Here is a 288,358-nt window from a genome sequence, read left to right as displayed (position 1 = left end):
GTCCAATATTAGTGCTAACTGGGCTCTGTGAAACCTTACGTTAATTTAAGGAATTAAAACATATAGAACCGAAAGAGTCAAATAATTGTGACAAATTAAGATACTTCAATTATTATGGTTTTCAGTGTCAAACCAGTACCAATTTGCTTGTCCTTTTATACATTTTTTTACCTTCATTATTTAACAAAATGTTGTGTAACCACAGTTGTCATGCCACTGAACTACTACTAATGCAAACTGTAAAAATGGCACATCATACAGAATTGTCACACTTCATATACGTGTGTGTGTGTGTGTGTGTGTGTGTGTATATATATATCATATCTATATCTATATCTATATCTATCTATATATATATATATATATATATATATATATATATATATATATATATATATATATATATATATATAGAACATATACATATTTTGTCAAACCATGCATATCAACCTAATGGTTGTAATTCTTTTCTATCTGTATTTGGTTTTCATACCTAAACAGTACCTGGCCTTTATTTAGACAAAAAAAAAAAAAAAAAAAGGTTTCCTCTTAAACAAATGGTTGTTGCATTCAGGTTTTAAAAAAATATATATATTACAAGATAATCACAGCCTCCTTGGAAAGAAAGCTTTAAATTAGCGAGTGATTAAAAAAAATATATATATTAATAATGAAAAATGCTGACCTGAAGTGCATACTTTTAAGAAATGCAGTGATTTGTTGCAATGGTAATAAAAGTAGTATTATCCCCTTTTAATTTCTAATAGTTTTCTTAACCTTAATACAGTAACTCTAATGTTACAACACTATATTGGTCCACTCTTTGCTGGACAGAGTGACCCTTGCAGAATATTTAACTCTGTGTCATCTGCTGGGACAGCTGGTGTGGTAAGACAGTGTGGCACCACAAGCTGTTTGTTAAGTGAAGTTCTAACTGGAGAGGGAATTTCTGTCCAGCAAAGAAACCTGTACTACTGTAGGTGTGGGCTAGCTGACATGGAAGAATTGCTCTCTTGTGTTGTACTGTGACGGGGGTGCAACGGGTCGGAGCTGTGGTCGATCCTCCCGATCGCTAGTGGCGTTGCATAAAACGGGATGAAACCGGCGAAAAGACGAAAGTCGAACCGTCTGGAAATTCCTGAAAGGTCGCTAGCTCCGCCCGAACGCGGTAGTCCGCGGCCGCCGCCCCACGTACGACAGTCACAGTTACTATGTACGCCGATTGGGTACAGCGGCGACCGGGGCAGAGGCTAAGGGCTGGGTTGAACAATTTTTAAAGGACGGTACGATATAAGCTCGGTTGCTCAGAAAGGCAAAAGGAGACGTGTTACTGTATTGATTAAATAGTGTATTGTGTTTCAGAAATTGAAGAACGACCAGGACCTCGCTGCTAAAATCCTACCCAGGACCGGGAGCCCCCTAGAGACCAGCGCAGGAGCGTCCAAAAACTTAGATCTATTTTTGTTTTAACCTGTTATTGTGTGCGGGACTTCGTTAATTATATCTTTTTATTTTCACCTCCTCCTTTATCATTGTTGATATTGGTGGGGGAATTTATTTTGATTATTTTCATTTCATTATTTATGTTTTATTTCCTTTTTGATTGGAATACTGGTCGGTGCTCATCTACAGCCAAACAAATAAAAAAACCCTGCTGCGGGGAAAAACTACTCAAGCCGCCTGTGTGTTTTGCCAGTCCCTTTATCATCACTGTTTTGATTCAGCCCACTAACCAACTACATGTACCTTCAGTGACTTTTGGCAATTAAGTAAAATTAATAGTGTGACCATTTTAAAAGGGAAACCACAGATTACAGTAATAGCAGACTTCCTTTTCATTGTTAAAGGCAGAGCTTGATCTCATCACTGTCTGAGACTAAAGGTTGTGAATTGTTCTTGAGCTTTGATACATTACTTGATTTACTCTTATAATAATTACTGATGTGCTTTTTATCCACTAAACCAATAACAAAACCCCAGGAGAAATATATACCAATCCTGGCTGAGCTTTTCTTTCACTGAATCTGTTGTACTGATGCATTTTAATATGATTAATACTGTACTACCTATGTACCTCAAAAGCATAGATAAAAAATGGCTCATAGTACTTAATATAATAATACTATATTAAATATATATATATATATATATATATATATATATATATATATATATATATATATATATACATACACACACACACACAATATATTACTTATAGTTACTTATTTGTACTCCTTACAGACTGACTTTGTGTGTATATAGCTTAATAGTTATTTTCATACAAATCAAATAGGACTATTTTAAATACAACCAATGTTTCTGTACAGTATATACATATTTGATATACACATATAATGTCTACTTTATATGTTGCATGTGTAGGAGGATTTTAACTCTGACCACCAACAAATACAAAACTATCCCAGGTATTGATGAGCTACCTTTTGTTCACCTGGGCATGCCTACACTGTGATGATTTCAACTTCCCTCACACTGTTAACATAGTGCACACTAACACTTTAGTATTTCAATTGAGACAACACGGATACAACCCTTATTACATGCTGGTTCTTTTTTTTCCAGCATGAAAAAAAATATGAGACACTTATTTGAACCAATGAACATCAAGGTTGTCATTGCAGGAACCAATCATAGTGGGTGGTTTATTAATTATTATAATTTAATGAGTCGATGCTAGCAATATGAATGCATTCTCTTTAGTGTCTAGCACCTTGGTTTATCTAGTTTAGCCCCTACACTTTCCCCTGGTGAGTGAGGACCTCAGAAGATCTTAACATGTAGGTTTTCAGGAGTTTCTGAGAAACGGGAATTGGAACAGGAGCACTAGTTGATGCAGGTCCCATAAGTTTGAGCACCAGTCCTCCTAATAATGTAATAATGTAAACTAGGGACATGGTCATCTCACGCATCTTTTCTCAGAAGTAAATGGGTTGTACACCCTGAATAAAGGAATGAGTCACAGTTAAGAAAGGGAATCACCAGGCAGTTTCTTCGTATGTGCCAGAGAACAACTGGTGGCGAATATGTCTGTTCTGCTGTGACATTTATCAAGCATTTTTAATGCAATAGCATAAAGTATAGCCTCAGTTATTCACAGAAAGAAAAGATTTCGGAACACTTACAGCTGGATAGCTCAAATTGGAAGTTACTTTGCTGAAAGGTCTACCTAAAATAGAAGTTAAATATCTCAGATTCTCAACCCATAGTTTTTGTTGTTGATCTTTAAAAAAGGACAGCAGAATTCCTCAAGAAGAAAAGTCCCACAGTCAACCTCATAATAAATACCTTTAGAAAAGCAGTTTTAAAACCCAAATTAAAGCCAGGTGTTGAAAGCACTTAAAAGTGATTTTACATTAGAAACGCTTCTCCAAAATTATGAATGCAGGCCTCTTTATAAACACATTCAAATACAACAGCATACTTTAAAATAAACCTCTACTATTCATATGGTAGAAAAAATAGGCACAATTACCAAAAGGCATATGGTATTAAATAAATCAAAGGTGTCTAGCTTAACTTAAGTATATTGACATGTATTTCTATTAGTTTGTGAAAAGTAGTTAACTTCAGTTCTGTAAACAGGGCACTGCAATACTGATGAAATGCCCAGATCTGAGTGTACTGCTTCAAAACCTGCATAAGGCCACTGGACAAATGAAAGCTACAGAGATTAAATTAAAAAAATGGCAAGTGTCTGAACAGCTTTTAAGAATGTAGGTAATCTAGAGTGAAACACGTCTTTCAAACCACACGATTCCTGAAACCACAGAAGCTATAGTACAATATATAGATGAATTGTAAGGAAATATTTAATTAATGCTTTTAGAAATTAAATTAGATCCAGGCTTTAGATCAGTGTAGCTCCTTTGCCAAGTATTCCTGCATTTTGTTTAAAAATGCAGGGTTCTTTTTGCAATATATAAATAACTATCATCAATAAATGAACCATAAATACCCCTCCCCAGTAAAAACTTACTTATATCATAAATTTATACAAATTGAGAATGAAAATGAATGAAAAAGAATTGTACAGTACTTCACTGGATTTTGGCCAAAGAGAGGTCATAGGGAGAGAATAGTGTGCCTTCCAGATTACAGTAGTAGAGATGCTATTAGTACAAGGTGAGGTTAAGGTAGAAGGGACTAAAGAATGTGCTGCTAGGAAGGAAAGTGGAAGTGGTCACATGACAGTACAGCACCGACAGCGCTTTTTCTTTTGAATACCTGCTGGTGGTGCCTCCTTGGCCAAGCTTTCATCTTTGCCTTCCGAGGAAGGTTCGGTAGTGTCAGACAGTGGCCACCCAGAGACCAGGTCAGCAGCGTTGCCATCCATGGTGGAAATATCGGTAACTGTCTTCTCCCTCAGAGACTTCTCATCGTCTTCATCAATAAGCACAATCTCGGCCTTGATGGTTCCATCGTAGCCAAGCAGCTTCTTTGTTTCCTCTTCATCCTCCACGTTGTGGTACCCCATAAAGATCATGGTCACGGGCTTCTCTGAGGTGGCATCAGGTGCGTCGGTCACTTCGTCAAAACCGTTCTTGGGATTCCCAAACCCCCCTTTTTCTGGGTTGTGCACCATCTCTAGCTTGGCTTCCTTATGAACAATCTGTTCCTTCTGCTGTCCCAGATTGCCACTGGCAGCTGTGGCTGGGGCCCTGGGAGATACAGCCCCCCTCTCAGAGACCCCGATGGTCTGTGACTGCTCAACCCGATGGATAAGTTTATCTACATCAGAGGAGCTCCACTGGTGAACCCCATTTTCCATGGTGGTTGTGCCTACTCCTGAGCGGACCTCATACACTACTTTGGTGCCGTCATCGTAGACCTTGACTCCTCTCTGGTGGATGCATTCTGGACTTACAGCAGAGGTGGAGAGGATTTTGGTCTCTCCCGTCTGTTTGTCTTTCTCCACACTGACCTCCATAGCATACATTGCTTCAACAAAGGAAAACAAATAGTTACTTTTATATAGTTGCATTATTCTTAGCCCATAAATTCTAGGGTACTTGATAAAAACTGTACTGCACGAGCCATTCTGGCCCTGCTCAAACAGCACTAGCGTCTTTACAATAAGACAATAATTAAAGGTTTTGTTCATACATACATTCTGGGTACAAATTGGATGACTGGGCAAATTAAGTAAAAAAGACAATAATAATAATAATAATAATAATAATAATAATAATAATAATAATAATAATAATAATAATAATAATAATAATAATTAATTGTGGTTCTGTAAATGTATTACCAAATGCACTTCCCTTTAGGTTTTAGCTATATCAGCAACAGGAGGGACAGACTATGCAAGTTCCAGTGCCCAGGGACTAAGGGAAAGTAGGCCACACTACCTTTAATAGAAACATATTACTCCTGGTACAGGACAGTTTTAGGGTATTTCTTTTTGTCTTTAGTCTGTGTATGATGCCCCCAGACAATACATTATATATAAAGATATTATAAACAAGTCACTAATACTGGTTATCATTTACATAATTCTTCAAACAACATAATGTCAAAAATGTCATATAATCCACTTAAACCATTACATTTTAATCTGCCAATTGGTTCAGTTTTTTATTTCACAGAGAAATGTTAAAGGTTTAACATTAATGTATTTACTGCACTGAACAAGTTATCTATCTATACAGGGTCACTACATATCATCCTAAAACACTTAAATGTGCTATATTCAGTAATACAAAAAAACAAAAAACAAAAAAGAAAACAAAAACAAAAAAACACCTTCTAAAATTAAATGACAATGTCTTGAGTCTTAAACAATAGCGGATTCACCATAATAAGTGGACATAGAGACGCTTATTAATATTTCGTCCTGAAAACTCCTTCAGGGAGCTAATGGCTATTTCCAGTTGCATAAGCACATATTACAATTAAAGGCCATTTATGTGACACCATAGAAATGTAAATGCAGGTCACAGGTCCATGTAAAGACCACATTAAGTAAACATTTGGCTATCATACAATATTTGATATTATTCAGAAGATAATATTACATTTAATTAATACTATACATTATCATTTAAAATTCTATAGTGTCTACAGAAGAAGTCAAAACATATATTAAAGCATGAAGAGGCACTTTAACAGCAGTGCTTCTGTTTTATAACTTAACAACATAATCTTATACATTTCTGTATATGCTTTATCAAAAGCATGCATTTCAGCAACCAAGTTCCACTGTCTATTGTTTCTGGCATGAGTGCGAGAGTCATGCACACACAGCACAGTTTGTTCAACACTCACCAGCCTAAGGAAGAGCATGTCATGCTGAGTGACATAGACTGGTCCCACACAGTTACTCATAATTACTGGTCTCTGCTCAGGTCAACTCAACCGGTTGATGTACAGCCACAGAGACTTACCAGCCTTCTTTGGGAGTCTGTTGTCCCCAGAAGCCACCTCTGCTGTTTGGGAATAAAGCTCAGGGAGGTCAGGGATCTGGGAGTAAACGTAATTCACTGCATCTGTCAGTGGAGTGGAGAAGAGGAAGCAACATCAGACCCAACAGCATGAGCACCCCCCCCCCCCCGCCCCTCAGGGGCAGCAGAGTGCTTAGGCAGCAATCGCCTTGTGACAGTGTATTAAAGGAAACAATGGACCCCAGCAGCCAGGCAGACTCCCACTGAATAGGGGGATGAAAGTAAACAAAGTACAGAGTCACTGCCTTGTGATTTAAACAGTTTAGCTGAGCCATGAGGGAAATGGTGCTGCAGAATATACGAAATCTGGGTTAAAAAGTGACAAGTTTCTAGACTTTTTTTCCTTGGTCTGGTGTTTAACTTCCTGTTTAATTATGTGTTTTGCTGAGGATAAAACCCCTTCGTGTTACTGTAGTTGCAAATTAAATTAATAAAATGAAAAAAAAACTGCATAACAAAAGAGGGTCTCACTGTACAATACAGCCTATCGAGCTGGAATTTGACTGTTTTCAATGTTTTTTTTAACTGCTTTTGTTTTGTTGCTTTTTGCAGCAGAGGACAAATTAAGAGCTTGCGCTTCAACTATTATGTTGTGATCATGACTTAATAAATTAGTTGTTAGCTGACATTGGTCTTTCTAATCATAAACTACAATGGGATCCTGTTGCCTTTTTACCATACTAGGAATACCCACATGACTGGTTGCTGACAATCTGAGCTCTTCCAGACCTAGCCTTTAGGCAGATGTTATAAAAGGCACTTTAAAAGCAGAGTTCAAGGAAATTGTGGTTAAAGTAACTAAGAGAACCTCATTCCCTTTACGGCAGAATAAACAACCAGTTCAGATCCTAATTGCTGTCATAGCTCCCTCCCTGATTTTGATCAAAAACAAATGTATGGCACATGGCATCACTATGTATGTTGACAATTAGCAAATACAGTATAATTTTTTATTTTTTTATTTTATGATATAATTATTTGCTGTCTGCTTCCAGAATCCTGTTACAATCCCCAATACGAATCACAAATGTTTTGTTGTTATTTTGCAATGATGTTTCTATTCCTGAAGAAAATGTAAAAATAAATCCCTACAGATTCATTATGAATTCAATCAACAGAGGCAAATGCGTTTGAATTCATATGAATTAGCGTCCATTATTGTGCACTACATCTTGTATTACCTTATTTAAGAATGCATTGCAAAGGTTTATTAGTCATGCTCAATAATATTTGGAGCAAGTAAAACTTTTAGTACTGCTGTGCAACAATTCTAAAGAAAAAAGGTAAGTACCTCCATCTTGCTTCTTGAAACTCTGTAAGGAACAAAACAAAACAAAAAACAAAACTTTTAGATATATATTAACAGCCTAAAATGAACACATGACCCATGACATGAATACCCTAACCCTAACCCTATAAAACATAATCTGTTAAAAGCTTAACAGTGGTTTTGCATGAATCAGCACTTGTTAAAGTAGAGATGACTTTGTCTACACACACTTTCAATCTTGCTATATGTAGCAAATGCATTAGCTTTTTGAACAACCATAATACATTACATTTGGTTTTCCCCTTCCTATTCTTGCGAAAATATTTTTCAGACATATCGGATATAGGATAACTAGTGGTGAATCATCATCTTTTTTTATACACTGCAATATAAAATAGTAGTTTATCAGCTATATACCTTCATAAAATTCAGTAACTATGCTCATTGTGACAAAGCCATGTAATGCAGTATGTAAGAGTTATTTTTAAGACAGAACTAGTGAACTGGGAGTTGTACATTTGTTTCCTGAGGACACAGCATGATTCAGTCCTGAGACTTGCATTGAGGCTGAATTACAAGAACTACAGTAAACAGCTTTTCTGACCAGTGACCATTTGATGAATGAACAACCTCAGCCTGTTCCCTGTGGACACCCCAGTGGGGTGTATCAAGTCAATGAGACAAACTAAATCATAAAAGATATTGAATTACATAATTGGCAAGTAATATATGTGGCAGTGGTTGGGATTTCTCTTACCTTTTGCAAGTCCTCAATGGATTTCTCTGTCTCTCTGAGCTTTTCTCTGAGAATCTGTTCTTTGGCAGAAATCTGGGATTCTTCTCTCTCAAGTTGCCCTATTTCTCCCTCAAGTCTAAAATAATAATAGAATGAGAGAATTAGATTAATGTTTGTAATTTTTTTTAATAGCGTGGCTATATTCACTGTTGGGTTAAAATAAAAAAAAAAATAGTTTTGTCTTTATCTGAGATTGTAGAATGTTGGCTTTTTGAGAGAGCACTTAACTGTATGTTTTCCCATTATTGTAAACCGTTAAAAAATCAAGTTTGGAAAGTAGAATCATTTACCCCAGTAGCAAATTGTGAGTCAACTGTTTCCTTAAATGGAATGTATAACATATATATCATGGGAGCAATATTCTGCAATGATTACTAATTTACATGCAAGTGCATTGACAAAAGTATTGTTTTTTAATTCTGGGGAGACCCAGTGCATGTTATACTGCTGCACCTTTTGGAAGGTAGAGGTTTATCAAATTACTGTTACATTAAATGCTTTACTTCAGGTTTTTTAATGTTACTTACATTCAATGTTTAAAGTATGCTGGCTTAACATAGGGTAACAGAAGGTAGCAACTAATGATTGAACTTCAGTGTCCAGGTTCAGAGAACACTGCGCAGTCAGCAATGTCAAAAGAGACATGGTTCGGTCAGTGGGGAAGATGACTATTGAGAGAGTTCATAATGGTGTAATGAAAACTTATTTACTACAAATAAATGTCAGGAAACAACAAATGAACATTTCACACCACAGCCAATGCAATGCTCCCTGGAGAATCCCCAATGAAGACCGATGACTTTGCACAGCCAGGAGGCATGCCTGAGCTCCATGACTGTATGACTCACCTTGAACATGACATGGAAGTGCTTTTACTACCCATTTACTACTTTTTTTTTTTTACAGTGCTAGTAAAATGCCATACATGACAAGGAGCTGCAATGCAAGCTTCCAAACCCTGTATTGCCCCATGTGCCTCAAACATGACCATGCTGGATGGGTCAGTTCAGCTACCATACCCACCCCATTCACTGCGAGACTGCTACAAAGAACTAGTGGCAACTGTGACAGTATTTCACACATTAGGAACAAGACTGTCAAATTATACTTTAATACATGCTGATGACAACAATATCCTGTTGCCAAGCACCTTACCCATCACTTTTCAAGCTGTTTTTTATTGGCCAGTAACACTGTCTGAGACTCAAGTCTTGTATCCCTGTCAAAATACAAATCGCACAGTGACAAACATTACGGAGCTCAATGTCATTATATGTGATTATCAGCACTCTGTGAGTATAGATACCCCAGATTAATATATTAATATGACTCACTGGGAACTGCCTATCAATGGTCAACACATTACATTTTTAATTTCTTCATGTTGCATATAGACTAAAAACAAAACAAGGTATCTTATTTTAAAACATGACAAGTGATAAAACAATAGTTTAAAAAAAGTTTCCATGCCTAACTCTCAGGAAGTCTAATTCTGGTATCTCATCAGTGTCTTTGATGTCAATCAAAACGGGAAGCAGCTGGTTAGTTATGGAAAGGCGGCATACAGTAGTTTCTGAATTAATATAACTAGACTTTGGGAGTTTTATTTACACATCATACAAAGCAGGATTGTTTTGATACTTCCACATAAATGCCTTCTGCCATTGTTTACTGAGTTTGTAAAGAAAATCTAAACAATCATTAACACATTTTGGACTTGCTGTAGGAAAACAAAATAGGAAATCAATAATGTATAAGTACAGCTTCGAATACAGCCTGGAAACCCTTACCATTTAGACTGTGTCACACTCAGGTCAGGAAACTTTATACAAAGTGTACTTGGAATCAGTTGTGTGGTAATAGGGAAATAGATTATATAGTCTTGTTAAGTAGAATAATCAAACTGTCCTTGCTGAGGCAAGCTGCCATCAGCATTAGTATCTGTTCTCACCTCAACATTGAATTGCATTTGCACTTATCAACACTTGCAAACGAGGGCATAATACACTGAATAATATGGTGTAAATACTGTAGGCATACCTACTTGGAAGAGGAAGAATGGTGCATCTTTATTATTGTTGAGTACAGTATGAGTAAAATTTCATGGGCAGTATCAGTATACATACAAGACTTTGATTTAATAGCACTGCCAGGTGAAGTGGAAGACTGGCACTCTGTGAACAATCCTTGTTGACTTGATCATTTCACAGGGAAAGGTAAAACAAAAGTATGTTTCTGCAAACTATAAATGATGAGAGAGTCACTACTAGAAATGCTTTTTTTATTGTTGTAATTTATGTCTGTTTATAAGGAGGGTGAGGGCATCATGCATTCTAGGTCCCAGCACTAAAGAAAAAACTGATTTGAAAATTGAGAATGATTTGATGTTAGGAAAAAAATCACATATATGGCTGCTCTAATTTATAGAGTGGTGTTGTAGGGTTAGTGTATAAAGTTTATATGCATCTTTCATAGGTATATATGTATTTTACATTATAGGATTATGGAAAACTTTCTTCTTATTTGAATCCAGGCTCTAATTCTTACTAATTGTGAAATCAACAACAATAAGCTTACATTCCCTGGGAAACTCGCCTTCACAGTCCACTAGAGGGTATGATGCTTGATGCACCTATCTTGTAAAAGCAGAGAGGTTCATTAGACACATTTGTTGCACCTATGAGATATGTAACATAAATCTTTCAAGTTGTTTTTGGGGACTATTTTAATGATGTTAACATCTGTTTAGATCATTGAAATGCGCCCCTTTTTTGTTGAACCCGGAAGAGAATCCTTGAGATGGGGCTTCACATGAACAGTCTTATATACCTTCTCCATCACCAGTTTGGTCTATTGAACCATGAAGTGTACAACACTTGAGCATGATGATGTGAGTTCTCTAGATTACATACAGTACCTTGAACAGTGGAAAAAGCTGCTTTTCAGGTATCATGTAGGCAATATACTGTAATAAATATGTACTTAAAAATGAGCTTGCAAAAGACAATGCAGACAGTATAGGAGTGTGCTGGTTCTCCGAAGTGAAATATTGCCATGGTTTAAGCAAGGGGTCCATGGATCTATGGGAGGGACCATGTAAATGAACCTGTATTATCATAATCTGTTTATTCAGGTACACACCCACTACCAATGTCTTCTGGCAATTGCTCTTGAAAAGGTGCAGCCTCCTAGCCCCAAATGATGCATCATGCATTAGCAAGCAACTCTATTTTGTACACCAGCACATGCGCTTCTCACATCTAACAGTAAAGTGCCCTCAGGCATTCTGTGGTACATAGGCAGGTCTCATAGGGCAATAAAACACAGCATACAATACTCCCAGCTCTTGCAAAACTTAATTGGTTCCCATTGAGATCTACATCTTATTTGTAAAGAAATCCTATTATCAAAAGACCTTTTGTACACAATATTTCCAATTCCTACACAGCTACTAAGTAAGTAGTCTTTCTCTAGCATTTTATAAACAAGAGTGTCCATTGGCTAAAGATCAATCTATAATGTATTTATATACAAAGGATGACTGAGGTTGGTCAAAAAAAAAAAGAAGCTTGAAGTGTTTCTCTATCATTGTTGCAGATACTGTTATATAACCGAGTTGTTCCTTGAGTAGGATGAGCCTGGCCCAGTTAGAAAGGAGAGAACTGTATTCTCAGCGGGACCACTTATAGGTTATTCTTCACAATCCCAGCCAATCTGGAAACTACAAGCATGGTAAAATGCAAGAGACTCCTCAGTCCCCTCCCTCACGTGTTTCCTGCCATTGTTTTGCTCAGAGGTTACATGGTCAGTAATAACAATCACTCCAATTAACTGAGTCTTCTCACAGCTGCAATCATATTGTTAATGGACTTGAGAGTCAAGGGCAAATGTTGTGTCTTTAGTGGAGTAAATGGAATGTGCTATATTAAAAATGCACTAGACAGGATTGTGTTTGCTTATAAATGAATTTATATTATGTTGAAGGGATGCAGCTGTGTGGGTATGTTTGAAACTAGTACAGGTTTAGGTGCATATTATTATTATTATTATTATTATTATTATTATTATTATTATTATTATTATTATTATTAATAAATGAATGACTACCAATGCTGAAAAATACATTTGACTTTTATTGTGGTGCAAATGTTTTGGTGCTTCATGTCTTCTTTTACATCAATTCCAGATATGCACATCTTTCAATATGGTAGCTAAACAGCAGCATCCTGGTACCTGTGCTATTAACTTGTGCAGCCAGACCATTGGAGTGAATTGAACTACAACACAGGAACCAGGAAGCAGCACCTCTTCGTCTACAGTGTTGACTTTTAAATATCTGCAGCCCAAATAAAGAATAAAAAAACAAGCAAAGAACAACATCTTTCGACAGAAGACAGGTGGGACATTTGCACAACACATTTACATCAAATTAACTAGACAATTGCTTTTGTTCAATCTTGGTCCATCCCATGGGTGCCTTAATGCTGAAGCTACAGTAGTGATAGGTGGGGGTCAAAGTTCAAATGTTGTGCACATGAATTATAAAGCTGGAGTAAACCACAGGATTCAACACAATCTTGACCTTACTCTACAGCTTAAGTGTAGGCCATTATTTATCAATGGGAAAACAACTGGGCCCCTGTGAGTACAGTCTAAAGGGAAAGTGTTTTATGACATCATGCCATGTGCACAAACAGACCCTTACAATGAATGTCTCTATCTAACTTCTCAACACCACTTACTGCACCAAGAGCTGCATGAGGATGTTTCGTGTTGACCCATGAGACAGGAAATACACACCTGGGTCTACTTAGGTATACTATTATTTTTTTTACTGGTTTTACAGTTTTTACATTTTTCTGTATTTGGCTTCATATGGTTTTCAGCTTGTTTGGAGAATCCTGCGTTAATATTGAACAGAGTATCTCATTTCCTCATGTCAATGTGACCTTTTGACTGTTCTAGCTGGCTCTCTCTGCAATTGGTGTTTCCACTTGCCTGATTTGAATTGCTGCCAGGTAGAGCTCACTACTGGTGTTTGCATTGGTGCAATTGCGGTCTCTCACTGTAGATATTAAAATCGTACCTAGTCCAAATGTCTACCTACTTTGAAAAATATATTGCTCAAAGCAGGCTCAAAGCCAGGTTGCCAAGCTGATATATCACAGAAAATGACAAATACTGGAGCAACATAGTACAGTTTCCTAAAATATTGAGAAAGGAAATTGTAGCATAGTAAAGCATAGAGGCATAGTAAAGACATTGCAAGTGCCAGGAATAACAATACAATTGAGTTTAAAATTGTATGGTATAACATGTGTTACTGTATGCAACAATGCAGTTTAAACACCTGCATAGATCACAGGATGAACGATTTAGATTTACAAGCCTCAATTATAGTTCTAGTTCGCCATCTTGTGGAATAACAGAGAAATATATATTTAAAAAATGCAAATACCTATTATTGGAAAATATTCCAATATCCAAAACATCCAGGAAATCTAAAACATGAATATTACAAAAACTTTGGTGACCACATATAACTGCATGCTGGTCAAACAGAATTACACTAGATGGATGTTGTCTTAAATAACACTATGAGTTGAATATTGGATTGGCTCAGTATTCTAACCACCACTGTGACCTGACTAATATGAACTGTCACAGACAGTGGATACAGTCTGTACACAAAGCCTTGGCTACTGAATCTCTTCCTATAGCATACTGAACATAACATTCCGAGCACTGCTATGCTATCACATAATGTGGTAAAACCCACAAGAGGGACATTCAGGTGGCTGGAACTATGAAGAGCAGAAACTACAGGCCAGTTCAGTCAGCCAGAATGTGTTGTATTATTATTATTAGCCAGGATATTTAATTAATGTTAGTTTGTATTTCAACTTTCTTTTTAACTATGCTGTTTATAGTTCACAATAGTAATTAACCTCATGCTTGAATGTATAGGGAATAAAGGAAATACCAAATAAACATATTAAGAGGAAAAATATTGAACCATCACATTTCTTTATCCCCACTAGAGAAATGTGAATAAATCCCGTCCGTACACACCATGACCATAGTTTAGTCATCTTCCTAGGCTGTAACATTCCCACACCTAGTTACAGTTCCTGTCCTCATATCCCACTTCCTCTCTGGATAAGTCATTATCAGAAGCCTCCACTGATTACCACGTTTAGGAATGCACTCCTCTTCAATATGTCATCAGCTCTTGTTTAAGCTGGATATTCAAGGGCTGACAGTAATATACTGCAAACAAAACTTTTACTGATTGTTTTGTAAATGGTACAAAAATGTTAGTACTTATTGGCATAGTGTATTTCACAGTACAGTAATCCGTTGCACATCCGACTGCAGTGGGACCAGAGTATGGGTGGATATGTAAAAAGTCGGATGAATGCATCCTGTTTTAAATACCATTATACACAGCTGTAACAATTACTATATTCACACAATTAGTGTTTTGCTATTCAACTTTTATTAGGGAGCTCCCCTAAATCCCTTGGTTAGAAAGATACAGGGTGTTAATGCTTGTGACAGAGTAGCCATCTGCCATGTGGGTGCACGCTTTCGCTGCTGAGTGACAGGCAGGAGATCAAGAAAGAGGTTGAAGTTGACACGCTCTGCAGGCGAAGAAGATTTATTTACACATTAACACACTGAACAGCTGCCAGCTGCCAGAAAACTTTGGTAGGATCTACAATATCAGCACTAATCTTCGCTGTTCAATAATAAACTAATGTTGAAAAGGTTGATCATGGCAGATAACGATTACTGTACTTTAAATTCACTGCATATGACATATTGTAGCACAAAACAGGGAATGGAAAAGAAAGCGGGCAGTGCTAAAGCTATTAATACCTTTGAGATTCAAATGGTGGATTGAGATCTACTGCCAAGGCAGAACAAGGTTGGCAGTGGGCATGTTTCACTGATACAGTGGGCAGAACATAAGAAACGTCAGAACTTTGCCTAGTTGGTCCTTTGACTCCCAGTGATTCAGCATCAACAACAGCATCACTCTCTGTGTAAGGAATCACCTCCTGTTCTCTGTGCTATGACTGTCCTCTGGCCCTGGTCTCTGCACTGTGTTTAAAATGTTGATTAGGGTCAACTCTTAAGGATTTAAAAAACTTCAGTCTCTGCTAACCCCTCTTTGTTCTAGGCAAAACAGATCAATTTCCTTCATCCAACTCTTCATTAGTGCATAATAAAGGCTCCTCATCACCTCGTTTGATGTGACTCTACATTTTTGACGAGACAATCAAGCAATCCATTACGAGTCTACAATGAAGTCAAGGTCTTTCTCGTATTCAAATTCTACATTTTTCTTCCTGACATATAACACCGACATTTGCCAATTTTAAAAGGTTGCCAATTTCTCCCCTATCTAGATTATTTAGTTTAACGGGAAAGGAATCAGACCCCCTGCGATACATCTATTCACTCATATAGTACATGTCAGAACATGGTGCCAATATATCACAGGTCACTGGAAACACTAAGGCATTCAATAATAACTACTATTCTACACTCGCATATTTACTATCCAAAGGTCTTTGACTGGCGAAGACTATTGAGTCTCCAGGAAGAAATTATTCTGCAGGAGATTGACTAGCATGACCTTTTAAAAATCAGTTTTACTTTTTAGGCAGCCTGTACGCTAAGGAGAGCCAATTCAGTGGAAACCCTCTGTTGTTGAGGCTGCAGCACCTAGATATGTGGCATAATGAAACTGGCTAAAATGTACTTAAAACATATAGTTGCTGAAACAAATGAAGTGCCATGTTAAATTGTCATGTGTTGCGAGATGGGATTGCAACAGCAGACACACAACCCAGGAACAGCTTCAGCTATATATATATATATATATATATATATATATATATATATATATATATATATATATATATATATATATATATATAGTGCCTGCCTATAGAAATTCCCCCCCCCCCCCTCTCTCTCTCTCTCTCTCTCTCTCTCTCTCTCTCTCTCTCTCTCTATATATATATATATATATATATATATATATATATATATATATTATATTTTATATAAGAGCCTTGTAATCTATCATCAATACATGCCAGTGCATTTTAAGAACATAAGAATATAAGAACATTTACAAACGAGAGGCGTCCATTCAGCTTGTCTTGCTCATTTGGTTGTTAGAATCTGTCAGTCAACCAGCGATTTATAAATTTAATATATATGATATATATCTATATATATTGCTACGGATATCTCACGGATATCTTTGGGGGGGGGGGGGGAGAGAGAGAGAGAGCGTATATATATATATGTAGAAATACATATATAATGTTTCTATTGGATTCATGTTTGCATGTAGATTTCCCACTTTTCTGTGCTTTGTTATACTTGCTTTTTTTTTACACTAGGCTTTACTACAATTCAGCATGCCTTTACAATCTCTCTCTATGAAAGGTTCATGCTTGGTAAAAAGAGTATTGTACCTTTTTTCATGCACCACAGATTCTTTAATGCTCATGGGAGAGACCTCAATAGCAGCTCTCATGGCATAGCGTCCACTGCACACCATCCTAAATTACAATGTGTAACATATGGAGTATATTCAGGTTTGGACAGACAGTAATCCATCCAATGTCATTCCAGCCAGCTAAGTAACCAACACCCTGGTCATATGACACTTAAGTAGTCATCAGGTGTATATTTTTAATTACTAGGTGCATAAACAGTCAGGCAATGGGAATTTAAATTAGCCACTTTTACAATCTGGTACACAGAGCAATAACCTTTACTTTATTTATGTCTGTCTGCTATGAAACCTCACCCATAGGCGTAACTAGGTGAGCAGCAAGAACGGTCTTCCTTCCATTTATTTTTAGGATACCGTTTAGTAGGGTGCAAATATAGCCTGGGAACACTCCCTGTAGCTAATTTGTGTGCCAGGAAAGTTTCTGTGCTTACACTACCAACACTGCAAGTTTTAAACAAAAAAAGAAACTGCCTGCACTGCAAATCAATGTCTGCAATTAACTAAATTAATTAAAACGCCAAGAATTCTATTGACAGAAGTTGTCATGCGGCATCTAAAATACTTGCCAGACACCCCGTTGGATTTATTTTTTGAAAATCTTAAAAGGTCAACCTGCAAGCGTGCAGGGAAATAAAATGACAGCTGCAAACTTCAGAAATGCAGCTCAACACAATCCATACCAGCTTTCAAGGACTGTTGAACCCCAAGTACGCTTAACAATTTAGAATTTGTTTATAAAAGCCTTAAAAAATGTCTACTACAACTGCTCTTTATATTTTAAGTTTACCCCCCATCATTCACATTCATCACCCTCTAAATGAAACTCATCTTACTGCTGCCTCAGGTTTCAGTGATTTCAGTAATTTATCAGAGCTCTCTGCAAGTTAGTCAAAACATCGAAGAAGACCAAACCAGTGGTGACAAAGCAGTTTATATAATACAAAACAAAAAAAAAAAAAACATATTAGCCAGGTGTGGTTTTATTGACTTGTGTTGGATGTCATCCATTAATGCTTACTTACTATTTTAAGAACATACCAAACGGAATAAATGGTTGCTCCCAGCTGTAGGAAACATGCTGGTGCTATTTTCACCCTTTGAACCGCATGTGTGCTTTCTACGATTCCAAAACATACTTAAGAAAGGAGACACCCGCCAATTATATGGAGGACCTGTATTTTATATCCTTCTAGCTTTCAACATACTTTGCATTTAAAGTTAACTGGTAATACTCAAGACTGAGAACCAGCTGTTTCTGTAAGCAGGCAGGAGAAACAGGTGTCCATACATGAGCCTACTGCAAAGTAGAGGCAGGGGAGTGGTGTCCACATGAAAAAATATAAGTAAATAAATATAATTCAATAGGACCATCCAAAAGTACTACATTTTCTTAATTATGTGCTGATCTGTGACTACCTTTGCAGAATTCAAATCATAAGGAAATAAGTAAAATAACCTATACTTTTGAATTAAAGATACAAATAAATACTTAAATAACATTATCAGATAAAATAAAATATCAAACAGAACGAAATTCCAATGTACCATTTGTAATTTAGTAATATGAGAGAATTGGTCAGGGGTCTGAATGCTTTTGCAAGCCACTGTGTGTGTGTGTATATATATATATATATATATATATATATATATATATATATATATATATATATATATATATATATATATATATATATATATAATGTGTGTGTGTGTGTGTGTTTGTGTGTGTGTGTGTGTGTGTGTTTTAAAGTATGTCTCAATCCTAAAATTCTAGATGATGCAACACTTTTGCCCATAGCTGTACTCCTGTACTACTTGACGTGCATTGCGGCCTTAGAACTGGCATTGTCTATTTCTAGGACTAAGAGTGCCACAGTTCAAGCTAATAACTATGCTAACTCTGTGGTATGAATTGTAGCCCATAGGATCCAAGCTGACAGACCATAGCATATTTTCCACAAATCATTTTTTGACACGCTATACTAGGTTTAATTCCTCTTCCTTTTGGGCTAAAGTTATAACCCCAACATTTATAAATAATTAAAAGTTTAAAGAAAACATTATTGCAAGATTGCAATATTGATAGAATTGAAAGGGGAATCCAAGCACCAACTTTTCCTGATAACATCATCCTGCTCAAACAGGAAGTGATTCAATTTTTAACTGCCCTGAAGATCTTCATTCAGATACGAGATTATTACGGCTATGGAAAATTCAGAGTAAGAAAGACCTTTATTTGAAACCTTTGAGGAATGGGTTTGTATCTTTGTATTTCCAACTGCTGTGCCACAAACCAGTAACTACACTGTCCACCATACAGAACATCAACACCAAAATTCAAACTCAAGCAGAATGTTACAGTCTAATCCACTAGCTTTGAAAAGTATATTTTTTGTCAGGTTATGCATAATACATTTTTTCACAGAGATAGCTGGGTATCAAATGGTGTGCCTTTTTATTTGTAATCTATCATCAATACATGCCAGTGCATTTTAAGAACATAAGAATATAAGAACATTTACAAACGAGAGGCGTCCATTCAGCTTGTCTTGCTCATTTGGTTGTTAGAAGCTTATTGATCTCATCAAGCAGCTTCTTGAAGGATCCCAGGGTGTCAGCTTCAACAACATTACTGGGGAGTTGGTTCTAGACCCTCACAATTCTCTGTGTAAAAAGTGCCTCCTATTTTCTGTTTTGAATGCCCCTTTGTCTAATCTCCTTTTGTGACACCTGGTCCTTGTTTCTTTTTTCAGGCTGAAAAAGTCCCTTGGGTCGACATTGTCAATACCTTTTATAATTTTGAATGCTTGAATCAGGTCGCAGCGTAGTCTTCTTTGTTCAAGACTGAATAAATTCAATTCTTTTAGCCTGTCTGCATGTGACATGCCTTTTAAACTGGGAATATTTCTGATCGCTCTTCTTTGCACTCTTTCTACAGCAGATATATCCTTTTTGTGGCGAGGTGACCAGAACTGCACACAATATTCAAGATGAGGTCTTACTAGTGCATTGTACAGTTTTAACATTACTTCCCTTGATTTAAATTCAACACTTTTCACAATATATCTGAGCATCTTGTTGGCCTTTTTTACAGCTTCCCCACATTGTCTAGAATAGATGAAGACATTTCTGAGTCAACAAAAACTCCTAGGTCTTTTTCATAGATTCCTTCTTCAATTTCAGTATCTCCCATATGATATTTATAATGCACATTTTTATTTCCTGCGTGCAGAACCTTACACTTTTCTCTATTAAATGTCATTTGCCATGTGTCTGCCTAGTTCTGAATCTTGTCTAGATCCTTTTGAATGACCTCTGCTGTTTTGTGCTCTCACAGAAGAAAAATAATCAGAATTCGTAAGTGTCTGAGTTCAGCAACTTGGTATGGTTCTGACATATCACAGTTGTCTTAAATGTATTCTTGTTGTTCAGAATCCCATATCAGGGAACCCCTGTGTAGCCATTAACCACTGCAACGCTCTGTCCCTAGTGTGTTCAAGTAATACAACAGTAAGAAATACCAATATTTTTTGCATTGAAAATAATTGAAATATATATTTATGCCACACTAAATAAAGTGGTAATGCAGAAGACAGCAGCGGCTGACACTTTGTTCAGTGGTCTGTCTCAGTTCCTCCTTGCTTCTGCAGAGACTGGTAGGTCTCAAGCCTCAGTTATCTCCAGGAGAAATTATATAACTTGCACTGATACATTCCTAGAGTCTAAGTGATAACAGACGAAGCCCCTTCACAGGTGGGGGATTCTGGACAGGTCACATTCAAGTCTCCAAAAGGTCAAGGGGTAGACTAATAAGTTTCTATTTAGCATACACATATAATATAAGAAAAAAAAAAAGATGCAGGAACTAGATACCAATGGTATACAGAATATTCCAATCCACAAAATGACTGAAGCACTCTAAAGAAGCTAGCCTAGCTAAAATATCACCTAGTCTAGAAGGGTCATCCATATTGTCAAAAAAAGTGATTTAGCCTCTGATAGAGCAAAACAATCTAAGTAGAAATGAGCCTCAGGAACTGACATCTGCCATAGACACATTATTTTGTAACCTTTAACAGTAGTTTTCCACACTGCTAATACACTATGGTAGGCTATACCAGAGTAAACCTTTGTAAGGACCTGTATGTGTTCTTTAGCTGTCCTGTTTTTACCCAACACATTGTGTACGCAAACACAATCTTTGGAATGCTGTGAAAGTTCTACTCTTAAAAGCCACCAATAAGCAGCCTGCTCCTAGCGAACCCCATGTCTTTCTCAGGCAGCGCTGGCAGATGCATCTGGTGGTGAAAGCACCTCCCTGTTACACCCCATTGGTAGATATGAGTCAGAAAATGTTTCTTCTTTAAATGTGGCAGGAAACAGCTTCCCAGGACTCCTGATGCCTCTGTAGTAGCTGGTGTCTGTCAATTTCAACCTGTTGTTGTCCACCTACTGTATATATACTACATGTGCTGTACGTACCAAACTTAAATATCATTATTTATCTAACTCTCTTGTCTGTTTTCTTTAATTTTCTCCCATCAGAGTTATATTGACCTTCCAACATGTGACCTGATTTACTTAACTTTATATAACTCCAGAAATGATGCTATATTCACACTTTCTGTTATGACTCCTGTTTTATATATTTCGTTTACTAATAAATGACATGCATTTTCATGTTGCATGTCCCTGAAAGAGGAATTTATAAATTAAATGAAGGGACATTTTTCACACAGCTTAATATTGAAGGAAAGAGGATAACCCAGCTCATAATAAATGCTACATACATGTTTTTTTTGTTTTGTTTTACAGACCTTCAAAGGAAGAAAACAAATCTGCTTGGTAACTGTTTTTAAAAAATGTAATGGAAACTAACACAAATCTCAGGAAGTTAGAGTGTGCCTTTATTTAAGTACTGTAGTATCTTCACCCACTTAATAATATCGATCTACAGCTTATTGGGAGGGCAGAAGCTGTGAACACAATTGCTTCCTTATGTGAAGCACCAAATAGTGTTTGGCAGCAGAGAGGCTTGCAATCCCCACAACAAAGTAAAGCTAGCTTCAGACCGCTTCCTCATTATTCACACAGGCTGGCTGACTGATCGCCGGGATGAGATGCCCAACTCACAGCTTCAAATGAGTCTTTCAAAAACAGATGTAATTTTCGTATATAAAAAAAAGACAGAACATATTTTTGTATCTACTTTTTAAAAGTCCAGAACAGCTATTAAGGCTAGGTAAAATGACAACATAAAAACAGTTTTCATTTCCTGTATATTTTAGAATCAGTTAAAATTCCACAGCTTGCCTATTGTATTTAGTGTATAATTTATTTTTATTTTTAAATCCACAATTTAATAAACACTTGGTGGCTAAAATCTACCTAGCAAATATCTATATATCTTGCTCTTGGCTTCTTTGTTGCTACAAAACATTTACTTTGTTTGTGCAATGTTGAACACTTTACTGAATGTAATAGCTTCAGTGTATCCAATTGAAAGGCTTCACACCAATGTACTAAGCTGCTTAGTAAGCTTTAGTAAAATAATTTAGTATTTTTTAAACAATACATTTGTATGCAATTTAATAAGTGCTGTTTAATTGATAAAAACAAGCTTAATTTACTTACCATAATTCACTAAACCCTCATGGAAGACTCAACAGACAACACAATTACCCATTTCAATCATCAATTGGAATCCATTAAGTAATCACTTATTGAAATGCCAAGTATCCCAATTGCTAAGCAAATTTGTTCACACGGTATATTCATCTTGTCTTCAGAAGGGCTGATGATTTATCAGGAATTTATATTAATGCATAGTGTGCACATTAACAAAGTATGCCTTGAGCATCTCATGGCATGAAGTCCATCTGTATTTATTGTTCTATAAATAGACAGTTAGATCTATTTAAAGGTGATTGCAGCTTCCATTTAATTTGTTTTCAGCATTCTGTCTTTGTTGCATGGTGCATCATAAATGTTTATTTCAGTGTGGCTTTTATTTTAACCCTTAGCAGACTGTGGTCTACATCTAAAAAACACCATATTGTTCTACACAATGGAAGGTTTAAAAGAGACCTCAAATAAAGTATGCATCACTAAACAATATTTCCACATGCAGATTATGTGCAGGCACCAAGTTAAACACTGAACCTTGTGGCTCCACTGCAAACCTATATCTCACTTCCTTCTCGGCATCTACTTCTGAAAATATTTGCTATCAATATTCCCTTGCAGCTCTGACACAATCCACCACAACTTCTTAAACATAACACACCCTACACAGGTGCCCATGAATATGGAATCACTACACAGTTCTTAAACAGCCAAAATGTGCTGAAGAACCATTTGTTTAACTTAATTAGTTTGTTTTTTTTTCCCAGAAGATGTACTGAATTCAAAGGCCTAGTCTGTGTCCTTACACAACTCACTATCTCCTACATCCTATTTCCCTCTCCTCTCCTGACAGAGGTGGATAGTGTCTGTGTGTGTGTGTGTGTGTGTGTGTGTGTGTGTGTGTGTGTGTGTGTGTGTGTGTGTGTGTGAGAGTTAGAGAATGTATTGCATCAGAAAGTTGAATAAAGTCTTAACTGTTTCAGGCTTTATGTTAAAATGATTCAAAGTCATTGGCAGGCACAGAACTGTGGTATTTTCTGCTGAAAATGGCCCTTGTGTTTTAACTTATTTATTTTTGTCTTCAGCATTGCAGATAAGATGTTTACTGGGGGTTTTACATATTGAAAAAATATGAATTACATAAGATATGTAAATGATCAATTGTGAATATACTGCATGTGGTAGCTAGAGAACGGATCATAGAAATGCCAGGACAGCTAATTGTAGCCATGCTGGTCTGGAATAAATATAACAAATAAATAAATAAGACAAGAATACAAATGAGTCTCATAATGTGTAATGTTCTGGTGACACTGAGTGTGTGGCAAATGAAAAAGCATCTTTTACCTCAGACTAGTCTTAGACTACCATACAAAAAAGAAGGTAGTTCAAGATTAGTGGTAACTGACCTAAATGAGCATGTATTAAGATTGTAGTAAATGTTTAAATGGTTATTTTTCTAAAGAATTAAAACTGATATATAAAGAATGTAAGTTTATTCCCTTGATGAATATGTAAAAATAACCTTAGAGACATGAAGATGGATGACATACAGTGGGGGGTGGGGGGTGGGGGTGTAACAGTGGGGTTTACAAACATCATAGTGAGCTTATTCAACTATGTATTCCATGAATGGTATTGTTCATTCTGCATATGTGAAATGTAAATGCAATAAAGGCAGTAAATTAATGCACAATTACATTGAAATAGTTAGAGCAGCACAATGTAATTAAATAGGCAGAGCCTTCTTTGCAATACAGATGGCTGATTAGCACAAACAGCTGGTAAATGTAATTTCAAAGAGAGGGTTTCTGAGCATACGAGCAATTAGACCCAGGCACATTTCTCAATGCAATGACTACTGTATGTATACTCATGTTGAACTCCAGCTGTTTTTATAATAAAAACTGAAAATCAGACCCATATGAAGACTCAGGAGACATCAGACCTTGTATTTGAATCCATAATAACTCATAACATTTTGAAATGGCTATAGTTTTCTATAAAGATACCATAACACAAGACACTGCAAATGTCAACGTATTCCCAAATCAATTATGACACAGTCCCTGGTAGTATACCTGCACAATATGTAAGTAATAAGCCATGACAAGGTGTGCTGTAAGACCATTCTAACGGCACTCTCCAGGTGTGCAAAGCAGATTGCAATATTCTTATTAAATATCCAAGCTCTTTTATAAGATCTTGTTCATTGCCAATGCACTGTACTAAAAACAAAAGTAGCTCAATGGTATGAGAATATTAATAAATCAACAATATCACAAGGGTAAAAATTTAAATACACTGGACTTCCATTGCAGAAATGAGTTGTGACAGAGTCACTTAGAGTCCTCATACATTGTTCTGAACAATATCATACCCCATATATTAGCCTGCCTGTCAATTTTCTAAAGATTGTTTTTTCTTTTCCATACTCCACTTTTGATAAGAATATATTGCCAAACGTCTAGCCAGGCGGGCTTAATTCCTCCCGTTTCAAAAGAAAGAACAATAAATAAATACAGTAGCTAATTTAAAATGTAAACTACAGCAGTAAATCAGTTTAAGAAAAAAAAAAAATCATGGATGTGCATTTCTAAGTAAAATCCTGACCAATTCAGCTCTTGTAATGTTGTTCTTAACTCATGGGAATTCGGAAGGCTGTACCTATGGATGTTGTCCTCCAGTTTCTTCACCTTGAACTCGTCTTCCTCTGTCTGTCTCCTCCGGTGTTCCTCCTCCTCTGCAGTGTCTGCTGGAGCTCCCTGCAAAAGCCACCGCTCTCTCATCGCTTTGGACTGTGTGGGAAATGGAGAGGAGATTGAGGTTAGTTACAACAATAGAAAACATATAAGATTGTTGTTGGTTTCTATTAAAACAGTGTATCACAGTATAATGATATCATGCTGCTGTACTTCTCACTCTGGAATACCATTGTAAACAGTGGTCTCAAAGGGGAATATTTTACTGGAAAAATATATTTTTGTACAGTACATGCTGTGTATTATATTTTTGGGTAAAGAAATGTGTTGATCTATAAACATTATACACGTCCACAGCTGGTAGCAACATGGGCTTAACTTTAAAGAGCTGTCAATGAGTGTGCTTCTCTTTAAAATTCTAATCTAAGTATACACTGACATGTAACCATGTCCTTGGGGAGCCCCCTTCCTTCTAGTCCAGGATATGGGCATTTTTCTATAGAAACAAAACTAAAGGACTGTGAGAAACAAATAAAATAGTGTTCTGGAATTGTGCAACACATGCAGTTGATAATTAATTTGTACTATTGTGAGACTTCATTTGTCAAGTTGGTTTTAAGGTAGTGTTAATATTGTGGTTCTTTTGCAGTTTTACCAAGTCACTTTTATAATCTCAGTGGGTTTTACCTGAATATTGTTATTTTTATGAACCTACATTATAGTGGAAGTTGTTTTGCTTGGCATATTTTCAGTTGGGGGCAGTTCCATGGGAACCAGAACCTAGTATTTCTAAAGTGATGAAGTATACCCCCTATCAGAATGGTTTATTTGTACATTTTGAATTGCATATTATATATATATATATATATATATATATATATATATATATATATATATATATATTTTATACTGATAATACTAACTATTATTATACTAACTATGTAAGTTTCAGGGCAGCAGTCTACAAATGGAAACATTCACTTTTAACACATATTCTCTAGATTTCCCATAAATGTTGGACCCACAAATATAGTCACAGGTATTTTCCCCATTTACTTTATATGTGAAGAGAGCAGGAAAACTTGCAAGAAGACAATGGTCTTCTCCAGTTCATTAAATGTCTTTTTATTTAGCTGTCATTACATTCTGGTGTTGGCCATTAAACAGGTCTTGTAAATGCATTTTATAAAACACCGAGTTAGAGTAGCATCATGTTTAACATCACAGCAACCACTTCCGTGAGTTTAACAGCAAACAGACAAATAACAGATGTGCTGCAGTACCCTCTGACACAAGTAATGGGTTCAATTTCCTATAAAATATGAATGTGTGTTTCTCGTAATTACTTGATATTCACATTCAAAATGACAAAACTAAAGCCTAGGAGAAGGCTAGGGGAATTAGGGGGTCGGATTACAGCAGCCTAACAAACCCCTACTCAAAACAGAAAGTGGCAATAACGTTTATATTGTGCTATACACATACATCACTGAAATAGTTTTGCTTAATAAGTTACACTGTGTATAAAATTAAATATCTTACTAACCTGTTGAAGCTGTACACAGACTAAATAGAACATTTGTTCCGCCATTTTAGAATTGGGTAGTCTATGAATCTGTTTATAACTAGATCAAATGGCACAGCTTGTAACTTCATACCCCTTTTCTGCATTGTGTTGGCCACAACACTGTCAGTAGAGATGGCTTTTAATTGTCCTAGGTTAACAAGCTTATTACATATCAATGAACTTTTAAGCACGGTATAAATGAACCAGTATATTCTGAAAGGTAAAAACAACTGTTATGTGCATTGTCCCACACTTACATTCCCTTTTACACTAAATTGTAATGCACTGATGTGTTATTTTATCATTCTGTACACTATTGCCACTACAAAGGTAGTTTTAACTGTATGGACACAAGCTTCCTCAACTAATGAATCTATGGTTTAAAAGAATACGGCTGTAATATGTTTCAAGGAGTGGCCTTCACAGTTGTTGTTTTCTTTTAATGAAGCTCCCATCATGTAACCCCCCATGGTCTACAGTTCATTGTGAATGTTTAATTATTTAAAATACTTTACAAGGAAATTGATTTTTTTGATGAAACATCTATTATTCAAAAGTGACCTGGGGAGGGTTATCATAAAAGATGATACAAAGATGAGCATTGCATTAATAAACTGTATCGCCACACAGAAGCTTTACCAAACATTTTTATGGTATAAGCTTCGTAAATCCACACCTGTTGTAGCATTGCAACTTTGTAGCATCTCCAACAAAGTATTACGATGGGACGCATGAATAAATATAAAATGACTGGTGCTGATACTTTTCTTGGCAGTCACTATTTCAGAAAACATTTGTTGGTGATTGTGACAGGGAGACCCTGTCGCTGGTTCTGGAGTGCATGTGTGCCTTTATGGAAGCAGCTGGAATGAGCAACAGGCGACGCATTGCTAAAGAACTAATTAAGCAGGGAGGCTCACCCAGTGCTGAGTTGATTGGGGGGTCCTGATTGGCTGGGGGGGAACGTGACTGGGGAGGCTGTGTGGATCTCAGCGTCTGTGCTATAGCTCGAAGCTACTGCAAGGCCATTGCTACACAGATGGGTGTTGAGCGAAAGCTTGTGTTTGTTTACTTTAAGGAGAAAAAAAAAACCCTTCCATTCCAAGACAGTGCTCCAAGATGGTGCTCGTGAAGGCACTGCCCAGCTGAGGCCATGTGAAAAGGCTGTTTGAAGAGGCAGGAGTCACTGTGAGCATGCCGGGACTCTTGGAGCCCATAAGTTGGTCAGTTAAGGGGATGTTGATCCCAAACAGTGTACAGAGAGGGTTTGTGTAGAGTAGTAGGTTCCTGGAGCGGGACGTTCCTTTTAGTGGGATTAGCGCTCGCCATTTGTGTGGCAAACTTTTATTTTTAGCTTTGTTTTGTTTATTTAATGTGACACTAGGGCTACCATTGCGACCCAAACAAGTAACAAACATTCTGCATTTATACTTTTGTACCAGTACTTGTTGGAAGTAATGAGGTTAAAGGAAATGCAATAAATAGTAAAAAAATAAAAACAAATATGGAAATAAGACAGCGTAAGATGATGTTCTTAATAGACTATAGAGATATACAAAATGTCGCCTGAAGGCAGGGCTTAAAGGAACAGTAGGCATGTTGCTGTTCTATTAACAATGAACAAATTGCTGCAAAACTTTTATTTTTATATAAGTTAAGGTCAATGAATAAGCATCAGCAGACTAAGTTAAACAATGCTGGTAGATCAGCCAACGTTTAGATCATTAAAATTAACCCATCATCATCAGGTGGATTACACCAGTACACTGTGGACAATCACATCCAGTTTCTTACAAGTATTGTTGGTTTACACGAAAATAAAGGTTTACAGGATCACAAAACCATATGAACAGCAAGATCTTTCCGAAGAGAACGGGTTCAGTCAGCTTTCAAAAGCACCCACCCTATGTTGTTATATCTTGATTTTGCAATGGCTAGTATACTGTGACTGGTTCTAATTCCGTCTCTGTATTAATGACAAAGGGGTATTTTCATTTGATCTAAATTGATCTACAGTAAAACAGTGTTTGTGAGTCTCTTTAAAAATCTGCCCCTATTTATACCCCAAAGACTTTCGCTAACATTTATTTAAAAAAAAAACAACAAAAAAAAGACATATTTATTCTTAATGAATAAATAAAACATAACTATGATAAGATAAAGATAACTGATGTTTTTTTTTTAGTATTGTATGCAGTGTTGTTAAAATTGCACACCAGTATCATACTTTTTGTTATATGGTGCTTTTTAAAAACTGCTGTAAGGATGTGTGACAAAGAGTAAAGGAATTAATGTCAACCCACAGGACTTTTTCAACCTGAAAAAAGAAACAAGGACCAGGGGTCACAAATGGAGATTAGATAAAGGCACTCAGAACAGAAAATAGGAGGCTTTTTTACACACAGAATTGTGAGGGTCTGGAACCAGCTCCTCAGTAATGTTGTTGAAGCTGCCACCCTGGGATCCTTCAAGAAGCTGCTTGATGAGATTCTGGGATCAATAAGCTACTAAAAATCAAACGAGCAAGGTGGGCCAAATGGCCTCCTCTCGTTTGTAAAATTTCTTATGTTCTTGTTCTTATGTTCTGTAAATCTCCCTGTCAAACAGAAAAGGGACTGTGTAAGGTTGGTGGTATGCTTCCTCCTAGATTGACAGCCTTGATGGTAGTTGGAAACTGGAAGGTGACCATATTAGGGGAAGCGCGTAGCTGCGTGTACATGGAATCAGCCAAAGAGCTGAGAGTGATCGGAGAAACCATGGCGACAGGTGGATTGCAGGGAGGAGTTTTGTGGTACAAAGGGGAAACAGCTACGTCAGTACCGGGCCTTGCTCTGAAAGCAAAACATGGCCAGAGTTTTGTTACACGGTTTTGTCGTGTAATTGTCTGTTTGTTGTAGAAGAGGATTAAGGACTGTTACAGAAATACAATGATAGTTGGTTGTAAATCTCCCTCCAGACCTCTGAGGGCACTAAGCAGCGAGAACAGAGTTCTTTGGAAAGGCTGGTCTGACACTTATTTCCCAGGGTTGGGAGGTCGGCCAGTTTAGAAGAAGGCAAGACTCCGTTGCAAGAATGCATTGACCCTGAAAGGAAATGATGTGGCAGCCACAGATTGGAGAAGCGGTTGCACTCGTTTACCTAGGGGTCATGTGTGACAGCATAAAAAGGGGACGGAAAATTGTAATATGTCCCTTCACTTTGGTTTGTGTAAATAAACTGAGAAGGACTGTGAGAGACCCCGGTCTTATTTCATGAAGTACTGTGAGTGTTTTGTTTGTTTTGTTTTGTAATTGGCTTGTCTTGCACATTACCAGACAGCTAGTACAGTTCCTGAGCTGTCGCCCAGGGCCAGCACTAAGCCGGAACGGCACTTCACCAACAGTCACTAAATAACCTGTATCACCCACTAAGAGCACTACTGCACGTACCCTGGACTGGTGGCTGGGTATGTATTATTGTGGGTCAGATATTGTGTTATTAGTTGGGTTATTGTTTACCCCGTACAGTACATGTTGTTTTTTATTGCCGGGGAATTATTGTTTTTGGTCACCAGACTTGAAATGAAAAATAAAGAACTGGATTACAATGCTCTATCTGTTTAATTACTGGACTGCATCACTCCTGCACCTGTTCTCACTTAGCCACTTTGTCACAAGGACCCAGGAGCTGCCGCCACGGAGCCAGAACGAGACCCTGAGCACTATCTGCCATGTACAACCCCACTCAAGCACAAGCACCACTTTTCACTGAATTATAAGGAGCACAGTTTCATGCACAGAGGATTGTGGTAGTGGAGTGTTTTTCTTTTGGGACTGAAACCCACAGTGCTTTTGGATTCCCCTATACCACTGTTGGTATAGAGGTGATTCATTGTTTTCTTTTGGTTTAAATAAATACAGACGTTTTTCTAAATCATAATTCTTGTCTGGACATTGTTTTATATACATCACCACTCACATCCTGTCACAGGATGCCTAATTCAAATGCAGTCTTATGGTCCATTACAGTTGAGCCCCTTGGTATGTTACATATGGTCTATTGGCATTTACAGTTTTTCATATCTAACAGTAAAACAGGTTAGAAGTACAAGTAGCTGCTGTTTCCAACTACTTAATAATTATAGTAATTAGTAACCACTTTATGTTGCTTCACAGAATAATGTATGTGTTATCATTTGTATTTCGTTAAAAATGTGGTATTTTTAGTTGTTCATTATTGAAGAAAGATGGGGAGAGAGTTAATCTTGCTTCCCATTCACATGCTTTTTTTTCTCACGTAAATAGTCCCACAGGCCTAAATTTTATCAGTGTCACGGTCACTGGGAATTTGTGTTTTTTCTCAAAAAGTCACCTTCTCCCTGGAGGCCAAAAAAATAAAGTCAGTCTTCTAAAGAGCAAATGAACTGTTACAAAATGGTTCTGTAGTAATGCAATGTGTATGCAATGGTAGTATTGAAAACAAAGTGAAGTAATTTGATAAATCATAAAAGTCATGCCTTTGCATTTTTAACAGTATAATCATGTTTCCTTTGTTTTTTATTGTTCTACAAGAGAACTAAAATTGGCCCCAGGACAGCTTAAATCTGTAGAGACTTCATTTTTGCTTTTTTTGTAGGTGATCCCAAATCTGTGGTGTAGCTACTGGTGTAATATATACTTATGCACAAAAGAAATGCAACACTCAGGTCTAATGCATTTAATCAAATATTTTAAACACAGATATCAAACAAGACCACAGAAAATGAAATAATAAGTTTTCAGTATGAAACACAACACACTGTCAAAATGAAAACATTCCAAATTTAGCATCGGGTGTGACCTCAATGAGCATTAACACAACCCTGGCAGCATTGACACCACCTCATATGTTCTCTGTCCCACAGAAGATGGTGATTTCATCTCTTACCTTTCAACACATAACCCCTGAACGGCCTGTGAGGATGCAAATCATTTTCATGCAGATGGCGAGCTACAGTCATTCTGCTGATATGCGGGTTATTTCTTCCTAACATTTCTCGTGCTGTAGCCACTGCAGTTTGAAAATGATTACGCAGTTGGATCAGTTGGATGTATTGGTCCTGGGCGGGTGTCGTGACCCCTCTGTCTTCCAGGACGTGGCCTGACCCTCAGAGAGCCGGTTTACTGGTTTCTCTGGACTAGTCTGCTGGTTGTTGAAGCAGAAAATCTCATTCTCCGGGCAACTTCTCAGACAGACAGGCCACCTTCAAAATCATGCCGATAGCAACCAAGCGATCTTTATTACACAAGCAGGGGCATGGTCATATCTTTCGCTGTTCTTTAGTTAATTATAATCATGTCTTTTTGAATTACTATTTATACAGATTCTTAATTTTGGCAATTTTATTTCAACTCAAAACCAAACACTTAGCACCTGGCAGTTTTATGAAATCACATGACTTGAGCTCAGTGTTTTGTTATCCCAAGGAACAATACTACTCAAACAATCAACAAACCTATCTGATCACTATTTAAAATGTAAATAACATTATGTATGTGCCCAATGAGCTAGTGACGTAAAACTTAGACTGTTGCGTTTTCATTGTGCATCAGTATATGATCCGGGCTGAAGCTTGGTTACCGTAAATGTAGAAATATTATGCACTCTTTTAAGCAGCATTGCATTGCACTATACACAGGATGCACGTTATATACAAGGCACTTGGCATACAGTAGTTGAGTCACAAACTACATGAACACTATCTAATTTTTTCTTGTAGATGTCAGCAAAAGCTGATATTAAGCCTTTATTTTTGTATTATTTACAACTAAAACCGCATATTTTATATTGGGATTGTCTGACTTTATAATGAGTGTACAGTTTATTCTTAATTGACTCATTGATAAATAAATAACGCATGGGGTAGTGTGTGATATGAAAATGCCTACCCGAGGGGTGGGATGCTACAAAGTATCCCACTCTGAGGATGGGCATTCATTTCTCATTTTTATAATCTATGATGAGCATTTGATTACTGCCAGAGGTCTAAAGTTCTGTGTTGCTTGTTGTTGGAGGGTTACTCTGCTTAATCTATGTAAGTGAGTTATTAGCTCACACTGGGGTCGCGTTGATGCTGGTGTTAATGAGAGAATATTTCCCATCTAGCTTTAACAATATTTAGTTTGGTGACTTTTCAAAAAATTAATAATTATTTTTAGCCAATACTAGCATATCACTGTCTTTGTTGAACAAATGCCTTAAACGAACCAATGAAAAAGCCACTATAGACCTAATAATGAACTACCTTACCAAAATTAACATTAAGTGGTCCAAGTTTGGTGCTCGGAGTCTGTGAAACTAACCACCTGTCTATAATGCTGTGTTTCATTTGCTGCTGAAGTTGATGCTGGAAGCTGCTTTCTGCCCCTTACCTTTAAATGTTGCAGCTGCAGTATGAGATCTTCCAGCTGCCTTCTCTTATCTTCTATTGCCATTTGCCTCTTTCTTTTTTCCTGAAAGATAAATGGAAAATACATGTTTAATTTATTAAAAGTGAGTTTATGCATTTCTGCATGGACTCTATTAGACAGAATTTGTGCTATCGTTGTAACAGTAAAAGTGTGTGATACTAAGCCAATGAAGGTTGAAGAGGAGATTAATGGGTGCATAATATGTTTGTTTCTTCTTTACAGCACAAACATCACAGAATCAAAGCACTCATTGTCGTTCTTATTTATTCAACACCTTTTTTCATATAACACATCTTTGTATATGATTTAATCAGGAATAAAAAGCTATGTATTTTTTAAATTAACAATTTACAGTATAAGGGTGATCATATTTTAATTAAGATGATCAAGTCTCCTAATTGCTTAGGTTTACATGATAGTTTAGGATTATAGACCCCAGACTCCCCAATGGCTAATTTATTTCTACTCAACTTCACTGAATTCAACTGGCCAGCCATCCATAGTAGCTGCCTTAATGTATGTGTGCTATAAGAGAGTCATAGACCTGCATGAAAATAAACCACAAATTGCTACAGATTTGACAGTATTTGTATTGAGATGTCTGTTTGGCTGATTCATGATTCCATGTAAATCTATTTCAGAATCCCCTTAACTCCTAAATACTTTCCCCCAAACATAATATAACCATGGAGTAGTACATTAAAGGCAAATGAAAGATAAACCAACAGCAATGGCTATAATTCAACACTAAACACACTTCTTCAGGAAAAAAGACAGCATGCTACCACTGCTATTTATTATAATATTAGTTGCACAATAATCATTAGGCTTTTTGTGCTTGTCTTCTATGGAATTCAAATTACCCAAGCAACATAGAGGAATTGATGTCTACTTGAGATTATCCTATCTGCCCATGGGCAGGAAGACTCTGTCAGATTAGACAACCACAAATAAAGTTGTAAGATGATTGCAGTCATGCTGGAAATGCAGCTGTACCAGTACACACACACACACACACACACATACATATATATATATATATATATATATATATATATATATATATATATATATATATATATATATATATATATATATATATATATATATATATATATATATATATATATATATATATATATATATATATATATATATATATAATATATATCAGTGCCTATAGAAACTCTACACACCCTTTTAATATGTTCACTTTTTGTTGCCTTACCAGGAATTAAAACGCATCAAAATATTTATATATTTTTTTTATTCTACACATCCTACTCCACAACTTCCAAGTGAAAAAAAAATATTCTAGAAATTTGTAGAAAGTTAATTAAAAATAAAAACTGAAATAGCTTGGTTGGATAAGTGTTCAGCCCCCTGGAAATAGCAATCCTAAATTAGCTCAGGTGTAACCAATCGCACACCAGAACTGTAGCGATTCACATGATTTCAGGATAAATTCGGCAGTTCTGGTAGGTTCCCTCTGCTGGGTAGTGCATTTCAAAGCAAAGACTCAACCATGAGCACCAAAGGCACTTTCAAAAGAACTCCGGGACAAAGTTGTTGAAAGGCACAGATCAGGGGATGGGTATAAAAAAATATCAAAGGCCTTGACTGTCCCTTAGAGCATGGTCAAGACGATTATTAAGAAGTGGAAGGTGTATGGCTCCACCAAAACTCTGCCTATATCAGGCCGTCCCTCCAAACTGGATGACTGAGCAAGAAGGAGAGACTGATCAGAGAGGCTACCAAGTGGCCAATGGCAATTTTGCAAGAGCTACAGGCTTTTATGGCAAAGGCTGGTCAAAGTGTACATGTGACAAAACTATCCCAAGCACTCTACAAATCTGGCCTGTATGGTAGGGTGGCAAGAAGGAAGCCATTACTCAAGAAAGCCCACCTTGAATCCCGTTTGAAGTATGCAGAAAAACACCCAAGAGATTCTGTAGCCATGTGGCAAAAAGTTTTGTGGCCTGACGAAACTAAAATGGAACTTTTTGGCCTAAATGCAAAGCGTTATGTTTGCACAAACCCAACACAGTGCATCATACAAAGAACACCAGCCCTACTGTGAAGCATGTTGGTGGCAGCATCATGTTATAGGGATGTTTCTGATCGGCCGGGATTGGGGCACTTGTCAGGATAGAAGGGAAAATGAAAGGAGCAAATTACAGAGAAGTCCTTGAGGAAAACCTGCTGCCCTCTGCAAGAAAGCTGAAACTGGGACAGAAGTTCACCTTTCAGCATGACAACGACCCAAAGCACACAGCCAAAGCTACACTGGAGTGGTTAAGGAACAAAAAGGTAAATATCCTTGAGTGGCCCAGTCAGAGCCCCGACCTCAATCCAATCTAAAATTTTTAGCATGACTTGAGATTGCAAGATTGCTGTCCATCAGTGCTCCCCAATGAACCTGACAGAGCTTGAACAGTTTTGTAAAGAAGAATGGTCAAATATTGCCAAATCTTGGTGTGCAAAGTTGCTAGGGACCTATCCCAATAGACTCACAGGTGTAATTGCTTCCAAAGGTGCTTCTACCAGGTATTAACTCAGGGAATGGAGACTTATCCAATTATGATCTTTCAGTTTTGTATTTTTAATATATAATTATTTTTTCAATAAAACCTTTTTTCCTCTTAACAGTGTGGAGTATGGTGTGTAGATAAGTGGAAAAAACTCTGAGGCACCGACACAACAAAATGTGAAAAAGTTCAAGGGGGTGTAGACTTTCTATAGGCACTATATATATATATATATATATATATATATATATATATATATATATATATATATATATATATATATATATATATATTCATAAGAAAATTAATCTTTTTAAAAGAATGGTCACAAATATATTTTGCATTTTTTTGCTGTTAGGGGAAGAATGTGGCTGTAGTGAACACAGTAATATTAGCTATCACTATAAGAGGTCATTCACATAAATCATTTAACAATAGCTCCGTTCATGTCTCTAGTACTTAAACAAACTTAAGCATGCTTATACACCTCCTAGCAAGTCAACTGGGGGCAAAGATCTTGAAAATATGACATTGTATAAATGATTTAAAAAGCAGATGTTTTTTTTCCCTTAAATGGCAGCACCATTTGTGTTTCATGTAGATTAACTGCATTTTAATACTGATTTTAGTGCAGTATTGCTATATTCCTCAAGACCTCTACAGTACCCGATTATACAGGAGTGTCAGGAATGCAGCTCAGTACTTCACAATAGCACTGCTGTTGCAGGGACTGCTCAGAAAAAATAGAAAAGTTGAATTCTGTCATACATGGCTTTTTATTTCTGTGAACAGCTGTCAAAGCTTTTGGTTTACACATGTGCAGTACCAAGGTAATGTTCCATTTGTTACCGATATATATATATATATATATATATATATATATATATATATATATATATATATATATATATATATATATATATATATATATATATATACCATGGTTTGCACTTGTGTAAGTTCTACAGTCTTTTGGCTGAATTACCCAGCCAGTCATCTGCAGGATTAGACCACTGTCTAAATCTAAAGTAAAACACCTGGTGCATGTCACAGGACAAGTCATGGGACAACCGAGTTGCTTCAAGTTGTTTGCATAACATATCTTGTTGGTGCTCTGAATTGCAGATTAATCATGTCAACAGATCGCAGTGCACCCGAAGCTACACCATCAATTATAATCAGTAATGTGTAGCTTGAGTACCGTTAGCTTATTATAGTTGTACTGTGTCATGCATAGTTTTTATGCTTTGATTTACCCTTCAAGAAAGAAAAAAAAAATGAAGAAATGAAAGGATAGAAATGCCTTATAAATGACCAAAAAAGTTTTGAATAAAGGGCAATTTTGAACTGCTGAGATAAACTGTTGGAAGGATAAGCTACATTCATTGAAATCACAATGCATTAGTGATCCATGTCAACATGCATGCAAATTGGATGAAGTTTATGAAACTCTATTCATTCATAATATGGCATTTTATCATTTTATCAACTTAAAAACTGAAAGCCTGACATCTGAGCAGAAAGTTTGTGAATCAATGCAACTAGAAATAAAAGAACAAGAAATTCAGCATTTACATTATTAACTCCCTCCGTTATATCAAACATTGGTCAGGTACGTTACATAGTAATTTGGTATTGTACTACATATTAAAAATGGACGTTACTATTTAATTAATATTTCCAGTTTCACTGTGTTCTTGTAACTTCAAAAGAGCAAAACGTTTATTTTCTACTTTCTTCAAGGCAGTCATGCTAAAGAACACTTCAGGTTGAATTCTACTATAGTGACAGCTTTTAATAATAGACTAGAAGATATTCATGAATATCAAATGTATTATTAAAATAACTCATGAATAGGGGTGTTGATTCATTTAAATACTACTCTCTGATACTTACTGATTGATAGATAAACCCTTTATGTAATACATACCACTAGAGGGCACTATGGTGCTTGATGTCTCCATTTTGAGCTCACAGGGAAATACGTGTGACACCTTTGTGTACAAAATATATCAGCTACTGTCTTACAAGTGTATTATAAGAAATATAATGCTAATGATTGTACTCAGGTATGTACAGTATAACGGGCAATAAAGGGTGACTTTGTTGACAGACTGTAATGAGCAGAGGGTTGGCTATTGTTAAAGGATCATTTTAAACAGATGTTCTGTACCAGCTGTTCATATTAAGTCACCTGAAAAGTCTTCCCAGGAGTGTTCATCTGGTGTTATCTTTTAAAATAAATACACCAGATGCAGCTGAAAAACATTCCCAGGATATAGTGCAAAGAAACTTTTATCACAGGTGTTTTCATGCCATCACAATTTTCCATGATAAACATTTTTTCTATGGCTTTATAATAATTGAATTCAATTTAAGTCAGATTTAAGTAATGATATACCTATGGCCAGTTCCGTGTTGCTATCACTTGCTTCTTTATTCTGCCTTCAATAATTATACAGTCAGCATTCATGGTTTCATGTCTGATTATTTCATTTTGGCCCATTCCAAACCTTGTCCGTTTTTCAGGGAACACAAAAGAGGCAATGTCAAAAATACGTAGCTGAAAATAAGTAGGCTTCCATTTAGATTCACTATAGTTAATTTTGTTGGTACAGTACTATGTTTTCAACAGAAGTATTTTAATTCAGAACGATATGATTCTGACAATATCACTTGCCAAAAGAGACGACACATACACTGTAATACAGTACATACTTTTAAATCTGGTACGTATTGTAGCAGTATGTAAAATTCCCCACTAATGACCCAACAGCAAAATGAAATAAAAATGTTACCCATGCACAGAACTACGTAAAAACGTAAAAGGCTATGCAATTTAGCAAAATATTAAAAAAACAACAACACAGTTTCCAGAATTAAAACAGTATCCAAGTCAGTATTCAGAATTGCAGAATATAGTGCTTGTAAAGGCCCTAATGTCACAGTTCACTTGCAAATGAAAACAGGGGCACTGGACCTAGGGGTGCTGGAACTAGGGGTGCGGTAGCACCCCCTTGGCTTTGCATGGCTTCCATCATATACAGGGGTTACAGTTTTGTTCAATGGCTTTCAGCACCCCCACTTTAAAAATGATTCCAGTGCTTACAATAGGACCTCAACCACACCCTTCCTTGTGTTAAAGAGAGAAATTTGAAATCTTATTTTTTTATCATTGTCTGATATTGTCAACACTAGTAAACACCCATACCCAGTATGGGCAGTCTCTTAATCCATGATCCTAATCCTAACCAAAAACAATACCAAACACTTATGAAGTAAATGTATTCATTCAGTTTCAGGTATAAACAAACCGGCTCAGAAAAAGTCCCCAAGTGAGTGTTAACAATTGTACAAAATGATTAGATCCATTCCTAGTTATAAAGCTTGTTAACACCTTTTAGTTAATTGAACTGTACTTACATGTTGTTTTATAGTTATTACACAGTTAATACCCAAATACATGTTTAATTCCCTTATGAAAGTTTACCATAGTAAAAGCATAGTACAGTGTACAAAAGTTACAATGTACAATACGCTACATAAGAACCATATATAAAATGAGCATTTGTAGGGTTGTGAAGTTGCCTTAAAATATCTACACAAGATGTAACAAACAATACAGGTTTTTTATGGCCCATATACCAGTATAATACGTCCAAAAAGAATTTAATTAATAAGGTTGATAAGAATATTATATTATCAGGAATGTGAGTCGTCATGTGATATATCACTCTTTGTTCTGACTGACAGAAGAGTGACCAAGGAATGTCTGTGTAGTTCTTGATAAAGGCAGCATTGTACTATTATAAACCTGACATTTGTATTATTAATAAACAGTAACTAGCTGCAAACTGTATTTTTTTATTTGTTATGCCCTCCTTTATGATGTTTGCAACCACTCTTAGTGATTCTTACTACAATATCTCAAATATTGTGTTTTTTGTTAAGGTGCTTTGACAGGAACTATTTGTAGCTACCTATCATAGACAGGCTACCAGGGGTGTTTAACAGGAATAATTATATAATGAACTACTTCAGGTCTGGATGGGGGTTTAATTGGTTCAATTAGACAAAGTCAAAAAGGGTTGGGACCAAGACCAGGAGTGGAATGGCCAATGTTGACCACCCCTGGGCTACAGCATCCAGTGCACAATAGTGTACTGCCAGCAAATCTAAAGGAAGTATTTCAAAGTGGCTCCTTCTCTATAAAGACACTTTAGCAGACATAGCTTTGAATCCACAAATTCATGTCAGACAACTAGAACTGAAAAGCAGTTCCTGAAATAAATTATATATATATATATATATATATATATATATATATATATATATATATATACAGTGTCTTGCAAAAGTATTCAGACCCCTGACCAATTCTCTCATATTACCAAATTACAAATGGTACATTGAAATTTCGTTCTGTTTGATAATTTATTTTTAAATATTGAAACTCAGAATCAATTATTGTAAGGTAACATTGGTTTTATGTTGGGAAATATTTTTAAGAAAAATAAAAAACTGAAATATTCAAGTTCAACCCCTGTGCTGTGGAATCTCCCAGTTTGCACCGATGAAAGAAATTGCCCAAACGAGGACACAGTTACCTTACCATTGGCCTCCACCTGTGAACCATTAAAGTTACTGTCACATTTTCCGGATGAAAACCCCACTGTTGAAGGACCATTGGTAAGGAAAATGAAGACCAAAGAGCATTCTACAGAAGTTAGAGATAAAGTAATACAAATGCATAGATTAGGGAAAGGGTACAAAATAATATCCAAGTGTTTGGATATCCCAGTGAGCACAGTTGAATCAATAATCAGGAAGTGGAAGCTGCATCACACCACCCAGGCACTGCCAAGAAAAGGCTGTCCCCCAAAACTCAACGCTCAAGCAAGAAGGAGACTTGTGAGAGAAGCCACAGAGAGGTCAACAATCACTTTGAAGGAGCTACAGAGTTCAATGGCTGGGAATGGAGAAATGGTGGACGAGTCAACCATATCAAGAGCTCTGCATAACACTGGCCTGTATGGGAGGGTGGCAAGAAAGAAGCCATTACTCAAAAAGTACCATCTGAAAGCACGTCTGGAGCTTACCAGAAAGCATGAGAGTGACCCAGCTGCGATGTGGGAAAAGGTTTTGTGGTCAGATGAGACCAAGATAGAGCTTTTTGGCCAAAACTCAAGGCGCTATGTGTGGCGCAAACTTAACACTGCCCATGCCTCAAGACACACCATCCCTACAGTGCTTCTCATTAGCAGGGAGTAGGCGTCTTGTTACAATTGAAGGAAGAATGGATGGAGCAAAATACAGGAAAATACTACAAGAGAATCTGCTTCAGTCCGCTAAAAAACTGAAGCTTGGAAGGAAATTCACCTTTCAGCAGGACAATGATCCCAAGCACAAGGACAAAGCAACATTGGAGTGGCTCAAGAACAAAAAGGTGAATGTCCTACAGTGGCCCAGTCAAAGTCCTGGTCTCAATCCCATTGAGAATCTGTGGCACTATTTGAAAATTGTGGTCCACAAGCATAGTCCAACCAACCTGAACAACCTGGAGCAAATCTGCCAAGAAGAATGGGCCAAAATCACTCTGACACTGTGTGCAAAGCTGGTACATACTTACCCCAACAGACTTAAAGATGTTATTGCAGCAAAAGGTGGCTCTACCAAATATTAATGTGTTGGGGTTGAATACTTATGCAAGCAAGATATTTCAGTTTTTTATTTTTCTTAAAAATATTTCCCAACATAAAACCAATGTCACCTTTCAATAATTGATTTTGAGTTTAAGTGTTTTAAAATAAAATATTGAACAGAACGAAATTTCAATGTACCATTTGTAATTCAGTAATATGAGAGAATTGGTCAGGGGTCTGAATACTTTTAAAAGCCACTGTGTGTACATATATATGCAATTAGAACTGCTTAGAATAATTGAAAACCTCATAAAAAGATAACAGAACAGTAAAGACAATAGAAAAAACTGAAGCTACTTATTCTTTTGCTACAAAATTATATAAACTGACAGAAGATGAATGTAGTTAAAAATTTTATATACGATGTAACCTTGAACAAAAAGGAATGTGCATTTTATTGAAATGTTCTGTTAACATTTTCACTGGCAAAACATCTTATTCTCATTGTGGTAAAAAATAATTAAATATTATTTAACTTAAATAGTTTTTCAGCAATGTTACTGAAACTTGTAAAACACTGTAAAATACCACCTTCTACTAAAGTTCAAAAAAGTACCTGTCTGTGATAACATTAGGGTAGCAGTTGTGATCTTGAAATGATCAAAAACAGGATCCACGTTTTAAACTTGCAACCACCTCTACTCGTGTTTCCTATAAAAAAAGTTCCTCACAAAAATAGAGCCTACATTTGCACTACTACTGCTGCAGATTATAGTAGGTGTACTGTTGGCATATTCTACTCATGCTGCAATGATGTGAGCTGGAACCTGTGGTCCTATAGCTGAACTATGAGCTGAGAGACTAATCTATGGAAGAATATTCTGTATTAATCAGATGCCAATGAATTCTATCTGAATTCATTTTAAACATGGTTGTGGGCCATCGCAGTTTAAGTACCATTTTAATGTACACAAATAAATTATTAAATTAATGTATCAATTTGCATTGTAAATTACATTCCACAATATTTCATAGCAAGATATCACATTCCCAGATTAAATGTGACAAAAATAAAGCAGTTTATATACAATAATCCATAGAAGCCCATCGCACAACAAAAAACTTTAAAATATGATGCTGACATGTTCTATAGTTCCAAATATTTAATCTTGAAAGTGACAATTCCGTCCCCACCCCCCTCACAGAGAGAGTTAGCAGCATCTGTGTAGCATGCTTAATAAAAAAATATTTTTTTTTAGATATTCTTTGAGCAGTGGATGCGGAAGCAGCTATCTTCTTTGTTTCTATCCATGTTATCTCTATGGTTCAGAGGCTGTGTAATGCCCCTTTTTTCGGCTTCATTCAGCTCCTATCGGTCTCACTCAGCCATTGAAAAGTGTTATCATCTTTTTCCGGAGAAAAAACAACTAGAGACCTGTGCTTTACATATTTTTGATGATGTCAGACCTGGTCTGATATAGGACCGCAAACTGTTAAACATCCCAAAGTAGAATAGGTGGATAAAAACTGTCCCCTTTATGAAACTGCAATTCCTTCTATGGCTATTGCATGGTTATAAACCATCTACAATGCTCTATTAACAATCTATACCATAGTTATTAAAACATTTATTATATATTTATAACATATTTAGAAAACATTAATAAGCAGCACTTTCATATAAAGTGTTACCGACAAAGCATTATTGCAAGCTTAGTTTCAGAAATGTTAGTGTTCATGATTGTTAGTTCACATGATGAAAGGAAAAAAAAGTTTTATCAACCAAAGGAGAACACGTTGCAAAGGGATTATTAGAGTAGTATTCTGATATTACTGTTTGATGACCAACAGAAAAGTTGCCCCAACAACCTTGAGACTCTATCATTTCTGCCATGTGGTTATTTAGCGAGGTCCTTATAAAAGGCAATATAATGTAATGATAAGGCCAAGACTGTTCACTAAATATTGATAAAATTGCATATAGATCAGAAACCTCCATGACTCATTGTGTAAACTAAATTGTAACACCAGTATGAATGAAATCATATGATGATGCTGGTTAGCCACAGTGGTCAGAAGGGCACACATACACAGGTCACAATCCCAAATGCAACTATAATATATATATATATATATGATAATATATATATATATCTATATATATATATATATATATATATATATATATATATATATATTATTATATTTACTATCATCTAAACAAAACAAACCACACAGGTTTAAAACAGCACTTTTTATATGACTGCTCGGAAACAGAACACACCTTCTGCTTCCTACTACACAGCAGCCCTGAAGAGACTGACTGTCTCTTTTAAACCCTGCACCTGGCTCTAATTTATAATGTGAACCATGTGCGGGTGATAATTAACAATAAAGAAAACAATTAAATTAAACAAATATATACAGGTAGCATTTGGGATCGTGACCTGAAAAAATAAGTACCGTCTTAAATATGATTGTAGTCTAGCAGAGCTGCTGTAATCTCACACAGACAAAGAGGCCCTGTCTTGTGTATTAAATCAAAAGCAGCTGCTTTACAGCTGTGCCCCACCCCCTTCCCCCAACACCACATAGTTGAAGGAATGAGACATGTTGACGTTTTGAAACTTTTCTTACAAAGGAATGTTGTGTGATCATAACAGTGGAAAAGAAATAAGGGGATGCAGATTTCCAGAAAAAAATGCAACCCACTGTAACAACTGACTGGTGACTTCCTATCTCATAGCATTTCATTGAGGAGGCAGCATGCATCATACAGGGTTTATCTGTGTGACATGAGGGAGGGAACAGTTTAAAATAGTGTTGCTCAGTCATTCCAGCATCTGGATTTCCTTGAGGGGGCATTTAAGTATTCTCACCCTACCGTGTTAACATGTTTTTTTTCATAAAGTGAATGGCTGCTGACCCACTGGCCTGGTGTCCATGTGGAATGCATGAGCGACACTATGCTGTTTGGGGCTCACAGACCTTGATAACATTTGATAGTACTTGCCCCAGCAGTTCTAAGTGAATATCTGAGACATGATTTTATTTAATAGCCTCTGTAGACAGGATGACTTAATGGTGACGTCAGACCACAACCACCAACCCCCCCCCCCCCCCCCCCCCCCCCCCCCCCCCCCCCACCCGAAGTATTTTCCAACAACGTAGGAGAGAAAAAATGTCAGCCAGTTGAATCTGAATCTTTATAGATGGATTGAATAGAAAACAAAAAATAGAATTGGCCAAAACAAACAGGCACGGAACACAAGTATCGTGCTAACCCGAACAAGCACATGTAGCAATTGTTATCTAAGCTTTACTTTCAGTTTTAGTATCACTTTTCACATCTTACCTCTCACAGCTCATGTCTCGTTCCACCTCTAAACACACTCAACATTCACCCAAAGCTGCTGGTTTTTATGTTGTAGCAGAGGGATTAACTGGCCACTAATTACCTAGTTTATCCCTTTGCCACATTCGGTATGGGGTTTTTCACATGCATTTGTCTGTTGCTGTTGACCATGCATTCTCATGATTTTATCTGGATGGGGCGTTTTAACCTATGCATTGGAAAGCCAGTCTGTAAAAGAAGGTTTAACCTGTGTTTACAGAAACATCACTGAAGAGTTACTGTATGTGACAACCAAGGCAGAAGCAATAGCCTGAGGACTTTTGCTTATGAAGACATGTATTCACATATAGAAATATTGCAGACCATTTAGCAAACAAAATGGCTTTTTTTATAGTATACCCATCAACTGCCAGTCAACATTGAGTAACATAATTAGCAACCACAATACATTCATGCAATAAGAAATTAACTATCTATATTTGCATTCGTCTGTTATAATTAAATGGAGTAATATGAACCTAGTTCTCGTGAATTCTCTTCTAGTGCTGAGCACAGACAGAAATTATTATTATTCCTCAGCTTAAAGACAATTTAAAGTTTGTTCCTGTAGTAATTCCAGTTTTAATAAAATGGGTGGCCAAGTCAGGCCCAATTTTAGGTAAATGGGCTTGTCTGTAGATTTTTTGTTACCACCTTACACATTTTTGCCAGGTCATTAAAAAGGTGTACCTGGAAAATTAATTGTATTAGCAATAGGACAAATACATAAAATATAGGTCATAAAGGAGCACTATCTATCATATAGAATAGATTCTCCACTAAGTGACATTTTAACAACTGGGTATTCCGTATACTATCTTCTCACAGTGGCCCTACATACAGAGCCAAACAATCAGCAACTGTAGGAAGCTTGTTGCAAAGCAGCCACTGAACAGTGTCCTTGAAAAGCTTTAGAACTACTTCATACACGTGGTCTGGTTTTCATCAAATTAAAAATAAACCGCTCTGGTAAACAAGCATATGTATGCATAAAAACTGTATCCTGACCTGATACATCAGACAGCAGACACATTTTCTCAAATAAATTATGATTTAATGTTGTATGTTAGCTATATAACGTAATCTTGCACTGTGAAGCATGGTCTACAATACGTTCTAGTTTTAGTGTTAAAGTTCTGCTGAAATATTCTTAGTCATCAACTCAGTGCATTAGTGTAAATGATAATGGAAAAGAAAGGCAGCATTTGTCAACATTAATATGTCTTGTTTATGCTGGTAATTATTGTATATGTAAAACTCTTGAGAACTAACTACATTTACATTTGATAAAATAAAAATCATCAACTAGAAACAAATGCCTTCCAAACATTCAACTACTTGTTTATTGCAGACTCATATATGCACCTTCAATTATGACACTGCCATGGTTTGAGCAGACAGAACATGCAAGTGTCTAAAAATACTATGGAGACACACACACACACACAAGAAATATACAATCGACTATCATACAGGCTAGTATAAGAGGAAACAAAATGGATTGGAAGGAACTGTTTTTACTGTATACTGGTTATACTGTAGTCGTACTGTAATACAGTTAAGGTGCAACACCTTGCACCATTGCTTTTTTGCTGGGGTTTACTTGAATGTCTCTTGTGAAAGCCAGAATCTTTGATTTGATTAATTTTGATTAGGAAGAATACTTTGCGCATTGAAAGTTCTGGGAAAAGTCAGTTTGTGGGACATTTTTTGGCCTGGAAATGTAAGCCAATAATCAGATGTACAGTTATTGAGTCTTCCTACAGTATTCTGAGATTTGTAAAATGACAATTGAAAACAAATCAACACCACAGAACTTAATTTAGAACTACAGTGTATTTGTTTTCTACAGGTTATGCCTTGTGGGATCTGTATTTGGATGCAAAATAAGCTTCTCAACATGCTTTGATTAAACTTTATTGTTGCACTACCCCATTATATAGGATTAAATTGGACCCTCTTTGAAAAGACTTAAAACCACAGAAATTGATTCTGTACTTCTGGGCACTCTCACTTTCCTTATTATTTTAGGTAAGTGATATAAAACCTGAAGCTGTACCTCTTCAGAGTGTGATCTTGTCATATCTCAGGGGAAGCACGGTTGGTTCTGGCAAGCTCTTGGACATGGTAGGGGTAATAAGGGTTACAAGGAGTGGTGTTAGTGACTCAGCAGGAGGGAGTCTTCTACTTGTGTCACAGCTCAACCAAAATCAATTGCTGCCCTTTCTGATCAGACAACTTCAAAAAAAAAAATCCAGCAAAAGTGCACATTATTCATTTAAATGCTGGATATGTAGACTGCATGTATTCTCTGGTTTATTTTTGCTTATTAATAAACCTACTTTTATGCAACTTGCATGATGGGAAAGAAAATGTCTCGGTGCTGCTAAATGCACCACCAGCAAGCTATCCATGCATTGTCTTTCTTCTGGATCTCTTTGTAGTCGTTCAATTTGCAAATATGTAATAATGGACATTACTCCACCACATAAATTAACTTTTCGTCGTCCATGATTAACTTCTTTTGAGGCGTGACGTGTTTCAAGGGTGTTAACCAAACTTCTGATTGGTCAGTTTCATTCCATGCAACAAAAAAACAAAAAAAAACAAAACTAGTTCTATTTTAGCGAGGTGACATTTTCTCAAAGTGATGTCGCTCGAGTCGCTTGCTGCTGGTGTGGATATTCCCACTTGACTGCGATGACTTCTAAATGATACACTTCCGTCCATTGTGGATGCAGCTTTATCATGGGACTGGCCTAATTTAGATCATGTTATCAACATTCTACCTTTCTGAATTACAAACTAATAGTCAAATTCTCAGATTTACATACCCAGTAGAGTCTGATTGTTTTTGTAAATGAAAAGCTTAAAAAATGGAATCACCATTATTGCAATTAAGACCAGTTACTAAATTTATCTGGTCAGAAAGATTAAAGGGATTCAAGGAATGAAAAATAGAATTGTCCATCCAGGGTTAAAACGCATACTGTATATTTGATTCTTGAAGGCTTTTTTCTAAATGATCCATTCTAACCACTCACAGAAGTCACTGGAAGCAGATTTCTAAGAGGTTGATTAGATTTAATCAGATGGTAAATGTGTTAAAAAGGTCACCTAAGGCCCCACACTGGTTCAACCTTTAGCTGTGTAGATTAACATTTTCATGATTTTAATGGCATTTCCACGGCTATAGGTCTGGCAATGCGAAACCATCATTTTTTTTTTAGCATTGTGTAATTCTGCAAATTGACTTGAAAAGCACTAATGCCTAACTTAGTACTGTATATCCTCCATAAGGCTAAAAATCCCACCAACTTTTACCATTTTCACTTTCTGGTGTTTTACACTTGGGTGTTTTACAGTCTTATTTTACAAAGTGGTAGCCGTAGACACTATAATAACTATAATAAGGTTGATGATAAAAGTGCTAAACTCACTTTTTAAAAACAAACTCTACCACCTTTATATGAAGACCACAAAACACTATCAATACCAAAACAAACAACAATGGCCTGGAGATTTAAAGTTGTGTCTGCAAAAGACAGGGATACACTCTTAGAAAAGCAATAAGCAGTATTATTATTATTACTATTATTATTAATTAGTCATTTAGCAGCCACAGAGACTAGGGGGTGAACTATGCATCACAACTGCTGTTATAGAATCATTTACAGTAGGACCTTGGTTTTTCATCTCATCTGAAGAAATTACCTCAGCCACTTGCCTTCTTTGGATGTTAGGCAGTGTAGACTGATGCAACTCAGAAAGCACAAATGAGGAAATCATCCAACTTCACCCTCCAAAAGATTTTTTCTCTGATTATTTTACATGCAGTTATCCTGCACCTGCGCCTTCGCCTCCACCCCAACCCCACCCCACCCCAAAAACCTACAAAACTAAAAACTAAACTAACTGCTTACAAATGTACAAGATAGTACATCTCATTCCAGACCAATTCCACAAGGTAAATTACAATTCTCTTATCTTTGGCAGCATGATATAATAGTGCTTTTCAAACAGATTTTACTTGGCAGGCGTTCTTGTACATGACTAGAGTAGATCCCAGTGCCCCAATAACAGTTAGATGTGAAGATAATTTTGTATTTCTGCTTGCAATGAAAACAGATGCTATCTTATCAAAAATGCCTCCCTGAACAGAGAAATGTATCAGGTCACAGTTATAATATTATAATCCACAATATATTTTAAACACAGTTTTGCCAAATCACATTAAACATGACCAACTCTGTATGCCAATGGGCAGATGGTATCTTTTGAATGGTATTTAGCTTTTTCTTTCATATATGGCTCAAAGCTTTAGATATGGAAGTCATCCATGGTAATTTAAAAAAGGAATAGTCTTACCCCAGTTCTCTGCAAGACATTGACTATATCAGATAGCAAGTAAAGGAAAGGTATGCATGTATTAGACTATTAAGTCATGAAAAGGCATGCACACATACACTTTGGATTATTGCAGAATAACAGAATACTCTAAGCAATCAGATGAGTAGGTCAGTGTGATTTGGGCCAATGCGTGTTATTGTCTAAGTAATGAAAGATAACCAGAGGCTCAGAAGATGATGACTGTTCATGCAATGAACCTGTGTGCCAAGTGCCTAAAGATAGACATTGGAGGAAACACATTTTCAGTGAGAGAAGGTAATAAGCACAGGGTCCAATAATGCCTTTGGCAAAAAAAGGTTTCCACAGTCACAAGTGGACGTAGGACATTAAATAGGTATAAGACAAAGCAATTAAAGATCAACTGGAAAGGAAAAATCACAAAATAATAGTCCAAAATCTCTCAAAACAAAACCAAAAACACACTAAAATCTTATTGGTGCACAGGGCATTAAATTCTGAAGACAGGACAAATTATAGCATTTACAAGCTATAGCCATTTGTTGTAATGATAGTGATATTTTGAACGCAGAAATTCCTAACATACAAATTCTCCTGATTTGTATGCATTCTCATGGGAGGTTCTCAAAGCTTCAGCCACTGGAATTCCAATTATTGCCAATATAAACCTTTTTGGTAAAGTACTGCAGAATAACTGCAGGCTTCATGGATAGATGGCCATTCGCAGCACTACAATAAAATTACAATGTAAAGAGAACTATGTCACAGTGAGGTTCAATTAATAAAAACAAAAGGGGGTAATAAAGTTGGGCAGTGAAAAGGAGACTAAGTGGAATTAGCTAATATGTCTGCTACAGGCAATAAAGAAACCCTTGGAATAACTGCTAGTTCTCTCCTAGAGAAGACTTACTATACTGGAACATAATTCAATTACCTTTTATTTTCATGGCCTCTGATTTCAGAAATGCCATACACACATGCTTTACTTATCCAATAATACACTGACCACACAGTGTTACTAACTTGATACAGTACAATATTATTATTACAAATGTATCCACAATGCTACTATAGTATGAACCTCGCAAGTCCTTATTACTGAGCTAATCTATCAGGCTTTTATAAAACAACAAAAGTGAAAAACGCTACAAGAAAAATAAAAGCGACAAGCATTTCGGCCATTTATTATTATCACTTAAACCTCTCAAATTATTTCAACCAATCAGGTAACAAATAGAGTGATTATTATCCCCAGGACGATTCCCTCTAAAAGACTTTAGAATCTTGAATATTGGTTCATAACTACAAATTTTTGCTAAATTTAACTAAAAACCATATCTTAAAAAATGTCTTCACAAACAGAAACCTTTGTTTGTTTCATAATAGCATTAATATCATCCACCACAGGGGTAATTACCTGTAAATAACGGATCTTGTCTTAAGTGCACTTGCATTAGGCTCATGACACCTAACCGTTGCCACAGGTTATGACCACTGGGTCAGACAATGCATAAGACTACGTGGTCAAAGCTCACTATAGGATATTGTAATATGTAATTCAAGGGTTTGTTCGATAAATGACAAGTGTTTGGAATATTGTGTCTTTGGAATGGGCGATTATGGGGTAGATTTAGCACAATGCTCAAAATGAGCACTCTGGCTGCATGTAGACAGCGAGTAAAACCAACTTGTTGTTTTAAAACAGCCAAGGAGGTTAGAATTGGACACTCTGTCATTTAGGGCGTGGGGACCACAAATTAAATGTTCATAGAATTATTTCAATCCTGCCAAGCCAGTCCTGCATTCCTTGCATTTTACCCAACATTTGTAATGGTTTTATCTAGGAAAGACAATCTTTTCATATAACTTTCACCAGTTCAGTTCCTTGTAACTCAATATGTTTACTACTATGGAAGGCTCTTACTAAGAAAGAACAACTGGCAGCAGGAGGGGAATTGGGGGGTTGGGAGGGAATGGCTGAGCGGGAGACATAAAATGACCTGAATTCCTCCTGCGCCTACTAGCATATTCACACAAATGTTATAAGAGATGAAACCTGAGGACTCTGGCTAGCCCTTTCAGTTTTCCCACTGATTGGTCCTGCCCCCTACATGGGGCAGCAGACATTGCCAGGCAGCTGCTGCTATAATTAGCTAACTGTGTCCCCTCCCATCTAATTCTCCTCACTGGGGGAAGGGAGCTTTGAAATTAAAATCATCTGTGTAAACAAACATCAGAATGCTAGTTATACACAGCCAAGCACCCCCTGGGCTGCAATTTCTGTGCCTGAATAGACAGATCCTGCAGTTACTGGGAGCAATGGTTTTTAACCCTTTCCAAGAAACACTGAAGGATGCAAGCAAGACTATAGTGAAGATCTGCCAAAAGTTTAAGTTTGTCCGTAGGGTCTAATAAATGCACATATTTCTGTCTAGAATATATTACATTTGGCTTTAAACCATCATTTCCACCGCCAATAAAAAGTAATGAAAAGAATGCTTAGATGTTGTTGTTTAGTTTAAAAATGTACTCAGAATAGGTCACTAAGATTCACCAAGATGTTGCTACTATGTGATATTTGTGTTTGGCTGGGTGTTTTTTGGGCTAAGTAGTTTTAATCAGTTTTAAGTGTTCTGAAATGTAGGCTACAGTGATGTGTTTAAAAACTTAATTTTTTTATTTGATCTGACAACTTTAATTGGAAGTCAAGCAGTGAAGCTGATGAGTTAGTTCATCGGGCAGTTTACAACCTTTCTGCATCTGGGGGACTCAAAACTATTTGCCTATAGTATGTGGGTGGGAGCAGATATAGTGCAACAAGTAGTAGAAACAATGTAACATTAGTCAGATTGCAGCAGACCCAGTTAATTCACATGGAAAAAACTATTCTTGGAATGAGGTTCAGCCCACTAAACTTATTATATTAGCTAACCAATCCTATAAAGACCAAGCCAGCATCACACAATGTTATTTTTTCTATCTTTCACACTGCCTCCTTTGCTATTGTGTCTACCTTATTGGGGGTCAGTGGTTCTTTATAACATGGCCTTAATTGAAATATGACTATGTTGAGATCCTGGGCCAAACCTTCTACTAATTCTATACTTTTTAACTACATGCTCACTTCCAAACAGGTCCTGCATCAGGCTTGGCTTAGGGTCAACCTCTACTGTCCTAAAGTAGAAGCTTTATAAATCAGTGGGATCACTTTAGTCCTTAGTTTGGAGTCTCACCCACAATCACCAGGCAGTAGAGCTGGAAGAAGGAAAATATAATTTCCAAGGCAGGAGTTCAACTGCTGACCTTCATGCTCAGAGCCCAAACATGTGGGTTGGGAGCTAGACCTCAGGTTATGGAGCATATTCCCAAATTAAGGATACACAATTGCATATGAATATTATGTATCAGTTAATCTGCAGCTTTGACATTGATGGGTTCTACAAAGAAGTTTCCATATATGGCTTCGGGTTAGCCTGTTAGTCAAATAATTTATTTAATAATGCTCCCATTTCTTTAAGGCAGATGGGAGAAGCTTTACTTCACTATTGCAGTTTATTTTATTGCACAGCTATGGCCAAAGGTTTTGCATCACCCTATAATTAACATATTTTGCTTCATAAAGTTGAATGAAGCCTGCTGAATAATGTTATCATATTGAATTACATATCACTTTGTAGCTTTCCATATACTTAATGAAAAGCTGACAGAAATTAAAAAATGTGACATTTCAAAATCTAATCTGAAATACTGTACTACTACTGTGGCTTCTGGTAGACTTTTGCAATATCAGTTTGCACTTTCCTTGATTACATAATGTTAAGTAAAATAAAAAATCCAAATTATGTTCATATAGTTTTTTTTTTTTATGTCTCATTCCTAAGATTCTAGGTGTTGCATACCATCGCTATACAGAGTTTATCAACTTGGTCCACTGACTCATTTTCCGATAACATTGAAATTGTTAATTACTTCAAGGACCACAGTGTTGTATAAGTGACAAACAGTTTTTAATTGACCAGCGACTTTGGCCTTTCCAAACAACTATATGCTCTCATTGAGTCTGTGACATTTATACAATTGTATAAAATATTGTGGCTTATGCCTATACTAATTTATAAGATAAGCCATTTTAATGTGTAAACCTATCAAGAAAGTATCTGTAACAGTCATTTAACATTTCTGATATTTTTTACTGTAACACTTGTTTTTGTCCAATCACAAAATGTGCCTTTGGCTTTGGACTTGTTTAAAATAATTGAACCTTTATCTATCTATTCCAAAAAAAATAAACTCTGTGAATTATAAAGCTACCTTGCCTTGTCCAAAGGTTTCTGTTCTCTAGCAGGACATGTTTGAATTGATTTTCAACTCTATTTAACCTCACATTCCCAAAGCAGATATAAGTGCATTCTCAGCTGGATGAAAATGATCTACTTTTGCCTTCTAGAAAACTAAAATACATTTAATATCAATTGTGCATAAATATTACATACTGGCATATGTACTAAAACAATAAAAAGTTTATAAAAGAAGATATGATCCATAAAAAATAGACAACGGATGTCGTTATTTCCTGCACAATCCTAACTTGAACTATAATCATGCCTTGTCAACACACAACACTAACAATAATAGCACCACTCACAATAAACTACTCTTATTTGTGCTGTCTAGGCTTCTTCTTGGCTACATGACATGTTGAATTTCCCCAGGCGCATTACGTGTTATTTATATCTTATACTATACCAAAGCTTTTCATGTTCCCATTGTTTGAAGCTAGTGCTAACTAATGAATTGGCTGGAAATGCGGTTTAGAATATATCTCCAAACTTACAAGGTAAATCAAAGCAGAAGAAACACATACATATACTTCAAAATCTTTGGTCATTTCTTTCTTTTTCTTTTTTAATAAAAGGGGATTTCTGAACCATTAGTCTTTTGAATGTTTTATAGTAAAAATTAGTTTCAAATTTGCACTTGCATATCAAATATCAGAGAGCTCAATATGAATAAAAAATTGTCCATATGCTGATAAGCTTTCGCGGGCTTGCTTGCCGTGAGTCACACACTGGAGTTAAATTTAGTTTTAAGTTTTCTTAACTCTTGTGGTAACTGTTGACAAAACTGACCTGCTGCTACTTAACACATTCAGTTTTACTCTTTCACTTTTTTCAAGTTGTAGTTTAATTCTTTCAATTTTATTTTAACCCAACTAAAATTTAAATACCTGGAAAAACAGTAATATCTTTTGGGATAATATCCTAGAAAACTACTTCCAAATTATCCCTCTTTTAGAGATATCCTCCACAAACTACAATACAAATTCTGAATAAAAGACAATAAATAGCAACGCTAAGTAAGTATATATAAGTATATTGGTAATTTAATGTTCCAAATACCATAAGGGTGTAAATGTGTCCTTCACATTCACATTCGCACATACACGAACACAGGTCAGTCTCAGAGTGTAACAAAAGATGAGCTTTAAGAAAATACATAAAAAAGCCATTGACTTACTGCTAGGGCTTGAAGCCTTTCCTTGTGTAATTCTGCCTCAGCCATCCTAGAAAGGGGGACACAGAAAAAATGCAGTCAAAAAAGGAGAAATGCAGAGCCACTGCTTTATTCAACGAGGGTCAGTGAGTGAGAGCTAAATAACACAGAAGCCAGTTCCTCTCTTGTGGAGTCTCCAGTCAGTTTGAGGCACAGTGTGCTGAAGGAAGGATCATTTCAGTCACTGGACGACTGCCTGATTTCAGCCTATAATGCTGCCTGCATTTCTCTGCTCTAGCTGTCATAGACCATGTATGTGCACGGCAAAGCAGCTGAGTAGAGGGATAGCTGGCATGGCTGTATTTTCTTTTTTTTTTTTTTTTTTTTTTTTTTTGACTGCTTTGACGTCTTAAAACTGAATGCTCCTCCTCTAAAAGGGTGGAAGGCACGAGCTTCACATTAGCAGCATGCTAACAGTCTCTGCTTGCATGTGTAGTGGTGTAAAAAACAAAAAAACTAACAGATAGTAATTGCTTATATGAGAATGAATGAGGTTGTGGGAGAGCATTTAGAAGAAAAAGAAGAATGACAAAAGCTTTTCTGTGGCTCTTTTATTCCCTATTATATAAGACATACTGGCAGACAGGGCAACCCCCGTGGGTTATGGCCTGTAGCAGCTAGACATTTTTTTCTTGTAAATTTTGAAAGTTTGCACACAGTTAGTCAAAATTGTTACCTGAAGAGAATGATATAAGATACTTGTCAATTCATTTAAAGTATTTGACTAAAAAAAAAAAAATCCATATATTAATCCTGGAAGGAAAACACATGTTTATGTTTGCGGATTTTCCCCAAAATATTTTGTTATAAAAATGATGTACTGTACAGTGTTCATACAAAACACTGACACAACTAGGGGGGCTCCCAAGTGGCGCATCCCGTAAAGGCACTCCACATGGAGTGCAGGATGTGCCCTATAGTCTGGGTATTGCAGGTTCAAGTCCAGGCTATGTCACAGCCAACCGTGACTGGGAGTTCCTAGGGGGTGGCGCACAATTGGCCGAGTGCTGCCCCGTGTAGGGAGGGCTTAGGTCGGCAGGGGAATCAATGGCTCATAGGGTGCCTGTAGTTCTGCAGTGGAGCCACCAGATCTGTGTTGTCCTCCGGCACCATAGGTCTGGTGGCCTCACTGTGGACCCGCAGTGCAAAAAATGACAGATTGGCAGGAGCCTCTGTTCCCTGAGTCAGCAGGGGGGTTTCGAGCAGTGAGCTGAGGATACAGATAATAATTGGGCACACTAAATTGGGGAGAAAATCAGGGTAAAAAATTGGAGACGACTAAACTAAAAAATATATATATATGGACATACCTGATACATGTAATACACAGTTCTGGGTAAATGGGTTGTATCTTGCATGATTAGTTAATTTAGTATACAAATGACAAGTGATAAGTATTGTGCAATATATTAAAGCTATATTTCAGCCATACCTGTAATTTTCAGTGATGGTCTTTATGGACCACGTTGTATTTGTGTAAGGAGGGGAACCAGTTGTGTTTCTTTGGTGCACATACAGTAACTGGTGAAAACAAGCTCTGTAAATTCATTGCTTGCAAAACTTGTTTCTGCCAATGAATATTTTTAGCACCGATATTACATGTTTGCTGTTACAGAAAGCCACCAGGGAGATAGAAGAGGGTCAAAACAGGTGGGTTCAGGGAAAAAAGAAACCCCGTCAAACACAACCACCAGAAATCAAAACATTAAACAAATATGAGCCACCTCAAAATTTAAACCAACATCAAGAGAACGAGAGGAAACCAGTATACCAACCCATCCCTAGCTGGCACCTTGCAAAGGACCATGTGGACAGCTGGAAATAAATAAGCTAAATGCATGGCTGAAATCATGGTGCACACGGGAAGGCTTCACCTTCTATGAACATTGTACCACATTCTACAACAAGGACTAACTATATAGGCAAGACAGACTGCACTTAAATAAAAGGGGAGCCATTTTACTTGGAGAAAGGATCATTAAGAAGGTTCAGAAGCATTTAAACTAAAAAGGGGGGAGAAATCAACAAAAAAAACAGAAGGGAGACCACATCAAAACAATGGCAACAACTCAGGTAAGACAGCCATTAAATGTATTTATCTAAATGCTAGATGTCTCAATAACAAAATGTTAGAGCTTGAAGCTACTGCACCAACAAGTAACTATAATGTGTTAGGTGTTGGCAAACTCAGATCACAACATGGTCTCATTTGAAGTGCTTTTTAAAACACAAAAAGTAACAACTAAAACTAAGGTTTACAATTTTAAAAAGGCAAACTATGAAGGAATGGAACAGAGACTATCACAAGTAGTAAAATGGAGAACATCCACAGAGAAAGGATGGCTCAAAAATGTAGTACTAGAGGTGCAAAACAATTACATCCCAAAAGTGGACAAATCATTTTTTTTTCCAGAGTTATAACAGCAAGAGAACTTTCAAAGAGGTGATAAAATGTCTAAGAGATACACATGGCAAAATCATAAATGAAGAGAAAAAAATATCAAATATACTAAATTATTATTTTTCACAATTTTTTACAAAGGAGGATATGAACAACATGCCCCACATGTCAACCTGTTCCTATCCAGTCTTAAATAACTTTAGCATAACAGAGGCAGAAGTGTTAAAGGGACTATGAGCTCTTAAAATAAACAAATCCCCTGGGCCAGATGACAGCCTCTGAATAGTACTCAAAGAAATGAAAGAAGTTATTTACAAGCCGCTAACCAAGATCATGCAATAGTCACTTGACACAGGGGTTGTACCAACAAACTGGAGAATTTAAAAAAAAATACAGATACACAAAAAAAAGGGAGAACCAGGTAACTACAGACCAATAAGCCTTACTTCTATTGTGTGTAAACTTACGTATAACTTACGATTCAAAATAGAAAATTACTTATAAGGTAACAATATCCTGGGAGACAGTCAGCATGGTTTTAGGAAAGGGAGATCATGTCTAACTAACATGCTTGACTTTTTTGAGGATGCAACATTAACAATGGATAACTGCAACGCATATGACATGGTTTATTTAGGTTTCCAGAAACATTTTGATAGTCCTGCATAAAAGATTAATTCTCAAACTGAACTGGGGATTCAAGGAAATGCATGCACATGGATTAGGGAGTGGTTAACATGTAGAAAATAGAAAGTACTAATTAGAGTAGAAACCTCAGAATGGAGTGAGGTAAACAGTGGAGTACCACTGAGATCAGTATTAGGTCCACTGCTATTCCTAATCTACATTAATCACTTAGATTCTGGTATAGTAAGCAAACTTGTTAAATTTGCAGACGACACAAAAGTAGGAGGAGTGGCAAACACTGTTGTAGCATCAAAGGTCATTCAAAATGATCTAGACAACATTCAGAACTGGGCAGACACATGGCAAATTACATTTAATAGAGAAGATCATAGGGTACTGGATGCAGTCAATAAAAATGTAAATACCATATGGGAGATACTGAAATTGAAGAAGGAATCTATAAAAAAGACCTAGGAGTTTATATTGACTCAAAAATGTCTTCATCTAGACAATGTAGGGAAGCTATAAAAATAGCCAACAAAATGCTCAGATATATAATGAAAAGTGTTGAATTTAAATCAAGGGAAGTAATGTTAAAACTTTACAATGCATTAGTAAGACCTCATCTAGAATATTTATTATGTCCAGTTCTTGTTACCTTACTACAAAAAGGATATAGCTGTTGTAGAAAGAATGTAAAGAAGAGCGATCAGAAATACTCCCGGTTTAAAAGGCATGTCATATGCAGACAGGTTAAAAGAATTGAATGTCTTCAGTCGAGCAAAGAAGACTACGCGGCGATCTGATTCAAGCATTCAGAATTCTAAAAGGTATTGACAATGTCGACCCAGGAGACTTTTTCAACCTGAAAAAAGAAACAAGGACCAGGGTTCATAAATGGAGACTAGATAAAGGGGCATTCAGAACAGAAAAGAGGAGGCACTTTTTTACGCAGAGAATTGTGGGAGTCTGGAACCAACTCCCCAGTAATGTTGTTAAAGCTGACACCCAGGGATCCTTCAAGAAGCTGCTTGATGAGATTCTGGGATCAATAAGCTAAAGCACAGGAGAAGCAGATCAAGTTGAACGTAGTTCAGTTCATCTGATGAGGAGTAACACTCAAAAGTAATTATTTGCCTCATTATACAAATTGACGGGGGTCTCCAGGCAATCATTATGTTTCTGTGAGTGAATTTAGGGCAACATCATTAGCTTGTTGTGTTTATGATAACATAAAATATAACAACAATCAAATAGTGGATTGAAATAACTTTTGGCAATATAAAACTAATCAACAGGATTTTTTAATATAATCTAAGATATTATCAGTTGCCATTTTGCAGTGCTTTATTATGAATTTCATTAGTACAAATGTAAAAACATGAGCCACCACATGGCTTTAATAGGAACTAAATATCAATTAATGGCATTCATGATTATGATGAATGGTTTAAATATCAGTAAGTGTGGATTGCATCTTCATCAGCAAACAAGAAAACAAATACACAACAAGACTGATGATTATGTGTTATCTAGTGTATAGCATTAAAAACCTATTGATTAAAAAAATAAGTCTTAAAAACTGCTTGTCTTGATTTACTTTTCACCAGTACATTGATCAAAACAATAACCTTTCACTGTAGCCCATATATTATTATTACATTGTAATCAATGGGAATTTGTTGAGCGTGGCTTTACTTTTATTTTATTTATGTTGATGGCCCAACAGGTACTCCTTTCGAGAAGCAGGTCCAGTACACATGTACAAAAACTGCAGCAAGAGAGCAAATTAATTTATCTTTCCAAATCAGCATATTTATTGGGTTATGTTGTATAGTAATTTGGAATGTAATATTCAGCTTTCCAGGGAACCTTTTAGATGTCTGTGATCTCAAGGTGTTTGCTTGTGTTTTTTGGTTTGTTGTTTATTATTATTATTATTATTATTATTATTATTATTATTATTATTATTATTATTATTATTATTATTATTCAAGGTGAATGAATACAATTGAATTAGACAGGAAGTGCATACTAAATTAAATATCCTCACCCATTATGTAGCTCTAGATATAGGCATGCTGTGTACTTTGGAATCTGTCTCTCCTGGCTGTCCTTTTACCTATCTGGACGCATGCTGTCTTTCTTCTATGATGGAAGCAGTGGTGATGCAAACCCAGTCACCTGCGCTGTCCCTCAAGGGTCTGTTCTTGGGCCTCTTCTCTTCAACATCTACATGCTTCCCTTGGGTCACCTCATCCGCCAACACAGCCTCATGTTTTACGCCTATGCAACTTTACCTAAAATTTGACCCTGGATGTCCCTCTCCCATGGTCCTGCTCTCAGCTTACATACAAGACATCGAGGCCTGGATATTTGCCAATTTTCTTCAGCTCAACTCTAACAAATCTGAAATTCTTTTAGTAGGATCGAAAACTCAATACAATAATCTCAAGATTGCTGCCTTGAACCTCGGAAACTGTCTGCTGCTGCTGCTGCCTTACCCCACTGTACGAAGCCTTGGTGTACTTTTGGATAGTAACCTCTCCCTTGATGCCCAAAACTCCTCAGTGATCAAATCTTCCTTCTACCGCCTCCATAACATGTCCAAGGTCTGTCCCTACCTTTCCACCCCGGATGCAGAGATACTCTGTCATGCATTCATCTCCTCTCGACCTGACTACTGCAACTCTCTCTATGGTGGTCTTCCATCACATGCTATAAAGCAATTACAGTTGGTTCAAAATGCCGCTACTAGGATCCTTACTAGGTGTAAAAAACATGATCACATTACCACCCATCTTGCCCAGCTGCACTGCTTACCTGTAAAGTTGAGGATTACTTTCAAAATGCTCTTGCTTGCCTACAGGCTCTTTATCACACAGGTCCAGAGTATCTCTCCAACCTGTTGACCCACCATATCCCTGCACGCAAGCTGAGGTCCTCTGACTCTGGCTTGCTTGTTATACCCAAGCAAAAGTGCACCACACTCGGAGAGCGCTCTTTTAGCTTCATGGCCCTGACTGTCTGGAACTCTTTCTCAGCTTTAGTGCATGTAGCTCCCAAGTCGCTCGCTTCAAATCAACTCTCAAGACCCACTTGTTCTCTCTTGCTTTCAATGCTCTTCCAGCCTGATATCTGTTATTAGCTGTTGTCTGAATTGCTATTATATGTATGATTCTGCATGACACATGTTTAGAATTCACATCCTAGCCTGTATTTAATGTAGCATGCCTGTATTTAAAGTGTTTGCATTGTTTTTTACTGTTTATTTAATGTACTATTCCCTGTATTTCGCTGTATTTAATATATTAGGCATTGTTCCTCACTATCTTGTAAAGCGCTCTATGACGGTGGTCCACTATGAAAGGCGCTGTATAAAATAAATATTGATTGACTGATTGATTGATTGATTGATAATCCCATGACATCAAGAACCGCACGAGCAAAGCTTAGAAGTACACCCCTACAGCATATGCATTTTGTTTTGAATTTGGTTGTTATAAAAATGGTGAAATAATACATTTCAGAGATAGTAAAATGAGAGTCTGACAGAACTGTGCGCATTTCACATTGATAATTCTTACCAAAAATAAATGCTGCTTATTGTTTATTTTTTTTTATTTGCTTGCATCATTGCAATTTGATGTTGTTAAATGTGACATTTATTCCATGTTATTTTCTGCTCGTTGTAGGATTGAGTTGAATACCATCATTTCTCAATTTAAAAAGGGTTTTGATGTCTAAACAGGCACCAGTTTAATTACAGCACTAGTTGACAGTGTTCAGGATTGATTTCTATCCAGAGGCTTATGTGAAACAGTACAGATGTAAATGAGTTTTTCTGTCACAAATACAGTAGTTGTATTTTGACAACCTCTTTATATGTAAATAGGACTCAATTACTTTATTTTAGAATAAATATAATACCTCATAATTGGGCTTCAGTTTGTACTTTTACAGTTGAGGCTAAGTATAAGTTAAACTCTGAGCTAAAATATTCATAACAGTTCAAACACATTTGTCAGATTACTTCTTTGAGAGTGAAAAACAATACTCCGACCTTTTCCTCTCAATACAATCCAAACCCCCATATTTATGTAACTGAATCTCCAGAACTCATTTTGGTTTCCAAGTCAAAAAGCTAGCATTCCTCTTGATCCATTATCGCAAATAAAACCCAAGTGTAAAGCTCTGTGGACAAAGCCTGGGCCTCAAGCATGCTAACACGCTCCTGTCTGCTCCTCCTAGCTAACTGACACTTTGGAGAGTCTGCTGTTCCTTCCTGTACATGAGTAAAAATGCCTTAAAAGGAAAAAAGGCTGAACCAACTATTCAGCAGTCTGAAGGGAATGTAGAAAAAATGCCCCTGGAAAAGTGCATAAGATTTTTTTTAATTATACATAGATTATATATAAGCATTGTGTACCAACACAATGTTTAACTCCACAGGACTGGCTTCCCTACAGATACATTATTTGCTCAAAGTGCACTATATGTTAGGAGTAAGGTTTTCCAATTACTATGGAACCATATGGGCATGCAAACAATTGTGGCAGTTGCCATCTACATTTATCAGATGAGGCCAATCTGGCTTTAACTCTGCTTCACTTCCCTACATACTGTAGGTACTAGATATAATAGTAACATGTCAAAAGCAAACTGAATTAGGAAAACATAGTGCTTTGGATGTTTAAAAAAAAAAAAAGTGCAGGGGTTTCCAGACTTTCTTGGCTTAAAGTCCCACCACGACATTAGGCATCCGGACCAAGGACTCCCACCCAAAATGTTAATTTTGATTCCTTCAATAATTTTGAGAGCTTCTTTGTATGTACCAATAGAAGTAAAGTCTTACTGCTTACATTATGCTCAGTGTCATTTCTGTCTGACTGCAAATGCAAATGCCCCTGGAAAAGATTATAACCAACATAAACCTACCTTTCAAGGTAAGCGGGAGCAGTATGGTTCATTTTATTTATGTAGGGGGAAGAAAATATACAAATATTTACGATTATAAAGTTCATTAATATAGTTGCCTAATTTGTACTCCTTACAATCATCGCCTTTTGTTGTATAATGGTACTCACTATAAGTGCGGGCACCAGCTGACATCAATGTCACAGTCGAAATAATCCAAAGCACCTAACAGCAGTGTTTGTATAAATGAATTGATCCACTCGATCTGGGGAACGCTGCTTTGTCAGGATCATATTAGAAGAGATTTTTTGACCCCTGCCCCCAGTTTGAGAACCCAGGCATAGTAAACCACTGTCACTTTTGAAGATGTATAATCTTTGCGCTATTGACGCAATAGAATGTTTTTAGTATTTGTAACGAAGGTTTCCATTTTAAATGCATTGTTAAACCTTCTTTTAATCTTACTTTGAAATGCATCTAAATTATTAGGTTAACCCTCCCTCACTGGACACATCAAAAGGTTTTATTATCAACTTGAAATACATGCTGCAATTTATTGATGGGCTCTGCTTTGAAGCAAGTGTAAAGGTTAAGGCAAGTTTGTTTGCAAAAAATAAAAGTAACTGTACTAGGAGAAATTTACTGAGAACAATAATTGAACTGCTTCTTCTTGAAACTATGTTGGCTTTACAGGTAGTGAAGACATAAAAAACTATTATTAAAACAAACCCTTGTCTTGTATCATACATTATTTAAGGAATAACGGCTTTGCTTATTAATACACATCCATAATTCCCTCCCCTTTTCCTCTCTAATAATGGACTCCAAGCCATCTCTTAGCATATATTATTAAACATATTCCTGTGACAAAGTGCCCGCCCCTGTGTATATTATCTGTTATGTTGCGTGTGGTTTGTTAAATGTTGGTGTATAGTCATTGGTACATGGGATATAAACGGGTCTGTAACACAAGTGTTTAAAATGTATATTTACATTTAGGCACGGGATTGTACATCACTTCACATACATTTAAAGCAGTTAATATGTGAGCACGAGGTTGCACATAATTAATTCACTTGCTGGGATTCAAGTGAATAATTAATTAGTAATTGAATCCCAGCACAACAGTATATATAGATGCACGTTTTCACATATTCGCGGTTGGGTGTGCGTTGAGTGGAGAACTGGAGAGAGAGTAGGAGAGTTTGAACTTCAATTGCTATTGCGTGCTGGTGAGACCGTCTTCGGCCGTCTTTGTGACAGTTCCATATAAAATATGTTCCAACTGTGACAGCATTATAGATGCATATACCTGCTTCAGGCTTTTCTTAGATTACTATTTAAAATAAATGGAGAGAGACATGCATCAGACAGACTGCTAGATCGTCTATTCAAGTAATGTAATGGTTATATAACCCTCTGTGTGTGTGTGTGTGTGTGTGTGTGTGTGTGTGTGTGTGTGTGTGTGTGTGTGTGTGTGTGTGTGTGTGTGTGTGTGTGTGTCTGTTTGAGGTGGGTCTCACCCATGCTCGCTATTATAAAGCCACAAATATAGCCTAAATGAAAATTCAGTGATTGATTTGATACTAGCTAGTCATATGAAAATAAAACACTCTCAGAGAGGCCTATAACATTTAGCACTATTTAATACTAGAATTATTGACCCATTAGGCAACACAGTCCTACTAAAGCACAGTATTTTTACTACAAAATCTAGAGAGTAAATTATGATGCTTAATATATTTGGCTGACAGACATGTAAGCCACCTGTACCTGCCTGACAGGCCTTCTGTGTGATAATATCTCCATGAGCCATTGACAATGTGCTAATACCCTGCATACATCATAATGTGTGTGGTGTCTATATATTTTACAGTAGCACAGGGGAGTCTTGTTACATTTGCTTCGCATGCAGATGTTTTTAAGACATAGTAACAAGACACAGTAAGACAGTAATAAGAATGCCACATTCACTGCATTTTAACAAGGCTGACATACAGAAACCGTTTTTTTTTTGTTTTTTTTTACCAAGGATGAATGTGAATGTGTTCCTATTGAGCAGCTGATGATTCAGAAGTCTCCATTGCAAGTCTGCACTCCCCCTATGTCCTACTGCAGTGATCTTTGAATCTTGTTGCCTATTTTTCAACCCAGATTTTCAACTTAATCGTGTTCTTCTTTGCAACTGATGTAGCACCCAACTTTAAAAAAAAATATGTATATTTAGAAAATAGTTTGGACAAACTACCACACAACTGTGACATTTGCTATTCACTTTCACAGCTCCAGTGATATCAGTGCACCAACAAGTGCCTCGACAGACATAAATAAATAAAGAGGGTTGCCCATCTTGCTTGTCATTTTGAAACACTTTCATGATGTAATTTTACTTATATATCAATATAAAAATCTGAAACATGAATACAGTTTGCTTATATTATTCTCAGAATGGTACAAGAAAAAAGCATTTCCATTACTAAATCCCACCATATGAGGGGTATGTTTGCAGCGCTTCTGGAACACATTCAGGTCGGCATGCCACACATTTTATTTGTGCACAGCTAACGCTAGTGAGTGTGTGTGTGTGTGTGTGTGTGTGTGTGTGTGTGTGTGTGTGTGCCTTTTTTTTGGGGGGGGGGGGGAGTTTGTTCATCCAGTTGGTGGGTTATTTAAGAATAAAATTTATGATGCATGAAAACATTGTTATGGATCACTTTTTTTCCACTTTTCATCATAACATTCTAAGAATATGTTTCGGGGGACAAAATTCTCAATCAAAATATAAGGCACAACAAAGTCAAGTGCCTTTATCAATGTGCCCAACAATGATATTACAATAATAAACTTCATACTGTAGATTCATTAAATCAACATAGCATGCATTGACACAGGGAAGCGAGAGAGTGTATGAAGGTACATGATGAAAGGTGTTTACAACATTCATAGAAATATATTAATATAGCACCTACAGTGGAATCTCTTATTTACAACCACCAAATGACTGTAAAAATGTCATTTAAATCTGGTCTTTTTAGAAAGAGATGTTCAAATTGTCTCCAATTTCAAGAAGAGTGGCTGAAAGCGTGGTCTTAATGGTGACTTGTTACTTAGACCAAAAGAGATTAATGCACTTTCAATTTGTATGAAGTAAACCTTAATAAAACATGCATTCCACAACTGTTCATAATAAACTCTAAACCGAATGATTAGGGGAAGCATTATCGTGAACCGATACAGGGACAGAGAGTATATATTATCATGGCTTCATGGTTTCACAAACCACAACATATTTATCTATCCAGAGTAAATAACATTGTATATTATTTAGATAAACAAATTATTCAGCTAAGCGACTTGCAGCTAAGTTGAGTGTTGTGTACTATCTCTAATATTTAATTACTCTGTTATTAATGCAACCTAATATTTAAGTACATAATTTCCTATAGATATTTTTACCTCCCAGCCCATTGTAAAGTGATTCCAAGCCTCATTCCACACAACCACACTAAATCTGTACTCACCACATTACCAAGCTGCATTCAAAGTATTGTACTCAATGCTTCTAAGTTAGAATTACTGGAGCAAAGTGGTGAATCCCCCAGACAAATGGACACCATCCAAAATAACATTTTATTCAGCAATCGTTAACAATTTCTGAGCTATTTGGAGCCCAGGTTAATCTGCTTGATTCGCATCTGAAAAGCCCTCTCTCACTGAATGGTGCTTTTGTCATTCCGGAAAAACCAGTCACCCATGTCCCTTTAGCGCTGGCAAAAGAAAGGTAACATATTCCCCAAAACAATGTTAATGACGTAACTGCAGTGACAGCTAGGGCCAGACAGACCAAAGTCATGGCAACCAATTTAAAACTGTGTCAAACTCCTTTCAAGGAAATTCTCTCTCTTAGCATTTCAGCAATGAAGTCACAAATGCTTGATTCCAAATTTCTGAAATGAAACACATGTACAGATTATGTTATGATTTTGGTCACTGTACCTTTGGTTCTATTGAATATTATATTGCTAATACTCACATTTTAAGGTGTAAATTAAATTTCCTGCCCAGAACAATGCTCATTCAACTACAGTGCAACCTGATAGAATTACATAAAACATGTGTCCAAACTAGTAGACACGAATACCCAGAATACTGGTTAGCTAGTCCTTGTAAGAGAAGAGGTTTGCATCCTTTTCATTTAAAAGCGACCTACCAGATATGAGCTTGGAATTACCAGAAAGGACACCAAATAAGTAAACAGTTAAGCTAATGCTGTAAATAATTAGGCACATGTGAGATGTACATCATCATAGATTTGCGGATAGCAAGAGGTTTTGAGGCATGACAGTAGGAAATTGCAAATTTGTACAGACATGACATTTTGAAATTCTACAACTTAAACTGTATTCAAAAGTCCTGTTGCTTTGTTGACTTTAATGATGCTACTGAGATGAAAAGTTGCAAGAGTTCTTTATACAGTTATGGGTAACACTTTATATTAAGGTGCTGCTTATTAATATTTTATAAATATATAATTTATACTTAACTATGTTATATAGTGTTAATAAAGTATTATAGATGGTTTATAACCATCCAATAGCCATAGATGGAATTATGTTTAAACATCCTAACTACAGTAGGTGGCTAAAAACTGTCCCGTTTATAAAAACTTAATCTATGGCTATTGCATGGTTAAACATTCCAAAGTAGAATAGGTGGCTAAAAGCTGTCCCCTTTATAAAACTATAATTCTGTATATGGCTATTGAATGATTGGCTACCATACATAATGGCCGTAGTAATACATTATAACATAGTTATTAAGCACCTATTACCTATTTATAAAAATGTATAAAACATTAATAAGCAGTGTCTTAATATAAAGTGTTACCCAATTATGAGCGCATTGTCTTAACCTTAAAAGTGCCTTCTTGTACCAAACAATAATAACAATAATTAATAACAACTGAGATCTGCTGAAAGTAGCCCTGGCAAGCTACTTTCACCCAATAGAAAAAAATAAGCATACAGTACAAGAGATTTACAGACCTCTTCATTCAGTATTTTAATGCAACACCATTTATTCAAAGTTTCAAAGTATTGCCATTTGCAGATGACTCCTAAAATAATAAAGCTTTATAAGTTTACTTGTTTTATACTGAAGCTACTTAGTCATGGTTGGAGGTGACCAATTGCGGCCACCTGTGCTTTGTACAAGGGGAGGGGGGCGACGGGGCGGGAGGGGAATGACAGGATGGAGACCCTGTATGTAAATAGTGTGGTTTGGTGCATGTGTAAATAAAGTTTGATTGCTTGGAATATAAGTTTGGCTTGGATAAGGTTAATTCCATCCCTGCCAGAACTGGAACACTGACAGAAACATGCTCCCATATTTTTTATATTAATTAGGTCATTTGAATTTTGAAGGATAATTTCTCTCCCTAAAAGAAAACATGAAAACACAAACAGCCAGAAAGATACTACCAAAACAGGGTGACAAAAAGATGAATTATTTGAAAGATATTGCCAAAACAGCTGACAAAAAGGTGAGTTATTTGAAAGATATTGCCAAAACAGTTGACAAAAGGGTGAGCTATTTGAAAGATATTACCAAAACAGCATGACAAAAAGGTAAGTTATTTTTTATTTTTCCATGCAAACCAAGCCATCTTAACCATGGTATGTTCATTGCCTGGCCATTGTACACCAAGAACTTTTATCAGAGACTTAGGAAGTCAATAATTAGAATAACAATGATTTAAATTATAGGGCACATATCACACCACTGCAACCGAAGTATCACAAAATAATGTTGAAAATGAATCATAGAATTAGGTGTCAGTTTTTTAGACCACCAGGTAGACTTATTTCACAAAGTCCCTAACCAACTTTTGGTCACTTTGTCAAAATGAAACATCAGCAAATCAATTATTCTAGCCGTAAACCTCCTCCCCCAACCAGTCAGTCATCAGTCATCAGTCATAAGAATAATTACCTCTTTGTTGGAAGAGAATTTCTGGGAACCCAATGGGGAAGTGATCCAGAAATTGCAACATATACAAAATTGCAAACACTTTAGTAATAGAAGGCAGTCTGATCAACAGTTCTTGTTTTTGTGAAAACACATTCTTAGTTGGCTCTCGACTCTGAGTGATAAACTTTTAAATGCTTGGAATCTTTCAATATTTCTAAAGAAATGCCAGATTTCCTAAGATTTGTACCCAATGTTTGAATCTAGTACATCATATTATATACAGTATATACAGGGATAAGACACTTTGGTCAAGATTCTCTGAAAACCATGTTATTTTGTTTGTAACAGTTGCATATTTATAGAGCGAGTATCAAAACCTCTGTAGGTAAATACAGTTTCTGTTTTATGAGATTCGCTTGGATGATTTGTTGTTGTATGTTAGCTTTATGGTAATGATCTATTTGCATACCTAAATGAAGTGCGTTTCTACTAATTACAGAATCCCTTTCCTGAGGAACTATCATACTTTAATGGCAGTAGTGTCTGTGTTTATACATTTTAAAAGCTGCAAGCGAAAACTGGCAGGGCTTGATATTAAAGTGGATTCTGTTTATCAATAACATAAACACATAGGACTGTGGAATCTACCAACACTAATACAGCAGTACATACTTTTGTTAATTGTAGTGTGAGACTATATTAATATAATAAAGTCTCTTTAAATGTAACTTTTACTGATGCCCCCCCCCAAAAAAAAAATTTCAATAAAATACCTAAATTCCTTTAGTGTTATACCTATAACAATCTACTGAAAATACCAAATGAGAAGTAGATTAACCTATTTGAAATATGACAACTACTCTTGGCATACCTTCTAAAAATGTTCCAGTTTGTGCTGCGTTCATACTCAGGGTGGTTATTTGTGCATAATACAAATAATAATGTAATAGTAGCCATTTAAATATCTACATGCTGCACACCATTACAGAGTTCACAGGTGTCCTGGAAGGAGCATCAGTGTTTTTATCTTAATAAAAAAAACTGAGTTGGTTATTGCTGAAGAATCTTTCTTGGACTTTTAACCTAATGAAGGTACCAATGTGGTTTTAAAAACCTACATATTTGAATGTATATGTTGGTCTAATAAAAATTATATAGCTTTGAAATTATTTCTTTTGGTAAAAAACAACAATCTTGGCATTTAACTCTGAAACATTTATGCTGTACTTGAATGTATTTAGTAATCTTATTACATTCCACTATGTAACACAATTTTTGTTCCTGGGTAGTAAGTGTTATTTCCTAATTGCTTATGCCTCAAAAGTATAGAAAATGGCTATTATTCCCCACAAACTTTGCTTTTGTGACCAGGACAGTGATATTTCAAAATATCACTATTTCCAAAGGGAAAACGGGCAAATGTGTGTCTTTTCGTTCACATAAAGTCAGAAAAAAACAACATATGAATCCAAATTAACATGTATTTATACTAAAGTAATACAAAAATGACTACAAAAGATGTAGAAGTGAGTAGTTTTTCGAGATTTACGACTATACTGTATTTACAGTATAATCGTAAATCTCGAAAAACTACTCACTTCTACATCTTTTGTAGTTATTTTTGTATTGGTCCTGGTCACAAAAGCAAAGTTTGTGGGGAATAATAGTCATTTTCTATACTGTCTATACTGCCATAATAGTCATTTTCTGCAAAACACAATGTTAGGGTCATATTTGTTGAATGCGTCAAGCTAAAATACTTTATAAAGGAGATTGACTGTGTGAAATCCTCTTTTTCCTGGCAAATGCTCCCAAGTAAAAGTTGAGTTATTCTAATAATCCAGGTAGAAATTGCCCCCTGTAACTTTATTACTGTAAGTTTGTGCGGTAATGCACAGATTTGCATCACCTGTTTAAATTTGGTTTGATTTCCCCCTGACAGTGTGGGATTCCTGCATGTGGTACTCTTGCGGGTGTGTCTAAGGTAGCATCGCATATACAATGATAACCCAGTATTAAAGTCTGCAAATGCAATGTAATAATATGGTAAGAAAGAAAACGACATGCTATTGCAGAAATAAAGCTCTCCAGTATGCATAGTCTGAGACAAATGTTTGTAATGTTTCAATGTTTGATTAAAACATATTTAATATTTAAACCATGACTGTAGTTTTCACTCAATGTACATTTAATGATTGTCCTGTCACGCTGTTAGATAAGGAATGAAAATAGTCTCATGTTCATAAAGGATCACATATATACATGGGGGGGAAAAACACAAAACTTTCTGCTTATAGTTTATCTGGACAGTGCAAGATATCTGAGTAGATTAATATTTCTGAATTGTCCATGTCTCGGTTTGTTGTTGTTGAAAGATGCTGTCTGAGCTCGTCGAGCTGACAGGCTGGTTGCTTTCGTCTGTGAAAAGCATAGATTGGCTGTTTGTGGTGGATAATGAAATACATTTGGTATTTGCTGTTTTTTTCCTGGCAAACGCTCCCAAGTAAAAGTTGAGACATGTATTTCATAGGTGATGAACACTAATAACACGATGTAACACAATTTTTGATCCTGGGTAATAAGTGTTATTTCTTAATTGCTCATGCCTCAAAAGTATAGAAAATGGCTGTTATTCCCCATAAACTTTGCTTTTGTGACCAGGACAGTAATATTTTGAAATTTACCTATTTCCAATGAGAAAATGGGTGAATTTGTGCCGTAGTTCTTCACCAGAGTCTCAACCAGCTCCACATAGTTTTCGGCCTTGTGATTGCCCAGGAAGCCCCGAACCACTGCGACAAAGCTGTTCCAAGCCGCATTCTCCTTACTAGTGAGCTTCTTGGGGAATTCACTGCACTCCAGGATCTTCTTTATCTGTGGTACGACGAAGACACAGGCTTGACCTTTGCCTCAGACAGCTTAGGGAAGAAGTCTTGAAGGTACTTGAAGGCTGCCGACTCCTTATCTAGAGCTCTAACAAATTGTTTCATAAGGCCCAATTTGATGTGCAGTAGTGGCATCAGTACCTTCCGGGGGTCCACCAGTGGCTCCCACTTGACGTTGTTCCTCCCCACAGGGAACTCGGTCAGCTGTGGCCAGTCCCGCCTGTGGTAGTGCGCCTTGGTGTCCCTACTGTCCCAAAGGCAAAGATAGCAGGGAAACTTGGTAAAACCGCCTTGGAGACCCATTGCAGCCTCTTGATGCCATCTCAGAAAAATGCAGCTATGTATCCACTTAGGCAGCTGGAACTAAACTGAACTGGTGGGCTTAAGGCCCCTGTATTTATACTACTATTTATATTACTGGAGTTCTAGAAGTTACTCCAAGTTTACTCAGCACTGAATCTATCTGGAATGTTCTGTAAAATAGGTAAATTTCAAAATATCACTGCCCTGGTCACAAAAGCAAAGTTTGTGGGGAATAATAGCCATTTTCTATACTTTTGAGGCATAAGCAATTAGGAAATAACACTTACTACCCAGGAACAAAAAAAAAAAAAAAAAAATTGTTACACGGTGTTATTCATTCATAAATGTTTTCAGTGTCATAGACTATATCATGTATAGTGATTTGAATGAAATAATTTTAAACTTGGATAATGGATAGCAGGTAAGGTTACTGGGAAGTTCCAGTGCTGCAATGTCACCCCGAATCAATGGTATCAGTGCTGTCTTCCTAATAAGGTGATGAACTATTTTATAAAGTTTAATGAACAAAAGACTTCTATGTACACTTTACACTATTAGCTTCAAGTCAATTAAAAATCTTTTAAATTCACACAGTAGTGGTAAGAGCAGCAGTATTTGAGCCTGCTGATTAAGTACTGATTTGTCACCTTTTGTCACACCAGAAAAAATCTGGTTGACAGTTCCTATTCAGAAGATAAATATAACAATTCTGTTAGCTATACAGTGTAAATAGTATTTAAAAAAAAAAATACTAGACACAGTGAACTTATGCAGATTTCTAGATGAGTAGTTGAAGCATGACAGTGGATTTACATAGCTCAGCAGCACTGTCTGGTCTGTTTATACATTCTGTAACCGGCTGACCTCTGCTAAAGGAAAGAGGAAATGCCTGGCACCTCAGAGTGACTGGAAATAAGCGAAGAGAAATAAAAGAGAGAATGTGGGAGTTCAGTGGCCTGGGCCTCCAGAAACTCTCAAAACAGCCATAATCTATTTCAATTATGTAGCACACGATCGTATAGAGTTTTATTCTTTTGTTAGTGCCTTGTTCATTTGTCAAGCCCCTTCATTAATCTACAACATTTATCTTAGAGCAAGCTGGTTTTCAAAAGGTTGTGCTAAAAATGTTAAACATTTTGCCTGAATAAGATTTGTTTGAATTGGTTTTGCATTGTGTATGTAGAAGAATTTATATTTACATCTGTGTGGCAAAGTGGCTGGTGATTGTGAGCAGGTGTAGAGGTGATGCAGTGCAGGAGTAATCACAGACAATTGTAATCCGGTTTGGAAAGGTTTATTTTTTTAATCCGGGTCTGGTGACCAAAAAAAAATACCATGGAAATACACAACAGTGTGTACTGCGCAGAGCCAAAGACCAATGGGTTTACAGTCCCAAACAATAATCCTTATGCACCCCACAATACTAAAACACGGTCACCAGTCCAGGGTGTGTGTATTAGTGCTCGTAGTGGGTGATGACGACAACAGGTAATTTTAGTGACTGTTGTGAAGTGCTGTTGCGGCTTGTGCTGGCCAAAAAGCGACAGTCCGGAAACGTGTTTAGCTGTCTGGTGATTAACAAACAAGACAATTACTAACAACACGGAAAAACAAACACTCACGAATATTCTTTTCACACAAAACAGTTCATGGGCAGTAACCATAGCGACTGTCACAGTCCTTCCAGGTCAAGGAACAAAACCCAAGCGAAGGAAAAGATTAACGATTCTCCAGCCTCTCTATGCTATCATGCATGACCTCATGGTAAACGACTGCAACTGCCTTTATTACTTGCAGCTGCTACATTGTTTTCCTTCCAGGTCAATAATCCTGCAACAGAGTCTTGCCTTCTTCCAGGCTGACTGACTTCCCAACCCTGGAAATGAACTGTCAGGCCAGCCCGTCCAAAGACTCTCCCTTTCACTACTTTGTGCCCTCACAGGTCAGGATGGAGATTTCCAACCAGAACTCATTATATTTCTGTCAGTTTGTTAATGAAAAGTTGGAACTCAAAAGACTCATTTATGTCAAATGCATGCAGTTTTTTCCTCTCAGTCTTAAATGGTGAGTTAAATGAGGCTTACTTATTGTTAGCATATAAAAATGTTACTAACACCATGACGTCAAGTCAACCCTGATTGTAATTAACCCATTTCCCCTGGCACTGTTATGGTAAAAACATACTAAAGGAATTAAAAAGAAAAAAAAAAAAACATGCATTTGTATATTTGGTTCAGTAGCTACAGAAAAAATAAATCAAAGCCACAATTGGATAATAGGAATCAGAACTCCTAAACTTTGTCAACATCTTATAAAAATAAGCATTAAAAAAGGAATGAACACGCACCCTTGAAACCATATTGTAGCTGAAATGTTTGTCTACTTTTTGTGTAAAACCATAAAAAATGTAAAAGTAAACAAGTGATACTGGTGATACTTATGTCTATTTTATTTTACATTGCTCATGTATCAGTGTGACGTAAATATAATGAATTCTGGTTGGAAATCTCCATCCTGACCTGTGAGGGCACGGAGTAGTGAAAGGGTGGGCCGGACAGTTCATTTCCAGGATCGGGAAGTCGGTCAGCCTGAAAGAAGGTGAGACTCCATTGCAGGGACGTATTTCGCCTGGAGGGTAAATGAGACTCTGTTGCAGGGACGTATTGGCCTGGAGGGTAAATGAGGTAGCAGCTGCAAGCAATAAAAACAGCTGTAATCATTTACCAAGGGTTCATGCGTGACAGCATAAAGGGGCCGGAGAATTGTTAATCTTTTCCTTCGCTTGGGTTTGTGGTTATAAACTGGAAGGACCATGCGAGACGCAGAGAAAAGTGTACTTGAAATATTTGTGAGTGTTTTGTTTGTTTGTTTGTGTCTGTTTAAGTAAATGTCTGTGTTTGTATATCACTAGACAGCTAAGCATGTATCCGGAGCTGTTGCCTTGGGCCAGCACTAAACCGGATCAACACTGCTCTTCACTCACTGTTTAAAATTGTTATCACCCACCCCGAGCACTATAGCACACACCCGAACTGGTGACCATGTATTGTATTATTGTGGGGCGGATAACATGCGTTATTATTTTGGTTTGCAAAACCATTTACATTAATAACCTCCGTGCTTTACACATTGGTATATGTTGCAGGGGGCTTTCTTGTTTGGTCTCCAGACCGGGAATACAAAATAAAGCACCCTTTTCTAAACTGGATTATAATTGTCTGCCTGTGATTATTCCTGCACTGGATCACCTCTGCACCTGTTCACTGTCAGCAGCCACTTTGCCACAATCAGTTGTAATCCATTAGTGCATTCAAGTAAATGAATAGATTTGATTTGGAGTATCCAAAGCTTCTTCTAAATATTAGTAAATGACTCAGCTCCTATGTAATTGAACGCCAGTGGGCTTCTTTCAACCTCACCACCATGCTAACTGCTTTTTATAACCAGCCCCAGGAGCTCCACAGCAGACTACTGATGAAGGCTAGTCCTGCAGGTGTCTACTCTAGCTTACTAGGAGCCAGGCCAGTAAGGGCTGCTGTAGCACATTAAGGTGAAGTAGTTCATGCCAATTTTCACTTCCCAACACGCATGTGCACCAGGGCCAATGTTAAGATCAGTCTATTGGCCGTTAGGAATCAAACTTGCACTCCTCTGACTGCTTGAGGCCCTGAACATCATACAGTTATTGATGAATGGTTAATCAATAGGTCTTGCATGTATGTCTGAGTTCCTCATGCTTTCTTTGCTGGACAGAGCCCATTCCAGTTGGTTTCCACTGAAAACACAGACTTGTATCATGCTTTACTGAAACTGTGTATATTGTATCTTTGATCAGACTTTGTGTTATCTTTCTACACATTTTAGTGAACATTACTTCAATTTTTCTTTCTCTAGTGACATTTCAGTCAAAATTGCTATTCTGGACAGGAATCACATTCCTAGAAAGAGTAAACTAACAGAAATTAGGGATGCACCGAATCCAGGATTCGGTTTCGGATTCGGACGGAATACCTACTTTTTAAGCAAGGTTTGGATTCGGTCAAATACTTAGGATTCGGTGAACCCAATCAGAATCCTATATCCACCCACACGCACATTAATTTTAATACATTCCTCCAATGTGTAAATAAAAGACACAAATCTGATGTTGAACCTAACTGTAGTATTTAACAACAAGAACACGTCTGATGACCTCTCAGCTCTAAACTCCCTAAATTACTGGTGGTCACGCACTAAACACGCCAAACAGTTGCTGAATGAAAACATACCCCCGTATGCAAAAGCACATTCACATCACACTTTTCATGGAGTAAAGTTATGTAGTAAACCTGTGATATACTGTAACAGCAAACTGTCGTAGACTTTTGTGCTTTGTTTGTCAAACGTGTTTTAGAGATCATACTGAGATGAAACAAAACCATAATAATAATATGTGCACAGAACTATATATTTTTTGTAACTTTACAACTGTCAGATGTTCAAGCGCTGTTGAAGAATATGCTTCCGTAAAATAAATTATGTTATTATAATGTGCCAATACAAGTTGATTTATTTGGGAACCGCTGTGTTTTATTAAAATATGTTTTAAACTATTTCATAACTTAGTTGATATGTGTTACACACACGGTGCATTTAAATCAACGTGGGTTTTATTTCGCAGGGAGATTCAGGTCACTCCTCACTGTAATTTTTTCCTCATAGCTCTCAGATAGGGTTGCCAACAGGCACCAGAACCTCAGGACACTAAGGCAGGTCAGTTTTTTCTTAACGCTCTATGTATTCAATTTATTCGACATGCAAAGTGATTGTGAATTGCTTCAGCAGTTTAGTAAATGTATTTAATTGTATAGTTGTGGTGGCGGTTCTATCCAGAGAGCCTCTTAACACTGATTAATCATATTGAATTCATTTTTTTTATACAGTAAACAATATCTATCAGAATAGTGCAACACCATTACAGATAACTTTGCACTCACCTGCACTCTTTCATTTAATTTTTTGACAGCAGGTAAAGTTTCTAGTTGTTTAATATTTCTTGCTTTACATAGTCCCGCCCAGTCAGAGACTCAGAAAGCCAATCAATATAGGTCTGATTGATGAAAATGATCCTCGCAGGCATGTGTGTGCTTGTGGTAACAACTAAGTAAAACAATTCAGTTAATTTAGTGACAGTTTGCACAATTCACACTCACTTTACTGAATACATTGCAGTTTAGAGAGGTGTGTTACAAAATTTAACCTGCCTTAAAGTGTCCCGAGATTCTGGAGCCTGTTGGAAACCCTACTCTCAGATCAGGTGACACAAGTTGAAACGTCATTAAAGAAAACAGTGGGTTATTGCAAAGATGCAGCTCTCCTTTCTTGTAATATATTTGGACGTTTCTGTTGTGGGGGAAGGGGACTAGCGATAAACTGTGTATGTTTCAAACTGAAATCTTATTCAGGGATATATTTCCATTTGGTAATAAAAATACTATAAACTAAAAGGCTCAAAACTATAGATTGTGCGTGTCCCTTGTAAGTAGCTGCCAGTCTGGTTTTCATTCAAAGTTTTTTCCTTCAGCTTTCTTGACAACTGCAAATGAAAACAAAAATTACCATCACATATAAATAATCCTAACAGTAGTCTAGTCTCCAGATTTGAAGATAAACAGTTGTTTCTCTCAGTTCAGTCAAACAGCAAGCTATAACAAGCCATACGTCATCATCTGACATGAGATAAAGCAACATTGTTATCCATAGTGAGTTACCTCATCATTAAGCCAGCTCTGCTTACTAACACAGTCCAGATGTCAAACAACCCAGGGGCTGCTGGGTATCCAACAGCTGCCTGGAACAGGCAAGTAAACAAACCCAAATCAGTCTTTTTCCTTTTAAAGTAAAACATTAAGGTTTATAAAACGGGTACCCTTTTGTGTTTTGACTACTTGTAAAAATTCATTCTCATCTTTCTTTGCATGCAACTGTTATTTGTATCCTGAGATTCATAAATGAACTTTGAAATGTTGCTAACCCCGTCTCATGTTCTATACCTATTGCCAGGAAGTCACAAATACAGGTACAAACAGATACCACTTGGAGCCTAGAGAGATGGTAAAGTTGATTACAGATAAATAAAAGATATATTCTACTTTAACATTTATGTGACCGCCAGTACCTAGTGAGTGTCACAATAACAGCACGTCTGGTTTATTTGTGTTAATGGTATATATTTTTGACAGCGAAAGTCCAAGTAGACAGTTTCTTTGCTGTTATTATGCAACAGTAAAGAATAATTGGAGTCAATCTATTAAAATGGCATCAATCCTAAATACTTGAAGTACACACAAAACTGCTACCCAAATCCACTCTACCGTGTATCCTAGGGTATTCATAATGTATTTCAGTTAATGTAATAAATGTCCAGCAGGTTGCCTCGGGTGACTGTTTATGATGCATTAACTGAAAACTGGCAACAACACTTTCCATCAGCCCATCCTCTTCCATCACCAATCATACCAAACATTTAACTTTGGTGCATTTATACATTAAATGAAAAATAAAAAATAAAGACAGATATCAACATCAAGATGCGCACAAGTAAATTATTGTGTACTATAACCTGCTAAAGCCTGCTGAAGGCGTGCCTCATACCTCAGACTTGAAATAACCCTCTCATTCCCTTTGCACTTGGTGTACTGCCAAACTAACAATATGGGTCTCCTTAAATAACATGCAGCCAGAAGCAGAACATTCCAACATACTCCTGTGTGTAAAATAATGCAAAAATGTGTCTGTTAGACAAAAACAAAGTAACAAAGGAAATGTCAGTTCGGGACAGTTGGGTAGCAATATCCTTTCTTTTTTTTGCTCAGAAAATGAAGGCAAGAACATACTGCATGTGCAGGTACGCTAGTGTTCCTAAGTTCTGCATGAAAAGGAGGTCATGCAATACTTCAGCTACAGCACTGCCTGTGCAACTAGCCTGGATCATGAACGACTTCCGGTCCGGTGAAAATGTGTCTGCAAATTACATGATGAGGATGAGTGTGAATAGGTTTGAAAAAAAATATTCAGGTAAGAGATAAGAACGTTTAGTTAAGGGCTTTACCTATGCATCCTGGATCATATGTATATACTGTATACATTAAATACCATATTTTGCACTCACTCAGAGCCCTGTCTTAGCTATAATACTTGACATTGGACATTCTAACAGCTGATTATCTGAAGTAGCTGAAAAAAAGTATTAAATAAAAATGTTATAAAACTTTACTGTAGTAAAACATAAAGTGACATAACACACAATGAGTGAAAGCATGGTAAAGTATAGGTAAGCATTGTATATTAATAAAAATGGCAAACTATGGTAAACTATGGTAAATGCACAGTATTACTTACTTTTATTGACAACAATCTTTCCAGTAACTAATCTCCTGAAGACATGCCAATGTTTGGCGTTGAATATGCACTTTGTTGCGCAGGTAATTTAACAAGTCTTGTTAAGATGTTTCTGCCTAATGAAAGACTCTGCATGTTTCCATTGTCTGATTGAAAACACAGGCGGGGTCTTAAGTATGTGCATATGCTTGTATTTGACAAGGACATTATTTTATGCACAACTTTTGGGGATATGGTTCCAACCTTAAATATATTTACTATAGGGTTGTTTACTATTTAAATGTATTAAATATGGTTAACTCATAATATTCCACATGAGAGTGTGATATACAGGCAGACAGATGTACAGACAGAGGCACACCTCTACACTATGGCTGATACTCACAATAATGTATACTAAAAAAGATGTTAATACTAAGAGTCATCACAATTGGAAATGTGGTTTTCCAGATACTGTACATTAAAAAATGTAAAATGTGACCGAGCACGACGTCCGCCGCCATAGCCTTGTTGCACTGTGGGAGATAAATGATGTTCCTGTAGTTGAAAGCAGAGTTGATCCTGGTTTGGAAGCCAGTATATATAGTTAATACTTAGGTGAGTAAAGTCCCGCTAGCAGTATTGTTTATCTTACATAAATACAATTGTTCTAATAGTACTGGTTCTATAAATATTAATAGTTACTCGAGTTTGTTTAGGACCATGTATCAACAATAACTAAGGCATGTGGGTGACTGTGATGACTGCAGTGTGCCAAACTAAATTTCAAGAGAACATAAACCAGTTCCATATTGCTTGCACTGCGCCTCATACATTTTCTTTTGTCTCCGTTGTCTATATTTGAAGCCCTTCTGTTAGTTGCTTCTTTGGTAGAGTATCACTCCAATATATATCTCTACCACAGTTTAAAACAGATGTAGCTGTAGATATGTTCATCTGTAAACTATGAAGAATCCCATGTAATTTGCTTGGACCTTTGGAAAGTGATGAAAGCCAGATCTGAATTTAGAGGGAAATATCAGGGCTATGGATTTGTGCTTGACAAGAGACTGTAATCCAAGCATTCCACACTAATGCTACCATCATGATGGTTAGATCTGCAAAGCTGGGTATTATATCAAAGTTTAATGTACAGTATATAAAGCTAACCAAATAATTCCAGTAAATCTTGTCTAATATGTATTACCATCACTTTCTAGATCTCACATTTTCTTATCCGTAGTATTTATGAAGGTATAAGAAAATTACATGTGTTAAATTTTTAATAGTATTTTTTTCATAGCTGTTAGTGAACACACATATTTTTTATGTCTTTTCTACTCTGTTCAGTGCTGCACTTCTGGTCATAAAGGAACATAGAAGACATTGAAAATATGCAACTTTCTTAAGTGAATAAAAACAACTGAGAATGTGTAGCACCATGTCTCACAAACGGTAGGGCATAGAAAGGTGAAATTGCATATGATTGTTAAGGGAACCATAGGGTCGCAAATGCCACAGTTATACATTTTTTTCTTTAGGGGGCGCCACTGTTATCTGTCTCTGATAATCACAAGTGTTCAATTTGTGCTCTTTCATGATCCATAATTAATTGCATTTGTGTGACAAACGACATTACAGCAGCATTACGCATTTCATCAGGTATGCTGGCCACCTCCTGGACAATGGCATCCTTAAAAATGTAACTATATTTTTATTAACCTGTAACTTCTATAACTGTCATCTTTAAAAGCAAGAAGATCATATTACATGTGGCTGTCTAGCCCAGAAACCATAGCATATCACAGACTCAACTCTTCACATCATCTTACTCTGAAATCTTCCCTATATATTTGATCATTTGAAAGGCAAGATCAAATTAAAACATTTACCTAACCATACTGTCATAATGTCACAGGGATTTAGTACACTTCCAGCATGTACATGAATACAAGTGACTTTGAAAGGACTGCTATGAAAGGTTATGTTCTAATTGCCTGAAGCTGTGTTTCCTAAGATTCTCTTGGAAGTGAGATCATATATTTTAAATAAGTAAGATCAGTCTTGTTCTGGGCCCTCTATCTGCAATCAAGTTAATACACTCAAATGTATTTTACTTGTTAACCCATGGTGAGAAAACGTAGGTATTGCCTGTATTACTTTACGTAAGCCTCTATTTTCACTACCGTGATGAGTACAGGGTGAGCATCATTGGCCTTTGGGGAGGAAAATCAAGTTCAGCCTTATTTTAGGAAGTTGCCTTGACTTAGTACAACCCATATTATACTACTCCTCTCAAAACAGAGCACTGAAATGGTCCACATGAATCATGCTTGCAATAAAAAAGTTGCACATTACAAAACCATTTTGCATAGTTGTGACCAAACAGTAGTTTACATACATAAATAGTTTTTATTAGCAATAAAACGAAAGCCTGCACTGTGAAAACATAATGCCCATTCCATACATTTCTCCTACAAATGGTAGCAGAATAACTACAGATGACCACAGCATTACCAGCAACGACAACAAATACTGAATTTGTTACTTAACAAGCAAGACAGATTTATTTATTAAAATGTAGGCTGCAGTGATCACACAATTTTAAAAGCCCCAGCTGGTTATTAAATCCACTGCAAATACCCTGGTCCGAGGTTGTTATTGCTATTGTTCAATGTTTGTTTCATGAGCTGAGAGAGTGTTTTACAAACTATATTTTAATATAACTTTTTGAAAATGTTCCCAGTCCTCAGACAAATTAAAGACAAAAACTCAACAAAACCAAGACATACTGTGATAATAGCCACTGAATAAACTTTTAAATGGCTATGGTTTGCAATAAAAACCCATAAGGTTGCATAAATCTCAAACAGTAACACAAAACCTCTTGAAGCCAAAACATAGTTTATGATAAATCCAAACAAATTGGCTGGACTGAAAGAAACGCTCTGTGTTCAAGTAGAAAAACAACACCTCTTAACAGTGTGTGTGTCAGTAAATGCAATTTTTTTTTCTTTAAAAGTTAAACGGGGGATCCAGAGTGGCGTATCTGGTAAAGACACTCCGCCGGCGCACATCTGGCCAAGCACTGCCCCAGACGGGGAAGGCTGGAGAGTCCTTCGCTCATTGCACACCAGCAACCCCTGTGGCTGGCCGGGCACCTGCAGGCCGGCCGGTACGCAATTCAGAACTGCATAGTCTCCGACGCTGTAAGTTCTGAATATGGCTGCATGGTGGGCTTGCAGAGCGAAAGCAAACGGCCGGCTGACGGCACTCTTTTAGGAGGATGCGAATGAGCGTCTTCGTCTCTCCCGAGTTAGTTCAGGGGTTGCAGCGGTGAGCCAGGTTGAATAAATAATAATTGGACATTTCAAAATTGGGAGAAAAATTGGAAAATGAATAAAAATTATATATAATATATATATATATATATATATATATATATATATATATATATATTTTTTTAAAGTAAGTTAAATAACAGGTTTGGTCCTAATCCTTCTGGAATTGGTCTTTGTGGATCTTTCTTGTGCTGTTTCAGCTCTCGGTGGAGATTGGCTACTGTTATTTTGTATCTCTTCTGGTACTGAATGTTGTTCTTCGATTGTTGGTGAATGTTTTCTCTCATTATTCACAAGTTGAATTTGTCTCCTGTTCCTCCTCTGGGTGTCTCCCCACTCTGTCTGGACAATGTATGAGCATGGTGTTGCACATCTGCCTTGAACAATTCCAGTTGTGTTCCATTCTTTTTCACCATCAGTCTTCACTCGAACTCTATCCCCGATACTCAGCTGTGGAAGAGGTCTTGTGGAATGTTTTCCGTTATAGTACTTTTCGTAACTCTGCTTTGCTTTTGCGTCATTCTGTCTTACTACATTTAGATCAGGCCATTTTGGGGTTAAATTTTGCTTCAATGTTGGAACTGTAGTGCGAATTCTTCTACCCATCATCAGTCTTGCTGGGCTTTCCTGCGTTGGCTCTGTGGGTGTTGAACGATAGCTCAGTAACGCAAGGTAAGGGTCAGCTTGCTTCAGTATCTCTTTTGCTGTTCTGACTGCTCGTTCGGCCATGCCGTTGGATTGTGAAAAATATGGACTAGAAGTCACATGCTCAAAGTCATACTGCGTTGCAAACTGCTTGAATTGCCAAGCAGTGAACTGCAGACCATTATCAGTTACTATCTTCTCAGGTATTCCAAATCTTGCAAATACGCTCTTCAGCTTTGCAATCACTATTTCATTGTTAGTTTTCGGTAAGTGTAATATCTCTAACGATCGTGAAAAGTAGTCAGTAACAATAAGGAAGTTTCTCCCTTTGTATTCACATAAGTCTGCAGCTAACTTCTGCCATGGAAGCTCGGGCAGCTGGGTTGTGATGAGAGGTTATTTGCGCTGGCTAGGCTTGTGTTCATTGCAGTATTTACATGACAGGACATATTCTTTTACATCATTTGCAATCCCTGGCCACCAAACAGACTGTTTGTATCGTTCTCTACATTTGGTTAGGTCTTGGTGACCTTGGTGTATCTTTTCTATCATGTCTGCTCTCATGCTGCAGGGAATAACAATCTGACTGCCTCATTTTAGAAATCCATTCAGTTCACTCAGTTGTCCTCTTTCTGCAAAGTATGCTTTTGCTGGTTTGACTACATCTCTAAAGTACTCAGGCCATCCATTTAGCGTGTAGTTCAGCACACACTGTAACTGACTGTCAGCCAGTGTTTCCTGTTTGATCTGTTCTTGTACAGATTTTCTCACTGGTCGATGTTCTTCGATGGCATTGACATACGCTTGTATTTCTTCTTCTAGTTCTGCTGGTTCTGTGTTTTTCCTTGGGTGTCTCGATAGCGCATCTGCTATGAGCAAGTGCTTCCCTAGCACATACTCAGCAGCTGGATTGAACTTCATCATTCTGATCAGTAAGCGCTGACATCGGATTTTTGTCAATGTATTTTAATCTTTTAACATTTGCATTCAGTTTTTTCAGGTCCACACAAATTCTTATTTTTCCATTTTTCTTTACTAAGGGTACCATAGGCGCGCACCATTCAGTTGGTTCAGTCACTTTTTCTATGATCCCCTTCAATTCCTTTTTTCTCAACTCTGCTTCAACCTTTGGCAATAAGGGAATTGGGATCCTGCGAGGTGTAGTGATGCTGTAGGGTTGTGCATTTTCTTTCAGCACAATTTTGACTGGTTCACCTTCTAGTATTCCCATGTCACCATAAACACCAACTTCTTCGATGTATCAGCCCCAATTTTACCCCAACAGCTCTGCTGAGTAGGTTATCTCCTTCAGATTTCACAACTACGACTCTGAAAAAGAAATCTCGCCATTTGCTTTGACATTTTATCTTCATTTTTGCAATAAACTGCCCTCTAGTGGTCACGGCTCCTCCTGGGCTATGCAAAGCATTCTTCACATTCTTTAACTGTGGCTTTTCAGCTAGCTTATTGTAAGTGACTTCAGTTATGATTGAGGTATCTGCTCTTGAATCTATCTTGAAGATCACAGGTGTTCCAGCAATGTTCAGAGTAATGTGTCACTGAGGCGCATCGTCATTGATAACGGTGTCTACGTTCTGATTGTTGTCTGTAACTGAGCCCAGAAACAGTGAGCCTGCATCTTCTGTATGCGTATTAACCTCATACACTAATTGAGTACGGCAGACTGTTGCAAATTGTCAGTGTTTGTGACATTTATTGCATTTCTTGTCTTTTGCTGGGCAAATGTCTGTGCCTGCATGCTTGCAGCCACATCTCCCACACTTTATTTTCTCCCGTTGGTTTTGCATGGTGAATATTGTACTGACGCATGTTTCTCGGCTTGTGCGATTTTTCTTTACGCATGAATGCCTTCAGATCTTCCATTCGTTCATTGTCCGTTTCGGTATTCTGCTTTTTAACAAGCTCAGAATGTCTTGCCATTTCTGTTGCTACACGGAGGGTAAGGTCGCTTTTCATCTGTAACTTTTGTGACAGCTCCTTGTCTGTAATGCAATCACTAGCCTGTCTTATTTGCTCCTCTTTCTGTGCTGCGAAGTCAGTTTTCAGCGAGCTCGTTCAGCTGTCTAATAAAGGCCTCTACAGATTCTCCAGAGTTTTGTGTTCTTTGATGGAACCTCGCTCTCTCGTATATAATATTACGCTTCGGTATGAAGTGCTCATCATATTTCTGCAGTACAACATTATATTTATTCTCATCTCCGTTGTTTTCAAATACAAACGACTTGTAAATATGCTCGGTGTCCGCCCCCATAGCATATATTAGCGAACTGACCTGCACGTCTTCTGACTCGGCAGCGAGCTTTGTGGCTGTCCGGTACCTAGAAAAGTGTTACTTCCAGTCAGGCCAGTCAGATGGTCTGGAAAAGTCCAGCGGCTCCGGTGCCCGAAACTTTGCCATGGCGGTGTTCCGTCACACTACTTATTTATATTATTATTTTATTATTTTTATTTGAGTTCTTCTGACACCATGTAGCGTTGTGGTCAAACAAAAGGCAGAGCGAGACAGTGGTATCAAGCACACGTGTTCTTTATTTTGCTTTCGTTATTCTTTTCGTTTAGGGTGCATGCGTATACAAACAACATAACTTTATTAACTGTTACGAACCATTGATTACAATGGTTGTATGAGTGCTGGATCTTATTAATGGTGCCATTTCCACTAAATTCCTTTGGTTTTATGCTGTTGTCATTTAACAACAGACCTGTGAAACACAGTTACTTTAACAACATCACACAGTAAGCACAGTCCTTCTGTTGCACAAGTGGGCAATTCACATGGCATTCCTCTACTTGCATACATTACTGAGGTGTTTATATATATGGTCCAGTCTGCCAGAGCTGTCGAATACTGGAATCTTGGGATACACAGACGTGTAGCTGGTCAATTCGTCTTGTCCTCTTTTGTTGTTTCCAGATTGTGGCAACACTATCAAACCACACGTTTGTACACTAGACATCCTGGACAAGGTCATGGGAGGTCAACCACACTTTGCAATGGCTGATATCTACACAATATAGCACTGAGGGATCACCAGTCCGTTGCACATGGGCTCAATATCTCCTTCAGGACAGCAACTGGAGTCAATATAAGCAACCGAACTGCGATGAGTCAAGAACACCAGCAGCAGATGCTCAATTGGGTCTACGACACAGACGAGAGCCTGATTGCTGCCATGGTCACCAGAACTGGCAGCTCCGTCACGTCACACTTGTTTTGTTCACAGATGAGTCAAGATTCTATCTGTCCACTACAGAACGACATTTTCAGGTTTGGAGAGTTTGAGGAGAAGGATTTGCTCATTAGTATTGTTGATTATGACCTTTTTGATGGGTACTCACTTATGGTGTGGGTAGGCATCTGCACTGGATACATTCATAGGAGCCATTTTCAAACTGTATGACAAAATTGAAATCCAGAGACTAAGCCTATAGGTATTGATTTCAATGGGTCTCATGTTCAGGATGTGTGTCACTGATGTTAGGCACACAGTTAAATTAATGTATCTGTTAGTTTCTGTTTTTAAAGATGACTCCCTTGAAATACTGAAATTTGATTATTTTTCTTAGTTCTGTTTTGAAAAAATTAAAGATTGAAATGTTACTTTTTGGAGTAGTATATCTTCTCAAAGTTAAACATGCAGCAAACAGCTATTAATTTATATTTTATTTATTTTAACTGGAAATATATTGTATTCACTTATATTGTGTCACCACAACGCATAAACCATTTCATTAAAGCAAACAAACAAACAAAAAAAATAACAGTTTGGCTTAGCTCAGCAGTTAATCATGTTGGGCTTCATAAAGGACATTACAAATGCAATTTAAATAGCTTTTTTATGGTAAGGTATTTAAGCAGGTGGGGTCAATAGAGTTGAAATGTCACAATATCAAATGTTTTTTAAGAACCAGGGCAAAACAACAGTCTGACTCGACAGTAAAGCTCTCTAATTGTGTTCTATTACTTAATTAATAATAGTACATGCATGCTATTAGTTTTTGACAGGAAGATAATAAAGAATTTCCATAAACAAATTTCTAATATATTAAAAAAATGAAAACATCTGGGCGTTTGTGTTTTGCATGTTGTTAAAATAGCTTTTTCCACAGGGAAAACTTAAGAGTAAATGAATCAATCAAGCAGCTCATTAGTTATTCTGCACTATTATCATTATGTGTGGTATTGGACTACACCTACAATAGTAATACATAAATACAACAATACAAATATAATTCTAAATGTTCTTCCTAAAGCTGATTCACAGTATAAATCAGGCAAAATGAAAGAATATCTGTATCTAGTCCCTGTCTAAACAACCTAGTGAATGCAGCCTCAATCGGATTGAAGCATCTCTCTGCATCATCATTCTGGTCTATTGAGAAATGCAATCTGAAAAAGCTAACTGTTAACCAATACTCAACCTACTGTAATGGAATGATATGTCTACAGTATGCATCAATAATAGTAAAGCGAAATATTTGACACCTGTTCTGAACCTTATAGAAACACAATACATTAGCACAGCAGCAACCTCTTGCTTTGCAACTGCTCAAAAAACATCTCCATGGTAACCATTATGAAGAAAGCATAGGCGATGCATTAAAAAAAAAAAAAAAAAAAATGATACTTACTCTAATGCTGGGGGCTTCCTCCACAGAGGAATGCTCATGGTGGAGCCTTTCACTTTATATCCCTTAGACTGCTGTGAAAATGCTTTCTATTTCCAGAAAGAGCTTCCTTCCTCCAAATTCAGCACACCACAGATTGTCTACTGAAAACCTGCATAGTATCAGTGTAGCCTGCAGGGGGAACAGAAAGGAGGTAGCAGTTGGATAGTGTCTTTTTCATTGGCAAGGATAACAAGATCCTTGCCCTGTCTGTTCTGTTCTGTGAGCTGTAAAAGAGAAAAGCAGTCTAATCAAATTGCTGAGCCAGCAGATGCAGACTTTAACCCCATGTATGCTCAAAGAGTGCCGAATGAAGGCAGGGGATGTAAAATAAGATGTTTGTGTTCAGCATATGCAGGTATATACAAATCTATTAAATTATTTTCCATAATACCTGATTCTGTGCACTTTGAAAAGACAACATGCTTGGTACAGTGTAAATATAACCAATGTTAATGTATAATACATATTATGATATGCTGGTCAATATACAAAACAATGCATGTGATGGTCCTGATTAATTACTTTGTGTGATGTTAAATAAGACATGTAAAATAAGCCACATTTTAAAATGTACTCCTATTTTTTTCGGGAAAATATTTTAATCTTCCTGATCAAAACATCCAAGTAATAATATCCACGTCTATTGGGTTCTATGATTTTCATGTTGTAATAGTAATGCTTTGAAGATCCACTGATCCTTAACTTATTCATACTAAATGTATTCATACTAACTACAAATCATATTTATTCATCATTCATGAACTATGGATAAGTAGGTAAGCAGTGCTATGGTCATGTATCTATACACATAGCAACCTGACATACAGTGCCTACAGAAAGTCTACACCCCCTTGAACTTTTTTCACATTTTATTGTGTCAGTTCCTTCACAGTTTCATGCATTTAAATGAAGATTTTTTTCCCCACTTATCTACACACCATACTCCACACTGCTAAGGAGAAAAACGTTTTTATTGAGAAAAAATTATATATAAAAAATACAAAACTGAAAGATCATAACCGGATAAGTCTCCAACCCCCTGAGTTAATACTTGGTGGAAGCACCTTTGGCAGCAATTACAGCTGTGAGTCTGTTGCGATAGGTCTCTACCAGCTTTGCAAACCTAGATTTGGCAATATTTGACCATTTTTCTTTACAAAACTTTTCAAGCTCTGTCAAGTTCCTTGGGACAGCAATCTTCAAGTCATGCCACAAATCTTTGATTGGATTTAGGTCAGGGCTCTGACTGGGCCACTCAAGGACATTTACCTTTTTTTGTTCTTAAGCCACTCCAATGTAGCTTTGGCTGTGTGCTTTGGGTCGTTGTCATGCTGAAAGGTGAACTTCTGTCCCAGTTTCAGCTTTCTTGCAGAGGGCAACAGGTTTTCGTCAAGGACTTCTCTGTATTTTGCTACATTCATTTTCCCTTCTATCCTGACAAGTGCCCCAGTGCCTGCTGATGAGAAACATCCCCATAACATGATGCTGCCGCCACCATGCTTCACAGCAGGGATGGTGTTCTTTGGGTGATGCACTGTGTTGGGTTTGGGCCAAACATAACGCTTTGCATTTAGGCCAAAAAGTTCAATTTTAGTTTTGTCATACCACAAAACCTTTTGCCAAGGTGGGCTTTCTTGAGTAATGGCTTCCTTCTTGCCACCCTACCATACAGGCTAGGTTTGTGGAGTGCTTGGGATATTGTTGTCACATGCACACTTTGACCAATCTTGGCCATAAAAGCCTGTAGCTCTTGCAAAGTTGTCATTGGCCTCTTGGTAGCCCCTCTGATCAGTTTACTTCTTGCTCAGTCATCCAGTTTGGAGGAACGACCTGATCTATGCTGGGTCTTGGTGGTGCCATACACCTTCCACTTCTTAATAATCGTCTTGACCATGCTCCAAGGGATATTCAAGGCCATTGATATTTTTTATACCCATCCCCTGATCTGTGGCTTTCAACAACTTTGTCCCGGAGTTCTTTTGAAAGCACCTTGGTGATTGCTTTGAAATGCACTACCCAGCTTGGTTACACCTGAGCTAATTTAGGATTGCTATTACAAGGGGGGGGGGGCGGGGGGGGGGGGACGTATCCAACCAAGTTATTTCAGTTTTTATTTTTAATTATTTTTTTACAAATTTCTAGAATATCTTTTTCATTTGGAATTTGTGGTGTAGAATGTGTACACAAATGGAAAAAAAAAATTTTTAATGCTTTTTAATTCCAGGCTATAAGGCAACAAAAGGCAAATATTTTGAAAGAGGGTGTAGACTTTCTATAGGCACTGTATTTACTTGACAACAACAAACATTTCTAGCAAACATACAAAATGTTGTGGTGTCATGTGAAATAAAGTAGTTTTTACTGCTTGAAAGAGGCCACAAACATCTCATAAAAATAGTATTATGTGTAGTGGAGAATTTAGAGAAAAGGCCGACTTTAAAGCTAGAGACTTCACAAGGATGCCTACTGATGTCTCACGATTGCTCTTATTATATAACATTTCTAGGTAACAATTGGGCACTATCCCTGCTTTACAAGAGCTTTAGAATGTAGAGTCAAAATACTAATCTAAATTGGCCATTACAAAACGAATGTGACTCATAGCTTAAATGTTTTTAAAAAATGAGATTATTCCATAAATACATTAATTTCAGTCAGCAGTTTAGCAAGATGGTGACATGCTGCAGTGATTTATTGGGACTTTACAGATGGCTTCTGCAAAATTCAGGCATGCTGCCATTATGCAGTCATGCTGATCCTCTTGCCCTCTGAAATATGGGTTCTCTGGAATTTTGGGAGTGTAGCTTTTTCTGTATTGAAGTAAAAATTCTACCAAAACTTTTCAGGAAAACTTCCATAATACATTTTCAGACAGGCATAAAATCCAGGACCATTTCCTTTGTCCTCCCTTACTTTCTCCTGCACCTTTTTATAATACACCACGTATTTCCCTAGCTTCAAGGAAAGACTCATTGTTTTAGTTAGTTTATTTTTTTTTAATACAATTAACTGGTATGATTTACATTACTTGATATGCAGTATGGCAAGCCAAATGATCATTTAAGTTTTTGTTCTAACCATACCCTAAATTAGTTAATTGGACAAATTAAGATTCTAAGAAGGTCCAGTAAAGTACTTTAGGGTGCAGTTGGAATAAAAACCTGCAGGGACACCGGCCCTCCAAGATTGAGCTATGCACCACTGATTTAGACATATGTTTAAATGGACAGGAAGTCCATTCAAAACAGCATTTTCACAGGAAGTCATTTAAAGAGATCTGAAATGTCTTCCTGTTCATTTCAAGATATCTCTAAATGAACAGGAAGTTATTTCAAGATCTCTAAATTACAGTTTAGGGTACTATGTTAGCAAAACGTTATTTAAAAGATATATGTAAATCAATTTCAGATCATTTCCAGATATCTCAAAATATAATTAAAATATCTTCAAAAGGGTTTATTTATAAATATCTCACATTCACTCTAAATATTTCAAGATATCGCTAAATGCAATTTCAGGTATCGCTAAATGATATATTGTGCGTGCCATATATGTAGCAGGTATTTATCTATATATTTATTCTTTTAAAATGGATGTTGCCCATTAGTATTGAAAATCTCTATACATTTTATTGTATTCTAATAAATTGAAATCATTTATTTTTAAATTCCATTTTGTAACATCAAGGTTCTTGGTTCATGGTTCAGATTATCTTGGGTTGTGAATGCAATCAAACAGTGCTGGGTTGAGTTGATAAGGTTGGTGAAAAAAACACAGTATTAAGCAATTGAAACTGATCGGTCAAGATGAGTGGATACAAAATTGCAAAGACTTGCGCATTGTTTGACAAGTCGACTAGAAGCTGTGATAGATCAAAAAAGTTCTACCAGTATTTTTGATAAAGTTACAAAAAATAATATTTAATTTTAGTCTGAAGGCCTCAATTACAGCTCATACCATTATTGCTGTATCTTAAATCATTGTCTTTTTTATTGAATAATTGAATTGGCTTTGAATAACTTGATAAAGGATATAGGTAGACAAAGCTCATTACAATAAGAGGGTACTTGTAAAATAGCCAACAAGGAAAAATGGTGCACCTTTTATTGCAGTAAAAGTGGTGGTTGTTTAATTTGCAGCCAATGTATTGTGGCATGTTCAGATTATAGGAGTGGTTTTCTTTCTTGGCAATCACACATCTGTGTATCTCATTACTGAAAGTACGTTATGGTACATTTTGCATATGCATTTTCTATGTGACTATCAAAACACTTAAGCAACCAAATCAATGATGATATAATGAAAACAAATAAAATCACTGGCAAAGAGAACTCTCATTTATTTCTTCAACTTAACTTCCGGTGCTTTTCTTTGGACAACATTTGACTGTACTTTTGATATGGAAGTTCACAGAAAGTAGGGTCTATGACAACACCACCTAATCCCATTGTATCCCTCTACCCACAATACACATCTGTGAGTCTGAGAAAAATTACTTAGTGGTTCAAAACAGATAGATCAAAACAGGTTTAATCACATATATTTTCAAATCAGATCAAATAATGTGAACTGTAACACCAACTGCCTTCAGGGCCAGCACCATGTCTTGCAATCAAATCTATAAATAAGTTTTCCAATGACATTTTACACTCATGAAATGTCTCAATTATAGCCCTGGCTCTGTGGAAGAGAACATCATGCTTTTGGAATGCTCTGATGACCACTGCCGAAGGATTATGTGGATGTGTCTTGGGAAACTAAATGTATCTGATGTAGATGATCAACTGTAACCCCCTTTCTCCGTCAAATGCACACAGTTGAAAGGTGCTTATTTCTGGGTCAACTCCATACACAGACCCAACACTTTGGGCTTCTTGACATGAGTGCCAGTATATACATGTGTGTTGTTATGTTGGTAACTCTAGAAAAGCAACTACAGACAGCACTACTGCTGCTATGCTCCCCGCACCATGCAACCATAACTAACATATTCCACTTTTAGACAAATGGTTTTCAGAGGCTGCTTGCTCATCATATCTAATTATATGAAATTCTCTTTTCACGCTATAGTAGAAGATATTCAATCTTAATTTTTGTATTTTTTATATATAATTTTTTCTCAATCTTGCCAATACATACAAGATGGTATAACAAGTTTCTTCAGTTATTGCATATATAACACATTCTTACATAACATTCATTTTACATGAGCAGACCCCCCTTTTTTTTTTTTGACCAAAAATGCATATATTTGTGGGTCATAATTTTGCTTATTTTTGAGTAATTAAAAGATATATATTCTTTAAAGAAAACTGAGAAAACTTAAAATTAAGTTACCGTTATTTGATAAATATAACAGGCATTACTAAACTGCCATTTATCCAAATTAATCACTAATTAATTACATCCAACCTATAGTCTTTTATTGTATGCATTTATATTTCAGTCTAATTAAGTGCAGTTCCACTCCTCAACCTGACCCTTGCTTCTTAGCAATGCACAGAAGCCAAGGCAGTCATTAAGGGCAGTACCCTATGCATTTCTCCCAAGGCTCATCTGTGGTAGACAGAGCAGCTGTCACCTGCTCGAGGCAGCTATCCAAGCACAGCAGTCATGGACTGGTCATAGTACAAGGCCACCCAAAATAATAATGACTTGCTCCTTTGAACCCCACTTATTCAGAAGCTTATGGAGGCATAGGACCTGTAAACTGTGAGTCCAAAGGAATTTCTGAAACCACAATGGTAAATGGTTGGCCAATCCATACGAACAAAGTTGATGATAAAGAACTGAACATTTACGGTCAGTTTATTGCCAATAAAATAAATTAAAATAAAATAAAAATGTTCACCAAGTACAATAATGCAGAAGAAAAAGATAGATGACTTGCAAGATTGGGTAGCAGCAACCAAAAGAAATATTTTTTTATTTTTGTTTTGTAAAAATAATAACAATAGTTATAATAATAATAATATACTTCATTATTCATTGAGCCAGGTCCATGACTGGGTGATAATGGACCTGAAAACTTAGTTACCTTGTAAGCTGGCACTCAATTATTTATTCTGTCTTTGGTTAGATATTGTGATTTCACAGAGTCAAGCCATTGGTCTTTATTCCTATATTAGTTCTTAAAGCTGCATGACTATTGTCCAAAACCACACTTTTTTTTTTCCAAGAGAACCACAAGGCAACATTTGATGTTAATTCTGTGTGAATGTTGATTATGACCCCCTTGATGAGAAAGAAGGGTCTGGGTGTATTACAGGCTAAGGCAGGCTGTTGCAACCAAATAAAACTTTCATTTAAGCAAGACGTGTGCAGCTGCACAGTTCACACTCCTTGTAGTCCTGCACTCTCAGCTATTAAATGACAATATGTGGGGAAGCTGGGATTGTGAAATGAGTCCAATTATTTTTGAAAACTGTTGCGATATCTAGCAACAAATAACATATTTGCTGATATAGATGTCTATATTACATATAGATGTAGCTATTAATAGGATCCCCTTTTGGAATCTATCTTACATTCATTTAAATACAACAGAATGACGGTGCGAATCAGATTGTTTAAATTATTTATCGTTGCTAAGCAGATGCAGTGATTCATTCATTCATTTTTTTTTTTCAAATATATGTTTTAACATACTTTCTATTTCAAACATTTACTTGTTTTCAATAGTGCAGTAAAGTAAATTGTTCACATGTTTCAAGATTTGCAATCTAAAATATGATCTGACTTCAATGGAACAAACTATGTGCAACTCAGGGAGAGCTTAAGCTTTCTAAAAGTCCTGATGGAAGGAAATCTTTGTTTTTTTGTGAAATAACTGAAGGATGGATTTAATAAAAACAGTACTAGTTATCTTAAGGGAGATACTATATCAAATCAAATCCCAGGAACTGTCTCTTGGCAGTAAGTTATGGGGTAACAACCAAGACCTTATATTGATTTCATAATGGAGCTGTTGACTGGATCGCTGCATCATGTGCTCGGCTTCCAAATGACAATTTGATTGAACAAAGATTATGTTATCCAAGCGAGTCAGGAACCATAGGGAGACTGTTGGTTCATTTTTGTCCTTCGAACCATACATGGACTGTGCTTCAATCCATTAAGATGCAACATTTTAAATCATTATCCACCAGGAAAAACCATCCTATTGTAAACACAAAGCCTCATCTCTTTGATTAAATTGTAATACATTAGTCTGCCACAAATGTAGAAGCCACATGCATATGAAACCCAAGCTGGGGTGTTGGACTAAACATTTAAGAGTCCTTATAAAAGTCATTGACAGTATTTTAATAATGAGCTTATTCTTTTAACGGTGCCCTCTTTATTTTTTGAAAACATTCATTTTAAAGATGCCAGTCAAGTTTATTATCCAGATAATTCACATCCCTGCAAGTTAAAACTGACCATTAAGGTGCACTTTTCTACAAGTTACATAATGAGACACTGTGAAAGTGGAAGTTTTGCACAATGCAATATGACTTTCTTTCCAAGTTCACTGGCTGCACCAGCTATTCCTCTGCCACTGGTCATGGTAGTGTATAGAGATTTGCTATAAGTATTACAAGAAGGTGTGCGTTTTTACATGACAGCTGGCTGTTTAGCATCTGTTTGCCATTATTTTTCCCTGACCTTCTAGTTTTGGAATGTCAAGTGTCAGTTTGACACACCCACTCACAAGAGCCAAACCATCACCAGGGTTCACATTTGAAAGGGATTATCTGTTACAGCAAACATCTCTGGAGAATGCAGGGTAAAACATCCAGTAATCAATAATTTATAATCCAACTGCTGTACAGTAAGTCAGCAAGCACTCTGATTGCCTGTCTGCTATATGTTCAAAAGTGACTGATGACATGTAATGCATTTTCAATTTTGAACTGTTTTTTGTCTTGAGTAATAACTTAAAATAATTGTGCATGAATCATGATTCTTATTGAAACAATAAAACATTTTCTTGTTTGCTCTGGGTTTTCTTGTAAAGTTCAAGGCTCTTTGCTCATTTATAATGTGTACAGATGCAATAAGGCTAGACTGAAAACCCACAAATCCAGATGAATCTAAGGGTAGTACATGTTTGGGTTTAAAATCAATCCTGTGCACACACCACACAAATTCATTCCACATTCATTGTGGAAAAAGGCATAAAAAAAATGCCAAAATGTGAGAATGCTGTGTGTTCTTGAGATTCAGTAGAGAAGATCTCATTAATAAAGCTATTAAGAAATAGCCCTTGCAAACTTCTTTGACCTACAAGGGGTAAGAGAGTATGGTAAGACATTAATTTCATTAGAGTAGATTTATTACCAATATTTTTTAATATTTTTAATTGCACATCAAAAAACATTTTGACTTAAGGATTGTTGCAAAAAACAGGTTAGTTTCAGGTAATGATATTATAAAATAAATAAATAAATAAATAAATAAATATGCAGTCAAAATGTTTTTTAAGCTTTTGATCCCAAGATCAAACATCTCTGAACTATTCAAATCCTGAACCCTACCAAACCTAACAGGCAGTGATGCTGGTCTTTTACTGGGCTTAGACCTTAATATCCCTAAATGCCTACTGGCAAGGAAATAGCCAATTTTGCCCTGCAACCTGCCTCATGAAGGCACTGTAAGGAAGGCATTTTGCAGCAACACTGGTTGTTATTAAATGCAGCATGTTAATTTCACTTTTTTTTTTTTTTTTATCTGTACTTAACCTCAATTTGCTGTATACCATTTACTCTGTTTTTTCTCCTTTACAAAAAAGTTTTTTACTCCAAATCACCATTAGCCCTCTGTTTATCAAGAAGAAAAACCTCATCCAAGGAAGTTACTAAATCAGCTTTTCACTTTTCATTTGGGAACGATCGGACTGGCCAGCAACATTCCACAGCTGTATAAATATGTCTGTACAATCCTGGTCACTGCTGATTAGTTTCTTTATGTACAATTTCAAGGCATGTTATAAACATAGTAAGACACTGCTGTCTGTATGTTCATACAGCAATACACACAGCTCTCAGGTGATACACAGACTTCTCAGCATTGTACTCTCAGGTGATACAAGACTTCTGAATGTCAATTACAAAGCATTGCTTACCAAAATACTTTGGTGGTATTCTTGTTTACTAAAAGAACTAAACAGTTTACTAAATAAAGACTTTTATTAATGAGACTGGTGTTGCTGTCATTATGGCACCAATAATTGGATACAACATTTTTTTTGGTGATTTCCCCTGTCAGAAAAATGGCATGTACCTTAAAAAAAGCAACCCTTAGATGAAAAAAGTGCATATAATCTGTAACCAATACATGCCTATTTACTTCACAAAAGCCACATGTATAATTTGTGAATGATAATAATTAAATGGGTATATTAATTTATGAATGGTGTTTACCTTTTTTTTAACTTACAAGTTACAAGTTAATAGCTTTATGAAGCAAGCCCAATGCCTAACACTGCTAAACTGCACTTTTTTCAAACCTAACATAGTAATGCATTATGTTTTTAAAATGGAAAAAAAAAAAACTGGTGTTTTCTGTATTACAGTAATATAAGTAAAAACAAAGTGAATCCATAGGACATTCACTAGAATTATTTTGCCTTTGACCTAATATGTCCCAAGTAAAATACAGAAACCATTAAACTTCTGTTAGAGGTGAATAGAACAGAGGAAGGCTTTCTTGGATTGCCAATTATCGTTCTGAGGATAAACCATTATCTGGTACTTACACACAAAACCGAGCATGGGTTAAAATTAATGAAGGAATGTGAAGATTTTCTAGTGCCTAGATAATGTATGTTAGCACAGAAAAAAGAGCTTAGACACATAACAAAGCAATGTCTTATCAACTGAAGTAGACTGTACTTACAAGCCTTGGATAAGAGGTTGCCCTTGAAGGCTGTATCACTATGCGACCTCTAGCATTCCGAAAGGAGCTGACATTTTCTGGGTGCCCTTGTACAGTATCTCTCTCTCTTCTGAGCCACAGCATTGGCAGCTTTACTGCATGGACTGGATTACATTAGTGTTGTTTACCGATCACTTGTATCTCAGAATTGTTACAGACCATGGCAACAATGTAGCTTTTTAGTTTATTTTCAGTCTTGGAATCTTGGATAGCATGGCAAAGCTTCAGTGTGTCTACAACGTAAAAGGGATAGGAGGGGGAAACAGTGACAAGACCATTCACAGTACCACTGATATCAGAGTCTGAGACAATGTTAGCTTTGTTAGGTTCCTAACAAAACTACAGTGCCTTGCTCTTTTGGGAATTCTTCACAACAAGAACTAGGGACTAAAGGGATTTCTTTCACTGTTCAATGATTTTTTTTTTTTCTTTCATAGAGTAGGGACTTAATGTTTACAATTCAAAACGTCCTCATCTCCAATCACTTAGTGTGGTGAATTACACATTCCCATTTGTAATATGCATGCGATAGTGATTAGGCCTTATAAGTGGTTTCCATCTACAGTTTTTTGTATGTGGTCCTTATATCAGGTAACCTTAATGGTTATTTGCCTAATTCCAGTATTCTACTGATAAGAAAGTTCCCAGTTTGCTTGTCTTCCCTTTCTGGAAATCTGTTACATTTGCAATTCTTGGGTCATTTCTTCTGAGCAGTGTCATCAGGGTCAAGCATCTTACTGTCTGTAAAAGCATGTCAGTGAATAGTGAAAGCAATTGCTTTGTTGCTGACAGGAGGGGACCATTTCACTCTCTAAAGAACATGGTCATGAATGTGTATGACTGAAAGCAAGCCTTGCAAACAGATGTATTTAACCCAGTTTACTATTTTTTAAATTTTTTTACTGTGTTTTAAAATGAAAATAACATTTGGTAAAACAGATTTCTTTACAAACTACGCATTTGAGACCTACTGTATATTGTGCATGGAATTGCATGGTATGGAAAATGTATGGAATTATATTGTTAACTAATATGACTTTAAGGGGAGTTGGAATGTTTTTAGTTAGTTTGATCACGACAAGTTCTACATTAACTCAGACTGCCAGATTGTAACTGAACAATTGTGTAAGGAAGGGCAACCGTGGGAACGCTTTGTTTTATGTTGAGTAATTAACACATTTATTCTATTTAATGAATACCTTACATGTAAAATACCTGCGCACCGCTACGTCATATATTACATAGTTTCATGTTTAATGTAACTGTTTAATATTCTAAGATGCATCTTCTATGTAATTCCCTGGTGTCGTTTCAGTAATTATTTACAAGGCTTACTAACTAAAAATGTTATCCATGCTTAAATATGTAATTTCTAAAGAGGTTTCCAAATGGCCACTATTTCTGTCCCCTCTGTTATTTTGGAAATATATTTTACATTTACTTATGCACAGTTTCAGAGAGGGTAGAAAATGCAGTTGCACAACTCCAGTGGTCATTTGTTAAATGACTTCACTTGAAAATGACAGCTTTTAATTAAGTTATAGTTAACAAGCATGGTAAATAATTATCTAAGCAGAAACAACAACATAGAATAATGGAGAACACATACTGGGCCCTTAAACTGTACCCTAAACAAACAGAGGAAAATATTATTGTTCTAAAGTTATATTGTGTTGATTTTTAACATTTAGTGTAATTTAGATTAAAGTACCGGATTCTTTCGAGTCAACGGTTTGAACAGATCGCTCCACCCAAACTTGTAGCTAAAAGTAACATTTTCACAATTCATTTGTTTTTTAATGCATGCACAAATAATGTCTGAGGGGAAATATTGCAGCTCACATGAATACAAAAAACTGTCTAAAAGTAGTGGCTCTGTGCACTGAATGATAGAGGTTAGGGGTAGGGTTATCTTTGGTCCAGATAATGAAGACATGGAATTCGGCAGTTTTGGATCAGATCAGATGATACAGGTTTCCTGTTGTTACACTACAATCCATATTTTTGATTTTTTTTTAGACACTGCAAGAACTTGCAATTCAGGCAACATTTTCTTTTGTTGTATTGTAAAATCTGATGGCGCTGCTTTGGATGTTAATGTTTTATTTTGTGTTGTGTGTTCCCACTAGACACTGCAATTTCTTACTTGCAGAGATTATATAAAGCCCTTTATCGTGACTGTGCTCCACCTTGGAATTTTAAACATTCCTAATTGTAAACATAATCTATCTACCTAATGTTAAAAATACTGCAATTATAACCATAACCCCCACCCCCACTCCTCCCCAAACACACTTTTGCCTTAACAATAATTAACCAATAAAAATTCCAGCTAAGAGTTGGGAATTGGAATGAATATTTATTAGCTTCTTTCACCCAGCAGGTATATCAACTTCAAAGTAAACATTTCTTTTTAATGGACTTTTTTTCTTGGACCAGCTTAACCAGCTCTCAACCAGCACCAAGTCTCCTGAACCAGCACAAGCAGTTTAAAACCACCATCTATGACCAGCAGTCACCAGTATTGGTCATTACTGGTATTTCCTTCAGTGTTAACAATCATGGTGAATCGCTAGTGACAATGGCTTGGTTTACATGCAGTGTAAAAACTCCAAATTCTCTATCCATTGTTGTGTGAATGTGACATAGCAGCACATCTCACACATTCCTTGTGGTATAGGAAGTGCACGGCTAAAAGATGGTCTGGCTAAAAAGGGTGGGTAAATCATCTTGTCTTGTAAATCATCAAAAAGTTGCATACATTGACTAAAAACGAATAGTTTTTTTTAATTATTATTTTGCATGGTAACAAGTTTGAAAGCGTCATATGTTCACAAGACTTCAGCTGTGAAGATCTCTTTTGTGACGTAACCTCATGCAGTTTTCTACTATAACTAAAGGTCATACCAAGCAATTCTTTATGAACAATTAATCTGCCCTTTAGCAGTAAGAAAAGATGCAATTCATGTTACACTAGTCTTAAGTGGCATTTATCATGGGTACCTACCAGGAACAAAAACATTTGTACCCAAAAATGTATAAGTTAGCATAGCTGGGGATTCGTGCCAGGGGTCTGCTATATTATTGCTGCAGGATACCGATCTCTACCAGGTCTGAGCATCCGTGTATAGATTTGAAGTAAAATCTCAAAACCTAATTCATAGGGCAAGATCTATTTCACAAGAATGAAAACATACAAAATAAATAAATAAATAAATAGACAAGCCTGCTGATTCCACTAATTTGTTCAAAAAGACAAATATGATGCTTAACATCAGCTTACTGCAAGTCTTACAGAATTAAATTACAGAAAGTCAGAGAAATGATCAGGTGGAATAACACCTTCTGATGAATTTGTTGGACTGCTGGTATACTAGAGCCCCAATAACAAAGCAATATATAAAGGGAAAGACTTGCACTGTCCCTGCGGGATTTGGATTCAGGTATTATTATTATTATTATTATTATTATTATTACTATTATTATTATTATTATTATTAGTAGTAGTAGTAGTAGTAACAGTAGTAGTCCTATAAGGATATTATGTAGTGGGAAATGTGGGTCAGTGGGGTAGCCTATTGTACATTTACAGTATTTGGAAAATAAACTCCACCAAAATATACCCTCTCACATTTTAGTACTAATTAAGCTCTTTGAAATTTGAAGGACAATTTCTCTCCCTATAAGAAAACTACATGTCAACCCAAATTGCCCAAAATGTGCTACCTAAATAATGTCCTTATTTCTTCTCCTACTGTTCGATGATTATGTATTTGATTAGGAGGCGGATTCTCCCTTAAGACTATGTTTCCAAGTCCTATAAACTAAATATGTTTGTTCAGCCTAATGTGAAGCAAGACTCCTTTGGTAAAGGCAGGAGAAAACAAATAGCATCATATTGTATGGTAAGAATGCCATCATGTGGTGCGACAGTGTAGCAGCATTGCTGGCCTCCCATGCATTAATTTACTAGAGTAAATTGGGGGAACTTGGGCTCTATCGAATACTCTGTTGAGATGGATATATATATATATATATATATATATATATATTAATATATATATATATATAGAATATATATATATATATAGGATATCAGTGCATAAAACCAAGCATCTCAACTACTATGTAATACAGTACATTTTTTTACAGCTGTTATTTAGGATATTGTAAATATCCATGACAAAACATCATTCACTGCGGGGATACTGAAGCCTGAAGGCTATCAGACTACATATGGAATTCTAAGCAAACTGCATTACTCATGGAACATTGCGGATCATTTCTGTATTCATTAGCAACAAAAACTAATGCTGCATAAAATCACGAAAAAAACAGAAAAACTTGAAATCCTATTTTTTGATGTATCCATTTTCTAATAGCAATAGGACCCTTATAAGAAGGCTTTACCATCTGGTAAGGCCCTTTTAATTATGCTAAATGCTTCTCCTTGGGAATTTACCGGCACCAATTGGGCCTTACAAGATGATAAATCTTCTTCTTCTTCTTCTTCTTCTTCTTCTTCTTCTTCTTCTTCTTCTTCTTCTTCTTCTTCTTCTTCTTCTTCTCAATTAGGTCATTTGAGTTTTGAAGTATACTTTCTTTCTCTTAAAGAAAACTACATGTAAATCCAAATTGCCTGAAAGGTATTTAAAAAATACTGTGACATTTATATTTGCATGTAAACCAAGCCATTGCTTTTATAATATCTACTGTAAATAAAGTCCTGTTTTATATTGATGCCAGACGTGCTGACTAGTACCATTAACATTGTACCGTGTATTAAGAACATAAGAACATAAGAACATAAGAAAGTTTACAAACAAGAGGAGGCCATTCGGCCCATCTTGCTCGTTTGGTTGTTAGTAGCTTATTGATCCCAAAATCTCATCAAGCAGCTTCTTGAAGGATCCCAAGGTGTCAGCTTCAACAACATTACTGGGGAGTTGATTCCAGACCCTCACAATTCTCTGTGTAAAAAAGTGCCTCCTATTTTCTGTTCTGAATGCCCCTTTGTCTAATCTCCATTTGTGACCCCTGGTCCTTGTTTCTTTTTTCAGGCTTAAAAAGTCCCTTGGGTCGACACTGTCAATACCTTTTAGAATTTTGAATGCTTGAGTTAGGTCGCCACATAGTCTTCTTTGTTCAAGACTGAACAGATTCAATTCTTTTAGCCTGTCTGCATATGACATGCCTTCTAAGCCCGGAATAATTCTGGTCGCTCTTCTTTGCACTCTTTCTAGAGCAGCAATATCTTTGTTATAGCGAGGTGACCAGAACTGCACAAAATATTCAAGATGAGGTCTTACTAGTGCATTGTACAGTTTTAACATTACTTCCCTTGATTTCAATTCAACACTTTTCACAATGTATCCGAGCAACTTGTTAGCCTTTTTTATAGCTTCCCCACATTGTCTAGATGAAGACATTTCTGAGTCAACAAAAACTCCTAGGTCTTTTTCATAGATTCCTTCTCCAATTTCAGTATCTCCCGTATGATATTTATAATGTACATTTTTATTTCCTGCGTGCAGTACCTTACACTTTTCTCTATTAAATGTCATTTGCCATGTGTCTGCACAGTTCTGAATCTTGTCTAGATTATTTTGAATGACCTTTGCTGCTGCAACAATGTTTGCCACTCCTCCTACTTCTGTGTCATCTGCAAATTTAACAAGTTTGCTTACTATACCAGAATCTAAATCATTAATGTAGATTAGGAATAGCAGAGGACCTAATACTGATCCCTGTGGTATACCGCTGGTTACCACACTCCATTCTGATGTTTTTCCTCTTTTAAGACCGGAATGCAGATTATGCAGATGTGAATAAAAAGTCAATAGTAGCAGGTAATTACTTTTACAATGTTGTTATTTTTTTCGATAATGATATTCTTTAATAATTATTATATTTGAAAGCCCATGGTTAGGCCATTACAGGGATTTCCATGCTTTTTATTTCAAAGAGTAAATTATTATTATTATTATTATTATTTATTATTATTATTATTATTATTATTATTATTATTATTATTATTATTATTTTTTATTTCAAATCTTATCATTATGAAACACATTATGTGTTCATGTGAAGATCTGTAAGCTAAACAGGTGCATAATTGACACTTTGGATAAAAAATAAAAAAAATTACCCCAACAAAACTGGTCTTGAATTAGCTGTGTGTCCTCAAATCCAGACAGCAAGTGTGCATTGACTAATCCAGGACAGCAGAGGGCAAAATAGTTCAAAACAATCTAGTGTTGAGTGTGATGCAAGTGATTTCAGACTCTGAACAAGAGAGCTGGATTTCAGCTCGTTTAGTATGTGTGGACAGACACATGATTGTTTGGATGTGGGAAGTCATGCATTGCTAACATCCCTGCTTGACTTGTACAATTGAACACAGCTGGACCACAACATAAAAAGGTTACAGCATGTTTGTAAAATACTTTTGTGGCCCTCTAAATTATTTTCCACCATCTACTGTATCAAGTGATAGATTACATATTGAGCTTTAAAGGAACAGCAAAACTGGAGTGATAGCACTATTCAAGCCTTATTCAGCTAATGTAGCAACACAAATATTTAGTTATTTAAAAATAAATAAATAAACTTTACAGCAGACCAGTTAACCACTCCTGGTATTGGATATTTGTTATGTTTAACTGATTTCCATGAATTTATTATAGTTAAAGTAGGGTTGTCTTTTTTCAAAGTAACTTACCGTGAGATGTGACTACCAGCTATTTGGCAATTAATTTACCTCAGGGTAACTTGTCCATTAATATAGAGGCCCAACTTGCCAATAAAATATGTTATTAGTTGATTCATGGGGCAGGATCTGCAGATGTGATTGCCTAGAATACAATTACGCAATATAATTATGACAGCTGGTTTTAGATTTCCTCTTAATTAATGACCCAATAGTATTTAATGTCAATCTAATCTGGTTAACTGCCAGTTTCTTTGGCTGTACCACCGCATGGCTTACTAAAAAGTTATTATGGAAATAGTTATACTATTATGCGGTATAACACAACACAACACAACACATACTGTATACGTATCTCTTTTAATTTGCTCGCTCTTTGTAAAGGTTAGTTCCATTATTATTCTGTTTCAGATTATTATTTAACAGCGTGCTGACTAGACATACCTCAGATTTAATCGTAACCCATGCTGATTTATGTCTAATTTCACTTAAATCGCAAGGAATTTATGTTCCATTTCACTTGTGCTCGACAGTGCTGAGGCCAACCTAGTTTTGAGACAATTTGTCTGGTGCCCAAATTTACAGATCCTGTTACAAAATCCCATTTAAACATGTATGCATGTGTATTTGTTGGACATTGATAAGAAAATGGATGGTCCTGCCACACAGTGGAGGTTTAGTTGGAAGTTTTTAGACCCAGTTATGGATCTGACATTAGATGATGGTAGCCAGAGTATCCTGCAACTGTGCTAATCTGTGCCAACCAATGAGTTGAATAGAACAATTTTGAAAAAATCCCTGATAGTTTTTAAATGTATACATTACATTTCCACATAGCATGCTGCTTTAGCAAACCTGACTGCAATAATGCTGTGTGACAGAGAGCGAATGAATCCTAGTCAACAATCTCACTCCCAACCTGTGAGGGCGCTGTCTAACAGGAACAGCGTGCCTCATACTGGATGGTCAGGCAGTTTGTTCCAGGGTCAGTCGGAAGCCAGCCATCCAGGAATGGGTGGAGTCACAATGCCCAAAGTCATCGCCCTAATGAAGTATGCAAAGTGTCAGTCATGGATTGGAGGAGTCGTGATTGAACTAGCTAGTCTTTATTTTCTTATGAGGAATATAAATCTGTGAAAGAGACATTTACAAACCTAAAAAAAGGATTGGTTCAGTTGCATAACACTATGACGCAACATATTTCTATTTTGTTGTCCTCCACACCTCAAGACACATTACTGTCTTACCCTGCATTTTTGTTCTTGGTTTCTGGCACTCAGCTCACCTACCTTTTTATTTTTTTGTAATGATATGTAGAAATACAATTTCTATCATTTAGTTAAAATAATTGATTTTCTACCAGAGTTAAGATTGTTACAATTGTTCGAGCTCTGTCAAGTTGATATGATCATCAGTGGACAGCAATCTTCAAGTCTTGCCATAGATTCTCAATTGGATTCAAGTTTGACTGGGCCACTCTAGGACATTCACTTTCTTGTTTTTAAGCCACTTCAGTGATGCTTTGGCTGTGTGTTTGGGGTCATCGTCCTGCTGAAAGGTGAATCTCTGTCCCAGTCTTCAGTCTTTTGCAGACTGAAGCAATTTTCCTCAAGGATTTGCCTGTATTTAGCTCCATCCATTTTGCTCTCTACCCTGACTAGCTTCCCAGTCCCTGCCAATGAAAAGCATCTCCTTAGCATGATGCTAACAGCACCATGCTTCACAGTAGGGATGGTGTTACCTGGGTGATGTGCTATGTTGGGTTTGCGCCAGACATAACACTTTGAATTTAGTCCAATTTTTGGTTCCTTGGAACACAGAATCTTTTGCCACATCTTTTTAGAGTATCCCACATGCCTTTTTGCAAATTCCAAGAAGGATTTTACATGGGGTTTTTTCAGAAATGGCTTCCTTCTTGCCACTCATCCATACAGGCCAGATTTGTGGAGTATCTCAGCTGCTGTTAACACATGGACAATTTCTCCCATCTCAGTCATGGAACTCTGTAGGTCTTTCAGAGTTGTCATTGGCCTCTTGGTGGCTTCTCTGACCAATGCCCTTCTTACCCGGCTGCTCAGTTTGGGAGGATGGCCTGCTTCAAGCAGATTCTGGGTGGTGCCGTATACCTTCCACAGGATAGTCAATGCCTTTGAAATATTTTTATACCCCTCTCCTGATCTGTGCCTTTCCACAACTTTATCCCAGAGTTGTTTTGAAAGCTCTTTGGTCTTCATGGTAGTATCTTTGCTTGAATGCACGAAGAGTTTCCTCTGCTTCCCTCAGGACTGAATCTGCATGTGATATTACCTGAATACATTAGGTCCCTGCTGTGCGCCAGAGTTGGATTTCATTCACCTGCTTCAGTGCATCTTATCCACTGTTTTTACTCATTTTGAACCTTACCATGGATTTAGATATTGGCTCAGATAACAAGACAAACCTTCTTAGGGAATTTTCCAAAATTTCGGTTGGGCGACAACGTGGATGTTTCTTGCCCATCGCCATCTCGGTTTATAAATACTGAATCTTCCCCTGTAGCTGCAAGACTCCTCCTGTATCTAACTGGCCAATTCCCCGATTACTAGAAACCTTGTTTCTAATGGCACCTGCTACTGCTGCTCCAGTCTCACACCAATCCAATAAAAGAGAACCGCCAAAAATCTGAATTTCCCTGACTGGCTTCTCCTGAAAAGTCACAGAATTTGGTGATCTCCACCGATGATAATAGCGCCATCCTTTCAGCAATTCTGGACTTAAGAAATTCCATGGAACAAATGAACAATTGGCTCAAATCACTCTAAAACAAATCTTCACTGCCACTTGCACACCCAGAAGTCTCCAGGTCTGTCGTGGATGTCACCCCTTTACATACCCTTGTAACATTTGGTTTCTGCTGCTTCCACCGGGCCTTCATCCCTCCAGCCGCTACAGTGTCTGCCCAGGTCAGGTGTCAAATTAGCTCAGATAAAGATCAATTTAGTTTCCATTTTGTTCTCTGCATCTGCTGACTTTATTGACAAACACTTGGTAGATTGTAGTTTTAAAACAGTGACTCACATCTCAAAAAGGTGAATCTTTTCCAGACAGGAGACAAGAGCTTGTTACATACTTCGCTATCATTTGAGACTGGGCTCTTAGGTAAGGGGCACTTTGTTTTATGAATACCACAAATCTTTCTCAACAAAGTGCAGCTCTATACCTACAACAATTCAATAAAAAACTGAAGTGGTCCACTTCAGATCTAGAACAATTTAATAGATACTTTACCAGTTAACTTGTGTAAATAAACATTTGCCCTCGCAGATTCCACTCCTGCACAAACAATTTTGATTCAAATAAATCTTAAGTAAAGATCTTTCTACTCCTGTCAACATTTTACAACTATCCAAAGATCTCACTTGATACCCTAACCCTAACCTTTGTAAACTACCTTATAACAGGTTTAAATCTGGCATTCAATTTCACTTCAGGTGTAATGATTCAAAGTGTCCTAGTCTACTAAGCAACTCTCTAATTTGTCTACTTCTAATGGGTTAGGGTTAGTCTACAGCTAAGACAGTTAACAGAAGGCAATTGCACTCAACATACTCTACAACCTTATTTCAGGATGCTTCTGCTGATGCTCTCCTGGAAGCTGCAGTTCAATTAGCCTTCTTTGGTTTCCTTCATTACTGTGAGTTTATGACCAGGGCAAACTCCTTCAACCCTAAGCAAGGTCTTAAATTTCAACCTCAACTTTACACAATAAGTCTTAAACATAGCAAAACAGGTAATACAGGAATTCTTATTACCATTGCCCTTGTCCTTGTTCTTCCATGTGACACTACCACAGCATGCAACCATGGACGCATCTCAGCCACAGCTCAACATCGTATTCCTACACACACGATCCTAGGTCGCTGGACTTCCTTGGCTTATGAACTCTACTAAAGAAATCATGTTAAAGACATTATATCTGATCAAAAACTGCTTGGTTCTGTAGTCCAATAAGTTATACTAAAGACTACATGCCTGGAGGGGAGACGGCCTTATGGCCATGGACCCCAAGAGATTTTTTTTTCCTACAGGTTTTGGTTTCTCTTCTGCATGCCTATGGCAATTTCTAACCACAATCAAACAGTTTGTCCTAATTGTATTTATATTTTATGTATTCGGCATATAATCAGGTGAAATAGGGCTGAAAGGTTAAAATGTTGTTTATTTTGGAAAAACGTATATAAACCTTTTCATTCAGTTCAGTTGAATTCAGTTGTATGCCTTATTTCATAAATTTCACATCCAGCATATCACCTAGCTCTAATGGGTAACATTAAACCCTTACGTTCTAGGTAAGCAACAACCGGCCTTCATTACTCAGGTTGCAGTTGTGCTCTAGGGTAATGCACGGATTCTCCTGGCCCAATGCTCACTCAGGGACCAACAATCAGCATTGTTATTCTCCCCTGGCCCAGGGGGCAGAGTCAGCTGCTTGCCTCCAAATTAATTCACCCTAAAAGTAATTTTGTGTTAAGTGAATTCGTATTTGTAATTTAGAATAAGCGACTGCTAAATTTAACCAAGACCACATAGTAGCAGAAAATGTGTATAATTCAAATTAATTTAATGAGAATTAATTGTATTCTGTAAGTATTATAAAAAAATCTTCCCAATTCGACACTAATCTTATAAAAAATCATGTTCATTGTAATAAATGACTGAATAATAGAGGCACAGCTTAATGCATTATGCATGCCTAAGTGTTTTGAGTTTGTTTGACTGCTGTTTTTTCAAATTGTGTAAAATGCATTTCTTGTAAAATCCACTTTAAAATCACTATAGAATATATCTAGTCCAGATAAGTTAGAAATGCTTTAAACATAATTATTTAAAAAGAACAGTTTTAAGCTTCATAATCTTCCTTCACCTTTATTCAATGTCTTCCCATATTTAATTAGCCACCACATTAACTCTGTCTATTTGAGGTTATCATGAGGATTATATCTTTTCATAATGAACCTAATAAAATGCATAATGATTGCATTGTATTTAGTGATTGTGAATATGTAAATGTTATTTAAATGTTAAGAGGCACTGCTCTTTATAGAAGTAGAATAAATATTGTAGGGAAATCAAGTATTTTCTGTTATGCTGAGATGTGGTTCAAAAGTGCATGCTGAAACTGGTTAAGATAAGAATAATAAAAACAGAACAGTGATAGAATGATCACACAGCAACAGCAGTCTTACCCAATTATAAGAGAACAATTTGGCCTTATATAAACAGCCAATCAATTTGAACACACACATTGGGTTTTTGACAGAGCAGTTGTATTGTGGGTATAAAATAAGGAGTATATTTGTCATACAAGTAAGTGATTCAAGGAATACAACCCAAAAACGAGGACCTCCAGCCCTGCCTTGAGAGAACACTCCCAGTATACAGCTAGATCTCATCAGTCTAACATTGGTATCATATAAACTAATCTAACATTTTTTGTATAAAGAAATATTTGCAATAACTGTCTATTGCAGGGGTGGCAAAGCCGCATCTCCTGAACTGCATGCAGCTCTTTTGTGGTCAAAATGGGGCAAACATTTGTGAAAAACTATGAAGATGAACATTGAACCTTCTTACCGGAGTGGGACAGTATGTATTTTTTTTGTTGTTCAAGGCAATGGAAAACCTATGTGCCTTATTTACCAGGCCTTTATGTAGCAGTTCAAATCTTAAAATCTGCAAAGTCATTTCACTACAAACAATGCCCACATTGACAAGGAATTTCTGAAAGATTCTGAACTTCAGTCTTTAAAAGTTAAGACCTTGAAAAAGCAAACGGATAAACAGATGCAAATGTTCACCGAATTTGCCAAACAATCTGAGAACACAGCTCTAGTCTGGAACATTGCCGTGCAAAACAACCCTACTCCAAAAGCAAGTTTGTGAAAACTTGCCTTAGTGATGTTACTGCTATCCTATGTCCAGAAAACAACTTACTTAAGCAAGTTTCAGACCTGCAGCTCTCATGTCACATAGAATGTAAGATCTCCAATCTAAATCATGACTGAATTACAGCTGCATTCACAACTCTAACAATGTGCACATTTAAACATCGCTTTAGATCAGAACAAGCCTCAATTAGCTGTGTTTGTGCAAACCGTGTCAGACGACTGTACTGTAAGAGAATAACTGCTTCATATTGTGTGAACCCGTGGACTGGATATTGAAGAAGCATTTAATATCTGTGATTGAGAAACATGAGCTACCACCTTTAGAGAAGCTTTTGCTATGGATGGAACGCCTTCCATGTTAGGATCTGTAATTGGGTTAGTGGGCTTTTGTAAAGTTGATGTCAGTTTTCCTGAATTTTGATGTTTACAGGAAGGGACATTTTAAACCCAACCGAATAAGGGAAAGAAGAATATCCATGCCCGAGAGAAACAGGTTAGGAGGATATTTGCTTGTAGCTGCTGTCTAAGTACCCATACTGGCTCTGAAGCTACAGTAAGAGCTCACTTTTGTTTTTCACAGGTTTTTTTTTTTAATTCATGTAAATGAAAGCACTTTGACTGCATTTGTGAGAGTCATGTTGTTCTTGTTTGCTGCCATGACTACTTGATGATGGCTCTGTTACATCTCCAACAGGATGCTTAATAACAAAAACGATTCAAACAATACACAAGGCCTATCACATATTATTGCCCTGAAAGTCTGTACCCCCTTAGCTCCCTTATTAATTGGCTGAAGTTCATAAAAAAAAAAGAATATCAAAAATTGTTTTTTTTTCCTGTTATCTTTTCTGTTGCTATCTTCTGAATAATTGAATGTTAAATCCATTAGAACTGTACTGTTTAACTACAAAATCACTCACCAACTGGTGGAAGTGCCTTGCTGCAGCTGTAGTGTGAAATTTTTGATCTGCAACAGCAGGAATTTATGCTCAGTGTGCCTACATTGACTGAACAAGTTGAGTTCAGCTGAGGTAGTTCAGAGATTTTAACAATCTCAATAGGTACCGTATATGTCAACCTGTTACATAGTAGGGATTTAAATGAGGAGCTAATATTTGTTTGCTGAAACTTTTTATTTATTTGCAGGTGATCAAAGCATCACTGCACACGCAACCCTATCTGATGGGTAGCCAATGTGGTTATACGTCCAATTAGGAATCAACATATACAAGGAAATACAGTTCAAGCACTTAAGTACATTTTAATACAACCCCCATCACAGCTGTAAATTCTAAATGAGGGCATCAACGGGAAAGCTGGTGTCCATGTTGCATATCAACAGTGCCTGTGCCAGTGCCAGTGTTGTACAGAATAGTATAGAGTACAAAATGGCAGTACTTAAGTTTAACGACAGTTGTATAACTGGTTTTACAAAATTATGTATTATTATCCTGTATACCGTATCTTCTGTCAACAACTTTAGAGCAGACCTAGCTGTGGAGATCTATTTTACAACCCTGTTTGTCCTATCAGGTGGTTTTGCCAAATTTAAGATAGCTAAATCATGCACATCTATTACTTGTAATAGTAAATCACATACAGCCAATCTATGGGCAATTGTATATAGGCATGAATCAAAACTTGATGGCCTACTGTGCTATGGAATGCAGTGTAATATAAGTGTTTAGTATGGTGCAAACCTTATGCTGTATGTCACAAAAAAAGGTTCCCAATCTGGATTCAGTAATTTAATGTGGCATACACCACTGTCAATCTTTCAAAAGACTGGCATAGTTTAAAGCTGGATCTCCCCATTGAAAGTCGGTTTCAGACAATATGGGTAGAGGCCTGGCCTGCAAGAATTTGAGAGTCATTTAACAACCTGTAGGTTCATGTCATATGAATAACTGCAGAACAGTAGGGGTCAGAATGACAATCGCAGTAGTTGCATTAAACCGGAACAGCAGTGAAGCTTTGTAGGTCCACATTGTGATTGGCCTAAACCCAGAAGACTAGGAGACTTATTAAAACAAAATGGCATGATTATTCAAAAAGATTGTCCCATTACTTAGGAACAACAACAACAACAATTGCTAATTCTGTGGATTTCTAATCTTCTTTACTCTAACCCAATAATGAGGAGGAATATAGAGCATTTGTGGTTGTTTAAAGTGTGTTTAAGGCAATACAAGTTTATTTGATATTAGTTTTCTTTTTTATCTTTTTTTTTTACACAGCTAGCATTTGCTAGAAAAAAAAAAGCTAAATTAAACTTACATGGACTGCTACAAAAGTATTGTCAATATGAATTCATTATTCAGAAGAGCAGCAACAGAATAATCTTTTAGATTTAAAAATGGGCTGTAACAAGTGTTACATGTGTGGGTCGTCACTGTTGTTGTACTGAATCAAACAGAGCAGTGAGTGTTGACACGCCACAGAGGTGCGCAGATTTAATTACAGCAAAGGCCCAACGCTAGGGTACCAACAATGGCAGTCCCAGGACCGGATTGAAGAATGAAAACAAAACAAAGCTACAAATAAAACGTTGTTACACAAAGCTAGCGCTGGTGCCACTAAAAATAACATCCCGCTCCAGGAACTTACTACACTACGAAGCCTCTCTCTACTTTTTAGGATCAACATCCCCTAAACTGAACTAACGAAGTCCCGGCATCCTACTGTCGATTCTGGCCTCTTCCTGGTGGCCTTGGATAGGCCATGCCTTCGCGAGCACCGTCTTGGAGTATAACGGTTTCGTGCAGCAGTTCTCAGTTCTGGAACAGGTGGTGGTGATGTGGCAGTGCAGGTGCTCCGGTGGTAGTGCTTTCTTGGTTGCTTCAGCTGCCAGATCAGTAGTCTGCCAATCAAGTTTTTATAACCTGGTGCACCACAGTTTTAAATGAATAGCATCAGCCTTGTTTTCTACACAATCAGTTTATGTCCTTGTCAATTTGTATTCAGATTCATTCTGTAGACACACAATGCTGGCCTTCAATAGAATTTCATTATGCAAAACTAAATCCAATTAAATAGCCATTAGAAGGAATAAAATACTGTGGAGGTCATATTTTACTTCACTGTGCATTTTAAATTTTGATTTCATTTTAATCACTTCATTATTTTGTAAAGTCATTATTCTTCTGGACACCCTGTAGTTCTTAAAAGAACAACTGCCAACTGCTTTCAGGAAATGCCCTAGTCATTTGAAACATTTAAGTTGGTAACCCCTGTGTCAAGAGTTTTTATAACCAGTATCGACAGCAAACCTCCTTAGTATATTCATCACTTGGCTCATCCTACAGAATGAATGTTGTGGTCTGGGTTTTTATAATTAGCTTTTTTTTTAAAAATTGTTTTCAGTAGTTTTTTAGGTTTTGTACCACTACAATTATTTAATATATTAATACACAGTCACTGCATACTGTTACTGCAACGTACCAGAAACGCTAATTTGAGGCAAAGAGCCAAGTCAAATAACACCAAAGCACTTAATAATAATGAAGGAGGAGGAGAATGAGGACAAGAAAAAGGAGGTCACTGTTAATACCTGGCAATGCACAGCTGCTTTGAATACAATGCAACTGAACAGTCAGTCATAGCTTTATGTAACGGTTTTATCAATGATATCTTTGTTATGACCTTTAGAAGGTTCTTTTAAATGAGCCTGATGAGATAACTATTAATATTCCAGATGGAGATTAGCAAAGAAACTGCTATGAAAAAAGTAATTTATTTGTTAAACTGATTTCAATGCTGTCTTAAGAAAAACACAGATTTCTTGTAACAGTTCAATGGGCAAGTAAACAAACTAGGGTTAAACAAAAGGTCTTCCTGTGCTTTCTGCCAATAGATGGTGTCTAATAACATCTCACATTTACATACAGCACTTAAGGTCTCCAAGCAGGAAATTATAATTTTAGTAATTCATTTTCTAGGATCGATTTGGAATTTCAATCTAGGTCTTTAAAGGGATTTTGGGTAACTCTGGAAGGCTAATGTAACAAGATCAATAATGCCCCAGTTGTCGTTCCCTTATTTATTTGTCACTTGTATGTTTTATCTTTATAATTTTACATTTTGATTTGATTAGTGCACATTTTAGATATTATTGACTAACACTTTGTAATTGATTTATCACTTTCTAGTAGCTTATCCATTCAGTTCACTTGTAATGACTTATTGGGTACTAATTAAATTATTGATAGTTTCACACACCTGAATATGAATCTCATGCAAACTGTATGGCAATCCTGGCAGTTTGTGTCTGTCTGTCCAATCCTTTGTTGTGGTTTTGTTTGTGCAGGAACACAATTTTAGTGTTTGGAATGGAGAGTAACAGAGGGAACTAAAACGAGCCTGTATGTTTCTGTATGACAAGCCAAATTATCATTTAGAGATATCTCAAATTGCATTTTAATATATCTTGAAATAATTAGAGATATCTTTAAAACATTGAGTGATCTCAAATTGAATTCCAGATATCTTTAATTGTGCAGTTAAGATATCTAAAATTAATTTAAAGATATCTGTAAATCAATTTGATATATCTTAAAAATGAAACCAAGATATCTCAAATCGATTTACAGATATCTTTAAATACTATGGAAACCATATGGATTGTGCTAGCATGGCACGCCAAACTGTCATTTAGAGATATCTTCAAATGAGGGTGTGGCAGGAAATGGCGTTGCGGTCACTCAGACCAGAAGGAGGAACAACAAAAACAAAGGTACGGTGCAGTGGCACATGTGACGTTTTATTTAACGAGAACAAAAATAAATTATTTTAACAAAAATAAACACTTGCTCGCAGAGCAAAAATAAAACAATTAAACAAAATAAATCTTGAACACAAAAATAAACCACACCCACAGGTCAGGCTGGGCAGATTGCTATCACTGATCCTGCATTTTCAATAGCAAGCTCTCGCTCTCGCCTCCGTACAGCCACCACACTGAGTGCAGAAAGCTGCAGGTATTTATGCAGGTGACCATCTCCCGATTAGCAACAAATGACTCACTTAATTAATTCGGGAGATGGCCACCTTCTGCATGAGTTTTTAATGTGGATGGGGCTTCCCATCCACATTGCAAAACAATAACAAAACAAAAAGCACAGCGGTTTGCTGTCATCCATACACAAATATAAAACAATAAACAAATACAAAATAACACAGGAGCGGAGGGGGAGACCCTGTTGTAAAAATAAACAAACAATACAATTAAACAGCAGGGCTTTCCTACCGCCCTGCTACAGAGGGTTTTTAAAGATATCTCTAAATAACTTCCTGTTCATTTAAAGATATTTTTAAATCATTAGAAGATATCTTCAAATAACGCTCTGTTCATTTAGAGATACCTCTAAATCATTGATATGTCAATATATTATAAATATTTTTAAATGGACAGGAAGTCCATTGAAAACATCATTTTCACAGGAAGTCATTTTGAGATATCTCAAAATGACTTCCTGTTCATTTGAAGATATCTTCAAATGATTTAGAGATATCTCCAAATGAATGGGATGTTATTTGAAGATATCTTCAAATGATTTACATATATCTTTAAAACTCTCATTTTAAGATATCTCTAAATGACAGTTTGGCGCACCATGCTAGCTAATTCCACATATTATGTAAAGATATCTCAAAATAATTTGAAGATATCTTGAAATAACTTCCTTTTAATTTAGAGATATTGCTAAATCATTTGAAGATATCTTCAAATGAACAGGAAGCCATTTCAAGATATCTCACAATAACTTCCTGTGAATATGCTGTATGTTTTGATTGGACTTCCTGTTTATTTAGAGATATCTCCAAATGAACAGGAAGTTATTTGAAGATAACTTAAAATTATTTAGAGATATCTCTAAATGAACAGGACGTTATTTCGAGATCTCTAAAAAGTATTTAAAGATATCTCAAACATTTAGGAGATCTTAAAACGATTTAAAATATATCTAAAAATGCATTTTTAAATATCTAATTTGACGCTCCATTTAAAAGATATCTGTAAATCATTGAGATATTTCTAAATGTATTTTAGATATCTTAAAATGATTTAGAGATATCTCTAAATGATAATATTCCTGATGATAAGTATTCGGCTGACATACAATCAGTGCTCTAGTCCTCAAAAAAGTGACAGAACACGATATCATTTCAACAACAGTTAAAAATGAACTAAAGGCAGATTCACATAGGACTAAAAATCACTGCATAAACAGGTGGTTTCGAAATTTTTACCAACATCAGTGAAATTTAGTTACGTGCGAACCATCCATTTATTTTTATCCCAGATCATTCTCAGAGGTGCTCCGTTTTTTTTTTTTTTTTTTTTTTTTTTTTTAAACATCGGGACCATCTGTAAAATGTCAAACTCAGGCACTTGTGTCTTTTTACTCTTGTGCAAATCGACCATGTCAGTGCTATGTTACAACTGATACAGCATTTCCAGGGTATTTGCCTCAAAGCAACACCAGTCTTTACAATAAACCATAATATAATATTAAAATTGATATGGTCTGTCCCGAGATATTACAGTTCACTAAAACGCAACAATTGGGCATAACCAAATTGTGGATCGAGGGAAAATACAAAACATAATTGGCAACTATTACAAAATTGATGTTTTGAATGGTGCATTTGAAGATATGTAGGGAAATACATATCACTCAAGGGATGAATGGTTATTCTAGCCTTTGAAAAATAAGGTACAACGAAATTGGGTACACTCAGTTCACGGTTTACAAATCATGGACAAAAGTGGAAAATCTGCAATTGATCACTTGGATATTGAGAAATGTGTTGTTGCTTCTTTTAACTGTCCTGTCAAAAATTCTCATTGATTTTATTTAAAAAATAAAGAATTATATATAATCTTTATTTTTATATAGCGCCTTTCATAGTGGACCACCATCACAAAGCGCTTTACAAGATACGAGACTAGAGTGTGTGAACTATGTATCCACTGCAGAATCACTTACAACAACGTCTCACCCAAACGATGGAGCACAAGGAGGTTACGTGACTTGCTCAGAGTCACACAGTCAGTGAGTCAATGGCTGAGCTGGTATATGAAACGGGGACCTGCTCGTTACAAGCCAGTTTTTTTAACCACTAGACCACACAGCCTCCTATGTATCTGTTGTCTGTGTTTTTCTTGGTGACACTGTTCCCTGTATTTTAGCTCTGTATCCAAATAAAAATAACCTGATTATTATCTAATTTTGTTCTGCACTTATCGCACTGAACTGGCGTAATCACAATATGTATTAAAAATAACCCCCCTGTTTATAGCCCCTCTGAGCAAGCGGGTGTTACACTAATATAAAAGTAAATGATGAGGATGGTGATGAAAATGTGAATGTTGTTGAAAAATGTTAAGAAACTAATTTAGCAGATATCAGCATCTTCATATGTGCAATACTGTATGTTCCATTCCAGAGGTGTTAGAAGAAAATAAAATGGAAAAAAAAAACAAGGTTATTATGCAAACAAAAAGAACACCTCTTCAAGTAATTACCAGGTTTGCTATAGTCAGTGTACCTATGACCATGAATTGGATGTTGGTTCACATCATTTTAGGGCAATGGTGAGGGTTAATACATTTGTAATACATATGACTGAAATGATTTGGGGGTTGTGAGAAGAGCATGGTTTTGACAAAATCGAGGGCTTTGTAGACGCACAAATTTGTTTAATGCTGTGCTGTAGGAATCTACTTTAATTATCTACTGAGTTTAGTCTTTAATAAGCAAAAAGGCACACATTTCAGCAGTACACTGGTTTTGAATGATTATATTCTTTAGTCTCTCTCTGCTGAATCTAAAAATCTGATGTGGCTGCTTAAAACCACATTTTTTTGGTCACGTGTTTGGCTCATCAATCACACTTTAAAAGAATGCTGAAAAACAGTTCAACAACAATATAAAAAAAAAAAAAAAAAAAAGTTAATGAGGGGGCATAACTGCCTGCAGGACAAATAATAAAGCCCCAAATCAATGAAATGGTGACCCACCTAGATCAGAATGAAAAAACCCTTGGGCATACCAAATTTAAAATGCAGGTTATACCCCTGTGTGCTAATTGCTTTGTTAGAGAGAAAACAGCTGAGATACACCTGACCAAGAGAATAAGGCCAAGCCCCCAGAGGCAGTGGTTTTAGTAGAAATGGTTGCCATAGTGACAGACTAAAAATTGACTGAAGGAATTGCTATTAAATGGAGCTTAGATACTGATGTAATTCCTACACCCTGCCACACAATTATAAATATGCTGCATATATGTACACACACACTCACAGACAGCACAGTAAAACTACAGGCATGTGTGTTTATAGGGTATATTACTGTGATGTTGAGGAATTGTAGTGGCATATGTTGTATCATTTAAGTACTATTTAATGTAAATAAAATGCATTACTGTGCAATTCAATTAAAGATTTGATATTTTCAAAATAACTGCTTTTAGTAGTACCACATTTTCACCAAAAACATTGGCTGACATGTTTATTTTTTCAGTTGGTATAAGCTCATCACTAATACTTGACATTTATTTGGAAGATAATTCACAATAAATCCCAGTAAATCCTTGCCATCATTGTAAAGGCAGGAAATGGCTATTTATTAAATAGTGAAAATGTATTTGGTCCTTGAACCAGGAAAACCATTATTCGAGCTGCTTGCTTGACATCAGTATTCCAGTGTATTTAAATGTGTAAAATAACAGTAGAACAACATAATCTGGGACTGCTTTTTATCTCCAAAATTTGATCAGTAATTCCTCAGTGCCCCAGGGCTGCTGATTCTTATCATTATTTACTTTCTGTAGCTGCTTCTCTCTCTTGGAAACAACTACTGTCTGGACTGACTGCTTCAAATCAAATAATATTTTATTAACCCTGCCTGAATGAGCACTATCAGGAATATTGCTCCCCTTTATGACAATTCCCGAGAAGTCATTCAAGACAACTAAAGTAAGAGCAACCAAAGAGAATAGACTCAACAGAATCACAGACCCATCACATATGTATTTAAATTCATACAGAATAGCATGAAATGGGTCTGAATAATGGACAAGTTTTTTTTTTTTTTTTTGTGGGAGATTTGTATTTATAAAACAATTAAGAATTATACTTTCAATAGTTGTTTATTCACTCTGAATGGGTACGTCTTCAAATTAGAAAAATACTTCTTTGTCTTTCTTAACTTGTTTTAAAGTCTCAGCATAAAAGCTATATTTTAATCAGTGGTCAGAAATGTGCTGCTGCAGTGGACAACAGCAACTTTTGTTCAGGTCAGGATATGACCTACATACACACATGACACCTCTATTTACATTTCAGATGACAGAAGTTCAAAAGTAACTTTAAGGGCAAGTCTGTGATCCTCCTTAAGTTGAAACTGGTTTCAGTATTTATTGTGTGGGATACTCAGATGACCCATTTAATGGCTAGTTATACAAGCCCTACTAAAAATAACATATTTTCCTGTTCTGTGGTGATATGAATTTTTTTGTTTTTTTTCCTTATAACTACATTCTGACACTGTGTTAAAGTCACTGTTGAAATTCTTTGTCTGGGCATTTATTGAACAGCTCTACAAAGCAGAAAAGCTATACCAGTGATAAACAGCTCTAAATGTTTTGATTAAGGAAGGAAGTGTTGATGTGTTGGATGAATGTTAAGTGGCTAATGTAAATGTTGAGGTTTATTTATTTATTGGTTTGTGTGCTTCGCTGTTACTAGGGTCCTGTGTTTACCAGGTTTGACAGCTAGGTGGGCCGCAGCTCAATTACATGAAGTGTGCCAGGAACGGAAGTCCACAGCTATGACCACTATATCACATCAATTAGGGACAGTCAATCAGCTCCTCTCTTTGAATAACATAATTGCCTAGAACCATTTTATTCTATACACTTACTGCACATTTATAACCTGACATGCTTTACACAACGTTAGAAATTATTGTACAGCTAAAAGCTTTTAATCTAATACAGATTTTTATGCTTCACAGAAGTTGTTGGACAGCTTTCTCTTGGGCAAATGGGGTGCGGTAATGACCATCATGTACATATATGCTTAACAATGAATAAGACCAATCAATCCACCATTCAGTGAAAATAATCAAGTTACTGTACACAAGAAAATAAGTATGTTAAGCACACTGTTGTTTATACTAATAATGCTTTTTTATGAATGAGTGAGTCTCTGGAACATTATCTACTGGAGATAATTGTAGGGAAGTCATGTAAACCAACTAGGATGAGACATTTTCCACTGGCTTCCTAGTGAATTACCAACGTAAAAGCTACTACAAAAATAAATAATACTATAACTCCACAAATACGTAGAAACTATGAATGTGGGACTATTAAAAAATGTTTAAATTTAGAACTTATCATTTGTACAGTACACATTAACAACCACCATTTTTCCAAAAGCCAAGGGGATACTGTAATGAGGTGGAAAGTCGTAATGAGCTCTTCCAAAAACCATTGTACAATGCAGCTCAAAATAATCACCATAAAACAAGAAAGAGTGAACATAACCAGTCATTTAACAAAGCATGACAAAAAATTACATGACAAGCAGCAGCAGCTTGGTTTTCTTTTACTACTAGGTACTGTAATTTCATCTAACAGCACTTAATTTCTGTATGAAAATAACATGTGTTCCTTCAAATTAGTTGTTGGATGTGTTGGTTGACTAATTGTCTTCCATTGCAACATTAATTCCTACAGCAACAAAGAAACATCAACCTAAACGGATGGTATGAGCTTGTGCCCTTAGTGATGTAAAAGTGCATATGCTCCTGGAGCCATGGATATTCGCCAAACATTTTTTCACTGGCAAATCAATAACTTGTGTTATATCATATTTCATTTTTAAAAGTGAAAAATGACAGGATCTGAGGTTAGGTGTACCACTTATCAACATATTACTTAAGCAAAACCTTGCTGTTAAGAAAACTAAGAGTTGAAATGGGTCACCTTCTACAGGAAGGAAAAAGTAATTCAGTCTCCATGGTAATGAAATCTTGGGATCTTTAAGTCATACCAAACTTCATCCCATCTGTAGCTTTATCCTCCAAGGCTGAATATAAAACATTTTGTAACAATCCCATTTTACATGCAACTTTAACCACAACAAATCTTTTGAAGTCAATGAAAGATTTATAGACTACACTATGTAACACAATTTTTGTTCCTGGGTAGTAAGTGTTATTTCCTAATTGCTTATGCCTCAAAAGTATCGAAAATGGCAATTATTCCCCACAAACTTTGCTTTTGTGACCAGGACAGTGATATTTCAAAATATCTCTATTTCCAATGGGAAAACAGGCAAATGTGTGTCTTTTCGTTCACATAAAGTCAGAAAAAAACAACATATGAATCCAAATTAACATGTATTTATACTAAAGTAATACAAAAATGACTACAAAAGATTTAGAAGTGAGTAGTTTTTCAAGATTTACGAGTTTTTCAAGATTTACGATCTTTTGTACTCACTTCTAAATCTTTATATAGTCATATATTATATATATATATATATATATATATATATATATAATATATATATTTTAAAAGGCATTGAATCGCAAAAGGACACTCAGTATCTCCTTTGTTATGTCCGTGTTATCTCTTTAGTGCATGGGGCTATGAGATATGCCCTTTTTTCATTCAGTTCTTATTGGTCTCACTCGGCCATTGAAAGGTTTTCTTAGCTTTTTCCAGAGAAAAAATGACTAGAGACCTGTGCTTTACGTCTTTTTTATGATGTCAGACAAGGTCCAATATTGGACTGGAAAGGGAAAATTATAATGTCGGACCTGGTCTGACATAGGACCACAATGGGTTAAATGTAGTATATCTGCAGTGCTGTTTGTTAGTGATGGTAAAATCCAGTTTTAATAATGATTGATTATTGTAATGACATTTGTAAAATTTAATTTCTTTCAGATTACTGCAGATGTTGAAAGCATTGTTTCAGGTGAAGCAGTTGCAGACTGTATTCACCTGCATGACACAATATTAGGTGTTGTCAAAGAAAACACACACACAAAACAATCTGGGACTTCGGGGGAAAAAAAGAAAGCCAGACCAAAATGTTGCAGCCACTCAAAGTTCGGAGACAAGGTGCTGCAGAGAAATGCAAGGAGCGATCAAAAAAAATGAGGTAAACTGGTCCCAAACCTTTTGGGTCCTTTCTTTGTGGAACATATTCAAGGAAAGCTGGTGGATCTTCGGAGCTAAAGTAAAAAAATCAATCTTGATCATTTGCAGCTATTTAGAGATTCCACTGAACAGATCCCACAAAATCTATTGAAGGGCAAAGTGACAAAATTGACACCCCTACAGGCAGACACTGGGTCCCCAGATCCAGAAGAACCAACCCAACAGCAAGCTACTGGGTCGCCAGACCCAGAAGAACCACGCCTACAGGCAGACACAGGGTCCCCAGACCCAGAAGAACCACCCTTACAGGCAGATACTGGGTCACCAGACCCAGAAGAACCACTCTTACAGGCAGATACTGGGTCACCAGACCCAGAAGAACTGCCCCTACAGGCAGATACTGGGTCCCCAGACCCAGAAAAACCACCCCTACAGGCAGATACTGGGTTCCCAGACCCAGAAGAACCACCCTTACAGGCAGATACTGGGCCCCCAGATCCAGAAGAACCACCCTTACAGCATGCTACTGGGTCCCCATCATTCTAGTATACAATTTTATGACTTAAAATATGCTCACCTAGTAATGGGGACACATTGTCGTAAGGTCGATTTGTCAGGGTGGGACTGTTTGTGCTCCAAAATATGTTGGTACAGTCAGTCAGAGCTTTGAGAAATGTAGGAGTGCTTAGGTCCAGCCTACTTACTGTTCCTTTAAACAGGGCATTCCTTAATGAAAACTACATTTTTAGTTTTTAAAAACGTCGTCCCAAATACAGGTACATTTCCTTAACAGCTGGAACTCACCTCTAGAATACCAGTACAGTGTATTGTACTACGTTATACAGTATGTGGTCATTTATAAATAGTTTAGACACGGCACAACTGGGTTTACTATTGTTTTAAACTTATAATAAAAAACAAGTAATTTTATTAAGTATATTTTGCAGGTGTGTTCTTTACAATCATGAATATAATGCTCTTGTGCATGATTTGTATGGTATCTAAAAGGCATTGAAAAACAAACTACATCCCCATATGGTTGTTTACAAATGTAATGAAGCTTTCAAGCTAGACCTTTTACAGGATATTCTAAATGGTGTCAGGGGCATAAAAAAATCTCATGGTGCTTAAAAGCATCCTGCAAATCTAGTATTAATACAAAAAGAATAACCTCCAGCCATTGATTATCTGAGGGGTGGAAGTTAATGCATGACTAATTGAAGCAATAAGAAATACAGTTGAAACCTTCCTGTGAGTAATGATACTGTTTACCCCACAGAATGGAAATTTGATTACCAATGATATGCACTTTCTTGCTCTAAGAAAACCATTGCGCATGATCTGTAAAATACTGCCACACAAAAACACCAATTTCACATTGACCCTGGCACTGGGAATCTATAGGACAAAATGTTGTAATTTAGAGGTTGTAGTTATACATCACTGCCAACTGCTTGTGGCTTGTTTGTTCATTCAACACGCACACTACACAAAATGGTCTTTCATCACTGAAAGTACACCAAGGTGTTGTTTGTCAACCTCTTCTGTATATTGCATACTTACAATCTCAGTTACAATGGTCAACACTTTGCGTTACATCTTTATTGGAATATATTTCAGTTATAGAAGGTCCATTTGCTTCTGGAAAAAAACTTTGAACCACTATGTGGCAAAGTGCCCACCCCTGTGTGTATTTTGTGTTGTATGTTAATGTTAGTATATAGTCATTGGTACACGGGATATAAATGGGTCTGTGTAACACAAGTGTTTAAAATGTATATTTGTATTTAGGCACGAGGATTAACAGCACTTCTCGTGCAAGTAAAATGTAATATTTGAGCACGGGGAATTGCACTTTATTAATTCACATGCAGTTGAATGATTGATTAGCAGTCGAGTCTCGGTACAGCTGCATAAAAGCAACATGTTTTCACATACTCTGGGTTTGTGTGTTTGGTGAGTGGAGAACGGGATTGGAGACGGGGGTAATACGAATAATTATAATAGTAGTCATAGTCGTAGTATTAAAAGATCTGCTCACTTGTTTTGTTTAGTCCGTTTTGTTTGTCTGTTTATTTTAGCGAATGTGCCGTGTCCTGTTTTTGTTTGTTGCAACCGTCTGTCTGTTCATTCATTAAATGATGAGCGAGACCATTCGCTCAGCTCCTCCAAACTCCACCTCTCTGTTGCTTATTTCCTGGCTCTGGTCTGACGTCATCCACTCTGGCCGTCTTTGTGACACACTATTACATCGATTTTGAAGCCATCTATATTGTAGCACACCCTTAGTGAATGATTGCAGCTAGTACTGACTGTCCATCATTTTGAGTGGCTGTAGCAGTCGATTGCCATGATGTGAAATCAGTTTTAATTACCTAATTCACGCACAGCTGGTTCAGAGATTTTATGTTTTTGCCTTGATGTGAACATAACAGAAGATACTGCTCAGGCCTATTGGTAAAACAAATGTACAAAGGTAAGTTTAGTGTTACTTAAAACTTCAGGTTTATTTTATACACCAAGCTGTTTGCAGGAGTAGGAGCTTGATTGTCAGGCTTTAATCAATTTTAAACAGCTTCAGAACAGAAAGATACAATATTTCCAGTTTTTTGCTTACCTGTTTTCTTTCACCTGCAAAATAAATTACAATAGAACATTATATTTATTGGATGCATTTTTACTTTTAACATCAGAAAGGAGGTCTCAAACTAACTGATTTGGTGAGCAATATTTTACTATGGTTTAAAAAACAAGATGACACGCAAACCCATTTCTTGTGGAGGAACTAGGGATTTTAATAGGTGTGTGCAGGATTCAGGTTCAGAAATGGTGGTGGTCAACAGGAAGTGGATATGTTTATAGTGGGCAGGGTTAGGGTTATGCATTTCTGACCAGAAGTATATGACGGCACGACAGAGTGTACAAATATGATCCCTATACATGCTCTTTTATAATTTTACTTGACTTCCTATTATGACTACACCCCAGTGTAATATAAACATCTGCATCATTCCTCTGCAAGGAATGAAAATGATAAATGGTTAACCAGTAAAAAAAAATCTACATTGAGCTGGTTATCCCTTAAAACATTTTCATCCCCTTCATGCCTATTAGTGGCACATAAATCTTGCACAAGGTCGTGCTACGCTCTTCTGTCGTGGGCTCTTCTTGCTGCAGTACCCTAGGTTAAACCTGCAGATTTTCACTTGATTGTTCTTCACCACATTGTTGTGGGTCTTCATCTTCTGCGGGGTCCTTCTGGGGTCTATTCCATAACTGTCTTAGCTGGGATGTAGTATTTCATGCAAAAGACATAGAATATATCTATCTATCTATCTACCTAGCTATATATATATATTTTTCAAACACATACACACACATTTGCCTCAATCTAAATGACTACTTTCAAGGTTGAATATTTCCTTTTGATAAATTCCCAGTTGCATTTGTGGAACAAAAAAAAAGATTGTTGTCTCCCAGGTACATTGAAAAATAAGCTACTAGGCTTTCACTGAGTTGGCATCTTGACAAATCCACAATCATAGCAATCTCTGTCTCGTAGTCAGTCTACAAACAAAAAAAAGCTTGAAATAAAATAAAAAAACATGTGTGCTAGGAGGAGGAGGCATGTCTTGTTTGCTGCATTTACAAAAAAAATAGAATACCGCACGTTATATTATATGTGTGTGTGTGTGTGTGTGTGTGTGTGTGTGTGTGTGTGTGTGTGTGTGTGTGTGTGTGTATATATATATATATATATATATATATATATATATATATATATATATATATATATATATAATATATATATGTTATGATGTATTGTACGCACTGGTCACATTGGTACCATGTAGCAGTTCTAGGTAAAACTATTTATAATTTTAGCTTTTTTTGTGATTAAGATCGCTACTTTGCGTAGACGGCATCTGGATATATATAATCTTTACAGGAAATGTCAGTAACGGGGCATAATCAATGTTGTCATACAAAAAGAGTAAAATTAACATTTTACTTGTTTGACTGAGACAAACTGACCATGCTGGTTACTAATGTTTAAAAATGTTTTTAATAATTTTAAAATGTTTACATCTGTTTAATTCTGATATATAATATTTTATTAGGATAATCCTGGCAATATTGTAACCTGGCCAAAACAATAGAAAACACATTCCAACATTACAATAGTTTAACATTACTAATTACAACTAGCCATCAAGTACTGACATCAGATGAATCTAAGTCAAGTTACTTTGTTTATTCAGTAACCTTTAAATAATTCAAAACAAGGATGGTTGTACTTTTTAATGGTCAATGCAAATGTTGATGTTACTCAATCCATTCACAGAAAGTCAATAGTAGTTGTTTTACATTGAACTGCAGTCCAGAGTTAAAAAAAACTCCTTTCCAACTCCAAGTATCTTGCCTTTTCTTATTAGTCTTATTAGTCACTGTGTTGTTCTGCTTAACATTTAGTATGTCTTTATATTCATCATAACGTTAAATGACCTTTCTAATTTCAATGTTACCCAAGTTTGGACTACTTATTTTAACACTTGCTATATACACTATTTTATTTCATTTCACACATTCAGTGTTTGCTGGTGCCATGCTCCCGGAAGCTGTTTTAAGACTGGCTAGCAACAGCTGCAGAATCTTCTGTGTATGGTCATTACATGCAGGGATCTGTTAACATTAGCTAAAAATTAGGCAATAAAATTGGCAACAATTTCAAACAGAATACGATTACTGTGCAATATTGCTATTACAAGCATAGCATAATTAATTAGGGTCTTTGCATTTAATATGCAATGAACAGGTTTAAGACTGACATAACACGTTAGCGTCAGCTTTAAAAAAAAAAAAAAAAAAAAAAATCTGTTTCTACTAGTAGCTAATTTATAAGGCTTTTTTTGAGTACTTGCATATGTAATATGCTATTTTCTTATTTTCATGTAATCGTGTACTCATCTACACTGACCCATCCCTAATTGTGATTATTATAATTCAGTTTTAGCATTGCTGTGACCGTATGGTAACAGCTAGGTTGCATGTTTGGTATGAAAAAAAAAAAGTATCATTCGTACACATATATTTCAAATCTTAATAGTATTTTCATTTTCTGACAAGAAAACAAATGTGTGCTTTCCTTTAGCCTCTTTCTTTTATGACATGGGCTCTCTTTGGTTACCATACACAGTTAGAAACACACTGAAAATCAAAACCATCAAGAAAAAATATCTAAATATATTGGGCCAGATAAAATTGCATCCGGGCCAGTAAAAACAGTAGCTCCGTGGCCCGAGGGGGCCAGTAGTTACAAATCTACATATAGAGACCTGCAAACCACAAAGAACTACAAGAAGATGGTAATCTACAATAAGAGACATATTCATTTGTATTTTAAAGAGAAAGTAGAGTTATTTGATTTGAAAAGAATCCAAACAACAATAACTGAAAACAACATAAAATAGCAGAAACATATAACTGTTTTTTATTTAAACTGCGACATGGGTAGAAAATCCGGAACTGGGTAACTGCCACCTCAATTTTCATCACAGTCTTTTAAATTCCACCTGACAGCTGAGATGTGGCATCAGTCTAGGCATCCATCTTATATGTCCAGGGTCCCCCCTGAATACAGTATTTCCCCAGAGGTGATTAACTTTTCCAAGCTGTGCTACAAGGCCAGGGTAGTCATCAATTGGTTGAATGAGCATGAAACCAATTTAAGCCTTTCCAGTGACCTCCCCTATACCCTGACTTTAATTTGGAGAGATGACTCCAGGCCAGACAGCCACCACATAGCTTGTTATAGCAGCTGAGAGCAACATTAATAGATGAGGGGGTCAAAATGCCATTGGAGGACTGTCACAGTCCTATTGAATCAATGTAAAGACATGCAGCTACAATCCAGCAGGCATCCATTTTTCCAGCTTGCCTCTAAACACAAATGAACGTATTGAACATAAAGCATTGTATATGGGGGTGTTCATAATAAAATGCAAGGGGATTGCATTTTAATTTTGTATAGGCTGGAATTATAAGGCAGATATTTATTAGATTAAAGTGGCAAAAACCTGAAAACTCTATTAAGAACAGTCAAGTGACCACAACAATGACCTTAATAGAGTGGGGGTATTAGTACTGAGGGTACACAGAATTGACTGTATTGTCATGTATTGCATGTACCCCATGCACTGTGCACATGACTAAACAGTTTCATGTAACATCCCTTGTATAATGCACACCTCTTGTATAACAAGCTCATTAAATGCACTCTGCTGTATGTTAAAAACTCATACTGTTAACAGTTACATCAATCATTTAAACTGTGTTAATATATACTACTGTATATAATCAATTAAGAATAAGCTTTAGACATCGTCAGACAATATAACATTTTAGTTTTTTTTTTCTCAAATACAAAAAAACTTGACAGTAACAGCAGCTTTTGTGGACAGCTGCAAGAAAAACGGTTAGTATTAATTTAGGTTGTAATCTATGCTACACATGTAAACTGCATGTCTCGTATGTAATATGTATCCTGTGTCTAGCAATTGCAATTACAGCAACACTTTACCAAACAGAAAAGTAATCTTCTATTTACAGAGAAGTCAATAAATAGATTGTGATAATATGGTTCTAATTGGGGGTTTGTACTGGAGTAGCCATTAAGACTTGTCAGCTCATCAAGTATAGACTTGGTTGAAATTGACTTTTTTTTTTTTTTTTTTTTTTTTTAAATTAGTCATCTCCAATTTTTTATCCTGGTTTTCTCCCCAGTTTAGCGTGTCCAATTATCAACTGTATCCTTGGCTCACTGCTCACAACCCCCTGCTGACTCGGAGGCTGGAGCATGTGTCCTCTGAAACGTGCTCCTGCCAATCTGTCATTTTTTGCACTGTGGATCCACAGCGAGGCCGCCAGACCTATAGTGCTGGAGGACAACACAGAACTGGAGGCTCCACTGTGGAACCACTGGCACCCTATTGACCATGCACAGTGAGCTGTGGATTCCCCTGCCAACCTAGGCCCTCCCTACCTGGGCAGTGCTTGGCCAATTGTGTGCCACCCCCTGGGAATTCCTGGTCATGGTTGGCTGTGACATAGCCTGGACTTGAACCTGTGATCCCCAGGCTATAGGGCACATCCTGCTCTCCACCTGGAGTGCCTTTGCTGGATGCGCCACTCGGGAGTCCTGGAAATGGACTTTTTTATGTATTTTAGTATGTTCAATTGGATTGTAGGCTATAAATATCTATGAAGTGCCATTTGTGTTTGTAGCTGTTAGTTATTATACATGTATACCATGTATTTAGCACTTAATTATATATGTATTGTGAGATAGCAGGTGGGGGGGGGGTTAAAATTCCTCCCTGCTAAATCCATGTGAGAATGCACTGTGGATGAACGGGCTAATTGTTTTAATTGTTTAATTATTTAGTTAGTCCCCTGCACCTGGTGATAATTATAAATTAGAGCCAGGTGCAGGGTATTTAAGAGAGGCTGCCAGACTGACTGACTGACTGCAGTCGTATCGAAGGTGAAGTACTGAGTGAAGCCCGTGTGAGTTTGTGTGTTGGTGTCAGGTAAACGGCTTAGCCATCCTGAATGTTTAGTTAGGTTCCCGTTATTGTTTAGTTAGAGCTCCAGGAGAGAGCTAGGTGTTTGTTTCTGTTTTGTTTGTATTCATTTTGTGCTTATTAAAGTGCGCGTCAGCGCTTTAAAAATCCATTTCCGTGTCCTTGGGTCTGGTCTTAAAGGGGCAACGAACGACGTGAGTAGCGACAATCTTTCACAGTATATAATTAAGTTTGGTGAATTCCCTAATTGTGCGTTTTCTTTGGTACTCTTAGCTCGCCTACGTGATAAACTCAGCATGATTAGAAGTAGCCACCGAACACTTACAGTATTATAAGAACATCGTGTATGCATAAAAACGTGTGAAGGTGAGTGTACACTGCACATAATCTGCAGGGAGTAATTACCTTGGATCTGTGTCTTTTGTTCTTCGTTCTTGTGTGGATTAGACACAGGTGCTAAAGCCAAGGATGGATTGCAAATCTGCAATCGCCTAAGGAAACGCTATTGTAATATCTAATATGCCGTTTTCTATACCGAGATTTAATTATTATTAAGTTTTTATTTGTACAAACTACTGTAGGTGTCAGCTTTCATATATCTTACATATGCAGAATTCAGATAGGTTACAGTTGCAGGGATCACTTCTTGGTAGTAACATTACACTGGGTGCAAAAAGCACTATCATATTAGCAATACAACAAATATTCCATAAGGTTACAAATGGTTAAAGTGAAAATCGACTCAAATATAGAAAACAGATTTTCATAACTAAAAAAATATTGAATTATCTAGTCTGGAAGAAATTAACTCCTGACAAATTGTCAATTAACACTGACTTGCTTTTAAATTCCCATGCAAACAAAAGAAATAGTTGCAAGAAGCACAGCTTGTTAAGATGTTAACTTTATTTTGTAAATCAAGAATTTCAGAAATCTCATTAAGATTAAATACCAAAATTGGCATAACGACCACTTGAAAATACCAAAACCAATGCTACGTACCCATTAGTTAATTAGCACTGGAGCTATCGTTTAAGACCTTTTGAAAATCCTGCCCATTGTCTGACATTCAGACTTTTTCAGAGTGCCTAGAACAACAAAGAGAACATTGTTATTAAGTAGTATTTAATTTGCCAATATAAGAATTCAGCTTTGAGTGGATAATGGATTGTAGTATGCGTACACTTTTTTCCTCCCAGATGAAGACAAGCAGCCCAAACACAGATTTCATGACACCTTTTCTTTATCTCTACTGTGCTTGTTTTACTGGAAGGTTACTCAGTATAATCGTCTACCTTACAGACGGCATGTCTCTGTGACGACTCGACAACCCCGGACAACATACACATCAAAAAACATTTGAGATGTCTGCACAGAAGCTTCTTATGATTTATCTTAAATCAGCTATTTTTTTAAAGAGGAAATTTGTTTTAGGCTTAAAAGAAACATCAATCCTTCAGTAAATAAATTAAACACAACAGGCCTGCATTTCTCTATAGTGTCTGTGACAAAATGCCCGCCCCTGTGTGTATTTTCTGTTATGTTGCGTGTGGTGTGTTAAATGTTGGTGTATAGTCATTGGTACACGGGATATAAACGGGTCTGTGTAACATGAGTGTTTAAAATGTATATTTGCATTTAGGCACGAGGATTACACAGCACTTCACGTGCAAGTAAAATGTGAGCATGGGGAATTGCACTTTTAATTCACGTGCAGTTGTACTGCGACTCCAATTGAATGATTGATTACACTGTAACAATTTATTTTTTTGTTCCTGGGCAGTAAGTGTTATTGCTTATGCCGCTACTCGCTTCTAAATCTTTTGTAGTCATGTTTGTATTACTTTAGTATAAATACATGTTAATTTGGATTCATATGTTTCTTTCTGACTTTATGTGAATGAAAAGACACACATTTGCCAGTTTTCCCATTGGAAATAGTGATATTTCAAAAATATCACTGTCCTGGTCACAAAAGCAAAGTTTGTGGGGAATAATAGCCATTTTCTATACTTTTGAGGCATAAGCAATTAGGAAATAACACTTACTACCAGGAACAAAAATTGTTACATAGTGTTACCAGTCGAGTCTCGGTACAGCTGCATAAAAGCAGCATGTTTTCACATACGCAGGGTTGTGTGTTCGGTGAGTGGAGAACGGGATTGGAGACGGAGGTAATAATAAGAACAATCGTTAAATCAGTTCACCGTATTTTGTCTTCATTTTGTTTGTCTCGTTTGTTTTTACGAATGTGACGTGTCCTGTTTTTGTATTGTTACAACCGTTTATTTTCTGTCTGTTCTGTTTATTTATTAAATGCTGAGAGAAAGCATTCGCTCAGCTCCACCAAACTGCACCTCTCTGTTTCTGGTCGGACGTCCCCCACTCCGGCTGCCTTTGTCACACGTGGTGTGAGAGGAGGGATTATCAGCGCCCCCTAGACGCTGACCAGAGCAGGAACCGCAATTTGTTGTTTTTTAAAACAAACAAAAAAAAAAAAAAAAAAAAAAAGTAATACATTTTAAAACATGGAAAGCTGGAACTGGAGAGATGGCTGCCAGGATCTGCAGGACCTCCTCGTTGGTCTAGAGGACCAAGGCTGGTGCCTTGCCTGTGGGGAGTTCGGGCACCTGGTTGTGCGCTGCCCCTTCCAAGAGGGAGAGGAAGGTGAGGAGGAGGCAGAGAAGGGGAAGAGGAAGGCAGAGCGTCCCCCCTCTCCCATCTCCACCAGCAGAGGAAGAATGCCTGCTGATTTTGCCTCCAGAGCCAAAGGGAGAGCCACACCAGTCCCCTGAAACAAGGGTAGACTACACGCTGCTCCCATCTCCACTGGCAGGAGCTGCCTCTGCCTCCGCCACCTCCAGGAGCAGAGCAGCAGGAGCTGCCTCTGTCTCCTCCACCAGCAGAGGGTCAATGCCTGCTGGGTCCCTGTCCACCAGCAGAGGGTGAATGCCTGCTGGTATCACTTCCCCCACCATCACAAGGAGAGGAGCTGGAGCTGCCTCTGCCTCCATCGCCATCGGGGGGAGAGGAGCAGGAGCTAGCTCTCCCTGCACCAGAAGGACCAGGACTAGATGCTGGCGGTCCTCAGCAGCCCTCGCATAGGCTGCTGAGGGAAGCACGGGGAAGAACCGCCCAGCCGCAGTGACCGAGAAGAGGGCCAACACCCGCACCCCAGCTTTTCCTGACTCCCTGCCACGCATCGCCTGGGGTTGCCAGCCGCTCCACTTCGCCAGCAGGAAGTACTGTGGCTGGAACCCCACCAACCCCAGCAGCAGTTTCGCCGCCGGAGATTGTGGGGGAGGTCAGGAGACCTGCTCCCACTGCAGCACTTTCGCTGCTGGAAGTACTGTGGTCTGAGCCCCACCAAGGGGAGCTGCCGGCTACGAAGAAGGGGGGAGGTCAGGAGACCACCCCACAAGCAGCCTTTCTGTTGCCAGGCCTACCCCAGCTGGAGGAGCCAGACTGGGGACTATTAATGTCTCTGCTGACGGCATTTCCGCTGTGAAATGGGAAGCTGCAGGCATTGCCACCAGCAGCAGAAGAGTGGCAGGAGTATGCCACCCCGCTGTCAGCATTACTGCTGACAGCCTTATGACCTGTGTGCCCCTTGAAGCCTCCGGTCCTGACCCAGGACTTTGTGCTGGACTTTTGGGCTTTTAAGCCCCTGTGTGTATTTTCTGTTATGTTGTGTGTGGTGTGTTAAATGTTGGTGTATAGTCATTTGTACATGGGTCTGTGTAACACGAGTGTTTTAAAATGTGTATTTGTATTTAAGCATGAGGATTGCACAGCACTTCATGTGCAAGTAAAATGTAATATGTGATCACAGGGAATTGCGCTTTATTAATTCACATGCAGTTATACTGAGACTCCAATTGAATGACTGATTACCAGTCGAGTCTCGGTACAGCTGCATAAAAGCAGCATGTTTTCACATACGCAGGGTTGTGTGTTCGGTGAGTGGAGAAAGGATTGGAGACGGGGGTAGTAATAAGAATAAGAACAATCGTTAAATCAGCTCACCGTGTTTGTCTTTATAGTTCATTTTATTTGTCTCATTTGTTTTTGTATTGTTACAACAGTTTATTTTCTGTCTGTTCTGTTTATTAAATGCTGAGCGAAAGCATTCGCTCAGCTCCGCCAAACTCCACCTCTCTCTTTATTTTCCTGTTTCTGGTCGGATTTCCCCCACTCCAGCCATCTTTGCCCTATTTAAAAAAAAAAAAAAAAAAAAAAAAAAAAAGTAGCTGAAATGTATTTATACTGTAGTTGGTTTAGTCAATGGCTCAACTGTAAAACTAATCATACAACTGATTTACTGAATGCCAGTAGTCTATAAGGAATGGAAAATACATTAACCAGGGTTTTTAGATTTATTTGTAATCTATTAGTCATGTGTCCCATATGATACAAAACTTTTTAGAGCCAGTAAACACTAGAACATTCAGTAGAACTTAAACTACATAAGAGTCCCTGAAATACCAAGTAAAATGACAGCTATATTAGTAAATGCATTGGTTGTTCTTAGGGTTTATTTTATTGATATTAAATTAAATATGTAGCTAGTCTATTAAAAACAAACAATCAATTAGTCTTCAATTAAATTCACTTGTATTATTCATATCCTAAATAACACCTGGGTTGATGCCCGAGTAAAATTGTCACATACATATAGCCTACTGTATGTGCCATAATAAAACTTGCAAAAAAAAAAAAAAAACTAGCACTGACTAAATTAATCTGAAAAAGCGCCATCCCCTTTAGAGAGCTGGTTAAATTGATTTTGCATATCTATATTACTAAATGGTGTGTGAAAAATAATTACTGTTCGGCAAGAACAGATGCTTCTTAAGTGGGTGCTTGGGAGTCGAGGTAACCCCAATGAAGGGCTAGCTAGTGACTGGCAACCATACAGCAAAGCACTGAAGCATAGAATGAAGTCCTGCCAGCCACACCCATCCATTTTAGATCATTCACTATGGGTCAAGAGTTCAGTTGAAATGTGTTGCTATTTTTCCTCATTCCATAGACTGCCAGATATGAATTGCCAATAAAACTGTATGGGATATTTTACGGGCTGTGCACATCCACTTGTTATTAGTTGCATTAGTTGAACATTTTTAAAACAACTTTCTTCAAAATTCTATTGACAATTTGTTTTTCCTTGTCATTTGTAAGTAGAAACTTGTAATGAACTACAGTCATTACAAGTTGAACAATTCAGTCATTTCTTTGTCAACTCTTTTCAAACTTGCTTCATTACATCAGCTGCCAGAAACAAAGATACACAGTCAAACCACCAAGGGATATCTAAGTGTTCTCTACAGACAGGTGGTCATTATAGCTCTGTGATTTTAACAAGGAGAATAAATTGTTTTTCAGAGGGGTCCTTATATACAGGTAAGTCATTGATGGGTTTGCAGCTGAAATCATTTTGTGGATGAAATGTATTTTTCCCAAACACCACTCTTAAACCTTTAGACAAAATACATTTAGTCAAACACATTCTTCACATTGGACTCCAATTCCCTTTAAACTAAAGAAGTTCCCATGCTTTTAAAGGAAGCACTTCCTTCTGCTCTGGGTAAAGGTGTATGCTTTTGGTTATTTTTTTCCCCACTCAGGTCCTGTTTGTTGTTGAAGCTCCCATGAGAGTTAAGATCTCCTTTCCACAAGGCCTGGAGCAAGAATCAGATTCTAACAAGCATCAATCAATGACTGTACTCACAAATATTATGATCATGTTCATATTGGATTTGAAGAGATAATAATGCATTTAACTGGAGTGGTTAGAGTATTAATTGTTGGTTACATTATAATACTATGAGAATAAAAAAGCCAGCATCTAAAACACAATGTGATCTGTGAGTCATTAACAATAACCTTACAACTTAATGAAATCAGGATAAAGGAAATTATTCAGTACAGCAATACATCAGTCTGTGTCTGTTTACTACATTATTCCACAGTTTAGCCATTTTACCACCTGGAAGCAGGCCGTGTTAACAGTCAGACCCCTGCAGGAGAGAGATTTAAGCAGTAACTACAGGGCAGATTGAGTATAGAGCTGCATCCTCAAGCTAAAGTGATTAGGAAAAAGGTGTATTAGACTTTCCATTTCAAGCTCATTCTGTGGCAAACTGTTCTCTGAATAGGATTATTTGTGAAATTTACTTCTTGAAACTACACAGTGGATTTGGAACCCCAATTACAGTGAGCAGCAGAGAGAGTGTCCACTAAAGTAAACTGTACTACACAGATGATTTTGTATTTGAAATATTGTATGGTTTGTAAATGTTCCCTATAGCAGCACTATAAATCAACTTGTTAGACAAGTCACAGGAACACTGAGGGTACATAGAATTTACTCTATTGCAGTTTCTGACTGGCAACACTTTTCATATCTTAGCAACAATGTAAGTAGAGTGCAGGATGCGCTCTATAGCCTGGAGATCGCAGGTTCACATCCAGGCTATGTCATTGCCGACCGTGACCGAGGGTTCCCAGGGGGAGGCACACAATTGGTTGCAAGCTGCCTGGGTAAGGAGGGATTAGGTCAGCAGGGCAATCCATGGTTCACTGCGCACCAGCAACTCCTGTGGCTAATAGGATGCCTGCGGGTCTGCAGTGGAGCCTTTCAGATATGTGTTGTTTCTGGCACTATAAGTCTGGTGGCTTTGCTGTGGATCCACAGTGTGAAAAATGATGGATTAGCAGGAACACGTTTCGGAGGACGTGTCTTTCAGCCTCCGTTTCCCGAGTCGCCAGGGGATTGCAGCGGTGAACCGGGATAAAAATAATAACTGGGCATCCCAAATTGGGGAGAAAACCATTGGCGATGACTAAATTAAAAAAAAAAAAAAAAAGATATCTGTTCTATTTTGTACCCTGGTTACTAGGGTTCAAAGTAAACAAGTATATTAGAGACATCAGTATCAAGAGCATTTTGATAACCATGACAACGGTATGTACAGTTAGTGTAGAATAAGAAATGGCAATGCAAATCTTTAATAACAATTTGAAAAGTGGTTCTCCAGCTCGTTCATTTGTAAATATATGTGTAAAACACAGACGGATGGACACATACCGGACAGACAGACACCTCCATATATTTCCAGAATCCGATACACTCAACAACTAAATAATGGTAATAAAATGTATAAGTGGTTATCCAGATATATGCAAAAAATTAAGTGTGACATTGTAGCAAGGTATAAGTACCCTGTGTGTAATGGACCAGCACGGTACTTGTTGGTGTCAGTATTTTTGTGTTCGAGACTGTTTTTGTTTAAACTTTTATTTCGCTCTGTGGGCAGTATTTTGTAAAGTATTTTGTTTATTTTTGTACCAGCGATCATCCAGAGATCAACTCAGCTGCTCTCATTGACAAGCCTCTGTTGATTTCATTCTACACGGTAGCTCCTTTTGGTCGTACTTCATCTCGTCTTCCTTGACATTGTCCCTGTCCCTATCCCTGTCCCTGTCCTCGACCACGACTGTGACTGCGACCTCGCCCTCGCCTAGCATCTTGGTTTGAAGCCTGCTCCATGTTGTCACAAACTGCATGCAGTCCACATAGCCTTTTATGTGGTGTTGGGATGATTGTCAACTAATTCTACATTTTCACGATGTGAATGCAATTATCAATAATGAGACGTTGTTGTTGGTAATAGCAATTAGAGTGAAGCATTTCAAAAAAACAGATGTAAACATTTGAAATATGTATTTCTGACTGAGGAAGTAACGTAGATAATTGTGAAAGTCATGTTAGATTTTTTAATTTGTTTCTAATCAAATGCAAAAGTGTTAAGGGTTCCAAAACAATTAGATTTCTGCAACTCCGTTTGAAGTTTTGTGTTAAGAGTTTTGAAAACTGTGCCAATGGTTTCATAAACTTGATTTTACCAGTTGAAAAAAAACGGTAACAACCTTATCGACTCAATTTCAAAGCATTAACAGATTGATTTTATTAAGAAATTTAGTGTGAAAATCACTTGCTACTAAAGCTGTCGTTACTATACCACAAGTTCGATACAATAACGCAGGTTTTTGAAGATTCCCCCACCACAATCCCCCCACCTGTGTTCCAGTCTCACCTCTGCTGTTTGTTGTAATAATTTAACATTTTCAAAAAAAAACTGTAAGTGATTAGGCGAAATATGCAGGAAAGAAGTGTTTTTCTTTCAGTATGTGCATTATTGCTCCCCACAGCCATTATACTCATTAATTAAATCAGAACTTAAACAGTCATGGACCATGACCAAATAAACACATGACAACCAGGTTTTTTTTAAAGCTTTTTAAACATTTCAAAAGAAAGAACATGATGTGTGGTAAAATGTATGTATCACACCAATATATTTCATATGTACAGAAACATTTATCCCACGTCTAGTATATGAATTTATAACACTGCTTGGAAAAATAACATCCTCTGATTGGTTAAACAGCATCACATGACTGTGCGTGTGTGTGTGTGTGTGTGTGTATGTATATATATATATATATATAATATAATATAAAATCGTATAGCATTTCACTTATTTCCTATAATTGGGGATGAAACATAACTGGAACACCACTAACTGGACAAAGGGGGAGGTGGCCGGTTGCGGCCGTGTGTGCTGCGCATATGAGAGGAGGTGTGTGGCATGAACTACATGTTCCCCACCACGCTCCATGAATCATAGCTTTCAGATCATGCCTTGCCACTAAGTAACACTGCTGTTCTTCATTTTTCTGTACTTTCATTGTTGACATGCTGCTTCTGCTGTATGAAATATGTTTTGAGTAGGATGTTGTCATCAGGAATGTGGCATGTGCAATTAGGGCAACTTCTAGACTCTAGGCGTTCACGCGCAACTGCTTTCCGAAATGTTATGAAGATGATTTTTGATGGTTGAACCGCTAATATTTGTGAGGCCTCTTGACAGTGTCTTTCCTCCATCTGCCTTTCAGAGTAATTACTACATATCCCCTATTACTGGATGAGCAATGTTCCTATAAATAAAATAGCTTCATAATTTTTTTACCTTGTATGGGGTGCTAATTTTCTACTGGCAACAGTTTTATTGCAGTGCATGAAGCAAAAGTAATGTACTGACATTTACTTGCTTTTTTAAACATTTGGTACAGGCTAACGCATTTCCTTGCAATTTCATACCGCATGCTTAGCTTACCCAGTACAATACTTTCATTTTTTCTGTTTTTATACACTGTATATAGGGCCACATTCATAAATATTGGCTTGTAATGTCCTTTTTGTCACTACATACATGTTAAAAGGCCTACCAGACAAAACAATATAATTTTACTTGTGGACGCAGAATACTATTATCCTGAAATAATACACATATACTGTTCACACTGTATATACTGTGTCTTATGCTTTATGTATTTCTGAAGTTATAAATATGTTCATATCAGTGGTGGCTTTTCTCAGAACATGTCTTCTGCCACTGCTAGTATTGCAGTGAAGAGCATCGTCTCAGCAGCCAGAATTGCTGTTATTATAGGAATGTTGACTAGGGTTTAAGTTAAAATGTCATTTTTTTCCTTAAATTTGTAGAAACTAATTTTAGTTTATTTTATTGAAAATTATTATATTATAATAAAATGTTTCACTTTGAAAATTTGAGGAGCCACTGCCTCCCTTTCTTCCTCTAGAGCCATCACCGGTTTATTTGCATTAAATATACTTATGACCTAACATCAGTATAACTTTGGGTAATTGCATACACCACATTATCACAGACAAAAGTATTTGGGAAGTTACTTATTTTCTTTTTTTTAGAAAAACCACAAAGAAAGTGATTTCTGTAATTTCTAATTGTTTTATTGAAGAGATTTAGCTTCATAATAAAACAACACATTATTACATAACATACAAAAATACTTTGACAAAAGTAGTTGGGTGCCCTTACATTAGTGTTTTGTGTGCCTACCATTTTTCTTCCTTTTTCTGTGACAAAAGCGTTTTTGTGCTATTAGCAAACTGATCATAAGCTGTTCGGTATCGTCATGCCCCTGTCCTGATGATTGGGAGAATGGAGTTGTTATTTATAATTCCATGGGGATCCCTTTACCTCGCTAGCTTTTTTTTCTGATAACATTTACAGTATTTGTATGTTTATCGTAAAGGAGGTGCAGTCGTATTTGACAGCCAGAAGCAGGGTCCGAGTTGATTTTACTTGTTCTGCAGACTTGCAGCAAAAACTCTTCTCAAGAGGCAGGGACAACTTTAAAGCAACAACAATTCTACTGGAGGCGGAAACCAGGTCACTTTCACTTTGTACAACTGCAGGTACGTTGTCTTTATGGGGGGAAATTAAAATGTAGCGTCACATTAATAATAATAATAATAATAATAATAATAATAATAATAATAATAATGCACTGATTTTCAACCTGTTTTGGTAGACAAATAGCCTAGAGTATTGCACGGCTGATGTTTCATACACGCATACAAATCTTTTTGTCCCTTTGTCCACGCTCTGTAGGGGAGGTTGGGCTAGATTAGACTGATTACAGGTCTTCTTTGATCGGATGAAGCGCCAGTCATGAAATCAAACATTTTACTGTTTACAAATATTAGGATATGGTCAGACTGCAGACTGTGTAGTTTAAAAATGCCATAGGCTTTTATCTATCAATTCTAAAATAAATAATTTTGGTGTAATTGAGATTGGACCTGTAACAATATGACATTTGTTTTTATCACAATAAAATAGCACCTGTCTGTCTGTATATGTTTTTCTAATATAGGCTTGTATACAATTGCAAAGGTGTATTTATTTTTGCAGACTAGAGTCCAAAGGCCTGAGACAGTACTGCAATGTTTGTAGCTATGGCTGGGACTATCCTGATTCTGCCTGTGTGCTACCCAGAGATACTCTTCTTCCGTTTATTGGCAATGGTTGTAAGCTCTGTTGGATTCAGGTAAAGACCCCTGGGATAGTGCTCTTTGTGGGTTTTTTTTAATGTTTCTATAATCGAACACATGTTGTTACCATTGAGTTTATTTAATTGTTTGAAAAGGCCAAACAATTGAAACTAGGCATCACTCTATAAACTAATTTGTATTAATGTGGCCTATGATTAGTGTTCCTCATTTTTGTTTTTTATCATTAAAAAAAAAAATCTTGGGGAAAATAGGAATAAAACCAGTAATTTTTTAATTGAAACACCAGTAAAAATTGGAGGAAAAAATCTAAGTATACACAATTGACAAATCCTGGTGAAACTGTAGTTATTAGTTATTTGTGTTTGAGCTAAAAGACAGACTCAAGAATCCTGTTTAGGAAGGAGTCATTGAGATATGAAGAAACTCAACAGAAAAAAGCAACATACCCAAGAAAGCTGTGGTAATTAAACATTTTATAATGTAATACTACTACTATGACTACAACTAATAATAACAATGATTATTGTGCAAGTGCTTGTTACAGGGCATACATTTAAACAATATCTATAGGGCTCATCAAGTGTATGAGATGGCTTTTATATGAGGGAGGAAAACAAAATGCCAAGTAAACTTGCTGTGCCATCCAGTTGTAGATAATCTGTGAGAAGTGTTTTGGAGTCTTGACTGAATGGTATCACGTACAGGAATATTAATGTTTTTACATCTGCGTTTTCTATTACATTTTTGCACTTTCTGTAACTTCACGACATGAAAGCTGTGTAAGTGCTGATCTATGTTTCTTTTCTATCACTTTCAGAGTCAGAGGAAGTGAAAATTATTGAAATATTGGTACCTTAGTACACAGGACTCAAATACAATTTTGCATCTTTAGGCTATAATCCACATCACCCTTTTTCACCAATGGCCAAGCTACTTAGCTATAATGGCCCCAAAGCTCACGGGATGTGGATGGTGTCTCGATGTCCTACTAGAAATGAGAAGCATGAATTAAGACTAGTAGGATTGTAGACACAGGTACATTGTCTCACAAATTGTATCGGTTCAGAATGGAGGCGATTGAGACAAGGACATGTGGTGGGAGAGATATCAGGAGTGGAGTCATATTCTATAAATGCAGAAAGTGGCCAAAGCACGTTAACTCAGACTTACTGTTTTGGATCTGGATATATAGCTTAAAATGAGTTCATGTGAAGTAGAAAAAAATAATATTCATTGGCGATTTTTCAAATTTGCAGAGGCAAGTTTGTAACATTTTACACAGTGAATGAATTAATGCAATTGAACAAGAAAAAAAATGCTGATGGATACATTTTTTTTTATTTGGAAATACAATCTACTTGTAAATGCAGCTTTTGTACAATGTGTATTTCCTGTATTAAAAAAGGTTCAAAAGCAAACATGTTTCTGTTTTTTAGCATACAGTTACATGAGGAATGTTGTGTTATGAGAAACCTGTTCCAGGACCAGCTGAGATTTCCACCAACTTTTGCTACACAGATTTCCAATACATAATAGGCCTGTCATGCTGTAACTGTAACTTATTTAGAAAATCTTTTGCTCTAAGTTGTCTCCAAAGAATTCTTTAAGAAGCCTAACCTAGAAAGAAAAGTTGATTAATAACCTAGCAAAATTTTCCCGGAAGCACATTGCGTTAAGAAGATTGATGTGGTGCTGTGGTTCCATATGTACAGTACATTCACGATAGAGTGCTGACAGTAACCATCTTGTGTAGATTAATTCATATTTTTTTCACTCTTGTTTCTGTAATTATGTAAAAGAAATACATTAAAAAGGGTAATAGGACATTTTACACACGTTTTTTTTTTTTTTTTTTTTTTTTTGCCCGCTTCGGTAAAAACAATTACTGCAAGTTAATTTTATTTCAAATCAGTGAGGCTTTCATGAGAACTGGAAGGGTAACCAAGGTATCCCTGTGGTATTTCAGCTTTCTGCTATTCTTCTGGATGTGTTCCAGGCACTAGCAGATGCAAGACTGTCCTTCCTTGACCACCCATGTGTCATTTGTCTATCAATCTACTGTTTACAACACAGGTGTCTACAGCTTGCTCAAGAGGGGAAGGATTTGGCTTTAGACCACTGTACCAGTCCTTGGCATCCTACTGCTTAAGCACTTGAGCCTTTAAATATCACAGAAGGGTCTGAGGAATTGCAACATGGCATTTGGCATTTCAATTGAATTTTTAAACACTGTGCCTCAGTAGATGCCAAATTGCACACACACTTTAGCTCTTATGCTGATTTGTGCTTCAGATAATTGGAATATCGGCGTTTCAGGACTTTGTACATATAGTTGGACAACATGTAATTTTCAACGCTGCAGCTAATTCAGAACATAAAAGAAAGGGGTGTTTTTAAGGGAAATACTATGATAGCTTGGCAATGATTGTTTTACCTCCTGCTGCTTCTGAATACACTGCTGAACAATGCATCCATTGCAAGAATTCTTTTCAGAATAAGGATCTGTGAAATACATTACTGATCAAGAGTCAGCACTGTTAGAATTAAATTAATCATTGCTTGAAGAAAAGACTAATTGCATCAGAGAACACATTCAGACACCTGATTTCATGTTCAATTACATTTTTTATTCTTTACACTATTAAACACATGAAGTACCAAATTAATTTATTTGAAAAAAAATAAAAACATAGCACAAGATGTGTTTATATAATTTGATTACATGCACATTTAGACGTACCTTTTGCAGTCAACACAATTAGAGTAAGTTATCAAAACAATATGGTTAAAGAGAACTAAAGTAAGAGGTAGACATGGCAGTTAAAAATGCTCCAAAAAATTACAAAGTAACCAGTCCTCAAATGAGGACAATGGCACTGAATGGGTTAATTAATAATAAATCAAAGGGTTTCTAACAGATTCGCTTGGTAATCTAATACTCCCCACTCATTGGGTCTTCCCCAAATGTAATAACTAATTTTCACACCTCCAGGGGACTCCAAATGTACCACTACAAGCAGACTTAACTGCTCCACTATTCCATTTACAATAGATAACCAGTCCCAAATCTCTGTCCTCATGTCTCTCCTGGGTGTGGGGCGGGGCATACCTTACAGTATGTTCAGATTATAATCTCTATCTTGACTGTCATCTCGGTACAGGTTGGAGCAACAGTGAAGAGTTAATTTATTTCTATAACAAGAGTGCATTTTTTTATTTAAAGTTGTAAATGTTCATTGGTATAACCATATCAATAAATTTACACACAAACACACACACACACACACACACACACACACACACACACACACACACACACACCACACACACATATATATATATATATATATACAAAAAATTATATATATAATAATAATATCAATCAAAGATTCTATAGCACTATCACGTCAGATAGTTGTCAACAACATACTGTGTTTGACATAAGGAAACCTTGAAATTATGTTGGGCAGCCCAAAATTTATCTCTCCTTTGTCACGTTGACACGTCCCAAATTTGAGGAAAAAAAAAAAAAAAAAAACATCAAACAAATATGGATTTACAATGCTACAACCTCAATTACATTGTTGTATCGTAGAAAACTGACACAAAACAGTGTTGTTGCAGATTAACCACGGAGTTTGTTTAGTGTGCCGTGCACTGTATAATGCTTAAGATGGCGTCTCTGTTGTACACACACCCCTCACTCACTTATGACATCATGCATCCCGGCACCAGCAAGCACAACACAACACTCCACTAAATCAGACATGTAACCCAGCAACCACAACAGCAGTGATCACATTGCAAACATATCACTCTGAACGGTATGCCAGCATTTCCGACCTGTCCAAGCTGGTACTGTTTGTTAGAAATGCTGAAATTGTAAACGTTTATCTTGGAATGGTTTGTCTTTTCTCGGCAGTAAATCACGTTGCTGCTTGTGAATTCAGGTAGATGACTTTGTTATCTTTTCTCGGTAGTCACGTTGATGTTTATGCACTGTCACGTCTTTTGTTGGTGATTTTAATACATAATAATACATAATGCATCACTATATTGTACTCAAAGATGCAGGCTATCTAATCTAAGCTAACTAATCTTTAGAGCAGGTCTTCTTTGATGTGTTATTTGGTGATACATTAAAGCCTCTATAATGATTGCAAGGCCATAATTCAAAGGTAATCCCTGCCTGAGGGATCCCAGTTTTATCTTGATCTGCAGTAGGAGATGGTAACAGTACTAGAATTCATTTTTCCACTTGTGGGCTTAAAACATGTTTAATGACATGGTAATTTTTTTATTTTATTTTACCATGAAGCTAAACATATTATAAGGCCAAAAATGAATTTAAGTCTGTAGCGTATAACATACTTAGATGCTTCTTGCTTTGGATCTGTGTTCCTTTTTAAAATTACTTTACACTTCACTGTGAATACTGATTACCAGTTGGCATTTGTGCTGCTCTAAAAAACTGCTGTGTCCTGTAATTGAACTTCACCGTGTGTCAGATAAAAAAATATTTTGTCTAATTATCTCTGGCAATGGGGGTTATAGTAGAAGTGCACCTGCCTAGCTTTGTAGCTGGAGAATTGTAAAACATGGTATGGCATTATTCAGCTTTTTTAAACTGTTTTGACTTCTGGGTAAACTGGGTAAAATGAGGTGCCCCCCCTCCACTCCCCTGCTTCCTCCCCTGCCCCTCAGTGTTGGAACAACCTATATGGCCCCCAGTTGTACCAGTACTTGCATCAGCTTGCACTTGCACTGAACTGCTCCATACCTTGCAGTATTCTAGAATGTTTCTAAATTATAACTACTTCTTGTATCTTGTATTTGACTTTATTCTTATAGGTATCCATTTTTTTTTACTTTCTCTTATTGAAATCATTCTCACTTAACTGCTCTTAGTCGAACCTGCTCTTGCATGTAATTATTTACTATATTCTCTATTTTTTGCTTTTATTTGAATTTGATCTTTTGCTACTGGTTTTATTGTACTTTACAGCTGCTCTTATATGTAATGCGATATTCTGTAATGTGATATTCTGAAATGTGACACTTTGTATGTGATATTTTGTAACAATTGTAATAGCCCTGAATAAGGGCGTCTGCTGAGAAACAAATACTAATAATTAAATCCATGCAATCTTTACCGCATTTGAACTCAATCCAAATAAATCTTAACGTTTAAAAATAAACTTTAATCCCATTTTTATTTTATTCAGTGAGGATTACTCTTCCCCCGAGGCAACCAGGGTAGTTAACATTTCATTTCTTAGTTAACTAAAGGTTCATTACCTACTGATACAACCTGCCTTTGCACCGTATCTTGAAGTAGTCTAAATGATAAAATATTATTTTGCCTTTATAAAAGGTCAAGCACAAATGCAATTTACAAATTACCAGAGAATATAAAGGTCTCCGGATGCATCGCTCCAGAAAGCAAATACAATATTCCAGTCCATTCTTTAAAAAATTAGCATATTGGTAAACAACTATACAGGAGTGTAACAATATTATTATTACCCACCCCCCCAAGAAAAAAAAAATAATACTCCAGTTAGTTACATTTATAAATAAATAATGAACAATGAACATGCATAGCAAATCGTGCGTAGCTTCTAATACCCCTGGCTTTCAAGATGAGCTAATTATAGTCTAAGAAATGTTGCTACAACTCTTCTTCCTTAGGGAAATACATTATTCTCCTGTAATTGCTTCAGATGGGTTTAATGCAATCCGGTTGTTGGGTATTTTTTTTGTTTGTTTGTTTTCGGTCTTTTTCGTAAATCTGAAATTATGCAGACTCCCTCTGCGATCTGCTTTCAATGACTCAGAGAGCGATGGGCAGTTTTCTTTGAAACAGCAGCAGCTGCCCAGGTTTATTTACAATATTCATGCATTTTAGCACAGACCCTGCTAGGATGCCAACAATGGTAGCTGCTCGCATGATATCTCTTCATGTTGTTTAGATTTTGAAGCATGAAAGCATTAAATGTATAGACTTTTATGCAACCAGATGTTACACAACCTCCAGGCTGTAGAATGTATCATTTTTTTTGTTTTATTTCACTTTAGAAATGCAGTCACCTATCGTCAATAGTTCCCTGATAGTACTGCACAATTATATCACAAACCTCTGTTCTGCCTGCATGTTTTTTCTTTATACCATCAGACGTTTAAAAACACGCCTTTTGTGTTCTTGGCATCGGACACAAATTAAGAAACTTCCTAATCACCTCAAGTTGTGCCAGCCTGTAATGCTAACTGCTGCTGTCACAATTCTAATTAATAAAAAAAAAATGTGATTGATTTCAAATTGCATACAACTTAGTCCCATTGGCAGATTGAAACATGGCATTAGTTAATTCATTAAAAAAAATCTGACAGCTTTATACCTTATGAACAGGACCTGTAATCTCAGTTTGTGGTATAGAGTAAATTATGTTATTGGGTAAATATTTTTGGGGTGTGGCTCAGGGGGCAGGAGCTAGGGCTCTTCCCTCCTGGTCTGCCCCCATTAACCTGTCTGTCAAACTCCCTATTTAACCTCAGGTCATACACTTATTTCCTGTCTCCCTTTTCATTTCCTCATTCCTCCTTTCCTCCTCGACTATACTGTACCACCTGTGCAATAGTTTCCTCTCTAGAAGCAAGTGAAGCTCACTGTCCAACTTCAGATGCCCAGCCACATCAGCCTCATCCTCAAAGTGTGCCAGGATAAGGCGAGTGGTGAAGTAATTATAAAAATAAACACAATCTAACAACAAAGTGAAAAAAACAAACATAATAAACCAAGGTGACTGGGAGGCACGGCAACGACAGGCTGTGAGTTTCGTCCCGAACAATTGTCTGTGGTCTTTAGGGGTTAGCACAGGTTAACTCATAGTGCTGTCATCCCTCCCCCAGCTCTCCAGCTCCGTCTTTTGTTTCAAGAACCAACCAGGAGTAGAGCAACATGCTCCGTTAAACATTAGAGCTGTTAGAGTTTTTCAATTAATGAGGTAAGAAAGATTTCTGAAGAAATCCATTACATCTTATTGGCCTTCCAAGAGAGGTAGGTGTTCCACACTATAGCAACGACTTGGACCCCTGCCAATCTGTGATTTAGTGGTGAATACCAATTACGGCGTGACAAGTATTCTTAAAGCACTTGACTCAAGGGACGTGGCTGCCGTACTTGTGCTGCCCTCTTTTACCAAGATGACACCCCCCACAAAAGTGACTTGTGTCATGGTCACGTGATCAGACTAAAACCCCCTTGACTCATCGTACTCCGCAAGGATGGTTCGTAACTCCTTTTTTTTGTTTCCTTTTCCATGTTCACTCTCTGCCTTTCACCCCTGCCAGTCTCCCCTGTTTCACAGCCTCGGAGCGCAGCCATGCGACCTCTACTCTCCAATGTGGCTCTCTGAGAATCCTTGCATGTTTATTTTTTATTGTTGTTTCCAGTGTTCCAGTCTCCCCCTCAAGGAAAGTGAAGCACTACTCAATCTTGGAGGTCTGGCTCAAAGGCAATCAACAGCAAGCTGGTTCTGCTATTTTGCAATGGTTGGCTATCTGAGGTGCCAGGTAAATATTTAAGTTATTGATATTTATATTAATTTTCCCTAAAGCCGTCACTCGGACATAGTAGTAACCCCTCAATCAAGATAATCTTACTACACCCTATCCTAAGCCAGGAACAATCACGAGACAATATTATTTAGAACAAATTGAGCTCCCCAGAAGGGAAAAAAAAAAAAAAACTTAATATTGCACTCGAACATTTATTGAGCCCAATTAGCCACCACCCACTTCACAGCAATATATCAATGAACCTTCACCAGTAAGTATACATATTCACAGTCTACAGCAAAACATTTCCAGCAATATTAAAGTTTTCTAGAACTCTGATAACCAAACTGCACATTCCTTTTTATGTCCCCTGACTGCTAACTAAGATATACATTTCTTCCTCTGACAACGATATTTATATAGGAAATTAGCTTTAACATTTACCTAATTAACAAAAAATATATCATTTATCAAAAATAGCAAAACGCCAATCCTTCACTACTGCAGTCAGAAACTGCATATCGTCGCACGGTCAGTTGCAATGCATTGCATATAATAAAGAACCAAACAATTACCAAACAATTGTCCCATTTCTCTCTTCACCAATGAATAAGTTAACGTTTTTTATTATTTTAGACTACAGACTAGAATATAGAACCTAAAGTGCATTTATCACAGTTGTATGTTGGTTGTACCCATGCAACAACAAAATAGTTAACAAGTAACAGGAAAGCCAAAACATAAAACACATAGTTAACAGGTAATTAACCCTAACAGCGTTTTGCATTAAACATATAATTAACCCTTTATTTAAGATAATAACTCCATAGAAATTAAGGACAGTCTTTATAAATCACAGAAGTCTTGGGTGATCCAATAATTTAATCATTGAATCCCCTGCATGTGCTTTCCAACCCACCGATTATTCATTCAATGATCATTCCTTGCAAAGCAAACAGATCAAAGTTCCTCACTGAACATCTTCAAAGACAAAATATTATAATTCTAAGTGCGATTAAAAATTCAGCACAACACAACCTGTTAAGTCCAATAATTAAATAAATTAAATAGAATTGCATTCTTTTCAAACCTGTCTGGAGTTTTCTATAGTCTCTGTTCCCCATCAGTTTTCTTCATTTAAATTACTGCTCACAACTCGTCCACAGCAAACTCCAAAACGACAGGCTAATCGATTATTCCAAAAACACTGGTGATTTTCAAATGTACTAATATGGACTGCCATACTCATCAAAATATAGAAAAACAAAGCTCTGCCTGTCTGCATGCCGCCATGAAAGTTCAAACAGTTTCGGCTCTCTCCTCGTGCGCCTGGGTCTGTGATTGTTATCGCTCTTGATCGCCCCCTCCTGCTTGCATTTAAAGGCTAACCCAGTGATCTTCACTAATTTTCAGAGGGGGGGCACTTTCGCTGATAAGACATCAGTGTGAGGGCCGCCACACCGCCTTTTTCACATTTGTGTACACCAAAGTCCGCCATTGGCCCGCGGGCCTTGCAATGAAGAACACTGAGCTAACCCATATTAATTTAAAGGGACAGACATAGTGGGCAGAATTGCTAATCATCCAAGCTTGCTTCTCTGCCTTGGAGGCCCGGCTGCGGCAGCCACACCACCACAAGGACGTTTCTCCTTGAGCCAAGGGGAGACCCTAATATCTTCACTAAGTCTCAGCACTCTCCTTCCCTTGTAATCCCTGGAGATTCTTCCTCCATGCAGCCCTTGATCCTGTCCAGTGAATTCATAATAAAATTAAGCTTTTAGAGCCGGCTGTTTTATGAAAGAAAATTATTTTTGTATAATTTCTTTAGGCTGTAGTGTCCCACAATCATTTTCTAAAATAACCATTTTCAAAATGTAAAATACTGAAGTTGCTTGTAATGGATATCCCCGTAGCAGCTGATATACTGTATTGTAAATCATGCTGACATCAGCATAAGACATGCACTTATCTCTCGACATGCTCATCACTTGAACTGTAAAACCTTTACCTTTGCTCTTTGCGCCCAGCAACTGCCTTTCCAGTTACTTCAATAGGATGATTACAGTGAATATTACAGTGAAAACCAGAATCTGGAGTAACATGTGATTCTACAGTTTCTACAGATCTTGGGGGACGTAATTGGTCACAGTGACAAACCTGACATTGAAACTCCCTGAGCACTAAGTGTACACGTACTTGGGTTCAGAATGTCATGAATACTGATATCAGCGTAAGACATGTACTTATCTCTTGACTACAGAGTGTCTTGCCCATGCCTTTCCAATCAATTTAGTGGGCTGAGATGCTAACTCATAAAAAGTTGTGTCTTTCTATGCACTCTACTTTTTTTTTTGTATTTGGTGGCTGTCACAGCAGTGATAAATTAAAATAATTAAGAAATGCATGCCAAATAGCGTATGTTTTTATTCCACAAGTTCTAAAAGATTTTTGAAACCATACTAAGTCAAAACATTGGATAAGAAGCCTCACTACTGCAGCAGAAGCCAACACATTTACTATCTGGCAGAAGTGCCTTTGTTTTGACAATTATGTTCGTAACATAACAGTCATTACTATGATTATAATAGCTCCTAATTCCAATCCCAAATGTACAGACTTCTGTTCTTTGTGGTACTGTAACAGGCTAAATTATAACTCTTTAAAATAACAGTTTTCTTTTCTGCAATGCTCTTCTTCAAATTCCTGTTTGCTTTCCAGCACAGCACTAATCAATTAGTGAATTTAAGTACTAAACCACCAAATGCAGCAAGATTAAATTAGCTGCATGAATGAGTTACAACAATTCTGCATATAGGTGCTCTTGGAGTATTTCATAATTATGCTTTACATGGAGTGTAAAACATATTATGTAATGTGGCAGGCTGGCGAGTTGATAGAGGCCCAGAGACAGACTGCAGTTCAAAAAAATATACTTTTATTATAAATAAACACAAAAATAAAAGGGCACAATGGCAAAAAAATAAAGATATTTAAACACAAATAAAGCAAAAAGCAAAACTTACAAAAATACAGATTTCCAGGCTGGGCAATGCCTTCACTGGATTCAAAAATTCACCAAAACAACAAACAACAAACAACAAACAACAAACAACAAACAACAACCTGCTTCCTCAGCTCCCTCCTCCTAATGGGAAGCAGAGGCCTCCTTTTATGTCAGGTGGCTGGGCGCTGATTGATCGTTAATTAAGCTAATCAACTAATCAACCCCAGCCACCTGAACATAATAAACCCAGGCAGGTAGGGGAATTTAACCCCATCCCTGCCAATTTCTAAAGGGCAGAGCTGTGCTAACCCTATTTGGTAATCACCACCCCCAATACCAGTGCAGTTCTGCATTGTCCGTTCTCAGTTTTGTGTGGGCTTACACACTTTTGAAACCACACATCTCCTATAGTAGTTTCAATGTGCATCCGTTGAAGGATTTTGTGATAGCAAATAGGGTTGTGTGTCTTGGCCTGAGATTTTCAGATGTTGTGATTTTGGGTTCATGCACACTACAAGCAGCAACAATACCATTATTTTTTGGCCAGTAACTGTCAAGATTCATTAACCAAGTTGTTGGTCTTTAGATACTGTATGTTTGCAGGTCAAGTTTGTTTTAGCTCTAGATATGACAGACTGGGTTAAATGCATATAACACTATAATAAATCTCCTCCTAATAACTAATAAGTTCATAATATTGACATCAGCATAAGCCCTGTACTTACCTTTCGACTACAGAGCTTGTTCTTTAGTTGAATGGTAAGAAGTTTGACTTTGAACTGTATGGTTTGCGGCTCGTGTCCAGCCATTGCCTTTCCATTCAGTTTAATCAGCTGAGATATCTAAAGGGAAGAATCTTGACATGTTCTTTGCATTATTATAGCTAAACACGTATGCTGGCTTGTAAAACATGCGATTCCATTCAATTCAATGGACTGAGATGGCAATTCATTACAGCACTTTACTACAGCTTGTGAGAAAATTGGCTAGAATATACAGTTTCTCATATTTTTCCCACTTTGCTATATATCGTTCTCGAGGACATGATTATATATATATATCTATATCTATATATATATATATATATATATATCATATATATTATATATAGATATATATTAATAATAGGTGGTCGATTACGTCAGAGAAAGTTTCAACCCATGCTCTGCATTAAGCATTACCATGACATTGAAATACTGAGACACAGTAACGGCAACAGTTTTTCCTTTTCAAAATTAAGATTAGAAAAAAAGAGCCGTCTTATCTCAAAGGAAGTATTCAACCTTTTATTTTCAGTAAAAGCATGTACATTGATGTATTCTCTTTATTAAAAAGATATTTGTTACATGTGTGTATTGTTCATTGCCCTATAGATATTTTGAAATTGCAGTTCGTAAAATTCTAAATCTAGAAATCGGGTCTAAATCTCTGTCGGGTCAGACAATGTAAGAGATCTTTTGGCCAATGAGGATCACACTCCTGGATTTAGCCTATGAACTCCCCCAGCCAGTAATGCACACCAAGTCTGTGATTATCAAACGAGAGTGATGCATTGATTTTGGAATCAGAGTTATTTGATTCAACCTGATTATATCACAGGCAGTCGCTCACATAAGACAGACGGATATAAAGAGCGGCCTAACACACAAGGCCGCTGAAAGACAGAAAGGCAATAAAGGACTCTGTCTTTTTTAAGTCGTTGATTCCAGGAAAGTGGCAAGCCGGCTTTCAGCACAAATGCAAGGGAAATACAACTGACTCAAAAAGCTCTTTTTTATCATGACGCTCAGTTCAACATAGAGGTCTAAAATCTTGAGAGGGAAAAAGAGGAGGATCTTCCTGTGAGAGATGGTTTTATTCCCTCAGTGGGCGGGACCGAGTGTGTCATCCCAGGAAGGGGCCTTTCGGCAGCTCTGGTATAGAGAGCTCAGCAATACCTACCCGAATATCCCATACCTAATGTAGTGGTGGTCGTCTTCGAATTGAAAGGGAACTGACTTTCCTTTAAGTGTCCTGAGATTCTGGAGCCTGTTGGCAACCCTACTTTCAGATCAGTTGACACAGGTTGAAACGTAATTAAAGAAAATATAGTGGATTACGGCAAAGATGCAGCTTTCCTTTCTCGTAAAGGTAAAGTAAACAGTTTTCTGTTTGTGGGGGAGAGGGCTAGCAGTAAATTTTGTACTTTTCAAACTGAAATATTATTCAGGGATATATTTCCATTTGGTAATAAAAATGCTATGAACTAAAAGGCTCAAAACAATAGACTGTGCTCGTCCCTTGTTAGTAGCTGCCAGTCTGTTTTTCATTCAACAATTTCCCTCAGATTTATTGACAGTTTTTGTAGGATTCAGTATTTGGTTCGATATTCGGACGAATCTTTTGAGATGCATTCGGTATTCAGCTGAATCCCAAAACTTGGATTTGCTGCATCCCTAATAAGAACACGACCGATGTCTCAATTAAAATTAGCACAGACCCGCGACTGCAGCAGGATAGCCTACTTATTATCAATGTAGTTTTGTTTAAACAAGTTATAACAGTATTCTAATTTTCTTAGGTAAGTGAAGAATTTTTTTTTTTTTTTTTTTTTTTTTTTTTTTTTTTACAAACTCCACATGTGTATTAATCATTGGATATTTACTTGTGCAATAAATCCAATAACGCGTTTTAGTATTAAAATACTTTTATATATATCTATATTTATATTAGTCAACTACTGGGGGCAGTGCGTTTCAATGATTTACAGTTTTGTGAATAGCTCATAGAATTTCCCTCTTTAAGCCAGATCAATTTTAAAAAGTCCATAAACGTTGATACTGACAATTACTTTACAAGACAATGACTTTTGGCACCAAGAATGGAACATTCTTTTTCTAGAATTTAGCTGTCTTCATTTCGTATCTTACTATATTTTTCGAGATTTTGCTAATGCATCTTGCAAACATGGAATGCCTAGAGGGCATTTACAAAAATATAGGCAGCTTTATTTAGTTGGGGGGCATGACCCTCTTGGCCCCTGTGGTGATGGCGCCCATGGTGCCTGGTAATAGGGCTAAATCATTGATTGGAGAATAGGTTGTAGTTAAAATATTTTTTTTTATTTTATTGTAATACTGGTACTCTAAATATGCTGAATACGCATTTCTTGTTCTTGTTATAAGCGACTTTAGCTTTCGCTTATAAGAGACTTTAGCTACTAAAAAAGGGAAAAACAAAAGCATTCATGTTTTGCTAAGTGCATTTCAAATTAACAGTATTCATGACAAGGCATTCTATGTGTGATAAGGTTTTCTTAGCTGCTGATTATTACTAATTATTGTAATTATTCTCAATGGTATATTGCACAATGTAGTTTCTGAAACAAAGCCATTAAAACAATTGCAATAAAAAAGTATTGTAATGTAATCCATCACAAAGATTTTACAAAATAGAATGTCAAATGCCATTTTTCTCTTTAGACAAACATCCAACATGCTTCAAACACATCAGTTTTGAAGCCCTGTTGTTACCATGGCTACATCTTTAGTGCAGGTTATTTATAGCAGCTCATAGTATTCATTGCAAGCAGACATCTTTTCTTTGGGAAAGACGAGGGTAAAGGAATGGAAGAAAAAAAGAAAACATTAAGTAAAACCTGATGGATAGACATGGCTAAGTGTGTGTGCAACGAGAATTGCTTTGGAGTTATATAGGCAAATTACATTGCATTCATTTAACAGGACCAGCAAATAAATTGCCTGGCCAGTAGTAATGCTTATGAAAGTGCTAGAGGTTATTGCTTTCAATTTCAAACTAGTTTTTTATTCACAAGCTTTGCCATCGAGGTTCAGGAATTTTCCCTTAAATGTATTTTATGATTTCAAAGCACAGTGAGAATCTTTTCCATTCTGATATGAACAGCTAACCTAAACGCTATTGGAACTCAGTGGCAAAACTGGATGCAGGCCTTATATGCAGGCCATTATTTCATTAAATAGTAATGAAATAAGCTGAAATATATAACCTTGACCAACATGTTAAATACTGGATTATGTTACTTAACAAAAATACTGTAGTTAATTAAACACAAAATATGCTTACCATTCATTTGCTCAACAATATTGCAGAATAATATATTTTTATATTAGTTTAAAATGGCATGACTTGCCATTGACAGACCCAGTGTTTTCTAACTGATATACAGCAAAACAATCTATACAGAATAAAACTATTGTTCATGCTGTAACTATTTTTCCGGTTGATTGCAACATAATGCAAATTATTAAAAAAGAAAGTGGGGGTTTTAATACACTTCCCAGTTCTATCTCTGATATATAATTACACAATGGGCTAAATTAGTAGATACCAGTTTCCTAAATTTTACATTACAACAGCAAACAGTCAACAGTGACTGGTTTATTATGTTGGTCTTTGTCCTGTGCAAATGCAGCTCACTGTATTTATTTTCAGTGTTTATCTTGATTGAAGAATATAATTACAATTATTCATTATTTCTTAAAGAATATGCTATGTATATATATATTTGAACTATAATACTCATCATTGTTATCCCTCTTGTTTGAATTATGAATGTGAAACACCAATAGAGTTACACAAACCTCTCTACTCTGGGGTTACAAGCTATTCTCTGGTGCCTCATTTTCAAAACACAATGCTCCAACCATGGCTGGCGACACATTGATTTAGAGCCTGGGCCCCTGAAACATACATGCTTTCACTCGCCAGCATTACCATAGCAACCACAGAATAGTCATTTGCAGAGAAGTCTAGGAAAACCCAACTTGAGAAACAGAGAATGCCCAATCAATACTAACAAGATTAAATGGACTATTATATTGACAATGGAAAGTGGATTCTAGTACAGCAGACTTATCAAAAAACCTACAAGGAGTGTGCAGATTGCATTCCCCTGAGAGATATAAACCCAGTAATGGATAACTGTCTGTTTATTGTTTGTAGCATGGAACTCTGCTGGTATGAACTGGTGTACAGCAAGAATGGCCCAGGTACTTTTTTTTTTAGTGTAAGCATTTCATGAGCAAGATAAGATTCAGTAAAAAAAAAATAATAAATCACCTTTAGTTCATCTGTCCATCTGACTCTGCAAATAAGTTGTTTGTGAAAATACATAGCATTTTGTGCTGGGAGTGTTCAGTTGGAGAATGGTTGAAAAAAGCAAATACACATTTTATCATTACCCAAATAACAGTGATATTCCTGGAGCAGTTAAAGGATCATTCTGCTCAATTACCAAAATGTATTCAACTGGAGCCCTCCTGAGCTGTGTGGTTATAAATGTATTTCAACTGTCAGTCATCAGAAAAGGGTGGACAAAATACATAACTGTTTATTCATCTTTTTTCAAGCAAATACTAAAATTATTTTATCGGTCACCTTTAAGTGCTTGCTTCTGATTTTCTGAAAAATGTTCAATCAGAAAATGTTTAATCTTAATGTCAAGGGATATATTGAATGTTAAATACCCATCTAATTTAGCAGGTAGATATTTGTTTTTATGAAATTGCCATATAATACCTGTTATAGTACATTTTCAATACACACTAAAGGACTTTCTCTCAAACTTACTAAGCTGTTTAGTCGTTTTTAATCTAACTACAGAATCTAACAAGCTTTTGTGTAAATAATAAAAATAAAAAATAAATGATTTGCCAGAATCTTACTATCCCAAACAAACTCAGATCCTATTTTTACCCCCTATTTTCTTTATCCTAGTACCTCCACCTGTGCAGTACCAGAGGGCCTGCAGTGCAAAAATAGGTGTCTTCTGCAAATCACCTACTAGATAATTTACTACAATGACAATGAATGAGTTCCAACACAATGGAAAGGACTCTTAATAAAAGACAAGACCACATATCTATCAGGTAATGCCCATAGAGGAAGGATTAACCCAAACAGAAAATAGTGCTGTGTAGCAAAACCTTTTTAAAACTGTGTTCTAGGGCTTCATTCACTGAAATTCAATATGCTTTGGTAAAATGAAGCAATTTATTAACCTGTTTCTCAAATTCGATTATTTAATGCACTACATGATGTTCTCAGTTTGTCAGCATGTAAAAGCTTGAGGGTTGAAAATATAATCTTATCACCCTATTAAAATGAGGTGCTTTTTCAATGCACTCCCGTTTCAGTGAGGTACCATTCTATTGCAGATCAAAAAGCAAACTGAATAGGTCAAAACATAATGAGAGAGTATTTTTTACACAAACATTTGAAGAACTAACTAAATTCCATATACATGTAAACTTTAAAATCTTTTTCCAATAATTTTAAAATTCTCACTACCATCTAAACATGAAACGATCAGGCACCGGTATTTGTATTGGTAAGATGTTTCAAGTACATCACTGGATGCCTCGCCGAGGCTCTAATTGTTTGAATTCAGTGTATAATTAGTTTTTTTTTGTTTGTTTGTTTGTTTGTTTTTTTTTTTTTTTTTTTTTAAATGGTAGCATATATCTACATGAAAATAAATGTTCGGTGTGATACTCATTTTACAATCTAGCATGTTATGCAGTGTCTCTGTCAACAACTATAGTTTGCTCTGTAACCTTTATGAATATGGGCCACATTGTTCTATACATCTAGCTGCTACAAGCTTTATTAACTTATTGGCAGATACAGACACTTACAAACCTGATGATGTAGCAACATATAGCATAGTTTTGTATTGTAGTTGGAGACTGTCCAGAACAACCGCAACCATTGTCGCTGAAGTAGTTTGATAATTTGCCTAATGCTGTAGCTGTTCATTGTATCCCAGATACACAGTATTTACTTTTCCAGGGGTATGCTACTACACCCACAGCAGCTGATGTCACTTTGTCAGTGACTTTGACAGGTCTACATTCTTGGAGAAGGAAAGACACACATAAAATAGTAAAGCGTCTTGAACCCTAGAATGCTAAGACACTATTAGCTTAACAAAAATAACTGCTGATGAGGCATGCATTGAGAATGATGACTAAATACCCAGCCCTGAAAGAAGGATGGTAATGAAAAGTTCCCCCACACCACATCCAACCAGTGGATACAATTGGTGCAATTACTGCAATCATCTTGCTAGTGAGAAATGTTCTGATAATGAAGATGATTCTGGAACTTAGAACTAGGCAGTGTACTGTACAGTAAAATATATTTGTATTAATATCTTAAATGCATTACTGGCTCCAATGTACACAAATGTCTTGATAAATAATACTATGTTTGAAGAAACATTTGTTTTCTATGTAAAACAGCCTGGTATCATGATTCTGTATACAAAACAATGTCAAAATGAGTATACAGTACATGCTGCAATAATGTGGTGACAGCACTATTGAAGCTTGCAGCTATGTTTATGATGAGCAATACATTTGTTATATGCTCATAGGCTCCGCCTACTTGGAATTAACAAGTCTAAAGCTTCACATCCATCACACATCAAAAATTCCAGCTCCATCAACAATGGAAAAATATTTACACCCTTTACTCAGAAGCCTTTAGTCACTCCCAAACAAAATAAAGCCAAGACCTTGCATTCAATTTCACTTTAGACATTAAATTCACATGTCCTAAAAGCTTTTCGTAACACGTAGAGTTTATTATATTAAGGACATTTAATAGATTAAATAATCAAAACTTTAAACATTTTTTTTTTTACTTTAAATAAATGTTCGGTATGAGAAAAAATTAAATAAAAACTCTCCGTCTTTACCTGGTATTTTATAGATTAGTATGAACATAAAATGTCATATTTGAATCGATTGTTTACATGCTCTGATTAATTTAAAAAAAATGTAAAAGCACTAATAATACTACATTATTACATAAGATCATGCAAATATTTCCATGATATTAGACACATTCATGCCATGGTTCACTATATCCTCTGGAAAATGTAAAAATGCTTGTATAGTGTTGATATAATACAACAACTATTTACAGGAAGTATCTGTTTCTGAGAGAAACAATTAAAAAAAAAAAAAACTTATTTTCTCAGGTACTGTAACATGTTTGCCTCACTATTTTGTCATTGGGGCTGATTCAATCTTGAAGTCAGTTGCTTGTTATTAAAGCAAAAATTGAAGGTACAACAAAAAGGGTATTCTATGTGTAGGGGGTGTGTGTCACATGATTATAATGGTTACATACTAGTACTGGTGTGTTTTTATATCTGAAATAAAGACCCTTCCTGGCAGTTAATGACTGCCTCTTAGCTCAAGTACCTGTGCCACTGCAGTATTTGTTTCAGATTCATCAATTACTGGTAATGGTTCTGCTAGGGCTCTTCTTGGTAATAGGATTTTTTTTCTACTATGCGGTGCAAATGTTTCAGCAAGGGTACTAGTTTGTTTTAATAGAAAAAGGAAACCCAAGTAAGCAATTTCCTTAGTTTTGTTCTTTTTATGAAGAAGACCTTGTGAGATGACTTGAGCAACCAGAAGAGTTAATATAACTCCTGCCAAATGCACCCTCGAACTGTGTCCTGAAAACTGTGATTTGCTCAATAGATTTAGAAAATCTTTGTTAATAGCTCTTGACTTCATTTAGAGTTTCCTCATCAAATATTGCTGATGAGGTTTGTGTGCTTTTAATTAAACGTGCCTATTGCAGAATTGAGGTCCCTTGATACTCAACAATAATTTGGGGTACTTGAAGTCAATTTGTTGGCATGCACAATATCCCAGAGCTCTTTGTTTAAAATGTGTCAAAATATTCACAATAGAATTAATACCACATATTTAATGCTTAATTACTTAATACACCAATAAGTAATTTCTCTTCATACTAAAATTATTGGAATTAGGATTGGTTTTATTTGACATACACTGTTTATTTAACTTGGCATTGTACATTTTTAATAAGTTTATAAAACATGTCAACACATACCTGCTTTCTTTAGTCTTCTTTAATGGTTTGTTTCATGTCCTGTCACAGATTATTATTGTACCAAAGACAACATTGATGAAGAAAGCTTTTCTGCAATAAACAGTGGGTTAGTTTTTATTTGGTATTGTATACTCAAATCTGCCATGCCCTGCATGGTTAAAATTTACAGACAGTGAGGTGCTTAGAGTACGTATCAGTATATCATTTTTTACATATTTAATTTCTGCTTTAATGAAAGTCCTACCTTCACCTCCATTATAAGATCATTCAAGTTAAAGAGTGAAGGGTGAAAGCAGTGAAGAGAATAAAGGCTATTACAGTTAATAAAAAAAAGTTACAAGGTGTAATAACTTATCAGCAAGCAATGTTCAACCAGTCTGCCTTTTGTTTTATTTTGCCAAAACACTATGGACAACATTTTGAAGCAGTGCACAGGCAAAGACACATAAAATAATGGTATAGAACTACTCTGAACAGTAATTTAACTGCTCCAACCTACAACTATGTTGTTTTTATATTACTGTATATACTGGAAAAAAAAAATCCTTTCAAATCAATTGCTTTTGCACTTGCTTCACCAAAGAAATGATTGTCAAAAAACTGCTAGATTCTAACAAGCATTTACAGGAAGTAAAAAATGCAGGTGCGTAATGGTCTGGGCTAATTTCAAATTTGCATAAGTATAAGAAACTATGGATTATAATTACCCAGAACCAATTACTATCCATCTGCAAGGTTTATGTGTATACATTGTGGTGACACAGCACCTTTGTCAACCATTGGTTACCATCAACAGAATAATTATAGGGGCTGGATTTCTGGCAAGGAGTGATGATTTTGCTCTTGTAATGCTTCTATTCAAAAACGGTTTTGTAAAGTGTCAATGTATAATATGTGTAGCCTAAAAGCTGACATACACAATAATAACTACAAAATCATACCCAGGGCTCTAAATTTGCAACAAGAAGGGCAAAATGGCCTTCAGTTCAATACATTTGTAGAGGGCAACAAGGCCACTAAACTTAAGTCAAAGTGTAGGATGTTGTGTAATTTTGCTTAGAATTCATATGTAAAGCTAGTGATTGGCTACAGAAATATACAACACAGTTTAACCTAATAGTAACTATTTATTTATTCTGAAAATGCAGTTGTTTTTTTTGTCAACCAGCAGCCTAGACAGGGCTCCAGACTAAATTTTTGTCTTAGGAGCCAATGGCTCTTAGGCCAAAAAAATTTGGTCTCCAAATGCAGTTGTTGGGTGCAACTTCAAGAGCAAGTTGGTTGCTACCATATTCAACTACTTAAAATATAACAACTTGTTAAGACACTATAGTGATACTAAAACAGTAACTTACGTTAGTACTCACTTGTTTGTTGCCTCATTCTGTTGATTAGGTAATCTGTGCAGCTGATGACTGCAATGAGCTTCCCATTTCATATTTGAGATATTTTGCAATTGTTATGTAGGGAACTGTGTCCAGTTGTAATGGGAAATAGCCTACTGCAACTCGCATGCTCGGTGTTAGTGGAGTCCGGAGAGCATGCAACACAGCCAGCTCTTATATCTTTACTGTACATGTAACCATTTCTTGTTTCAGTGAGTTTGTTCTGTTGTTTCGATATTAAATACACCACAGTAAACACAGTGTCATATATCTGAAATATTTCCAAACCCTTCTTTTCATTATAACAATCTGAAAGCTAAGTTTAGTGAATGGCAGGTTTTCGACTGCAATCAAATAAGCTGCGGTAGATTTAATTTTTAATTTGCTAAATGTTTATTTATTTTTTTCAGTAAAGTTGCTAATTACAGTCCCAAGTATTTATATGTGTTCTGTTGTACTGTTCTTAAAATGGACAGTTTAAGTAATAAACTGTTTTTCCTGGAGCAGCTTTAGTACAAAACCCATGCTTCATGTACTGTTTTTTTATGGTAACATTTTAAATTACAGTGCCTGCTTCTTTGGCTGAAGTCAGAACATATTATCAGCTGGTCATGCAACAACATTGGTTTATTGTAGTTCACGAATAAAATATTTTCCAGCGTGATGCGGTAACCTTTCCACTTACATTTTTTAAAAATATCTACTGTATATTATTGAGCTTTTCCTGCATTTCATCCCTTCATTATAATTATTTTCTTTATTTTAAGTGTTCAGGTCACATTGAATTTGGTCAGATCTTTTTGTGGGTTGTAGTAGTATATAGAGGGAGTCTGAGAGAAAAAAATGACACCAAAGTTTGGTGCTTCTTTCATTTGTCTGGTGTTCAAAGTAATCAAGCATGCAATCTTCAGGTGTGAAAAAAGTTATTGCCCCCTAGTTAACTCAACCCAATTAAAGGGATAATTAAGGTCAGCTGTTTGAATACTTTGGTTAACAATCAAGCTTGATTTGGACCAACCCTGCCCAATATAAATCTGACTATCCTTGGCCCTTACCATCAAAGTGAAGTTGTCAGCACACAGGTTCTAAAGGCACATCATGCCACGATCAAAAAAAATTCCTGAAGACCTCCGAAAAAAAGTTGTTGTTGCCTATCAGGCTGGAAAGGGTTACAAAGCCATTTATAAGGCTCTGGGGCTCCACCAAACCACAATCAGAGCCACATTGTCCAAATGGAGAAAGTTTGGGACAGTAGTGACTCTTCCCAGGAGTGTCCATCCTGCCAAAATCTCTCCAGGAGCAAAACTTAAAATCATCCAGGAAGTCACAAAAAACCCTAGAACAACATTCAAGGATCTGCAGGCATCTCTTGCCTTGGCTAAGGTCAGTGTTCATGACTCCACCATCAGAAAGACACTGGGCAAAAATGGGATTCATGACAGAGCAGCAAGGCGGAAACCACTGCTCACTAAGAAGAACATGAATGCTTGTTTCAAGTTTGCCAAAAACCACCTGGATGATCCTCAAGTGTTCTTGAACAATGTTCTATGGATAGATGAGTGAAAAGTGGAACTTTTTGGCCAACATGGGCCCCATTATGTCTGGCAAAACCCAAACACTGCATTCCACAGTAAAAACCTCATACCAACGGTCAAGCATGGTGGTGCTAGTGTCATGATTTGGGGATGCTTTGCTGCATTAGGACCTGGAAAATTCTCTTTATCAGAGAATTCTACAGGAGAATGTCAGACCATCCATCAGTGAGCTGAAGCTGAAGCTCAGTTGGGTCATGCAGCAAGACAATGATCCAAAACACACAAACATCAGAATGGTTGAAGAACAAGAAATTTAAAGTTATGGAATAGCCTAGTCAAAGTCCAGACCTAAACCCCATTGAGATGTTGTGGCAGGACCTGAATCGAGCAGTTTATGCTTGAAAACCCACAAATGTCACTGAGTTGAAGCAGTTCTGCATGAAGGAGTGGGCCAAAATTCCTCCATGGTGCTGTGAGAGACTGATCAATAACTACAGGAAGCGTTTGGTTGCAGTTATTGCTGCCAAAGGTGGCGTAACCAGTTATTGTGTCAAAGGGGGCGATTACTTTTTCACATGGGGGCATTGGGTGTTGTATAACTTTCTTTAATAAATAAATGAAATAATTACCAAAATTTTGTGTAATTTGTTCACTCAGGGTCCCTTTTATCTAATATTAGATTTTGGTTGAAGATCTGATAACATTCAGTGTCAAAAATATGCAAAAATGCAGAAAATCTGACAGGGGGAAAATACTTTTTCACGGCACTGTATATATATATATATATATATATATATATATATATATATATATACATACACACACACACACACACACACACACACACACACACACACACACACATACACACAGATTTTTGCAATGCTGTACAATGTGGCTGTTCCCTGCTTTACAAACCAGACCTGTGGTTATGGGATTAAGGTATTTATGCAGTTTAAGGGTGTCTAGCTTCATTTTTTTCACTCTTCTCTCTCTTCTAAACTATATTATATTTCCCTACTGCTTTAATGTTTTCAATTGATACCTTACACCAAGATACAGGAGCTCACAAGCACAAGGTTGGCTAAGCTTTCTGGAATTTTACATTGGATCGCCTGAGCCCTAAAGGGACTCAATTAAGAATATGACTTAAGCTGCTTTCTCCCTAATAGATACACTATTGGATACTTGTGCTTGGTAATACACTGATTTAATTAATCACAAACATTTTTTGGGTATATGCAGCCATGAAGATCTTTTAATAAGTTTGGGAAATAGAATTAAATTGGGTTGTGAATAAGGTAATACTGAAATATATGATTATACATATTTTTAAACATTTGTATTGTAACGCAATAGTTTTGTTTACAGACTTCATGAAGTTGATTTGAATTGTTAAATTTGAATGATTAAATCAATAATGAACTCACTGAGGTCCTGTGCTAATGTGTTTTAATGGCGAGCGCTGTGTCGATTCACTACAGCTTGGCTGAAACGTTGCTCTGTTTTTAAGTTCATTCTTTTTCAATAATAAAGGATGGAAATTAGATCTACAATATATTAGTATGGTGTTGCACCTCTACTTACATTAATAATGATATGATAACAAAATTAATGACGGCTAGAACAGCACATAACTCCTATTCTGTGCATGGGATTCATTAAACAAGTCTCATCTCAAGCACAGATAACAGTTCGTTGGTTGAAAGCCTTCAGAAAAATATATCAAATGTGTACATGTTTTCCCTATTCATAATAGTATACATCAATTGTCATCACTGGGTATAGGGCTTTAAATTGACTTAAATATCTGCATACAGTTTTTTTTTTTTTGCTTATTCCTTTCACTTTGACAAGGTTCTTGAACTCCTAACTCTGAGCCTACGGTAGTGGACTCTAAACTTTCAGAGTACTTGTGGGCTTCGTTGAAATCACAGGCAAGATGGGAGGGAGCTGAGGTTGTAAGAACAGGTCACTAGAGTAGTATCAGTCTCTGCGTGCCAGCCCTGAATGTTCCCTTTTTACAATACGGATCTTGATTAATATCGGTGCTAACCCATTGCACAGAAGCTTGGCTATTTGTCTCTTTCTCTTCATGCCTGACTGCCTGCTGTGTGCCTGCGCGCGCACGCTCCGCCCCTACTCACAGCCTCTATTCAGCCTCCTAAACAAACACGTTATCCTTTAACAACCCGAACTGTGAATACCGTGTTGGAGAAACCCTGGAAAAGAATATGAGGAAGTATTTTGTATTTTTCTTCGGGGTTTCATCGCTATAAGAAAAAATAAATAAATAAATAAACAAATAGCAAGGTAAGTGATGGAAGCGGGCGGTGGGTACAAATGCAATCATGTACGAAAAATTGACAGCGCTTTGCTATTGTCTTCAGTTGCATTCTGTGATTTCAATATTGTTGTGTGTCTGTTTTTGTCTCAAAGTTTTTTTTTTTTTTTTAATTATAAGGATATAATATATATATATTATATATATATATATATATATATATATATATATATATATATATATATATATATATATATATAATGAAGATTTCTTGACGTTTTCACAAACACACGCACTCATCGTAGTGCAATTATTAATAATTACAGACATGTGTTGAGACAACTTGTAAACTAACTTTGAACGGAAACTAAACGAAAATAGTACGTTCTGAATCATATAATAAAAAAAAAAAAATCGGTTTGATAAAGCCAACAGGACATTTAACTTTGCGACATCGATTTCCCTCTGGCAGCGAAATCCGTCGTTTTAATTTAAATTTGGAATTTCTCATCCCGCTTGGTTTGGAGGAACGGTGAATTCTGTGGTATGGGTAGCATGGAGGTGTGTGTGTGTGTGTCTGTGTGTGTATTCATTACGTATGCTGTGTCTTAAATTTTAACCCATACTTTTACAAAGGAAGCAGTGGTCACCAGAGGCTATACAGTATATTTTAAATAACTTGAGGGGGAGGTAGAAACGGTTGTATTGATTTGTAGCTTTAAATGAAGATGGATGGAGCCCCATGTGTGAAATGAGCCCTTGTAAAAAAAATATAAAAATGCCCTATGCATTTGTAATTACAAATGGTTTAAATTGAAGGTATTCTAAGGAATTTGACTGGGATGTCTTTGCTCCACCCTAACAGAAAAACCCTCCAGAACACAGTGCTGCTCAAACACTTTTTTCTTTTTTTTTCTGAATTTAGAAAACAAAATACATTGTTTTGGTTAAATTTCGAGCCATGTTTATTTGAAAACAAAAGGGGTCTGTGTGTTGTACATTTCTGTGCATTTGTGTAATAACCTGGCTGTATAGCAACACTAATACATTTAACAGCATGAACAGTTTATGTTTATGTTGTCGAGAGAGGATCTCAGTTTTCACTGAATGAATGAATCCTTTTATATAAGAGCCAAGTAGGATAAGGTATTTGGTTGAAACTATTACCATATATATATATATATATATATATATATATATATATATACAAAGTTAATACTTTTTGAAAACCTCAGCAGTATGGAAAGCAATTTCAGCACCATGGAACGACTTTCCATAAGGGCTGCGTTAGTACGCCAAAAGAACGGGGAGAGAAACAGACCAGGACAGTATTCAACTTCAAATAGACATCAGCTTAGTAAAAGTAAAACGACAGATTTAAACAATGTTTCCATATTTGTTAAAAAAAAGAAAAGAAAAAAGACTGTCATTAAATTCACATTAGTGATTTCAACATTTGACTTTTTTCTAAATTCGCATAGTCTCTCAATCATCAAGAAATCAATGTTTTCAAAAGCCAACTGACACAGACCCCAGATGTTTAAATAGAGCCTTGTTTTTTACTGCACTTTTATGAAGCTTCTATTTACCATTCACTGATCTGTTTAATTTTGCATTGGGTCTTTATGCATGCAGTATACTGCCATATGTACTGTATTATCCCATGCTAACGATGCATATTGAATTCATGTATGTCACAATTCAGACTTTTACATACACTGTATCAAGCCCTTTCATATGTAACGAAACTTTTCGGGGGATTAGTTGGTACACGTAAATCAATGCATATGAGTTTTGCATGATTTGTGATTTGAAATAGGTTGATTCCCTTTTGTGGATACTTGTCTTGGCTTTCAGTAAAGAACAACTAAGGTGCTAGACTGAGACGTAGAAGATACAGTACAAACCATAAAATACTGTACCACCAAGAACCAATGCTCTGCTTACAGTACATCACTTCTTTCTGTTGTAAAGTGTTGGTTAACTAGTGTTTCAGGCATATTACTGGAGATCCTGTGAGAAGAGTTCCCTAAAGCATTTTCAGACTTCAGACCAGGTTATCAGATCAGAAATCTTTTTTTGGCTCTGCTGTCAGGAAATGTTAACAGCTGACAATTGTTTTAAACATGTCTTTAAGCTTACCTCTGCTAGCACGCTGCTCTCAAATTGAAAACTAAAAAGACAATGAGGATAGAAGTAACGCTCCCATTGCATCGCCACTCAAGTTTAACTATAAGCCTAATCAAGAACAGGTGCCGGAAACCAGGAATTGCTTAAGACTGCTATGCTGTGGGAGTCTGGACCATCCTTAGAAAGTTGTTGCTTTGCATTATACAATATGTAGAATATTGTCAGAATAGAGCCACACTTGTGGCATGTGGAAATTACTATTTTCATGTAGGTTATTATGCAGTCAATCAAGGTCCTTCCCTCTTATCTGCCAGGTGTACTAAATCTGCAAAAAGCTCTCTCTAATTTGGTGCTTAGTACCTAAAACATGACACAGGTTTTGTGTGGCAAATTATACATATAAAAAAAGCTTCACCTTCACCCTTTAACTCTATATTGGAACCATATGGTAACAGCATAAATGCTATGTCATGTGCTTTTCCAATGTTTATAATGTACAAAGGTATAATACCAAGATGTTGCTCACTGAGAACTGAGAATTGTATGCTTACTGCTAACTGTAATGCAATTATGCTCATGAATATATTTAGGGGAAAGAAGATGAATGCAAGTCATGTTTATCTCTTGCTGTTCAAATGACTGTCGTAAGCAGGATCATCTCTGGACAAGCTTGGTGCTCTGATCACCTTTCTGGGGCCATCGGTTATCTAAGCAAAGCACAATAATGTCTTCCTTACTGTTTTAAATGCAGTCTTTTTCCTAACAACTAGAAATGGTATATCTTGTTCTGCAATGTGTTATGTTTGTGCTTTTGCAAAAAAACATTTTGTTTTCTCATTCTTGAACATCACTTACGCAAATCAGTCAAATGCAGAACATCTTTCTCATTGGCTTGGTTTACATGCAAATTCTTTCTCCATTGTGATGAAAATGTGACGCAGCAGCACATATCACACACATTCCTCACACTAACGGGTGTGCGTGGCAAAAAAAAAAAAAAATGGTACAGCTAAAATTGGTAGGTGAATTGCCTTCTCATGCAAAAAAGCTAGTTTGTTTTTTAATGTACAGCATATGATACAATTGCCAGTTTTTGTTTTGCAGACTTTTCTTAAGCTCTTCTGAGCAAAAGACATATATATATATATATATATATATATAATATATATATATATATATATATATATAGGCAATGTGATCAGTAGTTTGCTTTGAGAATGATGTTGCACACTGGGGTTAGCTGATTTAAGAGTTAGGGTGGAACATATTCAATCAATCTTTATTTTTGTATAGCGCTTTACATGAAGAAAAAATAAAAAAACAACAAAGTAACAACAAGAATACCCATAAAATAGTTTAAAGTATTTAAAATAAATAAAACAGCAGAGTTGGGGTCAATTCCACTAATTGAACTCCAATTTAATTCCGTCTCCACATCAATTCAGATTTAATTCCAATTCCATTTAAAAAAACATCAATCAAATCTAGTCAATTCCAATTCCAACCATATATACATTCAGTTTCATTACAATGTTGTTATTCCAAATCCAATTCTACCTCTAGTTCATGAACTTTTATAATTTTGTATTAAAAGATAAGGGACACTCACACAACATACATACAACACATACAATTATATATATATATATATATATATATATATATATATATATATATATATATATATATATATATATATATATATATATATTGCACACTTAACAGCAATAATGATAATTTACATTTATTACAGTACAATGTGCATAGCCAAGAAATACAAAAGAAAACAAACTATAGACAAACAGTGTTGTACTGTAGTATGTATTGTATCTCAAAGAAAGTATCAAGTTGTGCATACAGCCATAAAGATTATCATCACTTATCAATTCTGTTATACCTGATCAAAGCTCTTCAAATTTTTCATCACTTATATTGTATCACTTAGGCGTGAAAACTTTGACTGCCACACTAAAAATAGTTTTTCTGCAGGTGCAGATGAAGCAGGTATGGCTAGATGCTTTCAGGCTAGTTGGGCTAAATGGGGGAACTCCAAATGTTTTTCTTTCCAGCATCACAATCTTCTGGCAGACAGGGTTGACACAGGTAGTTTGATATTTTAGAAGAGGCGTCTGTGGTGGAGATACTGCTGCAGATTTCAGTGGAGCGGTTGGTCATACATGAAAAGAGTCTGACGAGTGTCTTTAGTGGAGGGGATGTAGCCATGTCAGCAGCTCTTCGTAGCAGAGAGGTGACCTTGTTAGTTAGCAGTTCCCTCATGCTGTGCACATCTTCATCCTTGCACCAGCCAGTTTGAAACGAGGATCCAGACTTGCAGCCATCTTGAAACACTACACCTCAAACTTTGCAAGGCACGTCTCCAAAGATAACTGCATGGTTACCACCGTCTTGTTATAGGTTTCACTGATGTGTGCCATCACATGATGTAAACCTCGGACACATGCGATGACATAGCTGGCGGTGATTATCTGGTCTCCCTGGACCTTCTCAGTGACCTCTTCAGAAATAGCTGTAGTCTTTCACAGAGTTCCCCAGTGATTTTCAATTCTTATGGCATGAGCTTGGGACCTCTGCAGGAACTTTCAAAATTGACTTCAATGTCTTCAGCTGGCTATTCCACCTTGTGGCTTTTGAAATTTGCAGTTTGTAGTGTCCCTACAGTAACTCTGTTTCTGTGGTGGATTTATGGCAATTATGTACTATTCTGGACACCTTGTATCTCCCAGGGCATCACGAACAACCAACTGTAGAGTGTGAGTGAAGCAGGGGCTACGCTCAGGTGAAAAATAATCCAGTTTATCCAATGGTGGGAATATAGTGAATGCCTTCGCAGTATTGTCACCATGTTGTAGACTTCAATAGTCTCATAATAGGGCTGTCAGTTAAGTCTCAAAATAGCAATTGATTAATTGGGCACACAAAGTATAATCGTTCTCGTAAATGTCGATGATTGCACCACACATTTTCGGTGCATTCCTCTTCCCGAGACGTTATTATTTTAATGTCATTACAGTTAAGTAAAAGCTTGTGCACAACAATTGAATGTGAAAAGCATGCCCTTTGCTTGTCTGGCAGAAATACTGTAAATAGCAAGGTAGGGCGTACGGTGCAGTTTCGTTGATAAACTTAAATAATGTTATTAACTGTGTGTATTACAAAAATGTAATTATTGAATCTATTATCCAGTTTTTATAATCGATGTATATGATGAGGAATGGAATCAATCGAAAATCAATTTTATCGTAGCAGCCCTACCTCATACTTTCTGTAGATGTGCTGGGCTTGCTGCATTTGACTCCTCTTTAGACCTAGGACACTGGAGATACATTGAGGAAGTAGCTTCTGGTTGAGGTGTTTCCTGCTGGGCATGGTGAAGCATGGTTCAGCTGTGCTGAGGATGTTGCGAAAGGCTGTGCTGTCTACGACAGACAGGGGCATGAGATCATTAGCAATGAATTAACAATGTTGTTGGTAAGCTTCACTTGGTGAAGATCTGTGACATTCAACATCTAGGGTCTGAAGTCTGGCCAGATTGATCAGCAAACTCCCCAAGGATGTCAGAGTGCTTTCTCTGAAAATGCACAGAGAAAAAAAAAAATCACACATTTTATGTATGTAACACATTGAACAGCAAATTTGCAAAATAAGCAGTATTCAATTACCAGGTGAAGCTAAGCATTTAATCGTCACCTTACAATAATGAACCCTAGATTCAAGCTGGAATATCTAATTCTCTGTATTTAATCTGACAAGATAGGATAGGATACAAATGATAATACAAACTCATTCAGCGAGACTGAGCAGTTTTAATGAACCTGTATTAGTTAATCAATTATATAAACAGAAATCTTTTACACAAGTTTGCACTAAATATTTTCTACCTGCATCATAAAATACACTAATTAAAGCATAAATACACCAAACATTAAAATGATAAATTTATCTTTATAAGAAATTTAGACATGCAAGATATGGATTGTTGCATAATATACTTACTTTGAGGTGCCGTTGGAAGAATCTTTTGTTGAACCAGAGACAGATGTTCTGCAATGTTTACATATAGCACAAGGGTTTCCCTCTTTGCCACCTTCACTTGGCTCATCAAAGTGATCAAACACTGAGGGCAAAAATCCCAGTTTTCTCCTCTTCCTTGTGGAAACTCAAGCTGTAATCAGCTCATCATTCATGACACCTGTTGTAACTGTGTGACATACATACAGGTGTGTTGACTATTGAGTCAGGCTACACTGGGAATACTATTCCTCAGGGTTTTTAAAGCAATTCAGTGCAGTAGTTTTGTGCAAAATTGGGTGCTGTTCAGTGGAATTGAAATGGAATTGATCATTCCATTCACTAAAAAATGCCAATTCCAATTCCAAAGCTTTTAGATTTTTCTCAATTCCAATTTATTACCAATTCCACACTTTGTGATCACACTTGAATTCGAATTGACCTCTGAATTTCAATTCAATTCGGAATTGACCCTAACTCTGTAAAACAGTCAAATCGAGATTTATAAACATCAACGAGGGGGCATCCCTTACAGTACCTGGCAGGTCATTAAATAATGTTGGGGCAATATTGCAGAAACATCTACCACCTGAGTTTTCTTTTTCCGAATAATGGGTATAGAAAGTAACCTGGCATCTTCAGATCGGAGTGTCTGATTGGGGACATATGGTGTTAAAAGATTTTTAAGGTAAGGTGAAGCAACGCCATTTAGTGCCTTACAGGTTAATAACAACACCTTCAAATCTATCCTAAATCGGACAGCAAGCCAGTGTAGAGATGCCAGCAAAGGAGTGATATCATCTTGTCTCGTAGTCCCAGTTAAAACTCTTGCTGCAACATTGTTTAGAAGTGTGACTAGAATGCATGAAAAGAATACAGAAACTAGTAATGTAAACCAAAGTAGAGTTTGCTACAATATATAATATTGCAATACAATATATTACAAAGACAGAAGAATGTTTTAAAAAAAAAATACTACAAAGATACAAGATCATAAGACATTTTATGACGGGGAATAAGCTATTCAGCCCAACAAAGCTGACAATTTTCCTGAAAACCAAGTCATGTGGCTAGCAGCTAGAAATATCACAAGGTATTATCACTAATTTATCCTATGCATTCATAATTGTAGCTAAGTGTTGCTAGTTTTCTGGTATTTCAAACTAAAAATATAATTATATAAAAAGAAAAAAAAAGTTTACTTTAAAATTAATTTTAAACAAGCCTGCTGTGTAATTTAAACCTATCTTATAATTCAACAAAATACATACCAACAAAAGTTTTTTTTTTCTTCCTATCAGCTTTTTAAAACAATTCACTGCTGCAGGTCATTCTGTTGAACCTTGACAATGTCCATCATAGTCTTTTGTTTGCGAGGCAAAATGTGTTTGCTGGGCTTATTTAACTGCATCAGGAGAACTAATTTTACAAAATCCTTCAGCTGTTCATACCAAGACACGAAGCTCTGCTGTCATGCCGACTCCACAGGTTAGACTGACGCATGCATCTTTGTGCATGTGTGTGTGGACCGTGGGCATTAAGTCTACATTAGCAGTAATGTACTGTATTTCAGAGATAAAACTTGTCAGGGATGCATGGATAATTAGTCTCGGGTGAACGGGGTGCGAATAAATTAGGTTCTACTGTATAAAAAATAATCTCAGTTAATCTTGGTATTATCATCAGCATAAAAACTATGATTCTCTTTTTATAGTTTTATATTTATTTACAGTCCAGCATTGTTTTTAAATTGTTTGAACCAACTGCTAAATCACATTGGAGTTAATGTATTACTCACCTTTACTGCATTTACAATTATCAGTTTCCTTTACAGTTTTCTTTACTCATAAACTGTTGTTTTTCATTGCCATTTAAGTAATAATAATAATAATAATAATAATAATAATAATAATAATAATAATAATAATAATGTAAAATTCTCTGTAATTAAGAATGTGAAGTTGCCTAAGTAAAACCAAACATTCACTGAGTAACGGTTATATCCTCTTTAACTGTAAATAGTATTGTTGGAAATAAATGCTGTTATAGAAATAAAGCAAAGATACAATGTTAACGGGGCTGCAGTCGGTAACTATCCAACAGCACTGGTTATAGTATCGTACTGAGCTTGACTTATAGGTTTGTAGCGATCCTGATTTTCTAAAAGAGTGCTCTGTCGAAATTGATGGGTTTCATTTGTTATATTGTTGTCTGCCGCAGATAAACTACTGGAGTGTATTTTGAGAAGTGAAAGCATGTTTATCCCGCAGATGGTATAGCAGACTAGAGGCACTTCTGTGATACTGGGACTCACTTTAACAGTAGATACAAGTAACCCTCTTTCTATCCAGTGAACCGTCAAACCCCCCCCCCCCCCCCCCCCCCAAAAAACAAAAAAAAAAAAAAAAAAAAAACTATTAACAAGTCCTTTAGTTTGAGTACTTTGCTACATACTGCGGTTCTGTGACTAATTTAATATTCAAACAATGACTACACTCATTCAATCCTGGCATGCACTAAAATCACACCGCAGGAAATTAATTAGGGTATGCTAAGAGGGACAAGACAGGAGTGTGATTAACGTGTGTTTAAAAAAAAAAAAAAAATGTGAGTGTTAATCACAGAAGTTAACTGCGATTAATTGACAGCCCTATATATATTTACTTTGTATCTGAGGGACCCATTCATCCTCAATGAAAATCTATTTTTAAGGTTACAACCCCTGCCACTAACTGTTAACAATCAGTTTTAATAACAAACTCTATAAAAAGCTGGACATCCAACATACTGTATTATATCTAAAAATCAAATCCCGATTACAGCTCATGTTCAGTGCATAATTCAATACAGTTTATGGCCAGACAGGTGTACAGCAGTGAAAACGATCATCAAATTCTGTACATTTACATAAAAAGGTATAGTTTAGCAACAGCCAATCTAACAAACCATGTCTGTTTTTTTTTTTTTGCTTAGGTCTCTGATTGACTCCTGACAATCCCATGTGCGACATTGTTGTTTGGGGTCATGCAAATTAATCAATTTTACATTATCAATATTAAAAATAAGCAGTGGCATTTTAATTGTAGCCATCTGTAATCATTTTATAATGACCTATGTTCAGCTTCAGAAATTACTCATTGGGCAAGAAAAAAGACTGCTTTGGAAATCATGCACTGAAAATCTAAAGTGAAAGATGCAGTTTTAGTGATTTTAGGCTACTGTTTAAAAGTATAGTTTACCTTGGTGAAATGTCTAATGAATTTTCTTTATAATTAGGTTAATGTTGTTAAAGGAAACAATGTGTGTGTGTGTGTGTGTGTGTATCTATATATATATATATATCTATCTATATATATATATATATATATATATTATATATTATATTTACAAATATATGCTTATACGTAATATTTAATATACCAGTCTATGATGGTTTAAAATTTACTTTTGTTTTGTGTGGTGTGTGTGTGTGTGTGTGTGTGTGTGTGTGTGTGTGTGTGTGTGTGTGTGTGTGTGTGTGTTTTAATACACTAACAGAAACATTTAAATTAGATTCGTCTTTTTAAGCAACTGGTTATAAGTGTAGGAAGTCTAAATATGTATCAACATTTTCTAACTCGAATGTGTTTAAATGTAAATGAAAAATTTCTAATTGAAAAACATGGCATGACAGTAAAAATGTGTAGTGTAGATATAATCAATCAGTTTTACGTCTTTTCAGTTTGATTAAAATGTGTAGTTCTTACTGTTGCCAAACAGGTTTTTTTTTTTGTTTAAGCCCAAATAAAAGACCTTTAACAGGCTCGGTTTCTTCTACTAATTTACTGTGCTTTAATAGTTTTTAGTCTCTCTTATTTTGACTATTGTTTCTTCTGTTTGTTGTTTTGTCTGTATGTCTCTGTGGCAAAATGGTTGGTAAGGGGAACAGATGTCGCGGTGATGCGGTGCAGGAGTGATGAACAGACAACAGTGATTCAGTGAATAAGTGTGGTTTATTGCTCTTTTCCAGGTCTGGCGACCGTCAAAAATAATAAATCCCCGGCAATACACAACAATGTGTAAAGCACAGGGATAATGAAAACAAGGGCACAGTCCCGAACAAAAAAACAACGGTATGGTCACCAGTCCTGGGTGATCGAAAACGTGCAGGTGCTCAGTGCAGTGGTGCTCCGGATGGTGCTCTCCTTTCGACAGCTCCGGAGATGTGCGTTAACTGTTTATTGTTGCGACAAAGACAGACAATTACAGACAGACAGAAAATAACACACAACACGTACGACACTCTTCACAATACTCTGAGAGCTCCTCTCTCAGTCCTTCTCTCCTAACGTTAACCCAAACGAAGGAGAAGATCAGCGTTACCCTGGCCCCTATATGTAATCCCGCATGATATCGAGATAAACGGTTGCAGCTGCCTTATTACTTGCAGCTGCCTCTCGTTTACCTTTCAAATCAATACGGTCTTACAACAGAGTCGCGCTTCCCTCCAGGCTGACCCACTTCCCTGACCCGGAAACGAACTGTCAGGCCAGCCCTTCCAGATACTTCTCCTCCCGTTCTTTAGCGCCCTCACAGGTCGGGAGGAAAATTCATCACCAGAACTCATCTTTCCGTCACAGTCTCTCACTGCCTGTGCTGTAAATGTGTGTGTGGGAATGTGAGGTTGGCAGGAATGGGGTTAAATCTGTCCCTGCCAGCAATCACAGGTGTGGTGGCTATTCCCCAGTTAGGTAATTGATGCTTATTGGGGAGTGGCCACATGTATAAAAGTGGGAGGAGTGAGGGTGAGTGCTTGTTTGTGCTGTGATTTTTGTATCGGTGTTTAATAATAATCTTTATTTTTATATAGCGCCTTTCATAGTGGACCACCATCACAAAGCGCTTTACAAGATACAAGACTAGAGTGTGTGAACTATGCATCAGCTGCAGAGTCACTTACAACAACGTCTCACCCGAAAAGACAGAGTACAAGGAGGTTAAGTGACTTGTTCAGGGTCACACAATGAGTCAGTGGCTGGGAGCAGGGATTTGAACCGGGTATCTCCTGGTTACAAGCCAGTTTCTTTAACCACTGGACCACACAGCCTCCTGTAACATGTGGTATTGAAAGCTAATGTTTTTGTATTTGGTTTTGTTAAATAAACGTGCACATACGCACTTAAACTGCATGTTCTGTCTCTCTTTCCTGTCAGTAACGGCTTGGGCCGTGGTGCTACCCTGTCACATGCGGTTCTCTAGGTAACCGTGCTTAGCCCAGTAAATCAGCGGAGGCAGGGACCTTAATGATAGATAGTTACAGGAGAGGGGTATTTATTTGGAGACGTTAAATAATAGAAGTAAATTGTAAAATAGTATTTGCCATTAGGTTATGGAATGTACTGATGCGAATGGGAATGAATGTGCATACTGAATGCGTGATTAAACTAAAGCTTATTGATTGAGGGTTGCTTACATACAGAGCGAATTTTAAACAAGGAAGGAGAATGATTAATAGATAAAGTGCTGATAAAGTGTTCCTGTGTTATGGCGTGTTGCCAAAAAAAACAAAATGCTTGTTAGGGGACATAAATAACCCGTAGATAGTGGTGACCGTTCAATCTTGCATTCGGCAAGCCAAAAGAAAGGCTCTCGCGGGCTGCCAATTAAAGAACTGCTCTATGGGCATTTAAAGACATACAAGGGACAATTGGCCCCTGTCCATCAAGTCTGGCTGCCCCATATCATGTAATTAATTTCAATTTTATCAATCATTCTGAACATGTAAAGGCAACTTACACACGTAAACTAAGAATAAAAATAAACCAAAATATTATTTTGGCAATAACACTGCTTTTAAAATTAACTGTGGTATCAGAAGTTATATATTGTCATTTGAAACACAACTATTAATTGAACTTCGCCTCTTTTTCCTATACTGTCTCTTCCACATACTGTAAACAAATGTTGAATACTGCTTCATGATAAACAAGCAAGTCATTTTACTCTCCACATATCAACCTGAGTATCTGGCAGAAATTTGAGTCTGGTCAGGTGCTTGAGAGCCTTGGCAAGCGTTTGTTCGTACCAGTGTTGGCATGTAAATATATAAAGAAAAATATGCGAAAAAAGGAAGGTTGTTTAATTATGAACCAGAATGCCATTCAGTCGGTATGCGATTGCAATTCAGTCAGTCATACGCGGGTTAACGCTATACGTTTGTTGGTTATTGGCATACGGTACCCCTAGGGGGGGGGGGGGGGGGGGGGGGGGGGGGATGGATGGCCTTACATGGTACAAACTTCTCTGCTGCTTAATGCTATTTATAGTTCTAGATTTTCAGGATGCTTATTACTAGTAAACAAAACTGAGGTGTTTAAATGTTGCAGCCTTTTGTACTTAAATACCAAAAAAACAAACAAAGCTAATTTGTTAAAATAAATAATTAATTTTCTGAACAGTGTTTCACCTCAGATATGCGAGCGGTAAATGCAGGCAAGCTGCTGATAGAACATGGCGGGTTTTTTTTTAATTTATTTTATATCATGTTAAATCAAAACTTAACTCTTAGGTTGAATAAAGCTTGTCTTTTGGGAATCTACTTTTAGGGAATGTCGAAAGGTTTAGCTCCACAAATTAGACTGATTGAACACAGCTGTTTTTTAGGTCACACTTTATTTTAAGGGCTGGTTTTTTTTTTTTGTTTATTAACTGTTAACAAACATTGTCAATTTCTAAGTTAGGGTTAGGGTTAATACAAACCTGATTTAATTTGCTAAACATTACTACAGTAACAATTTGAATCAATTTCAAGCATATGATCAACTGGGTATTGATCATCCATAGGGCTCTGGTGTTTGATTGATCATCCATAGGGCTCTGGTGTTCCCTACCCAACCTTATGACCCTGGTTTTTCGGTTTTTACCGCTGGCGCCAAACCATGTAATACCATAACTATGAAACAGGAAATAAGGAATCAAAATTTTATTCCTTAGCAAGTAATATACCTTAATACTGCTGTAGTATAACATTGAGAGTGTACAGCTTTAGTTTTTTATTTTTTTTTTATTTTTGTTTTTTAATTATTATTCTGATTGTCTTTATAAAAAAGAAACGTACCAAGTTATTTGGTATAGTAAAATACTAAATACCAAATGTTTAAATCATTCTCTAAAAGGAAGTGTGATTTGTTGGTTTTATTCTTGTGAATTACAGTAATTTAAGTGATTTACATTAGTCTTTCTTCATTTAAGCCTTTATTTTATAACTTGATATATTTTATAAAATGATGTACTGTATACCCTGATATTAAGGTTACCACAGTATTTTTTTTTACAATTGTCATACCGTGCAAATTTAATACCGTCCAATCCCTTCTCTGGTGTTTGATTGATCATTCATTGGGCTCTGGTGTTTGATTGATCATTCATTGGGCCCTGGTGTTTGATTGATCATTCATTGGGCTCTGGTGTTTGATTGATCATTCATTGGGCTCTGGTGTTTGATTGATCATTCATTGGGCTCTGGTGTTTGATTGATCATTCATTGGGCTCTGGTGTTTGATTGATCATTCATTGGGCCCTGGTGTTTGATTGATCATTCATTGGGCTCTGGTGTTTGATTGATCATTCATTGGGCCCTGGTGTTTGATTGATCATTCATTGGGCTCTGGTGTTTGATTGATCATTCATTGGGCCCTGGTGTTTGATTGATCATTCATTGGGCTCTGGTGTTTGATTGATCATTCATTGGGCTCTGGTGTTTGATTGATCATTCATTGGGCTCTGGTGTTTGATTGATCATTCATTGGGCTCTGGTGTTTGATTGATCATTCATTGGGCTCTGGTGTTTGATTGATCATTCATTGGGCTCTGGTGTTTGATTGATCATTCATTGGGCTCAACGAACCTTGAAAATTACAGAATTCATCACTCTCTCTCTCTCTCTCTCTCTCTCTCTCTCTCTCTCTTTCTCTCCTCTCTCTCTCTCTCTCTCTCTCTCTATATATATATATATATATATATATATATATATATATATAATATATATATATATATATGATTCTTAAAATGCATTTCTGTTCTGGTTGTATGCACAGTATTTTGGCTAATAAGAGACGCTGCAGAATCCTGATCCAGACAGGTGAGGAAGTTCGGAGAGTGGGTGGTGTGGTGTTTTGGAGTGTCAAGCAGAAGTTAGTGAGCTCTCGCTGTAGCAGTGATGTTTAGAGGTTAGCCACGGGATCAACTCACCTTCCTCACCGAAGCCCTGCCTGGACCAGGAGACAGTGAGTGTTTAGTTGTCTTGCTGGTTTAAGAGAAAGAAACGCACCGTATATTAGAGTACAACCCTGCGACTTAGAAACTGCCATGAGAAAAGAAAGGGGTAATAAACCTACAGTGGCTCTCAAAAGTATTCACCCACCCTTTTCCACATTTTATTGTGTTACAACATGGAATCAAAATGGATTTAACTAGGAGTTTTTGCCACTGATCAACACAAAGTCCATAATGTCAAAGTGAAAAATAAAATTTACAAATTGTTCTAAATTAATTACAAATACAAAACATAAAATAATTTATTGCATAAGTATTCACCCCATTGAGTCTATTTTATACAGGTACTTTTGGCAGCAATTACAGCCATGAGTATATTTGGATAAGTCTCTACCAGCTTTGCACATCTGGACACGCAATTTTTGCCCATTCTTCTTTGCAAAATTGCTCAAGCTCCGTCAAGTTGGATGGGGACCTTTGGTGAACAGCAATTTTCAACTCTTTCCACATATTCTCAATTGGATTGAGGTCCAGGCTTTGACTGGGCCACTACAGGACATTGACCTTTTTGTTTTTAAGGCACTCCAGTGTGGCTTTGGCTGTATGTTTGGTGTCATTGTACTGCTGGAAGATGAATCTTCTCCCAAGTCCCAGGTCTCTTGCAGACTTCAGCAGGTTTTCCTCCAGGATTTCTCAGTACCTTGATGCATCCATTCTGCCCTTTATCTTCACAAGCTTACCAGGCCTTGACGCAGAGAAGCATCCTTATAGCGTGATGCTGCCACCAATTCCATAAATGTCTATAAACATGATAAGGAAATAGTCAAAGAATGTTTGGCAAACTTCTAAACGCATGAGAACCAATCTTAATTAATCCTTTGCGGCCCCATGTCGGACGAGGTCCAACATTACAATTTTCCCTTTCCAGTCCAATGTCGGAACTTGTCCGACATCATCAAAAAGATGTAAAGCACAGGTTTCTAGTCATTTTTTTCTTCAGAAAAAAGCTGAGAAAACCTTTCAATGGCCGAGTGAGACCAATAGGAGCCGAATGAAGCCGGAAAAAAAGGGGGTGTGTCTGAGCAATACAGATAGCCCGTGCACCACAGAGATAACAAGGAGATACAAAAAAGGAGATAGCAGCTTCTGCATCCAGTGCGCAAAGAATATCATGGACATTTGCAGAGCTTTTTGAGATCTTATAGTAATAAAATAAAGACTTGTATCACATTATTATGAGTGATCAGGAGAGGATTTATCAGTATGTACGATTATAAAGAGGTATGTGAAAAATACAGCGATCAAGGGGTGGGGCTTGGCTAGAGATGCAGTATTGACGTCCTTTTGCTACTCAGGGCCTGTTAAACCTGTTTTACTATGAAAAAACTATATTTTAAACCGCACATGTAAAATCAGCAGCGCGTTTGAAAATAAATTGGACCCGACGGGCCTGACAAGTGCTGAATAAATGGACCGCTAAGGGTTAAGGAAATGGCAGGCCAAAAAAATAAATACAATTTTGACCCGAGATTTAAAATGTGTTGTTGACTCAGAATTGAGTCCAGGGTTATATATAGTAAACCTTGTCATACCATAGACCTAATTTAATTTGTAAATTTGATGTACTGTACAAAGATAAAAACAATGAAAGTAACCACTTGTGTAGCGTTAAAGAAATCATCCTTTCCTTTAGGGGATTGAGACACATAGATTTAGATGGAGTGTATTTTTACACCTTTTATTAAATATAAGACATAATCCATTAAAATATGACCGTGTGAATTATACATTCTGTACCGTATTCACTTTCCAAGGACCAGTGGATTACTGGTTTGGAACATCATATTTCTATATTCATTTATTGTAGAAGTGTAACCTGGATAATTGCCTGCTCAAACTACAAAGTCTAATAAACTGTGGACCCCTGGGGCTATTGAAGGCAAAAACAAAGTACAATAACATAAATTAGTTAACTGTTGGAAACTGAGGATGACAGGCCACAACAGGGTCAGATGCACTGGTTGTGTTAACACTTCTACTACTTCATCTTTCAAGATGGGTCACAATTAGAAGTGTGTCTAAACATCTATCAGTTCCTAGTTTTCAATGCGTTTGCCCCACATTATTGGTTTCTATCTCCAGACTTCCAAATCCCATTGAGAAAATGAACTTTGAGCCAAAGCCACATCCTTGCAACACTCATATGCACAAAGGCATTATAAAATGGAATTCTTCTGTCAGCTATTTGTTCTGTATAGCTCCACTGCTTACAAAGTGGAGTGCTTCCATAAGGCCTGATATCCTTGATCCATATCACACTTGAGCTGCTTATTTGAGTGGCCAAGAGACATCCAAACAGCTGCTTGTAACTAAAAAGTGAAATTGACAGAAATTGTTGGAGGATTTTAAGGTGGTTTTTACCATTTTAACATTGGAGTGTGCAATTGTGCACATTTTTTTTTCCTCAAATTTGTTAAAATTCACAGGTAAGACCTATGCTATCATGAAAGAAGCCTTTTGACATGTGTTTTTTTTTTATTGATCTGTCAAAGGCCTGCTATAGGTAATTGTGTCCTTCATACTGTATAAAACGTGAATTGGTTGACTGGTTGTGCATTGATTGTTTTCAGTCATGACCAGTCTTTGACATTTGTTTTGGCCCTGTTTAAAATGCTGAGTTTTTCCCTTCTAGACTCCTTTATACCTCAAATTTTAGTACATTAAAAACTCAACTGAAAAGTATTAACTAGAAAATGATGAAACCATTGCTTTGTTTCAAACATAGATCCTTACAGAATTATTGTATGCCTATATTATTTTAATAAATGTTCACAGTGTGATTAACAATTGCACTGTATGTAATGCTGCTAGAATCCATAGGCCTAAACAGAACCTGTTGTTTTGATGTAGCCTGCTGGTACCTGTAATATCACGCTCTGGCAGTTTTCACTTGCAGCTTTGAATTCAGACAGACACTTCCGACATGTATATATGATAATTCTTAAGGAAAAGGATAATTAGTTGACACTTGCTCCGTATAAGTATGCTAAAAGCTTATTATTATAAAACTAACTTATGACAACAAATCCTCTGAGAAAATCTCATACATCTTAATAGGATCTGTTATTTATCGAAAAACTTTTTTCTATTAAAAAAAAAAAAAGAAATGACATGGTTTTCTGAGAATGTTGCTCACTGGGATGGATCAGAAGCGGATCTCAGTGCTGCCACTGAGATTATTAGAATGTCTGTTTCAGGGTTTTGAAAGTCACACTTCTACCAGGGCATGTGGGAATCATAAAAATTGGAAAAATAAGTAAAATGCTAGGGAGGGTTCTATTTAGTGTTTTAAACTATAAAGTGGTATTATGATCTGCTTCTATTTGTTATGTAGATCAGTTGAATATACACCGCTGCTTCCCTTCGACAAGCCGACAACTTTTCTGAATGCCAGTTTTAAAATTGTGGGCCTGAATAGAGAGGTCCTGGATGCTTTTACAGACGTCTGAACTGACTGTACAACCTGTCGCAGCAGGTAGCTTGTGTTTGTATTTATGTGTTTCATAATTCTCATACGCATTACATTATTATTACTATTATAATAATAATAATCCCCCTTCATAGGTATAAAAAAATACATATAACAACTTTAATGTTATAAATTAAAGAGTAAGTTATTAACGTATTATTATTATATTTATTGTTATTATTTTTAAAGTTTTATCATTTTTTTCCCCGTGGGTATAGTTTCTTTCTCACAAAACAACATCACTAAAGCCACCTCTTGTCCACCTTTGAATCTGTATTGTCACTCTATGCGGAAGCCTAAAAATGCATGCATATTTCTGGTCTGGTCAAAAAATCTGCTTTGTACACAAACACCTTACATGATCTGGCTAAAAATGAGCCGGGATCCAATCCTGTTTCTGATTCCATTAGCACAATCAGCTCCAGGTCACTGATGCCAAGAGCATTTACTTTACTATTAAATACTACGAACATTTGGAAACTGGACAACTCATGTAAAAGCTACATGTAGCTGGTATATAAATTGCTTTGTTGTAATAATATTGTACAAAATCATCAGCAGTAAGTCACAATTACAAAACTCTGAATCTAAAATGTTAAAATTTGACATTTTCCACACACTTTGCTTTAGAAAAATCACTTACTTCACACACTACGTACTTCTCCTGCTGCCTTCTCCAACCAGTAACGTCACAGGAGGGATTTCCAGCAATGGCAGATTAGTTTGATAGACTGTGGAATTTAAACAGCTTGTTTGACATATACCAATCAAAAACAATCACTGTTTTAGTAAGGAAGCAAGTACCACCATTTTTGGGCTTTATAGTGTTCTGAAATACTGTCTACTTAGGTTTATTTAATGATTAAACAGGTCTGTGAAATCCTAATTTTATTCCGCAACCTACCAGTGAAAAATACGTAAAGTTACCACATTTTAAGTAGACCCCTATTTATAATGTGCTAAGCTGTAGAATTAATAGCTCCACATTTATTTTATATTTTTCTATAGTGAAAAAAGACAACTTAACTGTAATGTACATGTAATAAAAAAGGGCAGCCTCGAGGATTGTTTATTTCTATTGGGAGCATTCGTGTCTGCAGCTTTAGAAGGAAGCAATATGCATGATAATTGCAGTTTAATCCCGTTGTGCTAAAAGAAATGCATTGTGTTCAGGCTGCTGTGTATAATTGTTGTAATCTTTTTTTTTAATTTTTTTTATTGAACTTACATGACGTGCATCTGTGGATCTGACTGATTGACTAGCTGGTTTCTTAGATTTATTATACAAGGATTTAATCACATTTTAAGACTGCCTGTTTTCAATTTCCTAGGTTATGTTTACACAAACAGACATGAAGTCACATTAATTAGTACCTGTTTATTTAAAATCTGGTGTATTTACTGCATCTAATTCAGGGAAGTTAGGGATAGAAAATAAAGGTTACTGTATAGAACTGACTGTTCTGAAAAGTCATGTTTAAGAATAAGAGAATATGCAAGTATGGCTAAGGTGTCCCTGATTTATATCAATAAACGGCTGTAAGTCATATTCTCGTAGTGATGTGCTGAGAACATATTCAAATGTTTCCAGTTCTAGAGTGCTTGATTACTATAAAACAATGACTACATCCATCTGATCCTCAATATGTTTCTGCTGTATAGAGACAGTCCACATGGCGTTATTGTCTTCATATTTGGTATACCATAGTATATTGAGTTACTTGGGCATTCATTGCAAAATTGGGTAAATCTCTTGACATATCAACTTTACAGATCACATAATTTTTAACATTAATTTTAGTTAGATTATGCCCTGGGATTTATATAAAAAACAATTTTGTATTTTTTTGTTTAGATCATTATTTAAGTACAGGAAGTGTCTGATGTTGTGGAATGAAGAGACAGACCGTGAGATAGATTGCTTTTTAAAATAAAAAAAAGGTCCACCAAACTGATAAGTGGAGGACTGAAGAAAAAATTTGATTTTACATTCACATCACAGCCACTTTGACAGCTGACAAATAGTTCTGAGGCTTAGTCATTTATAAATCCTAAACAGACTGTGTATGGAATATACAGTACCATGAAAAGGTATTGGCCCCTGTCTGATTTTCTGCATTTTTGCATATTTTTGACACTGAATGTTATCAGATCTTCAACCAAAATCTAATATTAGATAAAAGGGACCCTGAGTGAACAAATAACACAAAATGTTGATACTTATTTCATTTATTTATTAAAGAAAGTTTTGCAACACCCAGTGCCCCCGTGTGAAAAAGTAATCACCCCCTTAGACTCAATAACTGGTTACGCCACCTTTAGCAGCAATAACTGCAACCAAACACTTCCTATAGTTATTGTTCAGTCTCTCACAGCGCAGTGGAGGAATTTTGGCCCGCTCCTTCATGCAGAACTGCTTCAACTCAATGGCATTTGTGGGTCTTTGAGCATAAACTGCTCATTTCAGGTCCTGCCACAACATCTCAGTGGGGTTTAGGTATGGACTTTGACTAGGCCATTCCAAAACTTTAAATTTCTTGTTCTTCAACCATTCTGATGTAGACTTGCTTGTGTGTTTTGGATCATTGTCTTTGCTGCATGACCCAGCTGCTCTTCAGCTTCAGCTCAGGGATGGATGACCTGACATTCTCCTGTAGAATACTCTGATACAGAGAAGAATTCATGGTTTCTTCAATGATGGCAAATTGTCCAGGTCCTGATGCAGCAAAGCATCCCCAAATCATGACACTACCACCATCATGCTTGACTGTTGGTATGAGGTTCTTACTGTGGAATGCAGTGGGGTTTTTTTTCGCCAGACATAATGGGGCCCATGTTGGCCAAAAAGTTCCATTTTTGACTCATCTGTCCATAGAACATTGTTCCAGGACTCTTGAGGATCATCCAGGTGCTTTTTGGCAAACTTGAGACAAGCATTCATGTTCTTTTTAGTGAGCAGTGGTGTCCGCCTTGCTACTGTGCCATGAATCCCATTTTTGCCCAGTGTCTTTCTGATGGTGGAGTCATGAACACTGACCTCAGCTGAGGCGAGAGAGGCCTGCAGATCCCTGGATGTTGTTCTAGGGTTCTTTATGACTTCCTGGACGACTTTACGCCTTGCTCTTGGAGAGATTTTGGCAGGACGGACACTCCTGGGAAGATTCACTACTGTCCCAAACTTTCTCCCTTTGGACAATATGGTTCTGACTGGTTTGGTGGAGCCCCAGAGCCTTATAAATGGCTTTGTAACCCTTTCCAGCCTGATAGGCATCAACAACTTTTTTCCAGAGGTCTTCAGGAATTTATTTTGATCGTGGCATGATGTGCCTCTAGAACCTGTGTGCAGACAACTTCAAGGGCCAAAGTTAGTCAGATTTATATTGGGCAGGGTTGGCCCAAATCAGGCCTGATTGTTAACCAAAGTATTCAAACAGCTGACCCTAATTATCCCTTTTATTGGGTTGAGTTAACTAGGGGGGCAATAACTTACTTTTTCACACCTGAAGATTGCATGTTTGATTACCTTGAACACCAAACAAATGAAAGTAGCACCAAACTTTCATTTTTTCTATCAGACTCCCTCTATGTACAACCCACAACAAGATCTGACCAAATTCAATGTGAAAAATATGCGAAAATGCAGAAAATCAGAAAGGGGGCAAATACTTTTTCACTGTACTCTAGATGGGAGAAAAATGATCCTTCAGTACGTCCTAAAAATATACTCCTAAAGTACTTATGTCACTGGAATAAGTATACATTTTTTGAAACTGCACAACATAAGGATTTTAGAAATGAGTAACATGACCTAGCTGTTACCCATAATCCTTCTATAATTTTAGGTAATGCCACTGTATAGCAAAAATCACTTGTTTTACCTTATATTTGGACCTGTGAATCTGACAGCTTTTGTTCAACTGTTAAAAGGACATGGTTTTTAAAATGTAATGGTTTTTACAGAATTAAAAAAAAAAAAAAAAAAATATGTGCACTTTTATGCTAATGGTTTATCTCCAACCAGACACAACAAGTCTGAGATACAAGGTGTCACACACAGTAACTATAGACAAAAAAACATGTGGTTCCTAATGTTTCTTTTTACGTTCTGATCGCTGAATTTAAGCCACTGAACAAAAAAAAAAAAAAAAAGTTGCAACTTATACCTCCCACACACTCGATTTTGTTTTATGCTCCCCTTAAGCGGCGCATATCTATCACACCATAGAGTTGTTTCAGCCCACCCCAGTCACAAGTCACTGTAACAAGTGTATTCTGTTACGTAAGGCCACAAAAAAAATTGTTATGTTGCACATAATGTGATGCTGGAGAGAGTTGGATACAATTCTAGTTCTAATATTTGCAGCTAAATCTGCAATAAGGGTGTCCCAGCTGCTTCATCTGGTTAATTACCCTTCTGCCTCCAAATGGCAAAATTATTCCATAAAAAATTATGTGTATGTAATTACCCTGGTGCAAAAGTATGTGTTAATATTGATCATTGATGATGATTACCAAATATAGGATTTAGTGGGCCATGGAGAAATGAAAACAGGCAATGTATTATAATTAGCACTTACATTTATAATTTGTATTTTATATTCAAAACATCCCGGTATTGGCTTTGTACAAAATGTACAAGCATGCAGTGTGCTGTACTGGCGTTTATGATATTTCTAGAGGTAGGCACATGTAATATGAAACAAGGCAGCCCTTGAGATCTGTTGTAAGTTTTTATTATTCAATAAGCTATCCATCTATTCAATCCTAAAGATCTTTTTTGATCCCTATCACAAGTATATGCACTGAGTAATAACAGCCAGTTGGTTGTTCACAACACTGTTAAACACTGCTGCTTGTGTATTTTTCAATAGGTTGTATGTTAATGTCCTGCCATCTTGGACTGTCTATTACATTTGTAATTGTGGCTGATATTGTGGGTACATTGCAGTCCTTGTTAAAGTAATATTTTGTTCTGGTAATCGCCCCTCACCCCAAAATAGTGAGTTTGTTTGAATTTGCAAAGGAAAAATCTCTAAAACTCATTACTTTTACTGCACCCTGAGCTGTCCTCATCACAATATATTTTCCATGATTATTCCAATTGTATATGGATTTTTTTGTAACATCGTGGGCCATAAATGAGTATCAAGATCAGGTTCCCTCCTGCAACAATGTTTGTTTTCTGCTCCCACAGTCCATTTAATTGAATTAGAGCACCAGCATTGTTGCAGGACAGGCATCCTGGATAAACTACATTATGATGTTAAGTTGGGGAGACCTATATGCAAATGAATATGTATACTCTAGGCAGCTCAGACAAAACCTGGACTGTCTGTAGCCGTTCGATGTGCTTGCCTTGTGCAATAAAAAAAAAAAAAAATAAATAAATAAAAAAAAAATAAGAAAAAAGAGGTATAGTTTCCGGACTTTGTTGAATCTGAGAATATTAAATGCAACTAGACTAATAACAAAATTAGAAGTATTTCAGAAAGTCAGACCTACATTTCTGTAATGAATATCTTGCAGTATATAATACTGCTATTTATCAGCAGGGCTTATAAACTGATTTAATAGCTGTCTGTTTGTGTGAATAATCACTTTAAGTACTGAAGTCTAACTTTATGTGGATGATGAAACCCAATACAGTTGTACAACCATGGTAAAATGTCAACTTTAGCTATGACCTTTTAATATACATTTTCTAAATAGGCCTATTACATTTATTACAGTTTCCATTTGGGAATACATATAATGCTCCATTTTGCATTATTTTTCCAAATGTTTCCCAAGGGAGAGTACTTTTAAGAACCAGTCTTGTTTTATGACCATATAGATCAAAATGCCCAGCCAAGCTACTGCCTCAGCCCCATCTGTTCATGTGAAGACTGCAAACAGAACCTATTCATGTCAAACTTGTGGTCTTGCAAGGCCAATTTATGGGTCTAGGCTAAATGATGTTTTTCACAAATACTGGATTATGGTATTAATCAGAAGTTATCAGGATTTGTAAATATACTTAAAGTAAGAAATAGTGCACTTGAGGTTGTGTGTGTGTGTATAACACACCGAATACTGTATTTAAAAACATTTACCTCAATGCATTAACTTTTCATAATAAAGATAAGCTTTAGCAATTGTTGCAGTGCCTATTGGTACATCCTCATCCTCAGATCTCCCTCTCCCATTGATCTTCTGCCACCAGCTGACAATCTTGTTGACCATCATGCCTTTCTTCTTAAAGTACAGTACAATGTCGTATATCCCACCCCCTGTGGACTGGTATAGGCGGATATTTTGAAAAGTTGGATTTGCGAACGTCTATAGAAAAAGCATTTACATATCCATAAATAGGTTAGTGAACAAAAACAACACGCAAACTGCTTTAAACATGGGGACATTTTTTGCTTTTAAAAGTAAGCAAATATAAACAAGATTAATTAGGCTACAAATACACAATGTTGCTATGCATTTTGCTATAAGCCATCTCTTTTGTTCTTTTTTTAAATTCATTTAGCTGACGATCTTTATCCAAGGCAACATAGAATTACTGTATTAAATAATTAAAATACAGAATGTTACATACTGTATAGTAATGTACAGTGCTAGTTACATTACACTGTTTTATATTTCTTCTGTAATAAACCTTTATACTACATACATTGTATATGTACATTAATCCATTACTACTGTATTAGGTTTTGATTTTTGTGCTGATTTGGCAGATATGTGCCTGTATTATTCGCAATCAGATTCAAGTCCGGGTTTTGACTGAAGCATTCTAGGACATTCACTTTCTTGTTTTTAAGCCACTCCAGTGTTGCTTTGGCTGTGTGCTTGGGATCATTGTCCTGCTGAAAGGTTAATCTCCGTCCCAGTCTTAGGTCTTTTGCAGACTATTTAGCTCCATCCATTTTGTCCTCTACCCTGCTAAGCTTCTCAGTCCCTGCCAATGAAAAGCATCCACATAGCATGATGCTGCCACCACCATGCTTCACAGTAGGGAATAGTGTTACATGGGTGATGTGCTGTGTTGGGTTTGCGCCAGACATAACGTTTTGCATTTAGGCCAAATAGTTCAGTTTTTGTTTCATCAGACCACTTCATCTTTTGCCACATCTTTTCAGTCTTCCACATGCCTTTTTGCAAATTCCAAACAGGATTTTGCTGGGCTTTTTTTTAGAAATGGTTTCTTTCTTGCCACTCTTCCATGCAGGCCAGGTTTGTGGAGTACCTCAGCTAATGTTGACAGATGGACAGTTTCTCCCAGTTCAGCTATGGAACGCTGTAGATCTTTCAGAATTGTTATTGGCCCTTGGTGACTTCTCTGACCAATGACGTTCTTACCCGACTGCTCAGTTTGGGAGGACGGCCTGCTCTAAGCAGATTCTGGGTGGTGCCGTATACCTTCCACTTCTTAATGATTGATGTGACGGTCCTCCAAGTGATATTCAGTGCCTTTTAAATCTTTTTATACCCCTCCCCTGATCTGTGCCTTTCCACAACTTTATCCTGGAGTTGTTTTGAACACTCCTTGGTCTCCATGGTAGTATCTTTGCTTTGAATGCACTACCCAACTGTGGGACCTTACAGAGACAGGTGTATTTAATCTGAAATCATGTGACCCACTTGTATTGCACACAGATGGACTCTGTTTAACTTATTGTGTGAATTCTGAAGGCAATTGGTTGCACCTGAGCTTATTTAGGAGTGTCATAGCAAAATTGGTAATACTTATTTAATGAAGACTTTGCAGGTTTTCATTTTTAATTGATTTGTTTTTTGTTTCTTGTTGGCCTTTTTTATAGCTTCCCCACATTGTCTAGATGAAGACATTTCTGAGTTAACATAAACTCCTAAGTCTTTTACATAGATTCCTTCTTCAATTTCAGTATCTCCCATTTGATATGTATAATGCACATTTGTATTGCCTGCATGCAGTACCTTGCACTTTTTTTCTATTAAATGTCAGAGAGTTCTTGAAGCTTCAGGGTGTGTCTCCACCGCATTTCTTATGGCCTAACATGCTAGGAATCAGAATAATCAATACATGAGACAATCAATGGAAGTTCAGTTCTTTTGGCCTGTCTTTTCCTATGTGCAGGCCTGTCACAGCATTGTATGGGTGAGTAAGCTCTTGGCAGATGCATGGGTTGTAGGATGTTTTTTATATACCTACATACTGCAGCAAGAGCTACATGTGGTTAAAATTCTATGCAGTCAATAGGCTAAGATAGTAGACTGTTACATTAAATTATAAACCGATCAAGGTTGTTTCAAATAGTCATAGAACAAAATTAAAGCCATGCAGTTATACTACACCCCTGGAGGAAATGTGCATCACAAATGAATTTGATGCAGCTTATGTACCATGCTTCAATTCAAATGCAGCACGTCTTGATTTTTTTTTTCCATTAAGAAATGCCAGGTAATAGTAATAAAATACTATCAAAATCTGTTTATGAGGTAGTTTGTTCTGCTAAAACCCTCATACCCTTTATTTTGCAGGTACATCTTTGAGACTCATATTAAATAATTTTTCCATGGTTCTTTTCTAGATTCCGCAAAGCAACATTGACGTCACCTAAGAAAGAAGCATGGCTTCACACAACACACAGCGCAGTTATTCCATTATACCCTGCTTCATATTCGTAGAGGTAAGCAGAAGCACACTTTCTATTACAACTTATGATCAATGTCTATAGTAAGTCAATATCTGAGCCTAAATGTTTTACAGTGTTGTGTCAAATGTACTTATGTAAGGAAACTGCATTATTTATGTTTCTCTATGAATGAGCGCACACTACAAGGATTTAAGCAGAATTTAACAAGTTTCCCAATAATCAAAAGTTACACTTTACATCATAGTCATTATCATTAACACAATGATGAGGCCGCTAGTTATTAACAGAAATTAAGCAGTGGTATGAGTTACCAATTTCTGGAAGAAGCATCAGACACGCCGCTGCAGTGTATTCTTGGAGGATCTTGATGCTTTTCAGATACACCTCCATGTACCTGCTGTTTTATAGTTTTTACACCCCTTTGCTTAAAAAGCTTAGTTGTGTCAGCAACATTTGTATCAGACAGGTCCTGCTTGCACCAGGTCAGATGAGGTCAGTTTTATTGACACTGTCTCAGTCAAAAGTAATAGATGCATCCATCTAGACAGCTCTCCTCTGGCCTTAACACAAGATGAATTTGCTAGGAAGTGTTTCTTATGCATTTTTCTGACATTTGTCTGCCACCCAAAAAGTATAGTTTTGTTTTTAAATAGGGTGGTGTTAGCGGGACCATGAGCATACCTCAGAAATTAAAAAGTACATCCAAGTAAAGATTATATTGGTTAGGTTTTTCATCATGCTAAATCCTATATAATACACATTTATAGCAGATCAAAAGCCCAAAATTGTCACTAACATAGATCATTGTTTGCTCATTTTTTTTGTAATTTTATTTATTTAAAAATGTGTAGTTTCCAGTATGTCCTCGGGGTAGCAAATACATTTAGATATATCCTTTTCAATACAAAGAGATCCATCACCAGCAAAACATATCAGTTACAAATATTTAGGTTCAGCAGGTGGTACATTAGTCTTATTGAGAGGAACGGTAGATCCTTGCACAAGATAGAAAACTTCTTTGAAACTACCTAGTCTCTATACAGCTCCAAGAGTTTTACTGTTTTCACCATGTTGTAGTGGCAAAATGAAATCACAAATTACCATTTGTTCCAGTACCAAAAGTCTGAAACTTTTTTACACCGAATGTGAAAAGAAAACGTAAATACCTCTTGTACACAATGAGATATAAGTCGTTAAACTAAGGTCAAATTGTTATTCTCCTCCTTTTTCTTCCTCTACCGTTTACTTTTTTAAGAGTGTGTGGTGACTTTTCAAACAGAAAAGCTAAATAATTGGACATCTACCAATCAAATGATTCCACATGTTGGTAAACCAGGGATCGCAAGCATGATGTCCACATTTATATTAAGCTATTTATTTATGTTTTAAAAGAGCATATATCACATTAAGAAAAACAAACAACAACAACAACAAAAAAAAACAGTAGTTTGAACTTGCAACATGCCGTGCTTGAAGAGCACACAGCCTTAGGCTGCTGCACCACTGCGCAGTTGTTGAATTGCGTTAATTTTTTAAGCTTACATTCATGCCTCACCTGCTTTTGCTGAAAAACTGAAAGTTCTGCCTGATTCAAAAAATGATCTATTTGCTATTATGAAGTTTCCCGTTTGGTAGATATGTACTGTACACAAGAGTGGCATGTAACTTCCTTGTCTAAATCTCTGATCTCTGATAAATTGTAGTTCCTCGTTTAATTAAAAATAAATAAAGGAATAATGTATTAGGTAGAAATAAATAAATGATTTAAATTATGCATAGAGGAATAAATATATTTAGGAATAAATATTTTTAAATCAATATTAAAAATATTTATAGCAAGCCAGAAAAAATGCCATATTAATTGATTTGGCTGATGCAATTGAAATTTGTATACCTATATACAAAAAGTATGTTTCATGTTGTAGGAACAATTCAATAATTGATCATTTAATATCTGGATTGATTAGTTCTCTTACCAACAATATTTAAATTGACGTGTCGTAAAGATCGAGGATTTACTATGAACACACATTCACGTGCAGACACAAGGAATAGTGCATCAATAGTAGCATTTTATTAAGCACACAAACAATAAACAGAAATCAGAAAAGTTAGAAAGTAAATCTCTAAGCCTAAGTCTCTAAGCAGAAAACACAATTCCAAACCTCTCACTACATTCACGCTTGACTAGAAGGCAGTTGAAATATGACACCTCCTTACTCCTAGAACATCAGCATCAGGCAGTAGTAGCTAGCCTCTCACTCACACACACACACACACACACACACACACACATGCCGACATCCAGTGCACAGAGTACATCTGAGATAATGCAGACAATCTTAAGAATATATCACATTAATCTTATTAATGTTATATAGATTAAGTATATAGCAAGTTTACTTTTAAATAAATTCTTCATATAACAATATGAGGTAGATTACTTACAGTTACTTCATCAAGTTTCACTAAAAGTTATTTCACACGCAAGGTGTGAAAACTAAATAATTAACATGTGTATGTGAATGTGTTACAATTAATTCATTTAGTTCCATGAAAGGAAAATGCAACTGGAATTATACTCAGCTGTTCCTTGAAGCTTAGACTTTTGGTCCGCTGGTTTGGAAACTCAATCTGTTGAAGTGTCCAGTACAAAACTCTCCTCTCAGCAACAAAGTCTTCAATCCCACTTTTGAATCAAACTCTGCAACAAAGTTTTAATTCTTGATAGAATCAACAAACAGCTGCAACAAAATCTCTAGATCCATAACAGTGCCCGTCCGCTCTGCCCTCTTCACTGAATGTTTTAAACAAGGTTTATTTTTATCTCTCTCTTTGTACTTGCCCGGTATGCATTAGCCCCTAAAAGAGGTGAATTTCGCGGCGACCCCTCAATTTCAGGATTTCCACGAAATCATGATTTAGGTAGACCCCTATTCATAGGACTCAGGCCAGGTTTTCAGCAAGATTTAAAAACTTCTCAATTTGCCAAGTTTGAAATCAGCAACCACTGGTTCTCCAGAAGATTTTTTTTTTTTCAAAGATGCATCATGGGGCCATTTTGTTTGATGCACAAACATTAGTTTTTAAATGTGTATGTGTGTGTGTGTTTTTTCTATTTATTTATTTATTTAATACACATTACTATTTAGATGTTGGCTAACCACTCTCTTCACACAGATTTGTGTAGATTTTAAATTGAAATATACAAGCAGTTACTATTAATACAGTTCAAATTTATTTTACCAAAATTGGACCAAAACATTACTCTAAATCTCAATGAACACATAAGCACAAAACACTTTTTTTTTTTTTTTTATCTTTGTGGCATCTTCTAAATATGCACTATAATAAGGTTTGCCTGAAGTTTCACCACAGCCATTACACATACTGTCTCAGTGATGAGTGTTGTTAAAATACACAGCTATATAAAGTGATATTCTCTCCTTTAAACACATTTTGGGTGGCTATATATCACTTAAAACAGTGATGAGATTCACTGCTTTTACATTTTCTATAAAAAAAAACTATTTGAAATAAATAGTAAAAGAAAAAAAGTATTTAAATATGATTTTTCTTTTTTAAATCAAGTAATTTAAATGAAGGCTTACTCCAGATCAAAGCTTTCACCCACCCACTTATCTCAAATTACAAGCCTGACACTGATGGTGGCTTTTTTGTTTGTCAGAAGAGTATACAGAATTTACAATTAGCAGGTGGGTCAAAGTTTTCATTTGGTCCAGACCCAATTTGATTTTAATCACCAACACTGTATACAACATACATCTGCAACAAATTCAGCCATTGTAAATAAAAGTAATTTGCAGTTAAAATATTTCCATGCCTTGGAATTGTAATCTACCAGGGGATAGACAGAATTAAATGATGTTAAAATCAGCCTTATGCAAAACACACTGCAGGCTTAATAGTTTGAAATTCACAAGCATAAGGATAACAAGCCAGAAGATTTAGAAAAACTCAATTGTACTGACACAGGCAAGATAATTTTCAAGTAAACCATATTTAAACTGAACCAGTTTTAAATGAATAAAGAAAGTGTAGGTGTGGCAGCCATCTTATTTTTTAAAACATCACCATTTTGAATATTTGTATTCTGTTGTCACCGGGACAGTTCTTACCAAGTTTGGAATCTGTTGTTTAAACAGTTTACTGTCAAGGGCACGTTTCAGTAAAATTTCTGCCAGCCATATTGACATTCAGCTTTATCGCAACAACTTCTGCTTTGCAAACTTGAAGCTTGTTTAGTTGCTACTGATATATTCCAAGTTTTACATTAGTCGCTCCACTGGTTCCCAAGCTGAAGATTTCAAAAGGTTTCTAAAAAAAAATGCATCAAGCAGCCATTTTGGTTTCAGGTCAATGCCATTTTTTTAAAAGTCAGTTGTATTGATACAGTGTCAGGGAAGATACTTGTGAAGTTTGGAGTTAGTCAGGTAAAGTTTGTTAACGGAGGCAGTTTTAAATTTAAGACATAATTGTACACCTGGCGGCCATATTGTTTTATAAAACATCACCATTTTCACAGATTTGTATCCCATGGTCAATGGGATGATATCTACCAAGTTTGGAGTTTGTTGGTTAAACAGTGTTCAAATAAGAGCAGTTTGCTGTCAAGGACTAAAGTTTGAGGCAGCCATTTCGACATTAAAATTTATCGCAGAAACTTCGCAAACGTGATGCGGGTTTGGATGCTGATGATATATGCCAAGTGTCAGATCAATCACTTCACCGGTTCCCAAGAAGAAGATTTCGAAAGGTTTTATCGAAAAATGCGTCAGGGTGCCAATTGCAGGGACACAGCAGCACAATTTTTGCAGCATCTGATAGCCAATGTATCCAGCTTGTTACCTGCCAAGTCAGAACCTGATCAGTCACACAGATTCCAAGCAGCAGTTTAAAGTTTTGGGAGGGAAAAAACTTTAACAATAACAATAGGCTTCCCAGCCTTGCTAGAAGCCTAATAATAATAATAAAAATAGCTGCGATGCTGGCTCCGGGGATCAACCACAGTGCGGTCTCCCCAGCGCATCAGCATGACAACCGTCTGGATTGAGCTAATTCAGATCATCTCTGGAGTCTTCAAGTGGGCACCATCCATCCTCTGTATTTCATCAACTAGCCCACGACATACAAAAAAAGGAACAACAGTATGTTTAATAAATAAATATCTTGATAACATAAGCACTAGCAGTGTAAAATATGGTATGAGCAACTTTGAATTTATCACTTTCTATTGCATGCACAAAGCTTTTGCACAAACCTGATGGGATATCTTTTGCCACTCTTCTCAACATATCTGTTTCAACTTCTCAGTACTTGAAAACTTTATTCTTTCCACACACCTCATTAGCTCGATCCAGCAGTTTCAGAAATTTAGATTGGGTTAGGTTCCAAGAACCCCAGGAATCAAACATTACTCACAATGAACATGTATTACATGGATAATGTTACAGTTAATAAAGGGTATCAATACTTATCTGAATTACTTTATTTATGTATGTTTGTGAGCATGGATATGCAAGCGTTACACAGGAATCAGCTGTAGTATACAGTATAAGCCTTTGCGATGAAAACAGTGTGTTTTGTGCTTTATGTGAAAGTGCAACAAAGATGTTTGACTGTTTAGTATCTGAGCAAAGAAGAGTTCAGTGTTGTATGGTCAGCAGTGTTAATATATATTCCATTACATCTGGTGGCTACTTAATTACACATATCTTATTACCTCACCCACTACACAAGCAAACTCTGCATTATATATTCTATAATTCAGAATGATTTATATTACAGTTTTTATGTTTTTGGGTTTTTTTTTGTCTCCTATAATATATGTATTCATACACCTACAAAAGCAGCAACACGAAAGCTGTGTTCTGATTGTTTTAATGACCGTCTGCTTTGGTTGAGCTATTATATCAGCCCACCTGTTTTGATGATTCATATACCTAACTCGATACAGTTATACACCATGATTATACAGTATTGTACTTCATAAAGATTTGTAAAGAAAAGATTCCTGCTGTCCATTTAAAAACACACTCAAAATAAAAACTTAAAAGATACATTCATTTTACAAGATAGTTAAGGTAAAGGTATAAGTTGAAATCCATTAGTTTTTTCATACGTAAACTCATGTTGTCAGATTCAATGTATCTTAACCACTAAAGGTTTATTACATTGCTCCACACCAGGGTCGAACTTGCCTCCCACATATAGTATTTTTTAAATAAATATAATCCCGTGGATTTTGTTTACAACATTCTACATTAGTTTAAACAGTTAGTTTACATTCCCAAGAACACTTTGGCTTAGGTAACAACCTTGTGGTAAAATGTAAAGTTTCCCTTTGTAAATGCTCTGGCGAAAGGAACAGGAGCTTTGCTCAAAAGAACATCTTTTTGGCAACGATACCAATTCAAATCTGATACAGCTCTGTTTTGTAACCTGATAACTCATCATCGTCAAATTCAAATTGTTTATTCAATCTTTTCAAAACTGACTTATCATCACGAGAGTAATCTAACGCTGCTGCTGCTGCATTTTTTTAAAGTGTGTACAGGTGCTGTGTTAATAACCATTGTGTTAAAATGAATTCTCATATTGATAATTACTGTTAGAGCTGCTGCTGCATTTTTACTGTATGTAGGGGTGCTTTGTTAATTTAGTTGCCAGTTTATTATTACAGTTTATTAACATACACTAGCCTATTGTTTTTTTCTTATTCTGTTAATTCCATATGTTGATGCACATGCGTCATGGCATAAGTAATAAATCAATTTGTATTTCTTGATTTGTATTGTGATTGGCCTTGGCATGTTGTGTCTGGTGGTCAACTCGGTCTTAGAGAACACTTAGGCTTAAAGAACACTTTGCTTGCTTCCTGAGGGGTGTTCTCTTAGCCAGAGACTACTATTAGAGACTGGCGTTTATATTAGATCACTAGCTTCACATGCTTCATGTGGTCATTTAGAAACCACTAACACACAACCTTATAGCAACATCATAACTCAATATAAACATTCCAGCAACTTTGTTAAAAGGCTGTGTGTCAGTGGGAACTAACTAACAGTTTTGTTTTATGACAAAATGACATTGTATTGTACACCCTCAAGTATAAAGCAAAAGTATTATTACAGCCTTTTTATATGCACTGGTTAACAATGATACGGTATACAAAATGTTGGAAAATGAACAAACAGAAGTATACGAATTTGTATTTAAAAACTGAATTAGATCTACCATTGTTAATAATAATAATAATAATAATAATAATAATAATAATAATAATAATAATAATAATAAACAGTTAAAAAGATTCTGTCGGGTAGATACCAGAATGGTCTTGTGGCCGCACACCCGATGTGAATAATAATAATAATAATAATAATAATAATAATAATAATAATAATAATAAAACTAAAATGTTTTTAAAAATTAACAATAAAAGCAATAAGTATACTTGTCAAAAATAATTCATTGTTTAATGTCAAACTTGCATTGTTAAAACAACAAAACATGTTAAAATACACCAACAGGTTTGAATCTGGCCTGCTTTCAGCACCCTTAAAATGATCAAAACTGTTAATAATGTAATAAATGCATTAAACAAATATGCATTACATGTGGGCCTACCTTAAATTTCATTTTCTACTAGTATTATTATTTATTAATCCTGAGAGTCACTTTCATCGCTGTCACTTATTAGCAGTTCATTACCCTCATGCTCCTCCTCATCTTCCTCAGCTTCAATGGCAATGACAGAGACCCGCGTTTAATAGAGACCCGCCGTTTATTTACAATATTTGCCAGCAGAGCCGGCGCATATTGGAGACAGGCGATTATTTGAGACCTGGCAATTATTTGAAGTTTTATGGTAGTATTAAACTGTACAGGGCATTGCACCATTTATATTTACTTTCTAACTCTTTCCACTAAACTGACCCTTTTGTAAAGGTTTTTCTTCCCCATTTCAATATGTTGATGCTGTGGCATATGAATCTATACATGTGCGTGCAAGCTACCAACCCCCACAGGTCGAAACCTTGGGCTATGCTGTAGTACAACATCAGAATGATCTACTGCAGGCATCAAAGACTGCTTATAAGAATGCCAAAGGGCTTCTCAATCAGGAATTGTGTGGCAGCATATGAGTCAGCAGAATTGGATGCCCCTAGTATTTAGGAAAATACAGCTGGAAATACAAAATAGTGTTTGTTCTGGAGATACTTCTCCAAAAGGTTATTGCGTTTTTTGTGATTTGCATATTTATCTCACTAATTATAGTTCTTTGTGCAGCAATGAATTATACATGTTTTGCATGAACAAATAGCTAGGGATAATGCTTTGCTCCAACTAGGTATACTTGACTGTTCATTTGCAAACAATGTGCCCACTGGCCAGCATGTTGCCATTTATTATCTCCCTCCAGGTAAGCATGTCCCTGCCTGGGGATACAGTGCAGATGGGTGTACAGTAAATACATTCCTTTTTACGTCTTCATATATTGTCTAGGGACTAGGGAACCACTTGTGACATTGTGATGAAACTTACAAATTGTGTTCTTTTAGCAAAGGTATCAAATCTCAGGGTATAAGGATGTTGTTTGTCTCTGTCTTTCTGTCTATCTGTCTGACAATCTTTTTGTATATCGTTTTAGAGGTATGCATATATCTAGTGAAAAGCTTGTCACATTGTGATGAAACTTGCTATTACCTGGGGGTGTGATGGAGGCTGTATTTCCATATATTTAGTGTATCATAACCTGGAGGTGTAGGGAAGATTTCAATATGTAAGTTTAGAGTTTTGCATATATCTAAAGAACTGCTTGCCCAGTTGTGATGGACTCTGCTGGGGACATGTGTCTGGTGGTATACAGAGCACCTGGATTGTCTGTTTTCCATCTTTGTCACACTGTTTTTGCATCAATCAGTTATGATGAAACTTGGTCTGGCTAGAGTCTATGGATATTTGAAGGCATCTGACCATCTGTCAACTGACAGTGGATATAGATCTTCACAGCTGTCACTGGGGATGAATGCCACTGACAAGCTGGTTAATTTTGAAAAAGCCGCTTTCATACAAAAAAAGGGAATAAGAAAATTATATTATATCATTCATTTTCTAAATGCTTGACTTTTGTTTAACTTGTCTGTTTTTTGTGTAACATTATATATATACATCTTTAGACCCTTTTCCTCTGTTTATACCTAACTTGAAATCTGCAACTGTTCAAGAGCTGAAAACAAGTAAAAAGGTGTAATTAAGTAAATTACCAGTTCAATTAAGAATCTAGTTAAGTAATTAAGAGCTCAGTTGGAATGTAAACCAGCAGCCACAGGGGGTCCCCAGGACCGAGTTTGAGAATCCTTGTTCTAGACTAAGGTATTAGTCTAGAAGTCCCGCACAAAAGATTAATTCTCAAACTGAACGCAGTTGGGATTCAAGGAAACACATGTACATGGATTAGGGAGTGGTTAACATGTAGAAAACAGAAAGTACTTATTAGAGGAAAAACCTCTGAATGGAGTGTGGTAACCAGTGGTGTACCACAGGGATCAGTATTAGGTCCTCTGCTATTCCTAATCTACATGAATGATTTAGATTCTGGTATAGTAAGCAAACTTGTTAAATTTGCAGACGACACAAAAGTAGGAGGAGTGGCAAACACTGTTGCAGCAGCAAAGGTCATTCAAAATGATCTAGACAAGATTCAGAACTGGGCAGACACATGGCAAATGACATTTAATAGAGAAAAGTGTAAGGTACTGCACGCAGGAAATAAAAATGTACATTATAAATATCATATGGGAGATACTGAAATTGGAGAAGGAATCTATGAAAAAGATTTTGTTGACTCAGAAATGTCTTCATCTAGACAATGTGGGGAAGCTATAAAAAAGGCTAACAAGATGCTCGGATACATTGTGAAAAGTGTTGAATTTAAATCAAGGGAAGTAATGTTAAAACTGTACAATGCACTAGTAAGACCTCATCTTGAATATTGTGTGCAGTTCTAGTCACCTCGCTATAAAAAAGATATTGCTACTCTAGAAAGAGTGCAAAGAAGAGCGACCAGAATTATTCCGGGCTTAAAAGGCATGTCATATGCAGACAGGCTAAAACAATTGAGTCTGTTCAGTCTTGAATAAAGAAGACTACGTGGCGACCTAATTCAAGCATTCAAAATTCTAAAAAGTATTGACGGTGTCGACCCAAGGGACTTTTTCAGCCTGAAGATTAGACAAAGGGGCATTCAGAACAGAAAATAGGAGGCACTTTTTTACACAGAGCATTGTGAGGGTCTGGAATCAACTCCCCAGTAATGTTGTTGAAGCTGACACCCTGGGATCCTTCAAGAAGCTGCTTGATGAGATTTTGGGATCAATAAGCTACTAACAACCAAACGAGCAAGATGGCCCGAATGGCCTCCTCTCGTTTGTAAACTTTCTTATGTTCTTCTTATGTTCTTATTGATAAACAAAATTCAATACCACTGTGAATTATAAAAGTAAAACAAAGTGAAAAAAAATAGCCTTTTTTGTCTTCATGGACTCCTTTTGTTCAACAAATGAAACCACCGTGCAGTACTGTTGTGTTCTCCAGACCCTCACCCAGGCTTAAAAAAAGTGGTTTGCAAACAGTTGTTGCATTCCAGATTCTGTATTTTTGTGTTAAGTTTCAAAGCATGGGTGAAATGTGTGTTCTAATCAGTGTGTTAACACACTTCAATATTTTACACAAGTTGCACATCCATGCTTTAATTCTTTTAAAGGGGATAGGAAACTCTTCTCGGTTTGTTTGTAAATGATAAGACAGATGGGAAAGCAATGTAATCTCAGGTTTGTTTTGATTGTTTTTGATTGGTGTATGTCAAACGAGCTGTTTAAATCCCACCGTCTATCAAACTGTAATCTGCCATTGCTGGAAATCCCTCCTGTGATGTTACTGGTTGGAGAAGGCAACGGGAGAAGTTATAACATTAGACCAAAGTAATTTTTTCAAATGTTCGTATTACTTAGTAGTAAAGTAAATGCACTTGGCATCAATAAATAGCCTGGGGCCAGTTGTACTGTGGGTTTTAAAAAAAAAAAAAAAAAAAAGATTGGATCCCGGCTCATTATTAGCCAGATCATGAAAATGTGTCTGTGTACAAAGCAGATTTTTGGATCAGATCTTTGAATAGCACTTGCGGTAATGGGAGAATGAATAATGGTTCGTGAGAAAGAAACTATTACAAGTAATGTCTGGAACGAGTTATAACGAAGACTGAAACTAGATAGTTTTATCTCAGTGAATGTGTTTACGCGCAGATTGAAAGCGTGTTCATTGATATCTGCGCTTGCTGACATGTTTCTTTTTTTGTGTGGGTTGTTTTTGTTGTTTTTATTATGACTGTTGTATATTTGCTGTATTGATGCTGCCTCTTGGCCAGGTCGCCATTGTAAATGAGAATTGGTTCTCAATTGACTTACCTGGCTAAATAAAGGTTAAATAAATAAATAAAAAATAAATAATAATAATAATAATAATAATAATAATAATAATAATAATAATTTAACAGCGTCAGTACTTTCGACAATGAAAGCTAAACTATATGTATTTTCTACCTATGAAGAAGGATTATTATTATTATTAATATTATTTTAATTATTATTATTATTATTATATTATTATAGTAATAATGTAATGCGTACGAGAATTATGAAACACATAAATACAAACACAGGCTACCTGCTTGTGACAGGTCGCAGAGTCAGCTCAAGTGTCTGTAAAAAGCAGCAGTGCAGTGTCCAGCACCTCTCTGTCCAGGCGCACCATTTTTAAACTGGCATTTTGCGTGAAGGAGTGACAATCAGCTTGATCTGTAACCCCACAGTTTTTCAGGAATTCTGTGCTGTATGCGAGCAAATTCAAAACAAACACATTACTCACGAGTAGGCATTACTGTGCAGTTACTAGGGCTGCTTCGACGAAATCGGAAATCGATTTTTCAATCAATTCCATTCCTCATTATAGACATTGATATAAGTACTGGATAAGCGTTTAAATAATTACATTTTTGAAAGCACGTAGTTCATGACATCATTTAAGTTTATCAACGAAACTGCACCGAACGCCCTGTCTTGCTATTTACAGTGTTTCATCCTACCAGCGAATAAGTTTAGAAAATGCTTTGTAAGTACGCCCCTCTGTGTATAAAAAACGTGCCACCTTGTATGCAGACCAGGGTGATAGGCTTGTATTCCTGGCAAACAGCATGTAAATAAATTGATAAGTTGTGGACATTGAAGAAAACTGACTGATACAGTTTGCGCTTCATTGGAGTTTCAAAATGAACGCTTATATAATGAATATTTAACAATATTCAATAACGCTAAAAAAATAAATAAAAATAAAATAAAAATAAACAATCAGTGATGTTAAACGCAAGTTTGGAGTAACAATCAACTTGACCTATAGCGAGTCTGCATTTGCTGTAAATCAATCAATTATTATCATTATTATTATTATTATTATTATTATTATTATTATTATTATTATTATGATGATGATGATGATGATGATGATGATGTTTTAGACAGGGATTTCCTCATTGTGTGTTTCACAGATAGTGAAGGTTAGGTGGTACAGTATTAACAAGATGCAATCCATGATGCTGCAGCTGTCACTAAATACAAAAAAAAAAAAAAGACGTTTTTCATAAACCCATGTCTAGTTTTATATAGATTACATTTCAAAGTACTGTAGTCTGTTTGGAAATATTTTAGTAACACTCTTTAGTATGTTAAGCATGCTTTAAGCTTGTTGTTAATGTTTTTTTTTTTTTCCTGATGCTACCAAGGCGTAATTTCCCCTTGCGTTTAATTGTTGTGCACAAGATTTTACTTAACTGCAATGATATTAAAATACAACGTAGCGGGAGAGGAATGGAAGTAGCGGGAAGGTATGTGGGCAGTACAATTATCAATATTTACTCAAATGATTATATTTTGTGTGCCCAATTAATCGATTGCTATTTTGATGGTTAACTGACAGCCCTAGCAGTTACAGCAGCTGCACCAGATATTGTGTGCTGTTTGTCAGGATCCCGATCTCTCACTAGCTGGATCAGATTCCCAGGAATCTCAATCCTTTCTTTCAGTTTCAATAGGGCCTATTTGACGCTCTATAATTCATGCAGAACGTTTTTACCAATAGATTGTAACTCTTCAAAGTCATTCGGTTCCAGTGCTCTTGTGAGACTTTGCTTACACCCATCGGTGGAGCGGTCTAAACATTGACGTCATGGGAAAACTGTCAATATGACAGAACACAGCAACATTTAAGTGCCGGTTGCGTAGTTTTAAAAGTCTTTTATTGTGGTATATGATAAATACAAGGGTATTTGAGTGATAAATGTTATCTTTAGCACTTGATGAATAATTTTAACACACACAGTCCCACCAGTTCACTTCCCCTTTAAATTTAAGATACAAAAACATGCAAGTTAAGTTATTAAAGCAAGTCCCAGCATCGATTTAACAGGTGTAGTACACAAGTTTGGAGTGCTTAACACAGTTTATGGATACACGTTAATGTGACAGAAACAAACCCAATTACAATACATTCATGATGTTGTTTGTAAAATATGTCTGTAATTTATTGTGTAACTGAAAACTATTATATATATAAAAAAGAAAGCACTGTTTACTGAGATGTTAGATAAGCAGTGTTTAACTATGCGTTCCTAGAAAGGGCTGCAGATTGCCCTGTGTGTGTTAGTTATGAAACGGACATGTGTTTATAGGTTTAATTTGGTGTGGCTACACATACGTACACAATCTTGTGGCAAGAGCTGTTTTCACATCAGATTCTGACCCGTGTTTTCATGCACATGAAATGCCTCGTCTTTTACATGGCAGATTCATTTTCATTTTATACAAGTTTGGCCGCCACCACTTTGTTAACCCTTTGACTAGTATGAACGTTAAACGTTAAATTACTGAGCCTACAAAACCCCTGATCACATGATATTGTAACACTAGGTTTCTTTAACACCTTTTATTGGTCTCCTGCACCCTCTGCCAGATATTGACTGAGTTACATATAATAAACCCAGTCACAAAAATGTCAACAGTGGTTGTAAACCGGTGAAAATTGCTCAGTGAGATTTAAATTCAAATACATACAATTATTCCACTGAATCGGATGCCAGTGAGTGTGTCAGTGAAGACATAAGCAAAGAATATTTACCATCAACATCAAGTGACAGTGAAGAGGCGGCGTCAAGCTCTGTGCATTGCTCCATGCTTCAAGGAGTATCATACACTGAAGCACTAGACACTCTCACTCTCTCCGCCCCTACAACCTGTTTACACGGATATGATTTATTCACGTCTCTCCCGCCCCTTTTTTTTTTGTTAGGACTTGTTGCTGTGGTTGTTTTACACCGTTGTTTATTGTTTGTTGCTTACATATTATTATTTTTTTAGTCAAAACTAAATAAAAAATATATTTGTTTTATTTATTTACGGTGAACATGGTTTGTCTGTATTTCGTCAGTGTTCATTACATACATACAGAAATATAGCTTTCAGCTTGTTTGTACACTGTTTTCGTAATAATCAAGCACATGCAGAAGACAGAAAAAAAACTCACTCCGGCAGTGCATTTTAGAACTCACTGCTCAAAAGGGTTAATGGAATTGGTCCCTGATTGACCATGCATTGAGCAGTCACTTCAGGTGCAGCTGCATCTAAAGTTTAAGATAAAGTACAGTGCTTTTTTGACACTTTTTTTAAAATTGAACTTGGACCGTGTACCCTTAGTATCTTTAGAGACATTTATGCATTCAATATGGAATATTGTAATATTGAAATTATGGGCTAAAACCACAACATATCAGTGATATATATATATATATATATATATATATATATAATATATATATATATATATATATATATATATATATTCATTTATTTTTTCAAAATAACTTTTTTGTTTTGATTTATAGAAAAAGTTATAAATATAGGAATAAATATAGTAAAGTTATTCCTAAATAGGAATAGTTAATAAACTATGAACTGCTTACAAAAACTCCTGCAGAAAGTGGCATTTTGCTGCCATCTGCTGGAACTTGGTAATATTGTATGATGGTGCTGAAGATGTAATATATGCATTGCTGTACAACAAATGTACTTTTTTAAAACTCTAAGAATACAACTTTGTAAGGTTATAAAAAACATGTCTTGCAAATGATACAGCAGCAAACAATAATGAAAATGAATAAATAAATAAACCAGCCAATTCAAACAAAGAAAAAATGGTGGAAACAGGTACTTACAGAGTAAGTAAGAGAAAAGCAATAGGAAAGTGTATGCTGTAACAAAGTGTGCGACAGCAGATATATAAGTCTGAGAACGACCAGAGCTCTCCCTGTTAAAGTAGTTTTGCTGCAGTATCAGTGGATTAACCACTAGAGGGCGATAGGGTATGGGTCTTTGAGTTAAAAAAAAGTGTGCAAAAGTGCTCAAACCACAGTCCTATCTTTGGGTGAGTGCTATTCCTGCTGTTGTCTGCCTTGACCACCAGTCACGCTACTACACGTGGTGGCAGGGTGGGATTGCGCCTCCTATTGACCTAGCACTGAACTACAAAAAAAAAGAAATAAAATGGAAGACGTCCTTAAAGCGCTGATACAGGCAACTGCCACTCAGCAAAAGACAAACAGAGCGCAAATGGAACAAGTCAGTGCCTAAACAATTCACAGCCCATCAACAAACAAACCAGATGATGATTACCCAAATTACACAGGGGTAAGCAGCACTACAGGAGCTAGGAGGACACATCTCAGCAATCACAACATCACCGACAGGTGAGGGTGCTAAAGTTGTAAGACCAAGTCATATCTTACAGAAGATGATGGCAGAGGATGACGTGGAGGCTTTCTTGCTGGCATTTGAGAGGACAGATGCACGGGAGTACTTGGCCCAGTCCCGGTGGGCAGGTTTCGTGGCCCCCTTTCTCATCGGTGATGCCCACAAAGCGCATCACGACTTGACACCAGAAGCGGATTGCAGCAAGCTCAAAGCAGAGATCCTGGCCTGGGCAGGAGTAACCACAGCAGTCCGGGGCCAAAGATTGCATGCCTGGAGTTACAAGGATGGTTGAGCCTCAAGGTCGCAGATATTCAACCTCATACATCTCACGAGGAGGCGGCTACAGCCAAAGGAAAACAGTGGCAGCAGAATAGTTGAAATCCTGGTGATGGACCGGTGTCTCCGAGCTCTGCCATCCTCCCTTTGGAAATGGGTTGGCCAAGTTGAACCTGCCACTTTTGGGGATTTGGTTTTCTTGGTGGCGCGCCACCTGGCACCTGAGGAACTTACACACACATCTGATTTGGATTTCCCGAGGAGCACCTGGCGAACCCAGAGTCCGAAGGACCAGTACTCCAAGAGCCCTAGTAAGACTGAACTGAAGATAGGTGTACGGAAAAGCTGTCCTGGACCGCAAAGGGATTAGGGAAGTGTGGTGGCCAAAAAGTGGCTTCATAAAAGCCTAGACCCTTATAAAAATTATAAGTGTTTTTGTTGCTAAGAATTTGGACATATTGCTGTTCAGTGGCCCAATGAACAAGAACCAATGCAATGTAACTTGGGGGTAACAGATTATCAGTGTGAAGTGGTTAGCCTGGTAAATGGGATTGGTAATTAATTTATGGTACTGATTTATAATAAATGGGAAGAAGGCACAAGCTCTAACTGATTCGGGAAGTGCAATAACATTGGTTTCCAGCAATCTTATGAAAACTAGTCACCTGGTACAGGATCACAAAACCAGTATTATGTGTGTGCATGGTGAAATTAATTACTGTCCAACCTGTGTAGTAAAAGTTGAAATCCACAGAAAAGCTTGTGATATGATTTGTGGTTGTTCCCAAGTTTCCACATGCCATAACACTAGGTTGTGATTATCCAGAGGTTTACTCTCTGCTAACACAAAAAGGGGATTTGACTAACCCTACCAAAACAAAATTTCAGGGTGAAATGGCCCCCCAGAGAGCTTAAAGCCACTATAATAAAATATGTGTACAGATTTTTTATTTTTTATTTTTTAAATAGCAAATGTATAGATAAATGTACTGATGTCAAAATTAACCCTTTTCAGTCCATTTATTCAGCACTTGTCAGGTGCAATTTATTTTCACATGCGCTGTTTATTTTCACACGCGCTGTTTATTTTACACACTCTGTTTAAATTTTTTTTTTTCTGAGTAAAACAGGACTATAAGGCATCGCAAAAGGATATGCAGTACTGTATCTCCAGCCAAGCCCCACCCCTTGTTTGCTGTATTTTTCACATACCTCTTTATAGACGTGCATACTGATAAATCCTCTCCTGATCACTCGTTTTATCATCAAACTCCTCAATAGTGTGATCCAAGTCATTATTTTATTATTATAACATCTCAAAAAGGTCTGCAAATGTCTGTGATATTCTTTGAGCTTGGTTATGTCTGTGTTATCTCTATAGTGGATTGGGCTATGAGATACGCCTCTTTTTTTTCAGTCTCACTCGGTCATTTAAAGGCTTTCTCGGCTTTTTCTGGAGAAAATAAACTACTAAAGACCTGTGCTTGACGTCTTTTTGATGAGGTCGGACAGGGTCCGACATCGGACTGGAATGGGAAAATTGTAATGTCGGACCTGGTCCGACATAGGAACGCAAACAGTTAACACCAAAGTTACTCAAGCACTTTACAATAGCTTGTGAAACTGTGTTGTAATTAACAGCCTGTAGGTAAATGTTAGGTCTTGTAAAACAAATAAAATGTGTAACCCATACTGATCTTTTGCATAAGTCGACACGTTAGCGACCACTGACAAGCAACCAGACTGTTTTACCAATTCCATAATCTCCTGCTTGTGATACTCGGCAAGATATTCAAGACATGCACATATTTCCAGAACGGAAAACACCAAATTGCTAGGCGACTTGTGTCTGATTTCAGGCTTTATTCAGGAGCTCGATCAATTTACAACCTTTTGTAGCAAAAGAAACAGTGATGCATTTCGCCGTTTTTTACATGCCATTTTGTAACAATGAGGTACAGTCGTGGAAATCAGAATACAAAATGAGAGAATGATATGACGGCAGCTCTGGAAAGATTGAATAATTCAATCGTTTTGCCTCAAGACACTCTCACACTGACAAGTCACTTATGAAAAGATTGAATAAACCAATTGAATTTAATTGAGTTTGATGATGATGATGATGAGTTATCAGGTTACAAAACAGTACTGTATAGTTGTGAACAAATCAGTAGTGGTGCCAAAAAGGTGTTCTTTTAAGTGAAGTTCCTGTTCCTTTAGGTGGAGCATTTACAATGAGAGAAATCAATTTTACCACAAGGGTGTTCTCTTAGGCGAAGTGTTCTCTTAGGAGGTGTTCCTATACGCTGAGACTACTGTACCTTGAAAAACTCCTGTGGACACCTCATAGCACATTTCTTTTGGAACAACATCAAATATCATTTGCAAACAAATGCAACAGTGTAATAATGCATGTGAAAGCTAAATATTTTATTTGACTTCTTTATGCTGTTTCTAATCCTGAAACCAGTAGCTACGAGAGCAGGCCTGCAGCTGCAAACTAAAGGTTGCAGGAATCAAGATTTACCTGCTCACCTCAGTAGTAGTATCCTGCAATTCAAATACTTCATCATTGGCAGTGGAAGAAGCAACACTCAAAATAGCTATTTCCTGTAATGCATAGTGCTAATATACAAATCCCACTAGGTATCTAATGAAGCCAATTATGTATGATCTGGGCTCAGTATTAAATTTATACAGTTACCGTTTCAGTAGTCATTCTCAAACCGGTTCATAATACACACAAATGTAATTCAGGTCAACCCAAAACATCATAAACAACATTAAAGCCTGGTACATCTGGCTGTATTGTTATAATTTATATAGACATACTGGGGCTGATGTAAGGATAGGCGTAGTGCAAACAAATGTGGCTGCAAAATCCAAATTGCCTAACGGCCAGGCAATTATTTTTTGCACTGCAGCCTATGTAAGCTTAAGTGAAATGCAGGTTACTCAACATGCACAAATAATGAGCTGCAATAATGATAACGAGGGCCTCAATGACAGCTGCCTGTACATCGGGTTATTTAGCGACTGCACTTACAACCCAGAGGTAAGGTGAGTCAGGAGTAAAGAGAGCAGTAGGTGCTGAATGAGATTTGTAGAGCGCGAAAATCAAACCAAACAAAAAAGTATCAGAGGAAGGGTAGCAAAGTCCTCTTGGCTCACGGAAAAGAAAAAAAAAAGTTTTCTGAGAAGGAACTGAGAGTCCTTGTGGCTGAGGTCACTCAGCATGAAATTTAGTTGTTTGGAAAAGCCTCAGCCAACATCAGTTATGCTACCAAAGCGGCCATGTGATCCTCTTTAGTGGAGATAGTCAGTGTTACAAGGAAGACAGTCAACCAGGTGAGGAAAATGTGAAATTCAGCTGTTAGGTCTAGGATGACCTGCGGAGTCAGACAATTACACCTTACCACCGTATCCCAAACAAAGTGAATATGCAGGGTCACTGAATCACTTTGCATGTATCCCTACATCACCCCCACTGACTCTTTAAAAGAAACACCATGCCAGTGAAACTAAGTAGTGTCACATGAGATATCAGTTTTAAAGGTGTACTAGTAATGGGTAATTGTGGCAAAGTGGTTAAGTGTGCAGGTTCAGGAGTGCTGTGGTGATCAATAAACGGGTAATCCAGGTGCAGTGGTATTTTATTTCTATATCTATTCTATATGGTCTGATGACAAAAGACAGTAAATATTAACTAACAGGCAATACAGCGGTGTGTCTTGCTCCATTTTAATCCACTGGTCGTTCCTGGAATAATAGTCCCTATCTTTAACCCTTTGCCGGTCCTATGTCGGACCAGGTCTGACATTACAATTTTCCCTTTCCAGTCCGATGTCGGACAGGGTCCGACATCAGAAAGACATAAAGCACTCTAGTTATTTTTTCTCTGGAAGAAGCAGAGAAAAACTTTCAATGGCCGAGTGAGACCGATAGGAGCCGAATAAAACCGAAAAAGGGTGTTTCTCATAGCCCCATGCATTACAGAGATAACACAGACATAACAAAGGAGGTAGGGGCTTCTGCATCCAGCGCTCAAAGAATATCACAGACATTTACAAAGCTTTTATTTGATGTTATAATAATATAATAATGACTTGGACCACATTATTGAGGTTTGGTGATAAAACGAGTGATCAGGAGGATTTATCAGTATCCACGTCTATAAAGAGGTATGTAAAAAATACAGTGATCAAGGGGTGGGGCTTGGCTGGAGATACAGAACCAAGTGTCCTTTTGCGATGTCTTTTAAACCAGTTTTACTCTGGGAAAAAAAATTAAACAGTGCGTGTTATAGTGCTCGTGGTGGAAATACAGTTAATCATGAACAATAGTGTAGTATTGTCCAGGTAATTGCGGGCCTTTGTCTGCAATCATGATGGGCAATAAGAAAATACTGTATGGCAGGTGGACAATTAGGACCCCTTTTACTAGCATAGACTGTAATCTGCTATCACCTGAATCCTCACTGTTTTGCATTAAGTAACTCAGGAAAAATGTTAGGCATTATTTCAGAAATATTTTGAAATTTAGAAAGCCTAATGTGACTATCCATCATTAATTGGAGCACTAAACAAGGAGGCTACAGCGTGTGAGACACTTTACATATTTACTTTAAAAAAAAAAAAAAAAAAAAAAAGTAATCTCAGCCAGTCAGGCTTCAGTAGAGTGGTCATTATCCCACAGGTAGACCTCCTTTATGAGCTAAGAACAGTGTAGAATCTTGAAACTCATTTCAAACGGCAACATACATTTCAGGTAGCTTAAGCAATTCAGTCCAAAATAAAACCTAAAAAACACATTTAAAAAAAAAACGTCTTCATACAAAAAAAAGAGTTTGTTCAGTTTGTAAAAGCAACAATATCCTCCACTAGGGTCAATTTTTGTTTCAGCAGGAACATTAATTCTTAATTAAATGCACAGGAAATTATATTAAATTGAGGTCAAATGAACTAGGGGATTTTATACTTAACTTTTAAAGCTAAAGATTCTGTAAACTGCAGGGTTTCCTCAGGCAAACAAGTTTTCAGTACTTAATTTGAAATTCATGTAACGGATTACTTCACTGAACTGGTGCAATGAGAATCATCTGTCAACTCTGATGCAGCTATCATCTGTGAGAGAACTGGCAGATTCATAAAATAATCGAAATATACTCTTATTATAAGATAATTGAAGAAAGCATGTTAAATACAAACATTACATGAGCATTAGTCAATAATAATAAGACCGAAATACACAATTTCTGGTAATTTAACAATCTCTATTAAAAAAAAAGAAAGAAAAAAGCACTTAAGCAATTTCAAATATTTGTTCATGACAAGAGTATTGCCTTAAAAGTCGGCACATTTAAAAGTAACAATTTAATAGCACAAATTAAAAAAAAAAAAATTCATTGATTGAAAACCTTTGCACAGTAACTTAGCTGCATTATAAAGTCAAAGCCCTGACTGCATTCACCAACATGTTCCATCTCTGGGCACTGTGAGATGCTCTTTTTGTCCTGCATATATTTTCTACACTATGGCTGTACTGATTGGTGTTTCAGCATTCTGTAAAGCAGCATGAATTCTCAGAAAAGACTGGGGTGTTCTGCACGACAGATTTGAGAAGGCCTTTGAATCATCTTCAAGCAACCATGACAAGTTTAAAGGAAGGATATGAATTTATCATTTTTAAGCAGTCAGTGGAATAGTTGTTGACTTCCATCACAGTAGTTGTTGCGTATCATGTTTTGAAAACAAAATTGCTGCTGCTGACAACAAAAATAAGATTTTATGATATCATGGGATAACATTTTAGTGAAAGTACTTGATAAGTCCCACATTTTTTAAACCAACAAAAAGGTGTTCAACATTTAACAGGTAGTTGATCCTGACTGTAGGTACAGTCCCATAAATACTGTGCAAAAGGGGGTTACATCTTTAGTTCTTTGTCTACCTACACGTATAAGCCACTTACTTCCAAGCATAATAACACCAGGTGTCTGGTATACAACTGATGGATACACTTATGCACATGGTAAGCTTACATAAATGATTGATCTATTTAATAATGCTTTGGGGCATCGAACTGAGGTGTCATTACATTGCAGCCCAATGTTTAGATATGTAAAAGAAATGTCAACTTGAAATCTTTCCAGATACTGGATGTGACAGGCTGAGTTCTAATACAAGATTTAACTGCTGTGACCTTGAGATGTGGCTGTGATCAGTATCGTTCACAGCTGTCTTAGTACTCCGTGGTTTTTCACTCTTTCTTCTGTCAAATGTAATTGTCTGAAAGCCCTCGATATTGAGCTATTGCGAAACCAGAGACATGTGCTTTAAAAATTTTAAATAAACATTTTATCAGATGGTAATATGTACCGAGAGAGTGTATATATATATATAGTGAACGATAAGTTCCGAATTTGATTGTGGTAGCCAACCGTCAGTATGAAAGGTGACACAAGTAGACTGAAGTTCGGGTTGAAAATAAGGCACTTTTATTGCTGAAGGAATTATTTTCAAGTAAACATGAATCCATGTTCCTGATATCTTCCCCTAGTGTTCAAAACTGACAGTTATATATACTATATATATAATATATATATATATATATATATATATATATATATATATATATATATGATTATATTATACATATATACAGATTGGTATAACAATGTGTCTAAATTGCAAAGATATTCCCAACTTGTTAGTAAATTATTATAAATACATTCATTAAGTAACATTCCTATTGGCTAAAACAATATAGGTAGCAAATATAAGAATAGTTTTCAATGCAAAATTGTTAGATACAGTTTATTTGAATCCACTATCATAATTTGTTAAATCATTAGTGTACTGTCTCTACAGATTTTGACATGATTATAAAATCATGTGAACATTTATGCTTTTATCCTGGTGCTTTTACAGTATAACTTTTATTTGTTATACGGTGATTGTGGTAAAACATAAAATACAGATATCTGATCAGCAATGCAGTACAATATAAACATAAAGGACATCAAGTACCTCTGTCTTTAGTATATTGAAAAAGTATTTTTTGTGCTGCAGGGAATACAGACCTGAAGCTTGGTGATGTGATAAATCCTGTTGCTGCTTTGCCCAGTGATGGAACTGTGGGTGTAAAATGGCTGTTTAGTGTTCTGTTTTGAGCCTAAGACATTAATGTCAGATTCAGATGTCGGGTAATAGCCAATACAGTTTTGACAAATCAACCGGAATTTTACACTGTCATCTCTAAAGGAGTCCACAGAGATGCTAATAGCTCCTTATCAATCATCAGTTTTTTATGGGCATCATTTTGGATCTGCCAGCCATTTAAACGACCACTTACTCACATGCTGGCATAACATGGAACAGAATTGTTTGATGCAAAATGGCACCATTCAATCACTGTCAGAGCAATTTTTTTTAAGAGTATAAGAACAGCATTGGCAAATTCTATGGTGGGTTTGTTTTCTGTGACTATCAAACTAATTTCACTTCAAAACCCAGGCCTCCAGAAGTGAAAGCCTAGTCTGGTGTCAACCTGTCAAGTGTAAGTTTGATGAACACAAAACTCATTGGATTTCAAATCCACATTGATTTGTTAACCATGTTATTGTTCCTCTTGTGTCCTTTGATACAGTTGTCGCTGAAAGCATCATTTCTCTATGAGTCATTTTTGGTCTATCTTTGATTTGAGACTTTCATTAGAGTAGTTGAGAGAGAGAGAGAGAGAGAGGAGAGAGGGGAGAGAGAGAGAGAGAGAGAGAGAGAGAGAGAGAGAGAGAGAGAGAGAGAGAGAGAGAGAGAGAGAGAGAGAGAGAGGAGAGAGAGAGAGAGAGAGAGAGAGAGAGAGAGAGAGAGAGAGAGAGAGAGAGAGAGAGAGAGAGAGAGAGAGAGAGAATTAATTGAGATCCAGTCTTACAGAGGAGCAGTTGGCAGGGAGATGGAAGCATGTTGTACTTTGGGATTACAAAAGATTTAAAGCACTGCTCCATCTGATGACAGAAACTAATGTACCCCTGTAAACATGCTTTACTTTCAGCTTGTCATCATGGCTGGGACTGTGCTGCTGGCTTACTACTTTGAGTGCACAGACACCTTTGGAGTGCACATCCAGGGTTTCTTCTGCAATGACGCTGACCTGATGAAGCCCTACCCAGGTGTAGAAGATGAGAGTTTCATTCCACCACTCGTACTGTACTGTGTAGTTGCAGCCGCCCCCACAGCTATTGTAAGTAAAGCATTTCGCCTGCTTTATTGAGGTATTGGGGGTAACTTCTAATGCGCAGAATGAAAATTGTTTAGAACAATGGTTTATTATGTTCTGTTCTTGCTGTTTTTCTCTAAAAGGGGCTAACTTCTTTAATTCAGTGTTTTGTAAATACATGCTGAAGAAACAAAAAAAAAACACTTAGTTTTAAACAATTAGCACTTTGCATTGTTTCAACGGCACTAAAAAAGGCGTAAAAAATATAATAATAATAATAATAATAATAATAATAATAATAATAATAATAATAATAATAACAGCAACAGCAACTTACTAACCCTTAACCACTGGGGTGAAATAACATAACTGACAAAGATTAAGGCACCATAATCTACAAAGCATTTTGAAAATAAAATAAAAACTAAAGAAAACTAATGAATTAAACAAGTGTTGGATCATTACGGTTATTATTATTACTTTTTGTATGCATTACTTTCAGATTACTGGTATGCTGTAATTGTGATGAGCGAGTACAGTCATTCTAAAGCTAGCACCAGCTTGGAGTCAATTTTATGCTCTATAAGACATTATGAAATATTGAAAGAAAGCAAGAGAATGTCCCTCCCCAACAGCCAGTTTAGCTTGCTTTTTTCTTGATTAGTCTGTAATATACAGCAGAATTTAGATTGCATGTTTAAGATTTTTTTCATTGGGAGACCCCAATACTGGTCTGCAGTGTTAAAGGGTGTTCTCTTCAATATCTGGTCAAGGCATGACTTATACCCACCAGACAGATTGTACATTATTATGAATTGGTCATTTAGCAGATGCTTTTATCCAAAGCGACTTAGAGACTAGAGCGTGAACTATGCATGAACAACTACTACAGATCACTTACTATAGGACTTTGGTTTTACGTCTCATCCGAAGGACGGAGCACAAGGAGGTTAAGTGACTTACTCAGGGTCACGCGCACAGTGAGTCAGTAGCTGAACTGGGGACCTCCTGGTAACAAACCCCTTTCTTTAACCACTGGACCACCAAGACTTCAATTAGGTGATTTAGATTACAGACAGAGACAGAGAACCTTCGAGAAGCACTCATTGTAATTCTTTATGCTGACTCCGTTTACCAGTTATTTTAAATTCAAAATCTGTAGGCAATTGAGAGCTTTAATTTAATGAGCAAGTTGCTTCAGTGTAATTTTGTTCATTTGTTTCACCTTTCTGTTGTATTGTATTGCAATCATGTCTTTGCCTGGCTTTGAACTTGCTTTAAGTTTGTTTGGAGAATTCCAACTGCCCAGTATATTCCATTCAAACAGTGTGACAGAAAATACTTTCTGGCCCAACATACTGCAATGTATCTACATACATACACATAGAGAGGATGAGTTGGTGGGACCAATATGAAAGTGACTGTCACATTTTGGCATTTAGACTTTTCCAAAACAGCTCAAAGAAAAATTCTAAGAACTTTATATTGGATCAACAGAGCCCACAACTTGGTATTAACATTATTTAGCATAAGGTTTTTGATAATATCAGATTATAAAATAATTTAAGAGTATATAGACGGGTTTCTGTTCATCAGCACTACCCATCTGTATGTCATACGTACTTACCCTTTTTTTTTATCCATATATCTGGCAAACCACTCTGTCAGTTGTCATGAAACTTGCTGTTGACATTAGCATACATGAGAATATCAGATTTTGGGTATATATGGTGCTTGGCAGTTCATACATCCATCCATCCATCTTTATGTCAGACTTTTCATAAATAATAATAGAATGGGTGGTAGAAAAAAAAAAAACACATGCAGAGCACATAAGAATCACTGCATTAGAAATAATGCTGAGGATGTGTATATACACACACACACTGTGTTTAGTGTCACCCTGGGACCTGCTGAAATCCTCAACATTTTTCATCCAGACCGTAGCTACATTTTCTTAAAGGGGGAAAAACATTTGACTATTACATATTTCAAGTCATCTTTTTTTTTTCTACTGTTAAAAAACCTATATTGGATTAAAATGTTGAGTGTCACAGAGAATACTTTTGCACTTGTGCAGTCGGGTGAAACTGCTTTTAGATTGTTCTCTAAAATGTGAGTGCCTGCTTCAGGGGACTTTTTCTCATACAGATTCGTTGAATTATGCCAGAAAAAAACAAATAAATAAATTTAAAAAAAGGCCTTTTTTGTTATTTGGTCATTGTAGGTCTTTTGCACTGTAGTTGGTGAATTTGCCTAATCAGAATAGTATGTAATTTTCAAGCTGGTCATTGCAGTGTTTTCTTTTAACCAAGTAGAGGCTGCAGGCCCAGTGTTATCCACGGACATTCAAAATGGTGTTGGGACTTGTGACAGGCTGGCGAGTGGATAGAGGCCCAGAGACAGACTGCAGTTCAAAAAAATAATACTTTTATTATCAAGTAAACACAAAATAAAAGGACACAAGGGCCAAAACAAAGGTATTTAATCACAAATAACAAAACACAAAGCAAAACTTACAAAAATAAAGGTTTCCAGGCTGGGCGATGCCTTCAGTGGATCAGAAAATATAAAAAACAAACATGCAAACCAAAAAAACAGCAGGCACAACCATTAGCTTGTTAGCTTGTTAGCTTGCTTCCTTAGCTCCCTCCTCTCCCTAATGGGAAGCTGAGGCCTCTTTTTATGTCAGGTGGCTAGGTGCTGATTGATCGTTAATTACTCCAATCAACCCCAGCCACCTGAACACAATAAACCCAGGCAGGTAGGGGAATTTAACCCCATCCCTTCAAATCTATAAAGGGCAGAACTCTGCTCTGCCACAGTCCTTAACAGCATCGCCTCAATACATGCAATAAGATGACAGATTTCAGTGGAGCCTAAACTTTTCAATTACCGTACAACAAATATGTTTTTTTTTTTTTTTTTATCTATTTCGAATTTAAAACTAGGAGTACATCGTGATAGAGTTGGTGATTGATTGTTTTTTTATTTGATTGAGAAGGACTGAGTGTTTTTTAAGACATGTTAATGTTTAAATGTATGTTCATTTTACATTCACTAGGGTGAATTACAGTATCTAGTAGGCAGAAGCAGAAAACAAATACAATCAAAACACAAACACCAGGATATACAATCACTGTAAAAATAGTTCACATCTGCATCTTGTTTGAAAATGTAGTGTAAAGTAGGGCTGGGACAATGCATAGATGCATTGAATCGTTGGAATAACCATCGATGGTTGGGGAAAAAAAAAAAAAAAAAAAGCATTAATAGGACTGTTTTTTATTAGGACCAGCAAAATGTAAATCTGCACTCTTATTCCTTACCTTTCCTTTGGTTCTTTTAAATAACAATAATAATAATAATAATAATAATAATAATAATAATAATAATAATAAATAACCTCCCTGCCCACTGCGCAGCACGTACGTTTTCAGAGTAATAAGCGTGACAAAAAACAAAAAAAAAAAAGACGAGAAGAGACTAGTTCAGCCGTCCTCAAAGTGGTGAAGTCAGGCCATCGTGCCTGCGGCAGCTGTTCTTAAATTATGGGTCACGAACACATTTCTGGCAGGTCGTAGCGTGGAAAAATAATAAAAAAAACCTTTAAACACGTTTTCCAAAATAAGCTCCACAGCAGTCTGTTGATAGTGCTGCTCGCTCGTGCTGTGCTTGTATGTACGCAACATTTTTTTTTTTTTCTTGAATGTTTTATTAAATTTTTGTGGGGAACCTCGCCAACAGTGTGACTAGACATAAATAATTAGAAATGTGTAGTTTTAAGTTCAACTGGAGAAATGTTTCCTTTTCGTGACTAGATTTGATGAAAATACATGACCCACTCGATATATTGCAGGTTTCGGGGTCCAAAATAAATCTGCTATATAAATCGAGGGCCGTGATATAGCGAGAGACCCATAGAAAAACAAATAGGCTAACAAATAAATACTGTACAACCACTCCCTCGTTTTATCGGTGTGTCAGGTCCAGTATAAATCCTCTACGCAACCTGCTTTTTCTCATTTTTTTTGTATAAAAAGCAGCACACTGTTTTAATTCGTACAGCAGATGGTAATTGCTTCTCGTCAACTTCAGCCTTCAATTAATTTCATGAGTCTTCCTCTCAAATGCACAAACCCACTGCATTGAAAGAATCCATTTACAACAACGACATAGGAGGCTTGTTGCTAAGGAACTGACATCACTGCCTTGTGGTTTTTGCTAGTGCATTGCTACCACATGTTGTTGGCTAAAATAAAAACCGCTTCAGCAGGTAGATATTTAATTTGCTTTGTGTTATTGCGCAATACGTGTGTATATGACAACAGTACGATAGTAATGCTTTGTTTTTAATTGTTTTGTATATTTTTGTACGAAATAAAACGAACAGTAATTGTAAGTGCCTATGTATATTGCAGCTAAGGCTTACGCAATTAGACAGTAAAAATGGGGAGCCAACTCCAGGACCGATCCGAATCTGCAGTATAGCAAGGGGTGATATAACGAGGGGTGGGTGTATATGTATTTACACGTTTCTTTTGCGTTCTTAAAAAAGTCGATGCATCGATTCATCGGATCATGAAAAGAATGCATCGATAGTAAAAAACACTATCATCCCAGCCCTAGTGTAAAGCTTATTTATTATTAAATTATTGAACTATTGGTTGCAAAATTGAATGCCATTATTCTTATTAAGATGTATTCTCCCATGAGTCAATTCGTGTTTTGTTTATTTATGCATATTTATTTACTTCAACCATACAGTAGATAATGTCTGTAAATAGATAGAAAGCCAAAACCAAGACTGAAGGTAAATAAATTCCCTGTAATTCAGGTGGGGCTGAATACTGAGAACTCTTCAAGCTTTCATAAGATGAAAGAAGCAGGCACCCTGCTGGCTCTATTGAGAGGCGACAACTACATTTCAGCCTCAAAAAGTTCTGAATTGAGTCATGCTTATGCAAAGCACAGTGGGATTTGTGCCTTGATGTTGATAATACATGTTATTAATACAAGTAGTACACAGTGCCCCAGATATCTGGAAGGGAATTTGAATGGCATAATTAGCTTTTCTCAAAGGGAACATCTACATTGGCTAAATATGTCCAGTTTATGATTTTTTTTAAATTAGTTTTCCAATGTTATTATGTTGGTTGTATGGTTTGGCAGTATCTTTAATATTTAAAAGATGTTAGCACAGGCAGAGGAAATATGACATTACCCTCTTTCACTCTAGAGCACTAGGCCAGGAAAGCAGCTAAATCCTTCTCATTTAGAAAATAAATTGATGTGTGGAACCCAGTTACTCACTTGGAACCATATATCCAGAGGCGACAAGGAAAAGCTGCATAGAAATGAGTTTTATAACAATGGATCTGTCTTGGTTGAGATGTGCTTTTGCTTTGCATTTACAGTTGTATCTGAGTATGTTCTTGTTGTAAACTACAGACTTGTTCTAATAGTGCAGGAAAGATATAATATGAATGTTCATTTCCATTGCTTATTTTTCAATATACACTGAAACTGTTTTTATTTTTTTGTCTTATAAAGACTTACTTGGAAGCTAATATTAATTTGGTAGGTGGGTTCCATTTGGCAAGGAACCTAATATTAAAAGTATTACAATGTTATTAAACTTGTCATGTAGGTTACATATTTGTTTTTGCTTACCACTGGTCCTTGTGTAAATTGTTACCAGGTGTAAAGTCTCTGTAATTGTTGAATATAATCAATATAACACAATTAGTACTGTTTGCTAAAGCATACATTGTCCGTACATTGTTTTCTTGATCTCTACAGTATGCTGGGTTTTTTGGGGTTGTTTTTTTGCTATACAGGCAGTCCTATTTATGTGAAAATGCCTTCTCAATTGACTGACTCTGATTAGTACTCTAGTCTCATCAATAAAAGCCTAAGCTTTACTTCTGTCTTTCACTGAGTCAAGACCAATTTCCCAAAAGCACATTCAGGATTTCAGCTCTGGAGAATCTAAAATGGTATCTTGCAATACAAGGTGGGAAGCAGACAATCCTTGGTTTAATGTAATTGCATGTAAAAAAATGTAATTGTAATTTAAAATCTTCTTTAAAGTAGGTCAAAACTGATTGTTATCAAATATGTTATTTTTGTGTTCTGTACCTTGAAATATCCTTAGAAATGACATAAATGAGGATCTGTAACAACCACCAGTCTGGTAAGAGGCAATCCAAAGCACATTATCAATGTACTGACACATTCAAGTCAAAGTATGACCTTAGATCAAGTAACAATCATGCATGCAGGCTGTACACAAGTGAACATGCTGGTACAGATCACACTCAGAATCTATAACAAACATGGTTTAACTTCAGATTGCACTGGTAGAATACAATGTGCTAAACAGAAATGGTTAAGAAAATCAGTCAAATATGGGAGAATCAACAAAAGCAAAAAATAATCTATTTAAATACATTGAATAAAATGCCTTTCACCTCTATGCGCCATGTACAGTTGTACTCTATATACAATAACATTTAAATTACAAATTGGCACTAAAAGTTGGAGGAATTAATCAGTGGCAGGTTGAAATACTATTGCTGTTTGTAGAGAAAAGGAGAAAAAAACAGCTGATTAACTTATCCAAAAGTATGTACCGAAGACTATCAAGTAGAGTTTGTAGATCATCTCCAATGTCTGCTAATGTTTTTTTTTTTTTAATAATTTTTTTTTATTTTTTTTTATTCTTGTTTAACTGCTAAAGTTGTAATACCCTTCAACATTTTTTAATTTAACTTTTGTACGTCCTAGAAACAGCTGTACTAAGTCTAAACTAGAGACTGTTAAAGATGACATTTAATCAGGCTGCTTCCGAATAAAAAAAAAAAAAAAAAAACAAAGGAGGCAGATATGATTAATTTTTTTACTCATGTTATTTTTTAACACAGAGCAAAAGTAGCAGATCTGAGAGGTATAAGGAGTATTTCAGGATCACATCAATCAGAGCGTGATTGAAGCTGGTGTTACAAAAAGACTCCCAAATTGTTGCTGTCTGTGTTAGAACATAAAAACATAAGAAAGTTTACAAACGAGAGGAGGCCATTCGGCCCATCTTGCTCGTTTGGTTGTTAGTAGCTTATTGATCCCAAAATCTCATCAAGCAGCTTCTTGAAGGATCCCAGGGTGTCAGCTTCAACAACATTACTGGGGAGTTGATTCCAGACCCTCACAATTCTCTGTGTAAAAAAGTGCCTCCTATTTTCTGTTCTGAATGCCCCTTTGTCTAAACTCCATTTGTGACCCCTGGTCCTTGTTTCTTTTTTCAGGCTGAAAAAGTCCTTTGGGTCGACACTGTCAATACCTTTTAGAATTTTGAATGCTTGAATTAGGTCGCCACGTAGTCTTCTTTGTTCAAGACTGAACAGATTCAATTCTTTTAGCCTGTCTGCATATGACATGCCTTTTAAGCCCGGAATAATTCTGGTCGCTCTTCTTTGCACTCTTTCTAGAGCAGCAATATCTTTTTTATAGCGAGGTGACCAGAACTGCACACAATATTCAAGATGAGGTCTTACTAGTGCATTGTACAGTTTTAACATTACTTCCCTTGATTTAAATTCAACACTTTTCACAATGTATCCGAGCATCTTGTTAGCCTTTTTTTATAGCTTCCCCACATTGTCTAGATGAAGACATTTTTGAGTCAACAAAAACTCCTAGGTCTTTTTCATAGATTCCTTCTCCAATTTCAGTATCTCCCATATGATATTTATAATGTACATTTTTATTTCCTGCGTGCAGTACCTTACACTTTTCTCTATTAAATGTCATTTGCCATGTGTCTGCCCAGTTCTGAATCTTGTCTAGATCATTTTGAATGACCTTTGCTGCTGCAACAGTGTTTGCCACTCCTCCTACTTTTGTGTCGTCTGCAAATTTAACAAGTTTGCTTACTATACCAGAATCTAAATCATTAATGTAGATTAGGAATAGCAGAGGACCTAATACTGATCCCTGTGGTACACCACTGGTTACCACACTCCATTCTGAGGTTTTTCCTCTAATCAGTACTTTCTGTTTTCTACATGTTAACCACTCCCTAATCCATGTACATGTGTTTCCTTGAATCCCAACTGCGTTCAGTTTGAGAATTAATCTTTTGTGCGGGACTTTGTCAAAAGCTTTCTGGAAATCTAAATAAACCATGTCATATGCTTTGCAATTATCCATTATCGATGTTGCATCCTCAAAAAAATCAAGCAAGTTAGTTAGACACAATCTCCCTTTCCTAAAACCATGTTGACTGTCTCCCAGGACCCTGTTACCATATAGGTAATTTTCCATTTTGGATCTTATTATAGTTTCCATAAGTTTGCATATAATCGAAGTCAGGCTTACTGGTCTGTAGTTACCTGGTTCAGTTTTGTTTCCCTTTTTGTGGATCGGTATTACGTTTGCAATTTTCCAGTCTGTCGGTACCACCCCTGTGTCAAGAGACTGCTGCATGATCTTGGTTAGCGGTTTGTAAATTACTTCTTTCATTTCTTTGAGTACTACTGGGAGGATCTCATCCGGCCCAGGGGATTTGTTTATTTTAAGAGCTCCTAGTCCCTTTAACACTTCTGCCTCAGTTATGCTAAAGTTATTTAAAACTGGATAGGAACTGGATGACATGTGGGGCATGTTGTCAGTATCTTCCTTTGTAAAAACTTGTGAAAAGTAATCATTTAATATATTTGCTATTTTTTTTTTCTTCATCTACGATTTTGCCATTTGTATCTCTTAAACATTTAATCTCCTCTTTGAATGTTCTCTTGCTGTTGTAATATTGGAAAAACATTTTGGAATTGGTTTTAGCTCCCTTAGCAATGTTCATTTCTATTTCTCTCTTGGCCTTTCTAACTTCCTTTTTGACTTGCGTTTGCAGTTCTGTGTACTCTTTCTGCGTACTTTCTTTTTGGTCCTTTTTTAATGCTCTGTAAAGTGCCTTTTTTCGCTGAATATTTTTTTTAAATTGATCTATTAAACCATTTTGGCAATTTAGTTTTACATTTAGATTTGTCTACTTTAGGGATATAATTGTTTTGCGCCTCTAGTACTACATTTTTGAAGAACAACCATCCTTCTTCTGTGGGTGTTTTCTCTATTTTACTCCAATCTACTTTTGTTAGTCTCTGTTTCATACCTTCATAGTTTGCTTTTCTAAAATTGTAAACCTTAGCTTTAGTCATTACTTTTGGGGATTTAAAAAACACTTCAAATGAGACCATGTTGTGGTCTGAGTTTGCCAGTGGTTCTCTGACCTCTGTTTTAGTTATTCTATCTTCGTTATTTGAAAAGACTAAATCAAGGCATGCCTCCCCTCTAGTCGGTGCCTTGACAAATTGTGTTAGGAAGCAGTCATTTGTCATTTCCACCATTTCTATTTCATCCTTCGCGCTACCCACCGGGTTTTCCCATTTTATTTGGGGGAAGTTGAAATCCCCCATTAGTATGGCTTCTCCTTTGCTACACGCATTTCTAATGTCATTGTATAACAGATTATTGTGCTCACCGTCTGAATCTGGCGGTCTATAACATGCTCCTATTATTATGCCCTTTGAATTTTTGTCTGTTATTCTGACCCATATTGATTCGGTTTTATTTTCTTTGTCCAGGTTTAACACCTGGGCTTCAAGACTGTTTCTTATGTATAGCGCTACCCCTCCTCCTCTTCTGTCCTGCCTGTCTTTCCTATACAGTGTATACCCACAAATATTATATTCGTCCCCATCACTCTCAGACAACCAAGTTTCTGTAACACCTATCACATCATAGTTACCTGTTAGTGCAGTAGCTTCAAGTTCTAGAATTTTGTTTCTGATACTTCTAGCATTTAGATAAATACATTTAATGGTTGTCTTACCTGAGTTGTTGTTCTTGTTTTGATGCGGTCTCCCTTCTGTTTTTTTGTTGATTTCTCCCCCCTTCCTTTCTAGTTTAAATGCCTCTGAACCTGCTCGAGGATCTTTTCTCCAAGTAGACTGGTTCCCTTGTTATTTAAGTGCAGTCTGTCCCGTCTATACAGATAGTCCTCGTTGTAGAATGTGGTCCAATGATCAAGATAGGTGAAGCCTTCCCGTGTGCACCACGTCTTCAGCCATGCGTTTTGATTAATTATTTCCAGCTGTCCATATGGTCCTTTGCAAGGTGCCGGTAGTATACCAGAAAATACCACAGTTTTGTTTTTCTCTTTTAATTTCCTTCCTAGCTCTCTGAATTTGTTTTGCAGGGATTTTGGTCTGTCTCTTCCAATGTTGTTTGAACCGATGTGGACGACTACTACCGGGTCGTCTCCTGTTCGTTCTAGGAGCCTGTCCACGTTCTCAGTGATGTGCTTGACCGAGGCTCCCGGAAGGCAGCACACTGTTGTAGTAAGGGGGTCCAAACTGCGAATTGAACTTGCTGTGTTTCTCAATATGGAGTCCCCAACAATCATGACCTCCCTTCTTTTTGCTGTCTGGTCACCACTGTCAATGGGGTCCTGGATGTTGTTCCTTTCATTCTCTTGTTGTTGGTTCTGCTCATCAAAATTCTGAAGTGACTCAAATCTGTTGGTTGTTTTGATTTCTGGTGGTTGTGTTTGACGAAGTTTCTTTTTTTCCCTGCTTCTGCCTACCTGAATCAAGCTGTTCTGACCTTCTATCTCCCTGGTGGCTTTCAGTCTGTTAGGGGTGATGCAGACTTCCATGAATTGTGGATGTGCCAGTTCCTCAAGATCCTGTTGCTGTCTCATTTCTTCCAGCTCCATTTCTAGCATACTTACTAGTTTATGCAAATCCTGGATCGCGCGGCACTTTATGCACACTTGGTTTAGCTCCGCTGGGTTTTCTCGGATTTCCCACATCAAGCAGGTGTCACAGATTACTGGCTTGAAGATAATGTTGAGGGTTTATTTTGAAGTTTAGTTTCTTCTGCAGCTGTCAACCTGCTTTCAAACTGCTTCTAAACTGCTCTGTACTTTTCCACGCCTGTCTTTCTCCCACTCGCTGTCGCTGGGAAGACTGCCTCGTTTAACTGCGTTGTTCTGCTGTGCTGTTGGCTCCTCCCCTCGCCCGTGTCTCAGAACGGCGCTGAATTTGAATCAGCTACTCCGAGTTTCAGCTTGTTTGTTATCAGAAAAACACACTGACTTTGAGCTGCTGCTGTGTTTCCCCAATGTCCTCTGTTTTCTGATTAAAGCAATTCAAGATGCAATTTCTCCTTTCTGCTTCTAAACTGCTCTGTACTTTTCCACGCCTGTACTTCTCCCACTCGCTGTCGCTGGGAAGACTGCCTTGTTTAACTGCGTTGTTCTGCTGTGTGTTCCACCTGACCTTCAAGTCGCTTCTTTCTCGACTAGTTTCTCCGAAGAAAATGCTAATCTGCCACTCAGATTACAGGCAAGGTTTAAATGCAGCATACAGACTTGATTCAGAACCTTAATTTCACTGTAGGGGTTGTGCAGAAGTACTGAACATTTACTGATAATCGAAATAACACCAGGTACTGAATTATTGCCTAAGGGAGAAAAAATGAAACACAATGGTAGATGGAACAGTAATGAAATATAACAATAACAATAAAAAAGTAGTCATTATAACAGTAATTCATGTTATGTCCAAAAGTAGTTTCTAGCAAAATTGTTAGCGGCTTAATAGTTTCCTTGATAAAAAAACAAAACAAAAAACCCCCCAAAAAACAGTAATAATCAGTAGGGCCTAGTCATAAATCACTGACCCATAGCAAGTGTGCCTCATGCATTAAATACTGTTAGTCAGTGTACCTTGAGCTAACAAACAGTGTAAGGAAGCAAATGTTTTTTTTTTTATTATTATTATTTAATAGTCAATGTACATATGTTACTCATTTTATATGATCTATGCCTTTTTAACTTGCACCGTAGAATCTCTCTATTTACGTGACAGGGATGATTCTTGCATCCAAATAAGTAATACAGGTACTTTGTACTGTAAGTAACTGCTTGGGGCACAGATCCTGTGGTCTGAAATGCTTTACTAAAATGCAATGAGAGGCATATAGGCAGCACTCCATATAAGGTTTTGGGTCATTGACTAATTTACTCTCCAATTTAGACACTATGCGAATAAAATGTATTTTGGGTGAGTAAAATACAACATAACCTTGAAGTCATGAGTACTTTCAATAAATACTGTACATGATTTAATGCTAACATGGGGTATGCACTAACTACAACCTTACAGTTTAACTGTAATGTTACATTGAACTACTGTACAAAAACATGGCCTTACAATAAAAACAAAAACAATTATTCTTATTTGATTATTGACAACCAAAAAATATGCATTTTTTAAAGATGTGCTATACTTAACAAGGCCTGCATGCACCTACTATACATTTCTAAAGAACCGATATACAGTAATCCATCGTGTATACACCTGTCATATATCCACCCTAACTGTTTATTTGCCATGATCAACCTCTTGAGCAACATTACTTTATTATTGAACAGAGAAGATTAGTTGAGATTGTGTAGATCATACCAATGTTTTCATACACTGTTGCATGTTTTCCGTGCGCTGCCATTGCTGGTAGTGTCAGATGAGCTGTTCAGTGTGTTGATATGTAAATAAATCCTGTTCGCCTGCGGGGCGGATCAACTTCAACCTCTATCTCGATTTCCTGCCTGTCACTCAGCAGCAAATGCACGCACCCAAATGGCAGACGGCTACTCTATGACAAGCATTAATACCTTGTATCTTTCTAAACAAGGGATTTAGGGGAGCTCCTTAATAAAAGCTGAATCTCAGAGTAATAATTGTGTGAATATAGTAATTGTTCCAGTTGTGTATAATGGTATTTAAAACAGGATTTATTCAGCTGACTTTTTACATATCTGCCCTCACTCTGGTCTCACCAGATGTGCAATGGATTACTGTACTGTATTACTGACTAATTGCCTTGCTATAGCAATATAAAGCATCCTGACTCTTCAAACATAGAATATTGTATTTATTATTTATTATATAGATTTACCTTCCTGTTATGTTTGTTTCAGATTTTCACTGGTGAGATTTCAATGTACTTCATAAAATCAACAAGAGAAAGCCTTATAGCCCAGGAGAAGACTATTGTGACGGGAGAGTGCTGCTACCTGAATCCTCTTATTCGGAGAATTATACGATTTATAGGTAAGTTATTACCATGCTTCACTTTAATGCAGTCCGGGGCAGAAATCTTTTCAGGAATAATACTTAATCGCCGTATTAGGTATCTGTGGGACATGCCCTATTTTTATATGTAGGCTAATACAAACAACCAGCCATCTTCTTGCTCACTCATCTGTGCACCAAATGAACCTAAAATCCTTGCCTAAAACAGACATTTACATTTGTGATTACTTCTACTTTTTCACATCATAGAAATGTAATGCTGGTAAACAAGTCAACTAATAAAGTGTTTTATAGTTATGTGTGAAGTACCACACCTTTCCTGAGTAGTACCTATGGACTGTTGTGAAAACCACACAAAGGAGATTCTTGCAAATCTTAAACAAAAAGGTCCCTGTATAAAGAGTGGTAATGTTTTACAGTAAATAATGTGAGAACAGTGTGCTGGATTACAGTTGCTATAAAAATATAATACTGAACATAAAGTTAAAATGACAAAATGATTTGAACACTTTAAACCAGTGAACAGTTAATACCATGAACGGCCTCTGCTTGCTTATGATTGGACAGCTACGTAAAACTTGACAGATATTTGACTCTCCTATTGGTTAAACTTACAGTCGTTTCCTGCACCTGAAACAGACACAGTTTATGTCCCACCCAGCTAACTTATGATTGGGCTATCGCAGAGACAATGCAGATATTCAACTGGTTGATCGTATCGCAGAAGCCCTTCAGGAAAAAAAAAAATGGCACGTACGTACAAGGACAACATAAGCGAGTAGCACTATCAACAAACTGCTGTGGCGCTTTTGTTGGAAAACATGTTTAAAGCTTTCTTTATTTTTCCACGCTACGACCCGCCAGAAATGTGTTCAATTTAAGAGCAGCTGCTGCGGGCACGATGGCCTGGCTTCGTGGGCACGAATTTGTCCACGGGCACGACTTTGAGGACTACTGCTTTAAACAAACAACTGTTATTCTGTACATACACCGTATAATAAACACAATGCTTCAACAGCATCTTGACCTGTTGTTATCACAAGCCTGTTTAAACCATTCCCACAGAAAGGTGTTCACTTTTTCGTACTGTACCTGCATGCAGGGTTCAGGTGCTTCATTTTAAGTGGGCGTCTTTTATTTTCAGAATGTTTGAAATGGCTCTTTTTGTGTTGGTTTTGGTAAACGTTCAGCTTTTTTGCTAAGCGCAAATTTCTTTCAAGAGCTAGCCCGTTGTGTGGACGTTTAGACATTCTGTTCAACAGTTCCACAATTCAGAATGGTACCGGCAGGACATGTGAGTATACATGCAATGAATTGCTTTTGTTTCATTTTTACATTGATTTTAGGCAGAAGAGACTTAATCATGCCGGATTCCAGAATAGACAGGTTCTGTGTTGTAGCGGATATCACATAATTCGTTTCAATAGCGTTTGATCAGGACGCAAAAATCATGCAAAATTATACAGAATGCCAGTCTGTAGAGGGGTTGGATTAGACAGGTTTGACTGTAACCAAGGGGGCACTGCTTTCTGCATTGCTTGTGTAAATTACTAATTGAGTTACATGTATTGATTCTTTCCCTTACCTATATTGTTCTGTTATTTACATTTCTATTCAAAGATGTTTCTTAGTTTTAATGATATTCTTAGGGTTGGCATACATGAAGTGCTTTGGCATTGCAGTTCATTAGCGCCATTTTTGTGATGGTTTCCCTTTCTCCTGTAGCCTTTTTGTTGCATATAGTACAGTACAGTATAACACCCTTGAGGTAAAATACCAATTCTTTGCATTTGTACCTGTAATTGCTTGCCAATTTTATTTTATTTATTTTTTTGGTGCAAAGCACTTACAATCAACCTAAAAAAAAGACAAACAAAAAAAAACCTTTTATAGAGATTTTATAGAGAATTGGTTTACAGAATACAAAGTGTTAGAAATATTGACCGCAATACTGTTAATAGATCCACCAACAGCAGTTCTAAGGGAAATGTGAACATTGCTCAATGATGACTGCCTTTAAGTCCTTCAGTTGTCATGGTTACAGAGGCAAGCACCTACAGTACTGTCATTCATCAACAGAGTCTGTTACATCCTGATAAGGATCAGGAGTGCCCCCAGAATTCTTTCACATGGTATGCACAACTGAACCACACCAACATCCCTTCTCATGCCAATAACGATTCTGCATAACCATGCTGTAAAGTGTTTCAGCAAATCAGAGTGCTGCATTTTTGTTCTTTCCTGAGCAGCTACACTATCACATTAGAAAATTGCAATCAAATTCCATCACTGTTTCCCTTTCTAAAAATGCATAAACACAGCGTACTGCCATCGAGACAGAACAGCAGCTACAGTGGCAGCCAAATATTCCACAACAACAATAAAAGCTACAAATAAATCTATTTGAAATACAGACTTAAACTAGGGGAAAAAAACTAGTGCCCAAATCTTTTATGCTGGTTTAATTTCTAATCGTTTTACTCTCACAATCACTACAACTAATCATTACTCATCCCGTTCCCTTATCCAGAACTTTCAGATCAATAAAACGATCAGGAAACACGCACTGCTTTCGTGGGTCATTTTAATTTTGCAATTCGCATTATCCCCCAAGGTCGGACATTTATATCTTGATTACTTGCTGTTTCATCAACAGCAAAGAATTTGGACTCGTACATCAATATTTTATCAGAAGCTATGAAAGACATTAAAATGTGGGCAGCAATGGAACGACCACTCTGTTCTATGAAGATTTCATTTCAGCTCTGCATGATCTGGCTTTATTTACGGATGTTTCATTTAAAGGATTCGGAGGGCTTTTAACCCTTTGCAGTCCATTTATTCAGCGCTTGCCAATTTATTTTCACACACACTTTATTTTACATGTGCTGTTTAATTTTTTTTTTCCCCCAGAGTAAAACTGGTTTAAAAGACAGTGCATGACAAAAGGACATCAGAACTGCATCTCCAGCCAAGCCCCACCCCTTGTTCGCTGTATTTTTCACATACCTCTTTATAGACGTGCATACTAATAAATCCTCTCCTGATCACTTGTTTCATCACCAAACTCCTTTTTCCGGCTTCATTCGGCTCCTAGCAGTCTGACTCGGCCATTGAAAGGTTTTCTCGACTTTTTCCGGAGAAAAAAACAACGAGACACCTGTTCTTTACGTATTTTTGATGATGTCAGACAGGGTCCGACATCAGACTGGAAAGGGAAAATTGTAACGTTGGACCTGGTCCGACATAGGACCGCAAAGGGTTAAACAATCAGTGGTTTTCTAGTGCATTTCACTGCAGCTAAAATCCACACCTCTTGGTCAAAGAAATCACTACTTTTCTTTTACGATAACAAATCCATAGTTCATATTCTCAATATAGGCCGTTCCAGTTCACCTCTTATTATGCAATTACTGCGGCAGTTAATATGTATTTCAGTATCAAATCATTTTCTAATCCAAGCCCGCCGTCTACCAGGCATTTAGAATAATGCAGTTGATGCTCTTTCCCGTTTATAGAGTTCCAGATTTCACAGGTCCCTACAGCTCTGTCAGCCCTAGCGGTGACACCCCAGTTCAACCAGCTACTTTTCAATTGAACCCAACTATCAGTGGACTGCTCAGTACAGCACAAGCGTACATGGCTGCTGCACTAGCTTCCGCCACTAGATCCTCTTATTTCATCGGCTGGATTGCCTATTTGACTTTCTGCTCTCAAAGAAGGATTAATCTGACCCCATTCAACCAGGATTAGATTATGGCTTTTATAGTACACGCAAAGGACTCTTTACATCTTGCACCAGCTACAATCAAATCCTATCTCTCAGGAATACCTCCCCAACTCTCAATATCAGCTGTCCATCTCCTTCTGCGTGGAATCTCTAAGAGCTCTCTGACCGCTTCTCCTTCTTGCCTGCCTATGTCTATAGATATTCTGAGCAGTTTAATTTCAGTTCTCTGTCAAGGCTCTACATTTGAATACCTAGCAATGGAAACTATATGTCTGACTGCATTTTTTTTCAGAATATGCAGTTTCTTATATTGCCAGCTTTCCTATGCTAGATATTCACTGCAGTGATCTCAGCAAGAGCAAACATTATCCAGCATCTAGTTAAAAATATGGGGCACTGGACCTCATCAGCAGTTGAATCATACATAAGCTCTTCCCCATCTGAGATGTCTTATGCACATCAGTCTTTTGCTAGCACGTCTGGAGTGAGGACAATCCAAGCCACCAAAGGTTCCCCCCTAAAAAGAAACAGGCTTTTTCCTTTCCACGTAGTGAGTAGGGAGCCAGTTACTAACCTTCTTTGTTGTGTTAAATGTTCTTTCTTTCTTTCTTTCTTTCTTTCTTTCTTTCTTTCTTTCTTTCTTTCTTTCTTTCTTTCTGTATGCATTGCCAGTTCTTTTGTTTGTCTGCACATATAGGAATCTTTAGTGGGGAGCCGGGGGGACCATTTTTTTTTTTTTTTTCGGGGGGGGGGGGGGGGGGGTAGTGATCTCACTTTCTCCAACTTTTGGTTAAGCTCTGCTTCCTTTACCTCAGCAGGAGGGTTCTCCATGAGTCAGAGGGAACCCACGGCCAAACCCAACCTTTTAGCATCTCATGATCTATCACTACCCTAGCTTATTCTTGCTAAACCTCACTGTAGGAGCTCTCCTTTCGTAACACGAGACTCTCTTCTCATTTCAGGTGCTCTAGCCATCCTGGTTGACTTTGATTCGTTGTTGTAAACTAAATTAAAAATAGACATGCTAAGCTGGCTTTTTAACCTCAAAAAGTATGTTTGCAAGATAGGAAGAATAATATTTTCTTAATTGACAATCACATCACATTTTAAACAAGACATTAACAATTGTGTTTTGATAGATGTAAACAAGATCCATGCCCTTAAAACTGACAACTACGCATATATATATATATATATATATATATATATATATATATATATATATATATATATATATAATATATGCAGTAAGGACTTGCAGAACTGCTCTGCACATTCCATGCCGTTCTTGACAGTCAGCTCACAGTGAGAGGTGTGTTTTTCGGAGGCTTCCTTGTACATTTAATACTTCTGATATTTTCATTTAAAACCACTATCTAACTTAGAATATATTTTTTATTGGTAAAGTATTGATCTATTTGTAAACATATTTATTTATTTTAATTGCGAAGGGTCAAAATCAGTAGAGGGTCGAAACTCAAATTCAAGATGGCCAGCAGGCAGAAAAAGTAGCTGAATTTAATGCTTTAAAATACATGTTTACAAGACTAAAACACAGTTGGGGAGCATTTTGATTTCAGAAAAGTTTAAGTTAGTTAAAAACAATACCAAGATACCTTCCAGGATACTGTAAACACCCAGTTCACAGACCATACAAACAAACTTATAAACCGTGTTGTGAACACAAACAAACTCAGTCCTGAAAAAAGTTGGAAAGAAACCAAAAAAACTAACTTTAGCTTGTAATCAAACAAACTTGGTCCCTTGGCTTGCAGATAAGTGTGAACAGCAAGCAAATTGATGCCTTCTTTTAAACTGAGTCCATCTGAAACAGAACCCATTGTGAAGCATTAATTAATCTTGTCATTAATTCATCTTGGCATGTAAAATAATATTTATTTAGTCCCAACAAAAATGTACTGCAATATTACTGCAGTTGTTATATAGCAGGTATGGTATTTTACAATAGTTCAAATACTGCAGTGCTTTTTTTTTTTTTAAAAGGGAAATCTTACTATATGTCTCTTGTACTGTGCCATTTATGAATTTATGGAATTTTAACTGCCTGTTGCCTGTTTTATCCTAAAAATGAGATGCGTCATCCCAATGCAGGTAATTCTTGTAAAACTATTTTTTAATTAAAAAAAAAAAAAATAAAATATATATATATATATATATATATATATATATATATATATATATATATATTTTTTTTTTTAATTAAAAATAGTTTTACAAGAATTACCTGCATTGGGATGACGCATCTCATTTTTAGGATAAAACAGGCAACAGGCAGTTAAAATTCCATAAATATTTGAATATATTTGAATACTCTAACTGGCACAATACATCATTGTTGTTTTGTTTTTTTTGTACAACATTTTATTAAGATTATGAAGTTATGACAGTGTAATGATTTTCTGAATGTGAAAATGTAAAAGAGGATGTTCTAAAATATACATAAATACATCTATTAACCCAGCTCTTGTACATATCACAATAAAGTAAAAGACTATGTTGTTGTTGCTTATCTTCAGACTTTCATGTACTTTGCTTCTGCAGGTGTATTTGCTTTTGGACTATTCTCTACTGACATATTTGTGAATGCTGGCCAAGTTGTAACTGGGAATTTGGCACCATACTTTTTAAGCGTTTGTAAGCCAAATTACACCGGAACAGAATGCCGCTTTAATCACCAGTTCATCTCCAATGGAAACATCTGCACTGGTAATCAAGGGGTGGTTGAAAAGGCCAGAAGATCGTTCCCTTCAAAAGATGCATCTTTAAGTGTTTACTCCGCAGTATATGTGACAGTAAGAATGCTTTGCTACTCATAAGCACAAGACACTTGAGAATTGATCATGTGATCCTTTGTTTTTATTGTTTTTTTTTTTATGAATTAATGTAAATATGAATGAATTAGATGTATTGTAATATTTATATTTTATATCCTGTAGCTTTAATTTAATATGTTGTTTGCATTCATACATTGTTTTAATTTAGGAATATTCTGTGTATGAAAACATGTAGTCCTGGAAAAATGGTAGAATCAAATAAAAGAAAACCTGGAAAGGTGGATGGACTTACATGACAGAACCTTATACTGCTGATTCCAAATATATTGCAGAATATGTTCTTGGCCCACTAGACTTATTTGTGATTCAGTACTAGGTTAAGCCATCAGTGAAAATTGTAGGTAATGGCAATGCCAAAGGCTAACTTAACCACAAACAAAAACATTGGAGCATGATAATTCTAATGTGATAAGTGGCCCCGTTAAATGTGTTTTTTTTTTTCATTTCAGATGTACATCACAAGCACTATAAAAACGAAAAGCAGTCGGCTGGCCAAACCGGTCCTTTGTCTTGGAATCCTCTGTGCTGCATTCCTGACAGGACTCAACAGGGTGTCTGAATATCGAAATCACTGTTCTGATGTGATAGCCGGATTCATTTTGGGAAGTGCAGTGGCTTTGTTCTTGGTAAGCACAAGTTTCAAATGACTGAATTGATGATTAAGCACCAAGAAAACTGTTTGTAGAGCATGGAAGGATATTGCTACTACTCCTGAACACTGTATTATTTGATAGACAGGCTGAAAACAAACTGTGTTTTTATCAGTCACTTTTCATATAGCACACAATACCATACATTCATTATGTAGGTGTAGGTATTCCAGTTAATGTATAGATTTTTCATTTGCCATTATTAAATAAAATTGGAGGTTACAAAGTAAGTGAGACATACAGACGGCAGTTGGATAAACAGATAGACAGAATGCTAAAGAAGGTCCTTAAAGCCACACATGATAAAGTATGAGCAAATAATTTACGTGTGAATTTACGTGTCAAGTGAAGTTACAAATGTTCATTCCTTGTGAGTGATGTTTTTTGTCTTAGTCCTAAAATTCTAGGTGAACATGTGGCATAGCTGTAAGGTGGTATACAGTGTAACTCATTATACTTGTATGTTCTATCTATGAAGCATTTGAAAATAACACTATTGGGCCAATGTTTCCTAATATGCCTTTAAAATAATCCTGTAACCCTTCTTTATTACAGCAACAAATAACACATAATGTGGAAATGTTGCAACTCCGCAGCTTTAAAATGAGAACATTTGAGAATGGTAAACATAAACAACAGTTTAGGGTCCGAAGAAATACATTAACCGAAAAAAGCTTTTTAATGCAGGTTTATATGTACAGTGGATGTTTAGACGAGGCTGTTTGTTTGCAGGGAATTTGCGTGGTTCACAACTTTAAAGGAGTCCATGGAACCCCCACAAAACAGAAATCAGAGGTCTACCGTGGGCTGCCACTGATGACATTTCCCCGGGTGGAGAGCCCCCTGGAAACACTGAGTGCACAGGTATCATATGAAATCCCCCCACGACTACTAAGGCAGTCATATGTTTGTGCTTCCTCTCTGTAATGAGATCCCAGTGTTCACCTTGGTAATAAGATACCAATGTGCATACACTGGAGAGATGCAGATATATCTGACAACTGCATTCAGGAGTAAAGTTATTCTGTATGCTCAGGATACTTTTGTTTAAAATATTACCCAAAAAACTATGGTTTTGGAGAGGATGCTTCCAACTGAATTTATTTCATTTTCAAAACCCTAGTGTGGCAGAGTGAAAGCCCCGCCGGTTCACGTGTGTGTGTGTGTGTGCGTGTGCGTGTGTGTGTGTGTGTGTGTGTGCGTGTGTGTGTGTGTGTGTGTGTGTGTGTGTGTGTGTGTGTGTGTGTGTGGGTGTGTGTGGGTGTGTGTGTGTGTGTGTGTGTGTGTGTGTGTGTGTGTGTGTGTGTGTGTGTGTGTGTGTGTGTGTGGAGGTGGAGGTGGGGTGGGGGTCTGTACTGTTTGTTTGTTTTGTTGTTTTTGTTGTAAATAAATGCACATGAGAGCTTAAACTGCTGCATTCGGGTCTCTGAGTCTCCTTGCTGACCCTACCTGGTCACACCTTCCCTTAACTGCGTTTGAACTCTGAATGCAGTTTAAAGAATGAAAATATCTACATTATATAATACTGTGATGCTTATCATGGTTACTAAGACACAAGTTATTTTCCACATCAGTAAAGGTTAAAGCTTTCATACCATAATTTCTAGCTTGATTTTATCGCACAATACTAATACTAAAAATAGCTTTATTGTAACAACACCTTATAAAAGGATCTCTAACAAATGCAATATCCATTTTATATCTTAATCATTTATTAGGCACCATACTTTTAAAAGACATGCTTTTTTTTTTTTTTTTTGCTTTTTTTACATGTATAATACCAGTACTGTGTAAGTTTATTAAAATGAATGAATAATATGTATAGTATCAGTTCTGTAGGCTAATATTTTGAAGTACTGTATGAAAGGGGGAGAGAAGGAACTGACTGAATGCTCTGTTTAAATTGCTTATGTGTAGCCTATGCCACAGTGGAGCATACAACCTGGGCTAACAATTAACTAGTACTTTTGTCCTTTTTTAATTTTCATAGAAGACTAAATAAATGTTTAAATCTTCAGGTATTAGAAACATGTATTTCTCCGCATCCACAATCATGTAGCATAATGACACTTACTTTGTCAATATATGCTTTACTGTACTACAGCTGTTACACTCCATCCTGGACAACAGTCTGAAAGTATTGCTCCCTACTTTCTAAAACTGACATTCCCTAAACATTTTGTCTTTTAGAACCACTCTGCATCAATGACGGAAGTGACATGACTAGAAGGGCAACATCAAGTTGTTTATTCTTCACCGCAACACCTCTAGGAACACAATTGTTTTGTACTCAGTGTCAAACTGTAAAAAGTGTCAAACAGTATTATGTTGTACCTAGTTAGAAGCTGATGTTTTTGTACATTTTGTATAAGAAAGTGATGTAACTTACCCTGATTTTGTCAGCTTTGAACAATTAAACGTCAGAATCTAGTCATTCCTTGTCATGTTTTACAAGGTATAATGTTATTTAAATATTGATGTTGTTGTGTGGTGTTTGTGCAAGATAATTTTTTTGGTTTGTTTTCTGTAAAACTTTGACAAAGTTCACCTTTTGTAGCTTTTTGTTCTCTATCTAGAATATTGAATACTGTGCCTGCAAGTTTTACAGGAATGTTTTAGTATTCATATATTTTTGTTTAAGAAAAGAAATCCACATCACTTTGACACATTACTGTCTTTTTTTTTTACTTGCCCTTTCTTCAGCATGAGAGTAAACCAAATTGTTGTTTCAATAGCAAAGCAAAACATGTTTGTATAATGTTTGAAGTCTTAATCGTTTAATTTGCTCTTAAATGCTGTATATTTTTACAGATTTTTAATTGTCCTCAGAAATAAATAGAAACTGTAGTTACATTTTAAAATGTGTATTTTTAAAGGACACCAGATTACAGATTAAACCAAATGCCACTACCAGATTATTTAAATAAGTGTATTTTATATAAGATTAGGAGGTCATATAAAAACGGTCTTGATTTTTTTCTGATGAGAAAGGAAAACACCAATAACATGTATATTGACGTTATTGATGTGTTTGTTCTTTTAAAAAAATAAAAATAAGGGCACCGTTGGGATTATTAGATTAATTAAATTATTTTCATGTGACCTATGATTTTGCTTTGAACTGTTTTAAATGTATTTATTATTTTTACATCAGGTACAGGAATAATTTCCAGAATGTGAATTGGAATCTGATTATAGTTTTCATGAAACAGTACATACCATTATCAGAATGAAGTGCAATAGAAATTAGAAGTTCCAGCAAACTGGAGGAGCTGAAACCTATTAAACAATTTATAGGTTTAATAATGTTCCAGTGACAAACCTTAAAACCCTGTTCACACTACTAATAAATAATGCATGATCAGCTTGCATTAAAACCACATTACTGCTGTTCACTTTATTCACAATTGCATTTTCTAAATGAGATGATCGCACATTATTTAGGTATTGTGAACTGAATACAAGTAGGCTGAAAAACAAACACAAAAGGTGAGTGATAAATTGCATTTTGGGGTGTGGGGGGGGAACTGGTAAAAAATAAACACAGAAAAGTTTAAGCAATTCTTGTACTAAACTAAACGGTTCAAATAATTTTCCTAATTCTTAGAAAATTAAAAACTAAATAGTACACAGAACTTATCAGAATGGTTGCAAATATAATTCTCTAAAAGGTAAAAAATAAAACAAAACAAAACAAAAAACAAAAAAGCACCTGTTAAAATGTAACCTGAAGCTACTTACCACATAAACTTACCTGGTTGCTTTCAGAGAACTTACGTTATTATGTGTTTGAACAGTGTTGTCAAATGAACAGGTGCAATTTAAAGATAAATAACTTTGAAAACAGTGACATTCTTTACCAATGCCCTCTATACATATTGTGTAATCGACATGCTTAAAAATCAGTATTACTTAACTGTGATATTTCCTACCTATGCATTGCCTTTTTACATTAAATTATTAAATCCCCAAGTCAGTGATCGATTCTTGCAACTCATCTTTCTTAACTTCAAGAAATCACTTTGACATTATCTTGGAAGAATTGTTTTCATGAACAGGAGTCTCCAAATGTGTTCCTGCACACATGATTAGTTGTTCTCGGCTTCAGACATGTTACAGTTGATACTGTGCACATCATAAATAGGATGCAAATTTTTGGTTTTATTATTAGTTCTCCACAGGATGCCTGATGCTGTCAATGGTAATGTGCTTATATGGACACTAGAGGGCATTGAGTATATGCTCATAGTATTTGGTCTCTTTACATCACCACATCATGAACGTGGAAATAAATCATCTATTTTTGTTTCTCTTTATTGGTTTACCAAAATACATTGAAGATACAACATGAAGATAACAGTTTTGCAATTCATTTACCAGTACGACTGATTAGTGACATGACCTTTTAATCAATATTTAAATCCATTGCCAAAACCGATTAAAATACTAAGCATGAGCATTACTGCTCTTTTCTTCCAAACCTTAGCAAAGCAAGAAAATAACAGTAGCAAGTTGTTGTGTGGACAAGGCATTTGCTTTGCAATACGAGGAAACTAGTTGCTTTCATTGGCACAGACAGTTGGGCAAATTTTACTGTACATCTTTTCTTCAGAAAAAGTAGACGAAGCATAGATGGCAGTATAAATTAAAAAAAGTCACAAATTAAACCCAATTTTAAAAAATAAAATTATACCAATACGACCTTCAAAAATAGGCATTTAAGTGTACATAGCCAAAAACAACATTATGTTAACAAGGGAAAGGCTTGCTAATATCAACTTCTCTGGAAAAAAAAAGGACTGCTAAAACCATTCTTAACATGATATTAAACTGTCTAAGCATGTGCCCAAAACAACATTGTGTTTGAAAGGAGCGACTACTCAAGTACTCTATTTCAACCTGAGTAAGTGACTCTGCTGATGCTATTTAAAACAATCTGTACTCCCAGGTTTGCAAAATACCTTTAATAATACAAAGCAGTGCTAGATTGGTTTGACTAAAATATTTTTGTTTTTGTTGTTTTAGTTTGTTCAAGCCTCTTAACAGTTACACAAAAAGTCACTAAAGTATTAATGGCTAAAAATCACTTCTAAAACTTCAAAATGTCCAAAACATTTGTCTTTAGCAGGTATCAACCCCATAAAGATGGCTTTTGACAACTTAAGGAATTGCAAATTCTGCTTCTGGTAGATCCTTGCAAACTATGCTAATGTAAACCTTAATTTCAGTGGGGTAGGGTTTTTTTTGTTTTGTTTTTTTGTTTTTTAATGACACTAGTTCTGAAGAAAGTCACTCTCCGGTGCTTAAAAAAAAAAAAAAAAAAAAAAAAAAAAAATATATATATATAAATGTCAAACAATAAGCAAGGTGGTTCAGTGACCATTTTGACAAAAATGTTTAGGCATTGACATTGATGTGAAATTAAATGTATTTACGTGGACATTTAAAAATTTGTGGCTATTTTAAAAAGTTTTCTGCATTAACTTCCGTCCAAAATTATCAACATTTTCTTAAAGCGGACCGAACCGTTCGGTCTCCAAGGCTTGAAAGCAACAGGTACTTCCCTCAAGGGGGATCTAGAGGAGAGAAATGGGAAGATGACAGCGATAGATAAAATTCGGCCAGATGTCCCCCTTGAGTCCCGGAATACCTTCCCCACGGAGGATGAAGCCAGCGGTGGCTGGGCTTCTATGGTTGGGAAGAGTTTCATTTACCCGCAAGAGGGACACTGTTGCAGTGGGGAACCCCAGCTGCAGAGGTGATGTAGTCGAATAGAAGAGGAAAGCATAGTGGGGGAGGATGGTGGAAAACAAAAAATGCAAGACAGAGCAAACTCAAGGCTTGGGGTTTAAATAGGTGATGAGCAGATGTTATTGCTAGGAAGGAAGTAGGGTTAGGAGCCCTCGCTCATGTCCCCCCGAATTACACTGGTTTATAAAAATAGGCATCATTGTAAGTGCTTTTGATATCTACGGGTTGTGCTCCATTTTATCAGACATTTAAATAGCATGCATACTTTGGGCACTCATTTACTCTTGATAAAACCCATTTTGTAACAATTAAAACATATTATAACTTTTTAAAAACTGACTCTGAAATCATGGTGCAATTACAAGTGGAAATGTATCGTCAGATTCATACAAACCAATAAAACAACAACAGTGCCTTTTGTTATGAAAAGATGGCCAAGCACAGCAGTATCCTAGCAATTCTGGATTAACAGCTGGACCACATGTTTAAATCCAATTTAACAAGGGACTGAAAAACCATTTCTGTTTATGATGGAGGCACAGTTACTGTAACTTCAGCTCCACAGGCATCCTTTTTTGGGTGGTGGTGCCCACATTCGCTTACGTACTGCAATGCTCTCATATATACTGGAGTAAACAAAATGTGGATCGTAGCTTGAAGCTTTCAACTGTGTAGTCATCAAAGCTGCATTTCCAATACCACCCAAAAGTCTGTGATTAAAACAACAAGACATGTGTTAGAAACTTGAGTTGGGCAGTTAGACTCGAGTTTCTAGAACAGAGTGCCTACAGAAGACCGTTGTGTTGGGCTAAATTCAACCATAGTTTGTTTTCACAGCTCCTTAAAAGTGCATTCCATATTCATGTGCTAATCTAAGGTTCTGTGATCTTATTTATCCGCTGGTAATCCTCCAGTTCATTTTTCCTCTTAATGGCCAGCTGGAGCTCTTGTTTAATGAGCTGGATCTGTTTCTCCAGTTCTGTCAGCTCCTGAATCACTGAATCCCTTGCCATGCTCAAGGAGTCTGTTCTTCCATTTGAGGTGGGTGAAGCAGGGATCTCTCTCCTCACCTGAGGGAGAGGGATGTCTTTATATTGTTTAAATTCAAAGTCATTGTGCCTGTTTTCTCGAAACGGAAACTTCCTTCTGTTGCAGTTTGTGTTCCCTGCAGTATTCCACACAGCTTGTTGGTTATTTCCAATATTGCACCTTAAAAATAAGATCAAGAAATACAATTGGACAAATCAAATGGACTGGTGTTATTTATACTAGAGACCAGGGTTGCCAACTGGCTCCAGAATTTACAGACACTTTAAGCCAGGTCAGGTTTTTTACCTCGCAACTAAACCACAAAAGAAATGTTAGCCAGCGTAGTTCAGGGGGTGTGCAGCAGGGGGCTTCCAATTTCCTGTTAATTAGTACCTATTTTCTATTTAAGCCCTGATCACTTGCACCTTTGCTGTCTAGTGTTTAGTTTTTGTAGCAAATGCTTTTTGTGCTTCACCGCTAATCTACACTTCATTGCCTTTCACTAGAGGTCAATTCTCTGGGCAGTGCTCCCAAGATATTAGCAATTATTTTCCTACCTGCTCCGGTGCTTCTTCTCATCATTCAGCTTCTCCATTCGGCTGCAGGAGCTCCAGCATTAGTCTTTCCTGCTCCATACAGCTTCCAGTGCCGTCCAAACCGCAGCTTCATTACTCAACTTGTCCGCGTCTTTATTAGACTGGCCCTCCACTAAAACCTTCAAAGCTCCTTCAGCAAGACATCGACACTCCCGTCGTCAGCGTTTGCCTTGCCATAGCTCCTCTATTTAAATCCACCACAAAGCTCTGTCAGCTGAATCTTTCTTTACTCTTCGCTTGCAATCAAGTGCCCCTCCCCCACTCCCATAGCCAGCACAATTTACCGTTCCTTCAGAAGATCCTGCCCTGGATTTCTATTAGCTACGTTCAACGTTTTAAAGATCTATCCAGTCCATTTCATACTCCATTTCAACCTGTGGTGGCTTGTGCTTTTCACTGGTCACAATATGCTCCAACAACACTGCTGTTCTGCAACTTTTCCAGCAGCGCCTCTCAGTCCATGGCTACCACGGCAACGCCCTCATTGAGTGACTGCACGGAGTGGTAAGCCGCCATCGTGTCCAGGCAGCTTCATCCAGTACTGCTAGCTCTGTGGCCCGGTACTACAATCTTCTAGCTTGCTGCTGCTGCGCTTTCACAACCTGCTAGGGCTCATTCAAATTGCCGAATTGTGACATCTAAATACTGCGTTAACGTATTCATATACAAGACTAACTGTCCTAAAACATGTAACGAAGACATTCAAATCTAAAAGAATACGCAATTGTTGTTGTACATTGACAAGGATTTTAATCACAATAACCAAATATATTCTATCTGGCTTTACTCAAGGTTTACCTATGGTTAATTCCAATCACAACCACTAGATGGCAGTATAACACCACAAATTCTATACAGTCTTTAAGCTGGTTTGCTATCACTGTGACGCTCGCATGCTCCAGCATTTCTATACATTCCTGCAGTTTGTTATCACTCCAAGGGATTCTCAGGAGTCCCCCTCCTCCTCCACCTTTTGTAACAACTGACATTCTCCAATTTCAACTCTTCCCCTCTTCAAGGACCTGGTCATGAAGCAACCTTACTCAGCTGTTTTTGAGATGCTCAGAATCTACCATCACAGTAACGTCCAGCTTCTCTGCATCAGGCATCCATTCCTGTGACTTATTCCTTTTCCCAGATTCGTGTTTTCTCATCTGGCACCACTCCTCCTATCTGACCAGCTTCATCAAGGCACGATATTCAACTTTCAAAGTCATCATTTTATCAACGTGAGCTGCCACTCAGTCATGGAACCATGTCCTACGATTATCAATGTTCCAGGCAATGTCCTCCTACCTCCAATTGACAATACTCTCATGAACTGTTGCCGACCAATCAATAGGTTTTGCAGATGCATTGGCGCAACATATTCTTCATCCTCTCGGGTTCTGCAGCGGTCTCAGATCTCTGAATTTTTCATCTCTCCCAAAAGCAGCCCCATCTCTGGCTCAATCTAAATCTGCCTTAACACTGAAAGACCAATATCTACATTCAGCAGATCCATACTCTCTGCAGCAGACCACCACACTCTACCGATGTTAGTCATCCATTCTCTATTGCAGATCTCTGCTTCAGAAGATCTCTGCTCTCTACAGCTGGGCCTCTGCACACTACTGACAGCACTCCATTGTTTTCTTCCTCAGACCTCTGCTCTGTTCAGCAGATCCCACCCTCTACTGTTAATCGCTCCTCACTACAGCAGATCTTCACTCCCTCTTCAGATCTGTTCACTACTGCAGCATGCAAAAGTTGCTCTAGTTTACTGTTTAAATCTGCAACTGCACTTCTCCAGAGCCTCCAATGGTCCAGCCTTCCTCCAGTACGCAGATCGTGGCAACATTCCCACAATCAAGGCTAACTCTAATCAAAATACGGGCCACTTCTTCAGCAATCCTATTCATATCCCCGCTCATCCTCTCAAATGTTACAGCATTAATACTTGGTTTGAGACGTGGTACGAGACTAGAAATCTGTCTTGATTATGAGCTAAGGAGTTCCACTATTAAGAGAATAACTGGCGTTGCGAAACCCAAATCTCTGAATGTGAGTTTACCTTTTCCATTTCAAGCAGACATGATAGTAGCAAACCGTTGATCGAACCTGTATTAACTAACACACAGAATGGCAGCATCTCATCTCTCTGCCCTTGTTTCTAGAATATGGGGTGCAAAGGTGCCAAGCTTCCCCAGCAGCCAATTCATATGTTCGTTCAGTCCAGCTGCCACCTCAGCCCTCAGATCCAGTTCTCCTTCTGCCTCTACTTTCGGTATCCAAGTTCAGTCCGCTGGTCCCATCTGCTTCCATAACCCCCATCCAGAATCCTCAGCTTCTCCAGATGCTATATGACTAAATCCTACTCTCAGTAACCTCCTTCAATCTGCTCAGCACTACATGTCTGCAGCCCTCGCCCCTTGTTCAAGAGCTCCTATTCTACAGCCTGCTCAGTGTCTTTAAACTTCTGCGCCAAGAATGAAATAATCATAGCCCTTCAATCAAAACCGGATCCTGGCTCTCATCATACATGCTAGGGATTCTCTCCATCTCCCTCCAGTCTCTCCATACCAGCAGTCCGCCTGACCCTCTGTGGGATTCTTAAGAGCTTTCCCCCTGCCTCACCTTCCTGTCTATCTATATCAACATATATTCTCCATTTGCTAATTTCCACTCTTCAGAAAAAATGCTTCTCCCCCTACAAGGATGTACCCATGGAGATCAGCTGTCTGCCTTTCCATGCTAATTCATCACTTGGCTGCATACCTCCAAGACGGATCAATTCAGCGCAGTCAGTCCACTCACCCGTCAAGTATCAAGTCCCCTATCCCCCTTTTCAAGGTCTCTCCCCAGCAGGAACCCATACCCACCCCCCACCCCTTCAGACCCTCTGTTTATTGATTCCTCTCACTCCTATCATCACTTGACTCCACCCTCGCCTACAAAAGCAGGCCTCCCTCCTCTCTACCCTCGCCTCCAGAGCAGGCCTCCCTCCTCGACTATACCTCCCCAGCATGATCACGAATGTGGGGGAGCTGGTCCTCCTCTGCAGTGGATTCCTACATTCATTCATCCTTCTCTGATATAGTTGCAGCTTCTTCTAAAATTGCTAGTATGCCCAGAGTGGGGGCTTCCTGTCTGCTGGGGCCACTAGAGGTTTTCCCCTAATCTAAGGGGTTTTTACCTCTCCACTGAGCAGCAGGTATACACAGTCACATCCTACTAAATTACTAACCATCTTCGTGTTTGTCCCATTTGTCCTTCTGGTATTTTGTTTGTTATGCGCTGGCATGTGCTGTCTTTTGTTCGTCTCATGGTGTGGGAGATTACATGAGGAGCCGCAGCTCCTGCGCTTATCTTGCCTCACTCAAGACTGTGTTCTATACTCTGCCTCAATTCGGGACGTGGCTACTCCGTGCTCGAGTCCCATACTAACCTCTATGCCTTGTCCTTATTTCAGGTCCCAGGCAGCGTGAAGTCTCAGCCAATTGGGGGTCTAACGAGCGCCCCTTTACAGAAGTCTCAGACGCTGGGTACCTCTCTCTCTCTCTATCTCCTTTCGTGTTCTGGTCTTCCGGGACCGTCTTCCTCCCGAGGGGTGGCTCCCCGAGTCACAACCCTCATATGTGTTTTCGGTTGCTGGTTTCTTTGCCCCTAGTTTGTGTCGGCATTGCCGCCCTCAGTTAGTGACCATCTTTCTATCCAGTTTCGGTCGCTGGGTCCTCTGCCCCTGGGATGTGTCGGCATTGCCTCCCTCAGTCAGTGACCACCTTCTATCCTAGCTTCCATGTCCAGCTTTGCTGGTCTGATACTAGAGTGGGCCTCGCCCGCTCTTCTATCCTAGGTCCGGTCCTTTCTAGCCGGCACTCTGTCCTACTTATTGTTCCCTTCTGCTTCTGCCCTATCCTTACACTCCCAGCTCACGCCCCACAAATTAATGTTAAATCAACAAGTGGGTGTGAATTGTGTGAGCGGCTTCAATAAATGTGCTCAACTGTTTAATCGCAGGTGCAATTCTATGTGGAGAGCATCATAATATGTACTAAAATCATATTGCTTGAAATGTACATGGTAAATAATATGTATCAAAATAGTGCAATTCCGTCGTTATAAAGAATTATGCACTCACCTGCACTCTTTCTTGTTTAACTGTGGGGTTAAGTTTCTATTAATGTAATACTTATTTCTGCTTTGCACAGTCCCGCCCCAATCAGACAAATACATCAAATCAGCAAGCTGTATAGGTCTGATTGATGAAAATGATCCACACAGGAAGTAATTCCTGCCCTTAGACAACTCATACAATTTACACTCATGTTACATGCTCAATAAAAAGAGGTGAGTTAAAAGATCTGACCTGGCTTAAAGTGTCTGTAAATTCTGAAGCCAGCTGGCAGCCCTGCTAGAGACAGGCACTTGATTTTTAATAAAGTATGTTGACAATGTCAAAGGTTTGCCTCTATTTTTTAAATAAGGAGACTAGTAAAACAAAAACAAACACAAAAATCTTGGGTTTAGGAAGAAGCAAAGTTTACTAGCTTTACAACATTTACATTGTTTTTTCTAATTGTCAAAATTGAGGCAACATTTGTACTGGTGCCAGAATTGTTGTCTAGCGGCCTTTTCATTTTCTGCTCCAGTACTCTGCTAAATGTAGTTTTCAGTACCACCCTGGTTGCTAAATCAGGAAAACCTATACCAGACAATGATATATGACCACTGTTGACCTATCTGCAAGATTTTCACTAGGAAAAAAAAAAACCTGAAAGCTACCCAGGAGTAACCAAAGAAACCAAACAAAAACAGCTCTTTAAGTTCTGTCATAGTCAAAAGAGGTAGTATGTTTGCTTCTCTCAAACAGCACAACCTGTGCCTTCAAGATGAATCTATCAATTCGGGTGCAACCACTTCCAGTAAATCTGAAAGCATGTTTCCCAATTAACTAATGAGAATCCAATTGACAAACATACAGTAGTGAAGTTAGGTTACAGTTTTGGGACACTTTGGACATTTCTTTTCTAATCTTTGACTCACATGTATTATGAAAAGTCAACTGTGCTTTCTGCAACTTCTGAAATTATGGATTCTGCAGTAAGTGTCATCCTGAAAACAAATACTCTACCTTTTTTCCAACTTTGTCACCTTCTGCTGGAACCTGTCCTCACTAAAAGACGAGTTTAGTGCACGATGTAATCTCTGCAGAAAAACAAAACAAACATATACAGTGTATTTAGTGTGCCGTATTCTTTCTGTTACGACTACCAGCTGAGATAATCTATACTGGGAAATCAATAGTGGTTTGCTAATATTCCGAATATTAAAAGTAATACAATGGTCATAAGATAGTCAGTTAATGTTTATTTTAGAGTCTACCGTAAATGTTTTTTAATTACCTACTTATTTACTAAACAGTTTTAAACAATTTGGATAATCTACTTTCAGTACATACCTGACTTGTATGAAGCCAATACGTTAACTTCGATTTTTTTTTAATTCTTGGAATCACCAGCCTGTAGACAATGTGCTCTCCTAATGTTGTAAGAAGGGCCAATGCAACTCCAACGCACAGCATTACAAAAAGCCCTAAGAAATGCTTGATTCCCATCTGTAATGTCTGAAAAAAGAAAATGTTTGCATCATCATTGCCATGAACAACCTTGCCTTGTAGATTGTTAAGTTCTTACTGTCTTACAGAAAGTTGTGCATGCAGAGTAAAGGTGAGATCTACTTTTTTCCCATGGCTCTTGGTTAATTAGAAAGGAAGATTCCACAATGCTGTAAAAAAAGTATCCATCTGGGCTTATTATGATGTAACTTCAAAATTTGCTTCCTATTAAAAAAAAGTAAATTTTCTAAACATTAGCTGCACCTCTCTGAAAATGTTCTTGTAATTCCTAACTTTATTTTATCACATCTAAGACCAAAAAAAAAAAAAAAAAAAAAATCATTCAATGCTATAATTGTTGAGTTGTGTGTCTAAAGTCAGTTTATATTTGGATAAAATTATTGTTTAAGACAGAAATTAAAAAAAGAAAATATCTTGTCACATCTTATTTAAGTGTTTTAATTGAGGTTTTTAAAAAGTTGAGAATCTCTTTGAAAGCTACACAATTTCTGGGAAGAGTAATATTTTCACTGGAATCACATTTGGATGTTACACTGGCTCAAAATCATTTTAAAAAAGTACTTCAGCTTTATTGAACACTGAATCAGAGATTCTAAAAACATTCATGGGGAGCTAGACATCTAAAGGTCACTCGAACAAAAGAGGAAATGACTTCTCTTGTTAACCATCCAGGGGAGAAATGCAGTGTTGAATCATTTTGTTCTGTGTCTTCAAGGTACACTGGTTTATTATACTGTACAATAAAAGAGTTAATTGTGTAGTTCAGTATAGTTTGGCTGAATAATTATCCTGGCCTTACAGTAGTGCTACTATTCAGGAAGTTATGCCAAGCCCTGAAACAAACTTTAGACTTCATTCTTAAGGGCCCTCAATCACAGAAATTCAAAATTCTCTTAATTCACTATTAGGAAAATAAATAATGACATTTATCAGAACATAAGAACATAAGAAAGTTTACAAACGAGAGGAGGCCATTCGGCCCATCTTGCTCGTTTGGTTGTTAGTAGCTTATTGATCCCAAAATCTCATCAAGCAGCTTCTTGAAGGATCCCAGGGTGTCAGCTTCAACAACATTACTGGGGAGTTGATTCCAGACCCTCACAATTCTCTGTGTAAAAAAGTGCCTCCTATTTTCTGTTCTGAATGCCCCTTTGTCTAAACTCCATTTGTGACCCCTGGTCCTTGTTTCTTTTTTCAGGCTGAAAAAGTCCCTTGGGTCGACACTGTCAATACCTTTTAGAATTTTGAATGCTTGAATTAGGTCGCCACGTAGTCTTCTTTGTTCAAGACTGAACAGATTCAATTCTTTTAGCCTGTCTGCATATGACATGCCTTTTAAGCCCGGAATAATTCTGGTCGCTCTTCTTTGCACTCTTTCTAGAGCAGCATTATCTTTTTTATAGCGAGGTGACCAGAACTGCAAACAATATTCAAGATGAGGTCTTACTAGTGCATTGTACAGTTTCAACATTACTTCCCTTGATTTAAATTCAACACTTTTCACAATGTATCCAAGCATCTTGTTAGTCATTTTTATAGCTTCCCCGCATTGTCTAGATGAAGACATTTCTGAGTCAACAAAAACTCCTAGGTCTTTTCCATAGATTCCTTCTCCAATTTCAGTATCTCCCATATGATATTTATAATGTACATTTTTATTTCCTGCATGCAGTACCTTACACTTTTCTCTATTAAATGTCATTTGCCATGTGTCTGCCCAGTTCTGAATCTTGTCTAGATCATTTTGAATGACCTTTGCTGCTGCAACAGTGTTTGCCACTCCTCCTACTTTTGTGTTGTCTGCAAATTTAACAAGTTTGCTTACTATACCAGAATCTAAATCATTAATGTAGATTAGGAATAGCAGAGGACCTAATACTGATCCCTGTGGTACACCGCTGGTTACCACACTCCATTCTGAGGTTTTTCCTCTAATCAGTACTTTCTGTTTTCTACATGTTAACCACTCCCTAATCCATGTACATGTGTTTCCTTGAATCCCAACTGCGTTCAGTTTGAGAATTAATCTTTTGTGCGGGACTTTGTCAAAAGCTTTCTGGAAATCTAAATAAACCATGTCATATGCTTTGCAATTATCCATTATCGATGCTGCATCCTCAAAAAAATCAAGCAAGTTAGTTAGACACGATCTCCCTTTCCTAAAACCATGTTGACTGTCTCCCAGGACCCTGTTACCATATAGGTAATTTTCCATTTTGGATCTTATTATAGTTTCCATAAGTTTGCATATAATAGAAGTCAGGCTTACTGGTCTGTAGTTACCTGGTTCAGTTTTGTTTCCCTTTTTGTGGATCGGTATTACGTTTGCAATTTTCCAGTCTGTCGGTACCACCCCTGTGTCAAGAGACTGCTGCATGATCTTGGTTAGCGGTTTGTAAATTACTTCTTTCATTTCTTTGAGTACTACTGGGAGGATCTCATCCGGCCCAGGGGATTTGTTTATTTTAAGAGCTCCTAGTCCCTTTAACACTTCTGCCTCAGTTATGCTAAAGTTATTTAAAACTGGATGACATGTGGGGCATGTTGTCAGTATCTTCCTTTGTAAAAACTTGTGAAAAGTAATCATTTAATATATTTGCTATTTTTTTTTCTTCATCTACGATTTTGCCATTTGTATCTCTTAAACATTTAATCTCCTCTTTGAATGTTCGCTTGTTGTTGTAATATTGGAAAAACATTTTGGAATTGGTTTTAGCTCCCTTAGCAATGTTCATTTCTATTTCTCTCTTGGCCTTTTTAACTTCCTTTTTGACTTGCGTTTGCAGTTCTGTGTACTCTTTCTGCGTACTTTCTTTTTGGTCCTTTTTTAATGCTCTGTAAAGTGCCTTTTTTCGCTGAATATTTTTTTTAATTGATCTATTAAACCATTTTGGCAATTTAGTTTTACATTTAGATTTGTCTACTTTAGGGATATAATTGTTTTGCGCCTCTAGTACTACATTTTTGAAGAACAACCATCCTTCTTCTGTGGGTGTTTTCTCTATTTTACTCCAATCTACCTCTGTTAGTCTCTGTTTCATACCTTCATAGTTTGCTTTTCTAAAATTGTAAACCTTAGCTTTAGTCATTACTTTTGGGGATTTAAAAAACATTTTAAGAAGGCTTTAAAAAACCAATGCTCTGACAGAAGATTTTAAAAAGTAAGAAATAATTTTGCTTTATAAGAGCATAAGAAAATGTACAGGCGAGAGGAAACCATTTGACCCATTTGTGCTCGTAACTTTTTGATCTCTGCACTTTTTCAGTTTGGGTCTTAAAGAATCCAAGTGAGTCTGTCTCAACAACATGACTAGGCAACCTATCCCATACCCTCCTGTGGCGCGAAGCCCCATCCCTATGCGTATTTTGTGTTTTATATTGTCTGTTATATGTATTATTATAGTACTGCATGCAGTGTGGGTTATGTAGTACAGGTGATGTAAAATGTATATTTGTATTTAGGCACAGGGATTTCACAATCACTTCACGTGCAGATTAAAGTAGGTATTTGTACGGGGGTTCGAGGAGTGCACAATTAGACCACGTGCTGACTGTGCCAAAATTCAATTGAATGATTGATTAGCAATCGAGTCTCAGTACAGATGCATAAAACCATGAGTGTTTCACACACAGGGTTGGGTGTTCAGTATGATGAGAGTGGGACAGAATGTTGGGAGTAAGCTTTAAAATTTAAGTACTACAATTTCTATTCATGCTGGTATTACACCAGCATGATATTTGTTTTATTCAATATTTATCCAGTGTTTATTTGGTCTGTTTATTCTGTTTTGTTTCAACCGTTTATTTTGTTCATTTACAATAAACATGCTGTGTCCATTCTCTTCCTGGTCTAATGTTGCCTCAATTTTGACAATTAGAAAAAAACAATGTAAATGTTGTAAAGCTAGTAAACTTTGCTTCTTCCTAAACTTTGTGTTCCTAAACAGTTTATTTGTGTTTATTTTTGTTTTACTAGTCTCCTTATTTAAAAAGGTATCTACTTCCCTCTGTAATAATTATATATTGTTACAAGTGAATCTGAGACAATTCTCCTGAGTGAGTTCAGAATCCCCAAATGTTTTTTTTTCTTTCTTTGAACTATGCATATCTTACAATTCCCCTTTCCACAGAAATGTTTGGCTTACAGTTAACAGCATATAAATTGGTTTGGGGAGTATTGCTTAAAGACAGGATCATTTCAGATTGTCATTGGTCTTATTCTACCCTGCAACAATTTTCTGCAACAAATGTCTTGTGTGTGTGTGTGTGTGTGTGTGTGTGTGTAATGATGTATCACACATGGTTTGTAAACAAAACACAGTGTAAGGTCAGAAGACAAATTAATGCTTGCTGATTGGTTGTCTTAAACTGAAGCTGTTTTGTCTAAAACATGGGACCATGCTTTGACAAATAATAGATTTGTAAGAAATTTCTTGGATATTCCTTTCAACTATAAAGTTCAGTGTCATGAATATTAAGCGTTGCAGTCGCTGTGTAAATCACCATATGGAAATCGGTAACTTTAAGGACACTAAAGTCACCTTTAAGACCCCACCCATGGGGTATAACAGTAAGGACCCTCCGTTAACAAAGTGGAGAGTGCTAATGCCAAGCCTTGAAGTGGACTAGTAAAACTGGACTGGAACCAAGAAAATTTTCTCTGCCTTTTGAGTTTCACCACTTCTGTCTAGTCTTATACTTGCAGAATAAAATCATATTTTATTTCAGTAATGTACATTGAAATAATCGGATAATAGAAAATTGACAAACAGCTAAATAAATTAATCTGCAGAGCTAAATCAATCATTTTAGAAGCAGTACATCTCTTCTACATTCATCCCAGCTCCCCTGAAACTCTCAACACTCTATTCTGCAAGTAAGCAGGAGCTGCACATGATAGCCTAAACAGTATATGCAAGACACAACTTTTTTGCTCACTGAATATTTTCTTTTTTCTTTTTTCAATAATGTACTGCAGGAGGGAATAAGCAGGATGCTGTAAAGAATGCAGTTACCGAATACAGTACTGAAAACAAATGTATTATACACACTTAAATGTACAGTTTCATGAAAATGACTATTGGCTAAACAAATTAGTATCTATACTTACATCAATAATTTTAGATACGACACACCGTTTCTACATCTCTGTAAGCTCTCCTGCAACTTTCAAAACTGTATGCTGCCAGTAAGCAGCAGCTGTGACTGTGTTATGTGAAAATGTTTACATTTTTGTAAACCTTGCAAAGTGGAAAGGGTGAACCCCAAAAATATACCATGTGCACTTTGAAGAAGGATTTCTCCCATTTCCCAAGTCGGACAAGGATGTTCTTGGCATCAAAATAAAGGTAAACGATTAAAGTGTAATCCAGTGTAAGGCTATCCCACGATCTTCTAAGAGTTATGATATCTGTTCATTTTAAATATGCTTGGGTCCATCTGAGCCCCTTGCTGTTGACAAGGGTAAGGATTAACAATGCTTTTTATCGTTTTGAAATTCTAATGTGTCATTTCAATTCCTGTTGCGCAGTAATACGTTTATTATTAAATTATACAGGGTGTCTGTGATGGAGTGGTGATTTATTGTGCATTATGAAAACCTTTTAGACCAGATTTATTTTGTATTATTTGTTTACTAGTTATATCTGAAAAGAGTTTGATTCTGAGCTGAACATTCCACCTGCCTGACGCCCTCACTCACACAACACACAATGACGCTTAGCTCCACTGTGTTCCAAATTGTGTCCCTCCTCCTTCTCCCCTGGATTGTCTATCTATAGGCTTCAGTTTTTCTTTGCATACCGAGTAATAGCAAAATTACTTGTGTAATATTGATCTAGGAAAAATGGTCATACTCGCTATAAATACTTGTTTGTACTCAGACTCAGGCAAACCCCTAGTGAAGTAATGATTCCAATTGACATTACAAAATAATATAAAATCATGATCACACCCACTGTGTACTTTGAAGCACAGAGTAGGACTATGAGAAAACTATCTCTGTGAATTAGATTATATATATATATATATATATATATATATATCTATAATATATATATATATATATATATATATATATATATATATATATATATATATATATATATATACACACACTTTAAAAAAGTTCTTACCTCCGTCACAGCAAAACTTCTTTTGGCACATGGTACAACTTTATACCACTTGTCATGCAGCATGTCCATGAAGCCATCAGATTTGTACTGACTGATATACTCTGAAATATTTGAGGTTAGCGGAGAATTCTGTGGAAGGCCAATTCCATATCCTAAGGGGTTGATAAGATGTCCAGTTAGTGCAGAAAACCTTAAACTAAAAATGAAATAAACATTCCGGATGTGACAGTCCAATGTTTAACTTTTCTTTCTTAGAAAGGTTGTAATAATTATCAAAGTTTTGATTTGGTCCGAGTCCTAGTCATTCAAATACAGTAAAATAATATTATGTTTACTGGGATGTACAGCATGTGGTAGTATGGTACCCAACTCAATAAATTAGCATTAAAAACAAAAACAAAAAACTAATCTAGTAACCAATATTGGCATTCTATCATTTTAAATGGCCTTTTAGATTTCAAAAATCCAAACAGTCAGAATGCTGCTTGGCGATTTGGTTCATAGCACTCAGCTGTAACCCATGTAACAGAGAGCAGGCTGGGCACAATCCGGCACAAACTGGAGACAGTTACGCACTATTCACTATGCCAAAGGTTTTAACTTAAATTTACTGACAGGGGTCAAAATGTGTAGCGCCAATACACTCCCATTACTCTAGCCAGCCTTGAATGATCAGGTATGAGATCAGAGTCACAGCACCAATTATTAAAAGCATGAACCCTAACCATATGTTGATTACTTCAGAAATGTTCTGTCATTATGAATTCATGCTGGTGGATAACTGAACTAGTAGTCTTGCACTGGTGTAGAAAAACCAATATTCACCATACAATTCCATCAGACAAATTGGTATTATTAAAAACCATTACCACGATGTTGTTAAGAGTCATATAAATTAATTAGCTTCAATTATTAGAAACAATATAAAGTAGCTAAATACATATACATATCTTATATAAATGGTCAATACAGTCCAGCATACTGTAGTCAAGGAAGAAAGATTGTGAAACTGCAACTGCATTGCTTTAAAAATAAAAATAATTCACAAAACCCTAATAGAACACAGTTCAAAGTGTATAGATTCAATTTCTAAAAAAAAAAAATACCTTCAATAGCAAATGGCTTCCCTACTGTCAGTAGTTTGCAGTCAGCATCTATTGACACCTCATAATCCAAAAGCGCTTTGTCCATGATAAAGGCATCTAGCTTCTGTGGATCATCCCTAAAAGAAAATGTTACACATTACAGTACTAAGGGAGTAAAAACAGTCACAGGGCACGTTTAAAAAAGTATTAGTTTTGTTTCTTAGAAATATGTTTCTTGTTCTTTCAGATTTGGCTGAGGACCCACAGGGTATTTACCAATTAATTTGGCTTTGCAAGTTACCTCTGGTTTTTGTCCCCTAGGGCCTACACTGCAGGCCTTAAAGGTGAATGGTATGCAAGACTAGTCATTGCAAACAAGGCTTTGGTCTCAATGAGTTTACACTTGATTAATGAATAAATAAAAAAAAAGCTCAAAATGAAAAATTAATCAGTTAAGTTCCCATAAGGCTTGACAGATCAAAAGGGCTCCCAAAAGTTGAATGTCAATAAAGTAGAAGAAAGAATATGCTTAGAAAATTAATTTTCCCGAGGCGTGATTCATCTAGGTCAGGAAAATGGCTAATTAACATAAAGCACAATCTTAAGCACACACCTCTTACATACAACAACTCTTCATTGAACTTTTTTTCTAAATACCATCTCCTCTTTCACTTAGAGAGGAAATTGTATTTCAAAATGTCAACACTGCATCATTATAAACTAGCAAAGCAATTTAATGAGCATTCATTTGAGTCCAGTCAGGTGCATTGTGGACTGCAGTTTCTTAACGAGTGCTAGTACAGTATACGAGTGCTGGCACGCAAGTATGTAAAAAAAAAATATAAGAAAAATAAGCTAGCTTGTTTAATATTGAACCGCAATGCCATTCAGTCAGTATGTGATTACAATGTAATACAAAAACACACCAGGGATAAAATGATACAGATTTATGTGCGGCTTAATGTTAATTTATAGTTTATGGATATTTTAAACATTTATTAATAGTAAACTAAATGTAGGCATTTGCACGTTTAAATGTGGCAGCCTTAAAGCTAACTGATTCTCAATCTCAAAAGTTTCAATGCTTTTAGTCAGTGCTTCAGATAAGGTTTTGGATCTGGGAGAAACTTAGCCTCTAATTTTAACACAAAGTAAAATGTATTTTCAGGGGGTAAACTGCAACATTACCTTGTAATCTCGATAAATACTGTACAATCTTTAATGGTAACGGAGTAGGCATTAAAAAAAGCCTTCCATTTAAATTGCAATGTTACTATAAACTACTGTACAACACGTGTGTGTTCTACAATTAGTCTAGGCAGAAATTTCTAAAAAGATCTTAGAAATTGATGCAAGAGGCAAATCATGTAACAAGCTGGCAACAGGTGTTTTTAGGCTAATTTGACCCTTCTGATTATGAAAATCTCTGTTGGCAATCCGGATTTCTGGCCTAAAGCACAGAATTCAAGATGGCCACCAAATAAATAAACTGTGATTTCTATGGTTCTAGATCAGCTAAACTTGAAATTTCAAAACTTTTTACGAGGTTATTGAGGTCTAGAAATTCAATGGAATATGTTTTATAAGTGTAGAAATGTTCACAATTTACATTTTCAAAATGGTAACAAAATATTGGGGGAAAAAATTAATACAGTGGATGAAAATGTTAACAAATTTTGTCAAATAACTTTTATTATTAACTTTTTTATGGGGTTATTGAGATCAAACTAAATAATGGTGCATGTAATACTCAGCACTACATAAATAATGATATAATACCCAGCACTACATTAGTGAGTTTGTGGACATTGAGTCTCAAGAGAATGTGAACTTTGCATTCTGGTGGAGCTACATGGAGATGATTTCTACACTGCTCATGGTCACACGGGCAATTTGTGATGGCAAGTGGGATCTTTATCTCTACGCTTTCAGAGATGGTGCTTCATATTGCCAGGTAAGACCACACAAACTATTTGAAGTCACTTACAATTTTCATTGCCAAAGTGAACCAACTCCCAGCGGAAGTCAAGGCAGCTTTCTATAGAGGTGACTTCGTCGTCAAAGAGGTCACTGCAGAAGTTTAATCAAGTGGATGCAGACCACGCCCAAGAGTGGATTGTTGGCACAGGCATAGACTCTGGTGGCATTGTTGGTGTCACAAATGAAACCTCAGCCTTGCAAAAATGGGCCCTTCCCTACTACTGGGGGGACTGACATCATACAGAAAACGCTTGTAATGTTTGGTCTTTATCCTTCCCCTGTGGGTCACACTGAACTGACTGCCGGTCGCCGCAAGCGAGACAATGTTCAACGTGTTCTCACGGGATGCCAGCTCTGGGACGCTACAAAATGTTGCCACCAAAGACCTTGCTACTGAGAAAATTCAAACATCACTTCTTAATGTCAAAAGACTTGTATAGAAACAGGTCATGAAGTTTGTGGAGGAGCACCTTGTGCTAAATGAAGATGGAAAGCCTGCAGTGATTTATCACCAAAAAATAATGCTCCCACTTTCAGTGACCTGTACAATGTGAAGATGTAAAAGACGTCAACAGAGAAGTTAATCAAGGCTGATAGAAGTGTATTACAGAGGCTTATCACAGCTTATGAGGCTGGGAGGCCAGTTGATCTTTTGTTCATCTTGAAGCATGAATTTCTCCCGGTGCCTCTTGCGTTGGCTGAAATGAATAGTGGAGATAAAGCAGCACTGATGAATCTGCTGATAGCAGATATTGAATATCCAGAGCAGATTGAGCGCCCAAAACTGATTATCGATGGCCAGGCAATGGTAGTGGTTCTTGGAAAACCTGCAAATGCAACTACATTTGGCAACCTCGCTGACATTTTTGTGGAACAAGTAGAACAAGCTGGCTCAACATACAACAGAGTTATTGGGAAAAATCAGTCAAGACCAGAACTCACCAGAAGCGCTCAAAAGCGTCCCGACCAATAAGGCGTGTCATTGAGAACAGAGATGTGCCACTGCCAAAGAACTGGACAAACGTTTTGGCATTGGCAGAGAACAAGGCAGATCTTGCAACTTCCTCTCTGAACAGCTGATCTCATGCAATTATCCCAACCTTGAAGTTGTTGCTGCTGAAGGTTTTGAAGATGAAATAGAAGTGATATCAACCAATCCATCAACAGATGTAACACCACTGCAAGCATTACATGAAGATGCAGACAAACAAATGGTACTGCATGCAGTCAACAGCAGCTTCGATACAGTAGTGGTTTCAATTCGGGACACTGATGTATTCCTGCTTCTGATTCACCACGTTGAGAACATGCAGTGCACAAAACTATGGATGGTGGCTGGAACAGGAAAGAGGAGGAAGTTTAATCCAATTCATACATTATGTTTTCAGTTGCCATCAATGCTGAAGTCCAATTTGCTTGCATTTATGCACTCACAGGATGCAATGTGACGTCTTACCTTGCAAACAACAGCAAGCATGCAGGGTGGAAGGTATTCACAAGCCATGCTGAGCTGCTTTCTGAACTAGGGAAGGTTCCTTTAACTGAAAATGCAATGCATAGTGCTGAAGAGTTTGTTTTGAAGCTTTACAGGGTCGGATCACAGGTTACAAGTGTGGACTCTGCCCGTCACGTTATGTTTGCCAAAACAAAAAAAACAGAATCTCTATCCCCAACGAGTGATGCACTGCGACAGCACATCATGCGTTCACACTATCAAGCAGCCATATGGGAGAATGCCCACCATGCTGAAATGAAACTTCCTGCATCAGTTGACTCAGGGTGGAAACTTGATGCTGGAGGAAAACTGGCCCTCATTCTGACAACTTTGAATGCTGTTCCGGATGTGATTTGATGTTCTTGCAAGACAAGACAACGCAGGGACCGTATGTGCAAATGCAGAAAAGCACAATTGTAATGCATAACCATGTGCTCTTGCAGTGCCAGATGTTTAAACGTCTAATGTTTTGATAGCAGTCACTTTAATAGAACTTGCCTGGAAAACTGTTTGTTGCAGTTTACTTCTTATTTATTTTTAAAATTTGAAATAGACAATTGTTTTACCTCTGTTTTCCTCCCAATTTGGAAATGCCCTATTTTAACACCCTATCTCATCACTACAACCTCCATACTGACTTACAGTAGTTACTAATGCACGGTGAGACAGGGAATACCCAGCCATCTTGAACTGTCCCTGCCCGGGTGGTGCATGGCCTGTAAATGGGATATCCCAGATTCGATCCAGCAATATCTGAACTATAGGACACGAAATGTGATACTAAAACATTATTTTGTTCTTGTTTAAAAAAATAAAGATTATATGACAAAATTTGTTAACATTTTCATCCATTCTTTTCATTTTTTCCCCCAATATTTTGTTACCATTTTGGAAATATACATTTTAAACATTCCAACACTTATAAAACATATTCCATTGAATTTCTAGACCTCAACAACCTCATAAAAAGTTTTGAAATTTCAAGTTTAGCTGATCTAGAACCGGAGAAATCACAGTTTATTTATTTGGCGGTATCACAAAGACGGCTGTAGTGGGTGACGTCAGACCAGAAACAGGAGCCAACACAAAAATAAACAGAGAGGTGGAGTTTTTGGTGAAGCTGAGCACTTGCTTGTGCTCAGTATTTAATGATTACACAAGCAGAAAATAAAAGGTTGAAAGACAAACAAAACACAGGACACGGCACTTTAGCCAAAATAAATATACAAACAAAACGGACTACACAGACAAACACGATGAGCTGATTTATGATTTACTTTACGTCTTACTTTCTCCTCTCCACACCCGTTCTCCACTCACTGAACACACAACCTCGAGTGAGTGAAAACATGCTGCTTTTATGCAGCTGTACCGAGACATCAATCATTCAATTGGAGCCTCGGTACAACTGTACGTGAATTAATAAAAGTGCAATTCCCTGTGCTCATTTATTATTTTACCTGCACGTGAAGTGCTGTGCAATCCTCGTGCCTAAATACAAATATACATTTTAAATACTCGTGTTACACAGACCCATTTATATCTCATGTACCAATAACTATACACCAACATTAACACACTGCACGTAACATACAACACAAATAAATAGCCCAGGGGCGGGGCACTTTGTCACAGGCGGCCATCTTGAATTCTGTGCTTCAGACCAGAAATCTGGCTTGGCAACAGAGATTTTCATAATCAGCAAATTTGCCTAAAAACACCTGTTGCCAGCTTGTTACATGATTTGCCTCTTGCAACACTTTTTTTTGAGAATGCTGCCTAGACTGAAGGTTCTTTATCAGCTCAGCGCATTTTTTTCAAGGTATCACTCTGACTCTGAAAATTAATTTCATTACTTATATTTTAGCATTAAATTCTTAAACTCAGTGAACATATTAAAACTTCACTTTAAAGCTATACAGATAAATAAAATAAGGAAATGCATTAATAAGTTATAAAACAGTTTAATATTAAAGGCACCTGGACTGGGGTGTTTCTGCTTCAACCTGTGTAGTTCAAATTGTTTTTTTTTTTTTTTACTGTGATTGGCTGCAAAGACAGCAGGGCTAGCCAGAGATTGGATCCTGTTTGTTGGATTGGTTTTTCTTGTATACAGTTTTCTATTAACTGAAGCCATTGTATTCTGGGAGATGTAGTTGTAAGTGGAAGTTTTAGGGGAGGCAAGAGGGAAGGCAGACAAGCAGTGTAATAAAATTGCTATGCATATTTTTACATGTTCAATTTAAACTTAGTGCATATTATGGATTTTTGTGTGTAAAAGTGGCAGGTATTCAGCTTATCTGGACCGCTGGTTTTAGTTTTGCTTGAATGTCTTTTTTTTTTTTTTTTTTGCTACAAATATTCAAATTACTCACATTAAGTGTTCCACTCCATCTGGTGTAGCTGGCACATTATATCTTCTCATGTACTCATGCATTTCTGGAAAGCTTTTCTTAACATAATCCTCTGCACTGCTTTCCCGGACAGTCCCAAAGCGAAAACCCTGGGAAGGGTGGTGAAGCTTAAAAAAAGGGAGAGTGTTATTACTTTTTAATAAAATACACTGAATATGGGAATACAGTTTAGTCTTTACCAGCTTGTCCTTCAATACAGCCTTTAATAAATAATGTATCATTATACAATACCCGGGGTGCAAATCAATTTGAAAATTGGTGCAACTTTCAAGCAGTTTATCACCAATTTTCAAAACGATTTGCACCCTGGCTTATGTATAACGCTAAATACTGGTGCTAAATTATCAAACGCTGCCCCAGTCAAGCCCCCATCACAACTTCCCACACGACATGAACCTTCTCTCCTGTGTATGCAGATGTGAGTAGCCCAGACCCAATGAGAAACTACCACCATCTGATGGTTGCTAAGGAATAAAACTTTTTTTTTTTTTTCAAATAAAATAAAAATAAATAGATATATCTACTGGTGGCAGAATTTAATGTTGCTGATGCTTTATGAGGTACCCTGGTGCTAGAATCTACTATTTATGAATCTAGTTACAAGATTTAACATTTACCTAAATATTTAACTAAATATTAATTCCCTTAACAAGATTTAACATTTAGCTAAATATTTAACTGGCCAGCTAAATCTGGAGTTTGTATGCAAATGAGTTCTGCTCGCTTTGTGTTTCTCGCAATTTTATTGGCTTTTGTAATGCTTACATTGGCATATTCCCAGATTAGCATTGCAATAGCCAATAAAATCGCGTGAAAGCACAAAGTTGACAGAGGTCATTTGCATACAAACTCCAGATTTACCTGGCCAGTTAAATATTTAAGTTAAATCTGGAAAAAAAGACATGTTAAAATAGGAACACCTTTTTTTTTTTTTTTTTTTTTACACATGGCACCCCATAATTATAAACATTAATTTTAGGAAATATTTGAAGCACAGAAAGGCTTTTACAACAATGCCTGAGGTTTGTAGTCTAGCGTGTTAACTAATTAAAATGATGATGAAATTCAATTTTAAAAAAGTTAAATTGCTTATAATCAGTTTCAACTTTTTGAAAATATAATAAACAAAGAGAATGACTAAATTAAACTTTTTCATTAATATTCAAGGAGAATGATTTTAATGGAATATCTCAGTGTCTATATAACTCTGAAACAGAAATGCTTGCAATGGAGTGCACATTTAAAAAATAATCTAGTCCCGGCTCTACTTTTGCTATGAAATGTAAAAAGCAGTGCCTTGGGCAACAGACCATTTTCTTTTCTTTCTTTCTTTTTATTTTTTAAAGGAAGACTAATTTACATTGATGTCTTCAAAATGGCTATAACTCAAAGCTTGTTTTATAGTTCTGCTGCTCAAGCTATGGTCAGAGCGTAGACAGAAACCATTTATGTGTTTTTGTTTGATTATTTTGATTGTTTTCAAGCCTGAATTGTCTAAGTAAGTCAAGCATGGCAAATCAAATGTCTATTACCATCAGTCACTTCAATTAAAAACAAAACAAAAAAAAGCTTACTAATGAGACATTTCACAGGGAAGCTAGAGCCCTTCTCTCAAAAAGCAAACTCTCCATTATTACCTTGTAACATGCAACAGCAAAGCCATTATACCTTATTTCAAGTACACAAAAATGGTGTAACCACTGATAATGTTGCTAATTTTAATTCTGTCTTGAGATGCTTGAAAACAAAAGCCCTAATTGCATTCAGTACAAAAAAAAAAGTTGTAAGTAAAACTTTGTAGTCATTGGTCAGATAAATGATTCACAGCTGAAACTGCAGAAATAGAAAATAGATTTAAAAAGTGCTTCCAAGGCAGTGCTGCCTTTAGCAGTCAGCATTAGGAAACAGTCTTGGAACAAATACACTATCAGTAATATTTGGAAATAAGTTGAAATAATGCAGTTTTTTTTTTTTAGTTTTGACCAATGTTGAGAGCCCAGAATTTGATAAAGTTACCACGATCAAGTTGAGTGTGTTTTCAGTCAAGTAACACTTGGCAACTTCAGTGTCTTCTCTGCAAAGCATCGGGAATTTACTGGAGTGGATCAAAGTATTCACATTATTTATTTGGCAGCAAATTTAGATTATAGTGCACAAATAACCATGTAATTACTGTGTAATGTTATGGTAATAATCCAGTTGAACTAGGTAAATACCAGTTGTTTTCCTTTCTTTCATTGTAACTACTGTTGGAATAGACTGGAATACTGTAACTGAGTAACTGTTCATTTATTTGCAGCCTGTTTCTCATTGCAATCAGTAACTGTGTTAATGAGAATACCAATTTAAGATGACAGGCAACAGCAGATTGTTAAAATTCTAATTATAACAGGAAACAAGACCATTTCCATTTAACTACCTACATAAACCAACAGTAGTTACAATGAAAAAATGGAAAACAATTGGTATTTACCCAGTAAAACTGGATTATTACCATATAGTTACACAGTAATTACATGGTTATTTGTGCACCGTAACCTGAAGTGCTGCCATTTATTTTTAATCTGTGTAAATTACAAACTATAAACTAAAAACAGCTAAAACAAAAACAAACAAACAAACAAAAACCTGGTTACTCCAAGTTTAGATATAAACTCTGCATCTAATGTTTGGGTAGCCAAAGATTACAAATGGGATTAACTGATACAAGTTTTCAACTCTCATTAAATGTATTCTTCAGCATGGTCTCCTTTTACAAGGCTTTAATTAGAACACTACAAGGAACTTGATTTATTTAAACTCAGTGGCAATTTTACTAATCTATTTGGTAATGTAACTGCCAAATTTTCTTTAGGGTTTTCTTTAGAATAACTCTGTAAAGATGTATGTGTAATACGATTTCAATTACTCAACAAAAAGATACACACCTAGTTTACAAGAGGCCAGTCATGCATAGACAAATCATCTTGGCATTACCCATATTATCATACTTGTATTTTCTTACCTTAGGATCATGTATTCCAGAGAGCTCTTCATAGATTTTTCCCCCCACCATCACAGCAGCCAGGTTAGCTGTGTATGTGGATAGGCAAAATAAGCAAAATATAGCCCAGAGGTTCATCAGAAACCTCCCTGTCCAGCACTTGGGTGGCTTGATGGCAGCTGTTCTGCCAAACAAGATGGCATAACAGACATTGAGGGCAGACGAGAAAGAAAACACCTTCTTTCTGTTACGACCATTGGGAGTCATGCCAAATGGGCTCTTCCATTCATAAAGGGTGAGAAATATGGCAGTGACATGCAAAGACACAAATATCCCTAACCACATGCTCCAGTGCAAAGGCCACATAAAGGCCCCGATCGGTGCTGCTGTATCCCTAGTCCTTACAAGTATGCCTAAACTGGTGGAAAAAAAAGGGCTAGTGAAGTCAATTATTTGGCTCCGGGCAGAGTTAATACTGAATGAGGTCACAGCCATTTGTGCTGCCCCACTCATGAGGTCCCCAACCAGTCCTGTCCAGCGGCCATTTTTATAGGCACCGTATTTACCATCTCCAACAATGTAAAGGTCAAAATGAATGCCCATGTCCTCAGCTAGTTTCTCCAAAAGGTCAATGCAGTAACCATAGCAACATTTCTTCAACTCTATGGGCACAGTGTCATTTACACCCTGAAGATTCTCAAACAAGTTCTCAAGCACAGATGTATCATTAGTGAGGGGGTCAAGGCACAGCTGGCCTGCTGGGCATTGCCCATCTTCATCCACCTCCCGGGTGAACACAAAAGGGTGTTCCACCAGGGTGACCACCCTTAGTTGAAGACGGGATGAGTGCCTTCCATTGCTCCCATGATGAAACAGCTTTTTGTTGGGCCAGATCCCATAGTCCATGACAACTTTCCCTTCCTTCCAGCTTCCCAGACGCGTCCACATAGGGTTTCCTACAGGGTCGTGCTGCAGATTCCAAATGAAATAATGGCTGTCTGAGGTGATCACTGACTCGTCCTGAAGTTTGATGTGACCACTCAGGCCATCAAATGATGTGTTGGCCAAAAACCTGAAGGAAGATAAGGATACAACTCAAGTAAGAAATTAAGAAATGCTAACATGTATCTTACTTGTGAAAAACTGCAGTTAAACCTCACCCTTTTGTCCACCATTTTCCAATCAACACTGTTCAGTGAATGATTGACCCCCTTATGCAGTCATTGCATAATCGTTCACTATGTATGCTAGCAAGACACAACAGTTCTTCTAAGAAATGAAATTGTGTTAGTTAGCTGTGTTAATTTCATACCCAGAGCTTTGTAAAAGTGATTTTTTTTTTTTAAACCCGACACCTCCTAATGTCAGAAAAACATATCCGGTTTAGTGAGGAGCTACTGTATGATTATGACAAGCTTTTTAATAGAAACACATTTTCTTTTGGGCAACCTCTGCTGCAGCAAACCACAATTCAACTCCTGCTAATTATTTGAACCATGTCACATGATTCTCACAATGTATAATACTAGAGATCTCGCTAAGAACATGTTTAATATATCCACCTACAATGATAGTACGTCATCATTGTTCAATAAGTGAAACTGGGATTTAGGTTAATCTTGGTCATCTGAAAACTAAAAACTAAAATTGTTCTAAATATTTAACAAAACAATTGTTCATTTTTCAATGCTGAACTATCAATAGAAGACAGAGGAGTTGTGTTTGGGAATTACAGTTCTTGTAAAAGATAAAAACAATGAATAATGCCATGACTATTAAAAAACAAAGAATCAAAAAGAAATATAAATATATATCTAAACATTTTCTGCCAAGTGCTTAATTTGTGTACCCCCCCAAACACAAATTAAATAAATTACAGCAAGAACAAATGGATGACATTACCTGGAGAGGTACTGGCCTGAGGTTATATTTCTTTCCTCTATATCCATGCAGTTTGTGGTACTGGGAATGAGAGCCAGTTCTGGTTGTATATAGGCAGCCGTCCCCACAGCTCTTGCCACCAGTTCCAGAGCATCCTGCACATAGTGTTCCAGAACTGGCTCGGCTGTTTTCCCATGTGCTAACAGACCCATAGGAAGTCCCTCAGACCGTAACTCTTCTACATTCTGCGAGTCCCCTAAAATCCAGTGGTATTCCGGCAACGTCAGGCCAAATTTGGTAACAACCTCAAAAATCTTTTTGATAATCCTTATATCACAGCCAAAAGTTACAACTGTTGTTTCTTTCAGTGACTCCAAATGGGCCTGGAAGGAACTCTGAATGTCACTCTTAGAGCTGATGTTAGTAGTGATGTTGATTATAGATCCCAGGTGAAACTTGGACTTGTTTTGCAGAAGAAAAAGGAAATCTGTAACATTCCAATCTTGGCACAGTACCAAGCTGACGTCGTACCAGTTGTTCATGGCAAGCAGAGAGAAAACAATATTTGCTTGTGGGGCAAAAGGGTTCTGCAAAGCCATCTGGAGGTGAAGGGGATTCTAAAGGAAGAAAAATACAAAGAAAGCAAACTTTTATTGGGCTGGGTCAACATGGACTTACAGTTGATAGGTGGTGATTTGAGTGAGTAAAACTAATTTACACTTCCCTAATTAACATTAGGATTTCACAGCTTGTCAGCCAAGGCCCTATATAAGTGTCGGTACACTAACAGAATACATAATGCAACAAGTGGTGCCACATGCATGCTATAACTGCATACACATCAGTGCTATTAGTCATTTTAGCAGCATTCATTTATTGAGTATTATATTAAAACACTTTGATAAGATAGTGATAAAATATAGGGGGAGGTGGATATATGATTCTGGGTGGCAGATATTTTATATTGTAAGTGAATTCATTGTGTGCAGGTTGTACCTTATTATTAAAAGCAGCTTGGATTCTGTCTGCTCAAACTGTGTAAAGAAATGTATGTTATAATAAGAGACACCCTACACACAGTGTACCACATGTTGTGTTGGGTGGATGTGTACTGTGTCACACAATGTTATATCACATGACATGTTGACTTACTATAAATCAGAAAGCAACAGCAACAACAACATTGCAGACAATACACAAAGAGCCTTGCTAATTCAGCAAAAACAAAACCATTTCAAGTGACTGGAGCTTTGTTGTCTGTTTTTTTTTTGCAATCTCACTTACATGCATAATAGAGGAAGAGCGTTGTGAGTTTTGGTCTAGGTGTTAAAAGTTAGTAATCACAATTACACTTCAGATTTGTTTCCTTCTGTTCTCTTATAGGGCAGGTACAGCATTGAGAGCTCGCCCATAAAGCACTGTATACTACATGTCCTGTATGGGTTCTATATGTCAGGGAGGCTTGGTGGTCCAGTGTTAAAAGGGGCTTGTTACCAGGAGGTTCCCAGTTCAATCCCAGCTCAGCCACTGACTCACTGTGTTTGATCCTGAGCAAGCCATTTAACCTCCTTGTGCTCTGTCCTTCAGATGAGATGTAAAACCAAGGTCCTATCTGACTCTGATTGCAAGTAACTCACCTAGTGTCTGTAAGTCGCTTTGGATAAAAGTGTCTGCTAAATGACAAATTAATAATGTCAGTTGCCAAGTCCATTTTCATTTTCCCCTGATAAAGACTTCAGCATGAAATAATAATTAATAATAATGAAAGCCCATTACAAGTGATTGTAAAGTACTGATTAATATTTTAATGATATAGATACAGTAGCACCCTGAGATCTTTTGATAATTACAGGCCAATTTACACTTTTCTGTACAAAATATCTAATCAATTGTGTTCTGTATATATAACACATGGAACACAAACCGTGGCTTTGTGTACAAGGTGCCTGAAGAGTAGAAGACATTTTTTAGTATTGATAAAAAATCATTGAAACACACTGTCAACTACTGGGCAACTTTTGAAATTCCAAGTGTGAACCCCAAGGAGACAAAGCAGAGACAGCCATGTCAGTTTTGGCAAGAAGTGACAAAAAACGGTTACTAATAGTATGTAATCTAGATTATTTTGTGAACCCCTGGACCATAGCAAACATTAGCACAACAGAAGGATCCCTTAATTTGAGATCCAACACCTCATGGAAACTCCTTCGGTACTTATGTTTCCTTGGATCAAACAACATCAAAAGATGACGTGTCCAAACAAGATAACACACATTGTTAACTTGTCTTGACTCTTTGATGTTCTATTTCCTGCTTTAAACAATCCAAGCGAGATGGATTCCATATCCTGTTTAAATCTGAACCACACTGATAATGTAATTGACTTCAGTGAAGTTACGAAAAAGAAGAAAAATGAAGTTTGCCATAATAGCAGTCCTCATATTTCTTTCAAATATTATGTTTACTTTTTGTTTATCAAAATACCCCATTTGCAAAGATGTGTGTTTTTTTCAAACTCTTGAATGAGATGCTGTGGCAAGCTGGCCTGTGCGGTGACATCAGACAAACACACAGCACTACGAGTGAAATGAAGAGACATCCGCAGCAGATTGGGGAAATGATAAATACACTGCTTGTGCATTTATTAAATGAACAAACAAAACACTTGAACAGACAAAACACTTTGACAAGACAAACAGGTTGAACAAAAAATGGACCAACCCTAAACAAACAAGGACGAACACTCCAGAAACAAGTAACGTGCTGGTCCTCCAGCTCAAAGTAGCAATTATTTATTTATTTGCTCCTCTTTTGCCCTAAACACACAACCCCGTCATGAGTGAAACATGCATCTATATATACCGTTGTGCCAGGATTAAATTACTAATTAATCATTCACTTAAATCCCAGCACGTGAACTAATTGGTGCACTCCCTGTGCTCACATACTATTACATTTTATCTGCACATTAAGTGATTGTGCCATCCTCGTATCTAATTACAACTATATATTTTAAATCATTCGTGCTCCACCGCCCCATTATATCCCAAGCACCAATACCTACACACCAACATTAACACACCACACACAACATATACACAGGAAGGGGCACACTGCCACAGATGCCTACCTAAGGAGTGGCAGAACATGAAAGGTAATATAATGATGTTATCAGCTTTGTGAAGTTTAAGTAAAAAAAAAAAAAAAAAAAAAAAAAAAAAAAAAAGCAATGATGAGTGCAATGATGAGTGTATACCAGGGGTCTCCAACCCTGGTCCTGGAGAATTACTGTGGCTGCTGGTTTTCGTTTCAATCAATCTCTGTTACTTAATTGAACCAATTACTGTCTTAATTATCAAGATTAACAGGTGTTGCAGATCTTTAGCGATCGATGATGTAAAAACACCTAGAAAACCTGCTGGAGAGGGGCACTCCAGGACCAGGGCCGGAGGCCCCCGGTGTATACTACATATAGAAAGGCACCCCTGCCTACCAGACTTACGGAAGAGGTGTTTTTTTCTGATTTTATGGAGGCATGAAAACTAATTGCAAGTATAAAGTATATTGATGAAAAATGTGTTCCAAAACAAATGTTTAGTTGTACTGTATAACTGTTGAAAGAAAGGGCAGTACTACACTACAATACACAGCATTATCTCCAATATAAAATATCATCCCTTCATAGACAGTGTAATACATTGAACATAGTGGAAAAATAAATCTGTACAACAATAAAAAAGAACAATCTTAGAGAAGTCACAGTTTAAAGCTAATTGTATTACTTCCAATCTGAGTTAGATCTCCATTAGGGGATTTTGATTAATATGACTGTTATATCTGGAGTATGTTTTTGTCACTAATTATGGATACCTATGTATATATATTATATATATATATATATATATATATAATATATATATATATATATAATATATATATATATATATATATATATTATATAAGAGTATAGTGTTACAGTTACTGTTACTGTTTAAACAAAACATGTTTTAATAAACACAAGTTAAAATTGTGTCAATATGTGCCTATATGACATGTTCAATGACCTATGCTGGTCTATTTTTTTTACTGTCATACATTTTTGTATTTTCTTCCTGACATTTCTCATTTAAAATCACCATATACTGTATAGGTAGCTTGTATGTAAATAAATTAGCTAAAACATCAGACCAGGACAAATTATGCAAATGAAAATTCAGAGATTGAAACAGAATATGGATCTGAAACGCTGGAAGACATTATTAATCTAATGTTGCATATGTCATTAACCAGCACTATGAATATTTATAACTCACTAGCAATTCACTTAGATCAGGTCTTCATGATAGGGTCAATAAATGTAATGCTGAGCATTGCAAACTGAGTCCCAAACCTATTCAGGGGGACACATAGGCTATGTTTAAAAAATATATAATGATAAAGGAAAATATTGCATTACCTTAATTAGCAAATTCAATCTTGGAAAACATTTCTTTAGTATAGTAGAAATGATGTGCTTTGTTGGTAAATATGTTTTAAAACTGGATAATATATATAATATATATATATATATATATATATATATATATATATATATATATGCCACTTCTACAGAAGATGGTATGCCACAAAAACTTGAGTATTTTGGTTTCTTTAACTCCAACAAATAAAACTTGTTTTTTTGATAAAAGATATGATTCTTAAGTTAATTACAATTTTAACTTTTAGTTCTTTGCCAAGAAGAAATGTTAGTCTTTACATTTCCTATTAAAGGAAATTCATTTTATTTATACTTGGACGAATGCTTTTTATGTAATATTTTGTACCTTGTTACATATAATAATATTTTATATTAATAATATTATTATTATATATAATAATAATAATATAATAATGTATGGTGTATACACATATAAGTGTGGTGCACAGCTCGGTCCTGGAGAGCCGGTGTCCCTGCACGTTTTTATTCCAGCTACATCCTAAAGTACTTGATTGGACCTTATTAGAAGCTTAATTGGTCCAATTAATTAATTTAGGGTATGAGTTAGAACAAAAATCAGGAAGGGCACCGGCCCTCCATGGCCTGAGTTGTGCACCACTGGTGTATATCAATACATTAAAATATGTGACAAAGGTCTGTTTTAGAAGTACTTTACAATAACAGTATCCACATAAAACATTTTAAATGGTCTCCAAGACAACCCTTTACTCATTTATAACTCTATATTGGTTTCCTATGAAATCAAAGAGAACTGTGTTTTGATATGATAGGAGCCCCTAATTAAGATCTACATGAATTACTCCAGTAACTCCGGGGTTAATCAAGAAATCGGTATGTAGCATTGATTTGGCATTTTCAAGCAGTCGTTATGCCTATTTCATTATGTAATAATCCTCCTAATGTGATTTCCAAAATTATGTTGACTTCCGAAATAATGTTAATATCTTAAAGAGCAGTGCTTCTCGCCACTATTTCTTTTGTTGGCATGGGAATTTAAAAGCAAATCCGTGTTAATTGTCATATTTTATCGGAAGTTCATTTGCACTTAGAAAAGGAAGGTTTTAATCAACGAAAGAGTACATAACTCAACTTGAAACAAAAATTTAACAGACCGCGGCTGACAATACACAGACAGAGTGTACAGGACCAGAGTTAATTTCGTACAGAACCTAGATAATTCAGTATTTGTAGTTATGAAAATATTTAAGCCTTTTCTATACTTATGGTGATGAATGAGATTTATTCACTTGTTTTAATCAACATGTTTATTGTATTGGTAAAATGATATGCAATTATTTGCACCTTGTTACAATAATTATCATTGCAACTGCAGCCTAACTGAACTCTGGATATGTACATTATATGAAAGCTGACCTCTATTGTAGATTGCATTTGAATTATATAAATAAAAACCTAAGAGTAAATAATGAAATCTTGGTATAGAAAACAAAATATTAGATATTACAATAAAGTTTTCCTAGGTGATTGCGGATTTGCAATGCTCCCTTGACTTTTAACACCTGTATCTAATCCAAACAAGAATGAAAAACAGACGTACAAGGGCACACATATCCACTAGGATTGTGATCAAGATCATTGACATGGTATTTGCCTAAACATATTTAATGTTTTCAGGCTCCCCCCACACTTTTTGTACAATGTACACTTTCACCTTCACACGTTTGTATGCATATAAAATGTTCTTATAATACTTTAAGTGTTCGGTGGCTACTTCTATTCATGTTGAGTTTATTTATCACTGAGTTGAATAAAGGGTACCAGAGAAAGTGTATGATTAGAGGAATTCATCGAAGAATTAATTATAAACACATTGTGTATTGGGTAGGGAGTTCTATCATAATTTTAAAATCTTAATAATGAAGTGTTACATACATGGTACGCATGTATAATATAGCTAGCAACTACAAAAACAAATGCAATTGAAACGTATTTATTTATAGCCTGCAATCGTACATTGAGAGGAACGGTGGTTTCTCGTACAAGTTAGAAAAACGTGTTTGAAACTACCAAGAGTCTCTATACAGCTCCAAGAGTTTTGCTGTTTTCACCATGTTGCAACAGCTAAATCACATAGAATTACCATCTGCACCAGTACCAAAAGTCGAAAACTTTCTTACGCCGAATGTGAAAAGAAAACGTAAATATCTCTTATACACAATAAGATATAAGGTAAAATTATTCTTCTTTCTCTTCCATTTACTTTAAGTGTGTGTAGTGACTGCTCAAACAGAAAAGCTAAATAACTGGACCTAACTACCAATCATGTGATTCCACATGTTGGTCAATGTCAAAATAAACCAGGGATTGCAAGCAGTCTGATATCCACAACATTTATATTAAACAATTTATTTCTGTCTTAAAACAGCAAATACCCATAATTTTGTCGTACCGCATAAAATGGCATATTATAATATATAGATTATATAAATATATATATATATATATATATATATATATATATATATATATTGTAAAAATTTAACTGTGATCTTAGCCCACTGCGCCACTGCGCTGTTGCTAAAATATGTTAATTCTTTAAGCTTACATCCATGCCTGACCAGCTTTTGCTGAAAACCTAAAGGTTCTGCTCGACAGTAGAAATACTCTATTTCCTGTTTGAAAATATCTAGTTTCCTGTTTGTCTAAATCTCTGATCTCCTGATAAATTGTAGTTCCTCGTTTAATTAAAAAATAATCATTTATTAGGTATAAATAAATAAATGATTTAAAAAATACATAGAGGAATAAATATTTAGAAATAATTATTTTTTAATAAATAAATGTAGACATTTTTATATTATAAATGTATAAATAAATTAATAAATAGCAAGCCAGAAAAATATGTCATATTAATTGATTTGACTGATGCTTTTATCCAAAGCAACTGACATGTGTACATTATAAATATCATATGGGAGATATTGAAATTGGAGAAGGAATCTATGAAAAAGACCTATGAGTTTTTGTTGACTCAGAAATGTCTTCATCTAGACAATGTGGGGAAGCTATAAAAAAAGGCTAACAAGATGCTCGGATACATTGTGAAAAGTGTTGAATTTAAATCAAGGGAAGTAATGTTAAAACTGTACAATGCACTAGTAAGACCTCATCTTGAATATTGTGTTCAGTTCTGGTCACCTCGCTATAAAAAAGATATTGCTGCTCTAGAAAGAGTGCAAAGAAGAGCGACCAGAATTATTCCGGGCTTAAAAGGCATGTCATATGCAGACAGGCTAAAAGAATTGAATCTGTTCAGTCTTGAACAAAGAAGACTACGTGGCGACCTAATTCAAGCATTCAAAATTCTAAAAGGTATTGACAGTGTCGACCCAAGGGACTTTTTCAGCCTGAAAAAAGAAACAAGGACCAGGGGTCACAAATGGAGTTTAGAAAAAGGGGCATTCAGAACAGAAAATAGGAGACACTTTTTTACACAGAGAATTGTGAGGGTCTGGAATCAACTCCCCAGTAATGTTGTTGAAGCTGACACCCTGGGATCCTTCAAGAAGCTGCTTGATGAGATTTTGGGATCAATAAGCTACTAACAACCAAACGAGCAAGATGGGCCTCCTCTCGTTTGTAAACTTTCTTATGTTCTTATGTGTATACCTATATAAAAAGTGTGTGTGTGTGTGTTTGTGTGTGTGTGTGTGTGTGTATATATATATATATATATATATATATATATATATATATATATATATATATATATATATATATATATATATATATATACAATGAGACATGTAGTCACGAAGAAATGAACTCGTGTAGCACCTCATCACCAATCTGGACACGAGCACTGACTTTTGACTGGAAGGTGGGGAACACACTGCTGCTTTACTAGGATGATAGATTTTACAGTAAAAAAAAAAAAAAAAAATATTTATAAATTATGGACAAACATGTTTGTATTAAAAAAAACATTTAACCGTCACAATTGTAAATTGGCATGGATAAGGGTATCTACTAAGAAAGAAAATAATAATTTTCAGGAATAGGATGGGAGACTGTCTGGCAATACCAGGTACTTTAAACTTTTCTTTGGAGTTTTACTCAGCGGTGTAGTCAGGGGCATACACAGCTAAACGGCATTTACCAATTTGAATTTGGGCAATATATCGTTTACCCACGTCTCATATAAGGGATACAGAGTTTACTCACTTCTACACTCCTGTGATGTGCAACACACTTTTCTTATACCAATACAGTATTGGTGAGCGATAATCAGTTCGTTTGAAAACCAGGCTTTAATCACTGGGTGCACAGGTGGCGATTCCATGAGTGCTGTGGGCCTCAAGCACTAATGGGGGAAAATAAGGTTCTGCACAGTGCAAATAAATCACCTGTTCTGTCAAATTATAGTGTGGATGCTTCACAAGCAGAACTGTTGTTGCAGTGTTTAAAAATATAAAATCAATTTATAGAAAGACTTCCAGCTTTCCAGAAAACATCTGTTTCCCTTGTTTTTCTTTTGTATTTGTTTTGCTCTCATTAGTATCTATTGTACATATAGCATCTGTCAGTTTTGGCAGATTCTACTGTACTTTCTGAAGTGATTTTCTCCAACTGCTAAATAAAAAAAAAATAGCCACCTACCTTAAGCGGTGTCCACCTTATCAGCTTTTTGACCCCACCTGCATTAAGGCACCTCAAAATGCAGTTGCAGAGAACAATAGGCTCAGAGGGATTTATTGCCCTAAGTTGATAAGCTTGAAGGAGACCAACACGCACAAGGGACACAAGGTAAAAGATCGAGTGCATTTCATTCACTGAGCCATTACTAATGTTCAGGAACAGCAAAAGCCTCAATCTTCTAAGAGAACACTTGCAGTTACACATCCATTCAGAGGCTTGAGCAATCCAAATTTCACCTCATGCTATGCAAATGCAACATTGCAGTGCCTTCTTGACTTGCAGCCTCTGAAGAATTCATTAAAACACAGTCAACAAGAGGCTATCAGGAGCTTTGTTCACAACTGTGATCACTTGCAATCCACTGAATCTCTAAGTACTGTGGATATTTGTCACTTCTTAGGAGAACCTTTCAACAGAGGAGAGCAGCAAGATGTTGCAGAGTTTCTCACCAAATTGTCTCAAATTTGTCCTGAAGTATCTTGCATGGTTTCAGTCACAACAAGTCATACCATTCTATGTACTAGATATCACTACTACTCATCAAACCGACAGGAGTTGCATGTTTACCCTCTACCTGCTGGTAGATATTCCATGTGTTTGGATGAACTCATTTATAGAAATGAAAAATGGGCAATGATTTTTGGTAGCAAGTGTAGGCAATGTAAAACTTCTCCAATCATGAAACATGAACTTACTCAGTCAGCAGGAAGAATGATTGCAGTCCAAACGAGGCAGGACACTTACAAAGTGACACAATGCCAAGTTTACTGCTGTGAAGAAGAGCAAAATTAATGTGCACAACAGGAATGACCAATTAGCTTCCATTATCATCCACCGAGGTCAGGGTGTTACTTCAGGACACTATGTGTCTCTTTTTGCTGTGGTTGCTACTGGAAAATGGGTGCATGAAAATTACGCATTCATTGAAGTCAAATCATGGCCAAGAAATGAAAATGACATGGATATGGCCTTTTATGAAGAGATTGAATGCTTTACAAATGCCTTAAATTGGCCTAAGTTCATAATACCTCTATAACAAGGAGAATGTTTTTTTTTTCAGCACTAAAATTAGTTAGTATACTACCCTTTAGCACTGACATTCATATGCACCTTTTTAACCATTCATAACATTGTTGTTTTGTACCTACGTAAATATCAATATATCAATACCTACCAAAATAGACATATTCTTTTCACCTCTCATGATGTACACTTGCAACTAAAGGAATACAATGTTTACACTTTCAATACTGTCCAAAAGTCCCTTCTAGCATTATTTTACTTTCAAATCTTTTCTCATTTCTCTTATATTACTCTACTTATTACTCTCTTGTCTTGTATGTCTGTCTATTTACCATACACATACGATTTATTCATTATTTGATGAAGTAAAAAAAGAATGATATCTATAAAAAAAACATTGTCAATGTAAAAAAAAACAAGTTAGAAAAATGCAACAGCCATATAAAGTGGCGCTATCAAACACAAAAGCCCAAGTTAGGATAAGCTATTGGGGCAACCTTGTGAAGCATCAATCAAATATTAGAAAGGCACAATTGGAAAGGTGCTGGAGCCCAACATTCACACAATTGTTGCTCCTAACTTGGCTTCTTTTTTTCATTGCTCCACTTTACATTGAAATGCTCTTTGTACAACTTCAAGGGGATTGTGAGCATTCCCTTATCAGCTCAAAAGTCTGCAACAAAAAACACTGACAATGCTCAACCAAAAAAAAAGGCTCCAACACCCTAGCCCTGGATCTGCAATGCCTGCCCCATCAACTGTCACTTCCCATACACTTACCTTGCATTCTCATTATCCCTTGCACTTGTTGCCATTATTGGTCTTGTTCATCATCTTCATTGTGGGAAATATATTGCTTCATGCTCTTTCAGGTATTCTTGTATGTATGGGCTAAATGTCTGTCCATGTGTGCCCTCATCTACCCGTGCCTTATCTGCATGTTGTCCGTGTGTCTACCCAAAGCATACTTGTCTGCGCTTGTGACGACACCTCTCCCACCCCGTCTGTCTTTCTCTCTGTAGTAGTGCTTGCAAGGATAACCAAGAACACTTCAGTCTGTGTCACTTTCCTTGGCACATATGTGGAATGAGCATTTTAATGATAAGTGGAGCGATAAATTGGAGTGATAAAAAAGGAAGCCAAGTTAGAAGCAACAATTGTGTGAGTGTTCGGCCACAGCACCTTTCCAATTGTGCCTATTTGCTTGATGCTTGACAAGGTTGCCCCAGTTGCTTCTCCTAACTTGGGGTTCTGTGTCACCACTTTAAACGGCTGGTGCATTTTCCATTGACAATGTTTTTGTTATAGATACAATATACATAGATGGTTTATATATTTTTTTCTTTTTAACCAAAAAAAGATTGCAAAATGCACATTAAAAGAGTTGTATATAGCAGGCTGTGGCACAATATCCCCCTGAAAGAGGGTAAATGACTAGTGGGGTTTCATTTTTTTAAAAACATTTTTAACCAAACCGTCTGATTTTTACCCACATGCCAGATAATCGTAAATCAACATATGTTCTAAATTATTGTACAACTTGCATGTCAAAAAGCACAATTTTAAAAGAAGTTTACAAATTATATGAAACATAGATCTCCCCATTATTTTTTATTTCCATTTGGCTGATGCTCACTGGTGGGAGAGCCATCTCTCTGTATGCTAGTAGTTTTTATAACAATGAATTATGCTTCCATTCATTTTTCTTGATCTTGTTAACATGCATTTTGATTTACAAGTTCCTCTTATCTAGTCATTGAGACAGGAAGTGATGTAGGTGACCTGTGATAATTACGCTTTTTAATGATAAATGCACTGATTAATGACCTCATCAACTCAATTTCAAAGCATTAAAGGATTTATTTAATTAACACATTTTGTTTGAAAATAACTTTCTACTAAAGCTCTTGTTACTATACCACGAGTCCGATACAACATCAGTTTTTGAAAATCCTGCCCACTGTGTCTGCTGGTTTTCATTCCAACTGAGCTCTCAATTGTCCTTAATTGAACTGATTGCTTAATTAGACCTTTTTTTTTATTGTTTTCCGCTATTAACAGTTGCATATTTGAAGTTAGCTATAACATTTTATAAGTAACTTGAACTCTGCAGCTGTTTAAGAGCTGAAAACAATTAAGAAGGTATAATTAAGCAGATTATTAGTCAAGTTAAGGGTCTAGTTAAGTAACTGAGAGCCTAGTTGGAATGAAAACTAGCAGACACAATGGGAACCACTGATATAGAGAACACATAGAAATTATTTTTCTGTGTAAATCATTATTACATAAGCTCTATGAGGACTGTCATCCTTTTTATGTTAGATGCTGTTTTTTATGTTTTTTTTTTTTTATAGATGACTTTTCATGATCTTGGTTGTGTATCATTTTAATCAAAACTACTTGAATACAAGATGTATGATGGTAGAAACATAACTTAAAGCTAACAAAAAAATGATCTACCTTTAGTGGGGACATGGGTAAGGAAAGGCCTGCTACTTTTTGGTGGTCAGTATTTGGTTAATTCATATTGTAAGATCGTTGAATTGCTATAACCTACCAATAAGACAACATTGAAAAATGGCAGCACAGTTCAGTGGTGGAGTACAAGAGACATTACCAGAACGTGGTTGTGAAAACCCTGTAATAAATTAATTATTCATTATAATCTAAAGTGGCTCCTGGGATAATTGTGTAAATGACAGCATTGACCTCTGTGGCTGCTGTCATTGCAGAGTCTTTAATTAAGAGTGCTCTGGAGCCTTCTAGCAAAAGAAGTTGGGCACATAGTTTAAGGCTATCTAAACAACACCGCATTGTGTGTAGTAAAGAGAGTGTGTATTAAAGAGGAATTGCTATACTAAATTATACAACAACAGAACATATTCACCCATATCAAATTAAATATATTCCTTTGAAATGCTGCTAGTATATATCTTACTATAGAAATGGTCAGTGTTCATAGATATCACATCTTATCAGATCTGTTTTTTTTTTTTTTTTCATGATCTGCTTGCGCTACACATAGTATGCTGCTGGAACAGAATGTATGTTTTTTTTTTTTTTTTTTTTTTTTTTTGCACAAACAAAAGGCAAGCACGGACACCCAAATAACTGTACCTGAACCTGAACCACACATGCTACCGACTACAAGCCTGCCGGCATTGTGTATCAATGAGTCCACACCCAACGAAGAAAGCATTGCTACTTCACAAGGATATTTTCAGTATAGCAAATATCAATGTACTTGTGGTTAATGGTGTGAACACTGCATAGTTAAAACAGTACTTCATCCTTTAAATGAGTCAGCTAGTGGAGTAATGCACTAATGAAAAAATACCACGACTGTGTGTTCCAATTTAAATAATCTGGTATATATGATAATTATAACTGAAATATGACAAAGTGCTCCTTCGCAAATACTTGAGGTATGAAAAAAAAAATACCACCAGGGGAATGATGGTTTTAAACAGCTTACTAGCCAACGGTAGTACAAAAGGGAAATGTATCATTTGAAATGTACAACTATTTGAAGGGGGTCATCAGGAACAGGGTACATAACCAAAATCAATCGCCTGTATTTTGTCCTAAATCAATCGTTATCTAAAAAATTAACAGGCAAAATATGTTTCGTTAGCAGTGCATTACCATAACCACATAATTGTAAAAGGTGTTTGCAAAGGTCCACTGATTTTCGTCTAATACTAATTAGGATTTACATTTATAGGGCAAAGTGCTACGGTGCTAAATTTTAATTGTAGTCCCATTAATGATCAAGTTTCTAAGAACTTTTAGCTACGCTCTGGTATTTAAATCGCTTAAACAAAACAAAAAGTTTCTATTTCAACAAAAAGTGCTCACGATACATAGTAAATATTGTACAAACCTTACTTGTTCTTGTAAACTCATTTTGTACGATGCTGATCACGGGGGTCTGTAGTACAGAGGATATAAATTCCAGTTCCAAAAACTCTCTCTTTTTTTGTGGAAAAGCTAATATGGCAGAAACACCTTGGACAACTACAGAATGGCACACACTTTGCAAGAAAGACAAGGGGTCCGTAAACACTGATGAAGGCGAGGAAGAGAAAGAAAATGAGGGCAACTCCCCAAGCCCGGCTTCCACTGCCAACACAACCTCCAAAGACAAGTTGTAAGGTAAAAGCCCGGCCATTCTATTGAGCTGTTCTACGGCAATTAGCAGTGAATCTTTAGGCGAAAATAGGGTTGTCACGCTTTCCACAAGCTTACTTCCAATTCGACTTTTAGTTCCAATATGCTGTCTGCTGCCTGCATTCTTAGTTTTGCTGTTCCGGGATCCATCCCCATTGCTACTTTTAGTGATGATTTCCAACTCCTTCTCCTCTCCACTCTCGGCCCCCTCTTCAGTGTCCTTGTCGCTTTCACTCCCTATGTTGTGAAAGAAACGGGGCTGAAGGTGCACGGCCCCAACCCTAACCGTATGCCCAATCCTCTTTAAAATCTGACAGGGCTGTGGGTGAGGCAGACAACCGGGAACCCCTAGCAGCAGCAAGGTGCACATAACAAGCAATAGCAGAAGAAATACCCTGCCAAACGCACCTAAAAAACATATCCCCCTCATTACTGTAAACAACTAATCCCGAGTCACATGAAAAACGAAGGTTTCCTCCACCACAAGCAGCCCGGTTGGCCCCTGCAAAGAAGCGATTCTTTTTTTTTTTTAATATTTCAAAAACAGGAAAGTTATGCGCTTCTCTCACTTCAAGCTCTAGTGTACTGAAAAAATAAAAAAAATAAAAAATAGCGAATTAACCTCTAACTGTCTTCCCAGATTCATTAATAGATCTGTACATTTTGACTATATTTTCAAGTTTAGGCGCAATACAAATCAACTTTAACCATATCCATCTTTAAAAATAAATAAATAAACAAGTTCTGACTTCAGACAGTTCATACGCAGTATCAAAACACAATCTGTAATTTGAAGAAAACGGCAGCTTTAATTCTTTTCCATAGCTTTGGTTTCTTTTTTTTTTTTTTGTATTCGGTAAATACCAAATCCTATATGACATCCATGAATCGCTCATTGCATTCCACTATCCGCTGGTATATATAAGAAAAGAAAAAAAAACCTATACAACTCGTTTCTCCTCCTTATGTAATGCAGTAGTGAACTTCACACGGTCGCCTGGTTGCGCTCAGCTACCACTGACGTGTATCTAAGCAAAGGAAATCCCTGGAACAGGACTGCAGGTGAACCCCAGTCAATGAATTACCACATTTGTAGCTGGCCCCATCGCACTAAAGTGCTTGTTTCATTACAAAGAGGGGAAATAATTCAGCTGTGTGGATGACACTGGCTTATTTTTAAAGTGACAGGTGAATAATAATTAAATACCGGCACACACAAACAAGTCAGCTGCAGTCAGTGAGTGCTAAAACAACCAACAGCGGAAGCATAAAATGATAAAATCAAGGCATCAAGGCATATTTAAAATAATAATAATAAAAAAAAAATCAAATATAAAAATAACTCAGTACAGATTCTTATAATTGTGTTCTACTGTTGCTATTCTGCTATGTAAACTCCCTGGCTGATTGTGAAGAAGAGGCAGTAAATTAGTATGGTAGATGAAAACAGCAAAGGCTAAAAGGAATTGGAATGCAGCAACATATCTTAATATCTCACCTGGTAATGTAGGTCCTGGCCCTAGTATGCCCTTACTTATATGACAATATGTGTGTGCACTATGTTTGCATGTATGTGTTTTTTTAAATTAGTATTACAAAGCATTTAAATATTTTTACTTTACTACACTTTTTATAGAACATATTGAGCATATACTATTTTGTACTGTAATTGATTTTCTGAAAAAAGAAGGGTTCTGTATAGGCTACATTGGATATTGAATAGTCTCTCTCCCTCCACAAAGAATGAATGGTGCAAGCAGTGGCAAACAACTTTTGGTTATGCAATTGGTTTTATGATTTATGGACCCTTTGAGAACCATCACATTTAAAGGGTGTTTTAGGAGGCAGCACAACGATAACAATATTATGTTACATTATGAATGCATTAAGCAAGAAGGACAAACAATATTAACATGTACACACAGTAACTAACAAAGCATCTGAGGCATAATTGCAGGCTGAATTCCAATGGCAGAGTTGGAAAGATATTCTAGACACTGGATTCAAAGGCGGTCTGACTAAAATCTGATTTACAATGTAGGTTCCTAATAGCAGAACATAAACGCTGGAAGTACATTTAATGTCCCAACTGACAGCTTGATGCTTTGAGAATTCAAGCATTTCTAAATCAAATTAAGGCAAATAGAGAGCCTTCTTTTGGGCAGGTAGTCAATGGTGATTTTAAGAACATTTCATGTAAACAAATAAAATGATTAATGGAGAATGTTTTAGGCAGGACTTAAAAAGACAATGTGGGTGCATGTGTAGATTCATGCACCCTAGGTATAAGTTTATCTTAACAAGCAGGTTTATCTTTGCAAGCATCACATGTACAGTATAATAGTAACCTTCTTGTAAAATAATAGAAGCAAGGTCTTTTGTTCTATAAAAAAAAATGCTAAACACATTTTGAAAACATCATTTAAATAGCAATTAATATGGTACAAATTTCTGTGTTTCATATTTTAATGTAACATCTGATTTTTCCAGTGTCAGGAGGGACTAATTAAACTACTGTCTGTTTTTGGATATGACAGGCAATATTCTGTATTACTTTGAGCAAAGTCATTTAATTTTAAAATCTGCCCAAGTTAAAAGTATATAACACATTTTTCTTTGAAAAAGAGATGTTAAATAATCTCTTTTTAAATCAAGTATATGTAGCATATGACCTTAGATGACAACTGAGTCTTTGAGATATATTGCATTAAATCATATCAAAAGTATAAAACACATGATCTATAAACCAAGTAATCTCTTAGTCTCTATATATAAGATAGCAAGATATTGGTGTCTTTCAAGCCAGTATTATATATATATATTATGATATATATATATATTATATATATATGTTATATCCTATATATATATATATATATATATATATATATATATATATATATATATATATATATATATATATATATATATATATATATATATATATATATATATATATATATATATATATATATATATATATATATATGTATATATATATATCTATATATACATTATATATAATGCCTCCAAAGCAGGGATGGGAATTAGATTGATTGTTCCTCTGATGGTCAGTTCAGGGTCAGTTTATGACTGGTGTGGTCAAGGTCTGATCCAGGATCAGATTCCGTATAGGGACTGAAATCTTGTGTAATCCAGAGATCTAGCACTTGTAGGCTGGCCGGCGAACCTACCAGCATTCTAAAAGGCTACACATATTTTAATTATAAAGATGAAATTTGCAATAAGATATTGTATCAAATCTGGAGTTCAGAATGGTAGTACAGTATTATTCGTCAGCCTAACAAAAATGGGAACTGTGATGATAATATTATTTAGAAAATACAAGGGATTGATCTTGGTCATTACAGTAAATTGTCAACATATCCGTAAATTAACCAGAACACTGCCAGTTATTAAATGGTGAAATAATGGGGGAACAGCGTAACTTATCCCCTTTGTCAGAGCTCATATAAATCAATATAGTCCACATTCTTTCTCGCTAATACAGTCGTGTGTTTCTGAATTGTACATGTTCACCTTACAGTGATCCTTATCTTGTTGATTAGGAATGCAGGGTACTCAAGGTTATGCTATTGTGGTTACCTAGAATTATATTTATTTGCTTAGTATAACTGCCTGAAGTAGCAATTGTTGGCTCATTGCCTGTCACTGATATATGATTCATATTTTGTTATATTGTGGGTCCCCAGAGGCTCACCTTGAAAAGGCAGTAGTGAATGGAGTTTGGGGTGAGTTAAAATCCTGGTCATTGCTGCATGTGGACCTATAGGGAGTAGTGCATTGGTTTTTTCAGGCAAGGGAGGGAAAATGTGATGGTTTTGGTTCACTATGCATCAAAGTGACTCTTACTATTCAGGCAACAGATGTGTCCAGGCAGAGAGCAGTTAGGCTGGATTCAGTAGCTCGACAACATCTGCTGCTTAGCAACCTCCACTACTTTTGTCAGGTAAAAAAAAAAACGTAAAGGGCTGTACAGCATTATTCATTGATCTTAAGCTATCCTGAGCTATCCTGAGCTGAATTGTCGGTTGCAGGGGTGAGATGCATATATATATTTCCTTAAAGCCAATAAAGTACAACCAAAATATAACATCGGCTATGGCAATGCAAACAGCAATTTATTGATACATTTTCAATATACATGTAGCGTCGGGGTGGGGGGTCATGATATCATTCTAGGTATGAAATTAACAGAATTGGAATATACGGAGGGAGATCTTAAACCATTCTCTGTGTCTCTTGGTTTCTGGTCACAAACTCCCCCACTGACAAAGATTGCTTTTAAAAAGAGTCATAAACTAAATACTGGACATATGGCTTATCTTCCCATATCTTCTTCTGGGTGCCTTGACACTTAAGGCAGAACCAGTCCTTGTCATAAATCCAGCCGACAGGGGGCGGAATAGTGGACCAATTGAGAAAATGGGCTGTCTCTGAATGAGAAAAACCAATGGGAAACACTCCACGTGGACTCAGGCACAGCACAAACTAACCAGACTAACCAATCACAGGGTTGAAGAGAGAATCACAAAAAACCTATTTAACCCCCAAGTCATGCCCTTGTTCTCTGTCTTGAGTTTTTTGTTTTCCACTATAATAATAATCTTTATATAGCGCCTTTCATAGTGGATCACCATCACAAAGCACTTTGCCATATATGAGACTAGGGTGTGTTAACTATGCATCAGTTGCAGAGTCACTTACAACAACATCTCACCCAAAAGATGGAGCACAAGGAGGTTAAGTGACTTACTAAGGGTCACATAACGAGTCAATGGCTGAGCTGGGATTTGAACCAGGGACCTCATGCTTACGAGTCAGTTTGTTTAACCACAATACCATGCTATTTGGCCCTACTCTTCTGCAACGCCTTCCTCCTCCACTATGTCACTCCACTTCTGCTTCTAAGGTAGGGAAGCTCACCTCCCAACCTTTAGACCCAGCAGTGCTGGCCTCGTCCTCCGTCAGGAAGGTTCTTCACGAGCCAGAGGCGACCCCCAGCCAAATATAGTCTAACTATTTCATTTTCCTATCCTTTCCCCTCTAGGTTCCCCTTGGGGGAAGTAACGGTTGCTTCCCAGCCTTAGAGGCCAATCAGTTCAGTCTCACCTTCGTGGGGGCGGCTCTCCACAAGTCGCAAAGCACTTGTCTCCTATTCTTAATTCCAGAGGTTCCTCCTCCACGCAGTCCTTGCTCCTGTCTCGTGAATTACAATAAATGCCTGTATTGTTTTCAGTTTCCATCAGCATTCTGTTATTTCTGTCATCAGTTTCTGAATAGTTCCAGATTACTAGCACTGTTCCAAGACAAGACTATTGATCCAGTAAGTCCTCTCTCATTGATTGGCTGCTTCTTGCATATTCTGAAGGAGAATCTAATGAATTTGGTGAATTAAACATTTTTCTCAACAAACCAATTCTTTTTTACCTGTGCCCTGTGGTGGAGTACTATCATCTTCTAGATAGATGAAATCACCATCCTGATTGAAGACTTTCTGTTGTATCAGCAGGAAAATAAGTTGGAATACACATGTTCTTTCTATTTAGCATGTTATATCCTCCAGTAGGTATACGTTGATTAGATAGTTTCTAATAAAGTCCTTCAGTGCTCCAGCTCCACAATTCTGTAGAGTGCTTATTTCTAAAGTAAACGGTAAATAAGATTGCTGAACAAAATAAAATTGAAAACTGCACATTTCTGAAACGATGATGTGATGTAAAGAAGTAAGATACATTAGTTTAAACTTGAAAACACACCCCAGACAAATTCTAGGAATACCACTAGGTGGACTG

At 36.6% G+C, this 288,358-nt stretch overlaps 3 protein-coding genes across 6 annotated transcripts in view; 1 reads left to right on the top strand and 2 right to left on the bottom strand.

Annotated features, from left to right (window-relative positions):
• The window catches only part of LOC121314671 (A-kinase anchor protein 2-like), a 144,365-nt gene extending 56,252 nt beyond the window's left edge, over window positions 1-88,113 (bottom strand). The window contains exons 1-8 of one of the 2 annotated variants that reach the window (XM_041248162.1): window positions 87,987-88,113; window positions 54,850-54,895; window positions 33,362-33,442; window positions 25,371-25,501; window positions 8,498-8,612; window positions 7,762-7,783; window positions 6,414-6,515; window positions 4,249-4,962 (exon numbers count right to left, since the gene is read on the bottom strand). In XM_041248162.1, coding sequence (XP_041104096.1) covers window positions 4,249-4,962; window positions 6,414-6,515; window positions 7,762-7,783; window positions 8,498-8,612; window positions 25,371-25,501; window positions 33,362-33,442; window positions 54,850-54,895; window positions 87,987-88,024 — 1,249 coding nt within the window. In that variant the 5' untranslated portion in view covers window positions 88,025-88,113. Of the gene's footprint in view, window positions 1-4,248; window positions 4,963-6,413; window positions 6,516-7,761; window positions 7,784-8,497; window positions 8,613-25,370; window positions 25,502-33,361; window positions 33,443-54,849; window positions 54,896-66,351; window positions 66,372-87,986 lie in introns of those variants that run through there. The other variant, XM_041248171.1, reaches the window with a different exon arrangement.
• A 60,616-nt stretch (window positions 88,114-148,729) lies between these two features.
• LOC121314656 (phospholipid phosphatase-related protein type 1-like) lies at window positions 148,730-240,282 on the top strand. 3 transcript variants are annotated; one of them, XM_041248149.1, is made up of 9 exons: window positions 156,773-156,821; window positions 157,549-157,700; window positions 192,408-192,506; window positions 216,677-216,865; window positions 229,878-230,010; window positions 236,285-236,535; window positions 237,027-237,203; window positions 237,960-238,091; window positions 239,418-240,282. In XM_041248149.1, exons 3-9 carry the CDS (start codon window positions 192,447-192,449, stop codon window positions 239,448-239,450), a joined length of 975 nt encoding a protein of 324 aa, XP_041104083.1. In that variant the 5' UTR covers window positions 156,773-156,821; window positions 157,549-157,700; window positions 192,408-192,446; the 3' UTR covers window positions 239,451-240,282. The 3 variants fall into 3 exon arrangements, with proteins under 3 accessions (XP_041104065.1, XP_041104083.1, XP_041104074.1); XM_041248131.1 differs by lacking the exons at window positions 156,773-156,821; window positions 157,549-157,700 and adding an exon at window positions 148,730-148,823; XM_041248140.1 differs by lacking the exons at window positions 156,773-156,821; window positions 157,549-157,700 and adding an exon at window positions 165,639-165,940.
• Window positions 240,283-241,618: 1,336 nt separating this feature from the next.
• LOC121314653 (glutamate receptor ionotropic, NMDA 3A-like) lies at window positions 241,619-283,321 on the bottom strand. Its single transcript, XM_041248117.1, has 9 exons — window positions 282,256-283,321; window positions 268,214-268,809; window positions 266,333-267,383; window positions 263,290-263,435; window positions 257,461-257,576; window positions 256,355-256,506; window positions 250,044-250,208; window positions 249,717-249,790; window positions 241,619-244,187 (listed from the first exon to the last, which is right to left on the bottom strand). Exons 1-9 carry the CDS (start codon window positions 282,970-282,972, stop codon window positions 243,851-243,853), a joined length of 3,354 nt encoding a protein of 1,117 aa, XP_041104051.1. The 5' UTR covers window positions 282,973-283,321; the 3' UTR covers window positions 241,619-243,850.
• Between the last annotated feature and the right edge of the window lie 5,037 nt (window positions 283,322-288,358).

This window comes from Polyodon spathula, chromosome 1 (assembly GCF_017654505.1).
Source record: "Polyodon spathula isolate WHYD16114869_AA chromosome 1, ASM1765450v1, whole genome shotgun sequence".
Lineage (NCBI taxonomy): Eukaryota > Metazoa > Chordata > Actinopteri > Acipenseriformes > Polyodontidae > Polyodon > Polyodon spathula.
This window is presented reverse-complemented; position numbering and strand designations above follow the sequence as displayed.

Coding starts and splice junctions, on each gene's coding strand:
- LOC121314656 (XM_041248131.1), top strand. CDS start 192,447: ATGGCTTCACACAACACACAGCGCAGTTATTCCATTATACCCTGCTTC. Junction 192,507..216,676: donor CCTGCTTCATATTCGTAGAG/GTAAGCAGAAGC, acceptor CTTTACTTTCAG/CTTGTCATCATGGCTGGGAC. Junction 230,011..236,284: donor GAGAATTATACGATTTATAG/GTAAGTTATTAC, acceptor TTGCTTCTGCAG/GTGTATTTGCTTTTGGACTA.
- LOC121314653 (XM_041248117.1), bottom strand. CDS start 282,972: ATGAGGGGGATATGTTTTTTAGGTGCGTTTGGCAGGGTATTTCTTCTG. Junction 267,384..268,213: donor TCAGGCCAGTACCTCTCCAG/GTAATGTCATCC, acceptor ATCTTCCTTCAG/GTTTTTGGCCAACACATCAT. Junction 257,577..263,289: donor GATGGAGTGGAACACTTAAT/GTGAGTAATTTG, acceptor ATTTTCTTTTAG/GGATGATCCACAGAAGCTAG.